At 38.6% G+C, this 275,181-nt stretch overlaps 4 protein-coding genes and 1 long non-coding RNA gene across 8 annotated transcripts; 2 read left to right on the forward strand and 3 right to left on the reverse strand.

Annotated features, from left to right (window-relative positions):
- Positions 1-15,365: 15,365 nt before the first annotated feature.
- LOC133621260 (catenin beta-1-like) lies at positions 15,366-41,306 on the reverse strand. Of its 3 annotated transcripts, none has more exons than XM_061983268.1 (16): positions 41,171-41,306; positions 40,265-40,314; positions 32,288-32,497; positions 31,972-32,222; positions 31,676-31,914; positions 27,315-27,516; positions 25,461-25,605; positions 25,221-25,324; positions 24,996-25,130; positions 24,720-24,923; positions 20,559-20,717; positions 20,373-20,492; positions 20,126-20,276; positions 18,922-19,043; positions 18,790-18,850; positions 15,366-16,326 (listed from the first exon to the last, which is right to left on the reverse strand). In XM_061983268.1, exons 2-16 carry the CDS (start codon positions 40,275-40,277, stop codon positions 16,136-16,138), a joined length of 2,307 nt encoding a protein of 768 aa, XP_061839252.1. In that variant the 5' UTR covers positions 40,278-40,314; positions 41,171-41,306; the 3' UTR covers positions 15,366-16,135. The 3 variants fall into 3 exon arrangements, with proteins under 3 accessions (XP_061839252.1, XP_072771627.1, XP_061839253.1); XM_072915526.1 differs by lacking the exon at positions 41,171-41,306 and adding an exon at positions 40,980-40,999; XM_061983269.2 differs by lacking the exon at positions 41,171-41,306 and adding an exon at positions 40,440-40,580.
- Positions 41,307-43,376: 2,070 nt separating this feature from the next.
- Positions 43,377-82,927, reverse strand: dync1li1 (dynein, cytoplasmic 1, light intermediate chain 1). Its single transcript, XM_061983267.2, has 13 exons — positions 82,598-82,927; positions 82,373-82,446; positions 68,101-68,217; positions 67,791-68,021; positions 65,890-66,038; positions 65,676-65,769; positions 63,851-63,986; positions 63,640-63,751; positions 60,349-60,408; positions 54,471-54,515; positions 54,313-54,400; positions 54,119-54,241; positions 43,377-44,540 (listed from the first exon to the last, which is right to left on the reverse strand). Exons 1-13 carry the CDS (start codon positions 82,699-82,701, stop codon positions 44,422-44,424), a joined length of 1,452 nt encoding a protein of 483 aa, XP_061839251.1. The 5' UTR covers positions 82,702-82,927; the 3' UTR covers positions 43,377-44,421.
- Positions 82,928-86,228: 3,301 nt separating this feature from the next.
- On the forward strand, positions 86,229-198,414 carry LOC133621257 (copine-4). Of its 2 annotated transcripts, none has more exons than XM_061983266.2 (16): positions 86,229-86,560; positions 108,041-108,229; positions 123,552-123,731; positions 144,406-144,477; positions 146,969-147,043; positions 147,425-147,508; positions 147,600-147,689; positions 161,620-161,718; positions 167,288-167,374; positions 172,159-172,218; positions 172,349-172,482; positions 172,616-172,670; positions 172,844-172,895; positions 179,751-179,884; positions 182,984-183,220; positions 197,696-198,414. In XM_061983266.2, the coding sequence occupies exons 2-16, from the start codon at positions 108,059-108,061 to the stop codon at positions 197,825-197,827; spliced, it is 1,662 nt and encodes a 553-aa protein (XP_061839250.1). In that variant the 5' UTR covers positions 86,229-86,560; positions 108,041-108,058; the 3' UTR covers positions 197,828-198,414. The 2 variants fall into 2 exon arrangements, with proteins under 2 accessions (XP_061839250.1, XP_061839249.1); XM_061983265.1 differs by lacking the exon at positions 86,229-86,560 and adding an exon at positions 88,631-88,885.
- LOC133621259 (uncharacterized) lies at positions 179,736-210,504 on the reverse strand. Its single transcript, XR_009817629.1, has 3 exons — positions 210,302-210,504; positions 204,201-204,277; positions 179,736-179,879 (listed from the first exon to the last, which is right to left on the reverse strand). It is a non-coding gene; the product is annotated as an uncharacterized lncRNA (long non-coding RNA).
- Positions 210,505-213,147: 2,643 nt separating this feature from the next.
- Positions 213,148-243,335, forward strand: mrpl3 (mitochondrial ribosomal protein L3). The gene is made up of 10 exons (XM_061983262.2): positions 213,148-213,342; positions 214,560-214,759; positions 214,850-214,941; positions 216,734-216,832; positions 225,708-225,807; positions 225,895-225,955; positions 229,681-229,792; positions 231,076-231,153; positions 231,245-231,322; positions 243,126-243,335. The coding sequence occupies exons 1-10, from the start codon at positions 213,272-213,274 to the stop codon at positions 243,273-243,275; spliced, it is 1,041 nt and encodes a 346-aa protein (XP_061839246.1). The 5' UTR covers positions 213,148-213,271; the 3' UTR covers positions 243,276-243,335.
- Positions 243,336-275,181: the final 31,846 nt, after the last annotated feature.

A 275,181-nucleotide genomic window follows, 5' to 3' on the forward strand; every position in this document is an offset into this window, starting at 1 on the left:
CCCCCTTCAAGACAAAAATGTACTAAAAACAGTAACTTTTGCCTCTTTGAGCTGTAATTTGACCCCTTTAACATGCTTCAAAACTCACCGAACTTAATACACACATCAGGACTGGCAACAATTGCGATCTAATAAAAAAACTAACCCCAAATCTCAAAATTGCGCTCTACAGCAATTTTTGAATAAAACGGAGAAAAAACTGCTCCTCGGAAGAAAAACATGACAAAACTGCCTGTAACTCCCACTGGGAAGGTCGGACAGACATGAAACAAAAACCTCTCCGTAGGTCTCACTTAGACCTACATTTCATAAATTGACAACCCCCAGCAGAAATCTACAGGAAGTTTGCTATTCCCCCTTCAACACAAATTTTTTGTAAAAACCGGTCACCTTCCTTCAAAAACTATCTCCTCTGAGCGCGTTTGTAGTTTCGCCTTCAAACTAACACAGGAGAGAGATTGAACCCTTCCAAATAAAAGTTATCGAAAGAATTTTTCTAACTGCTCCGGTTTTGATTTTATGAGCCTTCAAAGACCCGCTGCGCTGATGCTGCTGCGCTGCTGTTTTTTTAAGATGGCTGCTTAAAAGCAGGAAGCACCAACATGCCCACACAATGCAGACAAGGTAGGTACACTAGACAAAAGTCTTGGGACACTTCAGACTAAAAGTAGACAAAAGTATTGGGACACTTATGACTATCACTGGACAAAAGTATTGGGACATTTAGGACTAGCACCTGCCAAATACGCGGGCCCGACCAATGCTGCTTGCAGCTTTAATTGTACTTGGTATCAGATTAATATCAAAACTTGTAGCATCGCCCACCTGGACTATAAACTATGCCACTGGTGCACAAAAGTCAACTATGTCAACCACTTCACTAACTTTTAGCCACGCCCTTTCCACAAGACAGTTTCCGTGGAAGCGCTAAATGAATAAATGATTATTAGTTATTGTTTACATGCTCGTATACATTATACGCTGCAAATAACATGTTTTGCATTGTGCATATATTTAATGTGCACTCATTTTATTTGATCATACTAATTATGACGTCTCACTTGCATTTAATTTCGTTTAACTTGATTGGAGTTTTCACATTTATTACTGTGCTATATTTAGTCTCAAAACAACTCATTATTATTCATTAAATATAATACTATATCATTATTTAAAAATAATTTGACATTTTATTTTAGATAAGTACGTATTGCCATCTATTGCAAGTATAAAAGGTAAATAAAGATCATATATTGGTGTAAAAACATGAGCATTAATTTCCTCCATGGATGTTTTAAACAAAGTTCCAGTCAAAGTTCTGATTCTGGTCCTGTTGGTTCACTTGAGTCCAGCTGTCAGACAAAGAAGGTTCTGTTGTGAGGTCAGCCGGGCTCAACTTAACACCCAAGCAGCATCAGAATATTCATAGTTTGGGAACAAACGCACTTTTGTTTTTGTTCCAAGTTGAGAAACTTCTCTTCAAGTTGATGCTTTAGTTTATTCCGAGATGGCTTAACTAAGTCAACCGTGTTCCCTTCAACTACAACACTTGTGCAAGTCAGCATATCCGAAAAGGAGTAGGAAGAAGCAGAACTTGGAATAAATGATGATTATTATTTTTATTTCCAGTTTTGAAGAGAAGTCTCTCACACACATTAGAGTGTGTACAATTTGGTGATACTTCTTTTTTGCTCACCTACAGTAGCTAACATTATATTGTCACAACACCCTAACAATAATGATATTGTTTTAGGTGCTGTCAAAAAAAGAAGTTCCCTAATGTGATTAATCACCAAAAAATATTGCATTAAGTTATAATAATTTTGATTGCAGTTGCTCCTTTAACTTAAAGGCGGCGCAGATTGTTATACATATTTGAAAAATATAAATATGATATACATTCATATATAAATAAAAAGGATGACATGTTTACTAAAATATTATTTCACTGTATGTTTTTTTAAATACAAAATACTTGTCTCACAAACACACTTTTTTGAAAAGTATGTCTTTACTTTTTTCCCTAAAGAAATATAACTTATTTTGAATATGTTTATATACGTATATATATATATATATATATATATATATATATATATATATATATATATATATATATATATACATAGAGTTATATATATATATATACACATATATATATATATATATACATATATATATATATAAATATAATTATATATATATATATAGAGAGAGAGTTATATATATATAGTTATATATAACTATTTTATTTATATATATATATATATATATATATATATATATATATATATATATATATATATATAATTTTTTTTTTTTTTTTCTTAAAATAAATATTTCTAAGAAATTAAAACAATATTGGAAAAATCTATAGAACCTTTTTTTTCCAAAAAATATTACAAAAACAGTAAAAAAAAAAAAGATTCACCACATTTCCTCCTTCAATACATATTTTAATAATATATACACATATATATTTTCTATTAAAAAAATACACCCATTTTGTTATATAATGGGTGTAATACATATATATATATATATATATATACATATATATATATATATATATATATATATATATTTATGTATATGTGTGTTTATAGATTTGTTTTATTTTTTAATAATATATACACATATATTTTCTAAAAAAAATACACCCATTTTGTTGTATATATATTATATGTGTGTGTGTATATATATATATATATATATATATATATATATGTATATATATATATATCTTCTAAAAATGTACAAGGATTTTTTAAAATATATATGATTCTACTAAAAAAACTAAAACAAAATGTTTCCTTAAATCAATATATAACTTTTCAAAAGTTTGAAAAAAATCGAAAAAATATAGAACTGTTTTTCCAAAAGCGTATACAAAAATGATCTTAAAAATAAAAAGGATTTACCACGTTTCCCCCTTCAATACATATTTTTGATAATAAATACTCTTTTTTTTTTGTTAAAAGACAACCGTGTTGTTTTATATATATATATATGTCTTCTAAAAATGTACAACAAATTTTTTTTAATATATATGTTTTTACTGAAAAACAAAAAAAAATGTCCTTAAATAAATGTATCACTTTTCAAAAGTTTGAAAAAAAATCAAAAAATCTAGAACTGTTTTTCCAAAAACGTATACAAAAATCAACAGGTTTTTTTTAGATTTACCACGTTTCCCCCTTCAATACATATTTTTAATAATATATACACATATATATTTTCCCAAAAAAAAGCACCCATTTTGTTATATTTATATATATATATATATATATATATATATATATATATATATATATATATATATATATATATATATTTATGTATATATGTGTGTGTTTATATATGTATGTATATATGTACAGTATGTATATATATATATGTGTCTTCTAAAAATGTACAAGTTATTTTTTTTAATATATATGTTTTTACTGAAAAACTAAATATATTTTTTTCCTTAAATATATCATTTTTTAAAAGTTTACAAAAAAATCTAAAAAAATATATAACAGTTTTTCTAAAAAGGTATACAATACTTAAAAACGATGTACCACTTTTTTCCTAAATACATATTTTTAATAATATGATATAACCATTGTGTTGTAAATATATATGTGTGTATACATATAGCTTATAGTTTAAAAGAAATATATTTATATATATGTATATGTGTGTGTGTATATATATATTTATGTATATATATATATATATATATATATGTATATATGTCTTCTAAAAATGGGCAAGTTAATTTTTTTAATATATATGTTTTTACTGAAAAACAAAAAATGTTTTTCCTTAAATAAATATATCACTTTTCAAAAGTTTGAAACAAAATCTAGAACTCTTTTTCCAAAAACGTATACAAAAATTTACTGTTTTTTTTTTTTTTTTTTAAGATTTACCACGTTTCCCCCTTCAATACATATTTTATAATAATGTATACACATATATTTTCAAAAAAATATATATCATTTTTCAAAAGTTTGAAAGAAAATCTAAAAAATATACAACCGTTTTTCTAAAACGGTATACAATACTTAAACTGTTTTTTAAAAACGATGTACCACTTTTTTCCTAAATACATATTTTTAATAATATAATATAACCATTGTGTTCTAAATATATATATGTGCGATATATATAGCTTATAGTTTAAAATAAATATATGTATATATTTTAAAAAATACAACTTTTTAATACGCGATTTAGGGCTGTATAAATAAGCATTGATTGATGATTGATTGAATACATATTATTTTTCTGAAAAACTCCAAAATATATAATAATAATAATAATAATAATAATAATAATACATTTTATTTGGTATAGCGCTTTTCAGAGTACTCAAAGACGCTTTACAGGATAAAAAATTTAAGTATAAAACAGTTCAAAGTAATAATACAAAATACAGGAAATATAATAATATAAAATATAAAATAAATAATATACTGGACATTTACAAGAGAGGACATTACAAGACACAGAACACTAATCACAGGTTAAAAGCTGATCTGTCTTTTTTACTACAAGAAATATACAACTTTTCAAATATACAATTTTTTTCTTTAAAAAAAAAAAGTGTTTCCCCCAAAGAGAACATGCAACATGTTTCTGTGTGGGTCACATAAGAATGGAGAGTAATTGGTCGCTTCCTGTCCAAACAGTTTTTCGCCATGTTAGCTGGCCAGTAAAACTACACCATGTACACACAAAGTACACGCAGTACACGCACACTACACTGCTCCTTCTGTGTGTCCCACCAAGGCAGGAATGTTTACGTGGGTTGACGGCATAGCTGCTCGTGCACTAAACAGAGAGCGGGATTTGTTGGTAGTCTGAAACAACAATGTTATCCACGCGGGGAAGAGAACTTCCAATCCCAGCAGGAATGTTCACGTCCACTAAGACGCCCACCCTGAATAGTTCTGACGGACAATTCCTTTCTTGTTGCTTTACGAGCTCATGACTTACATTTACAGGCCCGGGTCACTTTATTAGGTACACCTGCACAATAAAACTCAGCATGCTGTTCATATTTGAATATAGCCTCGATCAGTGGTCCCCTAACCACCGGTCCGTGAAGCATTTGCTACATGAAATAATTTATAAAGGACTGCATTTTCCCCAACTTAACTTTGGCCTGTCCCACCAGACCAGGGGTGTCAAACTTGTTTTCATTGAGGGCCACACCGCAGTCATGGCTGCCAATAGAGAGCCACTTGTAACAGTAAATAATTAATGAATTTACCTATGAATTTAAATATTATAAACAATTTTTACGTAAAGAGTAAAAACAAATCTGTGAATGATATCTATTAAACAAGACAAGAAGCAAGGAATCATGCAGAGACAGAGTTAAATTTTACTCAATTGAGGAGAGACGTTTTTTGGGCTGTACTCTAGTTACAGATCCAAACTACGCTCTAAAGTCCAGCCCACGTGCTTCCTCTATTTATTTGGGAGGTCCCTGATTACATCACTGAAGCTGCTGCTGAAGGAGGTGGGGTAATCTCAGTAACCCCAGTTAGACACAATATATGACTATTCAAGAAATGCAAATGTGCTGACACTCGTGATATCGCCTCGTCTCTGCTCTGTCTGCGTCACGGTACTCGATGTTCGGCCTTGGCAGTCAGCAGGCCGAGTCTGGACACAACGCTGATACGAGACGACTTGCAATCTTGTTGGATTGCCAGCTTTGCACAGATAGAAAAATACAACTTCAGCACAATTGATAATAACTATAGCAACGGCCCTTAAGCATAAGAGTCGTGTGATAATATATATAGAATTATTCTAACAGATTTAACCACTGTTTTTTACAGAAAAAACCTGGCAGCTTAGTTCCCCAGACTTTTACTGTAAAATATATAGTGTTATTAGGGACCGCAATGTCCCTTTGGGACAGAGGACCCTATTGTAATTGTAAGGTTTTATTGTTATTATTCCGCCGCCTCTTTGAGCTGTAATTTGACCCCCTTAACATGCTTCAAAACTCACCAAATTTGACACACACATCAGGACTGGCGAAAATTGCGATCTAATCAAAAAACCTAGCTCCAAAACTCAAAATTGCGCTCTAGCGCCCCCTAGGAAGAAAACACAGACAAAACTGCCTCTAACTCCCAGACAAAACTGCCTCTAACTCCCAGTAGGAATGTCGTAGAGACATGAAACAAAAACCTCTATGTAGGTTTCACTTAGACCTACATTTCATACACTGACATCTTTTGGCAAAAATCAACAGGAAGTTTGCAATTCCCCCTTCAAAACAAAAGTTTAGTAAAAAGAGTCACTTTTGCCTCTTTGAGCTGTAATTTGACCCCTTTAACATGCTTCAAAACTCACCAAACTGGACACACATCAGGACTGGCAGAAATTGCGCTCTCATAAAAAAACCCAACCCCAAAACTCAAAATTGCGCTCTAGCGCCCCCTAGGAAGAAAACACAGACACAACTGCTCCTAAGAAGAAAACTCAGACAAAACTGCCTGTAACTTCCAGTAAGAATGTCTTAAAGACATGAAACGAAAACCTCTATGTAGGTCTCACTTAGACCTACATTTCATATATTGACAACCCCAGCAAAAATCAACAGGAAGTTTGCAATTCTCCCTTCAAAACAAAAGGTTAGTAAAAACCGGTCACCTTTTTTCAAACATTATCTCCTCTGAGCGCGTTTGTCGTGTCGGCTTCAAACTAGCACAGGAGAGAGATTAAACCCTTCTGATTGAAAGTTGACGGAAGAGTTTTAATTACTGCTCCGGTTTGGATTTTATGTGCCGTCAAAGTCGGTCCCGTCCATCGCTGCTTGCAGCTTTAATTATTTATTTTTTTTACAACATATTACTGTAATTAGAAATACAGTACTGCTGTTTAATTTTATTTTGGTAACTTGGCTGCCAGTTTTTTTTTTTACCATAATAAAATGTGGTATCATAAAATAATCATTTAAAAAAAAAAAAAAAAAAAAAAGACAGCTCAGTTGACAGAATTTTACTGTTTACTGTTACTAACAACTGTTAACAAACAAACATTGGTTGTTGTTGTTTTTTTCAACTTACTATGCTGTTAAAAAAACACCCTAAATTTAACAGTAAAATCTATTGGTCATTTTATAGTGTACAATTTGATGGATAACTTGCTTCAAAACCATAAGTTAAGCGGATATTTAAGTATTTATTTGGATTTTGACCAACAAATAAAATAATATTTGTTGCAATATTGGACACTATTTTTTTCCCCCTGTCAAACTAGAGAGAAAAAAACCGTAATACCTTTAGTAAGAAAATAAGAAAGAAAATATAAGGTATTTTATTGACACATTATTTCTAAGCTTTTGCGGGCCATATAAAAGGACGTGGAGGGCCAGATCTGGCCCGCGGGCCTTGAGTTTGACACCTGTGCACTAGACACACCAATAAGCTTGTTTATAGATGTACAATAAAACTCCTCATAGGAGGTTGCCATTTGTTCTAACTTTGTGACATGATACAATGCACATTAATAAACATATCAAATATAAATGTGACAAGATTGTAGCCAAAGGCTGATTTCCATCATTACAAAGAAACAAGCCCACTAATTCAGCGTTATAGTGACTTGTATTTTACACAAGTGGGAAGCTGGTCCCTGAAAATAATGCCTACATTAAATCGGTCCCTGGTGGGAAAAAGGTTGGGGACCCCTGGCCTACATGACTATTGTTACGGGGTGAGGAGATCATGCTGCATTCCCACCGTCAGCCCAGTCGTGAACGCATCACCTGTCAGACGCCAGTATGCGTGGCTAATTAGCCGTGCTAGCACAAGCTGTGTGTGCAGTCTTGTTTGGGGCTCCTTCTTTACCGTCATGGCGACAAAGTTACGGAATTATTACGCCTACTGGGACAGCAAATTAAGGTAACTCCTATTTTTATTATCCTATTTGTGTTTTGTTTGGAGTACATTGTTACCTCGGTGAGATGTTAGAGCAGTGGTTCTTAATCTTGTTGGAGGTAGCGAACCCCAGCACTTTCACACAACACTTCTTTAGTGACAAATAAAATGCTGTTTTTTCAAATTCAAGACAAAGTTACATGTTTTGGTAACACTTTAGTATGGGGAACATATTCTAAGTAACAAAGACTTAATTTACAGTTATTTGGACACTAGGGGAACATATTCTAAGTAATAAAGACTTCATTTAGAGTTATTTGTTAGGGTCAGGGTTAGAGGGTTAAGGTTATAATAAGGCATTAATAAGTACTGACTAGTTAAGAGCCAATATGTTACTAATTTGCATGTTAATAAGCAACTATTATTACGTTTATGTTTTACTTGGTAAACACTTGAACGCAACATTCTTACTATTGATGTACTTAATAGACATTTGAACGCAACACTCCTGTTTATGTTTTACTTGATAAACACTCGAATACAACATTCTTACTTGTAATGTACTTAGTAGACATTTGAATGCAACACTATTATTTTACTTGGTAAACACTTGAACACACCATCCTTACTATTGATGTACTTAGTAGACATTTGAACGCAACACTCCCACTATTATTTTACTTGGTAAACACTTGAACGCAACATTCTTACTATTGATCTACTTAGTAGACATTTGAATGCAACACTCTCTTTTGTTTTACTTGGTAAACATTTGAACACAACATTATTACTTTTAATGTATTTAGTAGACATTTGAACGTTTATGTTTTACTTGGTAAACACTTGAACACAACATTCTTACTTGTAATGTACTTAGTAGACATTTGAACGCAACACTCCCACTATTATTTTACTTGGTTAACACTTGAACACAACATTCTTACTATTGATGTACTTAATAGACATTTGAACGCAACACTCCTGTTTATGTTTTACTTGATAAACACTTGAACACAACATTCTTACTTGTAATGTACTTAGTAGACATTTGAATGCAACACTATTATTTTACTTGGTAAACACTTGAACACACCATCCTTACTATTGATGTACTTAGTAGACATTTGAACGCAACACTCCCACTATTATTTTACTTGGTAAACACTTGAACGCAACATTCTTACTATTGATGTACTTAATAGACATTTGAACGCAACACTCTCGTTTATGTTTTACTTGGTAAACATTTGAACAGAACATTCTTACTTGTAATGTACTTAGTAGACATTTGAATGCAACACTATTATTTTACTTGGTAAACACTTGAACACACCATCCTTACTATTGATGTACTTAGTAGACATTTGAACGCAACACTCCCACTATTATTTTACTTGGTAAACACTTGAACGCAACATTCTTACTATTGATCTACTTAGTAGACATTTGAATGCAACACTCTCTTTTGTTTTACTTGGTAAACATTTGAACACAACATTATTACTTTTAATGTATTTAGTAGACATTTGAACGTTTATGTTTTACTTGGTAAACACTTGAACACAACATTCTTACTTGTAATGTACTTAGTAGACATTTGAACGCAACACTATTTTACTTGGTAAACACTTGTACACACCATCCTTACTACTGATGTACTTATTAGACATTTGAACGCAACACTCCCACTATTATTTTACTTGGTAAACACTTGAACACAACATTCTTACTATTGATCTACTTAGTAGACATTTGAACGCAACACTCTCGTTTATGTTTTACTTGGTAAACACTTGTACGCACCATCCTTACTATTGATGTACTTATTAGACATTTGAACGCAACACTCCCACTATCATTTTACTTGGTAAACACTTGAACTCAACATTCTTACTATTGATCTACTTAGTAGACATTTGAACGCAACACTCTCGTTTGTTTTACTTGGTAAACATTTGAACACAACATTCTTACTTTTAATGTACTTGGTAGACATTTGAATGCAACACTATTATTTTACTTGGTAAACACTTGATGTACTTAATAGACATTTGAACGCAACACTCCCACTATTATTTTACTTGGTTAACACTTGAACACAACATTCTTACTATTGATGTACTTAGTAGACATTTGAACGCAACAATCTCGTTTATGTTTTACTTGATAAACACTTGAACACAACATTCTTACTTGTAATGTACTTAGTAGACATTTGAATGCAACACTATTATTTTACTTGGTAAACACTTGAACACACCATCCTTACTATTGATGTACTTATTAGACATTTGAACGCAACACTCCTGTTTATGTTTTACTTGGTAAACACTTGAACACAACATTCTTACTATTGATGTACTTAGTAGACATTTAAATGCAACACTCGTTTGTTTTACTTGGTAAACATTTGAACACAACATTCTTACTTGCAATGTACTTAGTAGACATTTGAATGCAACATTATTATTTTACTTGGTAAACACTTGAACACACCATCCTTACTACTGATGTACTTATTAGACATTTGAACGCAACACTCCCACTATTATTTTACTTGGTAAACACTTGAACGCAACATTCTTACTATTGATCTACTTAGTAGACATATGAATGCAACACTATTTTACATGGTAAACACTTGAACACACCATCCTTACTACTGATGTACTTATTAGACATTTGAACGCAACACTCCTGTTTATGTTTTACTTGGTAAACACTTGAACACAACATTCTTACTATTGATGTACTTAATAGACATTTGAACGCAACACTCCCACTATTATTTTACATGGTAAACACTTGAACACACCATCCTTACTATTGATGTACTTAGTAGACATTTGAATGCAACACTATTATTTTACTTGGTTAACACTTGACCACTATTGATGTACTTAATAGACATTTGAATGTAACAATCTTGTTAATGTTTTACTTGGTAAACACTTGAACGCAACATTCTTACTATTGATGTACTTAATAGACATTTGAACGCAACAATCTAGTTAATGTTTTACTTGGTAAACACTTGAACGCAGCATTCTTACTATAGATCTCCTTAGTAGACATTTGAACGCAACACTCGCGTTTATGTTTTACTTGGTAAACATTTGAACGCAACAATCTCGTTAATGTTTTACTTGGTAAACACTTGAACACAGCATTCTTACTATTGATGTACTTAATAGACATTTGAACGCAACACTTGCGTTTATGTTTTACTTGGTAAACATTTGAACACAACATTCTTACTTTTAATGTACTTAGTAGACATTTGAAAGCAACACTATTATTTTACTTGGTAAACACTTGAACACAACATCCTTACTATTGATGTACTTATTAGACATTTGAACGCAACACTATTATTTTACTTGGTAAACACTTGTCATACTTGAATAACATAAAGTTGAAATAAATGATGAAGATAAAGATTGTAAGACATCATTTGGTTTTATTCTGAATCGAGTGAAACAGATTGGTGGTTTTAGCTGATATAAAGACTTTCAGGTGTTTATATATGTTTATGTTGAAGTATTTGGCAGACGCTTTTATCCAAAGCGACATACATAATAATACATATAAAACAATCAGTGTAAACATGATCATTTAAGGGAAGAATGTAATAGAAAATATCAATACAAAGTGTCAAGACAGAATCAACTCTGATACAGTCTATAAGATATATAGATATCTAATGTATTGATACATTGTTTATGTAGCATGTATATATAACCGTATCATATTGTTTCTTCAATTTAAAAATAGCTGACCCTTCTCTGGGATTATATTCCCAGTTTTGATCTGGGACGTCTGGTCACTTATAACATATAAGAATATTCTATTACTGTTAAGCAAACTATGAATAATAAATCATAGCTACACATATGACAAAAAAGCGTGTGAAAATCAGTGATATTCAGTGAGGTAAAATGAATGAAATGCACTGACAGTTCATTGCTCCTGCCAAATGAATTGCACTGATCACCACTCCAAGATGGCGGCCCCGCGTCTCGTCAGCGCCAGTAGGCAGCAGCGCTCCATGCTGCGTACTCTTAGAACATGTCTATGATTATCTGTGTGATGACTAATTGAACCGAAGCAGTATTTGAGCTTTTCCTTTGCGTTTAGCGTGTTTTTAGCAGAACGCTAACATCTTTGTTCAGCAGGAGTCCTACTGTCATTTAAAAAAAGAAAGTCTCATTAAATAGTTGTCCAACTTTTGTTTCAGAAATGAAAATAGAAAAAATGGCCCGAAATTTGTTTTTTGATTTGCATTGAAGAACTGGAAATGGAATGAACGGAAGTTACATGGACCACAGGCTTTCGCTGTTTCTACTACAAGTCTTATGTTGGGGGGGAAATTGCTGATTTTTCAGAAATATTTTCAGTTTTGAATGATAGCGGTTGAAAAGCACAGGTCTGTGGAGCTTCCAGTCATCCTGTTTCCAGTTCTTAAATGCAAATCAAAAAACAAAATTAGGGCCATTTTTTTCTATTTTCATTTCTGAAACTACGACTTTTTTTTTTAATGAGACAATATGACTCCTGCTGAACAAAGATGTTATTGTTATGCTAAAAACATGCTGAATGCAAAGGAAAAGCTCAAATAATGCTTCCAGTTCAATTTGTCATCACACAGATAATCACGCATTTTTTTCATTTTGGATGATTCGATTTTTTTGTTTATCTGGAAAAATAAAAATCCATAAAAGGAAAACAGCACAACATCCAATTTTATGGCAATGCTTTAATGAAAATCAACCCTTTTTTTGTTTGTTTTCAAATCTGCCATGTATAATACTATATATTATATTCTGCATTTCAGAAGTGGACATATAATGAACACATAGATGGTGTCTGCTTAAATATAACAGTCTTATTTTGGGGGAAAAAAATTAGACTGATTTTTCAGAAATATAAAAAAAACAATTCAATAGCTTTGTGATCAAACGTCATTTTAACCCAGAAAACATGACATGTATTAGTTGTTTCTACTATAAGTCTAAAAAATGTTTTTTTTACAAGTATCTTCAGTTTTAATTTTCAATAACTTTATGAATGTACAATTGTCTCACAAACACATGGATTGTGACTGCAATTAACATTTTTAATTGTCAATAGTTTGTGAATATACATGATATTGTCCCAACTAAACACCACCTGTGTCGTGTTTTTTTACAATATATCATGTGTATTTTTAAAGCTATTGACCATTAAAACTGAAAATATTTCTCAAAAATCAGCATGTTTTGTAAAAATAAGACCTGTGTTATATTTAGACTCCATCTTTATGACGTCTTTCTTGAGATATGGTGTATATTCATACATTTTGATGGAATATTTTTTTAAATGGTTATAATTTGGTCAACACTTAGCAGTGCACAGCTGTGGAGGGTCAAATGGCACCAAATTAAATACATATTTTGAATAGTTAATTATCATTAAATAATTACAAAAGTGGTTTTAGATATACATTTCTTAATGTAACATTTAATTTTCATGATTAATTTATTTAGTTTAGTTTATTATTATTATGGATGATGATTATTATTGTTATTATTTCTTCGGTCAATGGTCAACAAAATAAACAAACAGTTGTACATTCATAAATTGAAAATGTTGCAGACCGAAAGGGTTTAGACTGAAGTTGAACACTTATAGTGCCTAACCCTATAAACAATGTCAAATACAAGATGAGCTTGCTTCCAAAAATTCTGACATTTCCTTTTCACAACACATTATAAATACACTTTGTACACAACATAAACACTGTTCAAATATATCCACAGTAAAGGCATGTGAAATATCCTTGTACACGTGTTAGTTCAACCTTTGCACCAATTATATACTATATACAAACAATTATACTTCCATTATTATTTATATCCCACAATTAATTTTTAATAAACATTGATCATAGTATTAACTACTGTGTTGATTCAAGAGTGATATCTTTTTTCAAGACATTGGTCTTAAAGTGTTTTTTAAATGTGTGAATTAATTAATTATTTCACTATTAAATCATGAAATTAGTTTTTAAATGCATTAGATTTCACAATGTAATCCTTAAATAATTGAATGATTAAATTAATTCTTACATATTAAATTAGGGCCTGAGCAGCAGAGCAAGTATTGAAATTGCACTTTATTATTACGCTGCTTTTGAGGCCCTTAAATGCACAAAAACTCCCCAAATGTTGTATGACATTTCAAATGTGTCACCTTGAAAATTAGCCCTTTTCCAGTTATAATTGACACATTTAAGTAATTAAAGATTATTTTTTTCCCATTTGACGCTCCATATATGAAATAATATATTATGTTCATTCCCCCTACTGCATGAATGTTTGCCTAAAGCTGTGGTTAAACATTTGACCTCTTGTTACATATGTCATGATTATATTATACATCATGTCATGTGCTTATTGTATTATGACATGTTCTTCAAGATCATCCATCAGATATCTGCATGTTCTTTATTGATAAAGCAGAAGTAAGGAGCATGTTGTCATCCATACCACCATCAGTGTGAATGTGGAAGTAGTGTCAAAGTGCTTTGAGTACCTTGAAGGTAGAAAAGCGCTATACAAGTATAACACATTTACTTTCTGCAGGGGCTGCAAATGTGATCTTCCTTCACTTGATGCCTACTGGCTGCCGCCAACTGGCTGAAAAAGGTACTACACTATTATACACTATTATTGTTATATATTATTATTATACACTATTCTTTAGGATTGCTAGAAATGTGTATCAAATCTAGGGATGTCTGATAATGGCTTTTTTGCCGATATTCCAATATTGTCCAACTCTTAATTACCGATACCGATATGAACCGATATATATACAGTTGTGGAATTAACACATTATTATGCCTAATTTGGACAACCAGGTATGGTGAAGATAAGGTACTTTTTTAAAAAAAATATTATAAAATAAGATAAATAAATTAAAACATTTTCTTGAATAAAAAAAAAAGTAAAACAATATAAAACCAGTTACATAGAAACTAGTAATGAATAAAAATGAGTCAAATGAAGTGTTAAAGGTTAGTACTATTAGTGGAGCAATCATGTGTGCTTACGGACTGTATCCCTTGCAGACTGTATTGATATATATTGATATATAATGTAGGAACCACAATATTAATAACAGAAAGAAACAACCCTTTTGAGTGAATGAGTGTGAATGGGGGAGGGAGGTTTTTTGGGTTGGTGCACTAATTGTAAGTGTATCTTGTGTTTTTTATGTTGATTTAATAAAAAAAAAAAAAAATACAGATAATAAAAAAACCTATACTGAATTATTTTGGATATTACATTTTAAAGCATTTTATGCTGTTATTGGACATCTGTAATAAAATGTAATGTTTGTTCTTCATTAATAATCATAGCAGGGCGGTAAAATGTTACATTGTAATCTTGAGTAACGAGGAAAGAAAGAAGCAGATGAAATAAATGATTTTATTGTTGAGCCGTGTCACAACCTCATCATACCCAAACGAGCACAGCAGGACTAGAAGGGCTTCCTCAGCTTGGCTACTTGTCATGGCACGAGTGTTGTACACCACTTCTCTATGGGATGCTCCATGACAGTGTAGAAAAAAAGCAAGCTACCAGTGACAGGATATAAAAGACGTGTCTAGATGATCCCTCTTCAGAACGTGCGTGCTAGAAGCAGCACACACAATGTACAATTCTCCTTTTTTCAGATGGTAAAAAAGTACATTTGGAGTCGGAGCACAACTGATTATTAGTGTTGTACACATGGTATAATATCACTATAACTTAACACTACATGTAATATACCTTTTTAACTGGCCGCTGGTTAGCATTGCAGACAAGCTGGGTCAGTACCATGACAGAGGAAATACAAAAAGAAATTGAAGAAAAAAAAATGGAATACAAAAAAGGATACAGGCAACGCTAAAAAACATGTTAGCAACTTAGAAAGATCCAAGTCATGTGCACTCATCCTCTCAGGTAACCTGCACCATCACACTTTTACCACTTGCTAACACACGTTACCATGGCAACCCCGCCTCTTTGCATTGTGGTGTCAGACCCCTCATGCCATTCTACAACTTGACACAGCCAATCACAATGCAGGCTCCATCAGAACACAAGACAACGTTTCAACAGTGTTGTGTTGCTGTCTATATTTATATATCAGGGGGGGGAGGAGTTAAGTGTTCGGAGGATGTGGCTCTCAGCAATCCTACATCCTACATCCTACAGGTCGGTGTCAAACCAGGCCAGCTGGTTGCTGTCCATCAGGTCCTGGCTGTGACCGAGGTCTGGCAGAGGATCGGTGTGGTGGCCCAGGTCGGGCAGGGGGTCTCCGTGGTAGTCTGCAGCCTCCATCATGGGGTCCAGCAGGGTGTCTTGGCCGTAGCCTCCTGGGTACGTGCGGTACGATCCATCTGCACAAACAAACAACTCTTGCTAAGTGTAAGTGACTCTTGGTAAGTGTTGTGACGTGTAAGTAACTGTTGGTAAGTGTTGTGACGTGTAAGTAACTCTTGGTAAGTGTTGTGACGTGTAAGTAACACTTGGTAAGTGTTGTGACGTGTTAGTGACTCTTGCTAAGTGTTGTGACGTGTAAGTGACTGTTGGTAAGTGTTGTGACGTGTAAGTGACTGTTGGTAAGTGTTGTGACGTGTAAGTAGCTCTTGGTAAGTGTTGTGACGTGTAAGTAACTCTTGGTAAGTGTTGTGACGTGTAAGTAGCTCTTGGTAAGTGTTGTGACGTGTAAGTAACTCTTGGTAAGTGTTGTGACGTGTAAGTAACTGTTGCTAAGTGTTGTGACGTGTAAGTGACTCTTGGTAAGTGTTGTGACGTGTAAGTGACTGTTGGTAAGTGTTGTGACGTGTAAGTGACTGTTGGTAAGTGTTGTGACGTGTAAGTGACTGTTGGTAAGTGTTGTGACGTGTAAGTGACTGTTGGTAAGTGTTGTGACGTGTAAGTGACTGTTGGTAAGTGTTGTGACGTGTAAGTAACTCTTGGTAAGTGTTGTGACGTGTAAGTAACTCTTGCTAAGTGTTGTGACGTGTAAGTAACTCTTGCTAAGTGTTGTGACGTGTAAGTAGCTCTTGGTAAGTGTTGCGACGTGTAAGTAACTGTTGTGACGTGTAAGTAACTGTTGCGACGTGTTAGTAACTCTTGGTAAGTGTTGTGACGTGTAAGTGACTCTTGGTAAGTGTTGTGACGTGTAAGTGACTCTTGGTAAGTGTTGCGACGTGTTAGTAAGTAGCAGGATCATGTTTGTAGTTGTCAACTACAAAATGCCTTACAACAACAACAACAACAACAACAACAACAACAACAACAACAACAACAACAACAACTACTACTACTACTACTACTACTACTACTACTACTACTACTACTACTACTACTACTACTACTACTACTACTACTACTACTACTACTACTACTACTACTACTACTACTACTACTACTACTACTACTACTACTACTACTACTACTACTACTACTACTACTACTACTACTACTACTACTACTACTACTACTACTACTACTACTACTACCCAAACCCAGTTTTCACATTTATTTTCACACAATATTGTATTCTGTTTATTTTATCTCTGCTTCATTAGACTATTTTTTTTTTTTTTATTCCTTGCTGTATGTCTACATGCCATTATACTACTCCTGATGTGTTTGTGACACAACTCAACAATAAAATCTTTTCATCTGCTTCATTACTCAAATGTTACATTTTGCAGCCCTGATATGAATATTAATAAACATGACATGTTATACACATTACTAGCTAGCCATCAAGTGAAGGAAGATCACATTTGCAGCCCCTGCAGAAAAGTATGGACAACATGCATAAAACAATAACCACATGATGTACAATGTTTAGGCAAACATTCATACAGTAAGGACAATTAACATAATATATTATTTCATATATGGAGGGTCAAATGGCAAACAATTTACTTAAATTATAACTGGAAAAGGTCCTGAGTTCAATCCCGGCCTCTTTCTGTTTGCGTGGGTTCTCTCCCACCTCCAAAGACATGCACCTGGGGATAGGTTGATTGGCAACACTAAAATTGGCCCTAGTGTGTGAATGTTGTCTGTCTATCTGTGTTGGCCCTCCAATAAAATGGATAGATGAAAACATGTATATCTAAAACCACTTTTGTAATTATTTTATTTGTCATTACAGTGAACAGGTTATAACAACAACAAAATTGGAGCACATCCCCTAAGGTGCATACACAATTATTTAGTAATTATGTGTATATTTATATCTGATTGTAGTTCAAATCCGCAACGTATCTGAGTCATTTTGTCATGTTTACACACTATTTTACATTTCAGACAACCACTTTGAATATACCATTACCAATGTTTTCAGCAAGTAGTAATAGCAGTACTACTACATTTTTTACAAACCTGATATTGCTTTTTTTAGTCTTTTTTTCTTTTCTTTTGGCATATCCCACAATATTGTACTGTGAGGTTTTGTTATCAGTACATCTACTGAATTGTTTCATTATATCCGTTAAACTATATAAAATAGTTTTGTCATTACAGTGAACAGGTTATAACAACAACAAAATTGGAGTAGATCCCCTAAGGTGCATACACAATAATTTAGTAATGTCTATATATATTTGGTAAATCTGATTGTATTTCCATTCTGCAAGGTATTTGAGTCATTTTGTGATGTTTAGACGGTATTTTACATTTCATACAGCCACTTTGAATATACCGTTACCAATGTTTTCAGCAAGTAGTAATAGTAGTAGCAGTTCCGGGGGGGAGAGTATGGTTGAAAGTTCAAGGAATTGACGGAAGGCCACCACCAGGAGTGGACACATTTGCCTCAAGAAAAATAAAGTACTAACCATCCTGCCTGTAAGCCAGAGGGTCTCCCCCAGCCCCCATATCCAGTCCAAGATCTCCAGTCTGTAAACAAACATTTCATTGGTGACCTAGCATGCGTTTACAACAAGCTTCACATTTTATTTGGTGTGTACCTCATTCCAGGCTAGCGGCTCAGTTCTGAATAAAGAGCTGGTGAGCTCCACAGACAGACGCTTCTTGTAGTCCTGGGGCTTGTCTTCAGACATGCGGAACAACACCGCTGCGGCGTAGGTGGCTACAGGACAGGGGTTACGAAACAATTCTACTTTAAAGACTGTTCTCAGGGGGGCTGTCTCTAGCCATTTTAAATATATATTAAGACTTCAAGTGCAACATGTACTGTAAAAAGTACAGATCTACAGACAAAAACAATACCGGTACACTTATTGTATGAAAACACTTTTTATCCCAAACTGTCAGTATTAAGCTGCATGCCATTACTTACATTAAGGAATGTATGGTGGAAATAAACATTACTTATGTTTGAAAAATGATCATCAAGCTTGGCCTGCTATTTACCACAAGGAATAGAATTGTAAATATGAACCTACCTTATTTCAAAGTAGTGAGCAATACTACAAATGTGGATATTGATACAATGCCAAGTAGTTACAGGGCAGTATTGGTGATACCATTAGTTTGTAAACTAACTGCATGTAATCAAGCTAGCATCATACACTATTAATATTTGGATCAATTCCACCCACGCCTAATATTTAAAAGGTAATATGATAAACCATTTAGGTGCTTATATTTACCAACAACTAGAGAGCAGAGTAGAACATTCTGTCTTGTGAAGAGAGATTTAATCAATTGCATCTAAAATAATAACATACTTAAAGAACACCTAAAATGCATATCTGCTCTAAATACTACAAAAGATTATCCATGCTTGATCAGGTCAGCGATGCCATGGCAGTGATCAAACACTAGCTTATTTATCACTTACTATGCTTGGTTGTTTTATTCCATTAAATAGTTTGGGTAACTCTGGTTCTGCTCCCTGACTAACCTTGGAGAGTGAGTGGAGCTTACAAGAAAGTGAAGTGAATGATCTTTATATGTGCTTTTTCTTCAACCCCATTACCTACATCTTTAAGCTACATTTAAACCAGTGTGGGTGGCACTGGGAGAAAGGTGGGTAAAGTGTCTTGCCCAAGGACACAATGGCTGTGACTAGGAAGGCGGTAGCGGGAATCAAACCTGGAATCCGAAAGTTGATGGCACAGCCACTCTACCAACCCATATCAATTTAAATGTAATTAGGTGATGCATCTACTATGGATGAATCATTGTGAGTGTGTTTGATGTACTTACCGACACCCTCGTTGCGAGAGTGAAGCAGCTCCGTGAGCGGTGCGGTGGCTCCCTCGGCTTCGATGGCCTCTGCGGCCTCTTTGTCCTGAGCCAACTCACACAGCACACCAGCCGCCACACGCTGGATGTTCTCCACTGGGGAGTACAGCAACTGCACCAAGCACAATTCACTTGAAGTTAATTACATGTGCAAAAATCCAAGCTGACTTTGGGGCCCTAATGCGTGCAACATTAGGGGACAATTCACCTGGACAAAGAGTGGAATGGTGTTAAGTCCTCTGATGACAATTCTGTTATGGACATCCCGTGCCAGGATGTGCAGAGCTCCTGTGCAGCCTTCAACTATCTCTTCCATGCGCACACCTTCCTGTGAACGCAGACTGCATTGACTTACTTGACTTTAACAATAAATAGCACACGTTTGGTTACACACCACAAACTGCTGCTGGTTGCCTCCCATGCTGGTGCGCCTTTGAGTGTCCTGATGCGCCCTGACAAGCAGCTGGACCAGTCGGGGGATGGCTCCCTGCTCCCGAAGAGCGCTGTGATTGGCTGGGCAAAGGGCCAGGTTTCGAATCAGACCAACAGTAGCCTAGTTGTGGAGAAGAAGAAAAAAAAAGAGTTAAGACTGAATTATGGTTGTGTGATATAAATTTGGCTTTTAATACCATGGCTATAAAGCATGGTGGTGATACATTTGACAGAGACAAGCGTCCTTGCTACCAGTCAACGTCCTCCACAGTGCAAAGCCACTTGTAAGTCCGTAATCTTTGCCTCCATGGCAGCAAATACACTTTCTTACATGACTATCACTGGAAGACAAGGTCTAGCTCGGGGGTCAGCAACCTGCAGCTCTTTAGCGCCGCCCTAGTGGCTCACTGGACCACTTTAAGAGATATGTGAAAATGGAAAAAGATGAAGAAAAAAATATATTTTCTGTAGGGAATGACACATGACACAAACCTTCCTAGTTGTTACAAATCCCACTTTTTATGTTATACATGCTTCCCTGATCACTTTTGTACTACTAATTTCAGCAATCCTTGAACTCATCGTAGTTTGTTTACATGTACAACTTTCTCCGACGCTGCCACAGAAAGACGTGTTTTATGCCACTCCTTTGTCTCATTTTGTCCACCAACATTTTATACTGTGCGTGAATGCACAAAGGTGAGCTTTGTTGATGTTATTGATTTGCTGGAGTGCTTATCAGACATATTTGGTCAGTCCATGACTGCAAGCTAATCAATGCTAAAATGCTGTTTATGCTAGTTGCATACCTGCCAACTTTTGAAATCAGAAAAACCTAGTAGCCAGGGTCCAGGGGCCGCAGGCCCCGGTAGGTCCAGGACCAAGTCCTGGTGGGGGGTTCAGCTTCGCCCCCCCGACGCAAAATGATTATTAGCATTCAGACAGGTTAAAATGTTGCTAAAACCATCACTTTTCTATCAGTCACAGTGACTTTTCAAAACAAAAATATTACAGCAAAAATCATATGGGTTGATTGACATGTTTATTCTGTAAGCTAACTTCAATAGTTTGAAATTATTTTGACAGTTAATGCCAGTTATCCTGTCAACCTTTCACAAGACTTCAATTTGTTCATTGAAAGTATAAACACTTTTTACAGTAAACAAATGGTAAAACAGTACTAAACAATTCCATTAAAAAAAAATTGGTGTCATTATTAACTTTCTGTCCAAGCTTGTATAATCTACTGCCTTGTTCAATTGTAAAAAATATTCTGTGCCTAAAATTCACATTTCTATCACAATTATCATACTGTAAACATGGTAAGCTAACTTCATTAAAATTAATAGTCCTGTCAATAGCATGGAATTACAATTCAAATGTAGTTTTTTTGTAAGCCTTTCAAAAGAATTCAAAATATGAAAAATTAATGAAAATGAATTTAAGCCATCAGACACTTGAAAAGTGGCACATCACATCTCTAATGTAATCATTTGAACTTTTCAACAGAAATAGCACTGCAAAAATATTAAGAACATACTTCTGTATTTTGGTAGTTATGCTGTCAACATTTAACAAGATTTCTTCAACTTGGACTTGAAAGCATAAATAGTATAAACACTTTTAACAGTATAACAGTACTAAACAATTCCAATAGATAACATTGGTGTCATTACCTTTTTGTGGCTAAAATCCAAATTTATTCTATCAGATTGATCATACTGCAAAAATGATATGGTAACTCGCTAGCAACGGCATTAGACTTGTGTTTTTTTGTCCCAACGTGGTCTTTTACATCGCTAATTCCTCCGTGTCCGATTGAAAAATCTTGTCTGCACAAGGTGCAATTCGCGTAGTTTTCACTCTTTTTGGAACGGATAATTATTCCCGGATAGGCTTTTGAATATTCTTCACGGAATGACTGCAGTTTTCTTTTCGGTTTAAGACTCGTTTGCGATTTTTCTCCGGCTGATTTCATGATCGTTCGCTCGTTTGGAAACAATGGCAACTGGTGCCTCGTGCTTGGCAGCGGTGCTATAAATAGCCTCGCGCATGGCATTCGGAATGGCTCGACAGGAAGTTACGGGAAGCAGTGTCGATTATCATTGTTGTTACGCGATTTCGTGAATAAAACTTAAAAAAAAATTTTTTTTTTAATTAATGAAAAACCGTATTTTTTATCACTGCAACCGTAACAGGTTGATGAAAACCGTACTAATTACGGGAAAACCGGAGTAGTTGGCAGGTATGTAGTTGAATGTACATATTGCATCATCATGTTTGTGTGCCATGTTGTTCCAGACCACAGCAAATGTTACCCAGCTTGCAAAGATTGTAATAAATCCATTAGAAGAAGACAGTCTGCCGTTTCCTTTAACTTGACACACACATCTATACCTTTTGGCCATTCTGAGCCAGTCATTTCCAGGAGTTATCTCATCCTGTGAGAAGCCTCCATTTTACTAATGATTTCCAATGTTGCAAAAATGTGTAGAATAAAAATTTAAATACATTATTTCTGCCAACGAAGATTTGTGTCAGCCTTTGATAGTAGGCTAATATAGCTAATACAGACACGTACATCATGTGTTGTCTTCATTATAACACTTATATAAGGCTTTTATTTTTTTTGCGGCACCAGACAGATTTTTTGGTCCAATATGGCTCTTTCAACATTTTGGGTTGCCAACCCCTGGCCTAGCTAAACATGCTACACTACACACTAGGAAAATATGAGATATGTTAACCACAAAAAATGGACATCTTGAATCTAAATAGATGTGGGCAGATCGATACAGATAGCAATTATTCAGTAACAATTTTATCAGTGTATGGCAGGGGTGCTCATTACATCGATCGCGATCTACCGGTCGATCTCGGAGGGTGTGTCAGTCGATCACCAGCCAGGCATTAAAAAAATAGTCCTAAAAATGAGCGATCATAAATCTTCACTATGACGTCACTTTCGTCACTTGATTGACATTCACGGCACCCGAGGGTCTTCTGAGATGACGCTGGCTGCTGCCAGATCATTAAAATTACCGACTGGAAGGCGAGAAACACTTTATTTCAACAGACTCTGGCGCCGTACCTGTCGTCAAAACTCCAAAAACCGACTGCACAGTTGCGCTAACAAAACAAGAGTCTCAGAAAGCTGGCGTGCACAAGCTAGCAAGCTACAGAGTTTGCCGACAATGTATTTATTGTAAAGTGTATACAAAGGAGTACGGAAGCTGGACAAATAAGATGCCAAAAACCAACCACTTTCATGTGGTATTGGACAGAAAGGAGGACTTTTTTTCTCCTCCATTCGAAAATGCGGACGTTATCAGCACCACTGTCTGATTCCAATCAATGCAAGTCATCAGAATCAGGTAATACACCAACTTATATTCTTGTCTTCATGAAAGAAAGGAATCTATATGTGTTAAACATGCCTGTATTATCTTTAAACACCTTTAACTTATTAACAATATTAACTATATGTGTTAAACATGCTTGCATTATCTTTAAACACCTTTAACTTGTTAACAATATTAACTATATGTATTAAACATACTTGTATTATCATTAAACACCTTTAATTTTTTAACAATATTAACTATATGTGTTAAACATGCTTGCATTATCATTAAACACCTTTAACTTGTTAACAAAAACATATATTTCATAAATAAGTAAATATAAATGATATATATGAATGAGGTAGATCCCCATGACTTGATCAATTGAAAAGTAGCTCGCCTGCAGAAAAAGTGTGAGCACCCCTGGTGTATGGTTAATACTACAGTGATTAGATTATTTTTGTTATCAACTTAAAAAATAAGTCCCTGGACAGGATGGCTTTAAAGGGCAAAAACCAGAGGCTTTAAATCAGAGCCAATCATAGGAAATAAATTAGATAATATCGCCATCCTGTCTTTTTGCCTTATAATTGTAATCAATAATTGAATCACATAATTATCATGACAATCAGCAGTACGAGTGTCAGCATTTTAAGCCTTTGTAACCCATTATGATATGCTTCTATTGTTTACATACCAAACATATAGCATGATATAGAGATACAGTATGTTTATATAATCTATGAATAAAAGTAAATGTGAGGGAAACTGCAAAATACCTTGATGAGTGGCCAGTGAGATGGCGGGTGTAGGAGTTTGACCACCACAGGCAGGCCATAGTGAAGGCGCACAGCATTCTGGGCCATCTCTGCATCCTGGTGGCGGGAGGTAAGGTGGCGCAGGGCACAGACGGCTGGCTCTGTGATGTCCTCTCGGTCACCCGCCCTAAGTACTGTTCTCACAAGGGCCTCAATGCCTCCCACCTAACAAAAGACAGCACAATTGTGTGATGGCTAATTTAAAAAGGAAGTACACAAAAGCACAATTCCTCATACCTGGCAGACCATGAGTTTGTTACTGTAGTTGTTGCAGGTCAGATTTGAGAGGATCCCAGCAGCACAGGTCACTACATTGATGTCATCACTTCCCAGCAGTTGGACAAGGGTCCCCAACAGACCCTCCATTCCCTCCTAGAAGGATGTGGAGTGGCTTTGTTTGTGTATTGCCCAACATGGACATTCTATAGAACAGTGCTAAACAAAGACAAAGATGTGTTGTACCTGCTTAGTGGCAGCATCTGAAAGGTTCCTCAGTGTCCAGAGACAGTTCTGGACCAGACGCTGGCTGGGGTCAGTCAGATGGAGTCCCAGGGCCTGCATGCCTCCTACCACAAGCAGGCAAACACACAAGTTGGTATTTTTAGTAGCAAACCAGAAGATACAATATGAGATAGAGTCAACACCATGCAGCGCCTGTATTTAGCTCTTTCTTTCATTTCTCCACCCAGAAGAGGAACTTACCAGCTTCGACTATTGCAGGTTTGTTGCTGGAGCAAACAGACAGGACCTTGAGCACTCTGCTTGTGGTCCATAACAGTTTCTCATAAGTGAAGGTCCTCATGATGTTGACCAGAGCTTGGGGACCACCACTGGCCAAAATAATCAACTGAAAAAACAGACGTACACATTTATTCAAATAGTCACTAATCATTTGGTGTAGGGATGTCCCAATCCGATATTTGGATCAGATCGGCCGCCGATATTTGCCAAAAAATGTGTATCGGCAAGGCATGGGAAAATGCCGATCCAGATCCAGTTAAAAAAAAACTCTGGTCCGTGTTTTCCAACGCACCTATTTAAATAATACATTCCACTTTTCTGCTGCTCCCTAATTTCCGTTCTGCATTTTCCAGCACACCTTCAACACATCCACACGTCTGTGGATTCTCACACAGTTGCTTTTAGCTGCTGGCATTACACGATAGGCTCTTCTCACTCTTTTCTGTGTCTCCCTCTCACAGACAGCAAGCGCACCTTCTTACACACGTCACATACCGTCACGTCATACGTCACATACGTATACGTCCTCCCCGAGCAGAGAGGTAGCAGCATGGCTAACGTTAGCTGTGATGCTAGCGCAGCCGTGTGACCAACGTTCTCTCTAAGGTGCGCGCCTGCGCAATTACGCACTGCTCAAGCGTCCTCTGCGCACGGCAAATCTATGCCACGCACAAAATCAAATAAAAAAATAAGCGCATAACAATTTTCGACACACGGACACGACAGAGAAAACAGTTTTCGTCATCATTGTTCAAATATTGTAACGTCTGTCGAGACGCTTATCTCCATTCGGTGCCACACGCCCACACCATCAAAATGCTGAGGCAAAAATTTCCACATCAACACCGTATGAAAAAATTAGTGATTTTTTTAGTTGTGATTTCCTTCTCTGCATGAAAGTTTAAAAGTAGCATATATTAATGCAGTATGAAGAAGAATGTTTTAATGTAGACATGCAAGCCTTGAAAGAAAATTGTGAAAATCAAGACTACATTTCCTGCAAATGGGTGCATTTCTACCCTATATTTTAACTTTACATTTATTCTCATATCAAACTCTTTTGGCTGTCTTTTTGACACTTACATCCGGCGCCCCCCTCCACACCCTGGATTGTAAATAATGTAAATAATTCAATGTGATTATCTTGTGTGATGACTGTATTATGATGATAGTATATATCTGTATCATGAATCAATTTAAGTGGACCCCGACTTAAACAAGTGTAAAAACTTATTGGGGTGTTACCATTTAGTGGTCAATTGTACGGAATATGTACTTCACTGTGCAACCTACTAATAAAAGTCTCAATCAATCAATCAAAACACATAGAATCATCATACTGCTGTGATTATATGCATCAAGTGTTCATTCAAGGCTGAGGCAAAATATCGAGATATATATCGTGTATCGCAATATGGCCTTAAAATATCGCAATATTAAAAAAAGGCCATATCGCCCAGCCCTAGTTCAATGATGCCATTTCTGTTTGTCATGTATAATTTTGTCTATTTTGTGTTTATCCTTGAATAAACAGGTCAGTTTCTTGTTACCAACCATTGTGTATTATTCAAACTCCCCTAATTCAGCTGGCTAGTTGTTATCAAGAGTACTAAAACCCTTTTCAACATGATTCTGACAACTAAGTAGGCTAAATAACTTTAAACTTTAATACATGCTCAGATAGGCCAGTATCGGTATCGGTCAGTATCGGTATCGGATCGGAAGTGCAAAAACCTGGATCGGGACATCCCTAATTTGGTGGGACTAATTTATGAAGAACTAATTACGAAGAACTCTGGAGGAGTTTTCCCATACCTTGCTTTCCTGGTTGCCATAAGCAAGAATCTGCAGGCAGTCAGTAGTGATAGCAAGGAATTTGACGTTGGTGTTTGCCAACAGAGCCACCATCTTCTGCAGTCCTCCAGCCAGGCGAACTGCCATCTTGGCTCCTTCCTGGTGCAACAGCAGGTTGTGGAGTGTGGTGATGGCGTAGAACAACACACTGTCCACTGGTGAGCTGAAGGACAAAATTACGCCAGACATACCAATTCAATTTGTGTGGTTTTTTTTTACTTGACATTTTTAGCGCAGTAATATTGAGCAACGAAACCCCTACAATAATTATTTCTACCAAAGACTGCAAGGTTAAGTAGAAGTTATTAAAGTAAAATATACATACAGACAGACAAAACACAGATTTCTCAGGCACAGCAAAAAAAGAAGCTTTATGCTGGCCTGCTATCTTCTCACTGCATTTCCATTTAGACGAGTTTCACCCAGTGTTGAAGCTATGTGACCAGAGAACTGTACCAGAGGGTACGCCGCATTTCCTTTTTTTTTATTAATAGCATAGGAGACACACGGATATCGGTATACTTTTAAAACCCACATAAGCAAAATTGTTGGCCGCTCATATCCATGGATGGTCATTATTCATCTATGGCAGGTTGGTTGGCGTCAACTGCCATAGGAAAGATTGGTGGCTGCACTGTAGGGCCGCAATATTGTATAAACTGTATATATTTTAAAAACAAAATCGATTCATAACCAAATTATGTTTTTTATTTATTTCAATTCTGAATCTATTCATAATTTTCGAGAATCTATTACAGAAATAAATAAAAATAAACCTCAGCATTATTTCACTTTTCCACAAAGGGGAGCTTTGCAAACTGATTTTGACATTTTTTTTAACAATCTATATTTGGGTTAAAAACATACAACCATTGAGTTTGAGTCTGAGTTTATTTGGAACATGCAAGCATACAACATGATACATCACAATCTCCAGTTTCTCTTTTCAACATGTTCGAAAAGGAGTAGGAAGAAGCAGAGCTTATTTAATCCTACCCCTTTTCTTTTACATAACAGTTGCTAAAACTTTTGTTCACTTCCTGTTTTCAATTTATTCACAATATACTCCATAAGTAATCACAATAAAATAAGTAAATAAATAATAATTGGTGAAGTAAGTTACATTTCATATGTTGAGATAAGTAAGATTATTTTGTGAGTGAAAGAATGAAAGAATGGATGAGTTAAATAAATTCAGAATGTTGATCATGGTTCTTCTTCTTTGTACCGTATTTTCCGCACCATTAGCCGCACCTAAAAACCACAAATTTACTCAAAAGCTGACAGTGCGGCTTTTAACCCGGTGCGCTTTATATATGGATAAATATTAAGATTCATTTTCATAAAGTTTCGATCTCGCAACTTAGGTAAACAGCCGCCATCTTTTTTCCCGGTAGAACAGGAAGCGCTTCTTCTTCTACGCAAGCAACCGCCAAGGTAAGCACCCGCCCCCATAGAACAGGAAGCGCTTCTTCTTCTACTGTAAGCAACCACCCGCCCCCGGAAGAAGAAGAAAAAACGCGCGGATATCACCGTACGTTTCATTTCCTGTTTACATCTGTAAAGACCACAAAATGGCTCCTACTAAGCGACAAGGATCCGGTTCATGAAAAGACGCAATCTCTCCATCCGCACACGGATTACTACCGTATTTCACAGCAACTGATATTCCTGTGAACCGCACTGTGGAACGGGAGCACGTACGGTGAATATTCGCACCACAGGGAATGAGAAGTCATCCTTCACTGTGGTTCTAGCTTGCCATGCTAACTTCCACCCATGGTGATATTCAAAAGGAAGACCTTGCCAAAAGAGACCTTTCCAGCCGGCGTCATCATAAAAGCTAACTCGAAGGGATGGATGAAGAAAAGATGAGCGAGTGGTTAAGGTAAGTTTAAGTTTACGCGAAGAGGCCGGGTGGCTTTTTTCACGCAGCTCTGTCCATGTTGATATACGTATGTTTGTGATTGCACATTTGCGTACATTTTGGGAGTGAACAGAGTTGTTAGAACGCTGGTTTTTAATATATTATTAAAGTTTGACTGACCTATCTGACTGTTTTTTTGACATTCCTTTAGCGCAGTTAGATGCGGCTTACAACACGGGGCGGCTTATTGGTGGACAAAGTTTTGAAATATGCCGTTCATTGAAGGCGCGGCTTTTAACCCAGGGCGCCTTATGGTGCGGAAAATACGGTACTTTGTAAACACTTTAAGTTTGAAGAGTTTCTTGAAGTGGATCATATTAGTACATTGTTTGATTGCTTTGCTTAATCCATTCCATCATTTAATTCCACATACTGATATACTGAAGGTCTTAAGTGTTGTACGTGCATACAAATGTTTTAAATTACATTTCTCCCTAAGATTATATTTCTCCTCTTTTTTTGAGAAGAATTGTTGTATATTCTTGGGTAGCAGGTTATAGTTTGCTTTGTGTATAATTTTAGCTGTTTGCAAATTCACTATGTCGTAGAATTTCAGAATCTTTGATTCAATAAATAAAGGATTTGTGTGTTCTCTATAAATGATAAATGGGTTGTACTCGTATAGCGCTTTTCTACCTTTAAGGTACTCAAAGCGCTTTGACACTACTTCCACATTTACCCATTCACACACACATTCACACACTGATGGAGGGAGCTGCCATGCAAGGCGCTAACCAGCACCCATCAGGAGCAAGGGTGAAGTGTCTTGCTCAGGACACAACGGACATGACGAGGTTGGTACTAGGTGGGGATTGAACCAGGGACCCTCGGGTCGCGCACGGCCATTCTTCCACTGCGCCACGCCTATATCCAACATTATGTATTATTCTAACTGATCTTTTTTGTAACACTGTTAATGAATGAAGTGTACTTTTGTAATTATTTCCCCATATTTCTGCACAATAACTCAGATATGGTAACACTAGTGAGCAGTAGAGAATATGAAGTGATTTTTTGTCTAGAACATGTTTTGCTTTATTAATTATTGACGTGTTTCTTGCTACTTTATGTTGTATATTTTTTACGTGAGATTTATCATCAATCATTATACCTAGAAATTTGGTTTCATTTACTCTTTCAATTTCTATTCCGTCTATTTGTATTTGTGTTTGACTTTCTCTTCTACTGTTACCAAATAGCATTATTTTAGTTTTACTGAGATTCAACGATGGTCTGTTTTTGTCAAACCATCTTTTTAATTTGTTCATTTCTTCTGTTATTATTTGTAGAATCTTCTGTGTGTTCTCTCCTGAACAAAATGCTGTTGTATCATCCGCAAATAATACTAACTTTAAATCTTTTGTAACTTTACAAATGTCATTTATATAGAGATTGAATAATTTATGTCCTAGTATTGATCCCTGAGGTACACCACAGGATATATTTAGCGTTGTAGACGTGTGTTCGCCTAGCTTCACGTATTGTTTCCTGTTCATTAGATAACTTCTTATCCAGTTTAAGACTAACCCTCTGATGCCATATCGTTCTAGTTTTTTGATTAAAATATTGTGATTAATTGTGTCAAATGCTTTAGTTAGATCCATAAAAACTGCTGCCGCACATTTTTTATTATCTATAGCATTGGTAATTTTTTCTGTAATTTCAATTAAAGCCATCGAAGTTGAAACATTAGCTCTGTATCCATATTGATTTTCTTCGAGTATTCTATTTTTATTTATGAAACTCTCTAATCTGTTATTGAACAGTTTTTCAATGATTTTAGAAAATTGTGGAAGTAAGGAAACAGGTCTATAGTTTGTAAATTGATGTTTGTCGCCAGTCTTGTAAATTGGTGCAACTTTAGCTATTTTCATTTTGTTTGGAAATGTACCTGTTTGAAATGAAATGATAGGTTACTAATATACATTAATGGTCCTGAGATCTCTTCAATAACCTTTTTTATCGTTTCCATATCAATTTCATTGTTTATTGATATTATTATTATTGATACTGTTGCTTATATACATTTTTGCTTTTCCTTTTTGTTTGTATTGTATTTAGTAAGTATTGTATTTGTATGTCTTCTAAATTGCTTTGTAAATGTATATCCTAAGTATTGTGACGCTGGTATGGAGATGGAGTTGCTCTATTTTATTATATTAGATTAACATTCTGTAATTGTGTTGTAAATAAAAATGTAAAATATATTTTTTAGGCCAACAACATAAATCGGCCAACAGCAAAGAGGAGCTTTTGTAACCTGTAACCTGTATTAAAAAGGTTGTTTTTTTTTACCAGATAACATTACGAGAAGTCAATCCAAGAATCTGAATTGAATCTTGACGTGCCCAAAGATTTCTACCTCTCCTGCATTGCACATCCATTAGTAGCTTACCCAAGCATCTTGACCAAGGCAGGGATCCCTCCAGACTTAAAGATGGCAAGGAGCCCCTCCCGGTGGTGGGAAAGGTTGTGCAAGGTTCCAGCAGAGCAGCGAGCGGTTTCCACGTCACCAGTGTTTTGCATGGCGCGGACAACTGCTGAAACCATTTGAGGCGAGCGCATCAGCGCGTGCCGAGAGGCCTCCTTCTTTGACAACTGGTGCACCATGACAGCTGCCTTGTTCACCACCACCTAGAAGAAAGGCCAAGTGAGTAAGAAAAGTTGTTGTACTTTAGCTTGAATGTGTACCTGGTCCTCGTCGTTGAGCAGTTTTGTAAGCTCAGGGATGGCACGGGTGGCCAGCTCAGCATCATCCTGGTAGTTGATGAGATTGACCACGGCATGCTTTAGCATCTGAGAGGGTTCTGCCAGCCGCTGCACCGCCGTGGGGTGCGCCGCGTCAAGCTGGGTTGGAGGAATCTGGATGCCTTCCTCCAAGGTTTCAGGGAACATGGCCGCACGCACCCGCTGGGCGCGGGTCATGGCGTAGCCTTCAACGTCTACAGCAGAAAAACATCATTAGAAGACATCAATGGGCAATGGTTCATCTGACGGTCATAAATACCTGCAGTCTCAGGTGTAAATGGCTGGCTGAACTCCCAGTCGTACAAAGATGGATCATCCTCCTCAACATCAGGGTTTCCCTTGCCACTCAAAGATGGTGCCGTGGTGGTGACTCCAGACTGAATGCCTGAATCCAGGTAGGACTGCTGCTGCCACTGGCTCACTGCAGCCTTGCTGTCTCCCATCGCCATGTCCAACTCCATCAAATCAGCTGTAGACAACAGAAATAACCGATTTGAAGAAAATGACTATTGCTGCCTTGTACATGCATACCTGCCAACTTTTGAAATCAGAAAAACCTAGTAGCCAGGGTCCAGGGGCCGCAGGCCCCGGTAGGTCCAGGACAAAGTCCTGGTGGGGGGTTCCTTCGCCCCCCGACGCAAAATGATTATTAGCATTCAGACAGGTTAAAATGTTGCTAAAACCATCACTTTTCTATCAGTCACAGTGACTTTTCAAAACAAAAATATTACAGCAAAAATCATATGAGTTGATTGACATGTTTATTCTGTAAGCTAACTTCAATAGTTTGAAATTATTTTGACAGTTAATGCCAGTTATCCTGTCAACCTTTCACAAGACTTCAATTTGTTCATTGAAAGTATAAACAGTATAAACACTTTTTACAGTAAACAAATGGTAAAACAGTACTAAACAATTCCATTAAAAAAAAAATTGGTGTCATTATTAACTTTCTGTCCAAGCTTGTATAATCTACTGCCTTGTTCAATTGTAAAAAATATTCTGTGCCAAAAATTCACATTTCTATCACAATGATCATACTGTAAACATGGTAAACTAACTTCATTAAAATTAATAGTCCTGTCAATAGCATGGAATTACAATTCAAATGTAGTTTTTTTGTAAGCCTTTCAAAAGAATTCAAAATATGAAAAATTAATGAAAATGAATTTAAGCCATCAGACACTTGAAAAGTGGCACATCACATCTCTGATGTAATCATTTGAACTTTTTCGATTTTCGAGTCGGGAAACATTTTCCGAAATAACTGTCCCATGTGATCAGCCAGTGCGATTGGAAGTCCATGCTCAATTATTGCCTCCGTAAATAAAACTTCGGCATTTATCACATCCAAAGAATCTGTTTGGGCGATGAAAAACGTTGAAAGTTTTCCACTTGTATCGCTAGCAACGGCATTAGACTTGTGTTTTTTTGTCCCAACGTGGTCTTTTACATCGCTAATTCCTCCGTGTCCGATCGAAAAATCTTGTCTGCACAAGGTGCAATTCGCGTAGTTTTCACCCTTTTTGGAACGGATAATTATTCCCGGATAGGGTTTTGAATATTCTTCACGGAATGACTGCAGTTTTCTTTTCGGTTTAAGACTCGTATGCGATTTTTCTCCGGCTGATTCCATGATCGTTCGCTCGTTTGGAAACAATGGCAACTGGTGCCTCGTGCTTGGCAGCGGTGCTATAAATAGCCTCGCGCATGGCATTCGGAATGGCTCGATAGGAAGTTACGGGAAGCAGTGTCGATTGTCATTGGGCAACTGAGCTACATACGGGTTCTTCGAGCCATAGCAACCTGACTGGCGTTGAAAACAAACCGTCGCCATTACTCTTTAACCTGTCGACCTGCGCTGATTAAACCCGTCATTCTGCCTCCAAAATGCCAAAAAACTGTGTTGTTTTTGGTTGTGCAAACCACAACTGGAAACAGGGAAAACAAAGGTCGTATTTTGTTCTGCCAAAGCGTGCTAAAAGCCCACAGAGACGAGACAAATGGCTCGCAGCTTTACACCGGGAAAACGAGGACGGTTCTCACTGGAGTCCCCCAAAATCCCGGGTCGTGTGTTCGGATCACTTCGTTTCTGGTAAATATAAGGAACAAAAATCCACCTTCTTAACCACAACTTGGCTATACCGTCCATGCTAATGTTGAACCCGTTGAATTTTTACTGAATAACGTTCGACAGCTGAAGTTGTTGTTGTTGCACAACAATAACATACGGTATAAAGGCTATTTCCAGTAATTCAGCAAATAATAAATCATAATACTGAACTGAATTTGAATGAGCTCTCTACAGATATAATAAATATACAGATACTGGTAGCCACCGTGTCATCCTTATTATCATTTATCAACATACCTTGGGTGATTTAACAATTTTTATGTGATTTATTCGTTATATAACAACCGAAGCTAACAACCGACCTGGTGCGCTTGTGAGGTAGACATAAAGATTTCCAAATTCCATGTCCGGCCATTGTGTAGGATAATCAGTCCACGCATCTGCTGGAAGGCGGTAAGGGCAGTCGTTTAATCCAACTACAGAACATTTTAACTCGTATCTTAACCTAGCCTCACTGGAAAGACTATTTACATAATCATACGCCATTTAGAACAGTTTAAAATGCCGTGAAACCTCGTTAAATGCCTTTTCTGTCAATGCTGTGTTCGCTGTGAGCTGGTTTGTTTTCAACCAATTCAATATGGCGACGGTTGCTAGGGGATTGGCAGGCGGAAGTGACGTAGGTCCGCCCTCGCCTATAGGAAGTTACGGGAAGCAGTGTCGATTGTCATTGTTGTTACGCGATTTCGTGAATAAAACTTTAAAAAAAAAAAAAAAAAATGTAATTAATGAAAAACCGTATTTTTTATCACTGCAACCGTAACCCGGAATAGGTTGATGAAAACCGTACTAATTACGGGAAAACCGGAGTAGTTGGCAGGTATGTAATCGTGTATCGCGATATGGCCTTAAAATATCGCGATATTGAGAAAAAAAAAAGGCCATATCGCCCAGCCCTACTATACAGTAGTGATGGGTCCGGCAACACCGATGCATCGGCGCATGCGTCGAGCTCATAGAGCGAAACCCTGTGTTGGTGCGCGTACCGCTTTTAGAAAGTCACGTGACCGATCATGAGCTGTTTTGGTCACGTGACCGATACGCCAACTGTGTCGCACTGACGCCTCCTCTGTGCCCTGTGAGCGGCTCTTTTCTACAGCCGGAGAAATAATAACTAAGAAGAGAAAGCGTCTAAAATTGAATATGTTAGAAAAACTGTTTTTTGTTTTTTTTAATAAAAATGTGTAAAAAAACAAACAAATAATTTCCAGGTCCACAAGCATCCTCATTCACAACACGTTCTCTTAGGTTTCCATGTTATGATACATGTTCATATTATTTATTGACTGTATCTAAAAAAGACAAATAATATATTTTTATTTAAATGAAGTTATGAAATAATCCTAAATGAAATACAATGACTTGGTTTATATTATTGTATATACTAGGTCAGTGGTTCTCAACCTTTTTTCAGCAATGTACCCCCTGTGATTTTTTTTTAATTCAAGTACCCCCTAATCAGAGCAAAGCATTTTTGGTTGAAAAAAAAAAAGATAAAGAAGTAAAATACAGCACTATGTCATCAGTTTCTGATTTATTAAATTGTATAACAGTGCAAAATATTGCTCATTTGTAGTAGTCTTTCTTGAACTATTTGGAAAAAAAGATAAAAATAACTAAAAACTTGTTGAAAAATAAACAAGTGATTCAATTATAAATAAAGATTTCTACACATAGAAGTAATCATCAACTTAAAGTGCCCTCTTTGAGGATTGTAATAGAGATCCATCTGGATTCATCAACTTAATTCTAAACATTTCTTCACAAAAAAAAAAAATCTTTAACATCAATATTTATGGAACATGTCCACAACAAATCTAGCTGTCAACACTGAATGTTGTATTTCTTTTCACAATTCTTTTTGACAGACATTTTAGTGACAAACCTGAGCTTGTGCTTCACTGAGTTTATGAACTTACATTCATATTTTGTTGAAGTATTATTCAATAAATATATTTATAAAGGATTTCGGAATTGTTATTTTTAGAATATTTTTTTAAAATCTCACGTACCCCTTGGCATACCTTCAAGTACCCCCATTTGAGAACCACTGAACTAGGTCATAAAATCAGTGCCAGTTGAGTCGGTCCATAGGTTGCCTGTAGGGATTTTTAATGTCCAGCAGATGTCAGTATTTAGTGACACAGTATCGACACAGTATCAATACAGTTTTGCAATGTGTCGAAACGCTTCATGACGCCTCATCAACCCATCACTACTATACAGTATTAGCCTGAAAGTTGGAAATGTATAGGATAGGAACCGTGAGAAAAGCAATAATAAAGACAAGGCACGCTGGTTCTCAAAAGTTGAATTGTGAGTTAACCAGAGGTGGGTAGTAACGCGCTACATTTACTCCGTTACATCTACTTGAGTAACTTTTGGGATAAATTGTACTTCTAAGAGTAGTTTTAATGCAACTTACTTTTACTTGAGTATATTTATAGAGAAGAAACGCTACTTTTACTCCGCTACTTTTATCTACATTCAGCTCGCTACTCGCTACTAATTTTTATCGATCTGTTAATGCACGCTTTGTTTGTTTTGGTCTGTCAGACAGACCTTCAAAGTGCCTGCGTTACTGGTGACGTTTCACTCCGTTCCACCAATAAAATGCAGTCACTAGTGACGTTTGACTCCGTTCCACCAATCAGATGCAGTCACTGGTGACGTTGGACCAATCAAACAGAGCCAGGCGGTCACATGACCTGACTTAAACAAGTTGAAAAACTTATTGGGGTGTTACCATTTAGTGGTCAATTGTACAGAATATGTACTGTACTGTGCAATCTAATAATACAAGTTTCAATCAATCAATCAAAAGTGTGAAGGAAAAAAGACACTTTTATTTCAAACGTACATCCCGTCACAAGCCTAAAGACTGACTGCACAGTTCCTGTCTTCACAATAAAAGTGCCGCTCCATCGCGCCTGCGCTTTCAAAATAAGAGTCTCCGAAAGCCAGCGCAAACAAGCTAGCAAGCTACGGAATTTGCCGCCAATGTATTTCTTGTAAAGTGTGTGAAAACGAATATGGAAGCTGGACAAATAAGATACCAAAAACCAACCGCTTTCATGTGAGTATTAGACAGAAAGGAGGAACTTTTTTTCTCCTGCATTTGAAAACGTGGACGTTAAGCACTGCTGTCTGATTACAATCAACGCAAGTCATCAGAATCAGGTAATACACCAACTTATATTCTTGTCAACATGAAAGAAAGGAATCTATATGTGTTAAACATGCATGTATATTCATTAAAACACCTTTAACATTTAAACAAAAACGGCAAAATAAATAAATATAAATGATATACTGTATATATCAATGTATGTGTATATATCAATGTATGTGTATATATATATATATATATATACATATATATGATATGTGTGTGTATGTTACTCATCAGTTACTCAGTACTTGAGTAGTTTTTTCACAACATACTTTTTACTTTTACTCAAGTAAATATTTGGGTGACTACTCATTACTTTTACTTGAGTAATAAATCTCTAAAGTAACAGTACTCTTACTTGAGTACAATTTCTGGCTACTCTACCCACCTCTGATTTCTTTTCACATTTCTTTTTGACAGACATTTTAGTGACAAACCTGAGCGTGTGCTTCACTGAGTTTATGAACTTACATTCATATTATGTTGAAGTATTATTCAATAAATATATTTATAAAGGATTTCTGAATTGTTATTTTTAGAATATTTTTTTAAAAATCTCACGTACCCCTTGGCATACCTTCAAGTACCCCCATTTGAGAACCACTGTACTAGGTCATAAAATCAGTGTCAGTTGAGTCGGTCCATAGGTTGCCTGTAGGGATTTTTAATGTCCAGCAGATGTCAGTATTTAGTGACACAGTATCGACACAGTATCAATACAGTTTTGCAATGTGTCGAAACGCTTCATGACGCCTCATCAACCCATCACTACACAGTATTAGCCTGAAAGTTGGAAATGTATAGCAGAGCCGGCCCAAGGCATAAGCGTACTAAGCGCTTGCTTAGGGTCCCGCGGCCACCAGGGGGCCCCCAAAAGCAATTAACAAAAATTTCTTTTTTTTTTGCATGTACGAGTCTGACTGATGATTTCTAAATGATCAAAGATATATTATTGTACAAAAACACAATTTTAGGTCAACAGAGTGCTGCTGCTGATCTAGGCCTAGTGATTCTTCCTGCCTCTCTTTAAATGTAAAACTGCCTCTGCTGCACCTGTGACGTTTGCCGCCCGCCGTGCAATGCCAGTGCGCACTGGGCATCAAAAGCACAGATAGAGGCAAAACAATGTCACAAAAAAGGACATATCCTTCAGGTGCAGAAAAAAGGAAGAAGAAAGTGGAAGAGGAGAAAAAATGCCATGATAAAGGTATGTTTGCATGACTTGGTAATAAAAAGTTTATCAAAGAGATTTGTAGCTGTAATTAGCTTTAGCTAGGTGACGTTAGCTAGCTAGCAATATGTTTTTAGCATCAGGTGCTAGCAATAGGTTTTTAGCATCAGTATGTTTGCACAAATTGTTTGCAGCAGAGCACGGTAATTTATTTGAGTAAAATAAACATTATTTTTTACATCAACTCATAAGTTATGTATAACTTCCCCAGGAGCATTGTTAAAATACTTTGGAGGCACAGAATCAGCCCAGAGCCAGTCCACATCCTCAGGCTCAACTGTGAGTGATGAATCAGGTGAGGAAAAGACTGTTACCATACAGTATACATTTCATTTCTTAGTATAAACATTACACTTGAAGGGAAATTAATATAGTCAAAGTATCTCATTAATATGTGTGCCTATATGTACGGTATGTATTTCATCTTAGGTCCATCTCCATCCTCTACAGTGCTCTCTCACACACCTCCACCCTATGTGCCCACTGTCCCCTCCATGTCTGAAACCACAGCTGATGTATCTAGTAAGTTAACTGCAAAACACCCTTTATAATTGCTCATTGTACTGCAGAACATTCTGAGATTAATAATTATGTCCAACAGTGCAATTTAATGACCTTATAGGTCCTTCTTTTTTAGTCATTGTCTTTCTTTGGTCACTTCCTCAGCAACTTCCACCACAACGTCCCCTTCACACCATGGACCATCATCAGCTCCGCCAGTTGACCCAGCTGAGTGGCCTTCTTTCCTCTCAGATTCAGACAGGACTGAGCAGGTGATCAGAGGACCACGGTCTATTAAGGAGAACTTTTCATTCCCCAAACGGCATGATGGCCGAAGTTTTCATTATCATTATACCTACAGACAGCTAGTCAATGGAGAAAAAGTCAAGCGTAGCTGGCTGACTTATTCAAGAAGTAAAGATGCAGTCTATTGCTTTTGCTGCAAATTATTTTCCAAAAAGTCCTTAAAACTGGCAGCCGGGGGACAGCGGGATTGGGTCAACATAGGTGCACTGCTGAAACAGCATGAAAACAGTGAAGATCATTGTAGCAACATGGTGAAATGGAAGGAATTTGCCTTGCGTCTTTCAAAGGGGAAAACTATTGATGAATTTAACTTCAGTAGACTGCGCTCTCTTTGTACAAAGTAAACATTAAGTATGAACAATTAACTAAAAATGTAAACTAGTAATTAAAGACTAATATGTACAAGACTGATGAGACAAGATGACACTTTTACCGTAAATGCAAAGCTTTATCACTTGGACTGTTCAACCCCAGGCCACTCTTGTAGCTGAATGTTTTCTACATTTTAAGATTAGGAACCATATGTGGCACTCTGGACATCATTCGTTCATTCATTGGTATTATTTATGTTATAAACTGGGCCACCCCCATATCTTTATAAATGACATGTCATTTGTAAAGACATGCCAGGCTGACAATAGGATCATGTAAACAACACTGCCAGAGCCGCAATGAGTTTATAGTAGGTGTGTGAATGATCAACAATCAATATTATTGGCAGAAATAGAGGGCCCCAAAATCAAATTTTGCTTAGGGCCCCATGGAGGCTTGGGCCGGCACTGATGTATAGGATAGGAACCGTGAGAAAAGCAATAATGGTTCTCAAAAGTTGAATTGTGAGTTAACAGTTAACTAAAGAGCGACAAACTTTCGTCTGTTGCCGAAAACTTACACTGGGTAGCCATTGTTCTCGCCTGCCCACGGCCCGCAAAGCAGATATGTCTGTAAGAAGAAGACACAAACAAGTCTCAATTGTGTGATTGCTGATGTTTAATCCCGTCGCAGCGTTCAAGTCTGTCTTGTATAAAGAAAAAAAAATAGCACCACTGCCCTTTGCGCTGGTTTACCTGCGTCAGGTCTGTCCACTTCAAACGCCTCTTATGCTCGCTAACGTAACGGAGAAAAGGAGGGGAATGCCGAGTGTTGGCGAGAGCAAAGCGGAGGGTATTTCCAGGCCTGAAGCAGCACAATTCTCCATTCAGCAGCTAAACACTTCAAAGGCATCTTTCTCACCCCTCCCCCTCCCCCTGCCCAGCTAGCACGGCCAACTTCCCACCTAGCAGCCTGGCTTGCCTACGACAAACTACCTCTTATGATGCCGTCACTCCTCCTCTCATGGCGGCACTAACTAACAAACACCAACAAAAAGTTAGTCAACTACTTAACCGACATATTTAATTGGCATTAACGCGGTTACGGTAACAGGTTGGCTAGTTTGCCTCGACAGCTAATAGGCTAATAGGAGGCTAACTAGCGAACATAAACAAACACTACTCGAAGCTATTCAGACGCGGTGTCAAGAACGGGAAGCCAGCCGTAACGCTAAAACAAACATGGCGTGTTGTTACTAATAAACAAGTCGACGGTTTTAAAAGAGGAATTATTACCAATTCTCTGCTTAGCGCCAGGACGTCTGATTAAAGTAGATCCGGCCAGGCGCCACCATACTAAAACCCTGCCGAAATCAGGAAAAAAAAAAAAACTCACCGGACCTAAAGATGATTTTCTCCCACTAAAGGCCAAAATGACATGGTGTAAATACGTAGTATGTGAGTTACACCACACGCGACATCCTTACCAGAATCCAGTGGCACCTCCGTTGTTCCTGTTACGGGGAAGAAACAAAAATCTCCTTTAGCGTGGGGTAAAAAAAACTAACTAGTCCGAACCACACCCGCTCTTCCTCCGCTCGCACGATCCAGCAAACAAGATGGCGAGAGAGGGAAAATTAAGTATTCCGCCGCGCTGGGGGAAAATAGTGCGTGCGTGTAAAGTTACTGCGTTTGAAAAACATCACATCAACATTATAAATTATCTTACTGATATTTAATAGGTCAATTGTTGCCAAAGAAAGATGCGGTTTTGTCGGTGTTGAGGCGATTGAGAGGGCGGGGTACACTAATTAGAATGGAATGTGATTCATTAAAAAGTCCCATTTGAACAGTAAATAAACATGCTTACTAACATGTCATCAACAGCGATACAAATATATAATTACAATTTATCAACAAAAACTAATTAAATACACAGTATACTAATTAAAAGTCTGCAAATTTAACTCAACTGAAAGTTAGAATAGAATAGAATGAACTTTATTGTCATTATTAGGGATGTCCGATAATGGCTTAATTTTGCCGATATCCGATATTCTCCAACTCTTAATTACCGATACCAATATCAACCGATACCGATATATACAGTCGTGGAATTAACACATTATTATGCCTAATTTGGACAACCAGGTATGGTGAGGATAAGGTCCTTTTTAAAAAATAAAATAAGATAAATAAATTAAAAACATTTTTTTGAATAAAAAAGAAAGTAAAACAACATAAAAACAGTTACATAGAAACTAGTAATTAATGAAAATGAGTAAAATTAACTGTTAAAGGTTAGTATTATTAGTGGACCAGCAGCACGCACAATCATGATATATATTGATATATATTATATATCAATACAGTCTGCAAGGGATACAGTCCGTAAGCACACATGTTGTGGTTCCTACATTATATATCAATATAATATTGATGTATAATGTAGGAACCACAATATTAATAACAGAAAGAAACAACCCTTTTGTGTGAATGAGTGTGAATGGGGGAGGTTTTTGGGGGGGTTGGTGCACTAATTGTAAGTGTATCTTGTGGTTTTTATGTTGATTTAATTAAAAAAAAAAAATAAATAAATAAACCCGATACCGATAATAAAAAAAACCCGATACCGATAATTTCCGATATTACATTTTAAAGCATTTATCGGCCGATAATGTCGGCAGGCCGATATTATCGGACATCTCTAGTCATTATATTTGCATATAACGAGATTAAGGACTCCAATTTAAGATGCGGTAGTGGGAACAAATAAGGGGTAAAAATAAATTACACAACAGGTAATAAAGAAAAAGCTAACAATTGAAATAAACAGACTACTATACAATAAAAATAAGCAATCCTGTACAATATACAAAACACTGTAGAAATACAAAATACTGTACAATATACAAAACAAGACAAAGAGTACCGGAATAATAAATAACAATCAGTGTCGGATGTATTGCACTCAAAGGGTAATATTGCACAGTAGGGTATTAGGGTAGGATATTGTATAGTGGTGAATTATTATTATAAGTTAGAGTTCAAGATGGTGACAGCTCTGGGAAAGAAGCTGTCTCTGAGTCTGTTTGTTCTGGCTCTGATGCACCTGCCCGATGGTAGCAGGTCGAACAGGTGGAAGCCAGGGTGTGTGCTGTCCTTGGTGATGCTTTTTGCTCTGTTGAGGCAGCGGGAGTTGTGTAAACCCTTCAGGGAGGGGAGGGGGGCAGCCGATGATTTTTTGTGCAGACTTTATGACCCTCTGAATCGCCTGTTTGTCTGCTTCAGTGCAACTGGCGTACCACACTGGGCAGGTCGAACAGGTGGAAGCCAGGGTGTGTGCTGTCCTTGGTGATTCTTTTTGCTCTGTTGAGGCAGCGGAAGTTGTGTAAATCCTTCAGGGAGTGGAGGATTTGTGCAGACTTTATGACCCTCTGAATCGCCTGCTTGTCTGCTTCAGTGCAACTGGCGTACCACACTGTTATGCAGTGAGGTACGCCAGCTGCGTAGTTGAGTGATTTATTCAGTTGGTTAGTTTACAATAGGTCTTCTTTAAAGAATATTCTGGATCTGCCAGGGAGAAATACATCATTTAATTTCCCACCCAGTCATGACAACTAGCAACATGTTGACAAATGATTAACGTGTCGGTGTGAGGAGGTTGTGTTAATTAGAGGCCTGACCAATGAATCCGAATAAATACACCTTTTATTTGACTGATTGACAGATCTGATAATACAAACGCCAACACAGAGCTCTGAAATAACAGGACCAATCAGCGAGACCATGGCTGTACATTCTTGACATGACCCCATCATAATTTAACCCCCTCCTCCCTGCCTGCGGTGAGTATGGAATCAGCGGCGGGCGTGTGGTGTACAAGTAAAGCTCACCCCGCCTGATGTAGTAGTGCACCGCCTGTGTATCACGAGGGGACTTTGGCCGGAAGTCAAATGTGTGCACCATGCAGTGATATTTGTCATGTTTACTTTGTGGGAATAGTGTCTTTCAAAGAGTGTAGTGTCAAAAGCATAGTTATTTTTTTGTTTTGCTTTTTGGTTTGTAAATAGGCAGAAATCCTTCCGACATATGTTGCACTCAGGTCCTTCATTTTCAGTTTCACTCACTCACACACACACACACACACCAACATTCACACGCACACACACAAGTATGTTTGTCCCTTCTTAAAAAAAAAATGTTTCAGACATCCATTTTTGTTCTGAATCTCTTCCTCCACTGGCCGTACATCCCTAGTATCTAAGTGCAGTTTCTTCAACTCGTGTCCTTCAGCAGGTTCTAGCATAAAAAAAACAAAAAAAAACATGAACCATCACAATTAATGGATGGATTAAAAACACCTTCACTTCCAGGCTAGCAAATGGGGACATTCCCAAACATCAATCGAGCCTACACCTCCCACATTGGTCCCTCATCCCCATCTTGTATGCAACAGTGACAAATCCTCGGTGTAACAGCCAGGAAAGAAAACGGTGGGTGGGATTGGAAGGGTGAGGGTACTGTTTGGATGAAGGCATGAGGGGAGGAGAAGAACTCTCCTCGTGGAAGATGAAAGATAACAGGGAGAGAAAACTAGGTGTCCATTTTTTCCCCTTTCCCTTGCATATCCGTGAGACAAAGCAGAGAGAGGGAGGGCAAAAGAGGCGGAGGGGGACTGAGGTGGAGGAAGTTAGGAAGGAAGAGCGGGGGGGGGGGGAATGAAGCGTGTTGGTCTTCATGTGTCTTGCCCGTCGGTGGCAGGGGTCTCGTTGGCGTTGGGCAAGTCCAAGTCCGTCTCCCGGTTGGATATGCGGTCCAGCTCTGCTTGTACATCACTCAGGCCCAGCTTGGAGCCTGCAGCCATCGCAGGGAAACACACACAAATGAAGTCAAGTGCAGTAACCTCTTCCTACTTAGGAGCATGCTCAGTCACAAAAAAGGGGAGGAGCACATGTTCAAGTCCTTAAGATGCACATTTACACATGTTTGAAATCAGGGCTGGGTGTGAAATGGAACAATAGTTTGACATCTATGATGAATTAAAGTAGGACTATTTCTCAAGTTTCACATACATTCATTTATTTATTTGTGAAGGCCATCCACATGGCTCAGAAACGCATGACAATACACCTGGTCTGCCAGAGAATAAGAAGACAGAGCAGCAAGGATCAGTGTTGCTAACTTGGTGAGATATCCGATTCCTCAAGATACTTTTTTCTTTCTACAGCGACAAATCTAGTGGACCCTTAAAATGAAAGCACAAATCACTCTTCTCAACGAGCACCTGTTGCTGTGGTCGGCCCTTCCACCTACAAGCATTTACATCAGACCTGGGCAAATTAAGGCTTGGGGGCCACATGCGGCCCGTTAAGCTTTTCAATCTGGCCCGCCGGACATTCCCAAATCATTTTTTTTAGATCTTTAAAATGTAAAGTGTAGCTGCCATTATGATGTGCAGTGATGTTTTCTAATGAGCGTTAAGTCTTCAACTATACTAAGTAGAGATGCGCGGTTTGCGGGCACAACCGCGGAGTCCGCGGATTATCCGCGGATCGGGCGGATGAAATTAAAAAAAAAAAGATTTTAAATAGATTCAGGCGGGTGGCAGTTAAACCAATTGGTAAATATATATACATAGTTAAATGTTGTTACCCACATACGAAAAACGAGCAGGCACCTGCAGCATATGCCACAACAGAAGAAAAAAAAAGAAAAGAGATGGACACTTTTACGGAGCGGAGAAGGGACGCCTCGCCGGGGTCCGGGACCGAGGCCCCTTCCCCCGAGAGGGCCCCACCGGGAGCCGTAGCTGAGGCGATCCGCGAGAAGGGCCCGACGCACGTCCAGGGTCACCACCGCGCCCACCGCACCGACACCCCGCCTCGTCCGCCTTCGCCGCGGCCGGCGTCACGCGCAGCAGGTAAGCAGCTTACCTGCCCGCCACCCCCGTGGCCGGGGGCTCGTAACAGGGGTCACTCCGCGCGCTCCGCCCGCGCAGCTTACCTGCCCGCCACCCCTGTTGCCGGGGGCGCGTAACAGGGGTCACTCCGCGCGCAGTGCGCTCACGAAAGGGGTGGGGCTCACCCTGGTTGATATAGACAGCAGGACGGTGGCCATGGAAATCGGAACCCGCTAAGGAGTGTGTAACAACCCACCTGCCGAATCAACTAGCCCTGAAAATGGATGGCGGTGGAGCGTCGGGCCCATACCCGGCCGTCGCCGGCAGCGAGACGCGCTTGGAGGCTCCCATATGATTGCGCACTGGTGTGCGTCTGGGTCGTGACAGCGTGGCACGCGAATGTCTGTGCTGCATTGGATCAGTCTCCTTTCTTTAACAGGCAAAAGCTTTATAACCTCACTAATGCCTTGCATCGTCTATATTAGATATATAACAACGGGCAGGTGCGGGCGGGTGCGGTTCTGATCAAATGTTAGATCGGGTGGATGGCGGATGGTTGACGACTTTCTGATGCGGTTGCAGATGAAATAATTGCCTATCCGCGCATCTCTAATACTAAGTCTTTCAATGGTTGGATATCTGCACTTTTGCATGATATACTAGTTACTATGGTAATCTAATCTAGTTACTATGGTCATCTAATTAGTTACTATTTGAGTCTAAGTCACAGCAGCTCAGACAAGGCACCAAGCAGTGTGGGTGGGGAGCGTTTCCACTGGGTGCTTCCAGAGCCTGAAATGTGGGTGTCAGGGACAGATACGGAAGGAGATTTTGACAACAAAGTTCTACAGCTTAGTGATGTATCAGATATATCAGATAGTAGGTGATTTTTTTTTTTTTTTACCCATGGCGATCATATTTTACTGTGTTTGTATATGTGGATGGAAAGGGGGTGTGACGTTCAAATGTTGTCAATATTCAGTGTTTTATCGTTCATAGTTATAATATTGTAAATCTCACATTCTTTATTTTCATGTACATTCTCGGTGTCTCATTCAGAAAAAAAAAGTGAAATTCCATTCCGTTTTTAAGGCGGTCTGTCATAACGTTTTTAGCATTCAATCAGACATTATTGTGAGGTTTTGTATTAGTGTTCCTAAAAATAATACCGGCCCCCAGACACATTTTTTTCTCTAAATTTGGCCCCCCGAATCAAAATAATTGCACAGGCCTGATTTACAAAAAACAAACAAACACCAAAAAGAAGCGACAGAAGGAAATTGCTTTATTTATTTTTTTTGCTTTTCATGCACTCACTTTTTGTATATGCATCTGGCCTATTACGCATGTTCAAAGATTACATCATTATAATAACCCCAACCCCCGCAACCTCATATAGATTGTAGTCCTGAGGGAAACATTGACACAGATAAAAGTGCAGTAATCTTTAATAACACACAGTACAGGCCAAACATTTGGACACACCTCATTCAATGCGTTTTTTTAATTTTCATGACTATTTACATTGTAGATTGTCACATCAAAACTATGAATGAACACATGTGGAGTTATGTACTTAACAAAAAAAGGTGAAATAACTGAAAACATGTTTTATATTCTAGTTTCTTCAAAATAGCCACCCTCTGCTCTGATTACTTTTTGAGTTGAATTTGAGTTTATTTGGAACATGCAAGCATACAACATGATACATCACAATTTCCAGTTTCTCTATTCAACATGTTGGAAAAGGAGTAGGAAGAAGCAGAGCTTATTTAATCCTACCCCTTTTCTTTTACATAACAGTTGCTAAAATTTTGTTCACTTCCTGTTCTCAATTTATTCACAATATACTCCATAAGTAATCACAATAAAAATAAATAAATAAATAATAATTGGTGAAGTAAGTTATATTTCATACGATGAGATAAGTAAGATTATTTTGAGAATGAAAGAATGGATGGATGAATAAATTCAGAATGTTTATCTTCTTTGTACTTTGTAAACACTTTAAGTTTGAAGAGTTTCTTGAAGTGGATCATATTAGTGCATTGTTTGATTTCTTTGCTTGATCCATTCCATCATTTAATTCCACATACTGATATACTGAAGGTCTTAAGTGTTGTACGTGCGTACAAATGTTTTAAATTACATTTTTCTCTTTTTTCGCACTCTCGATGAGCTTCAAGAGGTAGTCACCTGAAATGGCTTTCACTTCACAGATGTGCTTTAAGCTCATCGAGAGAATGCTAAGAGTGTGCAAAGCATTAATAAGAGCAAAGGGTGGCTATTTTGAAGAAACTTGAATATAAAACATGTTTTCAGTTATTTCACCTTTTTGTGTTAAGTACATAACTCCACATGTTCATTCATAGTTTTGATGTGACAATCTACAATGTAAATAGTCATGGAAAAAAAGAAAATGCATGGAATAAGGAGAAGGTGTGTCCAAACTTTTGGCTTGTACTGTACATTATAACAATGTAGGCTTGTGTTGGGTCGAATGCGATTCCAACATTTGCATTTTCTACTTTATACGCCATTGCAAGATTGAATCAATAGTGAACGTGTAGTTACATGATCAATTTGGACAGTAATACAATAGGAATGAACAGGTGATGTCATTGACCGCAGCTAAAGCAACAGACAGCAGGATGTGCAAATAGAAACAATGTTTTTGGTCGTTAGGTATTATGCGCGGTTTGCGGGCACAACCGCGGAGTCCGCGGATTATCCGCGGATCGGGCGGATGAAATAAAAAAAAATTAGATTTTATCCGCGGGTCGGGTCGGGCGGTTGAAATTAAAAAAAATTAGATTTTAAACAGATTCAGGCGGGTGGCAGTTAAACCAATTGGGAAATATATATACATAGTTAAATGTTGTTACCCACATACGAAAAACGAGCAGGCACCTGCAGCATATGCCACAACAGAAGAAAAAAAAAAAAAAAGAGATGGACACTTTTACGGAGCGGAGAAGGGACGCCTCGCCGGGGTCCGGGACCGAGGCCCCTTCCCCCGAGAGGGCCCCACCGGGAGCCGTAGCTGAGGCGATCCGCGAGAAGGGCCCGACGCACGGTCAGGGTCACCACCGCACCCACCACACCGACACCCCGCCTCGTTCGCCTTCGCCGCGGCCGGCGTCACGCGCAGCAGCTAAGCAGCTTACCTGCCCGCCACCCCCGTGGCCGGGGGCTCGTAACAGGGGTCACTCCGCGCGCTCCGCCCGCGCAGCTTACCTGCCTGCCACCCCTGTTGCCGGGGGCGCGTAACAGGGGTCACTCCGCGCGCAGTGCGCTCACGAAAGGGGTGGGGCTCACCCTGGTTGATATAGACAGCAGGACGGTGGCCATGGAAGTCGGAACCCGCTAAGGAGTGTGTAACAACCCACCTGCCGAATCAACTAGCCCTGAAAATGGATGGCGCTGGAGCGTCGGGCCCATACCCGGCCGTCGCCGGCAGCGAGACGCGCTTGGAGGTGCGCTCAGCGCGGCTCCCATATGATTGCGCACTGGTGTGCGTCTGGGTCGTGACAGCGTGGCACGCGAATGTCTGTGCTGCATTGGATCAGTCTCCTTTCTTTAACAGGCAAAAGCTTTATAACCTCACTAATGCCTTGCATCGTCTATATTAGATATATAACAACGGGCGGGTGCGGGCGGATGCGGTTCTGATCAAATGTTAGATCGGGTGGATTGCGGATGGTTGACGACTTTCTGATGCGGTTGCGGATGAAATAATTGCCTATCCGCGCATCTCTATTAGGTATAGATATGAGGAATTAAGAGAAACCCATAAATCCAATAACATCATTCAAAAACACTCTTAAAAACACGCTCTAATGAGGCAATATCACTTATACTGTGTTGTGGGTGGGTTAGGGTGACAAAATCAAGCGCTCCTTTTCTCCCCCGATCTTATTGTAATTAAACATGGCGTCGATCGCGTGGGACTTCTTCACTGTTTCAGAGGAAGACTTTTTGCGTGTTATTTACCCCAAATGTTGCGGAAACATTCCGCAAGGAGAGCATTACACTTCAACCCAGTAAACCCCATCAACTTGTTCATATGGCTGCGGCTTTTGAAAAGTGCAAAAAGTTGAAAAGAAATCTTTTATTTCATCACGGAAATGGATGACCTTCCATTTACCATTGATGAAGGTACTAGATTTTGTCTGGACGAATCTAGAGTACACTTTGTCAAATCCACCTTTGAGTCTTTCTTACCGTCAGGTGTGCACACACTAGTTAAATCAAATAAAACAATTGAATATAAATAAGTTATAGGTATTGGTCTTGAGAAGCAGGTTAAAAATAAATATTGTGCATTCTGGACACTCAGTTTATCTTTCAAGCCTGTTCAGAAGTACTACAGTAAATCATATACCGGCACTAACTGTTTGTAGCCAGCCGTAATTGGAACCATGTGCAACATGTATGGCAAATGAAAAGTTAAAACAAGTGCAATGCAGCATGCCTAAAAACAGGGAAGGAGCTTGATGGATTCCTGGTAAGAAACAATAAAGATGTGGGAAAAAGAAAACATATTTTTTTCTTTGTTTCCGAAAGAGGAATCAAAGGTGAGGATTATTTTATGTTAGAGCAGGGGTGCCCATTACGTCGATGGCGAGCTACCAGTCGATGGCGAAGGGTGTGTCAGTCCATCGCCAGCCAGGCATTAAAAAAATAGACCTAAAAATTAGCCATCATCAATCTTCACCACTTTAGTCATTTGATTGACATTCGTGGCACCCGAGGTTCTTGTGAGATGACGCTGGCTGCTGCCAGATCATTATTAAGAAAAAACGACCGACAGGAAGGCGAGAAACACTTTTTATTTCAACAGACTCTCGCGCCGTACCCGCCGTCAAAACTCTGCACAGTTCCTATCGTCACAATAAAAGCGCTGCTTCATCCTGCCTGTGCTAACAAAATAAGGGTCTCAGAAAGCTAGGGTGCACAAGCTAGCAAGCTACAGACTTCACCGCCAATGTATTTCTTCTAAAATGTATGAAAACGAATATGTAAGCTGGACAAATAAGATGGCAAAAACCAAACACTTTCCTGTGGTATTAGACAGAAAGGAGGACTTTTTTTCTCCTCCATTTGAAAACGTGGACGTTATCATCACTACTGTCTGATTACAATCAATGCAAGTCATCAGAATCAGGTAATACACCAACTTATATTCTTGTCTTCATGAAAGAAAGGAATCCATATGTGTTAAACATGCTTCTATTATCATTAAACACCTTTAACTTGTTAACAATATTAACTATATGTGTTAAACATGCTTCTATTATCATTAAACACCTTTAACTTGTTAACAAAAATGTCTTTTTCGTAAATAAATAAATATAAATTATATATATGAATGAGGTAGATCCCACCTACCTAGGGGTGTAACGGTACACAAAAATTTCGGTTCGGTACGTACCTCGGTTTAGAGGTCACGGTTCGGTTCATTTTCGGAAAGAAAACAACAAAATATACATTTTTGGGTTATTTATTTACCAAATTTCCAAAATCTTCCACCAAAAATATTTTTCTTAGTGTAATATTTGATGTGAAGTAATGGGAACCTTGGATAGGTCAATAATTCATAATAACATTGATTTTGATTCAATATTATGTTTTGAGCAATGACAGTTTGAAAGAAAAAAAAACAGCTTTGTTTTATTAGTCAACATTGCAACTTTTTCTAAATGACATTTAACCTATAAGCTTTTTTATTTAACTTTTGTTATGTTTTTGTTTATTTTAATAGTATTTTTAGAATATGCCGTGGGCCCAGAGGTGGGTAGAGTAGCCAGAAATTGTACTCAAGTAAGAGTACTGTTACTTTAGAGATTTATTACTCAAGTAAAAGTAAGGAGTAGTCACCCAAATATTTACTTGAGTAAAAGTAAAAAGTATGTTGTGAAAAAACTACTCAAGTACTGAGTAACTGATGAGTAACATACACACTCATATCATATATATATATATATATATATATTATATATATATATATATATATATATTATATATATAAATCAATTTAGGGACGGCGTGGCGCAGTGGAAGAATGGCCGTGCGCGACCCGAGGGTCCCTGGTTCAATCCCCACCTAGTACCAACCTCGTCATGTCCGTTGTGTCCTGAGCAAGACACTTCACCCTTGCTCCTGATGGGTGCTGGTTAGCGCCTTGCATGGCAGCTCCCTCCATCAGTGTGTGAATGTGTGTGTGAATGGGTAAATGTGGAAGTAGTGTCAAAGCGCTTTGAGTACCTTGAAGGTAGAAAAGCGCTATACAAGTACAACCCATTTATCATTTATCATTTATAAATATATATATATATATATATATATATATATATATATATATATATATATATATATATATACATTGATATATACAGTATATAATTTATATGTATTTATTTTGCTGTTTTTGTTTACATGTTAAAGGTGTTTTAATGAATATACATGCATGTTTAACACATATAGATTCCTTTCTTTCATGAAGACAAGAATATAAGTTGGCGTATTACCTGATTCTGATGACTTGCATTGATTGTAATCAGACAGTAGTGATGATAACGTCCACGTTTTCAAATGGAGAAGAAAGGTTCCTTCTTTCTGTCTAATACCACATGAAAGTGGTGGGTTTTTGGCATCTTATTTGTCCAGCTTCCATATTCGTTTTTATACACTTTACAAGAAATATATTGGCGTCAAACTCCGTAGCTTGCTAGCTTGTTTGCGCTGGCTTTCGGAGACTCTTGTTTTGAAAGCGCAGGCGCGATGGAGCGGCACTTTTATTGTGAAGACAGGAACGTCCTCATGTGTCTTTAGGCTTTTGACGGGATGTACGGTTGAAATAAAAAAGTATCTTTTTTCCTTCACACTTTTGATTGATTGATTGGAACTTGTATTATTAGATTGCACAGTACAGTACATATTCCGTATAATTGACCACTAAATGGTAACACCCCAATAAGTTTTTCAACTTGTTTAAGTCAGGTCATGTGACCACCTGGCTCTGTTTGATTGGTCCAACGTCACCAGTGACTGCATCTGATTGGTGGAACGGAGTGAAACGTCACCAGTAAGGCAGGCACTTTGAAGGTCTGTCTGACAGACCAAAACAAACAAAGCGTGCATTAACAGATCGATAAAAATTAGTAGCGAGTAGCGAGCTGAATGTAGATAAAAGTAGCGGAGTAAAAGTAGCGTTTCTTCTCTATAAATATACTTAAGTAAAAGTAAAAGTATGTTGCATTAAAACTACTCTTAGAAGTACAATTTATCCCAAAAGTTACTCAAGTAGATGTAACGGAGTAAATGTAGCGCGTTACTACCCATCTCTGCGCGGGCCTTTAAAACATTAGCTGTGGGCCGCAAATGGCCTCCGGGGCACACTTTTGACACCCCTGCTATAGATAATAATAAATTAAATGTGATAAATCTATGGATAAAAAGCAGAGCCTGGCGACGCATGCGCGTTTATCCTAACTCTCTCTCTCTCTCTGTCTCTGCCCCTCCCTTACCAATGCTGCTGCGCACAATTTGTTTTGTTTTTAACCCCTTCTTAACCCTGAACGTACATTGAAAATACACGCAACTCTAACTCAAAATGCCGGACATTTGAGGCATTTAAGAAACTCCGCCCTGACAGCTCCGCAAAAAAAGGACATGTCCGGTGAAAAGAGGACGTATGGTCAGTCTATCCTAGCCCGTTACCTGCTAGCATGCCGTGTGTTGTACCTCGGTGTGCATTGTTTACACAATGTGCGTTACGCTACTTAATATGTTCGTTTTTGATTGATTGATTTAGGCTTTTATTAGTAGATTGCACAGTACAGTACATATTCTGTACAATTGACCACTAAATGGTAACACGCAAATACGTTTTTCAACTTGTTTAAGTCGGGGTCCACGTTAATCAATTCATGGTAACTCACGAGTGTGGAAACTCGTTCGGTACACCTCCGAACCGAACCGGAAGCCCCGTACGGAAACGGTTTAATACAAATACACGCACCGTTACACCCCTACATCTACCTGGTCAATTGCAAAGTAGCTCGCCTGCAGAAAAAGTGTGGGCACCCCTGTGTTAGAGCTATTTCTTTTTTTGATAATAAATTCCCATTTTATGAACGTTCTGGCATAAAGCTGCAATATTGCTCATAAAATGGATGCATAGCAGGTTTGATCCTAGTATTCATGCTTGGATGACGATAAGATGGACTCACAACAACAAAAAAGACGAGCGACAATACACGGAGAATGCCTTGCTATAATAAACACACACCTTATCGTGGCCAGCATCCTCTGACTGGTACACATACACACATTGTGGTTGATGAGTGTGGTTGAAAATGAGGGCACAATGTCAGGATTTGTTGTGTGACACATTCAAGATACGAGGAGGACAGAAGTGGAGCAATGTTGCATTAAGGAAGTGGTGGGTGAAAGCAAAAAGACGCAGGTGTGAATGGTAGATGATCATATAAAGCAGAGGACATTAGAGCAGGTGTGTAGACGTCTTCACCTGACTTGCGTACAGTCCCTGGCGTGTTGTTTCCGCCACCCGGCGTCCCAGGTCCTCCTGTGCCTGCTTTCTTTGTCAGTAGGCTGTTGAAGAAGTTGGCCAAGACACCCTCACTGGTCTGACCTGCGGCACACCGACAAAGTCAGACATCACCACAAATACATTCCTCTCTACGGAAGTATGACACGGCGTACCCGACTGCGGCATGGCGTTGGCGACGTTGGCCGCTGCCGAACGATTGCTCGTCCTGGGGGAACCGGTGGGTGCTCTGGTTGTTGTGTCCTTGATTGACATGGGACGGTGTGTCACATTTATGCTGAGTCACAACGTGGAGAAGGAAACAAACACTTACCACAGGTCGGCCTACGGTAACAGCAGGCTGTTTGGAGAGCAGCGACTGCAAAAAAAGGGGACAAATAAACACTTATTTGAAGAACTGTACAACATTAACATTCAACTTAAAGGGGACCGATGATGATTTGAAATTATTTATTTAAAACAATTCCTTGTGGTCCAGATAAGATGTATTAGATATGTTTTGGTGTCAATTTGGGGTAGATTTTGCTCCAGTCACTTTTATAACCCGTTTGAGTCTGTCTGCAAGATGTTCAATTCTGGATATGTTCCCAGATTGCCAACAAAACCTCTCCAAAAGTATAATTTATCTTTTGAAAGTGTAGACTAGGAGTACCCACACTTTTTCTGCAGGCGAGCTACTTTTCAATTGACCAAGTGGAGGATATCTACCTCATTCATATATATCATTTGTATTTATTTATTTATTTATTTATGAAAGAGACATTTTTGTTAACAAGTTAAAGGTGTTTAATGATAATACAAGCATGTTTAACACATATAGATTCCTTTCTTTCATGAAAACAACAATATAAGTTGGTGTATTACCGGATTCTGATGACTTGCATTGATTGTAATCAGACAGTAGTGATGATAACATCCACATTTTCAAATGGAGGAGAAAAAAAGTCCTAATTTCTGTCCAATACCACATGAAAGTGGTTGGTTTTTGGTATCTTATTTGTCCAGCTTCTGTACTCCTTTTTATACACTTTACAAGAAATACATTGGCGGCGAACTCCGTAGCTTGCTACCTTGTAAACGCTAGCTTTCTGAGACTCTTATTTTTTAGTGCAGGCAGGATGAAGCAGCGCTTTTATTGTGAAGGCAGGAACTGTGCAGTCGGTCTTTAGAGTTTTGACGGCAGGTACGATGCGAGAGTCTGTTGAAATAAAAAGTGTTTCTCGCCTTCCGGTCGGTCATTTTTTATTAATAATGATCTGGCAGCAGCCGGCGTCATCTCACAAGACCCTCGGGTGCCGTGGATGTCAATCAAGTGACGAAAGTGACGTCTTGGTGAAGATTGATGATCGCTCATTTTTAGGTCCAATTTTTTTTTTTTTTAATGCCTGGCTGGCGATGGACTGACACACCCTCCACCATCGACCGCTAGCTCGCCATCGACGTAATGTTCACCCCTGGTGTACTGTTTAAATATACAGTATATCTTAAAGTCGTCCCCGCTATTGTTTTCGCCAGCCACAGTAGATTATTCACCCGGTCACAACAATAGGTACACATGCACACTTGCCGATTGATTCAGACTCGGAATTTGTAAAAAAAAAAAGCAGTTTTTTGCATGGAGCACATATGTTTTGTACGCATGCCATTATATGAAAATAATACTTTATTTGACCTTTTTTGGTGTTTTTCTCATAGCACAGAGGGAAAGGAGACCCTCCCCTCTGGCTGAGAGCTTGACTTAATTTTTTTAAATTTTGCCTATCGTTCACAATCATTATGAAAGACATGACGGATGGATTTTTTTCTTTGATGCATTTTAAATATTAAATAAACGTAAATAACACTTAATTTTTTAAAATTTTGCCTATCGTTCACAATCATTATGAAAGACATGACGGATGGATTTTTTTCTTTGATGCATTTTAAATATTAAATAAACGTAAATAAAAGTCTGCTAACAGCGGAGCCAATGGGAGCTCCACTATTTCGCCCATAAAATTGATAACTAACCATTCAAAAAGCTCCAAAAATACTCCATTTATATTTTGTGATTTGAATATTGACCAAGTATTAGTGATATTAATATTATAAGCGCTAACACAGACAAACTATTTGTAGCAGCGCCGTGATCACTCCCGTGTGTCCCTATGTTTACATCATCGAGTGGTCTGCTGCTTCCTCGCTCCTTGTAAGTTTATTCTATATCATAAATCATGCATCTTTACCTGGACAGAAGAAGTGTGAGTAGGTATTTACTTTGACATCCATTTAGGACGCGAAACTAGCAAGGACGACACAAAAAGACGCTTGGTCCCTTCCACCCTTCCACCCCGTTTCTTCATGAGGATTACAAGACATTCTTCACCTAAATGAGAATATATGAAAACCCTACCAGTCGGCATCCTAATGACAGCAGACATAGTACAGTGAGTGATATTTTATTATGTTTGTTGGCTCTAGGGCTGGGCGATATATCGATATACGTGATATATCGCGGGGTTGTCTCTGCGATATAGAAAATGACTATATCATGATATCGAGTATACGTTCTCACGCAGTTGCTTTTAGCTGCGGGCATTAAACTACAGGCTCTCCTCACTCTTTCCTGTCTCTCCTTCTCACAGACAGCAAGCGCACCTTCTTACACACGTCATACGTCACATACGTACACGCCCTCCCCGAGCAGAGAGGTAGCAGCATGGCTAACGTTAGCTGTGATGCTAGCAGTAATACGAGAGAAAGAAGGTGCGAATCTGGTAACAAATGAAGGAATAATTAATTCCCAAGAAAAACAGCAGGGGGTCCATCGTCTGGCGGTGGTTTGTCTTCAAGTGGGAATATGACGAATAGACAACCGTAATTTGTCAAGTGTGGGGCAAAAGCGTTGCTATAAAAAGTAGCATTACCGCTGTAACAAACAGTTCAGGGTGTCCCAAGTTACCGGAGTGTGTTAGGTAAGGAGGAGGAGTTTTGTCGCCGTAGGGCTGTGACGTAGGGTGTGTGTGGTTGTGGAAGGAGGTGTGTGATGTTGACATTAAAGAAGCGGTGGCTACCGAACCTGCTCTAATGTCTCCCGTTTGTTATTTTATTAGATAAGTACAATGTATAGGCGAACCCAGCTAATATGTAGCATCATTTGAAAAGTCACCCGCTAGACAATGAAGAGGGCTTACTCCGCACGTCAACATCGTTCTGTGCCACACGTCCACACCATCAAAATGCCGAGGCAAACATTTCCACATCAACACCGTATGAAAAAAATAGTGATTTTTTTAGTTGTGATTTCCTTCTCTGCATGAAAGTTTAAAAGTAGCATATATTAATGCAGTATGAAGAAGAATGTTTTAATGTAGACACATAGAATCATCATACTGCTGTGATTATATGCATCTAGTGTTCATTCAAGGCTAAGGCAAAATATCCAGATATATATCGTGTATCGCGATATGGCCTTAAAATATCGCGATATTAAAAAAAGGCAATATCGCCCAGCCATAGTTGGCTCTCATAAAGTCTGTAGTGAGTAATATTCAGTGATGAAGAAAAAAGTAAATGTTGTGATGCGTTTTTGAAATTAAAGGCTTAGTGGCCACATGCGTGGACAGCACCCTTTAGCTCATATTTCCAAAATGTTGTACACTACTGAATTGGGGTCTTATGGCCGCTTATGTGGACACTTATACTGCCATCTGGTGGTGTCAGAAGAGTATGACATACAATGGAATTTGGAAAAAAAGAAAAAAGCTGATAACATCATTCCATGAAGATATGCAAGGAACTATCCAGTGTGACGGCTCCGCATCAGCCCCATTCCCAATTGAGAATGGAGTGAAGCAAGGATGCGTGCTTGCTCCTACGCTCTTCGGAATCTTCTATTGTCAGAAGCATTCAAATCATCTGACGACGGTGTTTACCTGCACACAAGGAGCGACGGGAAACTGTTCAACCTCGCACGTCTCCGGGCAAAGACTAGAGTGCGTAAAGTCCTCATCAGAGAGATGCTCTTCGCAGATGATGCTGCTCTGGCCTCACCATCAGAGGAAGCACTACAGAGGCTGATCAACAGCTTTTCTGATGCATGCAAAGACTTCGGCTTAACTGTAAGCCTCAAGAAGACCAACATTATGGGACAGGATATGTGCAACATTCCAAGGATCTCCATTGGAAACCACACCCTGCAAGTTGTTGAGAACTTCACCTATCTTGGCTCAACCATATCCAGCAATCTCTCTCTCGATGCCGAGCTCAACATCCGCATCGGCAAAGCATCTACAACGATGGCTAGACTCTCCAAGCGTGCTTGGGAGAACACACTGCTAACCATCAACACAAAAATGAAGATCTATCAAGCCTGTGTTCTCAGCACTCTACTTTATGGCAGCGAGTCATGGACCTCGTATGCACGCCAAGAGCGCCGTTTGAACTCCTTCCATCTTCGGTGCCTAAGGCGGATTCTGGGAATCAAATGGCAGGATCGCATCCCGAATAAGGATATCCTCGAGAAAACCGGAATGAAGACAATCTTCGCTCTCCTTACACAACGACGTCTGAGATGGCTTGGCCATGTAAGTCGAATGGATGACACTCGCATTCCAAAAGACATCCTGTACGGAGAACTGGCCTCTGGAACAAGGGCTGTGGGAAGACCTGTCCTTCGTTTTAAAGATGTGTGTAAGCGTGATATGAAGGCCAGTGACATCAACCCATTAAACTGGGAAGCTTCTTCAGCTGAACGTGGGAAATGGAGGAAGTTAGTGAAGGAGGGCGTACATCAGAGTGACTTAAGAAGAGTAAGACAGTGGGAGGAGAAGCATGAACGTAGAAAGCGAACAGTCACACCCCCACTGAATCAACCAACAATACAATATGTATTGATCCCGGACGAGCCCCCAATTTGTTGCGTTTTGGACCAGTTGTTCCTCCCAGGGAATTCAAGTCACAATTCGCTCCCAAGTTCTTTCCGACACTTAAAGCTGAGTTGAAAAACCACCAGAGACAGAATAGGTATTTTGTTGTATATATTCTCAAAGCTTTGACAATATACATTTTAGATTGAGACCAGTCTAACCCTAGAACCTTCTATCCCGCACACCCAAAATGGTCTCCCTTCCCAACGCCAAAAACCTCTCTTCCCTTCCACCTCCCTAGCCATAACAAAAGCACAACGTCTCCCTAGCCATAATACATTCCAAAGAACTCAAGGTTAACACACAGAGTTTGCTTGCTGACAGAGCATCAAGAGAAGAAGTGGAAAAGACGAGCTGTTTTCAAATATGACAAAGAAACGGACGAAGTACAACTTAAATTCGGATATATGTAAATATCTGCCTCCGACAGTATGCAGGAACTGCAACAAAGCATGCCTGTCAAGAATTGGCTTATATAGTCACAACAGGCGTTGCACATGAATTGACATTTGAGCGCAAAACTCTATTGTCTCTCGAGACAAACAGATGCCAGACACAATGGAATTTGAAAGTGTAAAAATAAGAATTAGCATGTCACTACACATGAAGTACATGTTTGTGTACTTATGGACTAAAAGTACATCATATAAAAAGATGATTCTTAGTTTTTATTTTAATTAGGGTCCAACAAGCCCAAATAGCAAAGAGAAATAAAAAAAAAGCATGTAAACAAACAGCCTGGTTAATTAAAGCACAGCATATGCTTAAAATGATCAAATTACGTAAAAATTAAATGTTATTATAAATGTGCCTGTTATTACCTTACATACAGTATATACTTACATCATGTGTATAAAACCTCAATAGAGGTGTTTGTATGTTTTTTTAAGGACTTTGTAGGCGGAATTGCGCGGCTACCATAGGCTCCATTGTAAGCAGACTTTTGGTCACATTTATTTAATTTTTATAATGCAAAAAAAAAAAATCATCCATCGTCATGTTTTTCAAAATGATCGTGAACTATAGGCAAAATTGCAAAAAAAAAGTGCAATTCCCCTTTAATGTCTAAATAAGTTCTTCCAACTCGCAGTCACATCACAAGGCAGCCAGAATGCAAAAACCCGCAAACGAAGCATCCAAAAACGGCGCACATGCCAAAATGCCTCATGATTTGAAACGTTGGCATAATTTAACACAAGTATCCAACATTGTAATGTTTATAAGCCAGAAAAGACAACATTCATCATTGGTCCCCTTTAATGATTAATTGAAACATTTGCTTACCTGCAATTTGACCAGAAACACTTGGTCATCTTCAGCTTGAATTTCCTTTTCATGTACAATCTAGTGGAAATAAAGAAAACAGTTTACAGAAGAAAAGTAGCTTATATTGAATAAAATCAGCTTTTAGGACTAGTTATTTCTGTGATATGCAATACAAAAGTTGAAAAAAATATGTCCATCAATGATACATTATAACATCTTAAAATTGTCATTAATTGTCTCTCGGCTTTTTGTGATGCTTTAAATTGCGAGCATAATCTGAGTTACGAGTAGTTACTGTTCACAGCTCCATGTAATCCTGCCCTCTAACCACCGGAACTGAGACAGTTAGTGCATAAGAGAAAACGTGAATGACCGAATTAAAGAAACAAACAGTTACCGGTAAAAACATGTTCTAATCCAGGGGTCAGCAACATCAAAAAAGTTTTAAAAGCCATATTGGACCAAAAAAATAAATAAATATTGTCTGGAGGCGCAAAAATGTAGAGCCTTTGTAAGTCTTATAATGAAGGCATCACATTATGTAAGTTTGTATGTTAGCATATACTATCAAAATGACTGTGTGTCGCAAATCTTCCTTGACAGAAATGTTAAAGTTATATTTATTCTGCACTTTTTTACAACATTGGAAAACATTAGTAAACGGTGGCTTCTCAGATGGTGAGATACCTCCTGGGAATTACTGCTTAGAATGGTATTGATGTGTTTGTCAAAGTTCTAGGAAACAGGTTGTTTTCTTCTAATGGATTTATTACAATCTTTGCAAGCTGAGTAATGTTTGCTGTGGTCTGGAACAACATGGCACACAAACAACTATTAGAAATGCAGCCAATATTACATACAGATAATGTGTCATGAGACATACAAATATGCATTAAATACACAGAGGACCTAAGTAAAGGAAATGTAATGAGCTCAAATATACCTACAAATGAGGCATAATGATGCAAAATGTACTTACAGCTGGCCAAAATAGCATGTTAGCATTGATGAGCTTGCAGTCAAATATGCCTGATTAGCCCTCCACGTAAGTCAATAACATCAACAAAGCTCACCTTTGTGTATTCATGCACAGCATAAAACGTTGTGGGACAAAATTAGACAGAGAAGGAGTGGCAAAAACACCTCTTTTGGTGGCAGCATCGAAGAAAACCCACCAAAATTAGTAGGACAAAACGGTGCTCGCAAAATACTCTCCATCAGTGAAGCATGTTTAATATAAACAGTGGCATTTCTAACCATTAGGGAGGTTTGTGTCATGTTTGTCCTCCTACCGAAACTATATTAACCAAAAAAACAATTTTCCCAACCTTATTTCTTTTTAATGCATCTTTGAAAAAGCTCCAGGGAGCCACTGGGGCAGTGCTAAAGACAGCTCTAGAGCTGCGGGTTGCCACCACCCCCGTCCTAGCCGTTAGCCGACCGGACGGGTCAGCCAGACAGCTCCAGCGGCATTCAGCCAAACACATCCAAAGGACAGACATTTATGCATGAAAATATTGTGAAGCTGCTGACGTAATTGAGGTGTTTCAGTTCATCCTGTGTAGTCCCGACTCCACCAATTGGACAATCGAGTATTACCTTTGGTACACAGCCACAGCTTGCGGTCAACTCTGACCTCCGGTCCGTCACTCAAAGACGTCCTCCGTGTGCAACATAACAAGCAATAATAGTTCCTATTGTTACACGACAGACACCTACAAGAGTCTGCTCCACAAAGTAAATGCTACAAAAATATATTATGTTATTTAATAAACCTACTGCAGTTGTTTATAGCACATGCTATTGTGTTGTTTTTTCAAACAATATTCCCTATCTACCGGTAAATGTTTTTCCTTTGAAAAATCATGTAGCATTTTGAGTTAATTAATTAATTTCAATTGGCGTGGTTGATTTGAGATACTGTAAAAGCGTTTTTTCAGTTACACGTTTGGTAGTGGAAACAATTGAGCTTGTAAATTGAGGTACTACTGATTTTTTTAAGTGCCTTTGGCACATTGTAGAAATAAAATATATTAAAAAACCAGCAAAACGAAAAATAAAGCAAAAAAGAATAATGTTCATAACTAATAGGGCTGTGAATCTTTGGGTGTCCCACAATTCAATTCAATATCGATTCTCGGGGTCACGATTCGATTCAAAATAGATTTTTTTTTCCAATTCAACACGATTCTTGATTCGAAAACGATTTTTTCCCGATTCAAAAGGATTCTCTATTCATTCAATACATAGGATTTCAGCAGGATCTACCCCAGTCTGCTGACATGCAAGCAGAGTAAAAAGCTTTTATAATTGTAAAGGACAATGTTTTATCGACTAATTGCAATAATGTACATTTGTTTTAACTATTAAATGAACCAAAAATATGACTTATTTTATCTTGGTGAAAATATTGGACACAGTGTGTTGTCAAGCTAATGAGATGCGATGCAAGTGTAAGCCACTGTGACACTATTGTTCTTTTTTTTTAAATTTTTATAAATGTCTTATGATAATGTCAATGAGGGATTTTTAATCACTGCTATGTTGAAATTGTTTCTAATATTGATACTGTTGTTGATAATATTCATTTTTCTTTCACTACTTTTGGTTTGTTCTGTGTGGTGTTTGTGTCTCCTCTCAGTTGGCCCAAATAGTCATTATGACAATAATGTGTTGACACAAAAGAAATGGCAATCACTTTTACCTACAAAGGACACACAGCTAAGTAGTTAGCTTCCTATTAGCAAATTTAATTTTACATTAATTGCAGTTCTGAGTGTTGCTGGGTCGGGTTTGGTTTTGGAATTGGATTGCATTGTTATGGTATTGCTGTGTATTGTTTTGTTGGATTGATTAATTAAACAAAACAAAAAAAATTGTAAAATAAATAAATAAAAAAATCGATTTTTTAAAAATGAGAATCGATTCTGAATCGCACAACGTGAGAATCGTGATTCGAATTCGAATCGATTTTTTCCCACACCCGTAATAACTAACAATAACTAATACAAAGATGTCTTTAAATATATGTGTAGCATATTTTTAGCCTTTGTGAAAAAAAATACATCCACGTACGTCATAGCCAATTATGCAAATTAGGTGATGATGATTTGCAAAGGGAGGCATTTGCAAGTCATGCATAGGCCTTCACCAGAAAAATAGTTAGATATTTGAAAAATAGTTCCAATTCAAAGCACTAATGTACTGAAAAATAGCCCTTTCAAACCATTAAATTGCGATATGGAAATGACAAGCCTTTGTTATGCATCTATTAGCAAGCTTTCATAAAGCACTCAGTGAGGTCACTACCTTTCTGACTGGTGGTTTGACAATTACGTCCTCAAAGCCGTCATCCGCCTTTATTGTTTGGAAGTTCTCATGAAGTATTGCAATCTTCTTTTCATTGTCCCAACCTGAGGGACTAATGGAGAACAAAAAATAACATTTAAAAATGCATTTTTGACTCACCGAGCAGGCATAAGCTGAAGCTTATGAAGCTTACATAACAGTACACACTTACATGAAGACTGCATCTTTTTCCACTACTTGTGCAGGGCAGTGGAATGGAAAGCCGTAAAGTCTGTGGACAAGATATTTATATAGCACATCCAGGTTCTTCATCTCCTTCACTGATGTGTAAATAAGAGACGCTCCGTCTGATAAATCTGTCAAGGTTTTTTTTTCCCTCCACAATCATTATGGATTGTAAGCACTTAAAAAGGTGATTCTCAAGACAGTTTTTCAGTATTTAAACCTGGGCGGTGCACATCTTTTTGCAATATAAGTGAGTCTTGTTGACACCAGATAACATTATTTCCTGTTAATTGCATACTTTCTGCCGCAACATGGTTCCATCTAAATTTCCTAAAGTTTACTAAGCACTCATATCGTGGTGTTAAAGCGAGCTTAGTGGTTAGCATTAGAGGTGTCCGATAATGGCTTTTTTGCCGATATCCGATATTGTCCAACTCTTAATTACCGATATCAACTGATACTGATATATACACTTGTGGAATTAACACATTATTATGCCTAATTTTGTTGTGATGCCCCGCTGGATGCATTAAACAAGGTTTTACAAAATAAATCAACTCAAGTTATGGAAAAAAATGCCAACATGGCACTGCCATATTTATTATTGAAGTCACAAAGTGCATTATTTTTTTTAACATGCCTCAAAACAGCAGCTTAGAATTTGGGACATGCTCTCCCTGAGAGAGCATGAGGAGGTTGAGGTGGGCGGGGTTGGGGAGTGGGGGGGTTTAGAGGGTAGCGGGGGGTGTATATTGTAGCGTCCCGGAAGAGTTAGTGCTGCAAGGGTTTCTGGGTATTTGTTCTGTTGTGTTTATGTTGTGTTACGGTGCGGATGTTCCCCCGAAATGTGTTTGTCATTCTTGTTTGGTGTGGGTTCACAGTGTGGCGCATATTTGTAACAGTGTTAAAGTTGTTTATACGGCCACCCTCAGTGTGACCTGTATGGCTGTTGACCAAGTATGCCTTGCATTCACTTGTGTGTGTGAAAAGCCGTAGATATTAAGTGATTGGGCCGGCACGCAAAGGCAGTGCCTTTAAGGTTTATTGGCGCTCTGTACTTCTCCCTACGTCCGTGTACCACTCCGTACAGTGGCGTTTTAAAAAGTCATACATTTTACTTTTTGAAACATCCATCCATCTTCTTCCGCTTATCCGAGGTCGGGTCGCGGGGGCAGCAGCCTAAGCAGGGAAGCCCAGACTTCCCTCTCCCCAGCCACTTCGTCCAGCTCTTCCTGTGGGACCCCGAGGCGTTCCCAGGCCAGCCGGGAGACATAGTCTTCCCAACGTGTCCTGGGTCTTCCCCGCGGCCTCCTACCGGTCGGACGTGCCCTAAACACCTCCCGAGGGAGGCGTTCGGGTGGCATCCTGACCAGATGCCCGAACCACCTCATCTGGCTCCTCTCCATGTGGAGGAGCAGCGGCTTTACTTTGAGCTCCCCCCGGATGGCAGAGCTTCTCACCCTATTTTTGAAACAGGTACCGAAAATTTTCGATATTACATTTTAAAGCATTTATCGGCCGATAATATCGGCAGTCCGATATTATCGGCAGCCCGATATTATCGGACATCTCTAGTATGGAGACACATTAGCTGCTAGCCGATTGTCAGCCAGGGGACTAAAAAGAAAGTTTCAGCCATCGGGGAACGCCGTTTGCGATCGGCATTAAAAGCCATAAATCGGCAATGGCGATCACATATTTTTCACAAAAATCGTATGATACTGATCGGTGTGGCCTGTCGATCGTCACTCTTTTGTGAAAAGCATTAAGTAGAAAAGAGAAAATCGCAATGCAGACTTTGAGAAGGATACATTGCAAACAAAACTGTCTGATGTAGGACTGGATAAAGTCCAGGTGTTCGTCTCTGTAGTCGTGCTCCTTCTCCAACGTGCTGATGGCATCACACTGTCAGGTGGAGGACATTGTGGGACAAATAAGCAGTGGACAAATACGCTCGGACAATTCAATCCAAGGTTGTACACATCATTATTCAATCTTAAAAGCGACATTAGTGGGTGGGTGTACCTTGGTGCACACCACCACCATTGGTATACCCAGGTTGTGCGTGAGTGTGTTGTCTCCCAACGGCAGCAGTACACTCTCCTCATCCTCGCCTCTCCTCTGTGGGGTCCCGTCCTCGCCACACTCTGTGTACTCCTGGAACTGCTTTACAACTACATGCAAAACATACATATATACAGGTAAAAGCCAGTAAATTAGAATATTTTGAAAAACTTGATTTATTTCAGTAATTGCATTCAAAAGGTGTAACTTGTACATTATATTTAGTCATTGCACACAGACTGATGCATTCAAATGTTTATTTCATTTAATTTTGATGATTTGAAGTGGCAACAAATGAAAATCCAAAATTCCGTGTGTCACAAAATTAGAATATTACTTAAGGCTAATACAAAAAAGGGATTTTTAGAAATGTTGGCCAACTGAAAAGTATGAAAATGAAAAATATGAGCATGTACAATACTCAATACTTGGTTGGAGCTCCTTTTGCCTCAATTACTGCGTTAATGCGGCGTGGCATGGAGTCGATGAGTTTCTGGCACTGCTCAGGTGTTATGAGAGCCCAGGTTGCTCTGATAGTGGCCTTCAACTCTTCTGCGTTTTTGGGTCTGGCATTCTGCATCTTCCTTTTCACAATACCCCACAGATTTTCTATGGGGCCAAGGTCAGGGGAGTTGGCGGGCCAATTTAGAACAGAAATACCATGGTCCGTAAACCAGGCACGGGTAGATTTTGCGCCAAGTCCTGTTGGAACTTGAAATCTCCATCTCCATAGAGCAGGTCAGCAGCAGGAAGCATGAAGTGCTCTAAAACTTGCTGGTAGACGGCTGCGTTGACCCTGGATCTCAGGAAACAGAGTGGACCGACACCAGCAGATGACATGGCACCCCAAACCATCACTGATGGTGGAAACTTTACACTAGACTTCAGGCAACATGGATCCTGTGCCTCTCCTGTCTTCCTCCAGACTCTGGGACCTCGATTTCCAAAGGAAATGCAAAATTTGCTTTCGTCAGAAAACATGACTTTGGACCACTCAGCAGCAGTCCAGCTCTTTTTTTCCTTAGCCCAGGTGAGACGCTTTGCGCGCTGTTTCTTGGTCAACAGTGGCTTGACACGAGGTATGCGGCAGTTGAAACCCATGTCTTTCAAGCGTCTCTTGGTGGTGGATCTTGAAGCACTGACTCCAGCAGCTGTCCACTCCTTCTGAATCTCCCCCACATTTTTGAATGGGTTTTTTTTCACAATCTTGACCAGGGCGCGGTGATCCCTATCGCTTGTACACTTTTTCTGACCACAGTTTTTCCTTCCCTTTGCCTCTCCATTAATGTGTTTGGACACAGAGCTCTGAGAACAGCCAGCCTCTTCAGCAATAACCTTTTGTGTCTTTCCCTCCTTGTGCAATGTGTCGATGGTTGCCTTTCGGACAGCTGTCAAATCTGAAGTCTTCCCCATGTTTGTGTAGGCTTCAGAACTGGACTGAGAGACCATTTAAAGCCCTTTGCAGGTGTTTTGAGTTAATCAGCTGATTAGTTTGTGGCACCAGGTGTCTTCAAAATTTAACCCTTACACAATATTCTAATTTTGTGACACACGGAATTTTGGATTTTCATTTGTTGCCACTTCAAATCATCAAAATTAAATGAAATAAACATTTGAATGCATCAGTCTGTGTGCAATGAATAAATATAATGTACAAGTTACACCTTTTGAATGCAATTACTGAAATAAATCAAGTTTTTCTAAATATTCTAATTTACTGGCTTTTACCTGTATATATCAACTAGCTGACCTTATACCAGAGCATCTATAGGGGTCATATAGTTTCTTGTAAAGGCTTTTTTTTCCCCAAAAAATTAAGCCGTCTATCCATTTTCCCTTCGACGGCAGGCAGCACGACTCACGTCTGAGCTCCAGCTCCCGCAGCATTTCCGGGGGGACCCGCAGTTTGTCGACGTGTTCCCTAGCGACGGCGGCCCACTTCTGGAGCGAGTCCAAGGCGTTCCACGGCCGAGACATGTCAAGCGTTATCAGCAGCAACGTGTTGCTGATTGCATCCACCGGCACAGCCACCCCCTGTAGACCTTTGTGGTAAAGGTCTCCGTCTAACACCCAGGCGTTACACCTCGTGTGGTCTGAACACAAAAACACTCATTTCAAAAACAAGCAGACATAAAATGAAATTGCTAAAGAAAATGAATTACTGTTTGATACCATCGATGTCGTCGTCATGGACACTGATGTAGAGATATTCTAGACCTCGCCCTTTCATGTACTCTTCAACTCCTTGTAGCTTGGCAACCAAGGTGGTCTTCCCCGAGCCAACCTCCCCTAAACGCAAAAATGTGAAATGATTAAAGAACATTATAGGGGGTTGAAAAAAAGTCAGAGTACATAAAATATCATTATCGCTACACACACAGAATTTTGCGTACATAAAAGCAGGGTTACTTAAACTTTTTGATCTTGGGGCCCAACTTTTCCACTACAAGGGGTCCCGGGTCCCACTCAAATATGAACACTGAATTAGTCATCTTACTCTTGATTTTAATCATATTTAATGATCATATCCAACCTTCTTACAGTTCAGTACTTCGTCAAAATGGTATGAAACCATGTGTTAATCACAAAGATGTGTTATATATTTAACACATAAACCTTAGGCTTAGGTTAGGCTAATTAGAAAAAAAAGTACTAACCAAAAATACTGCATAAGGGCAGAGGTGGGTAGTAACGCGCTACATTTACTCCGTTACATCTACTTGAGTAACTTTTGGGATAAATTGTACTTCTAAGAGTAGTTTTAATGCAACATACTTTTACTTTTACTTAAGTATATTTATAGAGAAGGAACGCTACTTTTACTCCGCTACTTTTATCTACATTCAGCTCGCTACTCGCTACTAATTTTTATCCATCTGTTAATGCACGCTTTGTTTGTTTTGGTCTGTCAGACAGACCTTCATAGTGCCTGCCTTACTGGTGACGTTTCACTCCGTTCCACCAATCAGATGCAGTCACTGGTGACGTTGGACCAATCAAACAGAGCCAGGTGGTCACATGACCTGACTTAAACAAGTTGAAAAACTTATTGGGGTGTTACCATTTAGTGGTCAATTGTACGGAATATATACTGTACTGTGCAATCTACTAATACAAGTTTCAATCAATCAATCAAAAGTGTGAAGGAAAAAAGATACTTTTTTATTTTAACCGTACATCCCGTCAAAAGCCTAAAGACTGACCGCACATGAGGACGTTCCTGTCTTCACAATAAAAGTGCCGCTCCATCGCGCCTGTGCTTTCAAAACAAGAGTCTCCGAAAGCCAGCGCAAACAAGCTAACAAGCTACGGAGTGTGACGCCAATATATTTCTTGTAAAGTGTATAAAAACGAATATGGAAGCTGGACAAACAAGATGCCAAAAACCAACCACTTTCATGTGGTATTAGACAGAAAGGAGGAACTTTTCTTCTCCTCCATTTGAAAACGTGGACGTTATCATCACTACTGTCTGATTACAATCAATGCAAGTCATCAGAATCAGGTAATACACCAACTTATATTCTTGTCTTCATGAAAGAAAGGAATCTATATGTGTTAAACATGCATGTATATTCATTAAAACACCTTTAACATGTAAACAAAAACAGCTAAATAAATACATATAAATTATATACTGTATATATCAATGATGTATGTATGTATATATATATATATATATATATATATATATATATATATATATGAGTGTGTATGTTACTCATCAGTTACTCAGTACTTGAGTAGTTTTTTCACAACATACTTTTTACTTTTACTCAAGTAAATATTTGGGTGACTACTCCTTACTTTTACTTGAGTAATAAATCTCTAAAGTAACAGTACTCTTACTTGAGTACAATTTCTGGCTACTCTACCCACCTCTGCATAAAGGACACCTATTTAACTGACGAACACATTTACATTAGAGATGTCCGATAATATCGGGCTGCCGATAAATGCTTTAAAATGTAATATCGGAAATTATCGGTATCCGTTTCAAAAAGTAAAATGTATGACTTTTTAAAACGCCGCTGTACGGAGTGGTACACGGACGTAGGGAGAAGTACAGAGCGCCGATAAACCTTAAAAGGCACTGCCTCTGCGAGCCGTCCCAATCACTTAATATCTACAGCTTTTCACACACACAAGTGAATGCAAAGCATACTTGGTCAACAGCCATACAGGTCACACTGAGGGTGGCCGTATAAACAAGTTTAACACTGTTACAAATATGCGCCACACTGTGAACCCACACCAAACAAGAATGACAAACACATTTCGGGAGAACATCCGCACCATAACACAACATAAACAAATACCCAGAACCCTTTGCAGCACTAACTCTTCCGGGACACAACAATATACACCCCCCGCTACTCCGCTACCTCACCCCCCCCACCACCTCAACCCCGCCCACCTCAACCTCCTCATGCTCTCTCAGGGAGAGCATGTCCCAAATTCCAAGCTGCTGTTTTGAGGCATGTTAAAAAAAATGATGCACTTTGTGACTTCAATAATAAGGCAGTGCCATTTTTTCCCATAAGTTGAGTTGGATTTATTTTGTAAAACCTTGTTACATTGTTTAATGCATCCAGCGGGGCATCACAACAAAATTAGGTATAATAATGTGTTAATTCCACGACTGTATATATCGGTATCGGTTGATATCGGAATCGGTAATTAAGAGTTGGACAATATCGGAATATCGGATATTGGCAAAAAAAGCCATTATCGGACATCTCTAATTTACATACAATTATGTTGTGTTAAATAAACTAAATTAATAATGAATATTTGTCTTAACTAAACTGTCAATAAAAATAAAAATACAGTTCCAACACTTTCGACATAATTTCTGTGCTTAAAAACTTCTCCATGATTCCAGCTGCAGACGTTTGTTTGAGATTGTCATTACTGCCACAAGTGGTGGAAAAGTGCATTATGTTGCGTGGCGAAGTTGGGAGAGTGGCCGTGCCAGCAATCTGAGGGTTCTGGGTCAATCCCCACCTTCTACCATCCAAGTCACGTCCGTTGTGTCCTTGAGCAAGACACTTCACCCTTGCTCCTGATGGGTCCTGGTTAGCGCCTTGCATGGCAGCTCCCTCCATCAGTGTGTGAATGTGTGTGTGTGAATGGGTGAATGTGGAAATAGTGTCAAAGCGCTTTGAGTTCCTTAAAAAGGTAGAAAAGCGCTATACAAGTACAACTCATTTACCATTTACCATTACAACTGACTACAGAAAGATATTTTTTGCTAAACCGGTACTTTTGAAACAGTGCTAGAATGATGCTCGAACTGATATTAACAAAAAAAAAGGAGGAAAACATACAATTTGTGTTTTAAAAACATGCCATTATACTGCTTGTGTTGTCTTGTTGCCGTTCAAAATTCCGGGGTGTGTAAACGCACCACGCAAGAATTGTTGTGTCCTGCGCTACAGTGAAATGTGTGTGCTGTGTTAAAACTAAGAACTGTGCAATTAAGTTTAAAAAAAAAAAAAAGAGTGCCTCTGTCGGGAAGCTAGATTACCGTATATTACCAAATAAACGCCCTTGTGCAAATAACCGCCCATGTCCTAATAGCCGCCCGGGGTCTGACCCCATTTTGTGAAATAAACGCCTCTTCCTAATAAACGCCTATGTCCAAATAGCCGCCCATGGGCTGTTATTTGCATAATTTAGATTAAAATCATATTGACTTCATTAAACCCAATTTATAAGATAAAAGGAAAAGCAAAGGTGCAATAATTCTGGTCATTACGGTAACAGCAGACGTTACGTGGGGATTCTGGGTAATCAACATATTGCAATGAGTCACCGCATATAGCGTAACACACACTCAACGACAACAACAAACCCACGAGGAAAAGTGTCAGCATGGCAAGCAATAGTAGCAGTGAGTTGAATGAACAGGATACCGCTACACCACAACTGATGGACGGGAATACTTTAAGGGGGAAGAAGAACAGAAAGTTTGACTTAAAGTTCAAGCTAGTGGTTGTGAAGTATGCGGAGCAGAATTCTGGTTTGGCAGCGGCCAGGCAATTTAACATTGACCCAAAACATGTACGAGAATGGAAACAAAAAAAGGGAGAACTACTATCTCAGTCGGCAATCGATGGAAAACGGGCTTGCTTATCTGGTGGAGGCAGGAAGAAAGTGAGCGACGAGCTTGATGCTAATTTGTGTCAGTGGATACATCACGTTCGTGGACTGAACCACCGTGTGTCCCGCAAAATGATCCGCATTAAGGCAAAGGAGTTGTATGCCACCGCGAGCGACACGAGAGACACCGGGGTGGTGTTTGGTGCAACGAGTGTACTTGGTACCATCATTTTATTTTTCCTGTATGCTGCTTTATTTAAAACTTGGAGTACTGTAGCCTTTATTTGATTTAAGTGACAGTATTATTGTTCTGTTTTGATGGTGGGTTTTATACTTGAGTACTTGGTACCATCCTTTTATTTTTCCCGGTAGGCTGCTTTATTTAAAAAGTGTATTTATTTTTAGTATTTGTATTCTATTTGACAATTGTTGCACTACTGTCATGTTGAGGCATTGTTGATCTCTTGTCTTTTGATAGTCTTGTTTTTTTGTTTGTATGTTTACATTAGCTTTTACATTTAAAGTTTTTAGTACGAAAAAAAATACTGGACAGTAACCATTGTAACCAAATAATGGCCCGGTGCAGGCTGGTGCAAAAATAAATAAAAGCCTTGTGCAAATAACCGCCCATGTCCTAATAGCCGCCCGGGGTCTGACCCCATTTTGTGAAATAAACGCCCGGGCTACTATTTGGTAATATACGGTACTTACAAGACATTGGTTGCACATTTAGGGCTGCACAAATCAAATTTTAATCATGATTTGTGTTGCCAGAATTAAACTTGGGTGATCGTTTGCAATATTAATATTTAAAAAGCAGTGTCTCCCTGGAGTCCAACTAGAAGAACTAACGGGTAGTCGTCATCCTAAATAGAGTCTGGAGACACTTTCCGTCGACTTTTTGTGAAGTGAAGTACATTTATATAGCGCTTTTTCTCAAGTGACTCAAAGCGCTTTACATAGTGAAACCCAATATCTAAGTTACATTTAAAGCAGTGTGGGTGGCACTGGGAGCAGGTGGGTAAAGTGTCTTGCCCAAGGACACAACGGCAGTGACTAGGATGGCGGAAGCGGGGATCGAACCTGCAACCCTCAAGTTGCTGGCACGGCCGCTCTACCAACCGAGCTATACCGTTCCAAACTGCTTTACTGTAAGGTCGGCCGCCGCCTCCTTCCTGAAGCTTCTTTTTGGAACTACCGCAGGTTTATTTATTGAATCAAAGATACTGAAATTCCACGCCGTAGTGAATTTGCAAACAGCTAAAATGATACACAAAGCAAACTATAACCTGCTACCCAAGAATATACAACAATTCTTCTCAAAAAAAGAGGAGAAATATAATCTTAGAGAGAAATGTAATTTAAAACATTTGTATGCACGTACAACACTTAAGACCTTCACTATATCAGTATGTGGAATTAAATGATGGAATGGATTAAGCAAAGCAATCAAACAATGTACTAATATGATCCACTTCAAGAAACTCTTCAAACTTAAAGTGTTTACAAACTACAAAGAAGAAGAACCATGATAAACATTTTTAATTTATTTAATTCATCCATTCCTTCACTCTCAAAATAATCTTACTTATCTCATCATATGAATAATAATTCACCAATTATTATTATTTTATTTTTATTTTTATTGTGATTACTTATGGAGTATATTGGGAATAAATTGAGAACAGGAAGTGAACAAAAGTTTTAGCAACTGTTATGTCAAAGAAAAGGGGTAGGATTAACTAAGCTCTGCTTCTTCCTACTCCTTTTCGAACATGTTGAAAAGAGAAACTGTAGATTGTGATGTATCATGTTGTATGCTTGCATGTTCCAAATAAACTCAAACTCAACTCAACTCAATTCATTACAAAACAATAATACAAAAGAAAACACATTTGTATGTAAATGTATTCAGTTATAAACATTCATTCACTTTCTTCTTTCCTTCATGGATCTAAACTTTACCACTGACAGTATTTCTTTCTATATTCTTATTGTAATATTTTCAGAATGTGTGTGTTCTATTTTTGGCCAAAGTAAGACAAAGAAAACAATCAGAAGTTGTCTTTATTTTGTAGTTTTAATGCCATGATTTTAATAGTCCGGCCCTCATGTGCACAGGTTTTCCTCCATGCGGCCCCTGAGCTCAAATGAATTTGACACCCCTGTGGTAGGCATCAGCGCTGCAGCTACCGATTATTTTAGAAGTCAAATAATCTATTGATTAATCGAATAACCGAATAATATAGCCTCTGTGTGTATTTCAGGGCAAATAATTGCAATAAACAATATTTCTGCTTGCCATAAATGCACATTATCAACATTGAAATTGCAATTTTAACATGTACGCATTATAAAATCCATTTTTGACCGCTTGTCATAAAAAAAACTCCCTATTGTTTTCCCACACTGCACCCACACACCACCTCGCTCATGTGCGCTCATTTATCCACTGCAGAAACTATGTCTGTGTCTTTAAAGTTCCAGGATTTGATCAGTTTTTATCAGTTACACTCAAACGCTTAATCAAAACCGGAATATAAATCAAACTTTTTACAATTAATGTATCTATTAAGTTAAAAAGCTCCTCGGTGGCAAGGCCCCGGGGGTGGATGAGATCCGCCCGGAGTTCCTTAAGGCTCTGGATGCTGTGGGGCTGTCTTGGTTGACAAGACTCTGCAACATCGCGTGGACATCGGGGGCGGTACCTCTGGATTGGCAGACCGGGGTGGTGGTTCCTCTCTTTAAGAAGGGGAACCGGAGGGTGTGTTCCAACTATCGTGGGATCACACTCCTCAGCCTTCCCGGTAAGGTCTATTCAGGTGTACTGGAGAGGAGGCTACGCCGGATAGTCGAACCTCGGATTCAGGAGGAACAGTGTGGTTTTCGTCCTGGTCGTGGAACTGTGGACCAGCTCTATACTCTCGGCAGGGTCCTTGAGGGTGCATGGGAGTTTGCCCAACCAGTCTACATGTGCTTTGTGGACTTGGAGAAGGCATTTGACCGTGTACCCCGGGAAGTCCTGTGGGGAGTGCTCAGAGAGTATGGGGTAACGGACTGTCTTATTGTGGCGGTTCGCTCCCTGTATGATCAGTGTCAGAGCTTGGTCCGCATTGCCGGCAGTAAGTCGGACACGTTTCCAGTGAGGGTTGGACTCCGCCAAGGCTGCCCTTTGTCACCCATTCTGTTCATAACCTTTATGGACAGAATTTCTAGGCGCAGTCAAGGCGTTGAGGGGATCTGGTTTGGTGGCTGCAGGATTAGGTCACAGCTATTTGCAGATGATGTGGTCCTGATGGCTTCCTCCGGCCAAGATCTTCAGCTCTCACTGGATCGGTTCGCAGCCGAGTGTGAAGCGACTGGGATGGGAATCAGCACCTCCAAGTGCGAGTCCATGGTTCTCGCCCGGAAAAGGGTGGAGTGCCATCTCCGGGTTGGGGAGGAGATCTTGCCCCAAGTGGAGGAGTTCAAGTACCTCGGAGTCTTGTTCACGAGTGGGGGAAGAGTGGATCGTGAGATCGACAGGCGGATCGGTGCGGCGTCTTCAGTAATGCGGACGTTGTATCGATCCGTTGTGGTGAAGAAGGAGCTGAGCCGGAAGGCAAAGCTCTCGATTTACCGGTCGATCTACGTTCACATCCTCACCTATGGTCATGAGCTTTGGGTCATGACCGAAAGGACAAGATCACGGGTACAAGCGGCCGAAATGAGTTTGGGGCTCTCCCTTAGAGATAGGGTGAGAAGCTCTGTCATTCGGGGGGAGCTCAAAGTAAAGCCGCTGCTCCTCCACATGGAGAGGAGCCAGATGAGGTGGTTCGGGCATCTGGTCAGGATGCCACCCGAACGCCTCCCTAGGAAGGTGTTTCGGGCACGTCCGACCGGTAGGAGGCCACGGGGAAGACCCAGGACACGCTGGGAAGACTATCTCTCCCGGCTGGCCTGGGAACGCCTCGGGGTCCCACAGGAAGAGCTGGACGAAGTGGCTGGGGAGAGGGAAGTCTGGGCTTCCCTGCTTAAGCTGCTGCCCCCGCGACCCGACCTCGGATAAGCGGAAGAAGATGGATGGCTGGATGGATGTATCTATTAATCATAGCAGCCCTATTTGAAAGGGTTACTACTTGCATTAATGATTACATTAGTGCTTAATTTGGACTCACAATGCGGGCAGTAAATAATTTGTGAGACAATATATCTAAGCCCCGCGTTTATTTGTCTCTCTCTTCCAACAGGGAAGAAAATGTCTCACTGTGTGCATCACTCTCAGCACCTGAAGGCCTTTATTTAACAGTAGAATAGACCGCCAGCTTTACGCACACAGGAAGCACAGACAGAGACCCTCGTAACAAAAATTAGGCGGAAAATATTACGATGAGAAATCCTTACGTTGTGGGACTATTTCAGCTTCAAATCGGATGGACATTGTCATCCCATCAACACGGACGAACGAGCAAGAATGCCGCGATCATGAGATGGCAAACAAAACAAAAAAAAGTCTGACCTATTTTTTCCAAATGGGAAAAAAATGCACTTGAAGATGTTTAATATTAACTTACAAACAATTAGTCCATTTAATTCTTTGTTTTGGCCTGTACTGTACCTGAAAAGAAACGTGTCTTCCCTCACTTGGTATTTTTGCAGCTTCTTGCATTTATGTATATGAAATATAAACATCGCAAATCTTGCCCCATGTGGAAGAGTACTTTGGAGTCTTCGTGCATGTAGCGTGCTTAGTCTGGAGGCTAAATACACACGGTGTTTTATGTAACTGTTGTTTAGTGTTGATATTCTTTGCTTAGTTTGATAAATGTTGGAGCAGTTTGCTTCATCAGGAGGGTGAAGTCGCTCAACTTAAAGTGTTGGATTTAACTGTGTTGGATCATTGGCTGCTGGTGAGGGCATAGAAAAAGGGGCATTTTTCTACCAGTAGACAGCGTTTAAGATTGAGTGTTTCACTGCTAAATTAATAATATATTTATATTGAATATGGATTTTAAATATGTATCTAAATAGGTGGTTAATTGGTTAGGTATTTATGTATTTGCATATTGGGTTTTCTGTTGCATTTATCTATCGTGTTTCTGGGTTTAAATGTATTTTATATGTATCTTGGTGCATTTATGTTGAGACAATTTATTTAAAATCTGTTTTAACTTAAAGGGAAAAGATGTGTCCATTTTCTTGCACTTGTTTAATGGTTAAGAGTTTGATAGCCTAATTAATAATTGTAAATTATGGGATTGATAATTGATTGATTTTTTACAGCATGTTAATCTTGTGGTGTTTTGTCCTTAAAAGTTTTTTAACCTTCTAAAGAAGCTAAAGGCTACTAAAGAAGCTAAAGGCTACTAAAGACAGCTAAAGAAACTAAAGTCTATTAACACTGCTAAAGACTGCTAAAAAGACTAAAGAAGAAAAAAGAAGCTGTTTCTTGGTTGGAAAAACTGATGCAAACTAAAGGAAAATAAAAGGAAAAAGTAACTACGGTCTGGTCTTTTGAGTGAAATCCAGAAGCCACATTCAGCATTGGTACATCCCTTCAAGTGTGGGATAAGCACAGCGAAAAAAGCAAAACACTTGACAGTTGTTGTATGCACACTGTGTCGAGCGGAAATGGCCTATCATAGCAGCACAACGGCTATGAAGGAACATTTGAAAAGAAAACACCCGACAGCGTTCTTCCCATCACCATCAACTAGTCAATCGTCCGTGTGAGTATACGTTGTCATCATTACACAAAAACATGAATGTGTTATTTGTATCTGCGTTGTAAATTCATAAACTAAAACACTGTTTCGCTCTGAGAGGCGCGTTTGGCGTGCCTGTTCAATGTTTACAAAGACGCGCTCCTCTTTAACGCTAACGTTAATTAGTTGTGCAAATACCTTTTACAACATTAACAGTTACATATACTATGTACAAACCAACAATTAACTTTCACTTTAATCATACTATCATTGTTGTGTTATTAAGAAAAATAAGCAATACTTTTACTTTTGTTGAAATGTTTACACTGTTACAGAATATTTCGTTTTGCACTTTTTTGTATTGGATGTTTATCTTTATTTTTGCACATTTTAAAGCAAAATAAGCAATACTTTTACTTTTTAAATGCTTATACTATTGCAGAATATTAAGATTTGCACTGGATGTTTACTTTTATATTTGCACATTAAAAAGCAAATAAGCTACTTTTAATTTTGTTAAATGTTAAAAGTTTTAAATGTTTACATTGTTACAGAATATTTTGTCATGTTGTTGTCAATGTTGACTGAGTGGCCATACTTTTTTTTTTTGTAAATAAAAGCCATGCCTTTTGAAAAAACTGGCCTACATTTATTTTTTCCTCTTCATTTTAAATAAAAAAAATAATCGGTAAAAGGAAAAATAATCTATAGATTAATCAAAAGAAAAAAAATCCATAGATTAACAGATTAATCGAAAAAATAATCTATAGATTAATCGATAGAAAAATAATCGTTAGCTGCAGCCTTATTGAACAGACAACCGTAATGAAATATCTTGTGTGACATCATGCACAAAACTGCACTTTATTTGTTTTAAACTATTGTAGTGGCGTTTTATACAAAAAGTGGTTTAATTTAATGTTGTTTTGATATATCATCTTAGCGACATCATGCACAAAAGTGCACTTTATTTGTTTTAAACTATTGTAGTGGTGTTCTGTACAAAAAGTGCACTTTTATTTAGTGTTGTTTTGATATATCATCTTAGTGACATCATGCACAAAAATGCACTTTGTTTTAACTATTGTAGTGGCGTTCTGTACAAAAAGTGCACTTGAAATTTAGTGTTGCTTTGATATGTCATCTTAGTGACATCATGCACAAAAGTGCACTCATAGCTTGTTTTAAAATGTTTCTGACAATCTTGCACTTTCTGTTTGGAAATGACATGAATGTTTGTGCCACTGCTTAATAAATGTTTAATAAATACACTTTTAGTTGTGATTTCCCTCTCTGCATGAAAGTTTAAAAGTAGCATATATTAATGCAGTATGAAGAAGAATGTTTTAATGTAGACACATAGAATCATCATACTGCTGTGATTATATGCATCAAGTGTTCATTCAAGGCTAAGGCAAAATATGGAGATATATATCGTGTATCGTAACATGGCCTAAAAATATCAAGATATTAATAAAAGGCTATATCGCCGAGCCCTAGTCCGACCGGTAAGAGGCCACGGGGAAGACCCAGGACTAGGGTTGCAAAATTCCGGGAATATTCAAAGTTGGAAACTTTCCATGGGAATTAACAGGAATTAACGGGAAATTATTTGGAATAAACATTGAATGCAACACGCTAGATCTTGCAACGTGACTATTAGCTAAAACAACCTGATTTAATGCAAATTCATTACAAAATAACAAACACGGAGCTCCAGTTTACACGAGGACCACTTTATTTACCTTCTTTCAAAAACCTCCGCAACGTGTCATCACTTCCGCTCTTAGCGCCTTCAAAATAAGAGCTCAAGGCATATACTGTATAACAACGCATAACAGGAACTTAACATCACAAAGCCCATGAAAATAGGTTACAAACGTTATTTCATAAGAAGCCAAAAAGTGCAAAAACAATAATGTTCATGTTGGAGGAGTTGTGAATTAGATACACCTGCAGTCTGCAGGTGTACCTAATGTTGTGGCCCTGCAGTCATTCACAACTCCTCCAACACGAACATTATTGTTTTTGCACTTTTTGGCTTCTTATGAAATAACTTTTTTAAATAGATTCAATCTTGCACGTGGAAAGTTTAAGTGTGGGCTTTAGTTGATATAACAATTCTACGGCGGGGGTGCAGGAGGCGAGATTACTGGAGTCTCAGCCAGTGCGTCTTTTGCAGCCGTTTTATGATCGCTCAGCACAAGAAATACGTTACACACATACAGTTGTTGACAAAATACACTGCACATTATATACCTCAGCCAACTAAACTATGGAAATGTATAATATAATTCATATAGCAATACAGTCTCACTGCACAGCAGACCAGCAGTTAGCCGAGTCCGGAATCCATGTTGAGGCACTGAGTGACGTGCCTCAACTGGCTGATGTTCACCGCACCATCTCTTCTCAGTATTTGAACGGCAAATGTGAAAATTCAGTGATTTTGAATAAAAAATAATCTAAAACTGGTGAAGTTAAATGGAAAATAACTTTATAGTATAATCACTGGACACATATAACAATTTAATTAATTTTTTTTCTTTCCATGATGCATACCTGCCAACTTTTGAAATCAGAAAAACCTAGTAGCCAGGGTCCAGGGGCCGCAGGCCCCGGTAGGTCCAGGACAAAGTCCTGGTGGGGGGTTCAGGCTTCGCCCCCCGACGCAAAATGATTATTAGCATTCAGACAGGTTAAAATGTTGCTAAAACCATCACTTTTCTATCAGTCACAGTGACTTTTCAAAACAAAAATATTACAGCAAAAATCATATGGGTTGATTGACATGTTTATTCTGTAAGCTAACTTAAATAGATTGAAATTATTTTGACAGTTAATGCCAGTTATCCTGTCAACCTTTCACAAGACTTCAATTTGTTAATTGAAAGTATAAACAGTATAAACACTTTTTACAGTAAACAAATGGTAAAACAGTACTAAACAATTCCATTAAAAAAAAAATTGGTGTCATTATTAACTTTCTGTCCAAGCTTGTATAATCTACTGCCTTGTTCAATTGTAAAAAATATTCTGTGCCTAAAATTCACATTTCTATCACAATTATCATACTGTAAACATGGTAAGCTAACTTCATTAAAATTAATAGTCCTGTCAATAGCATGGAATTACAATTCAAATGTAGTTTTTTTGTAAGCCTTTCAAAAGAATTCAAAATATGAAAAATGAATGAAAATTAATTGAAGCCATCAGACACTTGAAAAGTGGCACATCACATCTCTAATGTAATCATTTGAACTTTTCAACAGAAATAGCACTGCAAAAATATTAAGGACATACTTCTGTATTTTGGTAGTTATGCTGTCAACATTTAACAAGATTTCTTCAACTTGGACTTGAAAGCATAAATAGTATAAACACTTTTAACAGTATAACAGTACTAAACAATTCCAATAGATAACATTGGTGTCATTACCTTTTTGTGGCTAAAATCCGAAAAACGTTGAAAGTTTTCCACTTGTATCGCTAGCAACGGCATTAGACTTGTGTTTTTTTGTCCCAACGTGGTCTTTTACATCGCTAATTCCTCCGTGTCCGATCAAAAAATCTTGTCTGCACAAGGTGCAATTCGCGTAGTTTTCACCCTTTTTGGAACGGATAATTATTCCCGGATAGGCTTTTGAATATTCTTCACGGAATGACTGCAGTTTTCTTCTCAGTTTAAGACTCGTTTGCGATTTTTCTCCGGCTGATTCCATGATCGTTCGCTCGTTTGGAAACAATGGCCTCGTGCTTGGCAGCGGTGCTATAAATAGCCTTGCGCATTTAAAAAAATATTTTTTTTTTAATTAATGAAAAACCGTATTTTTTATCACTGCAACCGTAACCCGGAATAGGTTGATGAAAACCGTACTAATTACGGGAAAACCGGAGTAGTTGGCAGGTATGCATGATGGCAGGTGAGGCCCCGCCTCACCTGCCTCTAGTGACTGCACGTCACTGCCAGGACATATTGGAAAGACTATGTCTCCCGGCTGGCCAGGGAAGGCCTCGGGATCCCCCGGGAGGAGCTGGACAAAGTGGCTGGGGAGAGTGAAGTCTGGGCTTCCCTGCTTAGGCTGCTTCCCCCGCGACACGACCTCGGATAAGCGGAGGAAAATGGATGGATGGATGGCAAATCGAATCGCGATTACGTTTTTTCCCCCCTCTAAATCGTTTTGCCCGACCACCCCAGCTTCCCTGCCTGCCGTTGGCACTGGACGTGACATGTTATTGTTGTGCTGTCGGGGATGGATCAATGGTGCTGTAGCCACACAAGGCTCCGTGCAGTTGTGATGAAAACCCAAGCGGACATACCACGAGGGCTTGTCAACACACTGGCTGATTAGCAGGAATGGGTCGCAGGCAAAGGATGAACCCAGCCCGAGTACACCATCATTTGTGCAGACTCCTCTCCTCAGCATCATGCCTCTCCTGCAGCCACCAGCATGCTACCATGACTTGCATGCTGCCATGACTAGCACGCTGTATGCTGCCATGACTAGCACGCTGTATGCTACCATGACTAGCACGCTGTATGCTACCATGACTTGACAACAACACTGCACCTGTGCTGCTAATCAACACAACTAAGCATTATAGCTAGCTATTAGGTTACACGTATATATAAATATATATATATATATACCCACCCATAACCAGGACATTTTTCCCGGACGGAAGCTTCGATCTTGAATGTGTCGACACCTCGCTCAAGATAGTCGACCTGCGGAGAGAAGAAGCTTATTGTTGATTCAATGATGATTAGCGAAGGTGCTGATGCTAAGCTAAGCGGCTAGCTGTCAAAAGCAACCACCTCCTCCTAACAATTCAGCCCCCCCACCCTCAACCTCGACGCTAAGAGACCTCACACCCACCACAAGTTCTGGCCGTCATCCTCCTCCGGGTTGCAGCTCTCCAGTGCGCCCTTCGATCCAGTTAAGGTGGAGGATAATAATGCACTCCTCCCAGCGGTCGCCATCTTCACAGGGTTGTCAACGGAGCCAAGTGCCCGGATGTAAGAGGCTCCAAACTGGGCGTGGTCGTCCTCGCACAAAGATGCGTCCTCCCGTCACACACGTCCTCGCACAAAGATGCGTCCTCCCGTCACACACGTCCTCGCACAAAGATGCGTCCTCCCGTCACAATTCCCTACAAGCTGGGATAAAAGCGGATATTTCTGCAACAGAGCTGCCAGAAATCGTGCATTTGTTTGTGTTCCATGTGAGCAGATAGGCTTAAAATGACCCAAAATCGTTTGTTGGTGGCCAGCCCATAGAACACATCATAAGCTTCTACCAAAAAAAGCCTTTATGATGCAGTTTGTGATGATTTAAGTCCATCCATTTTCTACCGCTTGTTCCTTTTGAGGGGTCGAAATGAACAAAGTCATGTTTACAGGGGCCAGTGGTCGGGGTGGAGCGGGGCGTGGTTAAGAGGGGAGGAGTATATTGACAGCTAGAATTCACCAAGTCAAGTATTTCATACATATATATATATATATATATATATATATATATATATATATATATATATATATATATATATATATCAGAGGTGGGACCAAGTCATTGTTTTGCAAGTCACAAGTAAGTCTCAAGTCTTTGCCCTCAAGTCCGAGTCAAGTCCCGAGTCAAGACAGGCAAGCCCCGAGTCAAGTCCAAAGTCAAGACTGGAAAGTCTCAAGTCAAGTCCTAAGTCCTGCATTTTGAGTTTCGAGTCCTTTCAAGTCCTTTTAACCACAGACTAATATATTAACACAGATTGTGTATGCTTTTCAAACGCTGTATTTATTTATTAAAACAAGTGCATTTTAAATTGCAGGAAAGAAAATTGTGCTGACATTGCACTTTATAATAGCACTATTAACCAGTCATTTGAAACATTAACTCATTCCTTTACAGAACAAACACATTGAAAAATAAAGTGCAAATGTACTTATTTGTACAAAAGTGTTAACATTGAAAAAACATGACATATACGTGAACATAACAAAAAAGTTGTACTTTTTATATGTCAGGGCCCTATGCTGCATTGCATTTGCAAAAGACCAAATTAGCCAAGAGTCTGTCAGTCATTTGTGCACGATGGGGGCGTAGTATGATGCCACCATGGCTGAAAACTCGCTCCACTGGAGCACTGGAGGCAGGCACTGCCAAGACTCTCATGGCCACTCGGAACAGTGAAGGAAGAGTCTTCATGTTCAATGCCCAGAACAAAAGGGGGGAGAGAGTTGTTTTGGGTTGGTGCACTACTTGTAAGTGTATCTTGTGTTTTTTATGTTGATTTAATAAAAAAAATAAAAAAAATAAAAAAAATTATTGTGCGGCCCGATACCAATCGATCCACGGACCAGTACCGGGCCGCGGCCCGGTGGTTGGGGACCACTGAGGTAAACAACCAACAGTATGTCAGAAAGCTAGCTAAAACGGTACACATATTCATAATATAGTATACATTTTAACTGACCTTTATTTGACTATTTTTGTCTTTTTTTAGGTGGCTAAAATACGCGGTGCTGCTGACCGCCGTCTAACGTTACGTGTGATATATTGACTAACGTAACCCTGCTTAAAAAAAATCACTGAACAAAAAGTATGAATAAGGTAGTGAACTGCAACAGATTCCCGTGTTTGCAATAACGTTATAACGTTAGCAGTGAGTTTACAGCCTCACTGATTTAACTACACAGCAAATAAAAGTCACGTTACTTAGCCAATAAACGTTATCTTACATTCAAAACTTACCGTTCTTTGTGCAACTTCAAATGCCGGACGAAGTTGGAAGTTGTTGCCTCTCCATCAGTCATTTTCGAACCGCATGTGTTGCATACTGCAAACCGTTTTGTGTTGACCACCTCGTAATTTTTATACCCAAACAAAATTATTTTAGGTATAATTTTTTGTTCACTGGCGTGTGGTTTGGACATGTCTTCTTCGTTGGTTGTCCTGCAATTTGATTGGATGAATGCTGTGTGATGAAAACAAAGTAGATGTAATTTGATTGGCTGTTGTACTGAGAGCACACCAGCTGACACACGCAACGCTGATAGACAAGTACACGATGAAAAATACGGAGCGCTCCCGAATAACTTTTTCATCTTTGGGTTTTGGGGAAAGTAGCAAGTCATGTCAAGTCATGTCAATTCAAAAGGCTCAAGTCCAAGTGAAGTCACAAGTCATTGATGTTAAAGTCTAAGTCGAGTTGCAAGTCTTTTTACATTTTGTCAAGTCCAGTCTAAAGTCATCAAATTCATGACTCGAGTCTGACTCGAGTCCAAGTCATGTGACTCGAGTCCACACCTCTGATATATATATATATATATATATATATATATATATATATATATATATATACATCCTGAAAATATGCAAACAAAACTGTGTTTAGATAATTGATACTTCAAACTTGCATAAATAAATCTTAAGGAATATAACATAACTTGGCTTCTGAGAGTTTCAAAATGTAATAAATAAAATGCTAAAGTTATTGATAAACAAGCAATTATTTTAATAATTAAATATGGTCATTTTAAATGAATTATTATGATAATTTAAAATCAATTATTTCAAATATGTTTGTTTTAATGTATAATTCTATGGCTGGATGTAATAAGGAGTCACGAAAAAATACAAATAAAAATACAATTAATTTTGATGTTTTTAGCAAAATATAGTAAAAATGTATTTAGTTTATTTTTTATTTTTTTTATTAATAAATATATTTATTTTTAGGTAAGATAAACATAATAATACAATTTATCTCTAGGCTGGATGATTTAGTTCTTGTCACCCTGTTGTCCTCCCGTCATGAAAAAAGGCTGTCCTCACTCAGGTCCGCATGGAGCTGGAGGGGGCGTGGCTTCCAGCTCCGGTTGAAAATCGGGAGATTTTCGGGAGAATATTTGTCCCGGGAGGTTTTCGGGAGAGGCGCTGAATTTCGGGAGTCTCCCGGAAAATTTGGGAGGGTTGGCAAGTATGCGGTACAGGCCAAAAGTTTGGACACACCTTCTCCTCATTCAATTTTGTGTTTATTTTTTCTTCAACTTTATTTCAATAACAATATGATACAAAAAATTCTATTAAAAAAAACCCTACAAATATGTTTTTTGTCATTTTTTTCTAAATATGTACATACAAATTAAGTAAATACAACACAAAACTAATAAAAACATCATATCACAAGTTTTTAAAATTTGTCTCTGATGGTAGTTGTGTATTTAGCTATCTTTAAAAAAAAATAAAAACGTTATAATATGCAACATTTACATACAATGAAGAAATAATAATAATCAAAACAAGTACAGAAACAGTACAAAACAGCACCAGGGGGTTGTAGTAAACTCAATAAAGTAACTAAAATTGAATGCAATATATATATATATGTAACAAAATGTAAAAATGTAAAAAGCCTTTATGATGCAGTTTGTGATGATTTAAGTGAGGGGTCGAAATGAACAAAGTCATGTTTACAGGGGCCAGTTTCAGACCAAAGTTACTTTAACAAATATATACGGTACAGGCCAAAAGTTTGGACACACCTTCTCCTCATTCAATTGTATTTTATTTTTTTGTTTATTTTTTCTTCAACTTTATTTCAATAACAATATGAACAAAAAAAAATTCTAAAAAAAAAAAAAAATACAAATAAGCATACTTGCCAACCCTCCCGATTTTCCCGGTAGACTCCAGGAATTCAGCGCCTCTCCCGAAAACCTCCCGGGACAAATTTTCTCCCGATTTCCAGCCAGAGCTGGAGGCCACGCCCCCTCCAGCTCCATGCGGACGAGGAAGATACAGCCATGGCGACGCCGACGACGAGTAAGATGAAGAAATACGCTTGTAAGTTCCAAAACGAATGGAAACAAGAATTTCAGTTTATCCAGGGCAGTTGGAATGGGGAAGGAGTATGCTGCCTGTAAATTTTGTAGAACAGACTTCTCCATTGACTTCTCTAAGTTACATTTCCACCAGTGTGGGTGGCACTGGGAGCAGGTGAGTAAAGTGTTTTGCCCAAGGACATATATATATATATATATATATATATATATATATATATATATATATATATATATATATATATATATATATATATATATATATACCTCTACCCACTACGCCATGAGCAACCGTGCCAAAAACCTGAGGGTTGCAGGTTCGCTCCCCGCCTCTTACTATATATATATATATATATATATATATATATATATATATATATATATATATATATATATATATATATATATATATATATTAGAGATGCGCGGTTTGCGGGCACAACCGCGGAGTCCGCGGATTATCCGCGAATCGGGCGGATGAAATTTTAAAAAATTAGATTTTATCAGCGGGTCGGGCGATTGAAATTTAAAAAAATTAGATTTTAAATAGATTCAGGCGGGTGGCAGTTAAACCAATTCGGAAATATGATGTAGCGGCTAGCTACGGGGTGTTAGCCAATGGCTTTGGCTGGGGGGGCGGGACTTCCGGGCAAGTTAGGGAAGTGACGTTGTTGACAGGAAGTGTTAGTTCGAGTTTTGCTGGGAAAGAGGGGAGACGCACATTGGAGCTGTTGTGTGGTTACATTGCATCTTATTACAATAAATACGAGACAAACGAATAAGTCTATGAGCCTACGTTCCTGGGAACATTACAATATATACATAGTTAAATGTTGTTACCCACATACGAAAAACGAGCAGGCACCTGCAGCATATGCCACAACAGAAGAAAAAAAAGAAAAGAGATGGACACTTTTACGGAGCGGAGAAGGGACGCCTCACCGGGGTCCGGGACCGAGGCCCCTTCCCCCGAGAGGGCCCCACCGGGAGCCGTAGCTGAGGCGATCCGCGAGAAGGGCCCGACGCACGTCCAAGGTCACCACCGCGCCCACCGCACCGACACCCCGCCTCGTCCGCCTTCGCCGCGGCCGGCGTCACGTGCAGCAGGTAAGCAGCTTACCTGCCCGCCACCCCCGTGGCCGGGGGCGCGTAACAGGGGTCACTCCGCGCGCAGTGCGCTCACGAAAGGGGTGGGGCTCACCCTGGTTGATATAGACAGCAGCTAGGACGGTGGCCATGGAAGTTGGAACCCGCTAAGGAGTGTGTAACAACCCACCTGCCGAATCAAATAGCCCTGAAAATGGATGGCGCTGGAGTGTCGGGCCCATATACCCGGCCGTCGCCGGCAGCGAGACGCGCTTGGAGGTGCGCTCAGCGCGGCTCCCATATGATTGCGCACTGGTGTGCGTCTGGGTCGTGACAGCGTGGCACGCGAATGTCTGTGCTGCGTTGGATCAGTCTCCTTTCTTTAACAGGCAAAAGCTTTATAACCTCACTAATGCCTTGCATCGTCTATATTAGATATATAACAACGGGCGGGTGCGGGCGGATGGCGGGCGGATGCAGTTCTGATCAAATGTTAGATCGGGTGGATTGCGGATGGTTGACGACTTTCTGATGCGGTTGCGGATGAAATAATTGCCTATCCGCGCATCTCAAATATATATATATATATATCCCCTGAGCTAAAATGAGTTTGACACCCCTGGTTTAGCGCAAATAGTCCAACCTTCCAACTTTAAAAGTTGCATCATTTGAATGCGCATCGCATTTGAAATGTTATTAAATCTCATCTCGATGTCGCAGAAGGGTCTTTTGACGGTCTCAGGTGTGCGGTCATCGCTTATTATAAAACCACTGAAGTGTATCCGAGCCAATCAAAGTGGAGAAGCGTAAAAGCCACGTGTTTGATGCGCCCAGCGGCCACTAGAGGGCGCCGAAGGACCGCGCTCGCTTGGCCCAAGCGGCTCCCCGGGATGCGGCGCGCGGCCGCCCCAGCGGAGTCAGCGGATTACAAACTCCAGTTAAGTGGCGCCGCCGTCCCTGCGTCCTTCTTCCACGTCTCTCATCCCGGGTGAACCCGCAGAAAAGGAGCGCGTCCTCGCCCGGGTCGGCGGGGGGTAGGGTGGGGGGGAAAGTGTCCACGCAGCGGCGCTGATCTCTCGGATGTCAGCACTCCGAGTCCGCGCCATCCCGCTCCGGCTCTGCGGTGTTTAGGAGGTGGAAGATGAGTCCCGAGGCGGCGAGCTAGGTGGCCGCGATTGTCGCGTCAACAGCGGGGGAAGTTCTTCGGCTCGCTCGGATCTTTTCTCAAAGTCTCATTTTGGGGGTGAGTTGATGTGTTGTTTATTTTGAACAATGTGCATGAAAAAGTGTTAAGAAGGAAGGCTTCTTATTGCGGTTTAACACAGCAAAATAGTACTTTAATGGCTACTTTTGGAAGGCAGTTCTGCAGAAGTCTTGATTTTAAGGAGCCCATTGATGGCCACCATTGCATAACAGGCCACCTCTGTGCTGAAAGGCGATGCCTCTGCGTCTTGTCTGATAATCAATAAGAGCAGGAACACACACTTGAGTCTTCTTCCTGCGGCTGCATCATTAATGTCACATCCGTCACGGTGACACCCGCACGGGCGAAAAGGTGAGCGCGCACGCAAGTCAAGGGGTCACGGCGATACGGAACGCGGATTGATTGTCACAGGGTGTGCAGAGTAAAGAGCTGACAGGATTTTATAGGACGTCTTATATTTTTTTGGCGGGGGATGTCTTTGATTTACTATGCAATTTCAGAGACTTTGTGCGGCATTATATATATGGCACAGGTGTCAGACTCAAGGCCCCCGGGGGCCAAATCTGGCCTGCCACATTATTTTATGTGGCCTGGGAATAATATGCGTTAATAAAATGCTTACCCTATTTTTGATCTTTTTTCATAAGGGTTATAAGGCGTATTAAAGGAGTCACATTATGATTATTTTTTTCTAAATGTAAAATACTTCCTTGTGGTCTACATAACATGTAATGGTGGTTTTTTTTTTTTGGTCAAAATGTTGCATAGATCAGTGTTTTCCAACCACTGTGCCGCGACACGCCGTGAGATACAGTCTGGTGTGTAGTGGGAGATTATGTAATTTCACCTATTTGGGTAAAAAAATATTTTTTGCAAAGCAGTAATTATAGTCTGCAAATGATGTGTTGTTGTTGAGTGTCGGTGCTGTCTGGAGCTCGGCAGAGTAACCGTGTAATACTCTTCCATATCAGTAGGTGGCAGCAGGTAGCTAATTGCTTTGTCGATGTCGGAAACAGCGGGAGGCAGTGTGCAGGTAAAAAGGTGTCTAATGCTTAAACCAAAAATAAACAAAAGGTGAGTGCACCTAAGAAAAGGCATTTTAGCCTAGGGAAGGCTATGTAGAACAAACCTAAAACTGAACTGGCTACAAAAGTAAACAACAGAATGCTGGACGACAGCAAAGACTTACTGTGGAGCAAATGTACATCCGAACATGACATGACAATCAACAATGTCCCCACAAAGAAGGATAAAAACAACTGAAATATTCTTGATTGCTAAAACAAAGTAAATGCGGGGAATATCGCTCAAAGGAAGACATGAAATTGCTACAGGAAAACACCAAAAAAGAGAAAAAGCCACCAAAATAGGAGCGCAAGACAAGAACTAAAACACTACATGCAGGAAAACACCAACAAACTCCAAATAAGTCAGGGTGTGATGTGACAGGTGGTGACAGTACACCTACTTTGAGACAAGAGCTACAGTGATGCATGCTTGGTTATGGTTTAAAGTCATATCCAACAATTGCGACAACAACTTTTTATTGTCTACTGAGATTCGTTTTTTAATGATTTCTGCTGGTGGTGTGCTTCCGGATTTTTTCAACGCAAAACATGTGCCTTGGCTCAAAAAAGGTTGAAAAAGACCATCTTCAAACCGCTTTCTGACAGTCGCTTCCGGATGCGCCGTTTTGTGGGCGGTCTTATTTACATGGCTCACCTTCGACGGCGTCTTCTCCCCGTCATCTTTGTTGTAGCGGTGTAGCGTGCAAGGACGGGAGTGGAAGAAGTGTCAAAAGATGGAGCTAACTGTTTTAATGACATTCACACTTTACTTCAATCAATAACGGAGCAGCATCTCCTCATCTGGAAACAACCACACCGGAAATGTGTCCCGTGAAAAACCTTCCGACCGGAACTCTGTAATAACTAAAGTTCCTTGGGTGAATAATGTAAACTCACTACACCGGTATGTTTTAGTGCTTTCATGGCGAGTATACTGAGTAAGAACTTTACACTACTTTATATTAGAAATGGCAACAGCGGAGGATGAATGTCCCATAACAAGAAGATAGAGAAAAAGAAGAAGCTTATCGACTACGGGGTCGACACGGACTATAAAGGCGGATGCGCGCACATTTTCAGGACTTATGCAGATCCCAAATACAGATCAGCAGGTACCAGAAGGTAAGAAAAGTTTCTTTTGCATATTTTGAAACAAAACGCCAGATAATATGTCTTACCTTATACACACACACCATAATAATACTCCTATGTTGAAGCACAGTACAATCTAACAAGCGGTGCAGCTTCATAGCTTACCAAAGTCCTACTAAAACCTTTTGATAGATTTTTGAGCGCCGTGTGTAATGTTCTATATTTTCAATGGAACATTTAAATGTTGGTGTTGTTTACTTGAGACCCATCATAGTGCAGGCTACACTTATCTCTTATGTGTGACTGCCATCTACTGGTCACAATTATCATTACACCATGTACCAAATAAAATAGCTTCGAGGTGGGTGAGCTCAACCAAACGTATTCCTTACATTAGGCGCACTGTCGAGTTTTGAGGGGGAAAAAAGGATTTTAAGTGCGCCTTATAGTCTGGAAAATACGGTAATCTTTTCTTACTAAATACACAATACAAAATACTGGGTTATTTTGATAACCCGATTTATGAGTTGCTAGTGTTGCGTTTAGTTTGATGAGTTGGCGACTTGTGTACCCCGCCTACCGCCCGAATGCAGCTGAGATAGGCTGTTAGGATTGTTTTTCAATGAGTAACACATGTTTGGGTAAAAGGCTATTTTTTTAAAATTAAAAAGTAATTTTTCTCTTGAATGGCATTTTACTATAGATTAATCTCATTAACATTATTTACAATCACCCAACAGTGAGTTAGCATAACTCAACTTTTGGGTAAAATAATTCAACCCAATAGTTTGGTTGGGAATTACCCAACATTGAGTTAGCATAACTAAATTTTTGGGTTAATTAATTCAACCCAATAGTTTGGTTGTGAATTACCCAACATTAAATTAGCATAACTACATTTTTGGGTCAATTAATTCAACCCAATAGTTTGGTTGGGAATTACCCAACATTAAGTTATTATAACTCAACTTGTAGGTGAAATAATTCAACGCATTGCAAAAAATTAACCCAAAATGTTGAGTTAAAATACCTCAAATAAGGGGTTAGTTTTTTTCTGAACCAGCAGTTGGGTTAAAACATACTTGCCAACCCTCCCGAATTTTCCGGGAGACTCCCGAAATTCAGTGCATCTCCCGAAAACCTCCCGGGACAAATATTCTCCCGAAAATCTCCCGATTTTCAGCCGGAGCTGGAGGCCACGCCCCCTCCAGCTCCATGCAGACCTGAGTGAGGACAGCCTTTTTTCATGATGGGAGGACAACAGGGTGACAAGAACTAAATCATCCAGACTAGAGATAAATTGTATTATTATGTTTATCTTACCTAAATATAAATATATTTATTAATTTAAAAAAAAAAAAAATTTTTTACTATATTTTGCTAAAAACATAAAAATTTATTGTATTTTTATTTGTATTTTTTCTGACTCCTTATTACATCCAGCCATATAATTATACATTAAAATAAACATATTTGAAATAATTAATTTTAAATTACCATAATAATTCATTTAAAATGACCATATTTAATTATTAAAATAATTGCTTGTTTATCAACAACTTAAGCATTTTATTCATTACATTTTGAAGCTCTCAGAAGCCAAGTTATGTTATATTCCTTAATATTTATTTATGCAAGTTTGAAGTATCAATTATCTAAGCACAGTTTTGTTTGCATATTTTCAGGATGTAGATATATATATATATATATATATATATATATATATATATATATTCCTCCCTTCTTAACCACGCCCCGCCCCACCCCCGACCACGCCCCCACCACCTCCCGAAATCGGAGGTCTCAAGGTTGGCAAGTATGGGTTAAAATTGGGTCATTTTTTAACCCAATATTTTTAGTGTGTATATTTATTTCACTTCTGACATTAAACATCATGTACTGCACTCAATTGCATACCTTTTAAAATTCAATATGATCAAAATCTAAATATTTTATTATCATATATTCCAAAAATATTTGTAGTTAAAATACTGTACTTAAATATCTGCTTGACTTATGAGTTCAAAACAAATGATCAATCAAATTGTAGACTGTAAAATTGACTTTTTTTTTTACCGTACAATCAACTTTGGTACTGTTTATTTCCATATACAGTGAGACACTAAAATACTAAAAAATAAACAAAAAAAAACATTAAAACAACCAAATTGTACGGTTAAAAAAAAAAAAAGGCAGCTCTGTTGCATGAATTTAACCGCTAAAAAAAGTGGCATTGTTTTTCCATTTATTACATTTTTTTATATGCAGTAAAAAACAACAACACTGCTTTTACTGTAAAATTCTGGTGACTGAGCTGCCAGTTTTTAAAGTAAAATTTAAATCATTTTTTTGCAGCTTATGTAATAAAAAAGATATTGTTAATGTATTTTGTATAGACATGTATATTCATATATTAGTCATTGTTAAATGCGGCCCCCTGAGGGCAACCGTAACTGCGACGTGGCCCTCAATGAAAACCAGTTTGACACCCCCGCCGTATATTTTATGGCATGGCACCGTATATTCCACATGGGGAAGATAACAAAAACATGTCTGCTCGTCCTTCTCTCCAGCTTGCACTTGATTGATTCATAGAAAAGAATACAGGGGGTGCATCAAAACGATCACCATTAAGCCTTTATTTACCATACAGGCGGTGTTATCGCTAACATTTCCCCATTCATGACTGCAGTGGAATATAAGACGACTGCTGTGTGATCAAAGTCAAACTGACACCACAAAAGGAAGCCGTTCTGTGTCCATGTGTGTGTTTTTGTTCAAATCATTTGTGTATTCAATATTCAATTACAGTAATACTATTTGGTTCTGTGGCGCAGCTCTTAACTCAAAACATGTGTATGTCCCATTAAAATTAATTAAAACCCATTTAATTGATGCTTGGGCCCCAAAACAGTACAGTTTTACCATTTAAAAAAGATAAGAATATTGTACAGCAGACCTGGGCAAATTAAGGTTGTTAAGCTTTTCAATCTGGCCCGCCGGACATTCCCAAATCATTTTTTTAGAACTTTAAGATGGAAAGTGTATGACGTGCAGTGATGTGTTCTAATGAGCGTAAGTCTTGAACTATACAAAGTATTTCAATGGTTGGAATCTGTGCTTATGGCTGATATACCAGTTACAAACCCCGTTTCCATATGAGTTGGGAAATTGTGTTAGATGTAAATATAAACAGAATACAATGATTGGCAAATCCTTTTCAACCCATATTCAATTGAATGCACTACAAAGACAACATATTTGATGTTCAAACTCATACACTTTATTTATTTTTTTGCAAATAATAACTAACTTAGAATTTCATGGCTGCAACACGTGCCAAAGTAGTTGGGAAAGGGCATGTTCACCACTGTGTTACATCACCTTTCCTTTTAACAACACTCAGTAAACGATTGGGAACTGAGGAAATTAATTGTTCAAGCTTTGAAAGTGGAATTCTTTCCCATTCTTGTTTTATGTAGAGCTTCAGTCGTTCAACAGTCCGCTGTCGTATTTTACGCTTCATAATGCGCCACACATTTTCGATGGGGGACAGGTCTGGACTGCAGGCGGGCCAGGAAAGTACCCGCACTCTTTTGTTATGAAGCCACGCTGTTGTAACACGTGCTGAATGTGGCTTGGCATTGTCTTGCTGAAATAAGCAGGGGCGTCCATGAAAAAGACGGCGCTTAGATGGCAGCATATGTTGTTCCAAAACCTGTATGTACCTTTCAGCATTAATGGTGCCTTCACAGATGTGTAAGTTACCCATGCCTTGGGCACTAATGCACCCCCATACCATCACACATGCTGGCTTTTACACTTTGCGTCGATAACAGTCTGGATGGTTCGCTTCCCCTTTGGTCCGGATGACACGATGTCGAATATTTCCAAAAACAATTTGAAATGTGGACTCGTCAGATCACAGAACACTTTTCCACTTTGCATGAGTCCATCTTAGATGATCTCGGGCCCAGAGAAGCCGGCGGCGTTTCTGGATGTTGTTGATAAATGGCTTTCGCTTTGCATAGTAGAGCTTTAACTTGCACTCACAGATGTAGCGACCAACTGTATTTAGTGACAGTGGTTTTCTGAAGTGCTCCTGAGCCCATGTGGTGATATCCTTTAGAGATTGATGTCGGTTTTTGATACAGTGCCGTCTGAGGGATGGAAGGTCACGGTCATTCAATGTTGGTTTCCGGCCATGCCGCTTACGTGGAGTGATTTCTCCACATTCTCTGAACCTTTTGATGATATTATGGAGCGTAGATGTTGAAATCCCTCAATTTCTTGCAATTGCACTTTGAGAAACGTTGTTCTTAAACTGTTTGACTATTTGCTCACGCAGTTGTGGACAAAGGGGTGTACCTCGCCCCATCCTTTCTTGTGAAAGACTGAGCATTTTTTGGGAAGCTGTTTTTATACCCAATCATGGCACCCACCTGTTCCCAATTAGCCTGCTCACCTGTGGGATGTTCCAAATAAGTGTTTGATGAGCATTCCTCAACTTTATCAGTATTTATTGCCACCTTTCACAACTTCTTTGTCACGTGTTGCTGGCATCAAATTATAAAGTTAATGATTATTTGCAACAAAAAAAAATGTTTATGAGTTTGAACATCAAATATGTTGTCTTTGTAGCATATTCAACTGAATATGGCTTGAAAAGGATTTGCAAATCATTGTATTCCGTTTATATTTACATCTAACACAATTTCCCAACTCATATGGAAACGGGGTTTGTACTATGGCAATCTAATTAGTTACTATGGTAATCTACGTCACAGCAGCTCAGACGAGGCACCAAGCAGTGTGGGCGGGGAGCGTTTCCAGGAGGTTCTCACAACAAAGTTCTAAAGCTTAGTGATATATCAGATTGTAGGTGGGTTTATTTTGTACCCTTCCCGTTCATATTTCACTGTTTGTTGCATTTTTGTTGCGTTTCACTTGATTGTAAAATATGTCGATCGAAAGGGGGCGTGGCATTCATATTTTGTCAATATTCAGTGTTTTATCGTTCATAGAAAAATGTCAAATTCCATTACGTTTTTTAAGGCGGTCTGTCATAACGTTTTTAGCATTCAATCAGACATTATTGTGAGGTTTTGTCCCTAAAAATAGATATACCGGCCCCCAGACACATTTTTGTCTCTAAATGTGGCCCCCGAGTCAAAATAATTGCCCAGGCCTGATGTACAGCGTTTATCTTGGATAGTGTCTGCTTTCAGCTGCTTCTAAGTCAACCACACCATCAGCAGCTTTCCCATATTTTCATTGTCGTTAAGATATTATTTTAACACTCTTGGTGTAAATTTTTCTGCAACATCAAGGTATATATTGACGCTTACATAGGTCTGGTGATAATGTTCCCCTTTAAAAATATTGGTTTGACCTTTCAAGCAAATTTCCTGCAAAAAATGTTGGCCTAACTCCAAATTGGACCCCTTTTGGGTCGTTTAGTGGTTTCCTCTGTACTTATATATACCAATTGACAGGGAAACTGGGCCGTTTCCTCCACCTCAAGGAGTCTTGCAAAAGCTGATGACAACGTGCTTTTACGGCAGAATGCTAACTTCTGTCGCGATCATTGTCATCTGCTCTCAACTGGAACAAATAAGCACCGGCACACACACACACACCCACACACAGACCGACACACTCAAGTCAGCACCAGGCAAAATACACGTACGGTAACACAACATGTCACCTTGGCCCGCATATGACACTCCTGTCCTGTGGTTTTGGTCTATGTCTGCATGTTACTGTACACACTGCCCATTCAACCCACTTGGCTAAAAATAATCAACCAACACACACATTGAACATGAATTATGGAGGACAGAGAGAGCCAGATCCAGGTCAGAGTCAGACCCAGTTCCAGGAGCTAACATCCCCAAGGAGGACACTACTAGACCACTGCATTAATATTCACTTTGTACCATCAAGCACATCAGCAGACCTGCGGTTGTCCTTTGGGGTGAGACTAACTGGACTGAAGGCCAGCAATAACGTATGTTAGAGATTCAGACAATGGATCCACACATTTGATATGGAGCAGGAAGATCCTTGCTGTTAGCATTGGACCAATTAACATTTATGAGTGGAAACAGAAGGATAATTGATGCTGCTGCAAAGACTTAAAAAACATATTACACTCATGCAAAGTCAATAACATGTTTGATATGGAGCATTAAAATCATTGTTCTTAGCATTGGACAAATGAATATTTATGAGTGGAAACAAAAGGATTATCCATGCTGCTGCAATGCCTTCAAAACATGTCACACTCATGTAAAGGCAATACAATATTTGATATGGAGCATTAAAATCATTGTTGCTAGCATTGGACAAATTAATACTTATGAGTGTAAACAAAATGATTATTGATGCTGACGCAAAGCCTTAAACATACCATACTCATGTAAAGGCAATAAAATATTTGATATGTTGCATGAAAATCATTGTTCTTAGCATTGGACAAATTATTATTTATGAGCGGAAACAAAATGATTATCCATGCTGCTGCAATGCCTTATAAAGCATATCACACTCATGTAAAGTCAATAAAATGTTTGAGATGGAGCATTAAAATCATTGTTGTTAGCAGAGGTGGGACCAAGTCATTGTTTTGCAAGTCACAAGTAAGTCTCAAGTCTTTGCCCTCAAGTCCGAGTCAAGTCCCGAGTCAAGACAGGCAAGCCCCGAGTCAAGTCCAAAGTCAAGACTGGAAAGTCTCAAGTCAAGTCCTAAGTCCTGCATTTTGAATTTCGAGTCCTTTCAAGTCCTTTTAACCACAGACTAATATATTAACACAGATTGTGTATGCTTTTCAAACGCTGTATTTATTTATTAAAACAAGTGCATTTTAAATTGCAGGAAAGAAAATTGTGCTGACATTGCACTTTATAATAGCACTATTAACCAGTCATTTTAAACATTAACTCATTCCTTTACAGAACAAACACATTGAAAAATAAAGTGCAAATGTACTTATTTGTACAAAAGTGTTAACATTGAAAAAACATGACGTATACGTGAACATAACAAAAAAGTTGTACTTTTTATATGTCAGGGCCCTATGCTGCATTGCATCTGCAAAAGACCAAATTAGCCAAGAGTCTGTCAGTCATTTGTGCACGATGGGGGCGTAGTATGATGCCACCATGGCTGAAAACTCGCTCCACTGGAGCACTGGAGGCAGGCACTGCCAAGACTCTCATGGCCACTCGGAACAGTGAAGGAAGAGTCTTCATGTTCAATGCCCAGAACAAAAGGGGGAGAGAGTTGTTTTGGGTTGGTGCACTACTTGTAAGTGTATCTTGTGTTTTTTATGTTGATTTAATTAAAAAAAGAAAAAATATATATATATATATTTCTTGTGCGGCCCGATACCAATCGATCCACGGACCAGTACCGGGCCGCGGTCCGGTGGTTGGGGACCACTGAGGTAAACAACCAACAGTATGTCAGAAAGCTAGCTAAAACGGTACACATATTCATAATATAGTATACATTTTAACTGACCTTTATTTTACTATTTTTGTCTTTTTTTAGGTGGCTAAAATACGCGGTGCTGCTGACCGCCGTCTAACGTTACGTGTGATATATTGACTAACGTAACCCTGCTTAAAAAAAATCACTGAACAAAAAGTATGAATAAGGTAGTGAACTGCAACAGATTCCCGTGTTTGCAATAACGTTATAACGTTAGCAGTGAGTTTACAGCCTCACTGATTTAACTACACAGCAAATAAAAGTCACGTTACTTAGCCAATAAACGTTATCTTACATTCAAAACTTACCCTTCTTTGTGCAACTTCAAATGCCGGACGAAGTTGGAAGTTGTTGCCTCTCCATCAGTAATTTTCGAACCGCATGTGTTGCATACTGCAAACCGTTTTGTGTTGACCACCTCGTAATTTTTATACCCAAACAAAATTATTTTAGGTATCATTTTTTGTTCACTGGCGTGTGGTTTGGACATGTCTTCTTCCTGCAATTTGATTGGATGAATGCTGTGTGATGAAAACAAAGTAGATGTAATTTGATTGGCTGTTGTACTGAGAGCACACCAGCTGACACACGCAACGCTGATAGACAAGTACACAATGAAAAATACGGAGCGCTCCCGAATAACTTTTTCATCTTTGGGTTTTGGGGAAAGTAGCAAGTCATGTCAAGTCATGTCAATTCAAAAGGCTCAAGTCCAAGTGAAGTCACAAGTCATTGATGTTAAAGTCTAAGTCGAGTTGCAAGTCTTTTTACATTTTGTCAAGTCCAGTCTAAAGTCATCAAATTCATGACTCGAGTCTGACTCGAGTCCAAGTCATGTGACTCGAGTCCACACCTCTGGTTGTTAGCATTGGAGAAATGAACATTTATTAGTGGAAACAAAATGATTATCTATGCTGCTGCAAAGCCTTAAAAAAATAACACACTAAAGTCAATAAAACATTTCCTATGCAACAGTAAAATCATTGTTGTTAGCATTGGAAAAATGTACATTTATGAGTGGAAACAAAAATGATTATCGATGCTGCTGCAATGCCTTCAAAAACACATCACACTCATGTAAAGTCAATAAAATGTTTGATATGGAGCAGTAAAATCATTGTTGTTTGCATTGGAAAGATACACATTTATGAGTGGAAACAGAAGGATTATTGATACTGCTGCAGTGCCTTAAAAAACATATTACACTCATGTAAAGTCAATAACATGTTTGATATGGAGCATTAAAATCATTGTTCTTAGCATTGGACAAATGAATATTTATGAGTGGAAACAAAAGGATTATCCATGCTGCTGCAATGCCTTCAAAACATGTCACACTCATGTAAAGGCAATACAATATTTGATATGGAGCATTAAAATCATTGTTGTTAGCATTGGACAAATTAATACTTATGAGTGGAAACAAAATGATTATTGATTCTGACGCAAAGCCTTAAACATACCATACTCATGTAAAGGCAATAAAATATCTGATATGGCGAATGAAAATCATTGTTCTTAGCATTGGACAAATTAGTATTTATGAGCGGAAACAAAATGATTATCCATGCTGCTGCAATGCCTTCAAAAACACATCACACTCATGTAAAGTCAATAAAATGTTTGATATGGAGCAGTAAAATCATTGTTGTTAGCATTGGAAAGATACACATTTATGAGTGGAAACAGAAGGATTATTGATGCTGCTGCAGTGCCTGAAAAAATATCACAGTCCTGTAAAGTCAATAAAGTGTTTGATATGGAGCATTAAAAGCATTGTTTTTAGCATTGGACAAATGAACATTTACGAGTGGTAACAAAAAGATAATTGATGCTGCTGCACAGACTTAAAGAACATATCAAAGTCAATAAAATGTCCGATATGGAGCATTAAAAGCATTGTTATCAGCATTGGACAAATGCACATTTACGAGTGGAAACAAAAGCATAATTGATGCTGCTGCGAAGACTTAAAAAGCATATCACACTCATGTAAAGTCAATAAAAGGTTTGATATGGAGAATTAAAATCATTGTTCTTAGCAATGGACAAATTCATATTTATGAGTGGAAACAAAAGGATTATCGATGCTGCTGCAAGGCCTTAGAAAAACATCACACTCTTGTCAAGTCAATAAAATAGATACTATAAGACATTTTAATTGTACACCAATGGGTAGTCTGGTCCATCTGCAAGATAAGGCGTAGGTGTGCGGCAATCTGTTTTTTTTAAAAGGCATTTCATCGGGCGTCTAATTAACACATCACCATTTTAACACATCACGTTCTCGTGCGGATTAAAAATAATGACATGTAATGCGTTGATTAGGTGCTGGCAGGCACATGTTGTCAAGCTGTCGTGCAGCTTCAAGTACGCTATATATCTACGCAGAATGAAGCTCGGCCACCATGGGGGTTTGCAGCAATTTAGGATGATTAGACCTCTGTGTTAAGGAGCGTTGTGAGGTGTGTGACCAACAGGAACTATAAAGCTGTAACCCCACTGCAAGGTTACGTCTATTAAACAATACACTCTTCTTTCTCCTTGTAACTCAATCCCTCTATCTATAAGGACTTCAGCGAGCCATTGTTTTTGTCATCTATTGAATAGCTTCTTCGATTAATCAAGTCGTTGGATAAAACACACTTTAAAGATCTTAATCCGGTATTTTAGGTCAAATAGTTGAAATATATATTTTTTTCTGCCTGCTGTTCGTAACATTCATTCTTTTTTTTAATAGATGCACATTATCAGCATTGTAATTGCACCTTTAACATGTGAGCTTTAATAAACATATAAATAAATAAAAACTGATTTTATAATTTTTCACTCATTAAATAATTTAATTGAATCGACATAATATAGATCAAAGCTTTTTTCTAATTGAATTAATCGATTTTAACCAACCAACAGACCGTACACCCGACCAAACAAGGACCGACTGATTGACCGACCAACCGACCGAGACACAGATAGCCAGACGGATGAATAGACGGACTGACCGACAGACCAACGTTCTGTCTTTCTGTCAGTCGGTCCATTCAACCATCTATCTATCTGTGTGTCTGTTCGTCTATCCATCCATCTGTCCATCTGTGTATCCGTCTATCTGTTTATATGCTGACCGACCGACCAACGGACCGACCAACGGACCGACCAACGGACCGACCAACGGACCGACCAACGGACCGACTGATTAAACCATTGACCCAAAGACATGCAAATAGTTTGTCTATGTGTCTATCTGACAAACAGACAGGTAGACGGCTTGATGGACGGATGAAAGGACAGACTGACCGACAAACCAACTTTCTGTCTTTCTGTCGGTCCATTCAACCGTCCATCTATCTGTGTGTCTGTTCGTCTATTCATCCATCTGTGTATCCGTCTATCTGTTTATATGCGGACCGACCAGCCTATTGGTCAGACCACCGGACTGACTGATTAGACCATTGACCCAAAGACAGACAAATAGTTTGTTTATGTGTCTATCTGACAAACAGACAGGTAGACGGCTTGATGGACGGATGAAAGGACAGACTGACCGACAGACCAACTTTCTGTCGGTCCATTCAACCGTCTATCTATCTGTGTGTCTGTTCGTCTATTCATCCATCTGTGTATCCGTCTATCTGTTTATATGCGGACCGACCGGCCAATAGACCGACCACCGGACTGACTGATTAAACCATTGACCCAAAGACAGACAGATATGTGTCTATCTGACAAACAGACAGGTAGACGGTTTGATGGACGAATGAGAGGACAGACTGACCGACAGACCAACTTTCTGTCTTTCTGTCGGTCCATTCAACCGTCTATCTATCTGTGTGTCTGTTCGTCTATTCATCAATCTGTGTATCCGTCTATCAGTTTATGTGCTGACCGACCGATGTGCCGACTGACAGACGGACCGACCAGCAGACCAACGGACCGACCAACGGACCGACCAACGGACCGACCAACGGACCGACTGATTAAACCATTGACCCAAAGACAGACAAATAGTTTGTCTATGTGTCTATCTGACGAACAGACAGGTAGACGGCTTGATGGACAGATGAAAGGACAGACTGACCGACAGACCAACTTTCTGTCTTTCTGTCGGTCCATTCAACCGTCCATCTATCTGTGTGTCTGTTCGTCTATTCATCCATCTGTGTATCCGTCTATCTGTTTATATGCTGACCGACCGGCCAATAGACCGACCACCGGACCGACCACCGGACCGACCACCGGACTGACTGATTAAACCATTGACCCAAAGACAGACAGATATGTGTCTATCTGACAAACAGACAGGTAGACGGCTTGATGGACGAATGAAAGGACAGACTGATCGACAGGCCAACTTTCTGTCTTTCTGTCGGTCCATTCAACCGTCTATCTATCTGTGTGTCTGTTCGTCTATCCATCCATCTGTCCATCTGTGTATCCGTCTATCTGTTTATATGCTGACCGACCGACCAACGGACCGACCACCGGACCGACTGATTAAACCATTGACCCAAAGACAGACAAATAGTTTGTCTATGTGTCTATCTGACAAACAGACAGGTAGACGGCTTGATGGACGGATGAAAGGACAGACTGACCGACAGACCAACTTTCTGTCTTTCTGTCGGTCCATTCAACCGTCTATCTATCTGTGTGTCTGTTCGTCTATTCATCCATCTGTGTATCCGTCTATCAGTTTATATGCTGACCGACCGATGTGCCGACTTGACAGACGGACCGACCGGCAGACCGACTGATTAAACCATTGACCCAAAGACAGACAGATAGTTTGTCTATCTGTCTGTCTGACAAACAGACAGTTTGTCTATCTGTCTGTCTGACAAACAGACAGGTAGACGGCTTGATGGACGGTTGAATGGACCGACACCAACTTTTTGTCTTTCTGTCGGTCCTTTCATCCGTCCATCAAGCCGTCTACCTGTCTGTTTGTCGGATAGACACATAGACAAACTATCTGTCTGTCAAACAGAAATGTAGACGGCTTGATGGATAGATGAAAGGACAGACTGACCGACAGACCAACTTTCTGTCTTTCTGTCGGTCCATTCAACCGTCTATCTATCTGTGTGTCTGTTCGTCTATTCATCCATCTGTGTATCCGTCTATCTGTTTATATGCTAACCGACCGGCCAATAGACCGACCACCGGACCGACCACCGGACTGACTGATTAAACCATTGACCCAAAGACAGACAGATATGTGTCTATCTGACAAACAGACAGGTAGACGGCTTGATGGACGAATGAGAGGACAGACTGACCGACAGACCAACTTTCTGTCTTTCTGTCGGTCCATTCAACCGTCTATCTATCTGTGTGTCTGTTCGTCTATTCATCAATCTGTGTATCCGTCTATCAGTTTATATGCTGACCGACCGATGTGCCGACTGACAGACGGACCGACCAGCAGACCAACGGACCGACCAACGGACCGACCAACGGACCGACCAACGGACCGACTGATTAAACCATTGACCCAAAGACAGACAAATAGTTTGTCTATGTGTCTATCTGACGAACAGACAGGTAGACGGCTTGATGGACAGATGAAAGGACAGACTGACCGACAGACCAACTTTCTGTCTTTCTGTCGGTCCATTCAACCGTCCATCTATCTGTGTGTCTGTTCGTCTATTCATCCATCTGTGTATCCGTCTATCTGTTTATATGCTGACCGACCGGCCAATAGACCGACCACCGGACCGACCACCGGACCGACCACCGGACTGACTGATTAAACCATTGACCCAAAGACAGACAGATATGTGTCTATCTGACAAACAGACAGGTAGACGGCTTGATGGACGAATGAAAGGACAGACTGATCGACAGGCCAACTTTCTGTCTTTCTGTCGGTCCATTCAACCGTCTATCTATCTGTGTGTCTGTTCGTCTATCCATCCATCTGTCCATCTGTGTATCCGTCTATCTGTTTATATGCTGACCGACCGACCAACGGACCGACCACCGGACCGACTGATTAAACCATTGACCCAAAGACAGACAAATAGTTTGTCTATGTGTCTATCTGACAAACAGACAGGTAGACGGCTTGATGGACGGATGAAAGGACAGACTGACCGACAGACCAACTTTCTGTCTTTCTGTCGGTCCATTCAACCGTCTATCTATCTGTGTGTCTGTTCGTCTATTCATCCATCTGTGTATCCGTCTATCAGTTTATATGCTGACCGACCGATGTGCCGACTTGACAGACGGACCGACCGGCAGACCGACTGATTAAACCATTGACCCAAAGACAGACAGATAGTTTGTCTATCTGTCTGTCTGACAAACAGACAGTTTGTCTATCTGTCTGTCTGACAAACAGACAGGTAGACGGCTTGATGGACGGTTGAATGGACCGACACCAACTTTTTGTCTTTCTGTCGGTCCTTTCATCCGTCCATCAAGCCGTCTACCTGTCTGTTTGTCGGATAGACACATAGACAAACTATCTGTCTGTCAAACAGAAATGTAGACGGCTTGATGGATAGATGAAAGGACAGACTGACCGACAGACCAACTTTCTGTCTTTCTGTCGGTCCATTCAACCGTCTATCTATCTGTGTGTCTGTTCGTCTATTCATCCATCTGTGTATCCGTCTATCTGTTTATATGCTAACCGACCGGCCAATAGACCGACCACCGGACCGACCACCGGACTGACTGATTAAACATTGACCCAAAGACAGACAGATATGTGTCTATCTGACAAACAGACAGGTAGACGGCTTGATGGACGAATGAGAGGACAGACTGACCGACAGACCAACTTTCTGTCTTTCTGTCGGTCTATTCAACCGTCTATCTATCTGTGTGTCTGTTTGTCTATTCATCCATCTGTGTATCCGTCTATCAGTTTATATGCTGACCGACCAATGTGCCGACTGACAGATGGACCGACCAGCAGACCAACGGACCGACCAACGGACCGACCAACGGACCGACTGATTAAACCATTGACCCAAAGACAGACAAATAGTGTGTCTATGTGTCTATCTGACAAACAGACAGGTAGACGGCTTGATGGACGGATGAAAGGACAGACTGACCGACAGACCAACTTTCTGTCTTTCTGTCGGTCCATTCAACCGTCTATCTATCTGTGTGTCTGTTTGTCTATCCATCCATCTGTCCATCTGTGTATCCGTCTATCTGTTTATATGCTGACCGACCGACCAACGGACCGACCACCGGACCGACTGATTAAACCATTGACCCAAAGACAGACAAATAGTTTGTCTATGTGTCTATCTGACAAACAGACAGGTAGACGGCTTGATGGACGGATGAAAGGACAGACTGACCGACAGACCAACTTTCTGTCTTTCTGTCGGTCCATTCAACCGTCTATCTATCTGTGTGTCTGTTCGTCTATTCATCCATCTGTGTAGCCGTCTATCTGTTTATATGCTGACCGACCGGCCAATAGACCGACCACCGGACCGACCACCGGACTGACTGATTAAACCATTGACCCAAAGACAGACAGATATGTGTCTATCTGCCAAACAGACAGGTAGACGGCTTGATGGACGAATGAAAGGACAGACTGACCGACAGACCAACTTTCTGTCTTTCTGTCGGTCCATTCAACCGTCTATCTATCTGTGTGTCTGTTCGTCTATCCATCCATCTGTCCATCTGTGTATCCGTCTATCTGTTTATATGCTGACCGACCGACCAACGGACCGACCACCGGACCGACTGATTAAACCATTGACCCAAAGACAGACAAATAGTTTGTCTATGTGTCTATCTGACAAACAGACAGGTAGACGGCTTGATGGACGGATGGAAGGACAGACTGACCGACAGACCAACTTTCTGTCTTTCTGTCGGTCCATTCAACCGTCTATCTATCTGTGTGTCTGTTCGTCTATTCATCCATCTGTGTATCCGTCTATCTGTTTATATGCTGACCGACCAATGTGCCGACTGACAGACGGACCGACCAGCAGACCAACGGACCGACCAACGGACCGACCACCGGACCAACCACCAGACTGACTGATTAAACCATTGACCCAAAGACAGACAAATAGTTTGTCTATGTGTCTATCTGACAAACAGACAGGTAGACGGCTTGATGGACGGATGAAAGGACAGACTGACCGACAGACCAACTTTCTGTCTTTCTGTCGGTCCATTCAACCGTCTATCTATCTGTGTGTCTGTTCGTCTATTCATCCATCTGTGTATCCGTCTATCTGTTTATATGCTGACCGACCGACCAACGGACCGACCAACGGACCGACCAACGGACCGACTAACGGACTGACTGATTAAACCATTGACCCAAAGACAGACAAATAGTTTGTCTATGTGTCTATCTGACAAACAGACAGGTAAACGGCTTGATGGACGGATGAAAGGACAGACTGACCGACAGACCAACTTTCTGTCTTTCTGTCGGTCCATTCAACCGTCTATCTATCTGTGTGTCTGTTCGTCTATTCATCCATCTGTGTATCCGTCTATCTGTTTATATGCTGACCGACCGGCCAATAGACCGACCACCGGACCGACCACCGGACTGACTGATTAAACCATTGACCCAAAGACCGACAGATATGTGTCTATCTGACAAACAGACAGGTAGACGGCTTGATGGACGAATGAGAGGACAGACTGACCGACAGACCAACTTTCTGTCTTTCTGTCGGTCCATTCAACCGTCTATCTATCTGTGTGTCTGTTCATCTATTCATCCATCTGTGTATCCGTCTATCAGTTTATATGCTGACCGACCGATGTGCCGACTGACAGACGGACCAACCAGCAGACCGACTGATTAAACCATTGACCAAAAGACAGGCAGATAGTTTGTCTATCTGTCTGTCTGACAAACAGACAGTTTGTCTATCTGTCTGTCTGACAAACAGATAGGTAGACGGCTTGATGGACGGTTGAATGGACCGACAGACCAACTTTCTGTCTTTCTGTCGGTCCTTTCATCCGTCCATCAAGCCGTCTACCTGTCTGTTTGTCGGATAGACACATAGACAAACTATCTGTCTGTCAAACAGAAAGGTAGACGGCTTGATGGATAGATGAAAGGACAGACTGACCGACAGACCAACTTTCTGTCTTTCTGTCGGTCCATTCAACCGTCATCCATCTGTCCATCTGTGTATCCGTCTATCTGTTTATATGCTGACCGACCAATCTAACCGACCGACAGACGGACCGACCAATTAAACCATTGACCCCAAAACAGACAGATAGTTAGTCTATCTGTCTATCTGACAAACAGACAGGTCGACGGCTTGATGGACGGATGAAAGGACAGACTGACCGACAGACCAAATGTCTGTCGTTCTGTTTCTTGGTTTCATTCATTCATCCGTCCATCCATCTGTCAGTTCATCCATCTATATATCCGTCCATCTATCTGTCTGTCTATCTATCTCTCTGTCCATCCATCCATCTGTCTATCTGTCTCTTTATCTGGTAAAATTACACTCCCACGTATGTCATTCTCTCTCTCTCTCTCTCTCTCTCTCTCTCCTTTTTCCAGTGTGATTGAGTATTCAGCATGAGTAATATCTACGAGTCTGCAGAGGCCACGCTGGGCTTCATCAGCTCTCCGTGCCTGACCAAAGTGGAGCTGAGAGTGGCCTGTCGGGGAATCTCAGACCGAGACGCCCTCTCCAAACCCGACCCTTGCGTGGTTCTGAAGATGCAGTCGCACGGCCAGTGGTTTGAGGTATGTTGTAATGGTGGAAATTAGCGAGTGTGCATTGATACCGTACTGAATACTGCAGATCAAAATACACTCGATTAGGCCCCTTTTTATATATAACAGTTGGACAAATGACAGATTATCAATATTCATGTAGAGGTCAGATTCAGATGTTTTCTACTATCCCGTTTTAAAATTCGCAAAATTCATGTTGGTCAAAAGAACCAGCCTTTCTAGTATCACACCAATGATGTCTATAGGATCACATACAGTAAGTACTTTATTACAGTTTTTCGCAATTGCTTTGGTTCAAGTAGAAATTACATTCTCAAAACTTTAGAAAAATTGGCAAAACAGTCTTAAAGTGCAGCACCCAAACTCTACCAAAAACATTATGGTCGGAAACTTCGGCCGCTCTAGTGGGTAGAGCGGCCGTGCCAGAAACCTGAGGGTTGCAGGTTCTTACTATCCAAAATCACTGCCGTTGTGTCCTAGGGCAGGACACTTCACCCTTGCCCCCGGTGCCGCTCACACTGGGGAATGAATGATGAATGAATGAGTTGTAAAAATGAATGATAGGTTCTCGCTTCTCTGTGAAGCGCTTTGAGTGTCTAGAAAAGCGCTATATAAATCTAATCCATTAGTCGATACTACTAGGATTACAATAATATTTTTTATCGTCACAAAATTGTATTCATATTATATTCATAAACTCAGTAAATACGTCCCTGGACACATGAGAACTTAAATTATGACCAATGTATGATCCTGTAACTACTTGGTATCGCATCGATACCTAAATGTGTGGTATCATCCAAAACTAATGTAAAGTATCAAAGAAGAGAAGAATAAGTGATTATTACATTTTAACAGAAGTGTAGATAGAACATGTTGAAACAGAAAATAAGCAGATATTAACAGTAAATGAACAAGTAGATTAATAATCATTTTTTACAGCTTGTCCTTCATAATTTTGACAAAATAATAGGTGTATAAATGACACAATATGTTACTGCATAGACTAATTAGGAGTCTTTGTTTGTTTACTTACTACTAAAAGACAAGTTGTCTTGTATGTTCACTATTTTATTTAAGGACTAAATTACAATAATAAACATATGTTTCATGTACGCTCAGATTTTTTAGTTAAATTAAGCCAATAATGCCATTTTTTGTGGTTCCCTTTATTTAGAAAAGTACTGAAAAGTACCGAAATAATTTTAAAATATTGGTATCGTTACAACACTAAATGCAAGTCATCAGAATCAGGTACACTGTAAAAAAAAGAAATCTGTAAAAAAACGGTCATCTACTGGCAGCTACGGCTGCCAAACGAAAACCATAACATTAAAGTAAAACATTGTAAACCAAATTATGATCAAAAACATTATAATTACAGAAATTTTCATGAAACGTTTTACGGAAAAATATCGTAATTTTACATGAATTTGAAAGTAATTTAAGAAAACAGAAAATGCTATGTACAATTAATTTGGTATTTTTCTGTAAAAAAAAAAGAAAATAAATATACATAGTTTGTCATTACTGGCATATTACTTAAAATAACAGGCCGATTGTTTATTTACAGATAATGTCTTCAATTCTACAGTTTTTTAAACTATTTAAAAAAAAAAAGAAAAATTACAGTAGAAATTTAGAGTAAATTAACCAAAAAAATAGGATTTTTTTTTTACAGTGTAATACACCAACTTATATTATTGTCTTCATGAAAGAAAGGAATGTTAAACATGCATGAGGACTTTGAATATGACCAATGTTGTCAGGACTTGATCTTGGGAGTTTGCTTTTCCGGGATGCAACGGAAAGTTGGCACGGGCGAGACGGGAATGGAGGTACATGATTTATTTATATTTATCAAAAAAAGAATAAATGAAAGCGCGCACAGTGGCGGAGAATAAACTATGAAAAAAACAAAAAGACTATAAACATGGAACCAAAACTTACTGTGACAAGGGACATGAAGCAGGATCATAGAGGAATGGACAGAGCATAAATGTGGTGCGGTATGGGGTGCGAGGTCGTCAGAAAAACAAACTGAAAAACACTGAACTTAAATACTACAGACATGGTTAACGAAAACAGGTGCGTGACTCAAGACGTGAAACAGGTGCGTGACGTGACAGGTGAAAACTAATGGTTGCTATGGTGACCAGACAAGGGAGTGAAATGACAGAAACTAAACAAAACATGACTTAAAACAAAACATGATAATACAGACATGACAAATGTATGATCCTGTAACTACTTGGTATCGGATCGATACCTAAACTTGTGGTATCATCCAAAACTAATGTAAAGTATCAAAGAAGAGAAGAATAAGTGATTATTACATTTTAACAGAAGTGTAGATAGAACATGTTGAAACAGAAAATAAGCAGATATTAACAGTAAATGAACAAGTGGATTAATAACTAATTTTTACAGTTTGTCCCTCATAATGTTGACAAAATAATAGAATGATAAAAGACACAATATGTTACTGCATACGACTAATTAGGAGTCTTTGTTTGTTTACTTACTACTAAAAGACAAGTTGTCTTGTATGTTCACTATTTTATTTAAGGACTAAATTGCAATAATAAACATATGTTTCATGTACCCTAAGATTTTTTGTTAAAATAAAGACAATAATGAAATTTTTTGTGGTCCCCTTTATTTAGAAAAGTATCGAAAAGTATCGAAATACATTTTGGCACCAGTACCGTACTAACACATAATGTACACACATAAAAGTATCGATTATTGGTAATGCTGAGCATCGATTTCCAGGTAGTACCCATCCCTCGTTTTTATGCTCATTTGCAAAGGTGTACTGAGACATTCAAACATTTGCAAAGTGTTGAAATGAATGAGAAATCAAATTGTGTTGTGAACCATTGCCAAGTGCTTTAGAGCTTTTGTCCTTGTTAGTTGGAGAATGTCATTCCTCTTTCATCAAAGGAGAAAAAGTGACACCTGCAGCATACATGGTCACCTTAACTTTTTAAGAGCGGGAGGGAAGGGAGAAAAAACAACCTTGTCTTCTGTGGAAAGACAGACAAACACGCGCACACACACACACGCGCACACACACACACACACACACACACACACACACACACACACACACACACACACACACACACACAAACAGTGCAAAAGAGCTTAATACAGTAAAATATGTGATTCAACAGGGATTCTCAAACTGCGGGACGTGCACCACTAGTGGTAGGCGGGCTCCATCTCGTGGTACGCCAAAGAATCACGTGATTAAAGTACAGTGTTTTATTTTCCTATATTCAAACACAGTGTCACTGTTCCAACTGTGTATAATGTTACAGTAGCCAAAATCATCATCATCGGCGGTCACTCAAACGAGTATGACGATCCTCCTGGTAGGGGTGTATCCCTTTATGGTGGATGCCTGTGCGCGATTTTGTTTAACGTGGGGAGACTGGTGCACAGACAGTCACCACACGATCCTTGACAGAATCGGGTCAGGGTCCAGTGGCATGGAGTCCAAGACGACTGTCAAAATACAAAATATACAGTACAGGCTAGTGTTGTCCCGATACCAATATTTTGGTACCGGTACGAAAATGTATTTTGATACTTTTCGGTACTTTTCGATACATTTCTAAATAAAGGGGACCACTAGAGATGCGCAGATAGGCAATTATTTCATCCGCAACCGCATCAGAAAGTCGTCAACCATCCGGCATCCACCCGATGTAACATTTGATCAGAACCGCATCCGCCCGCACCCGCCCGTTGTTATATATCTAATATAGACGATGCAAGGCATTAGTGAGGTTATAAAGCTTTTGCCTGTTAAAGAAAGGAGACTGATCCAATGCAGTGCAGACATTCGCGTGCCACGCTGTCATATGGGAGCCGCACTGAGCGCACCTCAAAGCGCGTCTTGCTGCTGGCGACGGCCGCGTATGAGCCCGACGCTCCAGCGCCATCCATTTTCAGGGCTAGTTGATTCGGCAGGTGGGTTGTTACACACTCCTTAGCGGGTTCCAACTTCCATGGCCACCGTCCTGCTGTCTATATCAACCAGGGTGAGCCCCACCCCTTTCGTGAGCGCACTGCGCGCGGAGTGACCCCTGTTACGAGCCCCCGGCCACGGGGGTGGCGGGCAGGTAAGCTGCTTACCTGCTGCGCGTGACGCCGGCCGCGGCGAAGGCGGACGAGGCGGGGTGTCGGTGCGGTGGGCGCGGTGGTGACCCTGGACGTGCGTCGGGCCCTTCTCGCGGATCGCCTCAGCTACGGCTCCCGGTGGGGCCCTCTCGGGGGAAGGGGCCTCGGTCCCGGACCCCGGCGAGGCGTCCCTTCTCCGCTCCGTAAAAGTGTCCATCTCTTTTCTTTTTTCTTCTTCTGTTGTGGCATATGCTGCAGGTGCCTGCTCGTTTTTCGTATGTGGGTAACAACATTTAACTATGTATATATATTTCCCAATTGGTTTAACTGCCACCCGCCTGAATCTATTTAAAATCTAATTCTTTTTTATTTCAACCACCCGACCCGACCCGCGGATAAAATCTAATTTTTTTAAATTTCATCCGCCCGATCCGCGGATAATCCGCGGTTGTGCCCGCAAACCGCGCATCTCTAGGGACCACAAAACATGGCATTATTGTCTTTATTTTAACAAAAAATCTTAGGGTACATGAAATATATGTTTATTATTGCAATTTAGTGTTATGATCCGCTGCCCGGATCATATTTTTGTTTACGTTTTCGAGGCACTTGTGTTTTTTGTTAGTTTTGGACTCCTTGGGTGCCTGTTTGTACACCTGAGTTTGTTGCCATGGCTGCTTATTGTTTTCACCTGCCGCGTGTGTTCCCGACGCGCACCCGTTGGTCATCACTGACATTATTATTTAAGCCTGCCTTCCCTGTCATTCTGTCTTGCTTCCTAGTTTGTTTTAATACAACAGATGACGACTTTTGTTTCCTGCTCTGAACCTGCTAGCTTCCACGCTACACTCCTTTTTACCTTCTAGCTCCCACGCTAGCTCCTTTAGTTTTTGCTTTCTGTGCTATGAGCACGTTTTTGTTTGTTCCAGTATACCGTATTTTCCGCACCATAAGGCGCCCTGGGTTATAAGCCGCGCCTTCAATGAACGGCATATTTCAAAACTTTGTCCACCTATAAGCCGCCCCGTGTTATAAGCCGCATCTAACTGCGCTAAAGGAATGTCAAAAAAACAGTCAGATAGGTCAGTCAAACTTTAATAATATATTAAAAACCAGCGTGATGTGGGCGCGCATGGAGTCGTATATCAACATGGACGGAGCTGCGTGAAAAAAGCCACCCGGCCTCTTCGCGTAAACTTCCCTTAACCACTCGCTCATCTTTTCTTCATCCATCCATCCCTTCGAGTTAGCTTTTATGATGACGCCGGCTGGAAAGGTCTCTTTTGGCAAGGTCTTCCTTTTGAATATCACCATGGGTGGAAGTTTCTGGCCATTAGCACGGCAAGCTAGAACCACAGTGAAGGACGACTTCTCATTCCCTGTGGTGCGAATATTCACCGTACGTGCTCCCGTTGTATCCACAGTGCGGTTCACAGGAATATCAAAAGTCAGTGGAACCTCGTCCATGTTGATAATGTTCTCTGGCCGGATCTTTTTTTCAGCTATCTTGTTTTTACAATATGCACGGAAAGTAGCCAGCTTTTCTTGAAAGTCTTTAGGCAGTTGCTGTGAAATAGTAGTCCGTGTGCGGATGGAGAGATTGCGTCTTTTCATGAACCGGAAACCTGTCGCTTAGTAGGAGCCATTTTGTGGTCTTTACAGATGTAAACACACAAAGGAAATGAAACGTAATATCCGCGCGCTTCTTCTTCTTCTACGCGGGCGGGTGGTTGCTTACAGTAGAAGAAGAAGCGCTTCCTCTTCTATGGGGGCGGGTGCTTACCTTGGCGGTTGCTTGGCGTAGAAGAAGAAGCGCTTCCTCTTCTACGGGGAAAAAAGATGGCGGCTGTTTACCGTAGTTGCGAGACCTAAACTTTATGAAAATGAATCTTAATATTAATCCATATATAAAGCGCACCGGGTTATAAGCCGCACTGTCAGCTTTTGAGTAAATTTGTGGTTTTTAGGTGCGGCTAATAGTGCGGAAAATACGTAATTTATTTCTTAAATAAATAATTTCTTACCTGCACGCTGTGTCCGAAGCCCGATCTGCATTCCTGGGAGAACGGAACCCCGCATCACCATGCGTCCAGGTCGTCACAGTAGGAAAAAAACACAAGTGCCTCGAAAACGTAAACAAAAATATGATCCGGGCAGCGGATCATAACATTTAGTCCTTAAATAAAATAGTGAACATACTAGACAACTTGTCTTTTAGTAGTAAGTAAACAAACAAAGACTCCTAATTAGTCTATGCAGTAACATATTGTGTCATTTATACACCTATTATTTTGTACACATTATTAAGGACAAGCTGTAAAAATGGATTATTAATTGTTCATTTACTGTTAATATCTGCTTATTTTCTGTTTCAACATGTTCTATCTACACTTCTGTTAAAATGTAATAATCACTTATTCTTCTCTTCTTTGATACTTTACATTAGTTTTGGATGATACCACAAGTTTAGGTATCGATCCGATACCAAGTAGTTCCAGGATCATACATTGGTCATATTCAAAGTCCTCATGTGTCCAGGGATGTATTTCCTGAGTTTATAAACATAATATTAATTTTTTAAAAAGGAAAAAAAAATTTTGATTGATGTAATCATAGTAGTATCGACTAGATACGCTTCTTTTGTATTTAGTATCATTACAGTGGATGTCAGGTGTAGATCCACCCATGGCGTTTGTTTACATTCCTCCTACGGTGTGTAGTGAAACATGTTTAGCTATTCCTCGTCCTGCAGTGATAATAATACTTGTAAGAAACTTACTTTATGTGTCGCCATGGAGACGAGGATTAGTGATTTAGAAGTAGCTAAAACACCCAGACTGAATGAACACATGTGGAGTTATGTACTTAACAACAAAAAGGTGAAATAACTGAAAACATGTTTTCTATTCTAGTTTCTTCAAAATAGCCACCCTTTTCTCTGATTACTGCTTTGCACACTTTTGGCATTCTCTCAATGAGCTTCAAGCACACCTGTGAAGTGAAAACCATTTGAAGCTCATGGAGAGAATGCCTAGAGTGTGCAAAGCAGTAATCAGAGCAAAGGGTGGCTATTTTGAAGAAACTAGAATATGTTTTCAGTTGTTTCACCTTTTATTTTGTTAAGTACATAACTCCACATGTGTTCATTCATAGTTTTGATGTGACAATCTACAACAGGCCTGGGCAATTATTTTACTCGGGGGGCCAGATTTAGATAAAAAAGTGTGTCTGGGGGCCAGTATATCTATTTTTAGGAACACTAATACAAAACCTCACAATAATAATTGAAAGCTAAAAACATTATGACAGACCGCCTTAAAAAACGGAATGGAATTTGAATTTTTTTTACTGAATGAGACACCCAAAATGTGCATGGAAATAAAAAAATGTGGGATTTACAATATTAACTATGAATGATAAAACACTGAATATTGACAACATATTTTACAATCAACCGAAACGCAACCAAAATGTAACAAACATAGTGAAAAAACCCCCACCTACAATCTGAGATACCTCATAGTGACCATAGTAACTAATTAGATGACCATAGTAACTAGTATATCATGCAGATTCCAAGCATTGAAAGACTTAGTATAGTTGAAGATTTACGGTCATTAGAAAACATCACTGCACATCATAATGGCAGCTACACTTTTCATCTTAAACATCTAAAAGAATTAAAGCTGCAAGCAGCGATGGACGGGACCGACTTTGACGGCACATAAAATCCAAACCGGAGCAGTAATTAAAACTCTTTCGTCAACTTTTAATCAGAAGGGTTCAATCTCTCTCCTGTGCTAGTTTGAAGCCGACACGACAAACGCGCTCAGAGGAGATCATGTTTGAAAAAAGGTAACAGGTTTTTACAAAACTTTTGTTTTGAAGGGGGAATTGGAAACTTCCTGTTGATTTTTGCTGGGGGTTGTCAATGTATGAAATGTAGGTCTAAGTAAGACCTACATAGAGGTTTTTGTTTCATGTCTGTAAGACATTCCTACTGGAAGTTACAGGCAGTTGTGTGTGAGTTTTCTTCCTAGGAGCAGTTGTGTCTGTGTTTTCTTCCTAGGGGGCGCTAGAGCACAATTTTGAGTTTTGGGGTTGTTGTTTTTTTATTAGATCGCAATTTTTGCCCATCCTGATGTGTGTGTCCAATTTGGTGAGTTTTGAGGAATGTTAAGGGGGTCAAATTACAGCTCAGAGAGGCAAAAGTGACTGTTTTTAGTAAACTTTTGTTCTGAAGGGGGAATTGCCAACTTCCTGTTGATTTTGGCTGAAGGATGTCAATGTATGAAATCTAGGTCTAAGTCAGACCTACATAGAGGTGTTTCATGTCTCTACGACATTCCTACTGGAAGTTACAAGCAGTTTTGTCTGTGTTTTTTCCTAGGGGGCGCAAGAGCGCAATTTTGAGTTTTGGGGTTGGTTTTTTTTTTTATTAGATGGCAATTTTCACCAGTCCTGATGTGTGTGTCAAATATGGTGAGTTTTGAAGCATGTTAAGCGGGTCAAATTACAGCTCAAAGAGGCGGCCGGTATAATAATAATAAAACCTTACAATTTCAATAGGGTCCTCTGTCCCAAAGGGACATTGCGGTCCCTAATTATTTGGGAATGTCCGGCGGGCCAGATTGAAAAGCTCAACGGGCCGCATGTGGCCCCCCCAGGCCTTAATTTGCCCAGGTCTGATCTACAATAGTCTACTATCTACAATGTAAATAGTCATGAAAATAAAGAAAAACACATTGAATGAAGAGAAGGTGTGTCCAAACTTTTGGCCTGTACTGTACATGTTCAATAAAACCTCTGCCTTAATTTTAATAAATACTAAGGCCTACCGCGCTACTGTATTTAGGGCCCGCATGGCCCATTGCAAAAGGACTCCCGAAGGGACCTATTGTTTTTCTAAGGTTTTATTATTCTTTATTCTTCCGCCGCCACATTAAACTGTAATTTGACCCACTTAACATGCTTCAAAACTCACCATATTTGACCCACACATCAGGACCTGCGAAAATTGCCTTTTTTTGAAAAAAACGAACCACAAAACTCAAAATTGTGCTCTAGCGCCCCCTAGGGAAAAAAAAAACTAGACTGCCTGTAACTCCCACTAGGAAGGTCGGAGAGACATGAAACAAAAACCTCTATGTAGGCCTGACTTAGACCTACATTTCATAATTGTACATTCTCGGGCTAAAATCAACAGGAAGTTGGCAATTCCCCCTTCAAGACAAAAAAGTACTAAAAACAGTAACTTTTGCCTCTTTGAGCTGTAATTTGACCCCCTTAACACGCTTCAAAACTCACCAAACTGAACGCACACATCAGGACTGGCAAAAATTGCGATCTAATAAAAAAACTTAACCCCAAATCTCAAAATTGCGCTCTAGCGCAATTTTTTAATAAAACGCAGAAAAAACTGCTCCTCGCAAGAAAAAAATGACAAAACTGCCTGTAACTCCCATTGGGAAGGTCGGAGAGACATGAAACAAAAACCTCTATGTAGGCCTGACTTAGACCTACATTTCATAATTGTACATTCTCGGGCTAAAATCAACAGGAAGTTGGCAATTCCCCCTTCAAGACAAAAAACTACTAAAAACAGTAACTTTTGCCTCTTTGAGCTGTAATTTGAACCCCTTAACACGCTTCAAAACTCACCAAACTGAACGCACACATCAGGACTGGCAAAAATTGCGATCTAATAAAAAAACCTAACCCCAAATTTAAAAATTGCGCTCTAGAGCAATTTTTGAATAAAACGCAGAAAAAACTGCTCCTCGGAAGAAAAAAATGACAAAACTGCCTGTAACTCCCACTGGGAAAGTCAGAGAGACATGATACAAAAACCTCTATGTAGGTCTCACTTAGACCTACATTTCATAAATTGACAACCCCCAGCAAAAATCAACAGGAAGTTTTCTATTCCCCCTTCAAAACAACATTTTTGTAAAAACCGGTCACCTTTCTTCAAACATTATCTCCTCTGAGCGCGTTTGTCATTTCGGCTTCAAACTAACACAGGAGAGAGATTGAACCCTTTTGATTAAAAGTTATCGAAAGAGTTTTAATACCGGCTCCGGTTTTGATTTGATGACCCTTCAAAGAGCCGCTGCGCTGATGTTGCTGTTTTTTCAAGAAGGCTGCTTAAAAGCAGGAAGCACCAGCGTGCCCACACTATGCAGACAAGGTAGGTACACTACACAAAAGTATTGGGACAATTCGGACTAAAAGTAGACAAAAGTATTGGGACACTTAGGACTAGCACCTGCCAAATACGCGGGCCCGACCAATGCTGCTTGCAGCTTTAATTCAATGTTGGTCTTTATGGTGGTACTTGGAGAGCCAAGTGTTAGACTGTAGGAGAGGAAAATGTGATGTCACACACACACTTCTGCACATTAGTGCATGGAGTCTGCTTGGATGCCCTTCATTATTTGTGTCCATCAATCTGATTTATGTTTGCCGTTCCATCTATTCGCCATTATGTAGTCACAGGGTGGTGGTTGATATCACCATTATGTAGTCACAGGGTGGTGGTTGATATCACCATTATGTAATCACAGGGTGGTGGTTGATATCACCATTATGTAATCACAGGGTGGTGGTTGATATCACCATTATGTAGTCACAGGGTGGTAGTTGATATCACCATTATGTAGTCACAGGGTGGTAGTTGATATCACCATTATGTAGTCACAGGGTGGTAGTTGATAAGGTGCTATGTAATTGTGTTTGTAAGGACAGAGGAGTCTGCTGATTCACAATCAATGCACACCGGCAGTGAGCTGCTGGATATTTAATGGAATCCTCATGTCTTTCTACACTTCTGTGGGCCACAAAGGCGCAGTAAAAAAAAAAGCGCACCGCAATAAAAATTGAACAGCATTTCTCGCAGAATTGTAACTTATTGTCGCTGTTTTTGTCCCTCCTGCATTTTAACAGCAGGGCAACATATCAGTGTGAAAAAATAAAAAAGAAGAAACTCCTGAAGTTTGCTAATTGTGTGAACGCCCCCAAGGCACATGTGGAAAAAACTCATTTTATGTGGCCCCTGGAATTAGAAATAGAATAGAATAGAATAGAATAGAATAGAATAAAAAGTACTTACCATGCGTCTATTTGTTTCTAAATGTAGTCAACTTTTTATTTTGACAGCAAAAAATACATGTGCTGTATGCAATTTCATATTTTTTATTAGAGATGTCCGATAATGGCTTTTTTGCCGATATCCCATATTGTCCAACTCTTAATTACCGATTCCGATATCAACCGATACCGATATATACAGTGGTGGAATTAACACATTATTATGCCTAATTTTGTTGTGATGCCCCGCTGGATGCATTAAACAATGTAACAAGGTTTTCCAAAATAAATCAACTCAAGTTATGGAAAAAAATGCCAACATGGCACTGCCATATTTATTATTGAAGTCACAAAGTGCATTATTTTTTTTTAACATGCCTCAAAACAGCAGCTTGGAATTTGGGACATGCTCTCCCTGAGAGAGCATGAGGAAGTTGAGGTGGGCAAGGTTGGGGGGGGCGGGGGTAGCGGGGGGTGTATATTGTAGCGTCCCGGAAGAGTTAGTGCTGCAAGGGGTTCTGGGTATTTGTTCTGTTGTGTTTATGTTGTGTTACGGTGCGGATGTTCTCCCGAAATGTGTTTGTCATTCTTGTTTGGTGTGGGTTCACAGTGTGGCGCATATTTGCAACAGTGTTAAACTTGTTTATACGGCCACCCTCAGTGTGACCTGTATGCCTGTTGACCAAGAATGCCTTGCATTCACTTATGTGTGTGAAAAGTTGTAGATATTATGTGATTGGGCCGGCACGCCCCCAATATTGTTGTCTGGGTGGAAATTGGGAGAAATTCGGGAGAATGGTTGCACCGGGAGTTTTTTGGGAGGGGCACTGAAATTCGGGAGTCTCCCGGGAAAATCGGAGGGTTGGCAAGTATGACTGGGAGACGCAACTGCTCTGTACTTCTCTAAAAGTCCGTGTACCACTTCGTACAGCGGCGTTGTAAAAAGTCATGAATTTTACTTTTTGAAACCGATACCGATAAGTTCCGATTTTAAATTTTAAAGCATTTATCGGACATCTCTATATTTTATATCATCGCACATTACAAATATACAAATAAGTGCTTAAATATCTGCTTCACTCATGATTCTGAAGCAACTTATCCATCAAATTGTACAATGTAAAAATTATTTTTTGTTAAAAAAAAACTGGTAGCTCAATTGCCAGAATTTTGCCGTAAAAATCACGAAACAAAAAAATGTGTGATATTGTTTTTTCATTTACAGTAATACACCGTAAAAACAACGGCCGTAGATTTTACAGTGAAAAAGAGCGGTACTGTCTTCCTATTGACATTTACAGTATACATTGTGAAAAAACATTTTATGGTCAAATTTCGGCAGCTAAACTTTACTCTAAAATCTTTTTCTTACAGTGTACGTACAAATATACAACGATAAATAATTGTGTATTGAAGCAATTTAAAATGTATTTACTGTTACAAGTGGCCCTCTGAGGGCAGCCATAACTGCCATGTGGCCCCTAATGAAAACCAGTTTGACACCCTTTCCCCAAGGCATTGACACATTTGTTAATCTACACCCTTTTTCATCTATTTGTCATTATTCTTTTGTTCCGTTTTTCATCTTCCAATCACTTCCACATTTTTCATCCAAATGATGACAAAATGAGCAGTTTTCCCAGAATTTCACGTTTTTCCAGAACATTTTTCCCTTTGAAAATGAATGATGTTACACATTCTAAGTTACTGTGTTGTTTAATTTCTCTGAGTCAAGTAATATTATTATTTATGATGAATGATTACATCAAACTAATAAGTCACCCAGGTTAGGTGACTTGTCAATTTAGGGTGTTGTCATTTAGCCAAGGATGTCACTATCATCAACCATCATTCTTAGGTATGGTTTCAACTAGGGATGTCCGATAATATCGGACTGCCGATATTATCGGCCGATAAATGCTTTAAAATGTAATATCGGAAATTATCGGTATCGGTTTCAAAAAGTAAAATGTATGACTTTTTAAAACGCCGTAGGGAGAAGTACAGAGCGCCAATAAACCTTAAAGGCACTGCCTTTGCGTGCCGGCCCAATCACATAATATCTACGGCTTTTCACACACACACAAGTGAATGCAAGGCATACTTGGTCAACAGCCATACAGGTCACACTGAGGGTGGCCGTATAAACAAGTTTAACACTGTTACAAATATGCGCCACACTGTGAACCCACACCAAACAAGAATGACAAACACATTCCGGGAGAACATCCGCATGTATCATTTGAGGTTAAAAATTTTTTTTAATTTAAAATTTTTTTTTTCAATGTAAAATATGATTTTCAAGGTTAAAAATTATTTTCAAGGTAAAAAATGATTTTCTAGGTAAAAAAAAATTTCAAGGTAAAAAAAAATTTCAAGGTAAATTTTTTTTTCAAGGTTAAAAATGATTTTCAAGGTAAAAAATTATTTTCTAGGTAAAAAAATATTTAAAGGTAAAAAAAAATTTCAAGGTAAATTTTTTTTTCAAGGTTAAAAATGATTTTCAAGGTAAAAAAATTATTTTCAAGGGAAAAAAAATTTTTCAAGGTAAAATTTTTTTTCAATGTAAAAAATGATTTTCAAGGTAAAAAATGATTTTCAAGGTAAAAAATGATTTTCAAGGTAAAAAATAATTTTCAAGGTAAAAAAAATTTTAAGGTACATTTTTTTTTTCAATGTTAAAAATGATTTTCAAGGTAAAAAATGATTTTCAAGTGTCATGACTAGGACTTTGACGTGGTTTGTTCTCCCGTGGTGCAAATGAGCATTTGGACCAGACATGGCGTGAAGGTGAAGACATTATTTATTTTACACTAACAAAAGAACAAAAGGCGCGCTCAAGGCGGATGTACAACTTGACTAATGAAAACAAAAGACTTGCACGGGGGCAAAAAACTATGAACAATAAAAAACACTAACTGTGGCAATAATAAACAAACTTACTTGGCATGGACATGAAGTGCGCAGACGTGGACAGAGTGTGACAGGGGGCATAAATGCGAGGATGTCGTCAGGACGAACAACAGAAAATGAAAAGCTTAAATAACACAGACATGATTAACGAAAACAGGTGCGTGACTCAAAACGTGAAACAGGTGCGTGACGTGACAGGTGAAAACTAATGGGTTGCTATGGTGACAAACAAGAGTGCCCAATGAGTCCAAACGTGGAACAGGTGAAACTAATGGGTAATCATGCAAACAAGACAAGGGAGTGAAAAGCCGGAAACTAAACAAAACATGACTTAAAACAAAACTTGATTACACAGACATGACATCAAGGTAAAAAAAAAATGTTCAAGGTTAAAAATGATTTTCAAGGTAAAAAGTGATTTTCAAGGTAAACATTTTTTTTCAAGGTAAAAATTTTTTTTCAAGGTTAAAAATGATTTTCAAGGTAAAAGATGAATTTCAAGGTAAAAAATTTTTTTCAAGGTAAATTTTTTTTTTCAAGGTTAAAAATGATTTTCAAGGTATAAAATGATTTTCAAGGTAAAAAAAATGTTTCAAGGTAAAAAAAAATTTATGGGTAAAAAATATTGTCCCAAATTCCAAGCTGCTGTTTTGAGGCATGTTAAAAAAAAATAATGCACTCTGTGACTTCAATAATAAATATGGCAGTGCCATGTTGGCATTTTTTTCCATAACTTGAGTTGATTTATTTTGGAAAACCTTGTTACATTGTTTAATGCATCCAGCGGGGCATCACAACAAAATTAGGCATAATAATGTGTTAATTCCACCACTGTATATATCGGTATCAGTTGATATCGGAATCGGTAATTAAGAGTTGGACAATATCGGAATATCGGCAAAAAAGCCATTATCGGACATCTCCAGTGCCGATGAATATAGTGTTCATCAGTTCCACACAACAGAAATATGATAGTGGGAATAAGAATAAGCATTACTTTGCCCAAATGACATCAAGTGTGGAAGTGTCAGTCGATATTGTGTTTGCTGCCTCCAAACTATCCCACAGTATTAATGTACCGTACCACCTTTACAACAAGACGCAATAAAAAAATATGTATCTAACAAAACAAACTGCTAATAAAAATATTTGTAAATGTCAAGTCCATTGTGTAACTTGTGTGTGTGTGTGTTTGAAGGTGGACCGTACAGAGGTGATCCGGAGCAGTAGCAGCACGGTCTTCTCCAAAATCTTCCTGGTGGATTATTACTTTGAAGAGGTGCAAAGGCTTCGTTTTGAACTGCACGACATCAGCTCGGGCAACAATGGCCTGCGCGATGCGGATTTCCTCGGCGCCATGGAGTGCACCTTGGGACAGGTCAGAGCCAAACTTGAAATACTACATTGCTCGTGTTAGTCTGTGACTTGTGCTCGTGTACAATTTGGGCCCATAGCGTCCCGATGACTGAAAGTTCACTAGCAACTTCTCTATGTACAGTTTGCTCCTTAGCTCTTTGCCACTGGAGTTAAAGTCATTAAACTTTTCTCCACAAAACTGAAAAAGTGGCTTAAGGAAAATCAAATGTGTGAACACTAGAACTGGGTGTAGTATACACTGTTGCGTCGGACCAGTTCTTCCTCCCAGGGAATTTAAGTTACTGATCAACCCCAAGTTCTTTCGATGACATACAGTATATGCTGAGTAAGAAGGACCATCAAGACAGAGTTGGAATATTTTCAAGTTTGTACCAAAGCTTTAGGAGATCAGCTTAACCAATACATTCATATCAACTGCTCTAGTTCAGTGGTTCTTAACCTAAGTTCGATCGAACCCTAGGGGTTCGGTGACTCGGCCTCAGGGGTTCGGCAGAGCGACTCATAGTGTAAATAAAAACTTCTTCCTGTCGGCATATTATGGATACCACCAAAGAATGTTCCCTCTAATTTTCCATCTGATTTGCAGGTGTGTAATTTGTTGTGAGTTCATGCACCTGTTCTTTGAACAAGGTGATGTTCATGCACGGTTCATTTTGTGCACCAGTATAAAAAACATATAACTTTGTCTTGAATTTGAAAAAAAAAAACATTTTATTTTTCACTAAAGAAGGGTTCGGTGGATGCACATATGAAACTGGTGGGGTTCGCTACCTCCAACAAGGTTAAGAACCACTGCTCGAGTTGATCTGGCATTCCAAGGGAAAAACCAACTTCTTTTCACACAAAGAAAACCCCCATCTCCGTGGGGGTTGTCTTCACATTCCAACGTAAGACATTAAACAGACAATCTGAAGACAAAGAGAGACTGGTAGAATAAACAAAGGAAAAGTACTAGATACTCTAAACATGGCTATGTAAAAAGAAAGAACTCTTAAACATATCTGCATCCTTCCACAACACAAATAGGGCCAATTATTTTTAACGCATTTTTATTTTGTACTTGTCTTAATCTTTTTGTATGTGTTTTTCACTTTTCTCAAATTTTCCTTTTAAAGCCTAACCAGGGACGAGGGTTGCAAATTAGCCTGTGGCTAGAAGTCTTATGTATTTTGACATTGGTTACTTATGGGTAGCAATCCATCCATCCATCTTCTTCTGCTTATCCGAGGTCGGGTCGCGGGGGCAGCAGCCTAAGCAGGGAAGCCCAGACTTCCCTCTCCCCAGCCACTTCGTCCAGCTCCTCCCGGGGGATCCCGAGGCGTTCCCAGGCCAGCCGGGAGACAAAGTCTTCCCAACCTGTCCTGGGTCTTCCCCGTGGCCTCCTACCGGTCGGACGTGCCCTAAACACCTTCCTAGGGAGGCATTCGGGTGGCATCCTGACCAGATGCCCGAACCACCTCTCGATGTGGAGGAGCAGTGGCTTTAGTTTGAGCTACTCCCGGATGACAGAGCTTCTCACCCTATCTCTAAGGGAGAGCCGGAGGAAACTCATTTGGGCCGCTTGTATCCGTGATCTTGTCCTTTCGGTCATAACCCAAAGCTCATGACCATAGGTGAGGATGGGAACGTAGCTTGACCGGTAAATTGAGAGCTTTGCCTTCCGGCTCAGCTCCTTCTTCACCACAACAGATCGATACAGCGTCCGCATTACTGAAGACGCCACACCGATCCGCTTGTCGATCTCACGATCCACTCTTCCCTCACTCGTGAACAAGACTCCGAGGTACTTGAACTCCTCCACTTGGGGCAAGATCTCTTCCCCAACCCGGAGATGGCACTCCACCCTTTTTCCGGGCAATGTCCCCGTCAAATAAATACATAAATAAATAAATGAGCAATTTTAAAAGGCGGTTTTAACCCCTCCAAGTTGAGTAATGGAAACTGCAACCGAGATGAACGTGGCAGCTGGTGTGTCCCAGCACAATTCTAACAGTATGAACACTTTGTTGGGCGCAACATAACACATTAAACTTCCTGGGAAAAGCTGCTTCCGAGTTAAACGGCATACCATAAATCGCTTATGCATTACTGCCATCTAATGTCTTGGAAGTGCAACTGCACTGCAAATGAGACTCAAATGGTGTAAGCAAACAAGATGTAACAACCGGACAGCATAGGCTCATTTTAAAATGTTACATTTAAAAATAAAATATATTATCAAATCAAATCCAACTTTATTTATTATTATATAGCACTTTTCACACACCAGCTAGTGGCAAAAACAAAGTGCTGTAGAAAAAAAAAAAAAAAAAAAAGAGAACGGAAAACACACACATTTTTGTATTTATTACCTTCTTGAGACTTCCGAAAAATGCCTACCTCTTTAGGACCAGCCTTTCTAGATATATAAAGATGTGTATTTACAACATTAATAATATATACATACTATGCAAATATAAAAAGGGTAAGCTTTTAGTTATTTTTTGTTTGTAATTGGTTTTTAATCTTCCTTATTTATTTCAAGTTATTACAGTATGTCTCTATATACATATTTATTTTTTATTTTTTAAATTAATTTTGACCAAAGGGGGTGCATTTAAATTTCTTACACACACTTGTTATTACATATGTTGGCCAGAGGGGGAGCACTTCAAATGTTTACACACACTTGTTACTATATATGTTGGCCAGAGGGGGAGCACTTCAAATGTTTACACACACTTGTTATTACATATGTTGGCCAGAGGGGGAGCACTTCAAATGTTTACACACACTTGTTATTTCATATGTTGACCAGAGGGGGAGCACTTTTAAAAGCGACACACAGTCAATTTGAAAAATCCCTCCTTTTTGGGACCACCCTCATTTTGCAAATGAGATATTCTCTATAAGATGCAATGGTTTTCTGTATTGGGACCATGATTTATGTCATCACTTGTTCACACCTCCTCATATGGAAGCTACTTTTCCTTGTTGATGTCCCAGGAAGGGTAGAAATACAAGACACACACACACACACACACACACACACACACACACACACACACACACACACACACACACACACACACACACACACACACACACAGCACTATGACAATAACTAAACAAAAACAAAACATGGCACATCACTGAGGACTTGTGGAAACACGACACCTTTAAGGCATTCACACTGGAGAATAATTAAAATTAATGCCATCTGAAAAAAACAATATTCTGAAACATATGGTCAAATATATGAAAAAATAAAATAAAAATATAAATGATACATTATTAAGTTAATAAAAAAAACGCAAAATTGGTTATAATATTAATAGTTAAAATAGAAAACAACACAATAAATAATAAAAAAACCCATAAGAGTTTAACATGATCAGTAAAAACTCTGATTGAAAAGATGTGTCTTTGGCCTAAACAATTAACATTTATTAACACATACAAAAGTACTGAAAACTGGTACCGCTGAGTGCTGGTATTGATTCGCAGAAGAAATGGTACCGTGTGTGTACGGTACTCATCCCTACCAGTACATTCAACTTCATAGCAAAGACTACTTCTTGGCTACAGAAACACCTGTAATTGTTACACGACTACAATTGAAATGATAAATTAAAAACATTTTTAAAACAATGAACTAGTGTTGTCCCGGTACCAGTACCAAAATGTATTTCGATACTTTTGATACTTTTCGATACTTTTCTAAATAAAAAGGACCACAAAAAATGGCATTAATTGGCTTTATTTTAACAAAAAAAATCGTAGGGTACATGAAACATATGTTTATTATTGCAATTTAGTCCTTAAATAAAATAGTGAACATACTAGACAACTTGTCTTTTAGTAGTAAGTAAACAAACAAAGACTCCTAATTAGTCTATGCAGTAACATATTGTGTCTTTTATTATTCTTTTATTTTGTCAACATTATGAGGGACAAACTGTAAAAATTGATTATTAATATACTTGTTCATTTACTGTTAAAATCTGCTTATTTTCTCTTTTAACATGTTCTATCGACACTTCTGTTAAAATGTAATAATCACTTATTCTTCTCTTCTTTAATACTTTACATTAGTTTTGGATGATACCACAAATGTAGGTATGGATCCGATACCAAGTAGTTACAGGATCATACATTGGTCATATTCAAAGTCCTCATGTGTCCAGGGACGTACTTCCTGACTTTATAAACATAATTTTTAAAAACAAAAGAAAAAAGATTTTGTGACAATAACAAATATAGATGTAATCTTAGTAGCATCGCCTCGATACGCTCTTGTACTTGGTATCATTACAGTGGATAGCAGGTGTAGATCCACCCATGGCGTTTGTTTACATTGTGACGCCGGTGAGCTATTGTATCCTCCTACGGTGTGTAGTGAAGCATGTTTAGCTATTCCTCCTCCTGCAGGGATGATACTTATTTGTCGCCATGGAGACAAAGATTAGTGATTTAGAAGTAGCTAAAACACTGCCGACTTCGCATAGATGTTAGCTGCTAGCTAGCTAGCCATGTCTTAAAGCACCTCTTCCTGAGGGTGTTTCAGTTTTATAACTTCACCTTTATCTTTACTTTTTAAGCAAAAATGCGTCCGTTCTCCCTTTTCTGTCTACACACTGTGTCTGCTTGTAAGTACTCCGTGTGTTTGCGCTGCCGAACATGCTCCTCTGCTCGTAAAACCAGCAATGTCACGACATCTCGTCATGCCCGTTAAAAAGAAATAATAATAAATTGTGAACCGGTACTTTTCAAACAGAGAATAGTACCGTTTTTGATTCATTAGTACCGCGATATTATACTAGTACCGGTATACCGTACAACCCTACAATGAACGTTGATTAACATATTTGAACACACACAAAAGTGTATGGTTGAGTACTAGTTCTGATTCCCAGGTACCGAGAATTGGCATGGTATTGTCATGTCTGTGTAATCATGTTTTGTTTTAAGTCATGTTTTTGTTTAGTTATAGGAATCTTTAGTTTCTGGCTTTTCACTCCCTTGTCTTGTTTCCATGATTACCCATTAGTTTCACCTGTTCCACGTTTGGACTCATTGTGCACTCTTGTTTGTCACCATAGCAACCATTAGTTTTCACCTGTCACATCACGCACCTGTTTCACGTTTTGAGTCACGCACCTGTTTTCGTTAATCATGTCCATAATATTTAAGTTCATTCATTTTCTGTTGTTCGTCCTGGAGTCATAGCCTTTCTCACCCTGCTATCCTCGCGTTTTCAAGCCCTGTTCACGGTCCCATGCCACATTAAGTGTTTTGTTATTTCGTGTTCAGTTTCTGCCTTTGTGCAAGTTTTGTTTTCATTCGCCAAGTTTTTTACCTCCGCCAAAGTGCGCGCTTTTCGTTTATTCTTTGTTTGATAAATAAATCATGTACCCACCTTCAAGCCATGTCCGATCCAAATTCTCTTGCATTTTGGGAAAACAAAAACTCCACAGTCCGAGTCGTGACAGGTATCGATTCAAATGTGAAAGGTCCCCACCCCTATAGATAACTAAACATGGAATTCAGCTCATTGAGTTTTTAACCATGAATGTGTGCACTGCAAAAAGTCAGTGTTCAAAAACAAGAAAAGAAAAAAAAAATTAGGAGTATTTTACTTGAACAAAGCAAAATTATCTGCCAATAGAACAAGAAAATTTGGCTTGTCAAGACAAGTAAAATTAGCTAACCTCAATGAACCCAAAGATACCTTAAAATAAGTATATTCTCACTAATAACAAGTGCACTTTTCTTGATAGAAAAAAATGAGTCTTTTTTTCTCAATATGTTAAAAAATATTTTTAAATTAAGTAAATGCAAGTGCCATTATCTTGACATAATGATATGCGCTCGGCATTAAATTTCTTGAAACCAGCAAACTTATATTAAAAACTAGTTTATTTTTTCTCAATATATTGAGAATATTTCTCAATATGTTGAGAAATATTCTTCAATGAAGTAAATGCAAGTGCCATTATCTTGACATAATAATATGCGCTCGGCATTACATTTCTTGAAACCAGCAAACTTATACTAAAAACTAGTTTATTTTTCTTAATGGAAAGGAAGCAGTTAAGAATATGTTTCTTAACTGCGAGAGATCATTTAGGAACAAAACACTTAAAACAAGTAAAACACTCTAACATAAAATCTGCTTAGTGAGAAGAATGATCTTATCAGACAAAAAATAAGCAAATATCACCCTTATTTGAGATATTTCATCTTACTTAGATTTGACTTTTTGCAGTGTGGTATTATTGACACTGCTGTGTATGGAATCCCAATGGTATGTTTTTTTGCCTGAAGTCAGCTACTGTCACCCACTCCATGTACATTATGGGATGTCGTCCTTGAGCGCCTGGAGTCGTGAAAAGAACGCACTTTTTTTGAAATTCAAAACACTTGCGAGCAGAGTGGGCGCCGTTACCTGCTTTTTCCCCTCTCTCTTGCAGGCTTGTCCCTGCCTCTCCACGCTGCAATCAATATTGAAATATGTGCCTTATTTATGACTTCAGCTCGTTAAACAAGAGCAATTAAAGAGGGTGAAAAAAATGGATGCCGGGCTCATTAAGAAGAGCGACGACCTGGGCTGACATGAAAGCTAAGCAGTTAAAATTTCGTTTCTTCGCCTCAAACCAAGCCGGGAGATTTACAACATCACGAGGGGGAACTTGGATTAGCCACACAAAAGAAGACGACTTTAAAGGTGTTAGCCGGAGGTTTACTGAAATTGGATGACGCGGAGTCAACAACATATTCAATACAAGTCTTACCCGGAGCTTTCTTCCATTATAGTCGCATCAGCGCTTCAAATTGGTGTGGTGTCCGGCACCAGAGTCATGTCAGGATAATTGTATCTAAGTTATCACAAAACTTTGTGTTACATTGAGATCAGCTTGCCCTGCGAGAGGACAACAGCTGTCTTTGATCCTACCAAGCAGAAGGCTTGTAAAACTCCACTGTGTAGGATGGGGAGCGACATGAAGGCGTCGGTTTCTTTGATGTATTGTAATCCACAGAGAGATATTGTCTTGACCCGAGATCTACAAAGCAGAGAGGAAGCAGGACCCGCCCAAGCTCCAGGCACACTGTAAAAAAGAAATCCTATTTTTATGGTTAATTTACTCTAAATTTCGACTGTAATTTTACTATTTTTTTTTAAATAGTTTATAAAACTGTAGAATTGAAGACATTATCTGTAAATAAACAATCCGCCTGTTATTTTAAGTAATATGCCAGTAATGACAAACTTTTTTTTACAGAAAAATACCAAATTAATTATACATAGCATTTTCTTTTTTCTTAAATTACTTTCAAATTCATGTGAAATTACAGTAATTATCTTTCATTAAATATGTAGCTTGTTATATAAAAGTCTATGTCCATACTAACAATCTAACACAGCGGTGTCAAACTCAAATACAGTGGGCCAAAATTTTAAACTGAACAAATTAACCTTTAACGTACTCTACGAGCTATCGTCACGTCCGCTTTTCATCCATTCTAACATCGTTCCGACCCAGTCACAAGATATGTGCGGCTTCTACACGCACACATGAGCGAATGCAACGCATACTTCATCAACAGCCACACAGGTTACACTGAGGTTGCCAGTATAAAAAACTTTAACACTGTTAGAAATATGCGCCACACTGTGAATCCACACCAAACAAGAATGACAAACACATTTCGGGAGAACATCCGCACCGTAACACAACATAAACACAACAGAACAAATACCCAGAATCCTTTGCAGCTATAACTCTTCCGGGATGCTACAAAATACACCCCCGCTACCACCAAACCTCCCCCCACACACACACCTTGTAGCGTCCCAGAAGAGTTTGCGCTGCAAAGGGTTCTGGTTCTGTGTGGATTCACAATGTGGCGTATATTTCTAACAGTGTTAAAGTTTTTTATTCGGTTACCCTCAGTGTAACCTGTATCACTGTTGATGAAGTATGCGTTGCATTCTAATATATATATATATATGTATATGTATATGTGTGTGCGCGCGTGCGTGCAGAAGCTGCACATGTAGCTGCCAGTAGATGACCGTTCTTTTACAGAATTTTTTTTTACAGTGCACCTTTTCTTTGAACTGTTTTGTGACAAAGGCAGTGGCTGTTTACAACCCCCTTCCTATAGAAACAGCTGTTGCCATGTAATCAGGGAAAGTCCAAATAAAAGAGGAGGCTTACAATCTTTCGTCAGAGCGTGGGACGACACTGTACAAGGGTACAGTGTCTACGCCTTTCTCCTCATTGAGCCAAATGTTATTCTGTCTCTGTTTAATTCCTTGCTTCTTGTCTTGTTTAATAGATGTCATCAGTGTTTGAACCTGACAGTCATGTCAGCTTATTTGTAAGCAAGTTGTTTATTGTACATCACTTTTGGAGTGGTCCGCCTTGTATGGAGGCAGGAAATGGGACTAAATAAATAAATACATCTTAAATAATGTGTCATTAATTAAAAAGTCAAAGTTAAAGTACCAATGATTGTCACACACACTAGGTGTGGCAAAATTATTCTCTGCATTTGACCCATCACCCTTGATCACATCCTGGGAGGTGAGGGGAGCAGTGAGCAGCAGCGGTGGCCTCGCCCGGGAATAATTTTTGGTGATCTAACCCCCAATTCCAACCCTTGATGCTGAGTGCCAAGCAGGGAGGTAATGGCTCCCATTTTTATAGTCTTTGGTACGACTCGACCGGGGTTTGAACTCACAACCTACCCATCTCAGGGCAGACACTCTAACCACTAATTAATTATAATTGTGAAGTGAAGTGAATTAGATTTTTTATAGCGTTTTTCTCTAGTGACTCAAAGAGCTTTACATAGTGAAACCCAATATCTAAATTACATTTAAGCCAGTGTAGGTGGAACTGGGGGAAAGGTGGGTAAAGTGTCTTGCCCAAGGACACAACGGCAGTGACTAGGATGGAGGAAGCGGGAATCGAACCTGGAACCCTCAAGTTGCTGGCACAGCCACTTTACCAACCGAGCTATGCCGCCCTGAATTACAATCGTGTGTCAAAAATGTAAATCTAAACCAAGACAATTTATCATTTAAACATTGATTGCATTATTTCATGATTTATGTAATGATTTAATTAATCAATGAAACATCCAAGATTTATTTATCTATTTAATTTTGTCCCATTTTGGCCTAGGCTTGTCCTGACACCAAATTGTATTTTGATACTTTTCTAAATAAAGGGGACCACAAAAGATGGCATTGTTGGCTTTATTTTAACAAAAAATCTTAGGGTACATGAAACATATGTTTATTATTGTCATTTAGTCCTTAAATAAAATAGTGAACATACTAGACAACTTGTCTTTTAGTAGTAAGTAAACAAACAAAGACTCCTAATTAGTCTATGCAGTAACATATTGTGTCATGTATACACCTATTATTTTGTACACATTATAAAGGACAAACTGTAAAAAAATATTATCAATCTACTTGTTAATTTACTGTTGATACCTGCTTATTTTCTGTTTTAACATGTTCTATCTACACTTCTGTTAAAATGTAATAATCACTTATTCTTCTGTTGTTTGGATACTATACATTAGTTTTGGATGATACCACAAATTTAGGTATCGATCCGATACCAAGTAGTTACAGGATCATACATTGGTCATATTCTAAGTCCTCATGTGTCCAGGGACGTATTTCCAGAGTTTATAAACATAATATGAATTTTTTTTAAAGGAAAAAAGACTTTGTGACGATAAAAAATATCGATGTAATCATAGTACCGTATTTTCCGCACCATAAGCCGCCCTGGGTTATAAGCCGCGCCTTCAATGAACGGCATATTTCAAAACTTTGTCCACCTATAAGCCACCCCGTGTTATAAGCCGCATCTAACTGCGCTAAAGGAATGTCAAAAAAACAGTCACATAGGTCAGTCAAACTTTAATAATATATTAAAAACCAGCGTGATGTGGGCGCGCATGGAGTCGTATATCAACATGGACGGAGCTGCGTGAAAAAAGCCACCCGGCCTCTTCGCGTAAACTTACCTTAACCACTCGCTCATCTTTTCTTCATCCATCCATCCCTTCGAGTTAGCTTTTATGATGACGCCAGCTGGAAGGGTCTCTTTTGGCAAGGTCTTCCTTTTGAAAATCACCATGGGTGGAAGTTTCTGGCCATTAGCATGGCAAGCTAGAACCACAGTGAAGGATGACTTCCATTCCCTGTGGTGCGAATATTCACCGTACGTGCTCCCGTTGTATCCACAGTGCGGTTCACAGGAATATCAAAAGTCAGTGGAACCTCGTCCATGTTGATAATGTTCTCTGGCCGGATCTTTTTTTCAGCTATCTTGTTTTTACAATATGCACGGAAAGTAGCCAGCTTTTCTTGAAAGTCTTTAGGCAGTTGCTGTGAAATAGTAGTCCGTGTGCGGATGGAGAGATTGCGTCTTTTCATGAACCGGAAACCTGTCGGTCGCTTAGTAGGAGCCATTTTGTGGTCTTTACAGATGTAAACACACAAAGGAAATGAAACGTAATATCCGCGCGCTTCTTCTTCTTCTTCTTCTACGCGGGCGGGTGGTTGCTTACAGTAGAAGAAGAAGCGCTTCCTGTTCTATGGGGGCGGGTGCTTACCTTGGCGGTTGCTTGCGTAGAAGAAGAAGCACTTCCTCTTCTACGGGGAAAAAAGATGGCGGCTGTTTACCGTAGTTGCGAGACCGAAACTTTATGAAAATGAATCTTAATATTAATCCATATATAAAGCGCACCGGGTTATAAGCCGCACTGTCAGCTTTTGAGTAAATTTGTGGTTTTTAGGTGCGGCTAATAGTGCGGAAAATACGGTAGTATCGACTAGATACGCTTTTGTATTTAGTATAATTACAGTGGATGTCAGGTGTCGATCCACCCATGGCGTTTGTTTACATTCCTCCTACGGTGTGTAGTGAAGTATGCTTAGCTATTCCTCGTCCTCCAGTGATAATCTTACTTGTAAGAAACGTACTTTATTTGTCGCCACGGTGACGAAGATTAGTGATTTGGAATTAGCTAAAACACTGCCGACTGCTATTGGATTTTAGCTGCTAGCTAGCTAGTCATGTCTTAAAGCACCGCTTCCTGAGGGTGTTTCAGTGTTAAAACTTCACCTTTATCCTCAGTTTTTAAGCCAAAATGTGTCCGTTCTCCCTTTTCTGTCTACACACTGTGTCTGCTTGTAAGTACTCCGTGTGTGCGCGCTGCCGAACATGCTCCTCTGCTCGTCAAACCAGCAATGCCATGACGTTAAAAAAAAATAATATGGGGAACCGGTACTTTTCAAACAGAATATAGTACCGTTTTTGATTCATTAGTACCCTACTTTGGCACTTCCCTTCGCAATGATTGGATCAGATGTGTGTTGGGCCCGCCCACTAATTTTGACGAGTGAGTTTGACAAGTAAAATAAATTCATCTAGCACTGACAAGGGCCAAATGGGACAAAACGAAATAATACATCTTTAAATCATGAGTAAAACGTGAAATCAATGGATAAATCATTTAATCATAAAAAAATGAAACCAATTTTAACTAAATTATTAAAAATAATTGTATATTATGTAAATGAATGACAATTTTAACACATTTATGTATTTACTTCCAGAGTATAATTAATTAAGGACACATTTAAATAAATATTTAAATATGTATTTTTTTTAATTAATTTTGTCCCATTTGGCACTTTATCTACAATAGTATATTCTTTATGCAAAAAAAGACATTCATGAAAGTTCTTTATTTCTTCCTAAACCTGGAGGCTACAACCAGCGGAATAATGACAATTATATTTGACATGCTGCCGGCAGTCACTTAGCCACACACCTTATTAAGATTAATATTTCAATGCTTGTAAAAAAAAAAAAAAATCAATACATTATATCCCGAGTTAGGAATCCGCTCCAACTTTCCGAGCAAAAAGTCTGTCCTGTATATCAGATAATTAGGCTTCCAAGCTAAGTAGCTGTCAATCAGTTAAGTCTCCTGGGGGCGACTGAGCTAAGCTAATGTGTGGGGTGCTCTCTTTAAGCCTCCTTGTTGCCAAATGGAGAGCACGGTGCAAACAAGAAGCGACATCAGAAAGTAACTCTTTTTAAAAAGTATACCTTCTCGTGCGTTTTGTCTGATAAGAGCATGGTGGTATGGTTACAGTTACTGTCCATTAGGGTTGTACGGTATACCGGTACTAGTATAGTATCGAGGTACTAATGAATCAAAAATGGTACTATACTCTGTGTGAAAAGTACCGGTCCACAATCTATTTTATTTATTTTTTTAACGGGCATGATGGTCATGACATTGCAGGTTTTACAAGCAGAGGAGCATGTTCGGCAGCGCACACACACAGAGTACTTACAAGCAGACACAGTGTGTAGACAGAAAAGGGAGAATGGACGCATTTTGGCATAAAAACTGACGATAAAGGTGAAGTTATAACACTGAAACACCCTCAGGAAGAGGTGCTTTAAGACTAATGTCCATCCGCAATCGGCAGTGTTTTAGCTACTTCTAAATCACTAATCCTGGCCTCAATGGCGACGAATAAAGTAAGTTTCTTACAAGTATCATTATCACAGCAGGAGGAGGAATAGCTAAACATGCTTCACTACACACCGTAGGAGGATACAATAGCTCACAATGTAAACAAATGCCACAAGTGGATCTACACCTGACATCCACTGTAATGATACCAAGTACAAGAGCGTATCTAGTCGATACTACTATGATTACGTCAATATTTTTTATCGTCACAAAATCTTTTTTCTTTTGTCTTTAAAATTCATATGTTGATAAACTCAGTAAATACGTCCCTGGACACATGAGGACTTTGAATATGACCAATGTATGATCCTGTAACTACTTGGTATCGGATCAATACCTAAGTTTGTGGTATCATCCGAAACTAATGTAAAGTATCAAAGAAGAGATCAATAAGTGATTATTACATTTTAACAGAAGTGTAGATAGAACATGTTGAAACAGAAACTAACCAGATATTAATAGTAAATGAATAGTAAGTGGATTAATAATCATTTTTTACAGCTTGTCCTTAATAATGTTGACAAAATAATAGGTTGATAAATGACACAATATGTTAATGCATACTGGATGCTTTTAAAAAAGGCTTAAAAACCCTTCTCTTAAAAAAAAGCCTTTTTTTTCTAGATAGTTCTAGTTATAGTTTATATTTTTTTTTATATTTATGACCTTTTTTTTTATATATAATACACTGTAGCACTTTGAGGTTGTTTGCTCAATGTAAAGTGCTTTTTACAAATAAAATCTATTATTATTATTATTATCTTTAATGCATACGTCAGCAGACTAATTAGGAGCCTTTGTTTGTTTACTTACTACTAATGTTGAAACAGAAAATAAACAGATATTAACAGCAAATTAACAAGTAGATTAATAATCAATTTGTACAGCTTGTCCTTAATAATGTGTACAAAATAATAGGTGTATAAATGACACAATATGTTACTGCATAGACTAATTAGGAGTCTTTGTTTGTTTACTTACTACTAAAAGACAAGTTGTCTAGTATGTTCACTATTTTATTTAAGGACTAAATTGCAATTATAAACATATGTTTCATGTACTCTAAGATTTTTTATTAAAATAAAGCCAATAATGCCATTTTTTGTGGTCCCCTTTATTTAGAAAAGTATCGAAATACATTTTGGTACCGGAACCAAAATATTGGTAAAGAGACAACTCTAGTGCGGTGTAAACATTTAGTTTGATATGTTGTGTGTTCCTCCACATCGAGGTAGCGGGGGTGTATAGTGTAGCGTCCCGGAAGAGTTAGTGCTGCAAAGGGTTCTGGGTATTTGTTCTGTTGTGTTTATGTTGTGTTACTGTGCGGATGTTCTGCCAAAATGTGTTTGTCATTCTTGTTTGGTGTGGATTCACAGTGTGGCGTATATTTCTAACAATGTTAAAGTTGCTTATACGGCCACTCTCAGTGTAAACTGTATCGCTGTTGATGAAGTATGCGTTGCATTAATGTGTGTGTGTGTACAGAAGCCGCTCGTATCTTGTGACTGGGCGGGCACGTTGTTAGAAGGGATGAAAAGCGGACGTGACGTTAAAAGCAGTGCCTGTAAGGCATGCCCCCAAGACTGTGGAATACGAGAAATAATGACTGACCAACATTTTCGTCCAATAATGAGGGTTGCCTCAGCCCCGACATTAATGAACTAGCATCCAAGAAAAGATGGCAGGTGTCTGGCTTGGGCACATCAGATTAGATCAGTGTGTTGCAAACTGAGCAGTTTAAAGTCCTGAATGGTTGGTTTATTCATTATTTTTTTTATTTTAAAATTGATTAGCCTGTGGAAAAAGTTAATGTTGACACTTCAACATTAACACTTCACCCCTTGCTCCTGATGGCTGCTGGTTAGCGCCTTGCATGGCAGCTCCCGCCATCAGTGTGTGAATGTGTGTGTGAATGTGTGAATGTGGAAATAGTGTCAAAGCGCTTTGAGTACCTTGAAGGTAGAAAAGCGCTATACAAGTATAACCCATTTATCATTTATTTATCATTATATTTACCTCAGAAGGCTGCAAATAGAAAAGAGGCATTCAATTTTTATTTAAATTGTATTTGATATGCCATTGATATTTTTTAATTATTATTATTATTATTTGAAACTCGATTTTGCCTTGCTTGTTCAATATTTAATGCAAAACTTGTTTGGGTCCCTATTAAAAGGTTAATTTGTTCAACCTTGGCCCGCGGCTTTGTTCAGTTTTAAATTTTGGCCCTCTCTGTATTTGAGTTTGACAGCCCTGGGTTAGAGTGTCCGCCCTGAGATGGGTAGGTTGTGAGTTCAAACCCCGGCCGAGTCATACCAAAGACTATAAAAATGGGAGCCATTACCTCCCTGCTTGGCCCTCAGCATCAAGGGGTTGGAATTGGAATCACCAAAAATTATTCCTGGGCGTGGCCACCGCTGCTTCTCACTGCTCCCCTCACCTCCCAGTGGGTGAACAAGGAGATGGGTCAAATGCAGAGGACAAATTCCACGACACCTAGTGTGTGTAACAATACTACTTTAACTTTAAACTTTAACTTGATGCCGCAGCGCATCCAAGGTGATCCAAAAGGTCTTTTAAATATCATGAAATGATTGCACTAGGGCAGGGGTGCTCACACTTTTTCTGCAGGCGAGCTACTTTTCAATTGATCAAGTCGTGGGGATCTACCTCATTCATATATGTCATTTATATTTACTTATTTATGAAATATATGTTTTTGTTAACAAGTTAAAGGTGTTTAATGATAATGCAAGCATGTTTAACACATATAGTTAATATTGTTAACAAGTTAAAGGTGTTTAAAGATAATGCAAGCATGTTTAACACATATAGTTAATATTGTTAACAACTTAAAGGTGGTTAAAGATAAAACAAGCATGTTTAACACATATAGTTAATATTGTTAACAACTTAAAGGTGGTTAAAGATAATACAAGCATGTTTAACACATATAGTTAATATTGTTAACAACTTAAAGGTGGTTAAAGATAATACAAGCATGTTTAACACATATAGTTAATATTGTTAACAACTTAAAGGTGGTTAAAGATAATACAAGCATGTTTAACACATATAGTTAATATTGTTAACAAGTTAAAGGTGTTTAAAGATAAAACAAGCATGTTTAACACATATAGTTAATATTGTTAACAACTTAAAGGTGGTTAAAGATAAAACAAGCATGTTTAACACATATAGTTAATATTGTTAACAACTTAAAGGTGGTTAAAGATAATACAAGCATGTTTAACACATATAGTTAATATTGTTAACAACTTAAAGGTGGTTAAAGATAATACAAGCATGTTTAACACATATAGTTAATATTGTTAACAAGTTAAAGGTGTTTAAAGATAATACAAGCATGTTTAACACATATAGTTAATATTGTTAACAAGTTAAAGGTGGTTAAAAATAATACAAGCATGTTTAACACAAATAGTTAATATTGTTAACAAGTTAAAGGTGTTTAAAGATAATACAAGCATGTTTAACACATATAGTTAATATTGTTAATAAGTTAAAGGTGTTTAAAGATAATACAAGCATGTTTAACACATATAGTTAATATTGTTAACAAGTTAAAGGTGTTTAAAGATAATACAAGCATGTTTAACACATATAGATTCCTTTCTTTCATGAAGACAAGAATATAAGTTGGTGTATTACCTGATTCTGATGACTTGCATTGATTGGAATCAGACAGTGGTGATGATAACGTCCGCATTTTCGAATGGAGGAGAAAAAAAGTCCTCCTTTCTGTCCAATACCACATGAAAGTGGTTGGTTTTTGGCATCTTATTTGTCCAGCTTCCGTACTCCTTTGTATACACTTTACAAGAAATACATTGTCGGCAAACTGCGTAGCTTGCTAGCTTGTGCACGCCAGCTTTCTGAGACTCTTATTTTGGTAGCGCAGGCAGGATGAAGCAGAGCTTTTATTGTGCAACTGTGCAGTCGGTCTTTGGAGTTTTGACGACAGGTACGGCGCCAGAGTCTGTTGAAATAAAGTGTTTCTCGCCTTCCAGTCGGTAATTTTAATGAGCTGGCAGCAGCCAACGTCATCTCAGAAGACCCTCTGGTGCCGTGAATGTCAATCAAGTGACGAAAGTGACGTCATAGTGAAGATATATGATCGCTCATTTTTAGGACTATTTTTTTAATGCCTGGCTGGTGATCGACTGACACACCCTCCGAGATCGACCGGTAGATCGCGATCGACGTAATGAGCACCCCTGCACTAGGGTTATCGTGGTACTAATCAATTGAAATACTATACCACCTTTGAAAAGTACTGGTACCGCTCTTTCATCTGAGTGCCGCTTTGCGTCGGTGACTACGGAGCCGTGGCGCCTGATGTTGAGTGTGTCAAAACGCACACACAAAGTTAAAGTGCATACAAGTAAAAATGGCAAAAAAAATACAAATCTACTGGTTAATAAAGAGGGTGGTGAAGTACAACATGGAGGTATTTGGGCTTCAAAACTAACAATAAAGGTGACGCTTTAAAACAGGGAGGCACCGCGTTGCAAGTACTGTTTTACACCTTTCCTGCTTGTCGGCTCCCAGACCGTGGTCGAGGAGAGCAGGAGAGACCTTGCACTTCACAATGGGTCCGTAAAGCTCCGCTCTTTGGTCGGAATGACGAGGCTGTCGAGTAGTCACAACCAGACATCCACCATGCTATTAACACTCCTGCACATGCTCGCGCTACCTCTCCTAACTTGCCCACTCACTCACTCACTCACCCCCCATACTGCCATTCTTAAAGGAGCACACACACACACACACACATATGCTACTCTCACAACAGCTGCTTTAAAACACGCCTCGCCAAACATGGCAATTAGTATTACCACCTTTGCTTCAAACTTAGGTAAACATTTAAATAATGAACATTCAGATCTGCACAAGGAGTTATAAAGAGTGACAGATAATAATGTAGTTGTTAGACCTGTCCTGCTGTTCGGTCCGGTGCAGACTGTAGTCGAGGATCACAGGGAAGACGTTCCCTTCACGGTCGATGCCATTTCAATGCCTTTTAATTTATATTTTAACCTTGTAAAATTGTTCTTTGACTGTGAGTGTTTAATGTAGTGTAAGATTTTCTGTTAAAATAAAGCCAATATTGAAATTCTTCACATTTGGAAAAGTATCAATATACATTTTGGCAGGGTAGGGTACTAAATTATTGGTATGTGGACAACCCTAGATTGCACTCATCAAAGATGTCTTGTTGGAAGTGGTGCCTGACATACATTTACTGATCTTACATTAGAAGACATGGTAGGATTGTGGACATTGTGGCTCCATGTGTTGTCATGCATGTAATCAGGAGTTACCCAAAAGGCGTCCTTAATATTCACCAAATGTTAACTAGTGTCCTTTTCTCAAAAAAATGTTGGTTATTGTTTTCTTTTTTCTTCTTACTTGTCTTTTCCAGAAGATACATATTTTTACATGTGAAGTGACTGTCCTCCTGTAGTCACTAACAACATTATTAGGGATGTCCGATAATATCGGACTGCCGATATTATCGGCCTATAAATGCTTTAAAATGTAATATCGGAAATTATCGGTATTTGTTTCAAAATTATCGGTATCGATTTCAAAAAGTAAAATGTATGACTTTTTAAAACACCGCTGTGTACACGGACGTAGGGAGAAGTACAGAGCGCCAATAAACCTTAAAGGCACTGCCTTTGCGTGCCGGCCCAATCACATAATATCTACGGCTTTTCAGACACACAAGTGAATGCAAAGCATACTTGGTCAACAGCCATACAGGTCACACTGAGGGTGGCCGTATAAACAAGTTTAACACTGTTACAAATATGCGCCACACTGTGAATCCACACCAAACAAGAATGACAAACACATTTCAGGAGAACATCCGCACCGTAACACAACATAAACACAACAGAACAAATACCCAGAAACCCTTGCAGCACTAACTCATCCGGGACGCTACAATATACAGGATGTCTCTGTACATCATACTTGCCAACCCTCCCGGATTTTCCGGGAGACTCCCGAAATTCAGCGCCTCTCCCGAAAACCTCCCGGGACAAATTTTCTCCCGAAAATCTCCCGAAATTCAGGCGGAGCTGGAGGCCACGCCCCCTCCAGCTCCATGCGGACCTGAGTGACGTGTTGACAGCCTGTTCACACGTCCGCTTTCTCACAATATAAACAGCTAATGATGGAGGGCGAGTTCTTGGTTTCTTATGTGGGTTTATTGTTAGGCAGTTTCATTAACGTCCTCCCAGCGCGGTAACAACACACAACAACAGCAGTCAAGTTTTCGTCTACCGTAAAGCAGTTTGTCTGCCGTAAACAGCAATGTTGTGACACTTTTAAACAGGACAATACTGCCATCTACTGTACATGCATATGTGACCCACCCATAATGTGTCACATTTTTGTGTTGATTTATTTATTTTATTTTGTGGTTTGAATTAGTTTTTGGAGCTGTCATTACACATTTATCAGTATTCACATTGGTCAGTAGGGGGCAGTAGGGCGTTTCTTCCCAGTTGAATGCTATCACCTGCAGACCGGAAGTGTCTTGTCATTCTGATGAGCGCGACCAGTCTGTGAACAATTGAAACGCTTTTTCCTCCTGTATAATAGGTTAGTTTTGGTGAATCAACTCACTGAATAATATCCATGTGATCTTTATAAGTTTAAGTACACATTCTGATGGTGGAGCCTAACTCTAAAGTGTTCGTGAGTTGTAGTTTGTATTTGTGAATGAATTCAGTGCACAGCTGCAGTAATCAATACAAAAAGGCGACGTGAGTGCGCAATGTTTATATAGGAACTTCTGATCCTAATTCAGACTCCCAAATTAGAGCTCCCGTTTTCTTATTGATTTTATAATGTATATTTGTATATTGTGTGTGTTCTGAAATAGTGACAGAGAATAGAACAAGGATGGACAATTCAACCCTTACCTCAACAATGAGTAGATGAGTGTTATGTGTGTGTATATGTGTAAATAAATGATCACTGAAATTCAAGTATTTCTTTTATTTATTTATATATATATATATATATATATATATATATATATATATATATATATATATATATATATGTATATGTAATAAAATAAATATATATAGCTAGAATTCACTGAAAGTCAAGTATTTCTTATATATATATGTATATATATTAACCACGCCCCCGCCCCACCCCCGACCACGCCCCCACCTCCCGAAATCGGAGGTCTCAAGGTTGGCAAGTATGCTGTACATTGCTGCAGTCATCTTTCCCTCTATTTCAGGCCTAGGCAATTATTTTGCCTCGGGGGGCCAAATTTAGAGAAAAAAAATGTGTCTGGGGGCCGGTATATATATTTTAGGAAAACTAATACAAAACCTCACCATAACGTCTGATTGAAAGACAGAAATGGAATTTAACATTTTTTTTACTGAATGAGACACCCAGAATCTACATGAAAATAAAGAATGTGGGATTTACAATATTAACTATGAAGGATAAAACACTGAATATTGACAACATATGAACATCACACCCCCTCTCCATTCACATATTTTACAATCAAGTGAAACGCAACAAAAATGCTACAAACATAGTGAAATATGAACGTGAAGAGTAAAAAAAAACCCACCTACAATCTGATATATCTGATATCAGATCTGTGCTGTTAATAGCCATCTTGACTAACTGGTTAATAAAAGTGCCACAGTACATTTGTCTTTCACTTCAATTTCAGTGAATATCGCTCAAAAATTAATGTCTTTATATGTATACTTTCACAGGAAAATATATCAAGACATATATTGAATATCGAGTTTAAGTAAAAATATATCGAGATATACTTTTTCGTCCATATGGCCCAGCCCTAGTAACTAATATATCATGCAAAAGTGCAGATTCCAAGCATTGAAAGACTTAGTATAGTTGAAGACTTACGCTCATTACAAAACATCACTGCACATCATAATGGCAGCTACACTTTACATCTTAAACATCTAAAAAAAATTTTTGGTAATGTCCGCAAGCCATATTGAAAAGTTTGACTTAATTTGCCCAGGTCTGCCCTACATAATCCTGTTTTTTTTTGTGGTTTTTTTCAGATTGTCTCACAGAGGAAACTGTCCAAAGCTCTTCTCAAACAAGGAAACACTGCGGGGAAGTCTTCCATAATGGTATGACCCTGTGATCGCAATCAATTTTGCTGACACACACACACGGACACACACACACGCACGCACGCACAAACACACACACACACACACACACACACACACACACACACACACACACACACACACACACACACACACATTCTTGCATTTGTTACCTTCTTGAGACCTACGAAAAATGCCTACCTCTCTAGGACCACCCTTTCTTGATATATAAAGATTTGTATTTACAACATTAATAATATATACATACTATGCAAATATAAAAAAGGTAAACTTTTAGTACATTTTTTTTTGTTTGTAATTGTTTTTTTAACTTCATTATTTACTTCAAGTTATTACATTATGTCTATATATATTTGTTTTATTTTTTAAATTAATTTTAGCCAAAAGGGTTGCATTTCAATTTCTTACACACACTTGTTATTACATATGTTGGCCAGAGAGGGAGCACTTAAAATTTTTACACATAACTTGTTATTTCATATGTTGACCAGAGGGGAACACTTTTAAAAGCGACACACAGTCAATTTGAAAAATCCCTCCTTTTTGGGACCCCCCTCATTTTGATAGATTTCACCAGCAGGGGTGCAAATGAGATCTCTATTTTTTGTAATGTGCTTAAGGCCGATGACAAACGAGTCATGGACCACAGGTGGCCCCTGTGCCGCACTTTAGGTAACCCAGCTGGAGAAGCTAACTGTCGGTAGGTCGTGAGTTCAAAACCCCGGCCGAGTCATACCAAAGACTATAAAAATGGGACCCATTACCTCCCTGCTTGGCACTCAGCATCAAGGGTTGGAATTGGGGCTTAAATCACCAAATGATTCCCGGGTGCGGCCACCGCTGCTGCTCATTGCTCCCCTCACCTACCAGGGGGAACAAGGGGATGGGTCAAATGCAGAGGTTCATTTCACCACACATAGTGTGTGTGTGACCATCATTGGTACTTTTTTTTTTTTAATGGCCACTATAGTCTTAGTACCGTAGTGTATTTGATCATCCTATGGTCACATATGGGACGCGGGTTGTCTTACGTCAGCACCGGAAGTCGTAGAATCAGCCGTTCACCTGGCTGGTTTTTTCGGGGATGGAATAGGAAAGTCCTTCTTTAGCTGCCGTCTTGTTTTATCATATATTGCTGCCTTTGCGCCAGTCAATGTTTACTTTTGTATGCACATTAAATCAACACAAAAATCCTGACTTTGGAGCAATGTTCACGGACTCTAGTATTTGGCTCTCTATTAGATGCAATGGTTTTCCGTATTTGGACCATGATTTATGTCATCACTTGTTCATATGGAAGGTACTTTTCCTTGTTGATGTCTCAAGAAGGGCAGAACTAGAAGAACACACACACCTGATAATGCAACATGGTTACACTGCAAAAACTGAAATCTAAGTAAGATGAAATATGTCAAATAAGGGTGATATTTGCTTATTTTCTGTCTGATAAGATAATTCTTCTCACTAAGCAGATTTTATGTTAGAGTGTTTTACTTGTTTTAAGTGTTCTAAATGATCTCAGTAAGATATTACAGCTTGTTGCTGAGATTTGATGAGCTATATTGAGTAAAACATGCTTGAAACTAGAATATCAAGTGTTGCAAAGCTGTGTCATCAACACTCACAAGTATAAAACTACTTTTTAAAGTAATCATTTCTTATTTCAAGCACGAAATAAAAAATCATGACTTTGACACAATTGTGTCTCATAATTAAAACAGATGACAGCCAAATGGACTTTGCTGTTTTATTTTCAATGAAACAATAGAAAATACGCACAGTTGGCACAGTACAGTAAACTGACAGTTAATATTTAAACATTTAACATTTCTAACAATTTTGAAGAGAAATAGTTGATGCACATTCAGATAAATTCTTCAAAATTACAATTAAAAACATTTTGGGCTGTAAATATGCGCATTAATTGACTGAAAGAGCACGCACTTGGCGCGATGATGTCATGTTATCCATGGAAAAATGCATTTTTAGACAATATGATTTGCCTGAGCGGCTAGGAGACCCCGGGAGTAACAAGCGGTTGCCTTGTTGCCTTTCCATTAAGAACAATAAATTAGTTTTTAGTATAAGTTTGCTGGTTTCAAGAAATGTATATCATTATGTCAAGATAATGGCACTAACATTTACTTAATTTAAGAATATTTTTCAACATAATGAGAAAAAAGGTCTCTTTTTTTTCTACCAAGAAAAGTGCACTTGTTATTAGTGAGAATATACTTATTTTAAGCTATTTTTGGGTTCATTGAAGTTAGCTAATTTTACTTGTTTTGGAAAGTCTTGACAAGCCAAATGTTATTGTTCTATTGGCAGATAATTCTGCTTAGTTCAAATAAAATACCCCTCATTTTTGTATTTTTTCTTCTTCTTTTTGAACACTGACTTTTTGCAGTGTAGTGAGAGTCGTGCTTCATTTTAATCTAACTTTCTCTCATTTCGTTCTACTTCCTCGCCGTCTCTCCCTTCCCTAAAGGTGACAGCGGAGGAGCTGTCTGGTAATGACGACTACGTGGAACTCTCTTTCAGCGCTCGTAAACTGGACGACAAGGTTGGTACGCTCACTTGTTTCGTGTCAGGTGTGCCTGTGAGGTGTGTGGTTGTCCTGCACAAATCATGGAAATGAAAGGTGGCATGAAAGGAGGCCCACTGAGATATGGGTACCCCAAATGACACTCGCTATCTCTCCCGCAAAGATAAGCATGTTAATTTTGCCACGTGCACAGCCATGAATGACTAATCCAAACAGGTTGCGCCTTAGGGGAGCTGTGGATGTAAGCAAGGGAGAGGTGGACCATTTAGGGAGGGGACACATGCGGGGGGGAAAAACAAAGGGCGAAATAATGATTCCTTGTAGACTGGGGGAATGATTTATGGCAGTGAAAAGAAGAAGACGAATCCCCTCACATGTGGTTCATTTACCCTTTTGAAGGATTTCTTCAGCAAGTCCGATCCGTTCCTGGAGATTTTCAGAATAAATGACGACGGGAGCGAGTCTCTTGTTCACCGAACGGAGGTAATTGCCTGCTCAAATGATAGCAGATGGAGTTAATGGCTGTGGTGAGCATTAAGAGTCTTGTTTGTGTGTTCTTATTGGCTTTGTTCAGACGGTCATGAACAACTTGAGCCCCGTATGGAAGTCGTTCAAAGTTTCCTTCAACACGCTCTGCAGCGGCGACCATGAACGGGAGCTAAAGGTGAGTCTGCAACCCTTGCTATTTATAGCAGGTTGTCATTTTGGGTATTCTGAGGAGACACTTTTTTTCTGGTTTGCTTCGTTTGATCAAATGTCATACATATTTGACTTTGATTTTTATTTTTATTAGGAAACGCGAGCAAATAACCCCAATTCTTGAGAGTTTGCACTGGCTCCCTGTTCATTTTAGAATTGATTTTAAAACCTTGCTGTTTGTTTTTAAAGCTTTACATGGACTGGCACCTCGGTATATCTCGGACCTCAGCCAAATTTCTCTCTTTGAGGTCCGAGAGCCAGCTCCAGCTCGTGGTGCCCAAGACCAGACTTAAATCCAGGGGAGACAGAGCCTTCTCTGTGGTCAGCTCTAAGCTCTGGAACACTCTGCTACTCCATGTTCAAACTGCTCCCACAGTGGACTGTTTTAAGTCTCGTCTTAAGACCCACTTTTATTCTTTGGCTTTTAACACTACGTGAGTTGTGTGGTGTGGTTCTAACTATCGTGGGATCACACTCCTCAGCCTTCCCGGTAAGGTCTATTCAGGTGTACTGGAGAGGAGGCTACGCCGGATAGTCGAACCTCGGATTCAGGAGGAACAGTGTGGTTTTCGTCCTGGTCGTGGAACTGTGGACCAGCTCTATACTCTCGGCAGGGTCCTTGAGGGTGCATGGGAGTTTGCCCAACCAGTCTACATGTGCTTTGTGGACTTGGAGAAGGCATTCGACCGTGTCCCTCGGGAAGTCCTGTGGGGAGTGCTCAGAGAGTATGGGGTATCGGACTGTCTGATTGTGGCAGTCCGCTCCCTGTATGATCAGTGCCAGAGCTTGGTCCGCATTGCCGGTAGTAAGTCGGACACGTTTCCAGTGAGGGTTGGACTCCGCCAAGGCTGCCCTTTGTCACCAATTCTGTTCATAACTTTTATGGACAGAATTTCTAGGCGCAGTCAAGGCGTTGAGGGGATCTGGTTTGGTGGCTGCAGGATTAGGTCTCTGCTATTTGCAGATGATGTGGTCCTGATGGCTTCATCTGGCCAGGATCTTCAGCTCTCACTGGATCGGTTCGCAGCCGAGTGTGAAGCGACTGGGATGAGAATCAGCACCTCCAAGTCCGAGTCCATGGTTCTCTCCCGGAAAAGGGTGGAGTGCCATCTCCGGGTTGGGGAGGAGATCTTGCCCCAAGTGGAGGAGTTCAAGTACCTCGGAGTCTTGTTCACGAGTGAGGGAAGAGTGGAAGGTGAGATCGACAGGCGAATCGGCGCGCAGTTTCAGTAATGCGGACGCTGTATCGATCCGTTGTGGTGAAGAAGGAGCTGAGCCAGAAGGCAAAGCTCTCGATTTACCGGTCGATCTACGTTCCCATCCTCACCTATGGTCATGAGCTTTGGGTTATGACCGAAAGGACAAGATCACGGGTACAAGCGGCCCAAATGAGTTTCCTCCGCCGGGTGGCGGGGCTCTCCCTTAGAGATAGGGTGAGAAGCTCTGCCATCCGGGAGGAGCTCAAAGTAAAGCCGCTGCTCCTCCACATGGAGAGGAGCCAGATGAGGTGGTTCGGGCATCTGGTCAGGATGCCACCCGAACGCCTCCCTAGGGAGGTGTTTAGGGCACGTCCGACCGGTAGGAGGCCACGGGGAAGACCCAGGACACGTTGGGAAGACTATGTCTCCCAGCTGGCCTGGAAACGCCTCGGGATCCCCCGGGAGGAGCTGGACCAAGTGGCTGGGGAGAGGGAAGTCTGGGCTTCCCTGCTTAGGCTGATGCCCCCGCGACCCGACCTCAGATAAGCGGAAGAAGATGGATGGATGGAGTTGTGTGGTCCTCTGTGATTTCTATTTACTGTTTTGATTGGTTTACCCTTTAAAATTGTTTTTAATCATATTTATTTTTATATTGGTTTTATATTTATTTATTTTTTGTTTTTAATCAGTCATTGGTGGAGCTTAGGATAATATTTTAATATTGTTTTTAATATTGTTGTGCAGCACTTTGGAAACATTTTTGTTGTTTAAATGTGCTATATAAATAAAGTGGATTGGATTAAGGATCCCCATTAGCTGGTTGCCACAACAACCCACTAGTCTTCCTGGGGTCCACAAACTCAATACAATTACAAGTAAAAGCATATAATTATAACTACATAATACAGAAAGAAATAAAAGCATCAACAATCAAACAATTTACAGTCACAGAATAATAATTACCATGTACACAATACAAAACCAAACAAAAAATCATCAACAAGCAAACTAATTTACAGACTCAGATAAAAAACCTGTTTACTTTCAATGCCGGTGAGAATTTGAGGCAGGTTATTCCAGAGCGACACAGATCTATAAATAAAAGATTCCCGCAAAGCATTCTTCCTGGGACGAGGGAGTACAAAATGCCCCTCACTAGACTCCCTGGTATTATGATTATTGTATAGTGCTACTGCAAACTATTTGGGCCATGAGAAAAGCAGGAGTTTTACTACCGGTTACTGATTTGAACAATATTAGAGTATTAGCGGACAACCTGCTCTGCACTGTTAGCCAGGAAAGAGAAGCATGCATTTGGTTCACTTTGGTTCTTAGAGAACAACCCAGAACCAGCCTTGCTGCCCTATTCTGGACAATCTGAGGCAATATAGACACAATGATTGGGCAGACTACATCATTGGGGAACAGTATCAAACCACTTTAACTTTTGTTTCATCTGACATCACATGGACAAAGATAAGACCTTCTGGAGGAAAGTTCTGTGGTCAGATGAAACAAAAATGGAGCTGTTTGGCCACAATACCCAGCAATATGTTTGGAGGAGAAAAGGTGAGGCCTTTAATCCCAGGAACACCTTACCTACCGTCAAGCATGGTGGTGGTAGTATTATGCTCTGGGCCTGTTTTGCTGCCAATGGAACTGCTGCTTTACAGAGAGTAAATGGGACAATGAAAAAGGAGGATTACTTCCAAATTCTTCAGGACGCAGTTGGGTGTTCCAACAGGACAATGACCCCCAAACACACGTCAGAAGTGGTAAAGGAATGGCTAAATCAGGCTAGAATTAAGGTTTTTGTCATGTCTGTGTAATCATGTTTTGTTTTAGTCATGTTTTGTTTAGTTATTGGACTCTTTAGTTTCTGGCTTTTCACTCCCTTGTCTTGTTTCCATGATTACCCATTAGTTTCACCTGTTCCACGTTTGGACTCATTGTGCACTCTTGTTTGTCACCATAGCAACCCATTAGTTTTCACCTGTCACGTCACGCACCTGTTTCACGTTTTGAGTCACGCACCTGTTTTCGTTAATCATGTCTGTAGTATTTAAGTTCATTGCTTTCAGTTTGTCTTTCTGGTGACATCCCACAATTATGCTCTACACACCCTTGCTGCTCTTTTTTCATGCCGGTTCCATGCCAAGTAACTTTTTGTTTATTAAGCCACAGTTAGTGTTTTTTTTGTTGTTCATAGTTTCTGCCTTTGTGCAAGTATTTGTTTTCATAGCCAAGTCGTTTCTCCGCCACCGTGCGCGCTTTTCGTTTGTACTTTTTTTTTGATACATTAAATAAATCATGTACTCACATTCCCGTCTCGCCCGAGCCAACTTTCCGTTGCATTCCGGAAAAGCAAACACCCAGGACCAAGTCATGACAGTTTTAGAATGGCCTTCTCAAAGTCCTGACTTAAACGTGTGGACAATGCTGAAGAAACAAGTCCATGTCAGAAAACCAACACATTTAGCTGAACTGCACCAATTTTGTCAAGAGGAGTGGTCAAAAATTCAAGCAGAAGCTTGTGGATGGCTACCAAAAGCACCTTATTGCAGTGAAACCTGCCAAGGGACATGTAAGCAAATATTAACATTGCTGTATGTATACTTTTGACCCAGCACATTTGCTCACATTTTCAGTAGACCCATAATAAATTCATAAAAGAAGCAAACTTCATGAATGTTTTTTTGTGACCAACAAGTATGTGCTCCAATCACTCTATCACAAAAAAATATGAGTTGTAGACATTATTGGAAACTCAAGACAGACATTATGTACTGTATATATTAATTAATGTTGTTTGGTATACCGGTACTAATAAAGTACCGCGATGCTAATTGATTGCCACATTCCAATGTGTATGTGGACAGAGAATTAGTATATATGTAGTTTTTGTGACACTTGTTGTTGAATAGTGGAAATAGTACACATATTGCAGATACAGGACTGTGCAAAAGTCTTACATCATAGCTAGTTTTATAATTATATATTTTCTAAAGTAATTATTTTGACAGTAAAAAGTTAACAGGAGGACCAACACAATTAGCACACACATACACAAAAGATTAAAAACAAAACAAAACACAGGTATTCTAACAGTTAGCATGCATGAAAGAACAACATATTTTACTGTATACCTGCAAAATTTGCTAAAAAGTTAGAATGCTAACGTTAGCATGCTAACTGTTAGCATGCGTCAACAAAATATTTAACTCTGAGGTCAATACCAGGAAAAAAAAATTGTATGCTACATTAACATAATTATATTGAGATGCATTTCGATCCTGGAACGGTTTGAAATAAAACAAAAAATAGGAGCTAACAATTAGCATGTGTCATGTGCCAAATTATATGACTCTGAGGTGTGTACCTAAAAAAATAGCTAAAAAGCCAACATGCTAACAGTAAGCCTGCGTCAAGTACCAAAACATATGACACTGAATTGTATACCCCTGAAATTAGCTAAAAAAAGCTAAGATGCTAACAGCAAGCATACGTCAAAATCCCAAATATGTCTTTGAGGGGTATACCTTCAAACATATCTGAAAAATGCTAACATGCTTGCAGTAAGCATAGTACCATAACATATGACTCTGATGTGTATACCTTTAAAAATAGCTAACAAAAATAATTAATAAAAAAAAGCTAGCATGCTAACAGGAAGCATGCGTCAAGTAACAAAATATATGACTCTGAAGGGTAATTTACCAAAAAAGCTAGCAGGCTTACATGCTAATGTTAGCATGTTATTAGGTAACATGTGCCAAGTACCAAAATATATGACTCTGAGGTTGATACCGTAAAACATAGCTTTAAAAAAAGCTGCAGGCTTTTGTTAGCATGCTAACGTGCTAACATTAGCATGCTATAAATTGACTTTGAAACCATTTGAATCGGTTGGGAAATGTTGATGTTTGAAAATTCTGGAATTCCTGAAAATCTGGGAATATTTGGAAAATATAAACAAAAATGGTCGCACGTGTGTCACGAAGGAGTTTTTTTTAAAGTGGAATGATTTGTCGAAGAAGAAAGTGGAAAAAAAATAGGCCGGAATAGTAAGTAGAATACCATATTTTATGCAATACAATTTATCTATCAATTTAGCTATTGGTCAAAGAACATGTTTTACTGTATACCTGTGAAATTAGCTAAAAAGTTGTAATGCTAACGTTAACATGCTAACTGTTAGCATGCATTGACAAAATATTTAACTCTGATGTGAATACCAGGAAAAAAAATGTATGCTAACGTTTAGCATAATAATATTGAGATGCATTTCGATCCTGGAACGGTTTGAAATAAAACCAAAAATAGGAGCTAACTATTAGCATGTGTCATGTACCAAATTATATGACTCTCAGGTGTGTACCTACAAAAATAGCTAAAAAGCCAACATGCTAACATAAGCCGGCGTCAAGTACCAAAATGTATGTTCCGGGGTGTATACCTGTAAAAATAATGATAAACGCTAGCATGTTTACGTTAGCATAACATTATTGAGATGCATTTCAAACCTGGAACGGTTTTAAATAAAAACGAAAAATAGGACCTAACTATTAGCATGTGTCATGTACCAAATTATACGACTGAGTTGTTTACCTACAAAATAGCTAAAAAGCCAACATGCTAACATAAGCCGGCGTCAAGTATCAAAATGTATGTTCCGGGGTGTATACCTGTAAAAATAACGATAAACGCTAGCATGTTTACGTTAGCATAACATTATTGAAATGCATTTCAATCCTGGAACGGTTTTAAATAAAAACGAAAAATAGGACCTAACTATTAGCATGTGTCATGTACCAAATTATACGACTCTGAGTTGTTTACCTACAAAATAGCTAAAAAGCCAACATGCTAACAGTAAGCCTGCGTCAAGTACCAAAATATATGTTCCGGGGTGTATACCTGTAAATATAATGACATAAGCTAGCATGTTAACGTTAGCATAATATTATTGAGATGCATTTCAATCCTGGAACGGTTTGAAATAAAACAAAAAATAGGAGCTAACAATTAGCATGTGTCATGTACCAAATTATATAACTCTTAGGTGAGTACCTACAAAAATAGCTAAAAAGCCAACATACTAACAGTAAGCCGACGTCAAGTACCAAAATATATGTTCCGGGGTGTATACCTGTAAAAATAACAATAAAAGCTAGCATGTTAATGTTAGCATCCTTACATGCTAACAGTTAGTAGCATCCGGTGGCAAAAATGTCATATGTGTGCACAACATCCTATTTATGTCAATCTGAGTTGACTCCAGGTCATGTGGAGAGTTTGCTGGTGTTATTTAAAGAGAAGTGTGAAGTGTGAAGTGTGAAGGCGCTCCAGTCGCTAAACTTTCACCTTTGCTTGCCAGGTGAGATTTGTGTAAATGAGTGTGAGAGCGGAGCCTCTGCACATGGACTCATTCTTCTCATGAATAAACATGAGCCAGGTCATTAAATATTCAGAGGCGTCTTAACTCTGCATGGATCCTGACAGCAGGAGGAAAGGCTACAGTGTTTCCTGGACGACCCGTTTCAACAATCAGCTGTATAGGGCGCTGATTTCCATCTGGCAACCCTCTCCCCGGCCACTTAACTGACCAATAGATACATCAAATATGCTATTCTACTTACTATTTTTCCTCGACACATCGTTCCACTTTAAAGAGCTCATTCAGTATTTTTTATATTTTCCAAAAATTCCCAGATTTTCAGGAATTCCAGAATTTTCAAACATCCATTTTTCCCACATTTACCAACTGATTCAAATAGCTTTAAAGTCAAATTTTCAGCATGCTAATGTTAGCAAGTTAGCATGCTAACAAAAGCTTGCGGATTTTTTTTTTAAAGCTATGTTTTACGGTATCAACCTCAGAGTCATATATTTTGGTACTTGGCACATGTTACCTATTAACATGCTAACGTTAGCAGGTAAGCCTGCTAGCTTTTTTGGTAAATTACCCATCCATCCATCCATCCATCTTCTTCCGCTTATCCGAAGTCGGGTCGCGGGGGCAGCAGCCTAAGCAGGGAAGCCCAGACTTCCCTCTCCCCAGCCACTTCGTCCAGCTCCTCCCGGGGGATCCCGAGGCGTTCCCAGGCCAGCCGGGAGAGATAGTCTTCCCAGCGTGTCCTGGGTCTTCCCCGTGGCCTCCTACCGGTCGGACGTGCCCGAAACACCTTCCTAGGGAGGCGTTCGGGTGGCATCCTGACCAGATGCCCGAACCACCTCATCTGGCTCCTCTCCATGTGGAGGAGCAGCGGCTTTACTTTGAGTCCCCCCCGAATGACAGAGCTTCTCACCCTATCTCTAAGGGAGAGCCCCGCCACCCAGCCGCTTGTACCCGTGATCTTGTCCTTTCGGTCATAACCCAAAGCTCATGACCATAGGTGAGGATGGGAACGTAGATCGACCGGTAAATTGAGAGCTTTGCCTTCCGGCTCAGCTCCTTCTTCACCACAACGGATCGATACAGCGTCCGCATTACTGAAGACGCCGCACCGATCCGCCTATCGATCTCACGATCCACTCTTCCCTCACTTGTGAACAAGACTCCCAGGTACTTGAACTCCTCCACTTGGGGCAGGGTCTCCTCCCCAACCCGAAGATGGCATTCCACCCTTTTCCGGGCGAGAACCATGGACTCGGACTTGGAGGAGCTGATTCTCATCCCAGTTGCTTCACACTCGGCTGCGAACCGATCCAGCGAGAGCTGAAGATCCTGGCCAGATGAAGCCATCAGGACCACATCATCTGCAAAAAGCAGAGACCTAATCCTGCAGCCACCAAACCAGATCCCCTCAACGCCTTGACTGCACCTAGAAATTCTGTCCATAAAAGTTATGAACAGAATCGGTGACAAAGGGCAGCCTTGGCGGAGTCCAACCCTCACTGGAAACGTGTCCGACTTACTGCCGGCAATGCGGACCAAGCTCTGACACTGATCATACAGGGAGCGGACCGCCAAAATCAGACAGTCCGATACCCCATACTCTCTGAGCACTCCCCACAGGACTTCCCGAGGGACACGGTCGAATGCCTTCTCCAAGTCCACAAAGCACATGTAGACTGGTTGGGCAAACTCCCTTCCCCCCTCAAGGACCCTGCCGAGAGTATAGAGCTGGTCCACAGTTCCACGACCAGGACGAAAACCACACTGTTCCTCCTGAATCCGAGGTTCGACTAGCCGGCGTAGCCTCCTCTCCAGTACACCTGAATAGACCTTACCGGGAAGGCTGAGGAGTGTGATCCCACGATAGAACACACCCTCCGGTTCCCCTTCTTAAAGAGAGGAACCACCACCCCGGTCTGCCAATCCAGAGGTACCGCCCCCGATGTCCACGCGATGCTGCAGAGTCTTGTCAACCAAGACAGCCCCACAGCATCCAGAGCCTTAAGGAACTCCGGGCGGATCTCATCCATCCACTACCTCAGCAACCTCAGCCCCAGAAATAGAAGAGCCCACCACAGATTCCCCAGGCACTGCTTCCTCATAGGAAGACGTGTCGGTGGGATTGAGGAGGTCTTCGAAGTATTCCCTCCACCGATCCACAACATCCGCAGTCGAGGTCAGCAAAACACCATCCTCACCATACACGGTGTTGATAGTGCACTGCTTCCCCTTCCTGAGGCGGCAGATGGTGGTCCAGAATCGCTTCGAAGCTGTCCGGAAGTCATTTTCCATGGCTTCCCCGAACTCCTCCCTTACCCTTCAGAGTCATATATTTTGTTACTTGACGCACGCTTCCTGTTAGTATGTTGGCTTTTTCTATATATTAATTATTTTTGTTAGCTATTTTTAAGCGTGTACACATCAGAGTCATTTGTTATGGTAGTTGATGCATGCTTACAGTAAGCATGCTAGCATTTTTCAGATATTTTTGAAGGTATACCCCTCAGAGACAGACATATTTTGGATCTTGACGTATGCTTGCTGTTAGCATCTTAGCTTTCTGTAGGTATTTTCAGGGGTATACAATTCAGTGTCATAATTTTTGGTACTTGACGCAGGCACCGAAAACTCATATATTTTGGTACTTGAAGCATGCTCACTGTTAGCATGCTAATGTTAGCATGTGATGATGCTAACATTAGCATGTAAAGAACATTATATTGCTAGCTTCTTTTTTTGCAGGTATACACCGCACAGTTAGCATGTTAGCTTTTTTGGCTATTTGTTAAGGTATACACCTCAAAGAAAGGTATTTTCAAGGTACCGTATTTTTCGGACTATAAGTCGCAGTTTTTTTTTCATAGTTTGGCCGGGCTCCAGTGCGACTTATATATGTTTTTTTCTTTCTTTATTGTGCATTTTCGGCAAGTGCGACTTATACTTATACATTTTGGTACTTAACGTATAATTACTGTTAGCATGTAAGCTGTTCTAGCTATTTTTGAAGGTATCATTTCTCCCAAATTGCTTCTAGTTTCTGATCATTTTGCATATTCATGTTCTGCACCTCCCATACTTGCCAACCTTGAGACCTCCGATTTCGGGAGGTGGGGGGTGGGGGGGGGGGCGTGGCTAAGAGGGGAGGAGTATATTTACAGCTAGAATTCACCAAGTCAAGTATTTGATATATATATATATATATATATATATATATATATATATATATATATATATATATATATATATAAGAAATACTTGACTTTCAGTGAATTCTGCTATATATATTTTTTTATTTTATTATATATATATATATATATATATATATATATATATATATATATATATATATATATATATATATATATATATATATATATACATATATATATATATATATATATATATATATATATATATGTCTTAATAAGGTTATCCAAAAAATAGTGCTCGATACCGTAGTAGAGCGCAATATATGTATGTGTGGGAAAAAAAATCACAAGACTACTTCATCTCTACAGGCCTGTTTCATGAGGGGTTCCCTCAATCATCAGGAGAGAAATCTCCTGATGATTGAGGGAACCCCTCATGAAACAGGCCTGTAGAGATGAAGTAGTCTTGTGATTTTTTTTCCCACACATACATATATATATATATATATATATATATATATATATATATATATATATATATATATATAATATACATATATATATATATATATATATATATATATATATATATATATATATAATATACATATATATATATATATATATATATATATATATATATATATATATATATATATATATATATATAAAAGAAATACTTGAATTTCAGTGTTCATTTATTTACACATATACACACACATAACACTCATCTACTCATTGTTGAGTTAAATTCAAGTATTTTATTTATATATATATATATATATATATATATATATATATATATATATATATATATATATATATATATATATATATATATTAATAAAAGAAATACTTGAATTTCAGTGTTCATTTATTTACACATATACACACACATAACACTCATCTACTCATTGTTGAGTTAAGGGTTGAATTGTCCATCCTTGTTCTATTCTCTGTCACTATTTTTCTAACCATGCTGAACACCCTTTCGCAGGTACCCAGAAAGGTTTCGAGTACCACCAAAAAAACTGAATCTCTGAAGACAGTATACAAATCTGTGTTAAAGGTGTACAAATACTGTTTGTATAATAAGCATGTTTTTTTTTTACAAATGAGGGTTAAGAGTTCAGTACTAAAAAAAAATAAATAAAGAATGTGGCTTAAGTACAGTTTTTTAATTGAGCTACTGCATTTTTTGGTTGGGTTGTTTATTTATTTTGAGTAATTTCTACATTTCTAAAAGGGGAGGAATGTAATAGAGTGATTTATGTTTGTCTGTTTCCATCTCCTGGTGAATGTTGGCTATAGCGTACTGGGGTTACTTTTTGGTTGGCCAACGATTTACGTGGTGTTGCGTACCTGACATCACTCAGGTCCGCATGGAGCTGGAGGGGGCGTGGCTTCCAGCTCCGCCTGAATTTCGGGAGATTTTCGGGAGAAAATTTGTCCCGGGAGGTTTTCGGGAGAGGCGCTGAATTTCGGGAGTCTCCCGGAAAATCCGTGAGGGTTGGCAAGTATGTCACCTCCATCCAACAGTAAGGCTTTAGTGAACGAAACAATAAGTTGTCTTTTTTTGTTCATAGAGCTCTTACGTGGCTCTCAGCAGCTTCAAGTGGAAATGAGGCAACACAATGAACACACACACACACACACACACAAATTACTGTCAAGTGCACAAATACATTCCCCCAAATAATGACACAAGGGGTATAGGCACTCGCCAGTGGAAAGTGGGAGATGGGGAAATAAGAGGATTAGCGCTGGTTGATGTTTCTAATCAAGCGTAGTTGGTAGTGATTGCTAGTTGTTGAGGTTGACCTCAGCCACGTGGGTCACAGCTCTTCACCTAAATGACACTTGTGTGTGTGTGTGTGTGTGTGTGTGTGTGTGTGTGTGTGTGTGTGTGTGTGTGTGTGTGTGTGTGTGTGTGTGTGTGTGTGTGTGTGTGTGTGTGTGTGTGTGTGTGTGTGTGTGTAAGTGTGTGTGTGTGTGTGTGTGTGTGTGTGTTCGCCTGCATTGACCACAGCCTATTGATTTTGACAAGGCTCACTCAGACAGACTTAGTGTCGCTGCCTCTCGCCACTTTCAAATGAAAGAATTTACCGTATTTTCCCGGACCGTAGGGCGCACCGGGTCTAGTCAGGTCTTTTTTCATACAAAAGGGTTTTTTCTTTCTTTCTAAATGTAAAACCGTGGCTCACTAGAGTCCCGTGAAAAAAACGTCCGACCGGAACTCTCTAATAACTAAAGTTCCTTGGGTGAATAATGTAAGCTCACTACACCGGTATGTTTTAGTGTTTTCATGGCGAGTTTACTGACAGATATAAGTAAGAACTTTACACTACTTTATATTAGAAATGGCAACATCGGAGGATGAATGTATATTTTCAATGGAACATATAAAATGTTGGCGTTGTTTACTTGAGTCATATTGCAGTCTACACGTATCTCTTATGTGTGACTGCCATCATATTGCAGTCTACACGTATCTCTTATGTGTGACTGCCATGTGCTGGTCACACTTATCACTACACCATGTACCAAATAAAATCGCTTTGAGGTCGGTAAGCACAACCAAAATGATTTCGTACATTAGGCGCACCGGGTTATATTGTTGCCATTTTTTGGTACTTTTCGATACTTTTCTAAATAAAGGGAACCACAAATAATGTCATTATTGGCTTTATTTTAACAAAAAATCTTAGGGTACATTAAACATATGTTTATTATTGCAAGTTTGTCCTTAAACAAGATAGTGAACATACTAGACAACTTGTCTTTTAGTAGTACGTAAACAAACAAAGGCTCCTAATTAGTCTGCTGACGTATGCAGTAACATAATCTGTCATTTATCTACTTATTATTTGGTCTACATTATTAAGGACAAGCGGTAGAAAATTAATTATTAATCCACTTGTTCATTTACTGTTAATATCTGCTTACTTTCTGTTTTAACATGTTCTATCTACACTTCTGTTCAAATGTAATAATCACTTATTCTTCTCTTGTTCGATACTTTACATTCGTTTTGGATGATACCACAAATTTAGGTATCGATCCGTAGTTACAGGATCACACATTGGTCATATTCAAAGTCCTCATGTGTCCAGGGACGTATTTCCTGAGTTTATAAACATAATATGAATTTTTTAAAAAGGAAAAAAGATTTTGTGACGATAAAAAATATCGATGTAATCGTCGTATCGACTAGATACGCGCCTGTACTTGGTATCATTACAGCGGATGTCAGGTGTAGATCCACCAATGGCGTTTGTTTACATTGTGACGCCGGTGAGCTATTGTATCCTTCTACGGTGTGTAGTGAAGCATGTTTAGCTATTCCTCGTCCTGCAGTGATAATGATACTTGTAAGAAACGTACTTTATTCGTCACCATGGAGACGAGGATTAGTGATTTAGAAGTAGCTAAAACACTGTAGACTGCGGCTGGACTTTAGCCATGTTTTAAAGCACCGCTTCCTGAGGGTGTTTCAGTGTTATAACTTCACCTTTATCTTTACTTTTTAAGCCAAAATGCGTCCGTTCTCCCCTTTCTGTCTACACACTGTGTCTGCTTGTAAGTACTCTGTGTGTGTGCGCTGCCGAACATGCTCCTCTGCTCGTAAAACCAGCAATGTCACGACGTGACGACGACTGGGGGTGGGGACTGGTACTTTTTAGAGGCGGTATAGTACCGGATATGATTCATTAGTATCGCGGTGCTATACCAATACCGGTATACTGTACTACCCTGTAAGGCGCACTGTCGAGTTTTGAGAAAATGAAAGGACTTTAAGTGCGCCTTATAGTCTGAAAGATACGGTACTGAATTTTTTTGGTGTTGCGCATGCTGCGACCTGCTGACCGTCTTATTGTCCCGGGGATTGCAGCCATTCATCTTGTTCCTGGGAGCCACACACACACACACACACACACACACACACACACACACACACATCACCAAGTTGTCTCTTAGGCCACATCCCTCTCAGCATCCTAGGATTAATATTTCACCGCTCCATTGCCCCCCCACTAACACCTCGTTATCAATCATTCAACATGGCATTTTCTTGTGTGTGTGTGTGTGTGTGTGTGCGCGCGCGTGTGATCAGGTGCGCTCTAACCGAAGGCTTTGTGTCTTTTTCAGTGTACAGTTTGGGACTGGGACTCGAACGGAAAGCATGATTTTATCGGGGAGTTTCAGACCACGTTTAAGGAGATGAGGACGGAGCAAGAGGGCAAGCAGGTGAGAAAATCAACGTAAAACAGCCTCGCACAAACAAAACAAAGCATTTGCACACTTTCAATAAAAAAAAAAGTGAAATATGTGACAATATACCGCATGCATTATGAGTACAATTAACTCTTGTGGCAGGGGGTCCTAACCTTTTTGACTAGGGGGACTAACTTTTCCACTACAGAGAGACCCAGGATCCACTCAAATATTAACACCGAATTAATAATCTTATTCTTGATGCAGCTGAGATAGGCTCCAGCAACCCCCCGCGACCCTGAAAGGGACAAGCGGTAGAAAATGGATGGATGGTTGGATGATTTAAATCATGTTGAATAATTATATCTAACCTACTTACAGTTTAACAGGATGAAACTTGTCAAATGATATGAATGTATGCGTTATCCACACAGATTATTATTGATTTAACACATAAACCTTAGGCCACAGGTATCAAACGCAAGGCCCGGGGGCCAGATCAGGCACCTGGAAATTATATGTGTCAATAAAGTATTTTATATTTTGGATTTTTTTCATTTTGACAGAAAAATAAATATACTGCTTGAAATTGCATACCTTTTCAACTTTAATAGTATTCAATATTGCAACAAATATTACAGTATATTATCATACTTTCCAAACATGTTTTTGTCTAAATAAATATAAATAAAAATACTTAACTTTATGGAAAACTACCCATCAAATGAATAAAAATGACAATACATGCTACGGTGTTCTTTACATCATATTACTGTAAATTGATTAAAAAAAAATTGCCATTAAAATTCTGCTGACTGAGCTGCCAGTTTTTGACTATAAAATCTACGGTTGTTGTTTTTAACGGTGTGTTACTGTAAATGGAAAGACGGTACATTTGTTTTTACGGTAGAAAAACTGCCAGATAAAATGCCAGAATAAAAAAAGAACTTGTACTTTTTTTCCATGAACAATATAATGTTGTAAAAACTAGAGATGCCCGATAATATCGGACTGCCGATAAATGCTTTAAAATGTAATATCGGAAATGATCGGTATCGGTTTCAAAAAGTAAAATTTATGACTTTTTAAAACGCCGCTGTGTACACGGACGTAGGGAGAAGTACAGAGCACCAATAAACCTTAAAGGCACTGCCTTTGCATGCCGGCCCAATCACATAATATCTACGGCTTTTCACACACACAAGTGAATGCAAGGCATTATTGGTCAACACCCATACAGGTCACACTGAGGGTGGCCGTATAAACAACTTTAACACTGTTACAAATATGCGCCACACTGTGAACCCACACCAAACAAGAATGACAAACACATTTCGGGAGAACATCCGCACCGTAACACAACATAAACACAACAGAACAAATACCCAGAACCCCTTGCAGCACTAACTCTTCCGGGGCGCTACAATATACACCCCCCGCTACCTCCTACCCCCAAAACCACGCCCCCCCCAAACCCCGCCCACCTCAACCTCCTCATGCTCTCTCAGGGAGAGCATGTCCCAAATTCCAAGCTGCTGTTTTGAGGCATGTTAAAAAAGTATCAACCTGGATCGTACCACAGCAACTAACAAAATGTACCCATTTATTTATTTTTTTAAATGGGTGCTAATACGAGAGTAAACACTTAGAAATGACTGCAATATTTCTGTCAGCTAAGTGTGCACCGTAAAAGCTACCAGAAAGCTGTGCAGGTTAAAATAAGACAATAGAAAAAATCTAAACTAGGTATGGGTCCTTTTGAAAAATGTCCAAATTTAGTCATCTTTTGCAGACCGCTGTTTCATTACAGCCACCAAAACTCATATAGTATATCATTAATCACCAAGATGGGATTTCCTCCCAATTCAAATGATGTTGATGAGGTCTGAAATGTAATCAAAACCGAGCGCAGCATGAATCATCAGTGAGATACCATATACAAGTTTGATGACTTCAAAACCATTTAAAAAAGCACCACAGTGTCACATGCCATTGCTGTTTTCCTATTGACGCTTCCTATTCCGGGTGTTGTTGTTGTTCTAAAAATATCTGACATTCTTACTTTTGTAACATTGTCTGGCTCTGATGATTAGATGTGTTCCCTAAAAAAAAAGACGTCAGCAGATGTCGCCCCATAACCTGTTTGTCCGAGCATGAAAGATGTCCCCCTCCAGATGTACGAGTTACTCACAATGCCACGGGCACTCATGCGACCGCATAGCATCACAAATACAGGCTGTTGAACTTTGCTCTGACGGCAATCTGTGTGAAATGTGTTCTTTTATAGTGTGAAGGGCACAGACGTGTAAAAAAGGAGAAAAAGTTTAATAATGATAAATAAATAAAGATGTTTGGACATTTGTTGTCTCCTCGGGGGGGAATAGTTGAGAACCAATGAGTTAAAGCAATTTTTCCTTAAGAAAAAATGTAAAACCAATTAATCCATACCATGAATATTGTAGGTAATGAGGGTATACTATAATGATTTGAAGGAAATATAATTTGGAGAAAGTGCTAGTCAACAACTACCTCGACACATAGAGAAAAATAAATAAATACATGAATAAATACCATATTTTTCGGACTATAAGTCGCATTTAAAATCCTTTAATTTTCTAAAACCGGTGCGCCTCATGTACGAAATAGGGATGTCCCGATCCAGGTTTTTGCACTTCCGATCCGATACCGATATTGTTTTTGCATTTCCGATCCGATACCGATACTGACCGATACCGATACTGACCGATACTGGCCTATCCGAGCATGTATTAAGTTTTAAAGTTATTTAGCCTACTTAGTTGTCAGAATCATGTTGAAAAGGGTTTTAGTACTCTTGATAACAACTAGCCAGCTGAATTAGGGGAGTTTGAATAATACACAATGGTTGGTAACAAGAAACTGACCTGTTTATTCAAGGATAAACACAAAATAGACAAAATTATACATGACAAACAGAAATGGCATCATTGAACTAGGGCTGGGCAAAATGGCCTTTTTTTAATATTGCGATATTTTAAGGCCATATTGCGATACACAATATATATCTCAATATTTTGCCTTAGCCTTGAATGAACACTTGATGCATATAATCACAGCAGTATGATGATTCTATGTGTTTTGATTGATTGATTGAGACTTTTATTAGTAGGTTGCACAGTGAAGTACATATTCCGTACAATTGACCACTAAATGGTAACACCCCAATAAGTTTTTCAACTTGTTTAAGTCGGGGTCCACTTAAATTGATTCATGATACAGATATATACTATCAGATATATACTATCATCATAATACAGTCATCACACAAGATAATCACATTGAATTATTTACATTATTTATAATCCAGGGTGTGGAGGGGGGCGCCTGATGTAAGTGTCAAAAAGACAGCCAAAAGAGTTTGATATGAGAATAAATCTAAAGTTAAAATATAGGGTAGAAATGCACCCATTTGCAGGAAATGTAGTCTTGATTTTCAACATTTTCTTTCAAGGCTTGCATGTCTACATTAAAACATTCTTCTTCATACTGCATTAATATATGCTACTTTTAAACTTTCATGCAGAGAAGGAAATCACAACTAAAAAAAATCACTATTTTTTTCATACGGTTTTGATGTGGAAATGTTTGCCTCGGCATTTTGATGGTGTGGGCGTGTGGCACCGAATGGAGATAAGCGTCTCGACAGACGTCACAATATTTGAACAATGATGACGAAAACTGTTGTCTCTGTCGTGTCCGTGTGTCGAAAATTGTTATGCGCTTATTTTTTTATTTGATTTTGTGCGTGGCATAATTGCTATGCGCAGAGGACGCTTAAACAGTGCGCAATTGCACAGGCGAGCACCTTAGAGGGAGCGTTGGTCGCACGGCTGCGCTAGCATCACAGCTAACGTTAGCCATGCTGCTACCTCTCTGCTCGGGGAGGACGTATACGTATGTGACGTATGACGTGACAGTATGTGACGTATGACGTGACAGTATGTGACGTATGACGTGACAGTATGTGACGTATGACGTGACAGTATGTGACGTATGACGTGACAGTATGTGACGTGTGTAAGAAGGTGCACTTGCTGTCTGTGAGAGGGAGACACAGGAAAGAGTGAGAAGAGCCTGTCGTGTAATGCCAGCAGCTAAAAGCAACTGCGTGAGAATTGTGGATGTGTTGAAGGTGTGCTGGAAAATGCGGAACGAAAATTAGGGAGCAGCAGAAAAGTGGAATGTATTATTTAAATATGTGCGTTGGAAAACACGGACCGGAGTTTTTTTTTAAACTGGATCTGGATCGGCATTTTCCCATGCCTTGCCGATACGCAATTTTTGGCAAATATCGACAGCCGATCCGATCCAAATATCGGATCGGGACATCCCGAGTACGGAATAATTTTGGCTGTGCTTACCAACCTAAAAGCTATTTTATTTGGTACATGGTGAAATGTTTGCATGTCCTCCCCGTGACTGCGTGGGTTCCCTCCGGGTACTCCGGCTTCCTCCCACTTCCAAAGACATGCACCTGGGGATAAGTTGATTGGCAACACTAAATTGGCCCTAGTGTGTGAATGTGAGTGTGAATGTTGTCTGTCTATCTGTGTTGGCCCTGCGATGAGGTGGCGACTTGTCCAGGGTGTACCCCGCCTTCCGCCCGATTGTAGCTGAGATAGGCTCCAAAGGGAATAAGCGGTAGAAAATGGACATGGTGAAATGATAAGTGTGACCAGTGGATGGCAGTCACACATAAGAGGTACATGTAGACTGCAATACGATGGCAGTCACACATAAGAGATATGTGTAGACTGCAAAACAACCCCACACCATAATTCCTCCTCCACCAAATTTCACACTCGGCACAATGCAGTCCGAAATGTGGCGTTCTCCTGGCAACCTCTAACCCCAGACTCGTCCATCAGAAATTTCAGGACTGGATTTGTTGCACAGGTGGCATCCTGTGACAGTTCCACGCTGGAAATCACTGAGAGCGGCCCATTCTTTCACAAATGTTTGTAGAAACAGTCTCCATGCCTAAGTGCTTGATTTTATACACCTGTGGCTGGGCCAAGTGATTTATTTATTTATTTACATTTATTGATTAAGACACCTGATTCTGATCATTTGGATGGGTGGCCAAATACTTTTGGCAATATAGTGTATTTAAAAATAAAAATAAAAATAAAAATCAGCTTTTTAGCAGTATTTCAATTCGGGATGCATGAAAAAATTCCTTCTCCTAGGGGGAGAGCATGACTATTTTCCCATAATAAATAATATAAATAATATGAATCCGTACTGGGTATGCTGTAGGTAATGAGGGTATTGTTAAGTAGAATAAACACTTTTTTGGAGCAAGAGCTAGTCAACTAATATTCATTGAATATCAGGTTAAAAAAATGTATAAATGTGTTTATAACCCGCATACTAATGAGTATTCATGTCTGAAATATGCTTTACTGTATAAATGAAGAATTCAGTATTTACTAATGCTTGTAACACACAGAGTTACCCACTAATTTGCTTTGTTACCTGTAACACAGAGATGATGCATGTCACACAGCAACTTGAGCATCATACCATGAGTATCTTATAATATTCATATTTATTCATGCAGATTCAGTGGGAGTGTATCAACCCCAAATACCAGATGAAAAAGAAGAATTACAGAAACTCTGGCGTCGTCATTCTCAACCACTGTAAGGTAAAATATATTCTTTATACTAACAGGATTTTGATTCTTCTGTTGTCATACGATATTGTAGTGACGAGAGTAATGCAATACGGTTCAGAGCTGTAATTCCACAGTGCGGATATAGGGGGCAGTGATGTTGCCTGTTAGTTCGAGCCAGACCACAACAGAAGAAGAGTTGCCAAGGTGTACAGTGCTGTTAATAGAAGCAAGTCAAATGCTTATTTAAATATATTAAAATAATAATGATAACATAATAATAGTACTGATAATAAGATATTGTATTCTTTTTTTCAATGGCAAACAATCTAAAAAAAAAATGGATGTATTTTGTTACTCGGTAGAATTCATTTATTTGGAGCTTATCGATAACGAGGGAGTTGACAATACTGCAACAGATGTCAACGAACCCAAAGGTGTCATTTTTCATAAAAATGACACCTTTGGGTTTCACATTTTCACATTTTATGCTGACAAAAAACAGGACCGACTAAAGCAGGTTGCACTGTAGGCCTGACTACCCACTAAAACGGCTGGGTTATTTTTTGTGCCAAAATTCTGGGTTGAGCCTGTTGGGTCATACTTATGGGTTATTTCTAAGGAGTTGGGTAGTTTTTGTGACCTGATCAGCTCTGGGTCTTCGCCCATCCCCAAAATTCAAGTAACAACCCAGCAAGGAAGTACAATTTACCCTGCAGATGGGTTACATTACTATCAATGGCGTTGCGCAGGGCGTCGTTAAGTCGTTAGTGAGGTTATCGATAGAGCCCACATTATTTGGGAATGATGCCATTACCGAGGGCAGTAGGCAAGCGAGAGTTGTAGTTGTGGCAGTATTAATGTTACAATTACAGTCTGGAGTGCCACGCACAGAGGGTCTCACGGGGTATTCATATGGATATTAGAATCGCCCATAATAACTATATTATCTGCATGCGTCACGAGATCAGCAACAAACCCTGAGAATTCGCTGATAAAGTCCGAATAGGGCCCAGGGGGGCAATAGTTAACAGCTAGGTAGAGCACAGTAAGCATCTAAAAAAATTATATTTATTTTTAGGTTAGGGCTAAAGTTAAGGTTTTCTTCGGAGATTGGTGTGACCTCTCCACCCCTTTTAAGATAACGAGCTACATGCGAACTCGTACAGTTAGAAGGAGATGCCTCTTTAGGCAAAAAAATAAATAAATCTTGTTTTAGCCAAGTCTCTCTGAGACCAGTGACGTTAAGATTGTTGTCTTAAATGAATTCTTTAACTAATAGCACTTTGGGAGACTATGATCTGATGTTTAAAAAGCCTGTAATATAGATAGTGGGCTGTTTCAAGACATTTTTGTTAATGGTATCACAATTCACATTTTATGCTGACAAAAGTGGTCGACCATGCATGTCGGTGCTAACTTAAGCAGGCACTTTTTGATAGTAAGGAAAACCCGATGGATCGGGAATTGTCGACAAAGACGGGACCGACTTAAGCAGGTTGCACTGTAGGCCTATCTACGCACTAAAAACCGCAGGGGTTATTTTTTTCTACCAAAATGCTGCGTTGAGCCTGTCGGGTCACACTTATGGGTTATTTCTAAGGAGTTGGGTAGTTTTTGTGACCCGACTCGTAACTCGTCTTCGCCCATCCCCAAAATTCAAGTAACAACCCAGCAAGTAAGTACAACTTACCCTGCAGCTGGGTTACATTGTGGAGTGTTTCTCTCCTGGCTTCTCTCTATCCTCTGAGACGGAGTCAAGCGGTCAGCCTCGTGCTTTGGGAGGATAAAGTAAAAGAAAAGGTTTGCATGCAGGGTTTTTCCTGGCTCAAATTGAAAATAACAAAAAGACATCATACATGACCAACAAAAAGACATCATACATGACCAACACATTTACAGGCTTGTCAACACATTTACAGGCTTGTCAGGCCTGCTGTTTAGGGCGGCTATAGCTGCAGGGATAAGGCAAGTTCAAGACTTACGGTCATTTAAAAACAGCACTGCACATCATAATGGCGGCGAGCGTTTTTTATGTTAAAGATCTAAAAAAAATTATGTAGAACATTCGGCGGGCCAGATTGAACATCTTATATAAAGGTTTACTATAAATAAGGACAGATACAGAAACATAAATATCTCAAACAGTTATCCAATGTATGCATAATAAGGTTTGTAGCCAAAACTAATTTACAGCACTTGTCCCCAACAAAAACAATAACAACACAGATCTAACATCATTAAAAATAGGAAAATAAAAAGAATAAGGCAAAGAGGAGTCGATAATAATGACAATAGTAATAATACAGACAAAGTGCAAACTAGATAAAAGCCAATAATAATAATAATAATAATAATAACAGACAAAGTGCAGACTAGATAAAAACCAATTACGGTAGTAAAAATTAGTAAAAACTAAACATGGGAACACGATTGTTGCTCAACTAGCCACAATTTTGTTTGTTTTTAAAAGTGACAAGTGCAGGTATACTTTTCAAAGTGTCAGGTAGAGAGTTCCATAGTTGTGTTCCTTTTATTGAAAAAGCAGTCTGGGCAAAAGATGTTCTACGGAATGGAACGCAACAGTTGCCTTTTGACGTTGCTCGGGTGGTAGATCTGGTACCACTTTGCAGTCTTGTAATTGCCTTGCACAGCAATTGGGGAGCAGAGTTATTTAAGCATTTAAAAACCAGTTTGACTGTGTGTAACAAAATAAAATTGGTAAAACTTAAAGTATTGTGTTTGGTTAAAATTTGGCAATGATGATATTGTATACTCTTCTTGTCTAAGACTTTCAAGGCGCGGTTAACAGGCCGGCTGTGGCCCGCAGGCCGCATTTTGCCCAGGTCTGGTTTAAAGCAAGGGCATTAAGTCATTAAGTCCCTTAAACCCTCTATCACTCTAAATGAATTGTAATTAAGGGTGTAATGTACAAACCCCGTTTCCATATGAGTTGGGAAATTGTGTTAGATGTAAATATAAACGGAATACAATGATTTGCAAATCATTTTCAAGCCATATTCAGTTGAATATGCTACAAAGACAACATATTTGATGTTCAAACTCATAAACTTTATTTTTTTTTGCAAATAATAATTAACTTAGAATTTCATGGCTGCAACACGTGCCAAAGTAGTTGGGAAAGGGCATGTTCACCACTGTGTTACATGGCCTTTCCTTTTAACAACACTCAGTAAACGTTTGGGAACTGAGAAGACACATTTTTGAAGCTTCTCAGGTGGAATTCTTTCCCATTCTTGCTTGATGTACAGCTTAAGTTGTTCAACAGTCCGGGGGTCTCCATTGTGCTATTTTAGGCTTCATAATGCGCCACACATTTTCAATGGGATGGGAGACAGGTCTGGACTTCAGGCAGGCCAGTCTAGTACCCACACTCTTTTACTATGAAGCCACACTGTTGTAACACGTGGCTTGGCATTGTCTTGCTGAAATAAGCAGGGGCGTCCATGGTAATGTTGCTTGGATGGCAACATATGTTGCTCCCAAACCTGTATGTACCTTTCAGCATTAATGGTGCCTTCACAGATGTGTAAGTTACCCATGTCTTGGGCACTAATACACCCCCATACCATCACACATGCTGGATTTTACACTTTGCGCCTATAACAATCCGGAAGTTTCTTTTCCTCTTTGGTCCGGAGGACACGACGTCCACAGTTTCCAAAAACAATTTGAAATGTGGACTCGTCAGACCACAGAACACTTTTCCACTTTGTATCAGTCCATCTTAGATGAGCTCAGGCCCAGCGAAGCCGACGCCGTTTGTGGGTGTTGTTGATAAACAGTTTTCGCCTTGCATAGGAGAGTTTTAACTTGCACTTACAGATGTAGCGACCAACTGTAGTTACTGACAGTGGGTTTCTGAAGTGTTCCTGAGCCCACGTGGTGATATCCTTTACACACTGATGTCGCTTGTTGATGCAGTACAGCCTGAGGGATGGAAGGTCACGGGCTTAGCTGCTTACGTGCAGTGATTTCTCCAGATTCTCTGAACCCTTTGATGATATTACGGACCGTAGATGGTGAAATCCCTAAATTCCTTGCAATAGCTGGTTGAGAAAGGTTTTTCTTAAACTGTTCAACAATTTGCTCACGCATTTGTTGACAAAGTGGTGACCCTCGCCCCATCCTTGTTTGTGAATGACTGAGCATTTCATGGAAGCTGCTTTTATACCCAATCATGGCACCCACCTGTTCCCAATTAGCCTGTTCACCTGTGGGATGTTCCAAATAAGTGTTTGATGAGCATTCCTCAACTTTATCAGTCTTTATTGCCACCTTTCCCAACTTCTTTGTCACATGTTGCTGGCATCAAATTCTAAAGTTAATGATTATTTTAATGTTTATCAGTTTGACCATCAAATATGTTGTCTTTGTAGCATATTCAACTGAATATGGCTTGAAAATGATTTGCAAATCATTGTATTCCGTTTATATTTACATCTAACACAATTTCCCAACTCATATGGAAACGGGGTTTGTAAATACATTAGATATATGTGATTATGGTTGAGATAAGGCAAGTCGGTGACTCTCGACCTGACCTGTCATGACTCGTACTTGGGATCAAAGACTTGAAACTCACTTAAAACGTGCAATACACGGACTTTCTCCCACGCCAGGTAACAGCTTTTTAGTCATTTCGGCTGAGAGGTGCTTGTCCCATACCGAGGTCATAAATGCATTACTGGGCCTCGGGAGGTTAATTGAGTGTTTTGTTTGGCGCGGCTCTGTCCGCCGACTTCGTTACACTTCCTCCCTGGCGACTAATATTTTGAACATATTTCCCACGGCAGATCATCAAAATGTATTCCTTCTTGGATTATATCATGGGAGGCTGTCAAATCCAGTTCACAGTAAGTTCCGTCAAGTTTAATCACGGGTGCAATTATGAGCCTGGGCCCACTCATGCTGTCCAAGTGTATATATATATATATTATATAGTGTGTGTGTGTGTGTGTGTGTGTGTGTGTGTGTGCGTGTTAGGTGGCAATAGACTTCACAGCCTCCAACGGGGATCCTCGAAACAGCTGCTCCCTCCATTACATCCACCCCTACCAGCCCAACGAGTATCTGAAGGCTCTCGTGGCCGTGGGGGAGATCTGCCAAGACTACGACAGGTGCGGGCGTGCGTGCCATCCATCATCGTTCACCTCGTAGTGACACACTCACGCACACGCACACTCATTAATTCCTCATTCTTTCATCTAATTTTCTCTTTCTTTTTTTTCTCCCTTCAATAACTCTCACCAGTGATAAAATGTTCCCCGCTTTCGGTTTTGGAGCATTAATACCGCCTGACTTCAAGGTAAGGGTAAGAACGGGTGTGTGTGTGTGTGTGTGTGTGTGTGTGTGTGTGTGTGTGTTTCAAGATGAAAGGCGGCGGGGTCGCTGTAAATTGTATGAGACGTGGAGTACAGTAGCGCTGACTTTCCTGTGGCTCGGCGGTAATAGGCACTGTGTTCTCTTCCTCGCGTGAAGGTGTCACATGATTTCGCTGTGAACTTTGATGAAGACAATCCTGAGTGTGCAGGTGAGACACACACACACACACACACACACACACACACACACACGCACACACTTGTATTTCTGACCTTCTTGAGACCTCCGAAACATGCCTACCTCTTTAGGACCAGCCTTTCTAGATATATAAAGATGTGTATTTACAACATTAATAATATACACATACTATGCAAATATAAAAAAAGGTAAGCTTTTAGTTATTTTTTACAATGTTTTATTTGTTGTTTGTAATTGTTTTTTAATCGCCATTATTTACTTCAAGTTATTACAGTATGTCTCTATTAGGGATGTCCCGATCCGATATTTGGATCGGATCGGCTGCCGATATTTGCCAAAAATTGCGTATCGGCAAGGCATGGGAAAATGCCGATCCAGATCCAGTTTAAAAAAAAACTCCGGTCCGTGTTTTCCAACGCACCAATATAAATAATACATTCCACTTTTCTGCTGCTCCGTAATTTCCGTTCCGCATTTTCCAGCACACCTTCAACACATCCACAGGTCTGTGGATTCTCACGCAGTTGCTTTTAGCTGCTGGCATTACACGACAGGCTCTTCTCACTCTTTCTTGTGTCTCCCTCTCACAGACAGCGAGCGCACCTTCTTACACACGTCACATACTGTCACGTCATACGTCACATACTGTCACGTCATACGTCACATACGTATACGTCCTCTCCCAGCAGAGAGCAAGGTAGCGGCATGGCTAACGTTAGCTGTGCGCGCCTGCTCAAGCGTCCTCTGCGCACGGCAAATCTATGCCACGCACAAAATCAAATAAAAAAATAAGCGCATAACAATTTTCGACACACGGACACGACAGAGACAACCGTTTTCGTCATCATTGTTCAAATATTGTGACGTCTGTCGAGACGCTTATCTCCGTTCGGTGCCACACGTCCACACCATCAAAATGGCAAACATTTCCACATCAACACCGTATGAAAAAATTTGTGATTTTTTTAGTTGTGATTTCCTTCTCTGCATGAAAGTTTAAAAGTAGCATATATTAATGCAGTATGAAGAAGAATGTTTTAATGTAGACATGCAAGCCTTGAAAGAACATTTTGAAAATCAAGACTACATTTCCTGCAAATGGGTGCATTTCTACCCTATATTTTAACTTTAGATTTATTCTCATATCAAACTCTTTTGGCTGTCTTTTTGACACTTACATCCGGCGCCCCCCTCCACACCCTGGATTATAAATAATGTAAATAATTCAATGTGATTATCTTGTGTGATGACTGTATTATGATGATAGTATATATCTGATAGTATATATCTGTATCATGAATCAATTTAAGTGGACCCCGACTTAAACAAGTTGAAAAACTTATTGGGGTGTTACCATTTAGTGGTCAATTGTACGGAATATGTACTTCACTGTGCAACCTACTAATAAAAGTCTCAATCAATCAATCAAAACACATAGAATCATCATACTGCTGTGATTATATGCATCAAGTGTTCATTCAAGGCTAAGGCAAAATATCGAGATATATATTGTGTATCGCAATATGGCCTTAAAATATCGCAATATTAAAAAAAGGCCATTTTGCCCAGCCCTAGTTCAATGATGCCATTTCTGTTTGTCATGTATAATTTTGTCTATTTTGTGTTTATCCTTGAATAAACAGGTCAGTTTCTTGTTACCAACCATTGTGTATTATTCAAACTCCCCTAATTCAGCTGGCTAGTTGTTATCAAGAGTACTAAAACCCTTTTCAACATGATTCTGACAACTAAGTAGGCTAAATAACTTTAAACTTTAATACATGCTCGGATAGGCCAGTATCGGTATCGGTTAGTATCGGTATCGGATCGGAAATGCAAAAACAATATCGGTATCGGATCGGAAGTGCAAAAACCTGGATCGGGACAACCCTAGTCTCTATATACATATTTATTTCCATCCATCCATCCATTTTCTACCGCTTATTCCCTTTGGGGTCGCGGGGGGGGCGCTGGAGCCTATTTATTTGTTTAAATTAATTTTGGCCAAAGAGGGCGCATTTCAATTTCTTACACATTTGTTATTACATATTTTGACCAGAGGGGGAGCACTTCAAATTTTTTTACACACTTGTTATTTCATATGTTGACCAGAGAGGGAGCACTTTTAAAAGCGACAGACCGTCAATTTGATAAATCCCTCCTTTTTGGGTCCACCCTAATTTTGATAAATTTCACCACCAGGGGTGCAAATGAGATCTCTATTATTTTTTTTCTGTAATGTGCTTAAGGCTGATGGCAAACAAGTCACGGACCACAGATGGCCCCTGTGCCACACTTTGGGCAACCCAGCTGTAGAAGCTAACTGTTAACGTCCACTATAGACTTAGTAGCGTAGTGTATTTGTTCATCCTATGGTCACATATGGGACGCGGGTTGTCTTACATCAGCACCGGAAGTCGTAAAATCAGCCGTTCACCTGGCAGGTTTTTTCGGGGATGAATAGGAAAGCCCTTCTTTAGCTGCCGTCTTGTTTTATCATATATTGCTGCCTTTGAACCTGTCAATGTTTACTTTTGTATGCACATTAAATCAACACAAAAATCCTGACTTTGGAGCAATGTTCACGGACTCTAGTATTTGGCTCTCTATTAGATGCAATGGTTTTCCGTATTGGGACCATGATTTCCTAACTTGTTCACCGGTCCTCATATGGAAGGTACTTTTCTTTGTTGATGTCTCAAGAAGGGAAGAAATATACGAACACACAGACACACACACACACACACACTTTCTTGTATTTGTTACCTTCTTGAGACCTCCGAAAAATGCTATCTCTAGTGTTATAATAAAGGTCGTAATTTTAATCAACGCAAGTCAAAATTATACAAGAAAAACTGAACATTTGTGCAATATTGTGATAAAAGTTGGAATTTTACCCAATAATAGTCGCAATTTTACAAGAAAAGCTTAGCATTTTGGCAATTTTATGAAAAGAGTCGTAATTTTACTCAACAAAAGTCACAATTTTATAAGAAAACTTTAAAACATTGGGAATATTATAATAATAATAATAATCTGAATTTTGCTTGGCAAAAAAAAATTCAGTATTTTACAAAAACAACAAAAAAATTGGCAATATTGTGATAAAGGTCAGAATTTTATATGACAAATGTCACTATATTGCATTAAAAAGTAATAATTTTACATAAAAAAGTAATAATATTACGAGAAAATAATGCAATATTACAGAAACAAAAATATTATGAGAAATGGTTCCCAATTTTATAAGAAAAAATTTGACACATTGTGAGAAAAAGACTGCTTTTAGTTAATAATTATTTTTTTGGTTTGTAATTGGTTTTTAATCTTCATTATTTACTTCAAGTTATTACAGTATGTCTCTATATACATATATATATATTTTTTTATTATTATTAATTTTGGCCAAAGAGGGCGCATTTCAATTTCTTACACACACTTGTTATTTCATATGTTAACCAGAGGGGAAGCACTTTTAAAAGTGACACACAGTCGATTTGAAAAATCCCTCCTTTTTGGGACCACCCTCATTTTGATAGATTTCACCACCAGGGGTGCAGATGAGACATTCTCTATTAGATGCAATGTTATTGGGACCATGATTTAAGTCATCACTTGTTCACACCTCCTCATATGGAAGCTACTTTTCCTTCTTGATGTGTCAAGAAGGGTAGAAATACAAGAACACACACACACACACACTTTCTTGTATTTGTTACCTTCTTGAGACCTCCGAAAAATGCTATCTCTAGTGATATAATAAAGGTCGTAATTTTACTCAACGCAAGTCAAAATTATACAAGAAAAACTGAACATTTGTGCAATATTGTGATAAAAGTTGAAATTTTACGCAATAATAGTCGCAATTTTACAAGAAAAGCTTAGCATTTTGGCAATTTTATGAAAAGAGTCGTAATTTTGCTCAACAAAAGTCACAATTTTATAAGAAAACTTTAAAATATTGGGAATATTATAATAATAATAATCTGAATTTTGCTTGGCAAAAATAAATTCAGTATTTTACAAAAATAACAAAAAAATTGGCAATATTGTGATAAAGGTCATAATTTTGTATGACAAATGTCACTTTATTGCATTAAAAAGTAATAATTTTACATAAAAAAGTAATAATATTATGAGAAAATAATGCAATATTACAGAAACAAAAATATTATGAGAAATGGTTCCCAATTTTATAAGAAAAAAATTGACACATTGTGAGAAAAACACTGCTTTTAGTTAATAATAATTTTTTTGGTTTGTAATTGGTTTTTAATCTTCATTATTTACTTCAAGTTATTACAGTATGTCTCTATATACTTTTTTTTTTTAATTATTATTCATTTTGACCAAAGGGGGCGCATTTCAATTTCTTACACACACTTGTTATTTCATATGTTAACCAGAGGGGAAGCAGTTTTAAAAGTGACACACAGTCAATTTGAAAAATCCCTCCTTTTTGGGACCACCCTCATTTTGATAGATTTCACCACCAGGGGTGCAAATGAGACATTCCCTATTAGATGCAATGTTATTGGGACCATGATTTATGTCATCACTTGTTCACACCTCCTCATATGGAAGCTACTTTTCCTTCTTGATGTGTCAAGAAGGGTAGAAATACAAGAACACACACACAAACATTCTTGTATTCGTTACCTTCTTGAGACCGCCGAAAAATGCCTACCTCTAGTATTATAATAAAAGCTGTAATTTTACTCAGCGCAAGTCAAAATTTTACAAGAAAAACTGAACATTTGTGCAATATTGTGATAAAAGTTGGAATTTAACTCAATAACAGTCGCAATTTTACAAGAAAAGCTTAAAATGTTGGCAATTTTATGAAAAGAGTCGCCATTTTACTCGACAAAAGTCACAATTTTATAACAAAACTTAAAAAGGTCAGAATTTTATATGACAAATGTCACCATTTTGCATTAAAAAGTAATAATTTTACATTAAATAAGTAATAACTTTACGAGAAAATAATGCAATATTACAGAAACAGAAATAATTAAAGCTGCAAGTGCTAGTCCTAAATGTCCCAATACTTTTGTCAAGTTTTAGTCCCAAGTATCCCAATACTTTTGTCCAGTTTTCGGCCTAAATGTCCCAATGCTTTTGTCCAGTGGTAGTCATAAGTGTCCCAATACTTTTGTCTACTTTTAGTCCGAAGTGTCCCAATACTTTTGTGTAGTGTACATACCTTGTCTGCATTGTGTGGGCACGCTGGTGCTTCCTGCTTTTAAGCAGCCATCTTGAGAAAACAGCAGCGCAGCAGCATCAGCGCAGCAGCATCAGCGCAGCGGTTCTTTGAAGGCTCATAAAATCAAAACCGGAGCAGTTAGAAATATTATTTCGATAACTTTTATTTGGAAGGGTTCAATCTCTCCCCTGTGTTAGTTTGAAGCCGAAACGACAAACGCGCTCAGAGGAGATAATGTTTGAAGAGAAGTGACCGGTTTATACAAAAATTTTGTTTTGAAGGGGAAATTGCAAATTTCCTGTTGATTTTTGCTGAGGGTTGTCAATCTATGAAATGTAGGTCTACGTGAGACCTACGAAGAGGTTTTTGTTTCGTGTCTCTCCGACTTTCCCAGTGGGAGTTACAGGCAGTTTTGTCATTTTTTTCTTCCGAGGAGCAGTTTTTTCTCCGTTTTATTCAAAAATTGCTCTAGAGCGCAATCTTTAAATTTGGGTTTAGGTTTTTTTATTAGATCACAATTTTTGCCAGTCCTGATGTGTGCGTTCAGTTTGGTGAGTTTTGAAGCATGTTAAGGGGGTCAAATTACAGCTCAAAGAGGCAAAAGTGACCGTTTTTAGTACTTTTTTGTCTTGAAGGGGGAATTGCCAACTTCCTGTTGATTTTAGCCCGAGAATGTACTATTATGAAAGCTAGGTCTGAGCCAGACCTACATAGAGGTTTTTGTTTCATGTCTCTCCGACCTTCCTAGTGGGAGTTACAGGCAGTCTAGTTTTTTTTTTTTCCTAGGGGGCACTTGAGCGCACTTTTGAGTTTTGGGGTTCGTTTTTTTTTTAAAAAGGCAATTTTCGCAGGTCCTGATGTGTGGGTCAAATATGGTGAGTTTTGAAGCATGTTAAGTGGGTCAAATTACAGTTTAAAGTGGCGGCGGAAGAATAAAGAATAATAAAACCTTACAAATACAATAGGTCCTTATGCAATGGGCCATGCGGGCCCTAATTAAAGTGTATTTTAACACTTTTATGTTAAAATACTGAACAGATGTTTAACTTATCCCAATACACTTCTGTTCAGTATTTTAACTTTAACTTTAACTTTTATGTTAAAATACTGAACAGATGTTTACCTTATCCCAATAAACTTCTGTTCAGTATTTTAACATAAAGGTGTTTGATTGTGAGGCATTAAAAGCCACAAACGCTGGCTGAGCAACAACAATATGAACATTACACAATGGTTAAGCACTGTCAACTAAGGCCGGTAAACTTGTCAAATTGTTGCGTGAAGCATAACAATTTGCCAATAAACTGCACTTCTCTCCAAAGACTCTTAAGTTGAGGTACCACTGTATTTCTCTCTACTTGGCAGATTCGCCACAATGCTGCACAAATATTTCAGGCTACAAGACAGAGAGAAAAATAACACTAATCTGTATGTGTGAAATGGGCTTCTGTACTCTGCCCAGCACGTCGCTGCTATCTTACTGTGAACTTATAGACGTGTCGTTTTAGGTTTGTGTGTATTAGAGCATGAAAAAAGAAAGAAGCCCAGTAACCTTCTAGTGTGGCGTAATCACACAATGGAGCAGGATTGGCTTAACAAATCCGTCCCCAAGTGCAAGACCTTTCTTGGCATGTTGATAACAGTGTGATGTATTTGCAGGGATCCAAGGCGTAGTCGAGGCCTACCAGAATTGCCTTCCCAAGATTCAGCTGTACGGACCCACCAACATCGCCCCCATCATCCAGAAAGTGGCGTCGTCCGCCTCCGAGGAGATGCACACCAAAGAGGCTATGGTGAGAGAGCACAAACAAACACAAATAAGACATTCTGTTCCTTTTTTGTGGATTTGCACTGATGCAGAAGCGGCGGCAGACGAGCGTCAATAAGTGGGACATTAGAGTAGAAGCGCAATAGGGAATCGAGAGAAAGGATTGATTTAGAATTGAAAAAAACAAGACGACTCTCTGTCTTTGTGAATCTCTGGTGGATATAGAAAGTGTTGTTTTTTTTTCAAATGAGCCTGACGAATTGCTTTCATAGGGAAATACATTTGGTATGTAAAAAGGCCTCAATGCCAAGGTCAACCGATGAAAAAAAGCCAATTGACAATGATGATGTCACGTTGGGGTCGCATCTTTATGCGGGGTCGTTCCTCCCAGATGCAGAACGGACAACTCCGGACGAATGCGTGAAGGTAGGAGATGATTTATTTCTCATAAATCATACACCGGAGATACAAGCAGACAAAAACAAGAATAAACAGAAAAGCGGGCCGATAGCATGGGAAGCTATGCGCAGGAACAAGAATCAAGACTCACAGGAAGAACCAACGTAACTTGTTGCGTGGAGCAAACAAAGAAGCCAGGACGAGTGTGGCGAGAGAGGTGAATCAATAGCTCTCTGATTAGTGCTCGGCAGCAGGTGAACGTGCCGAACACTAATCGGAGGCAGGTGAAACCAATTAGTACCCATGGTAACCAAAACAAACCCAGAAGTGCACAAAACAGGAACGAAGGGAGTCCAAAACTAACAGAACATAACTAAACAAAACATGATCCGGCCACGGATCATGACAGATGAAAAATGTATACCATATTTTTCGGACTATAAGGCGCACTTAAAATCCTTTCATTTTCTCAATGTCATGCTCTGTGGTCATGTTTTGTTTTGTTATTTTGTGGTTGTTTAAGATTCTTTTAGTTCCTGTTTACGCTCCCTTGTTTGGTCACCATGTCAACTTATTAGTTTCACCTGCCTCATGTGTTAGACTCACGCACCTGTTTTTAATCATGAAGAGACTATTTAAGCCTGTCATTTTGAGTTAGTCGTCCTGGCGACATTGACATTATCATACTCTGTTCTTGCTATGTGCTACTCTGTTTTTTTGCTCTGCCCATGCCATAGTACTCTTGACATTATTCATCTCTTGCTCTGCCCATGTTGGATCTCTTGTTTTTGCTCTGTCAATGCCATAGTTCTTGTTACAATAAGTGTTTTTTGTTTCATGTCCATAGTTCTGCCTTAGTGTTAGTTTTGTTCCCTGCGTTAAGTTGTGCCTCAGCTGTGAGTGCTTTTTGTTTGTACCCCCTTTTGTAGTTTATGAGTAGAAATTAAATCATGTATTTACCTGTAAGCTATGTCCAGTCAAGTTCGTTTGGGTCTGGGGAAAGCAATCCTCGCAGTAATTTGCGAAATAGTCCACTCCTTGACACTCAAAACTCGACAGTGCGCCTTATAACCCGATGCGCCTAATGTACGGAATCATTTTGGTTGTGCTTACCGACCTCGAAGCTTTTTTATTTGGTACATTATGAAATGGTAATTGTGACCAGTGGATGGCAGTCACACATAAGAGATACGTGTAGACTGCAATATGACTCAAGTAAACAACACCAACATTTTATATGTTCCATTGAAAATATAAAACATTACACACGGCGCTCAAAAATCTATCAAAATGTTTTAGTAGGACTTTGGTAAGCTATGAAGCCGCACCGCTTGATGGATTGTACTGTGCTTCAACATAGGAGTATTATTATGGTGTGTGTATAAGGTAAGACATATTATCTAGCGTTTTGTTTCGCAATATTATGCAAAAGCAACTTTTCTTCCCTTCTGGTACCTGCTGATGTGTATTTGGGATCTGTATAAGTCCTGAAAATTTCCGCGAGTCCGCCTTTGTAGTCCGTGGTCGATGCGCTTCTTGTTTTTCTCCATCTTCTTGTTATGAGACAATGTAATGTTTGTATTTATTTTATTACATATTTATTAGATATTCTATTTTTGATTAAAGGGGCCCAATTTTGCTAATTTTAGGAGCTTTTACGATAATTTTGGATCCCAAAGTTTATCTAATTTTTTTAATAAGATATTACATAGAGTGCCATCTCCGGGTTGGGGAGGAGATCTTGCCCCAAGTACCTCGGAGTCTTGTTCACGAGTGAGGGAAGAGTGGATGGTGAGATCGACAGGTGCGGCGTCTTCAGTAATGCGGACGCTGTATCGATCTGTTGTGGTGAAGAAGGAGCTGAGCCGGAAGGCAAAGCTCTCAATTTACCGGTCGATCTACGTTCCCATCCTCACCTATGGTCATGAGCTTTGGGTTATGACCGAAAGGACAAGATCACGAGTACGAGCGGCCGAAATTAGTTTCCTCCGTCGGGTGGCGGAGCTCTCTCTTAGAGATAGGGTGAGAAGCTCCGCCATACAGGTCACACTGAGAGTGGCCGTATAAACCACTTTAACACTGTTACAAATATGCGCCACACTGTGAACCCACACCAAACAAGAATGACAAACACATTTCGGGAGAACATCCGCACCGTAACACAACATAAACACAACAGAACAAATACCCAGAACCCCATGCAGCACTAACTCTTCCGGGACACTACAATATACACCCCCCGCTACCACCAAATCCCTGTTAATTCCACGACTGTATATATCGGTATCAGTTGCTTGAGCCTATTTAAGCTGCATTCGGGCGGAAGGCATACCAATGTTATTATTTATCCAACCATCCATTTTGTATGGTGTTTATCCTCATTAATCCCAGCTGATTTGGGGCGAGAGGCAGGGTACACCCTCGACTGGACGCCAGCCAAAAGCAGGGATTATTTTAAATTGAGTAATTTATTCTAAACAATATTTTTTACTATTTATTATTATTACCATTTTAAATTGTGTAATTATTGTAAATAATATTTTTACATATTATTTTTTAAATCCTATTCACTTGATTGCATCACTAGCTTTACTCTGTGATTGGCTGGGAGTAATCACATGGTTCAAATGCTTTAAAGTGACGTTAAGGGCCTCCGTTTTTGACAGTTTGTTATGGTTAAAATGTCATATCCTCAAGCAACATATTCCTCCCTGTGCCTCCATAGGAATATTTCATCCTGCTCATCCTGACGGACGGCGTCATCACCGACATGGCCGACACGCGGGAGGCCATTGTGCACGCCTCCCACCTACCCATGTCCGTCATCATTGTCGGCGTGGGCAACGCAGACTTCACCGACATGCAGATCCTGGACGGGGATGATGGCATCCTGCGTTCCCCCAAGGGCGAGCCGGTACTCCGCGACATCGTCCAGTTCGTCCCCTTCAAGGATTTCAAGCATGTAGGTGGCACGCAAAATAGATGTGTACTAACTACTTCTATTGCATGGGTAGAAGTAGTAAGTGCACATGTGTTCCTGTCTACTTACTACCTTCACTGGTTGGTAGTGATGTGCGGCTCAATACAGAAATATCGATACAGCCAATACAAGATCTTTATGCTCTAACATTCATCTTATTAGTTTTACTGGGTATAGGTACACATGCGTTCCTGTGTACTTGCTACCTCTACTGGGTAGTAGTAATGTGCGGATTGATACTGAAACATCGACACCACAGAAACCAGATCTTTATGCTCTAATACTCTAAAATACTGTAAAACTCAATCCCATTGGGTTGAGTTTTTCCTTGCCCTGATGTGGATCTGAGCTGAGGATGTCGTTGTGGCTTGTGCAGCCCTTTAAAATATTTGTGATTAAGGGCTATATATATGTAAACTTTGATTGATTGATTGATTGATTGACTTATTGATTTATTGATTAATAATATCGATCCTCAAATGAAATATCGATACGTTTGATAATTTAGTTCAACGGTGTCCAAACATTTTCCACTAATGATCGCATACTGCAAAGTCAAAGTATGCGTGGAGCTGTCGGCTATCAATATTTTTTTATTTAAAAAACAAAATACTGTCAAGACTTGGTCCGGGGTGTGTGCTTTTCCAGGATGCAACGGAAAGTTGGCACGGGCGAGACGGGAATTAAGGTACATGATTTATTTATTAACTATAAATACAAAAAAAAGGATCAAACAAAAGGCGCGCACAGTGGCGGAGAATAAACTATGAACAATTAAACAAAACTTGCAAACTATGGCTTGAATAAAGAAAACTTACTTGGCATGGACAAAAAAGGAGCAGCGTGAACATGGACATGAAAAAATGGACAGAGCATAAATGTGGTGTGAGGTCGTCAGGACGAACAACAGAAAATGAATGAACTTAAATACTATGGACATGATTAGTGAAAGCAGGTGCGTGACTCAAAACGTGAAACAGGTGCGTGACGTGACAGGTGAAAACTAATGGTTGCTATGGTGACAAACAAGAGTGCACAATGAGTCCAAACGTGGAACAGGTGAAACTAATGGGGTAATCATGGAAACAAGAGTGAAAAGACAGAAACTAAAGAGTCCTATAACTAAACAAAAACATGACTTAACACAAAACATGATTACACAGACATGACAAATACTAAAAACAATATTTAAATTGTCTGTTATGTATTATAGGTGACTAAGTATATTATTATTCATTATTAGTTAGAAAATGTCAGCTTTTTCTCAATACGTCATGATTTTTTTGCTCTTTTTTCTCACATTTTTACTATTGTTTTTTGCCCATGTAAGAATAGAATACAAATAATAATAATAATACGATTGTTTAACTGCAAAACCTAGAGTGTCAAAAACTCTGCCTGAACAAAAATTATAATGTTTAGTTACACATTTAACAGTGTTTATTGTGGTTGTTGTGATTTTTCTAATGAATTTATACGCTAGTATTATTTTATTTTTTAATTAACCAATTAATTGTATTTTATTTATTTATTTATTTTTTTAAAGATGCTTAAACATATATTATATATATTTAAATACAAAACTTTGTGTTGCAGGTGACTAAGTATAATATAATCAATTATTAGTTTAAACATTTCATCTTATTCTTATTACATTCCGATGTTTTTTTTCTTTCATTTTTATTTTTGTTTTTTTGATAAATATGTTATTATTTTAAAATACACAACGTTTAAAAAAACGATAGATATATTGGCAAAATGTATCCGTTTTGGATCGGTATCGCCGATACCAGCCTGAATTTTTGAACAAAAAAAACATCAGTGGTATCGCACATCACTACTGGGTAGGACAGGTACCCCGTTCATTAACTTGAGCACAGGCGCCACCTGGCTACCGGGTGGTGTGGCGTTCTAACATGAATACTAGAGTGTAGACAAAAATGATGAAAATATCCCCCTGACACCTTAGCGCGACCGAACAGGGGCTCCCAAACACACTATTTGAAAAACACTGCCCTAAGCTATCTGAACAAAACATAGTTGCTTTGTTTTACAGGTGCCAAAGCATACTGTATCTAATAATATACAAAACCCCAAACCAGTGAAATTGGCATGTTGTGTAATTCGTAAATAAAAACAGAATACAATGATTTGCAAATCCTTTTCAACTTATAGTCAATTGAATAGACTGCAAAGACAATATTTTTAATGTTCAAACTAAGAAACTGAATTTTTTTTGCATAGAATTTAATGGCAGCAACACAGTGCAAAAAAGTTATCACAGGGGCATTTTTACCACTGTGTTACATGGCCTTTCCTTTTAACACTACTCAGTAAACGTTTGGGAACTGAGGAGACACATTTTTGAAGCTTTCCAGGTGAAATTATTTCCCATTCTTGCTTAAGTTGTTCAACAGAACACTTTCACACTTTGCACCAGTCCATCTTAGATGAGCTCGGGCCCAGCGAAGCTGGCGGCGTTTCTGGGTGTTGTTGATAAATGGCTTTCGCTTTGCATAGTAGAGTTTTAACTTTGCACTTACAGATGTTGCGATTAACTGTAGTTACTGACAGTAGTTTTCTGAATTGTTCCTGAGCCCATGTGGTGATATCCTTTACACGCTGATGTCGGTTTTTGATGCAGTACCGCCTGAGGGATCCAAGGTCACGGGCATTCAATGTTACGTGCAGGGATTTCTCCAGATTCTCTGAACCTTTTGATTATATTACAGACCTTAGACCAGAGGTGCTCACACTTTTTCTGCAGGCAAGCTACTTTTCAATTGATCAAGTCGTGGGGATCTACCTCATTCATATATATCATTTATATTTACTTATTTATGAAATATATGTTTTTGTTAACAAGTTAAAGATGTTTAATGATAATGCAAGCATGTTTACACATATAGTTAATATTGTTAAAAAATTAAAGGTGTTTAATGATAATACAAGTATGTTTAATACATATAGTTAATATTGTTAACAAGTTAAAGGTGTTTAAAGATAATGCAAGCATGTTTAACACATATAGTTAACATTGTTAACAAGTTAAAGGTGTTTAATGATAATACAAGCATGTTTAACACATAGTTAATATTGTTAAAAAATTAAAGGTGTTTAAAGATAACACAAGCATGTTTAACACATATAGTTAATATTGTTAACAACTTAAAGGTGTTTAAAGATAACACAAGCATATTTAACACATATAGTTAATATTGTTAACAAGTTAAAGGTGTTTAAAGATAATACAAGCATGTTTAACACATATAGATTCCTTTCTTTCATGAAGACAAGAATATAAGTTGGTGTATTACCTGATTCTGATGACTCGCATTGATAGGAATCAGACAGTGATGATAATGTCCGCATTTTCGAATGGAGGAGAAAAAAAGTCCTCCTTTCTATCCAATAACACATGAAAGTGGTTGGTTTTTGGCATCTTATTTGTCCAACTTCCGTACTCCTTTGTATACACTTTACAAGAAATACATTGTCGGCAAACTCTGTCGCTTTCTAGCTTGTGCACGCCAGCTTTCTGAGACTCTTATTTTGCAGTCGGTCTTTGGAGTTTAGACGACAGGTACGGCGCCAGAGTCTGTTGAAATAAAGTGTTTCTCGCCTTCCAGTCGGTCATTTTAATGAGCTGGCAGCAGCCAGCGTCATCTCAGAAGACCCTCGGGTGCCGTGAATGTCAATCAAGTGACGTCATAGTGAAGATTTATGATCGCTCATTTTTAGGACTATTTTTTTAATGCCTGGCTGGTGATCGACTGACACACCCTCCGAGATCGACCGGTAGCTCGCGATCGACGTAATGAGCACCCCTGCCTTAGACGGTGAAATCCCTAAATTCCTTGCAATACCTTGTTGAGAAACGTTGTTCTTAAACTGTTGGACAATTTGCTCACGCATTTGTTGACAAAGTGGTGACCCTCGCCCCATCCTTGTTTGTGAATGACTGAGTATTTCATGGAAGCTGCTTTTATACCCAATCATGGCACCCACCTGTTCCCAATTAGCCTGTTCACCTGTGGGATGTTCCAAATAAGTGTTTGATGAGCATTCCTCAACATTCTCAGTCTTTTTTGCCACTTGTTCCAGCTTTTTTTGTAACATGTTGCAGGCATCCAATTCCAATTGAGCTAAAATTGGCAAAGAATAACAAAGTTTTCCAGTTCGAACGTTAAGTATCTTGTCTTTGCAGTCTATTCAATTGAATATAAGTTGAAAAGGATTTGCAAATCATTGTATTCTGTTTTTATTTACCATTTACACAACGTGACAACTTCACTGCTTTTGGGGTTTGTATATATATCACTAATAATGAGTTAATATCAGTCTTAAACTATGCTGATGGCCAATAAAAAAACGAGCCACAGGGAGAATGAGAATGGCCCTCGGTACCTTCTCTGGCAGATTAAAGTGGGATTCTGATTGTAACTTTCTTTTCTCTCTGAGCAAGCTGAACTATGACGGCCAAATGCGGTGTGTGGGCGTAATAAGCACATCCGTGATCCGTCTGTGCGTGTTGGTGTGTGCAGTGGCATTGATTTAGTCAGGCTTTGACAGGGCCTGTTTGGCTGCATTTGTTACGCTAAGTTTGCTCTGTGGCAGGTTGAAAAATCAAGCAATTACGCTCTAACCAAACAGAAAATGTGTGTGTGTGTGTTTGTGGATGGCTGGGCGAGGTGGAGGCTTCAATAAATGTGGGCGTGAGCAGGAAGATATGAACATATTGATAGAAAGACACGCAGAAAGATGAAGTAAACAGGAGGAACACGGAGGAAGGGCATGGTTGGTTGGAGCGTGGACGGAGTGGGTCAACAGGAGAGCAGAGCTAATGACAAAAGGGAGCAAGGGAGTGTGTGACAGAGGTGGAGAGGTGATTTTCTGCTCTGTCGTCCCTTTTCAAAGGGGATTAAGACGACCGAAAGAGTGTGTGACAGGCAGAGTTTGGTTGTATCAGGTAGGAGGGCACACCAGCCAGCCTGGAAATCAGAGGAGTGAGAGGGGGCACAGGCTTTGGTCTCAAGATGGAGAACAAAAGAGTGACTTTGAGTGTGCAAGGTAATATGAAAATATGGAGTATAAAACCGCACACTGCAAATTATTTACCACTTGCCAAGACTTTAAGATACATTTCTATAAATTTAACTACCGTATATTACCAAATAAACGCCCTTGTGCAAATAACCGCCTATGTCCTGTCATGACTTGGACTGTGGAGTTTTTGTTTTCCCAAGATGCAAGAGAATTTGGATCGGACATGGCTTGAAGGTGGGTACATGATTTATTTAACACTATAACTACAAAGAAAGGATCAAACAAAAAGCGCGCACAGGGGCGGAGGTACAAAACTAGACTATAAAACACAAAACTTGCACATTGGCAGAAACTATGAACAATTAAACAAAACACTAACTGTGGCTTAATAAACAAACTTACTGTGGCATGGGATCGTGAACAGGGCTTGAAACGCGAGGATAGCAGGGTGAGAAAGGCTATGACTCCAGGACGAACAACAGAAAATGAAAAGCTTAAATAACACAGACATGATTAACAACAGGTGCGTGACTCAAAACAGGTGCGTGACATGACAGGTGAAACTAATGGGTAACTATGGTGACAAGACAAGGGAGTGAAAAGACAGAAACTAAACAAAACATGACTTAAAACAAAACATGATTACACAGACATGACATGTCCTAATAGCCGCCCGGGGTCTGACCCCATTTTGTGAATTAACCGCCTCTTCCTAATAACCGCCCATGTCCAAATAGCTGCCCGTGGGCTGTTGTTTGCATAATTTAGATTAAAATCATATTGATTTCATTAAGCCCAATTTATAAGCTAAAAGGAAAAGCAAAGGTGCAGTAATTCTGGTAATTACGGTAACTGCAGACGTTACGTGGGGATTCTGGGTAATCAACATATTGCAATGAGTCACCGCATATAGCGTAACACACACTCAACGACAACAACAAACCCACGAGGAAAAGTGTCAGCATGGCAAGCAATAGTAGCAGTGAGTTGAATGAACAGGATACCGGTACACCACAACTGATGGACGGGAATACTTTAAGGGGGAAGAAGAACAGAAAGTTTGACTTAAAGTTCAAGCTAGCGGTTGTGAAGTATGCGGAGCAGAATTCTGGTTTGGCAGCGGCCAGGCAGTTTAACATTGACCCAAAACATGTACGAGAATGGAAACAAAAAAAGGGAGAACTACTATCTCAGTCAGCAATCGATGGAAAACGGGCTTGCTTATCTGGTGGAGGCAGGAAAAAAGTGAGCGACGAGCTTGATGCTAATTTGTGTCAGTGGATACATCACGTATGCTGCTTTCTTTAAAACTTGGAGTACTGTAGCCTTTATTTTATTTAAGTGACAGTATAATTGTTCTGTTTTGATGGTGGGTTTTATACTTGAGTACTTGGTACCATCATTTTATTTTTCCCGGTAGGCTGCTCTTTTTAAAAAGTTTATTTATTTTTAGTATTGGTATTCTATTTGACAATTGTTGCACTACTGCCATGTTGAGGCCTTGTTGATCTCTTGTCTTTTGATAGCCTACCTCATGTTGATCTCTTGTTTTTTTTGTTTGTATGTTTACAATAGCTTTTACATTTAAAGTTTTTTGTACGAAAAAAAAATACTGGACAGTAACCATTGTAACCAAATAATGGCCTGGTGCAGGCTGGTGCAAAAATAAATAAAAGCCTTGTGCAAATAACCGCCCATGTCCTAATAGCCGCCCGGGGTCTGACCCCATTTTCTGAAATAAACGCCCGGGCTACTATTTGGTAATATACGGTATTTTATTTTTAGTGATTGATTGATTGATTGATTGATTGATTGATTGAGAAGTTTATTGACATGTTAAAGAATTGAATCCATGTAATGCTTTAAAAAGGCAAATGGATGGCACAAAAAGCCAAAAGGCTTGTTTCCATTGTTGGACCATTAAATATTCATCACATTTGATACATTAAATAATAAAATATATGTAACCTGTAACATGTATATGCAAAATTACATTTAAAAAAATGATAAATTATGTACATATTAGAGATGCGCGGTTTGCGGACACAACCGCGGAGTCCGCGGATAAACCGCGGGTCGGGCGGGTAAAAATAGATTTTAAATAGATGCGGGCGGTTGGCGGTTGAACCAATTTGGAAATATATATACATAGTTAAATGTTGTTACCCACATACAAAAAACAAGCAGCACTCTTTGAAACAGTCAATTATTCATCAGGCACCGCGTCCCAGCAATAAGTGGCGCAAGTGAGCGCTCCTTCAGCGCAGCAGGGCGCATTTTAGAGGCCAGGCGCTCTCGCATGAATCCTGGCACTGTAGATGCCATTTTATTCCTGCATAGTGCTAACAAAAAAAAAAGTAAGTAGACATACGGTTGGATATGTTAAAGGAATTAGTCTACGTTACCTATAGGCTATACCAAATAAGCCCATGTCTAACCTATATTGAGTTCGGTCAGCTAAATAATTGTGATGGTTACGTGTTGTTTGGTCGCACTACAATGCAAAGGAATTAAGGCAATTGCATTGTTTATTGTGTTTTTTTCTATTGGAGATATACTACTATGTGTGAATAATTATTTGGCCTCGCTTTCAAGTGAAGCACATCTCCGATTGGCGACAATGTAAGGATATTTAGCCTGCTTTGTTTGTCGCGACCGTCTATTTTCATTATAATTCAAGTTTGATGATAAAGTGCAGTCTGATGGGTTTGATTTCCCCCCTTCAGATATTTGCCTCGGCCAATAAGTTGCAGGTCATTTATTATTATTATTTATTTTATTTATTTTTGTTTAAATAGGGATGACATACATATGTTATTGTATAATTTAAGTTTGTGCGCGTGATTGACAGCCTAAGGCTTATGAGGCACATTTTTTTTATTTTTTTTTATTTCAATTTAAAAACGTATGAGCCTATGCCTATGCCTAGAACATAGGCTATGTGTTTATTTTTATTTTCCTGCCTGTCGTTGACAATGGAGATTGTCTGATATTTTGTCATGGCTGCAGATCAATCAATAAAGGTTCATCTTTGTCGCAAAATTGTTCACTGCTTCACTGTGCACCCCCCGCCCTCGTCCCTATTTGAGCATTATAACGTTAACAAGTTAATATTCATTGAAATAAATTCAGAAAAAAATGTTTACCTAACGAAAATATAGGCCTAGTCTTTCTAAAACATTTGTTTAACTTATTAAAAGCCTCGTTCTGCTTTCTGCAACTGCGCACACAAAGTGTGAGGAACGCACTCCTGATCTGAGGGCATTGGCAACAATAGTCAACACTTTCTTAATGGAAATGACAATAATATTATAATAAAGATAAATAATATTATCACGCATTAATATCTCTTAGCCACTAATGCGTGGCCAAGACATATTAATGCGTGGCACGCATTGAATGTCTCTGCTCAATTGGATCAGTCTCCTTTCTTTAACAGGCAAAAGCTTTATAACCTCACTAATGCCTTGCATCGTCTATATTAGATATATAACAACGGGCGGGTGGCGGGCGGGTGTGGTTTTGATAAAATGTTGGATGGCGGATGGTTGACGACTTTTGTGATGCGGGTGCAGATGAAATAATTGCCTATCCGTGCATCTCTAGCACATATACACAGTCAGGTGATTTGAAAAACAATTAATACAAAAAATGTGGGCGGGAGGGGAGAGAGAATCCCAATGGGATTTTTTGGTATGGGCCTTATAATGGAACGTTTCCAAGATTTGGGCACACCTGTGACAAGAAGGGAATCAAACAGCTTTGAAAAGACTCCTTTTAGCTGAGGAGCACAGTCTTTAGGTATACTGGTTTTCAGGCCGTCTGGGCCAGTGGCTTTGTTTGGCTTCAGTTTAAAGAGACTTTTAGCCACAGAATCCTCCGTGATGGCTGTGGGTGGATTTTTACAGATCTCATCACATTCTGGTTTATCGTACACTTTATCAAATCTACAAAAGAACCGATTACCCGAAAAATTTATTTTGATAACGTATAGCGATAGATTCTGTTGCATAGTTTGATATTTTGCTCGTATCAGCTTGACTCCCTGTGTTCTCAGATAGTTATTAACACTCTGTTTGCTGCCCAGTAGCCATATTGGTGTGGTGGCCCACCACTCAGTTTCAAAAGTCACGTGACGGAATACAAACCCTGTTTCCATATGAGTTGGGAAATTGTGTTAGATGTAAATATAAACGCAATACAATGATTTGCAAATCCTTTTCAACCCATATTCAGTTGAATATGCTACAAAGACAACATATTTGATGTTCAAACTCATAAACATTTTTTTTTTGTTGCAAATAATCATTAACTTTAGAATTAGATGCCAGCAACACGTGACAAAGAAGTTGGGAAAGGTGGCAATAAATACTGATAAAGTTGAGGAATGCTCATCAAACACTTATTTGGAACATCCCACAGGTGAACAGGCTAATTGGGAACAGGTGGGTGCCATGATTGGGTATAAAAGTAGATTTCATGAAATGCTCAGTCATTCACAAACAAGGATGGGGCGAGGGTCACCACTTTGTCAACAAATGCGTGAGCAAATTGTTGAACAGTTTAAGAAAAACCTTTCTCAACCAGCTATTGCAAGGAATTTAGGGATTTCACCATCTACGGTCCGTAATATCATCAAAGGGTTCAGAGAATCTGGAGAAATCACTGCACGTAAGCAGCTAAGCCCGTGACCTTCGATCCCTCAGGCTGTACTGCATCAACAAGTGACATCAGTGTGTAAAGGATATCACCACATGGGCTCAGGAACACTTCAGAAACCCACTGTCAGTAACTACAGTTGGTCGCTACATCTGTAAGTACAAGTTAAAACTCTACTATGCGAGGCGAAAACCGTTTATCAACAACACACAGAAACGCCGTCGGCTTCGCTGGGCCTGAGCTCATCTAAGATGGACTGATGCAAAGTGGAAAAGTGTTCTGTGGTCTGACGAGTCCACATTTCAAGTTGTTTTTGGAAACTGTGGACGTTGTGTCCTCCGGACCAAAGAGGAAAAGAACCATCCGGATTGTTATAGGCGCAAAGTGTAAAAGTCAGCATGTGTGATGGTATGGGGGTGTATTAGTGGCCAAGACATGGGTAACTTACACATCTGTGAAGGCGCCATTAATGCTGAAAGGTACATACAGCTTTTGGAGCAACATATGTTGCCATCCAAGCAACGTTATCATGGACGCCCCTGCTTATTTCAGCAAGACAATGCCAAGCCACGTGTTACATCAACGTGGCTTCATAGTAAAAGAGTGCGGGTACTAGACTGGCCTGCCTGTAGTCCAGACCTGTCTCCCATTGAAAATGTGTGGCGCATTATGAAGCCTAAAATAGCACAACGGAGACCCCCGGACTGTTGAACAACTTAAGCTGTACATCAAGCAAGAATGGGAAAGAATTCCACCTGAGAAGCTTCAAAAATGTGTCTCCTCAGTTCCCAGTCGTTTACTGAGTGTTGTTAAAAGGAAAGGCCATGTAACACAGTGGTGAACATGCCCTTTCCCAACTACTTTGTCACGTGTTGCAGCCATGAAATTCTAAGTTAATGATTATTTGCACAAAAAAAATAAAGTTTATGAGTTTGAACATCAAATATGTTGTCTTTGTAGTGCATTCAACTGAATATGGCTTGAAAAGGATTTGCAAATCATTGTATTCCGTTTATATTTACATCTAACACAATTTCCCAACTCATGTGGAAACGGGGTTTGTACAACCTATTAGCCCCCAATCATGGACTTCAACTGAAGTGTTTTGAGCCTGACGCTGAGGCTGAGGAGGCGGAGGCCTATCCTTACCGGGTCCCGGTCAAGGTCCCCATTTCCTCAAGCCTCTTGGGGGAAACATCAGTAGAAGAGGAATGAAAAAAATAATACTAGTGGCTGACCTTCTTTTCTCTCGTTTTATAAGACTCGGTCTTTCTCCCCTGATTTTTGGGATAACATTTAACTTGAGTCTTCAAATTTTTTTCCATCCAAACTCCAACCAAAACCCTTCTTCGTCAAAGTCAGATACGTCATCACACCATCCGATTTCGTGAGCCAGGTATATTTTCGGCGCAGAATTTTTGGTGCATCACTAGTCAATAGTGCGCAAATAATAGGCTATACATAATACAAAACCAGTGAAGTTGGCACGTTGTGTAATTTGTGAATAAAAACAGAATACAATGATTTGCAAATCCTTTTCAACTTATATTCAATTGAATAGACTGCAAGGACAAGATATTTAATGTTCGAACTGAGAAACTTTTTTTTTTTGCAAATAATCATTAACTTAGAATTTAATGGCAGCAACACATTGCAAAAAAGTTGTCACAGGGTCATTTTTACCACTGTGTTACATGGCCTTTCCTTTTAACAACACTCAGTAAACGTTTGGGAACTGAGGAGACACATTTTTGAAGCTTTTCAGGTGGAATTCTTTCCCATTCTTGCTTGATGTACAGCTTAAGTTGTTCAGGAGAGACCGGGAGACCGGGCTTTCTGCTCCGCCGCTCCCAGTCTGAGGAACGCTCTCCCTGACCACCTGAGGGCACCACAGACTGTGGATACTTTTAAAAAAGGCTTAAAAACCCTTCTTTTTAAAAAAGCCTTTTTTTTAGATATATGCATGCTAGTTCTAGTTTTTATTTTTTTTATTATCTTTTTATTTTATTTTTTAAATACACTGTAGCACTTTGAGGTTGTTTGCTCAATGTAAAGTGCTTTTTACAAATAAAATCTATTATAATTATTATGTCTGAGGTCTCTGTTGTGGTATTTTAGGCTTCATAATGCGCCACACATTTTCAAAGGGAGACAGGTCTGGACTACAGGCAGGCCAGTCTAGTACCCGCACTCTTTTACTATGAAGCCACACTGTTGTAACACGTGGCTTGGCATTGTCTTGCTGAAATAAGCAGGGGCGTCCATGAAAAACACGTTGCTTGGATGGCAACATATGTTGCTCCAAAACCTGTATGAACCTTTCAGCATCAATGGTGCCTTCACAGATGTGTAAGTTACCCATGTCTTGGCCACTAATACACCCCCATACCATCACACATGCTGGCTTTTACACTTTGCGCCTATAACAATCCGGATGGTTCTTTTCCTATTTGTTCCGGAGGAAACGACGTCCACAGTTTCCAAAAACAATTTGAAATGTGGACTCGTCAGACCACAGAGCACTTTTACACTTTTCATCAGTCCCAGCGAAGCCGGCGGCGTTTCTGGGTGTTGTTGATAAATGGCTTTCGCTTTGCATAGTAGAGTTTTAACTTGAACTTACAGATGTAGCGACCAACGGTAGTTACTGACAGTGGTTTTCTGAAGTGTTCCTGAGCCCAGTGGTGATATCCTTTACACAATGACGTCGCTTTTTTTATGCAGTACCGCCTGAGGGATCGAGGGTCCGCAATATCGTCGCTTACGTGCAGTGATTTCTCCAGATTCTCTGAACCTTTTGATGATATTACGGACCGTAGATGGTGAAATCCCTAAATTCCTTGCAATAGCTGGTTGAGAAATGTTGTTCTTAAACTGTTGGACAATTTGCTCGCGCATTTGTTGACAAAGTGGTGACCCTCGCCCCATCCTTGTTTGTGAATGACTGAGCATTTCATGGAAGCTGCTTTTATACCCAACCATGGCACCCACCTGTTCCCAATTAGCCTGCACACCTGTGGGATGTTCGAAATAAGTGGTTGATGAGCATTCCTCAACTTTCTCAGTCTTTTTTGCCACTTGTGCCATCTTTTTTGAAACAATCAATCAATCTTTATATAAACAACATTTGTAAGGTTACGAAGGACTTAAAGTTGGTTTTATTTGCAGACGACACAACTGCTTTCTGTTCAGGAGAGAGCACACAGAAGATAATACAAATAATAACAGAAGAAATGAACAAATTAAAAAGATGGTTTGACAAAAAACAGACTGTCTTTGAATCTCAGTAAAACTAAAATAATGCTATTTGGTAATAGTAGAAAAGAGCATCATACACAAATACAAATAGACGAAGTAGACATAGAAAGGGTAAAAGAAACTAGATTTTTGGGAGTATTAATAGATGATCAAATGAACTGGAAATCTCATATACAAAACATACAACATAAGGTGGCAAAAAACATTTCAATAATGAATAAAGCAAAATATGTCCTGGGTCAAAAATCACTGCATATTCTCTACTGCTCGCTAGTGTTACCATATCTGAGTTATTGTGCAGAAATATGGGGAAATAACTACAAATGTGCGCTACATTCGCTAACCGTGTTACAAAAAAGATCAGTTAGAATAATACATAATGTTGGATATAGAGAACATTTATTTATTAAGTCAGAAATATTAAAGTTCGGTGATTTGGTAAAATTGCAAACAGCTAAAATGATGTACAAAGCAAACTATAACCTGCTACCAAAGAATGTACAACAATTCTTCTCAACTAAAGAGGAGAAATATAACCTTAGAGGAAAAAATAATTTAAAACATTTATATGCACGTACAACACTTAGAACTTTTAGCATATCAGTATGTGGAATTAAATTATGGAATGGATTAAGTAAAGAAGTTAAAAATTGTACTGATATGATCCAGTTTAAGAGGTTGTTCAAAATAATAGTGCTTACAGAGTACAAAGAAGAAGAATTATGAGAAATACTTTCAACCTTATTGAAAATAAGGTTGAAAGTATCTCAGTATGTTAATAATGACTGAATTAATTAATTAATTACATATTACAAAACTGTTGTATACTAATTCATAGATGTTATTTTATTATATAAAAGGTCAGTAAATGATTCTATATATTTGTAAACGCTTGAAGTTGGAAAGGGGTAGGATTAAATAAGCTTTGCTTCTTCCTACTCCTTTTCGGGCATGATGTAAAATGAAATGATATGAAATTGTGTGATGTATTATGATGTAAGTGTGTTCATGTTCCAAATAAACTAAAGGAAAAAAACAAAAAAAAAAACATGTTGCAGGCATCAAATTCCAAATGAGCTAATATTTGCAAAGAATAACAACCTTTTCCAGTTTGAACGTCAAGTATCTTGTCTTTGCAGTCTATTTAATTGCAAATGATTTGCAAATCATTGTATTCTGTTTTTATTTACCATGTACACAACGTACCAGCTTCACTGGCTTTGCGTTTTGTACAAAATGTATAAATGTTTTCTGTATGAACGCCCTTGTCTTAAAGTGTGCCGTATCGTGAAGTGGACTCAGAGGATAAAATGTTGGACGTTTTTGTCTTCCCTGTATAAGCTTGTCTGATCACGTCAGTCTCATTGTGCTCGGCCTATGACAGCATCAAACCGAACGGTGCATTCCAGCCTACTCCAGTCACGCATGGCCAGCGATGCGTAAGTCCTTAACATATTCACTTTCCCTCTCTGTGTCTTGTCTCCGCATTGGCAGGCGTCCCCAGCTGCCCTGGCAAAGAGTGTTCTGGCGGAAGTCCCGAACCAGGTGGTGGATTACTACAACGCTAAAGGCATCAAACCCAAGTGTATGTCGGACTATGAGTCAACACAGACCTTCAGCCCCTGACCGCGGACTGACTCCACATGTTTACACACAAATGCACAAACGCGGCGTTCGTGTACATACAATACAAAAACATTAGTCTAGCTTGTTACGGTGAACCGATCTAGAGCCCGTTATGATTACTGCATGTTTGGCCATGATGGCGTTAGCCGGGAAATGATTAATTGTATATCTTACAGATGTTTCTAGAAATGAGTCTGCAGAACCAGCATGCGGCCATCCCAAAGAAATGACACTATAACTTATTTATACAACTAGCAAGTGCATAGATGACACAGTATGACAAACTCAGAATTAGCGCTGCATTTTGTATTCATGCCAATATTAGTCCCCTTGCTAGTGTTTTGCATAAATGCATGCATAATTCCGCTAGTTTTGAAATAAAGTATTTCTGCCATTTCAATGACACACTGGGCTGTCTTGTTTTATTTTCTACGGAATAATTGACATTTTTCGGGGTAAATAACTGAATGATTCTAACCATTTCTTCTTAATCTTCTTATTGTAAAGAGTTTTGCAGGGATAGCTGAGTACAGTAGGTGTAATAGGCTGTTTTCTCCCTGTACGATTGCATGTTCATTACAATAAAGACACTTTGTTTTTCTCACTTTGTGTGGTTGTGTGTGTTAAAAGTGTCAAATTGATCCAATTGTGAGAAATGAAGCAGATGAAGACACAAAAGAGAGGCTGGGAAAGTGCAGATATTTCGTTGAGGGCCGTATCGCAGTTGTAGCTGCTCTCAGAGGGCCACATTTTACAGTAAATAATTTATGAATATAAATGTATAAGGATTCAGCTCCTGATATTATAATACAATTACCTACGCATTTGATTATTATATAGTTTTCACAGACACAACAAAACACTGGCAGCTCAGTCGCCACACTTTTACAGAATCATCTATTGTAACTTTTACAGTATTTTACTGTAAATGGAAAAGCAGTACTATAGTTTTTTTTGTTGTTGTTTTTTTTTTACAGTAAAACTCTTAGTTTTTTTACTGTTTAATGAGAAACTTAATTTTTTTTTGCACATAATCATTAACTTAGAATGGCAGCAACACATTGCAAAAAAGTTGTCACAGGGGCATTTTTACCACTGTGTTACATGGCCTTTCCTTTTAACAACACTCAGTAAACTTTTGGGAACTGAGGAGACACATTTTTGAAGCTTTTCAGGTGGAATTTTGTCCCATTCTTGCTTAAGTTGTTCAACAGTCCGGGGTCTCCGTTGTGGTATTTTAGGCTTCATATTGCAGCACACATTTTCAATGGGAGACAGGTCTGGACTACAGGCAAGCCAGTCTAGTTTACTATGAAGCCACGCTGTTGTAACACGTGGCTTGGCATTGTCTTGCTGAAATAAGAAGGGGCGTCCATGATAACGTTGCTTGGATGGCAACATATGTTGCTCCAAAACCTGTATGTACCTTTCAGCATTAATGGTGCCGTCACAGATTTGTAATATACCCATGTCTAGGGCACTAATACACTCCCACACCATCACAGACACTGGCTTTTGAATTTTGCGCCTAGAACAATCCGGATGGTTCTTTTCCTCTTTGTTCCGGACGACACAACGTCCACAGTTTCCAAAAACAATTTGAAATGTGGACTCGTCAGACCACAGAACCCTTTTCCACTTTGCATCAGTCCATCTTAGATGAGCTCGTGCCCAGCGAAGCCGGCGGCGTTTCTGGGTGTTGTTGATAAATGGCTTTGGCTTTGCATAGTGTAGTTTTAACTTGTACTTACAGTTGTAGCGACCAACTGTGGTTACCGACAGTGGTTTTCTGAAGTGTTCCCGAGCCCATGTGGTGATATCCTTTACACACTGATGTCGCTTTTTGATGCCTTGACCTTAAAAAATTTAAATTCGAGGCCTGTTAAGTGAAAGAAACATTAAAATAAATAAAAAATCCTCGGCCATGCTCATGAGGCCCCCCTAGTGGTTGTGGCCCCTGAAAAAAACGTGATAATACCACGGGCTGGTGGTCTGATACAAAATGGAAAAGTGATCTGTGGTCTGACGAGTCCATCCATTCATCCATCCAATTTTTACCGCTTGTCCCGTTCGGGGTCGCGGGGGGTGCTGGAGCCTATCGCAGCTGCATTCGGGCGGAAGGCGGGTTACACACTGGACATGTCGCCATCTCATCGCAGGGCCAACACAGATAAACAACATTCGAGTCCACATTTTCCAAATTGTTTTTGGAAACTGTGGACGTTGTGTCCTCCGGAACAAAGAGGAAAAGAACCATCCGGACTGTTCTAGGTGCAAAGTTCAAAAGCCAGCATGTGTGATGGTATGGGGGTGTATTAGTGCCCAAGACATGGGTAACTTACACATCTGTGAAGGCACCATTAATGCTTAAATGTACATACAGGTTTTGGAGCAACATATGTTGCCATCCAAGCAACGTTATCATGGACGCCCCTGCTTATTTCAGCAAGACAAGGCCAAGCCATGTGTTACAACAGCGTGGCTTCATAGTAGAGATGCACGGTTTGCGGGCACAACCGCGGAGTCCGCGGATTATCCGCGGATCGGGCGGATGAAATTTTTAAAAATTAGATTTTATCCGCGGGTCGGGCGGTTGAAATAAAAAAAAATTAGATTTTAAATAGATTCAGGCGGGTGGCAGTTAAACCAATTGGTAAATATATATACATAGTTAAATGTTGTTACCCACATACGAAAAACGAGCAGGCACCTGCAGCATATGCCACAACAGAAGAAAAGAAAAAAAAGAGATGGACACTTTTACGGAGCGGAGAAGGGACGCCTCGCCGGGGTCCGGGACCGAGGCCCCTCCCCCCGAGAGGGCCCCACCGGGAGCCGTAGCTGAGGCGATCCGCGAGAAGGGCCCGACGCACGTCCAGGGTCACCACCGCGCCCACCGCACCGACACCCCGCCTCGTCCGCCTTCGCCGCGGCCGGCGTCACGCGCAGCAGGTAAGCAGCTTACCTGCCCGCCACCCCCGTGGCCGGGGGCTCGCAACAGGGGTCACTCCGCACGCTCCGCCCGCGCAGCTTACCTGCTCGCCACCCCTGTTGCCGGGGGCGCGTAACAGGGGTCACTCCGCGCGCAGTGCGCTCACGAAAGGGGTGGGGCTCACCCTGGTTGATATAGACAGCAGGACGGTGGCCATGGAAGTCGGAACCCGCTAAGGAGTGTGTAACAACCCACCTGCCGAATCAACTAGCCCTGAAAATGGATGGCGCTGGAGCGTCAGGCCCATACCCGGCCGTCGCCGGCAGCGAGATGCGCTTGGAGGTGCGCTCAGCGTGGCTCCCATATGATTGCGCACTGGTGTGCGTCTGGGTCGTGACAGTGTGGCACGCGAATGTCTGTACTGCATTGGATCAGTCTCCTTTCTTTAACAGGCAAAAGCTTTATAACCTCACTAATGCCTTGCATCGTCTATATTAGATATATAACAACGGGCGGGTGCGGGCGGGTGCGGTTCTGATCAAATGTTACATCGGGTGGATGGCGGATGGTTGACGACTTTCTGATGCGGTTGCGGATGAAATAATTGCCTATCCGCGCATCTCTACTTCATAGTAAAAGAGTGCGGGTACTAGACTGGCCTGCCTGTAGTCCAGACCTGTCTCCCATTGAAAATGTGTGGCGCATTATGAAGCCTAAAATACCACAACGGAGAATTCCACCTGAAAAGCTTCAAAAAAGTGTCTCCTCAGTTCCCAAAGTGTTGTTGTGAGTGTTGTTAAAAGGAAAGGCCATGTAATAAGGTGGTAAAAATGCCCCAGTGACAACTTTTTTACAATGTGTTGCTACCATTAAATTGTAAGTGAATGATTATTTGCAAAAAAAAAATTACGTTTCTCATTTCGAACATTAAATATTCAATTGAATATAAGTTAAAAAGGATTTGCCAATCATTGTATTCTGTTTTTATTTATCATTTACACAACATGCCAACTTCACTGCTTTTGGGTTTTGTACTTATATTGAGTACATATGGACAGGTGTGAAGTGACGTTTTAAAAAGGACCAACACGAAACAGGATGAAAAAAAGTTTGTTATGATTTCTTTGTCCCAGCCAGCCTCCTTCGGCGCCATGTCATATGCTGACAATTTGCATAATATGCAAAGCAACGCTCCGCCGAGGACAGAAGTTATAACTCTTTGTCTCTCGCAGACAGCCCCGTGGTGATTTGGCACACGGCTTCAGACAGATGAACAGACTTTGTGTGGACACACACACAGACTTCCATTATATCCACAATGTACATCCCTCTATACTAAAGACAAAAACATTAGAATATTTATTTCAATTGAATATTTATAAGCAACAGAAACACAAGTTGTCATGTCTTGTACCAAAATCCATATTAAAACCACAAAACGAGGGCCAGTCAACCAAATTCTGCAGGCCGCATTTTCAGAAATGGAAAGGCTTTCACAATTCATCTTGTTTTGCATACAATGTCATTGCAAGGTTGTGATACAATTTTAACTTCACCAAATACATAGTCATGAATAAAGTAATAAAGACAAATGGTATGGATTCTATATATTGGACAAGAGCGTTCTGTTGTTTTAGGGACCTACTACAAAAACACTACTCAAAGATCATCTACATCAGTGTTTTTCAACATTTTTTGAGCCAAGGCACATTTTTTGTGTTGAAAAAATCCAGAGGCATACTACCAGCAGAAATCATTAAAAACAAAACTCAGTTGACAGTAAAAAGTCATTGTCGCAATTGTTGGATAAACCATAACCAAGCATGCATCAATATAGCTCTTGTCTCAAAGTAGGTGTACTGTCACCACCTGTCACATCACGCCGTGACTTATTTTGAGTTTTTTGCTGTTTTCCCGTGTGTAGCGTTTTAGTTCTTGTCTTGCACTCCTATTTTGGTGGCTTTTTCTCTTTTTTTGGTATTTTCCTGTAGCAGTTCCATGTCGTCCTTTGAGCGATATTTACTTTGTTTTAGCACTCAAGAATATTTCAGTTGTTTTTATCCTTCTTTGTGGGTACATTGTTGATGGTCATGTCATGTTCGGATGTACATTGTGGACGCCGTCTTTGCTCCACAGTAAGTCTTTGCTGTCGTCCAGCATTCTGTTTTTGTTTACTTTGTAGCCAGTTCAGTTTTAGTTTCGTTCTGCATAGCCTTCCCTAAGCTTCAATGCCTTTTCTGAGGGGCACTCACCTTTTGTTTATTTTTGTTTTAAGCATTAGACACCCTTTTACCTGCACGCTGCCTCCCGCTGTTTCCAACATCTACAAAGCAATTATCTACCGGCTGCCACCTACTGATATGGAAGGGTATTACACGGTTACTCTGCCGAGCTCTAGACAGTACCGACACTCAACAACAACACATCATTTGCAGACTATAATTACCAGTTTGCAAAAAATATTTTTAACCTAAATAGGTGAAATTAGATCTCCCAGAAAAACACTGATCTATATGACAGGAGTACTCTGCTGTTTTCTTTGGATTGTACAATGTAAAAGTAGCAATAGATTTCATGGTCAAATTGTGAAATTTACTGTGGTTTTTACAGCATTTTTCTATAAATGAAAAAACAAGTACTTTTTTTTACTGTAATTAATTTACTGTGGTGTCATTTTGGCATTTACAGTAATACACCAAAAAATCTACAGTTCTTGATTTGCGGTTAAAAAAATAAAATAATAATAATAATAATGAATTTAAAAAAAACTGGCAGCTCAGGTGCCAAAATTTTACTGTAAAATTTAAGTTTTTTTAAATTTACAGTAAAAAAACAAATGTGAATTTTACAGTAAAATTCTGGCAACTGAGCTGCCAGATTGTTTTTTTTAACCATAAAAACAGCAGTACTGTTTTTTCATTTACAGTAATATACACTACATTTTCAGGTGAAATTATTGCAATTTACCATGTTTTTTTTTACATTTTAATTAAAAAAAAATCTACTAATAAAATGCATAAAATGATTGTGTAATAGTAGTATTCACTGTTAGAAGTGGCCCTCTGGAGGCCAAAGAAAACTGCGATGTGGCCCTCAGTGAAAACCACTTTGACACCTCTGATTGAGACTAATTGCAAGTATTTGTTGTGGAATTTTCCTGAGAAGAAAAAGGTCTTAATCTGTCTTTACGTTGTCTTTATGGTGGGAAGCGAAGCAAAGAAGGTCACATTTAGGTCAATCAATACATGCTGAGACTGATTCAAAAGCAGACCAAACGTTTTTTAGTCTGTGTCTGTGTGTGTGTGTGTGTGTGTGTGTGTGTGTGTGTGTGTGTGTGTGTGTGTGTGTGTGTGTGTGTGTGTGTGTGTGTGTGTGTGTGTGTGTGTGTGTACGTGCTAAATATGCACGACTGCATCAGAGAAGACAAATACCGTACACGACCTTGCGATGTTCACGTTTGAATCCATCAGATCCAACTTGAAGAGCGCCGCAGAGAGCTGCAGCAGCTGCAAGCGAGCCTGCAGGGACACAAAAACAACTGACTATACGGTTTGGTCTCAGCGGGGCTGTTTTTGCGGTCCAAAGCGCATCGAGCGTGATGTGCGGAGGAGAGTCACGCATGCTGTTTATAATTGACTATCACATGAAGTCTATAAAACAGTGGAGCTTGTATGCAGTATTAAATGTTGATTATGAATAATAGTCAGGGTTCGTACATCTTTTCCATGGCCAAATTCAAGCACTTTTTAAGGACTTTCAAGATCAATTTTCCAGTTTTCCCAGTACCCTTCAAAAGGCAAAAACCAGCATCTGGTGACCTCAAACAACAAGGCTATGGGCCTTGTTGTTTGAGGTCACCAGATGCTGTCTGTCGGAAAAATACGGAAGATCTGCTAAAACTAGAGATGTCCGATAATATCGGACTGCCGATATTATCGGCCGATAAATGCTTTAAAATGTGATATCGGAAATTATCGGTATCGGTTTCAAAAAGTAAAATGTATGACTTTTTAATACGCCGCTGTACGGAGTGGTGCATATTAAGTGGGCATATATTAATGCAGTATGAAGAAGAATGTTTTAATGTAGACACATAGAATCATCATACTGCTGTGATTATATGCATCAAGTGTTCATTCAAGGCTAAGGCAAAATATCGAGATAAACATCGTGTATCGTGATATGGCTTAAAAATATCGAGATATTAATAAAAGGCCATATCACCCAGCCCTATTTGAATGTTAAAATTGTTTAAATGCTGAAATGTTTTAATGTTACAATTGTTTAAATGTTACAATTGTTTAAATGTAGAAATGGTTTGAATGTTGAAATTGTTGAAATGTTAAAATTGTTTGAATACGTTGGCTTACGTCATGTTATATGAATTTGGCGTATTCGGCTGTGAAATTGTCCAAAAAGATGTTTTGATGGTGGAACGGTTGAAATGCGTTGAAAATGTGGGAGGAGTAGTCGCCAGAAATGGCCAATGGTTGCAGAAAGTACAAAGTAATTTAATACACTTTTAAGAAGAACCAAATGTTGAAACTGTGAGTCAGGATAGTGTGTGTAAATGCTAAATGCCTGTGTCAGTCTCCCAGGTAATAAACATGTTAAAGCAACAATTTGTAACAAAAGTTCTGCTAAACTGTGACATTGCATACTGGATTTGCCATTGGCTATCCAAAAAGTCTCTGACAGTAAAAAAGGCTGACTAACAAAAGCCTTGGACTTTGAAATTTCACAAGTTATTTGAATATTCAAACTAATCGGTTTGAGAAACAGCGATTGCCTTGGCAGAAAACACCACCTGATTAAGTGTAAAACTAGAAAGAGCTGAATCCTTAATGAAATATCTGTAATAAGTGGCCCGGGCAGTCCATGCGAACTGTGCTCCCGGCAACATTCTCAATGGCCTTAATTAATTTTGGAAAGTAAAAACGTCACAATCAAAGAATATATATATATATATATATTTATTATATATTATTATTATTATTATATATATATATATATATATATATATATATATATATATATATATGCAAACTGCGCCTCCCGGCAACACTTGCGATGGCCTGCCCCGCCAATTGCGTCGTACCTTAATAACTGTTCAGCCAACCCTTTTAAGTTCCAGTTCTGTAGTTTAACATGGCAGCCAAAGTTGTACTCCACTGCAATCTGGGTAAAGTCTTTTTCATTGCGCTTCATTCTTTTCATTTCATAGCCAGTACAATTATCTAGGAAAAAGTTTCTAGAAAACTCTGTATAGAACTTCATAGTGCAGAATTTAAACAAAGTACTACTCACTAAGATTTTGCTTATCTCCAAAATATATATAATGCATTTGTTTTTGGGCTTTCACCAAACCCTGCAATATGTGTAGTATATTGAAATTTTGCATCTGTGATGTCACATACTTCCTTAATAAATGGCCATTGCATCATACCTTATAATTGTTCAGCAACCATTCTAAGTTACGGTTTGGTAATTAACATGAGCATTGATTGCATCAAACCTTATAGCTGTTCAGCATACCATCCTAAGATACAGTTTGGTAATCAACACCAGCGGCGATTGCATTATACCTTATAGCTGTTGCGCAAGAAACCAAGTTATATGACTCTGAGTCATACGTTGGCCTATGTCATGTTATATGAATTTGGCGTATTCGGCTGCAAAATTGTCCAAAGAGTCAAAGCAGCACTTGTCTGATATTGCTATAGTGCTATCCCCAAATTGTCTCCAATCGTTTTACATTGGTAAGGCCAATGGTTGCAGAAAGTACAAAGTAATTTAATACACTTTTAAGAAGAACCAAATGTTGAAACCGTGAGTCAGGATGGTGTGTGGAAAAGCTAAATGCCTGTTTCAGTCTCCCAGGTAATAAACATGTAAAAGCAACAGTTTGAAATAACATACTGCTAAAAGGTGACATTGCATATCGGATTTGCCATTGACTGGTGATTTTCATTAGCTACCAAAAAAGTCTCTGACAATAAAGAAGACTGACAATGTTCTATTAAAAACAAAATCCTTGGACTTTGAAATTTCATGCGTTGTTTGATCATTCAAACTAATTGGTTTGAGAAATCAGTGAATGCCTTGGCAGAAAACACCACCTGATTAAATGTAAAACTACAAAGAGCTGAATCCTTAATGAATTATCTGTAATAAGTGGAAAAGCGGCCGCCGGGCAGTCCATGCAACTGTGCCTTCCGGCAACATTAGCGATGGACTGCCCGGTCGCAGGGCAGTCCATGCAACTGTGCCTTCCGGCAACATTAGTGATGGCAAAATATTTGTGTAAATAACTCATTTCACAACATATACATCTGCGGCTTATAGTCCGGTGCAGCTAATATATGGAAAAACAAAATAATATATCTGCTGAAAACAACGTTTCGTTGTACTTGTGCAATGACAATAAAGACCTATCTGATCTGAACATCCTAAAATGTAGTGGGCGTGGCTTATACTGTATACTGTTTAGAGATGCGCGGTTTGCGGACACAACCGCGGAGTCCGCGGATAATCCGCGGGTCGGGTGGGTGACATGACGAAAAAAATAGATTTTAAATAGATCGGGCGGGTGGCGGTTGAACCAATTCGGAAATATATATACATAGTTAAATGTTGTTACCCACATACGAAAAACGAGCAGCACTCTTTGAAACAGGCAATTATTCATCAGGCACTGCAGCACACCACAACAGAAAGAAAAGAAAAAAAAAGATGGCAACGCCGGCAGCAAACGTGGTACACGACAAACTAAAAAAGGGAATACTAAAGACCAGGGGAAAAAAGACCAGATATTTGCCTCGGCCAATAAGTTGCAGGTAATTTATTATTATTATTTATTTAATTTATTTTTGTTTAAATAGGGATGACATACATATGTTATTGTATAATTTAAGTTAAAAATGTATGAGCCTATGCCTACAACATAGGCTATGTGTTTATCTTTATTTTCCTGCCTGTCGTTGACAATGGAGATTGTCTGATATTTTGTCATGGCTGCAGATCAATCAATAAAGGTTCATCTTTGTCGCAAAATTGTTCACTGTTTCACTGTGCACCCCGCCCTCGTCCCTATTTGAGCATTATAACGTTAACAAGTTAATATTCATTGAAATAAATTCAGAACATTTTTTTTACCTAACAAAAATATAGGCCTAGTCTTTCTAAAACATTTTTTTAACTTCTTAAAAGCATCGTTCTGCTTGCTGCAACTGCGCACACAAAGTGTGAGGAACGCACTCCTGATCTGAGGGCATTGGCAACAATAGTCAACACTTTCTTAATGGAAATGACAAAAATACTATAATAATGATAAATAATATTATCACGCATTAATATCTCTTAGCCACTAATGCGTGGCCAAGAGATATTAATGCGTGGCACGCGTTGAATGTCTCTGCTGCATTGGATCAGTCTCCTTTCTTTAACAGGCAAAAGCTTTCTAACATCACTAATGCCTTGCATCGTCTATATTAGATATATAACAACGGGCGGGTCGCGGGTGGCGGGCGGGTGTGGATTTGATAAAATGTTAGTTCGTGTGGATGGCGGGTGGATGACGACTTTTGTGATGCGGTTGCGGATGAAATAATTGCCTATCCACGCATCTCTAATACTGGTGTGCTCTGTAGTCCAGAAAATACAGTAGTACTTAGTGTGAAAAGTTTGAGAACCACTGGTGTTTAGAGGCCATTCTGGTATACAATGAGGTTCTGTATTTTTTTTGGTACTGCTATGTTACTGCTTTCACTGAGAAGATCAAATGTTTGCCTGATGCTACCAAAATTCTAAATTAAAGGAGTAAGAATAAAATAGTATTGACTCACCAACGTGCCAAAATGGTCAAAGCCCCCTTCAGTTTCAGCCACTCTAACGTATCTCTGGGTTTGACCACATTTTACAGGAACCAACATTGCATTATGAAAGAAAAGCAGAAAGCACATTTGAGTCACACATTAAGAGTGTTACTAAAACGGCCTTCTTTCATCTCCGTAATATCGCTAAAATCCGTTCCATTTTGTCCACTAGCGACGCTGAGATCATTATTCATGCGTTCGTTACGTCTCGTCTCGATTACTGTAACGTATTATTTTCGGGTCTCCCTATGTCTAGCATTAAAAGATTACAGTTGGTACAAAATGCGGCTGCTAGACTTTTGACAAGAACAAGAAAGTTTGATCATATTACGCCTATACTGTATATACCTTTATACATATATATATATATATACCTATACTGGCTCACCTGCACTGGCTTCCTGTGCACTTAAGATGTGACTTTAAGGTTTTACTACTTACGTATAAAATACTACACGGTCTAGCTCCATCCTATCTTGCCGATTGTATTGTGCCATATGTCCCGGCAAGAAACCAGCGTTCAAAGAACTCTGGCTTATTAGTGATTCCCAGAGCCCAAAAAAAGTCTGCGGGCTATAGTACTATGGAATGCCCTCCCGGTAACAGTTAGAGATGCTACCTCAGTAGAAGCATTTAAGTCCCATCTTAAAACTCATTTGTATACTCTAGCCTTTGAATAGCCCCCTTTTTTAGACCAGTTGATCTGCCGTTTCTTTTCTTTTCTCCTCTGTTCCCCCCTATCCCTTGTGGAGGGGGAGACACACAGGTCCGGTGGCCATGGATGGGGTGCTGGCTGTCCGGGGTCGGGACCCGGGGTGGACCGCTCGCCTGTGTATCGGTTGGGAACATCTCTGCGCTGCTGACCCGTCTCCGCTCGGGATGGTTTCCTGCTGACCCCACCATGGACTGGACTCCTACTGTTATGTTGGATCCACTATGGACTGTACTCTCACAATATTATGTTAGACCCACTCGACATCCATTGCATTCGGTCTCCCCTAGAGGGGGGGGTTACCCACATATGCGGTCCTCTCCAAGGTTTCTCATAGTCATTCACATCGACGTCCCACTGGGGTGAGTTTTTCCTTGCCCTTATGTGGGCTCTGTACCGAGGATGTCGTTGTGGCTTGTGCAGCCCTTTGAGACACTTGTGATTTAGGGCTATATAAATAAACATTGATTGATTGATTGATTGATTTGTTTGCTTATTAACAGTGAAAAACGGTAAATGTATTTAGATCAGAAGATACTCCTCACAAGTTCCAATTATAATGAGCAGTCGTTGAATTGCACATATTTATTTACAATATTGTCTTTACAGCCCCCACACCACTCACACACAGGCCGCATCACCACACAATGTCCTCTTAATGTCCTCGATAAATAATTATCGTAGCAACAAACTACAAATAAATGCTTTCTTTTAATCAATTGACTTAATACATGGTTGCAAGGTGAGCTAATGTGCTGCTAATATATAATATATATAGGTAATGGGAGCAAGCTAATGCTAACAATTAGCTAGCATTAGCTGCTAACTTCTTGGCTATAATAAGACAAGTTAATTACTAGTAAACATACTATGCTCATTCCAACATAACACACAGTCGGTATAGCTAGGGTATATTTCATTTAGAAGCAGCAACAAGACAAGAAACAGGTACTTACATGCAGTGCCTTCTTTGTCTGCCTTGAGTGATGCTTCCACTTCACTCTCCCGCTTTTTGGAGGGCAACACGTCACTAGTTCCCTTGCAAATGTTCACTCTTCATCAGTGTGATTTTTAAAAAATCTACACCTGTGAATTAGCATGAACTCATTAGACAAAATAAGACTGCCATTGTTCAAATAAATCAAAAGAGTGTAATTTTTCGAACACTCAACACCATACTTGCCAACATTGAGACCTCCGATTTCGGGAGGTGGGGAGGTGGGGGGCGTGGTCGGGGGTGGGGGTGGGAGGCGTGGTTGGGGGCGTGGTTAAGAGGGGAGCAGTATATTTACAGCTAGAATTCACCAAGTCAAGTATTTAATATATATATATATATATATATATATATATATATATATATATATATATATATATATATATATATATATATATATATATATATATATATATATATATATATATAAGAAATACTTGACTTTCAGTGAATTTTAGCTATAATACTGTATATATATATATCTATATATATCTATATATATTTTCAGCCGGACCTGGAGGCCACGCCCCCTCCAGCTCCATGCGGACCTGACTGAGGACAGCCTTTTTTTTTATGACAGGAGGACAACAGGGTGACAAGAACTAAATCATCCAGACTAGAGAAACATTGTATTATTATGTTTATCTTACCTAAAAATAAATATATTTATTAATTACAAAAAATAACTAAATACATTTTTACTAGATTTTGCTAAAAACATCAAAATTAATTGTGTTTTTATTTTTATTTTTTTCTGACTCCTTATTACATCCAGCCATAGAATTATACATTAAAATAAACATATATGAAATAATTAATTTTAAATGATCATAATAATTCATTTTAAATGACCATATTGAATTATTAAAATAATTGCTTGTTCATCAACAACTTTAGCATTTTGTTCATTACATTTTGAAGCTCTCAGAAGCCAAGTTATATTATATCCTTAAGATTTATTTATGCAAGTTTGAAGTATCAATGATCTAAACACAGTTTTGCTTGCATATTTTCAGGATATATATATATATATATATATATATATATATATATATATATATATATATATATACAGGTAAAAGCCAGTAAATTAGAATATTTTGAAAAACTTGATTTATTTCAGTAATTGCATTCAAAAGGTGTAACTTGTACATTATATTTATTCATTGCACACAGACTGATGCATTCAAATGTTTATTTCATTTAATTTTGATGATTTGAAGTGGCAACAAATGAAAATCCAAAATTCCGTGTGTCACAAAATTAGAATATTACTTAAGGCTAATACAAAAAAGGGATTTTTAGAAATGTTGGCCAACTGAAAAGTATGAAAATGAAAAATATGAGCATGTACAATACTCAATACTTGGTTGGAGCTCCTTTTGCCTCAATTACTGCGTTAATGCGGCGTGGCATGGAGTCGATGAGTTTCTGGCACTGCTCAGGTGTTATGAGAGCCCAGGTTGCTCTGATAGTGGCCTTCAACTCTTCTGCGTTTTTGGGTCTGGCATTCTGCATCTTCCTTTTCACAATACCCCACAGATTTTCTATGGGGCTAAGGTCAGGGGAGTTGGCGGGCCAATTTAGAACAGAAATACCATGGTCCGTAAACCAGGCACGGGTAGATTTTGCGCTGTGTGCAGGCGCCAAGTCCTGTTGGAACTTGAAATCTCCATCTCCATAGAGCAGGTCAGCAGCAGGAAGCATGAAGTGCTCTAAAACTTGCTGGTAGACGGCTGCGTTGACCCTGGATCTCAGGAAACAGAGTGGACCGACACCAGCAGATGACATGGCACCCCAAACCATCACCCAACCATGCAAATTTTGCATTTCCTTTGGAAATCTAGGTCCCAGAGTCTGGAGGAAGACAGGAGAGGCACAGGATCCACGTTGCCTGAAGTCTAGTGTAAAGTTTCCACCATCAGTGATGGTTTGGGGTGCCATGTCATCTGCTGGTGTCATCGACTCCATGCCACGCCGCATTAACGCAGTAATTGAGGCAAAAGGAGCTCCAACCAAGTATTGAGTATTGTACATGCTCATATTTTTCATTTTCATACTTTTCAGTTGGCCAACATTTCTAAAAATCCCTTTTTTGTATTAGCCTTAAGTAATATTCTAATTTTGTGACACACGGAATTTTGGATTTTCATTTGTTGCCACTTCAAATCATCAAAATTAAATGAAATAAACATTTGAATGCATCAGTCTGTGTGCAATGAATAAATATAATGTACAAGTTACACCTTTTGAATGCAATTACTGAAATAAATCAAGTTTTTCAAAATATTCTAATTTACTGGCTTTTACCTGTATATATATATATATATATATATATATATATATATATATATATATATATATATATATGTCAATATACACCTCCCCTCTTAACCACGCCCCCGCCCGCAACCACGCCCCAGTCCCACCCCGACCCCTATATATATATATATATATATATATATATATATATATATATATATATATATTTGACTTGGTGAATTCTAGCTGTCAATATACACCTCCCCTCTTGACCACGCCCCCGCCCACAACCACGCCCCAGTCCCACCCCCGACCACGCCCCCCACCCCCACCCCCCACCTCCCGAAATCGGAGGTCTCAAGGTTGGCAAGTATGAAGTAAATGACATATTACATAATGATGATAGTTGAATAAATTGCCATAGTAATCCTTATTCAAACAATACCTACCTTCCAAGATATTTATCGGGTTGTGGAAAATGTAATAACACAAAATGTAGGTTAGGCGGAACTATTGTGAGGAAGCACAGTTGCGGGGACGTTTATGTGTCAAGCACCGGAAATAAGGCTGGGTGACATTTAGAATAGGACAGGGGCATGTGAATGCATGTGTCGTTAAATCTACAATCCTTGCATTTGTGCGCATTTTAAACAGCAAACAATAGCTAGAAATGGCTGCGTGGACTTGTGGATTTCTTCAGAGAGGAACTCGTCTGATTTATCTCCGGGCAGCAGCGCAAAGGTGGCTAATGTGATGCTAACTGTGCGACACTGTGCTTTTACATGCTTCCGTTTGACTCGTAAACCCTTAAATGTTCCAAAACTATTTCGTGTTGAAGCATTAAAAAGTTAGATATCTTACCCAACCCTAATGTTAAGTATTAATGCGTCAGTAATAATAGTCACATTATAGCAATTAGGGCTGGGCGATATGAAATGGTTTTCACTCCACAGGTGTGCTTGAAGCTCATGGAGAGAATGCCAAGCGTGTGCAAAGCAGTCATCAGAGCAAATGGTGGCTATTTTGAAGAAACTAGAATGTAAAACATGTTTTCAGTTATTTCACCTTTTTTTTGTTAAGTACATAACTCAACATGTGTTCATTCATAGTTTTGATGTGACAATCTACGCATGAAATGAGAAGGTGTGTCCAAACTTTTGGCCTGTACTGTGTATAAATGCAAGCTTCTGTATTTTATAAATATTGTATCGATATTTATTCTAAACATATACCAGAGCAGAGTTCTCGTTTTGAAATGGCAATTTACGGAAATTAAATAAACACATTTTTTTTGGGGTCATTTATTTTCGTTTCTGCTGATTGATATTTTAATTGTTGTTATAAACAAGGAATGTAAAATGAAAATCATGTTGTTTTATAGACCTAAGTATTGCTTCCCGGCACAAAAAAAAAGGACTGCTTTGTTTTTCAATTTTATTTCTGGTATTTCATAATGACAAACTAATCAGTTTTTGAAAAGATAAGTCCATGACCAAAACATTCACTGAACAAAAAAGCAGAACATATTTTTTATTTGACACCTTCTTGTACCAATTTGTTCACTAACCGGTGTTACATTTTGTGTTTTTGGTCAAAGTATTAATTTGTGTTATAGTATAATTAACAGTTTGTAGACCACTTTCACATTAATATAGATAAATAAATACATTTTAAACAGAAAATAAGTACAGACTGTGCAATTAAATGTCAAGTAAATATTAGCTCTTGCAGTCATATGATTTTATTTGTATTAACCCTATTTAGGTCTAAACCCTTATACTTAAATGTGATATTTCAACTGTTAGTGTTATTAGGTTTTGCAAGGTGATTTAATAATAGTGATTGTCACTGTTAGACCCCCTTTGTCTGTACGCCTGCCATATATCTACCATTGATTTGTCCAAGCATATAAGTGCCATGTTCTGCAGTTAATCGCAAATGTAATATGCAACCGACAGATGTCCATCGCATCCCAGCCCCATCCAATCGGCAGGCTGTGTTCGGTCCATGAAGACGACAACATGGTTTGAAGAACACCTCACGGAAGAGAACCAACAGTTCATGAGGAGGGAAATAGCGGAGGAATACAGGCAACAGACCGCTAACAAGCTTAACCCGCTAAAAGATGAGCCCTGGCCGCGACATAATTGGACTGAGGGTTTGTGTCCTGATGACTAATCGCTCGCTGATTGAGCTTTTTTAATTTTTTTCATCAACTTGGTTCTTATATTTTTTACATTCTCTGTAGGAAGTCGAAGAGTTGGGTTGGTAGCTGTGAAGTTGGGCATGGCTCCTCTCTGGACAAAAACAGGAGAACGACTTGTCGTCACTATGTTACAGGTATTTATCAGTACTTTTTCACATCAATAGATGTTGAGACATAAATCATCTGTTACAAGTTACATAACATACAAGTCTGAGCAAATTTCTATCCAGTATTTTCCGGACTATAAGGTGCACTTAAAAGCCGTTTTTTCTCCTCAAAACTCGACAGTGCGCCTTATAACCCTAATGTACGGAATAATTCTGGTTTTGCTTACAGACCTCGAAGCTATTTTATTTGGTACATGGTGTATTGATAAGTGTGAGCAGTAGATGGCAGTCATACATAAGAGATATGTGTAGACTGCAATATGAGTCACGTAAACAACACCAACATTTTATATGTTCCTTTGAAAATCATCATCATCGGCGGTCACTCGAACGAGTATGACAATCCTCCTGGTAGGGGTGTATCCCTTTATGAAGGATGCCTGTGCGTGACTTTGTTTAACGTGGGGAGACTGGTGCACAGACAGTCACCACACGATCCTTGACAGAATCGGGTCAGGGTCCAGTGGCATGGAGTCCAAGACAACTGGGGACCCTTTTCTGCTGCAGCCTTCTTCCGCCGTCGCAGCCATTGTGGTAGTTTTTAAATCTACCGTCTTCCGCCTGCTCCGCCGTTGAGGTCTTCACCGTATCCCTGGCTAGGGGGCAGTCATATACTAGGCCTTTGCCAAGGGCCACCTGGGATAACAGTAGTAAAGGGGTTAACCTCTTAGTGCCCCAAGACCCCATAGAGGAGCCTCCACTGCCGGATGCACTTAAACGTCATGCCCAATATAGAACATTACACATGGTGCTCAAAAATCTATCAAAATGTTTTAGTACGACTTTGGTAAGCTATGAAGCCGCACCGCTTGATATGCTTCAACATAGGAGTATTATTATGGTGTGTGTATAAGGTAAGACATTATCTGGCGTTTTGTTTCACAATATTATGCAAAATCAACTTTTCTTACCTTCTGGTACCTGCTGATCTGTATTTGGGATCTGCATAAGTCCTGAAAATTTGCGCAAATCCGCCTTTGTAGTCCGTGCTGACACCGTAGTCGATAAGCTTCTTCTTTTTCTCTATCTTCTTGATATGGGACATTCATCCTCCGCTGTTGCCATTTCTAATATAAAGTAGTGTAAAGTTCTTACTTATATCTGTCAGTAAACTCGCCATGAAAGCGCTAAAACAAACCGGTGTAGTGAGTTTACATTATTCACCCAAGGAACTTTAGTTATTAGAGAGTTCCGGTCGGACGGATTTTTAAAGTGTTGTTGTTTCCGGATGAGGAAATGCTGCTCCGTTATTGATTGAAGTAAAGTCTGAATGTCAATAAAACACTTAGCTCCATCTTTTGACACTTCTTCCACTCCCGTCCTTGCACACTACACCGCTACAACAAAGATGACGGGAAGAAGACGCTGTCGAAGGTGAGCCACGTAAATAAGACCGCCCACAAAACGGCGCATCCTGAAGCGACTGTCAGAAAGCGACTTGAAGATGATCTGTAAAACATCATCTATGCAACTTTTTGAGCAAAGAACCACCATTACATGTTATGTAGACCACAAGGAAGTCTTTTACATTTAGAAAAAAAATTAAAATAGTATGACTCCTTTAATCCGGTGCGCCTTATATATAAAAAAGATTAAAAAAAGACCATTCATCGGCAGTTCGCCTTATAATCCGGTGCGCCCTAGGGTCCGGAAAATATGATCCTGATTTAGTGCAGTTATTCTCTTAAATACATGGCTGTGTTTAAATCTAAGATCTGGAACATCATCATACATCTTTGGTTTTTGTTGTTGTTTTCAGGTTCAGGACTGTCATGTAATAAATTGCCTGTCTAAAGAAGAACATGATGGGCGCTCTGCTGCACTAATTGTTGGCGGAAAAAATGTATCACCATTCCACGTAAGAAGCTTTTGATTTTATGTCCTATGTATGCGCATTTTTGGGGTCGTCTTTCTTTAAAATGTAAGCATCATTTATGGTTTAAGTCATTTTCATTAAGGGCCACATGGCAGTTATGGCTGCCATCAGAGGGCCGCTTGTAACAGTGAATAATGTATGAATTTGCCTCTGGATTTCATTATTAATTATATAAATTGTTTTAAGTGATTGATTTGACATTAAAAACTTTACATTTACTAAATTTTACTGTAAAATATAGTGTTTTGTTTTTTTTAAATTTTACAACATTTTACGGTAAATAGAAAAACAGTACTACTGTTTTTTTGGGGAGGGGTTTTACGGAAAAAGCTGGCAGCTTGTTGCCAGAATTTTTGTGTTAAATTGATATTGGTTTTTACAACATTATATTGTTAATGGAAAAACAGTACAAGTTCTTTTTTTTACTCTAACAACTTAGCTGCCAGTTTAATTTAGCTGCCAGTTTTTATACCGTAAAAACAAATGTACCGTCTTTCCATTTACAGTAATACACCGTTAAAAACAACAACCGTAGATTTTACAGTCAAAAACTGGCAGCTCAGTCAACATAAGTTTAACGCAAAAAACAGGCTTTTTAAACATCAAATCATTGTTTCCCAAAACGTTATTAGTTAATGAGGTCTTTAGAGACAACAATCTTAACATCATTGGTCTCAGCGAAACCTGGCTCAAACCAGATTATTTTTTTCCCGCTTAACGAGGCATCTGTTCCTAACTATACGAATGCACATATTGCCCGTCCCCTTAAAAGGGGTGGAGGGGCCGCACTAATATACAATGAAAACTTTAACCTTACTCCTAACCTAAGTAATAAATATAAATCATTTGAGGTGCTTACTATGAGGTCTGTCACACCGCTATCTCTCTACCTGGCTGTTATCTACCGCCCCCCCTGGGCCCTATTCAGACTTTATAAGTGAATTTTCCGAATTTGTCGCTGATCTAGTGGCGCACGCAGATAATATAATTATAATGAGTGATTTTATTATCAGGCAGCACGGTGGGACGGGGGTTAGTGCATGTGCCTCACAATACGAAGGTCCTGAGTAGTCCAGAGTTCAATCCCGGGCTCGGGATCTTTCTGTGTGGAGTTTGCATGTTCTCCCCTTGACTGCGTGGGTTCCCTCAGGGTACTCCGGCTTCCTCCCACCTCCAAAGACATGCACCTGGGGATAGGTTGATTGGCAACACTAAATTGGCCCCAAGTGTGTGAATGTGAGTGTGAATGTTGTCTGTCTATCTGTGTTGGCCCTGTGATGAAGTGGCGACTTGTCCAGGGTGTACACTGCCTTCCGCCCGAATGCAGCTGAGATAGGCTCCAGCACCCCCCGCGACCCCAAAAGGGACAAGCGGTAGAAAATGGATGGATGGATGGATGCTGTAAAGAACAACGTAAATTGTATTGTCATTTTTATTAATTTGATAGGTAGTTTGCTGTAAAGTTAAGTATTTTTATTAATTTTTATTTAGACAAAAACATGGGACAAGCAGCAGAAAATGGATGGATGTTTGGAAAGTATGATTATATACTGTAAAATTTCTTGCAATATTGGATACTATTAAAGTTTAAAATGTATGCGATTTCAAGCAGTACATACATTTTTTTCTGTCAAAATGAACAAAATCCATTACATTTAGTGAGGAAATATGAAGTACTTTATTGACACATATCATTTCCAGGTGTTTGCGGGCCAGATAAAATGATGTTGCGGGTCTTGCAGGTCCCCGGGCCTTGAGTTTGAAACCTGTGGTTCAAGTGATGCTTGATTAAAAAAAGTTGTTTTATTCCTAGACAATGTTTTAGAGGTCCTATAGGGGCGGCGTGGGGCAGTGGAAGAATGGCTGTGCGCGACCCGAGGGTCCCTGGTTCAATCCCCACCTAGTACCGACCTCGTCATGTCCGTTGTGTCCTGAGCAAGACACTTCACCCTTGCTCCTGATGGGTGCTGGTTAGCGCCTTGCATGGCAGCTCCCTCCATCAGTGTGTGAATGTGTGTGTGAATGGGTAAATGTGGAAGTAGTGTCAAAGCGCTTTGAGTACCTTGAAGGTAGAAAAGCGCTATACAAGTACAACCCATTTATCATTTATTTATTTTTGTTGTAGAAAATTGTGTTGATATTTCTTTAACTGCTTATCATAGCCCACCTAAAATAGATTTATAGTATAGTAATGTTACAGGTAAGTAATGGTGTTAGCATTGACACTGGATTAAAATACAATCGAAAACAATAATTTGTATTTGCATTTGACAAAACCATGCAACACTATGAGTTCAGTGGCTACATAAACCATATATGAAGATTGTACATTATAGGGGCGCACAAAAACATTTATTTATCTTCGAATCCCGATTTTTATTTATTCCGATTCTAAATCGATTAAAAAAAATAATTATAACAAATCTTGTGTATAAAAAAAAAAAAAAAACGTTTCCAAAAGTTTGGACACACCTTACTCATTCAATGCGTTTTCTTTATTTTCATGACTATTTACATTGTAGATTGTCACATCAAAACTATGAATGAACACATGTGGAGTTATGTACTTAACACAAAAAAGGTGAAATAACTGAAAACATGTTTTATATTGTAGTTTCTTCAAAATAGCCACCCTTTGCTCTGATTACTGCTTTGCACACTCCCGGCATTCTCTCCATGAGCTTCAAGAGGCAGTCACCTGAAATGTTTTTCACTTCACAGGTGTCATAGTTTTGATGCCTTCAGTGACAATCTACAATGTAAATAGTCATGAAAATAAAGAAAACGCATTGAATGAGAAGGTGTGTCCAAAATGTTGGCCTGTACTGTATCTATTCATATATTATATTACTTTAATTTATTTTCACTTTAAAAAACACACATTTTTAAGGTGTGGCGATTTTTATTTAATTGTGTAGTGTTTGCGACTTCCTTGTTCACTTATGGAATCTGGTCAACTTCCTTTGTTTTTACTTTATCAAGTGACATTGAGGCCACATTGAGGCCTGTGTGCGTTTATACTGGAGTCTGATAAAGGTCATATTTTACTTGCAGTTTAAACAGTCAGCTGAAAAAAATCAGATTTCGTAAAAATCTGAATTGGGCCACTTAGGCCTCCAGTGTAAACGTCATCTTAAAGTCGATCATTTTAGTACATTGTGTGATTTATTTGCTTAATCCAATCCATAGTTTAGCTGGTAGTGAAAAAGCATCCATAAATTAGCCGCACCTTTGTACAAAACCCAAAAGCAGTGAAGTTGGCACGTTGTGTAATTTGTAAATTAAAACAGAATACAATGATTTGCAAATCCTTTTCAACTTATATTCAATTGAATAGACTGCAAAGACAAGATATTTAATGTTCACACTGAGAAACGTAATTTTTTTTGCAAATAATCATTAACTTAGAATTTAATGGCAGCAACGCATTGCAAAAAAGTTGTCACAGGGGAATTGTTACCACTGTGTTACATGGCCTTTCCTTTTATAGATGCAATACCGCCTGAGGGATCGTTCATCGTAATATCATCGCTTACGTGCAGTGATTTCTCCAGATTCTCTGAACCTTTTGACATACTTGCCAACCTTGAGACCTCCGATTTCGGGAGGTGGGGGTGGGACTGGGGCGTGGTTGTGGGCGGGGGCGTGGTTAAGAGGGGAGGTGTATATTGACAGCTAGAATTCACCAAGTCAAGTATTTCATATATATATATATATATATATATGGGGGCGTGGTCGGGGGTGGGACTGGGGCGTGGTTGTGGGCGGGGGCGTGGTTAAGAGGGGAGGTGTATATTGACATACATATATATATATATATATACAGGTAAAAGCCAGTAAATTAGAATATTTTGAAAAACTTGATTTATTTCAGTAATTGCATTCAAAAGGTGTAACTTGTACATTATATTTATTCATTGCACACAGACTGATGCATTCAAATGTTTATTTCATTTAATTTTGATGATTTGAAGTGGCAACAAATGAAAATCCAAAATTCCGTGTGTCACAAAATTAGAATATTACTTAAGGCTAATACAAAAAAGGGATTTTTAGAAATGTTGGCCAACTGAAAAGTATGAAAATGAAAAATATGAGCATGTACAATACTCAATACTTGGTTGGAGCTCCTTTTGCCTCAATTACTGCGTTAATGCGGCATGGCATGGAGTCGATGAGTTTCTGGTACTGCTCAGGTGTTATGAGAGCCCAGGTTGCTGTGATAGTGGCCTTCAACTCTTCTGCGTTTTTGGGTCTGGCATTCTGCATCTTCCTTTTCACAATACCCCACAGATTTTCTATGGGGCTAAGGTCAGGGGAGTTGGCGGGCCAATTTAGAACAGAAATACCATGGTCCGTAAACCAGGCACGGGTAGATTTTGCGCTGTGTGCAGGCGCCAAGTCCTGTTGGAACTTGAAATCTCCATCTCCATAGAGCAGGTCAGCAGCAGGAAGCATGAAGTGCTCTAAAACTTGCTGGTAGGCGGCTGCGTTGACCCTGGATCTCAGGAAACAGAGTGGGCCGACACCAGCAGATGACATGGCACCCCAAACCATCACTGATGGTGAAACTTTACACTAGACTTCAGGCAACGTGGATCCTGTGCCTCTCCTGTCTTCCTCCAGACTCTGGGACCTCGATTTCCAAAGGAAATGCAAACCAAACCAACCCAAACCATCAGTATGCCTTTTGATGATATTACGGACGGTAGATGGTGAAATCCCTAAATTCCTTGCCATAGCTCGTTGAGAAATGTTGTTCTTATACTGTTCTCACGCATTTGTTGACAAAGTGGTGACCCTTGCCCCATCCTTGTTTGTGAATGACTGAGCATTTCATGGAAGCTGCTTTTATACCCAATCATGGCACCCACCTGTTCCCAATTAGCCTGTTCACCTGTGGGATGTTCCAAATAAGTGTTTGATGAGCATTCCTCAACTTTCTCAGTCTTTTTTTGCCACTTTTTTTGAAACATGTTGCAGGCATCAAATTCCAAATGAGCTAATATTTGCAAAAAATAACAGAGTTTACCAGTTTGTACGTTAAATATCTTGTCTTTGCAGTCTATTCAATTGAATATGAGTTGAAAAGGATTTGCAAATCATTGTATTCTGTTTTTATTTACCATTTACACAACGTGACAACTTCCCTGGTTTTGGGTTTTGTATAAGCCGCAGAGTCCAAAGCTTGGTAAAAATGTAGCGGCACCTGTTTTTTACAGTATGATGTCGCTCATAACTTCAATTTTTTTAAACAGCCCATCATATTGAACGCCAGTTTACTCCACAATGTGGTCTACACGTCATGAGCGTCTTCTCGGCTCCTGATCTAGAGGTTTAATAATAACGGTGCTCAGCCAACACATATCTTCTCCAGTGCATTTCATGACCATGGAAAAAAAACAAAAATCATATCAGTGCCTTATGGAAATATAACTGGATTTTGGCAGCGAGCTCCTATCGGGACTTCCCCTGCCTTTTTATGAGCGTGGGATTGCATTCAGGAAATTGTACTCACCCTAGTCGTTTGTGTTTCATCCTAGCTGTCTAAAAATAAATGAAGCTCTATAGATTTCGCTGCTTTGTCCCACCAACAATGACAGATGTTGGCGCTTTTAATAAACTTGAAGGTGACTCGGACTACTTTGCAGCAGCGCCGAGTTGACGCCTATTTATTGACCTCTCCGCTTACCGTTGTTAGGATGCTTATGTAAAGAACGAAGGTGTGGAAGACACTCTCCTCCCGTCCTTTGTAATAAAGCCAGGTGTCCGTTGTGTCTTTATTGGACGGCTTCTTCTTGGAATTCCTTCCACGCTTCAGTCAGTGGCGGAGTTTGTCTTAGTGAGACACAGTTGGCAGGCTGACTCTCAGTCAACAGACGGGTAGAGAGCCTTTTGGAGTGACTGGAGGGGCTGAGTCGAGCGCGAGCAAAATGGCAGTCACGTTGCCAAGTGTGTATGTGTGTGTGTGTTCTTGTATTTCTACCCTTCTTGAGACATCAAGAAGGAAAAGTACCTTCCATATGAGGAGGTGTGAACAAGTGATGACATAAATCATGGTCCCAATAACATTGCATCTAATAGAGAATGTCTCATTTGCACCCCTGCTGGTGACATCTATCAAAATGAGGGTGGTCCCAAAAAGGAGGGATTTTTCAAATTGACTGTGTGTCGCTTTTAAAAGTGCTCCCCCTCTGGTCAACATATGTAATAACAAGTGTGTGTAAGAAATTAAAATGTGCCCCCTCTTGGCCAAAATTAATAGAAAAAATAAAGTAAATATGTATATAGAGACATACTGTAACATACTTGCCAACCTTGAGACCTCCGATTTCGGGAGATGGTGGGGGTGGGGGGAGGTGTGGTCCCGGGGGGGGCGTGGTTAAGAGGGGAGGAGTATATTTACAGCTAGAATTCACTTGACTTTCAGTGAATTCTAGCTATATATATATATATATATATATTTATATATATATATATATTTATTTTATTATATATACCGTATTTTCCGCACCATAAGGCGCCCTGGGTTATAAGCCGCGCCTTCAATGAACGGCATATTTCAAAACTTTGTCTACCTATAAGCCGCCCCGTGTTGTAAGCCGCATCTAACTGCGCTAAAGGAATGTCAAAAAAACAGTCAAATAGGTCAGTCAAACTTTAATAATATATTAAAACCAGCGTGATGTGGGCGCGCACGGAGTCGTATATCAACATGGACGGAGCTGCTGAAAAAAGCCACCCGGCCTCTTCGCGTAAACTTAAACTTACCTTAACCACTCGCTCATCTTTTCTTCATCCATCCATTCGAGTTAGCTTTTATGATGACGCCGGCTGGAAAGGTCTCTTTTGGCAAGGTCTTCCTTTTGAATATCACCATGGGTGGAAGTTTCTGGCCATTAGCATGGCAAGCTAGAACCACAGTGAAGGATGACTTCTCATTCCCTGTGGTGCGAATATTCACCGTACGTGCTCCCGTTGTATCCACAGTGCGGTTCACAGGAATATCAGTTGCTGTGAAATAGTAATCCGTGTGCGGATGGAGAGATTGCGTCTTTTCATGAACCGGATCCCTGTCGTTTAGTAGGAGCCATTTTGTGGTCTTTACAGATGTAAACACACAAAGGAAATAAAGTACGGTAATATCCGCGCGCTTTTTCTTCTTCTACGCGGGCGGGTGGTTGCTTACAGTAGAAGAAGAAGCGCTTCCTGTTCTATGGGGGCGGGTGCTTACCTTGGCGGTTGCTTGCGTAGAAGAAGAAGCGCTTCAAGTTCTACCGGGAAAAAAGATGGCGGCTGTTTACCGTAGTTACAAGACCGAAACTTTATGAAAATGAATCTTAATATTTATCCATATATAAAGCGCACCGGGTTATAAGGCGCACTGTCAGTTTTTGAGAAAATTTGTGGTTTTTAGGTGCGCCTTATAGTGCGGAAAATACGGTATATATGTAAATAAGAGAAATACTTGAATTTCAGTGTTCATTTATTTACACATATTCACACACATAACACTCATCTACTCATTGTTGAGTTAAGGGTTGAATTGTCCATCCTTGTTCTATTCTCTGTCACTATTTTTCTAACCATGCTGAACACCCTCTCTGATGATGCATTCTGCTTCGTCTCCTTGTTGCGTGCGCAGTTGTGCACGGCACTCTCTAAAAGCCCGAGATGTTATTGTCACATATGCACGTACAGTAGATGGCAGTATTGTGCTGTTTAAGAGTGTCACAACATTGCTGTTTACGGCAGACCAACTGCTTTACGGACGTGAAAACAGGCTGTCGACACGTCACTCAGGTCCGCATGAATTTCGGGAGAAAATTTGTCCCGGGAGGTTTTCGGGAGAGGCGCTGAATTTCGGGAGTCTCCCGGAAAATCCGGGAGGGTTGGCAAGTATGTACTGTAATAACGAAGTAAATAATGAAGATTGAAAACCAATTACAAACAAAAAATTCAGAAAAAAAAAATTAACTAAAAGCAGTCGTTTTCTCACAATGTGTCAACTTCTTTCTTATACAATTGGGAACAATTTCTCATATTCTTTTGGTTTCTGTAATATTGCAATATTTTCTCGTAAAATTATTACTTTTTTTTGTGAAATTTTTACTTTTTAATGCAAAATATTGACATAAATGTGTTTGTTGTTCTTGTAAAATAGTGAATTTTTTTGAGTAAAATTATGACTTTTGTCATAATTTTGCTGTGTAAAATTTTGATTGCTTTCATAAAGTCGCCAAAATTTTAAAGTTTTCTTATAAAATTGTGACTTGTCGAGTAAAATTATGACTCTTTTCATAAAATTGCCAACATTTTAAGCTTTTCTTGTAAAAATTTGCGACTGTTATTGAGTAAATATCCAACTTTTATCATAATATTGCACAAATGTTCCGTTTTTCCTGTAAAATCTTTACTTGCCTTGAGTAAAATGACAACTTTTATTATAATACTGTTTTTCTTGTGAAATTGTGACCTTTTTCTTGTGAAGTTCCAACTCATTTTTCACAACAAGCGTTTTTATATGTGCATAGTATGTATATATTATTAATGTTGTAAATACAAATCTTTATATATCTAGAAAGGATGGTCCTAAAGAGGTAGGCATTTTTTGGAGGTCTCAAGAAGGTAGTAAATACAAGAATGTGTGTGTGTGTGTGTGTGTGTGTGTGTGTGATGTGTATGTGTATGTGTGTGTGCGCGCGCGCTTGGCACCCGCGCAGTCCTAACAGGCCCGCTGTCAGGTTTTAAAATGCCAGCGTTTGACTGCAACTCACTTTTGGTTCTTCTTCATTACGTCCTCCCACGTCTTTTACATTCTCCTTCCTGTGTGTGTTTCCGTCTGTATGACTGACAGAGATCAGAAACGGCAATGGAGAAGTTCAGAAATGCAGGAGTTCCTCCAAAACAGAAAGTCAGCACCTTTCCAGTCTCGGACAACGCCATCATTAAACCAGGTATATATACACACGCACACATTTAATAACCTCCACCCACAAAAAAATAAACCACACTGCTTATTTTGGGTGGGTGTTTTTGGCCAGGCACTCCGCTATATGCTGCACATTTTCGTCCAGGCCAGTATGTGGACGTGACTGCCAAATCGTAAGTTCTGTTTATTCCCTTATTGACTTTCTTTCTTTCATCTTGGCTCCTTTTCTCCCATAAAAATGCCGCTGCCTTAAATACTGCTGAGCTGTCGGAAAATATCCCAGACTTATCCAGATTTAGTGCATTATTCTACCAGTAAATACGGATAACTATAGTTTCATTTATAGCAGGGGCCTCAAACTCACGGCTCCGGGGCTATTTGCAGCATGCATGCCCATATTCTGTGGCCCTCTACCAGAGGTGTGGACTCGAGTCACATGACTTGGACTCGAGTCAGACTCGAGTCATGAATTTGATGACTTTAGACTCGACTTGACAAAATGTAAAAAGACTTGCAACTCGACTTAGACTTTAACATCAATGACTTGTGACTTCACTTGGACTTGAGCCTTTTGAATTGACATGACTTGACATGACTTGCTACTTTCCCCAAAACCCAAAGATGAAAAAGTTATTCGGGAGCGCTCCGTATTTTTCATTGTGTACTTGTCTATCAGCGTTGCGTGTGTCAGCTGGTGTGCTCTCAGTACAACAGCCAATCAAATTACATCTACTTTGTTTTCATCACACAGCATTCATCCAATCAAATTGCAGGACAACCAACGAAGAAGACATGTCCAAACCACACGCCAGTGAACAAAAAATGATGCTTAAAATAATTTTGTTTGGGTATAAAAATTACGAGGTGGTCAACACAAAACGGTTTGCAGTATGCAACACATGCGGTTCCAAAATTACTGATGGCGAGGCAACAACTTCCAACTTTGTCCGGCATTTGAAGTTGCACAAAGAAGGGTAAGTTTTGAATGTAAGATAACGTTTATTGGCTAAGTAACGTGACTTTTATTTGCTGTGTAGTTAAATCAGTGAGGCTGTAAACTCACTGCTAACGTTATAACGTTATTGCAAACACGGGAATCTGTTGCAGTTCACTACCTTATTCATACTTTTTGTTCAGTGATTTTTTTTAAGCAGGGTTACGTTAGTCAATATATCACACGTAACGTTAGACGGCGGTCAGCAGCACCGCGTATTTTAGCCACCTAAAAAAAGACAAAAATAGTAAAATAAAGGTCAGTTAAAATGTATACTATATTATGAATATGTGTACCGTTTTAGCTAGCTTTCTGACATACTGTTGGTTGTTTACCTCAGTGGTCCCCAACCACCGGGCCGCGGCCCGGTACTGGTCCGTGGATCGATTGGTATCGGGCCGCACAAGAAATAATTTTTTTTTCTTTTCTTTTTTTAATTAAATCAACATAAAAAACACAAGATACACTTACAAGTAGTGCACCAACCCAAAACAACTCTCTCCCCCCTTTTGTTCTGGGCATTGAACATGAAGACTCTTCCTTCACTGTTCCGAGTGGCCATGAGAGTCTTGGCAGTGCCTGCCTCCAGTGCTCCAGTGGAGCGAGTTTTCAGCCATGGTGGCATCATACTACGCCCCCATCGTGCACAAATGACTGACAGACTCTTGGCTAATTTGGTCTTTTGCAAATGCAATGCAGCATAGGGCCCTGACATATAAAAAGTACAACTTTTTTGTTATGTTCACGTATATGTCATGTTTTTTCAATGTTAACACTTTTGTACAAATAAGTACATTTGCACTTTATTTTTCAATGTGTTTGTTCTGTAAAGGAATGAGTTAATGTTTAAAATGACTGGTTAATAGTGCTATTATAAAGTGCAATGTCAGCACAATTTTCTTTCCTGCAATTTAAAATGCACTTGTTTTAATAAATAAATACAGCGTTTGAAAAGCATACACAATCTGTGTTAATATATTAGTCTGTGGTTAAAAGGACTTGAAAGGACTCGAAACTCAAAATGCAGGACTTAGGACTTGACTTGAGACTTTCCAGTCTTGACTTTGGACTTGACTCGGGGCTTGCCTGTCTTGACTCGGGACTTGACTCGGACTTGAGGGCAAAGACTTGAGACTTACTTGTGACTTGTAAAACAATTACTTGGTCCCACCTCTGCCCTCTACTAAACTGAGCACAATAGCAAACACACACTGGGCAACACAAGGCGCAACTTCCTGTAAGTAAGTGGAAGTGTCAAAATAAGGGCTGTCAAAAATAAGTAATGTAATTAATCACAAAAAAATGATTGCATTAATCATGTATCGGTGCAGATTAATCACACAATGCTCCTTCACCTTGACCGCGGATGGTTACCTGAAAGGCGGTCATTGATCAGGTTAACACAGGTATGTCAAATTTGTTTTCACTGAGGGCCACTTCGCAGTTCTGGCTGCCCTCAGAGGGCCGCTTGTAACAGTGAGTAATAAATGAACATAAATCAGACCTGGGTAAATAAAGATATTTAATATGGAAACTGTAGCTGCCATTATGATGTGCAGTGATGTTTTCAAATTAGTCTTGAACTATATTTCAATGGTTGGAATCTGCGATTTTGCATTATATGCTAGTTGCTATGGTAATCTAATTAGTTACTATGGTAATGTAAATCACAGCAGCTCAGACGAGGCACCAAGCAGTGTGGGTGTTTGTTGCATTTTTGTTGCGTTTTGCTTGATTATAAAATATTGGGGTGTGACGTTCATATGTTGTCAATATTCCGTTTTTTATCGTTCATAGTTAGTATTGTAAATCCCACATTCTTTAGTTTCATGTCAATTCTGGGTGTCTCATTCAGTTATAAAATTTAAAATTCCATTCCGTTTTTTCAGGTGGTCTGTCATAACATTTTTAGCATTCAATCAGACATTATTGTGAGGTTTAGTGTTGGTGTTCCTAAAAATAAGACCCAAGCACACATACTGTACGGCAGATGTATATATATGTTAATACTAGTTAATAAAAACAGATTTGTTTTAATTGTAATTATACATTTTTGAGCCTTTTTAAAGGAAATCATATCATCATAGCAAATTACACTATCAAGTTTGCCCATGTTTTATTACATGTAGACTTTTAGTAAATCAGGGCCCAAGTGTATTACAATGTGTTCATGAACGATGGAGAACACAACTATGAGGGGCCGTTAGGGACATTATTCAGAATGACCTCTTACATACACTACTGAAATGCTCTCACATAAACAACTGAAATGTTTTTCTCTCAGACACACTACTGAAACACTCTTATACATACTACTGAAATGCTCTTACTTAAACAACTGAAATGTTTTTCTCTCACACACACTACTGAAACACTCTTATACACACTACTGAAACACTCTTATACACACTACTGAAATGCTCTCACATAAACTGAATTTTTTCTCTCTCAAACACACTGCTGAAACAGTCGTATACACACTACTGAAACACTCTTATACACACTACTGAAATGCTCTTATACACACTACTGAAATGCTCTCACATAAACAACTAAACATTTTTTCTCTCACACACCCTACTGAAACACTCTCATAATACTACTGAATTGCGTGAGAGAAAAACGTTTCAGTTGTTTATGTGAGAGCATTTCAGTAGTGTATGTAAGAGGTAATTCTGAATAATGCCCCTCATACACAACGCTACATCCATTCATGTATTTGTGGCGGGCTGCCATGAATACAGTAAACTTCGAAATGAATAAAGAGTGAGGTTCCACGTGGAGCTCAACCATTTCAACCCATCCAATAATACACAGTGCAGCAATCAATTTGTCTGTTGCACTTACACACTTTTCAGTCTGTGATGTAATTGTGTATGTTTGCATCTTTGTGTGTGTGTGTAGTATTGGCAAAGGCTTTCAGGGCGTAATGAAGCGCTGGGGATTCAAAGGTCAGCCAGCCAGTCATGGACAAACCAAAACACATCGCAGACCAGGAGCTTCTGGACCTGGAGGCGTAAGGAACACACTTACACACAGAATCATCGCAAAGCTACCGTATTTTCCAGACCATAGGGTGCACTGCCGATGAATGGTGTATTTTTGATCTTTTTTCATATACAAGGCGCACCGGATTATAGGGCGCATTAAAGGAGTCATATTATTATTATTTTTTTCTAATGTAAAAGACTTCCTTGTGGTCTACATAACATGTAATGGTGGTTCTTTGGTCAAAATGTTGCATAGATGATGTTTTATAGATCATCTTCAAGTCGCTTTCTGACAGTCACTTCAGGATGCGCCGTTTTGTGGGTGGTCTTATTTACGTGGCTCACCTTCGACAGCGTCTTCTCCCCGTCATCTTTGTTGTAGCGGTGTAGCGTGCAAGGACGGGAGTGGATGAAGTGTCAAAAGATGGAGCTAACTGTTTTAATGACATTCACACTTTACTTCAATCAATAACGGAGCAGCATCGCCTCATCCGGAAACCAGCACACCGGAAATGTGTCCCGTGAAAAACCGTCCGACCGGAACTCTCTAATAAATTACATTATTCCTTGGGTGAATAATGTAAACTCACTACACCGGTATGTTTTAGCGCTTTCATGGCGAGTTTACTGACAGATATAAGTGAGAACTTTACACTACTTTATATTAGAAATGGCAACAGTGGAGGATGAATGTCCCATAACAAGAAGATAGAGAAAAAGAAGAAGCTTATCGACTACAAAGGCGGATGCGAGCACATTTTCAGGACTTATGCAGATCCCAAATACAGATCAGCAGGTACCAGAAGGTAAGAACAGTTTATTTTGCATAATATTGCGAAACAAAACGCCAGATAATGTCTTACCTTATACACACACCATAATAATACTCCTATGTTGAAGCACATCAAGCGGTGTGGCTTCATAGCTTACCAAAGTCGAACTAAAATATTTTGATAGATTTTTGAGCGCCGTGTGTAATGTTCTATATTTTCAATGGAACATATAAAATGTTGGTGTTGTATATATTGCCATCATAGTGCAGCCTACACTTATCTCTCATGTTTGACTGCCATCTACTGGTCAGATTTATCATTACACCATGTACCCAAAAAAAATAGCTTCGAGGTGGGTAAGCTCAACCAAACTTATTCTTTACATCAGACGCACCGGGTTGTAAGGCGCACTGTCGAGTTTTGAGGGGGGGAAAAAAGGATTTTAAATGCGCCTTATAGTCCGGAAAATGTGGTACTCTAAAATGATAGACTGCTACGATTTGTTAACATATGCATTGTGTGCCACCCGTGTTCAGGATCCAGGCAAAGTTTTCAAAGGGAAGAAGATGCCGGGCCAAATGGGGAACACCTTCGTCACAGCGTACGCACTGAAGGTATACGCCCGCACATGAGTAGATACAAAAATAAAACCTTGTGTATCCATCATTTGAGTGTCATAATTCTCCCATCTCCGCCTCCTTCCAGGTGTGGCGCGTCAATACCAAGCACAATGTGCTGTATGTTAACGGCTCCGTCCCCGGCCACAGGAACTGCTTACTGAAGGTAAAAACATCACACACACACACACACACACACACACACACACGTCTGGTTAAAGTGATGTTTGAAGGCAGAGGTCAACCCCTGCAATGCTGCTTGCGGTACCAAGACAGGTGACCTTGCACCTGGAACGCAAAGGCTCACCTGCAAGCTCGTGTGCTACATCAGCAGAGTATGTTTATCTCTATATAAGTGTGTGTGTGTGTGTGTGTGTGTGTGTGCGCAGGGACGCACATTAATGATCTTGCTAATATCCACACCATCCATCTCCTTCCTGGCCATGCTGTGCCTTCCCGGGCGTGTGCGTGCCACGGCCTATGATTTGTTTTGCAGGCAAGCAATAATGAATACAAATGTGCGTCGCTTTTCACCTCGCACAGCCCTCTAAAGCAAGCACACACACACACCTGGACTCACTTCAGATTATGTTATCACAAAGGGTATGCTCGTAGGTTAATAACATTTGCTATTGATTCTTTTATTATCCCGCCAGGCCCTCTTGTCTCATGCATGTTGTCTTCAGATTAAAATGACATCTGCTACTAATATCGCATACGAACATACAGTATTTCTACATTTACAGTGCATTGGCATTAGCTCCACCAACACAATGTTCAATTTAAAAGTGCACTCCGGACCAGTGCTGAATAGGTTGTATTAGGGTTGTACGGTATACCGGTACTGGTATAGTATTGCGGTACTAATGAATCAAAAACGGTATGGCGTGGCGAAGTTGATAGAGTGGCCGTGCCAGCAATCGGAGGGTTGCTGGTTACTGGGGTTCAATCCCCACCTTCTACCATCCTAGTCACGTCCGTTGTGTCCTTGGGCAAGACACTTCACCCCTTGCTCCTGATGGCTGCTGGTTAGCGCCTTGCATGGCAGCTCCCGCCATCAGTGTGTGAATGTGTGTGTGAATGTGTGAATGTGGAAATAGTGTCAAAGCGCTTTGAGTACCTTGAAGGTAGAAAAGCGCTATACAAGTATAACCCATTTATCATTTATTTATCATTTACTGTATTCCAGTGTTTTTCAACCTTTTTTTGAGCCAAGGCACATTTTTATGGCGTCACATTAGTGCCAAAAATCCGAGCGCATAATTTCATGATAAATTATATTTCACAATTTTGCCAGTAAAAATACTTAACATATGACAATAAATGCAGTGTTTCATTCAACATTAAGTTGTAGATATCATCCATTTATTGGGGAAAAACATGTCAAATGTATCAAAACGCGAAATAACCATATGGGCAAAAATGTCTTTTTCTTCAAATACTAAAAATGTACGCTATTTTCAATAAAAGTTGAAAAATTGGCACCTTCTGTGACACATTGTCCTGTTTTTTTATGTTTAATTTTATTTCTACAATGTGCCAGTAAAAATACTTAACATAAAACAATACATAGTTTTTCATTCAACTTTATGTTGTAGTATCATCCATTTGTTATTCAAAACATGAAATAACCATACAGGCAAAAACATTTTTTTCTTCAAATACTAAAAATGTATGCTTTTTTTTCAATAAAAGTAGAAAAATTGCCACCTTCTGTGACACATTGTCCTGATTTTTATGTTTAATTTTATTTCTACAATGTGCTAATAAAAATACTTAACATAAAACAATATGTGTAGTGTTTTCTTCCACATTATGTTGTAGTATCATCCATTTATTACTCAAAACATGAAATAACCATACGGGCAAAACATTTTTTTCTTCAAATACTATAAAAATGTATGCTTTTTTTCAATAAAAGTAGAAAAATTGCCACCTTGTGTGACACATTGTCCTGTTTTTTATGTTTAATTTTATTTTCACAATGTGCCAGTAAAATACTTAACATAAAACAATAAATGCAGTGTTTTCTTCCACATTATGTTGTAGTATCATCCATTTACATATAAGGAACGGCGTGGCGCAGTGGAAGAATGGCCGTGCGCGACCCGAGGGTCCCTGGTTCAATCCCCACCTAGTACCAACCTCGTCATGTCCGTTGTGTCCTGAGCAAGACACTTCACCCTTGCTCCTGATGGGTGCTGGTTAGCGCCTTGCATGGCAGCTCCCTCCATCAGTGTGTGAATGTGTGTGTGAATGGGTAAATGTGGAAGTAGTGTCAAAGCGCTTTGAGTACCTTGAAGGTAGAAAAGCGCTATACAAGTACAACCCATTTATCATTTATTTATCATTTACTATATTCCAGTGTTTTTCAACCTTTTTTTGAGCCAAGGCACATTTTTATGGCGTCACATTAGTGCCAAAAATCCGAGCGCATAAAAACTGTTATCGCACGCTGATTCTCCACTTCGAGCGCGCGCATGACACCCTTTTGCGCGTGCGTGGTGCCTTTTTGCGCGCGGGCGCGACACCTTTCTGCGCGCTCTCTGTGTACTTCTGGCATCTCTCCTCGCGCTGTCATGTTTCTTTTTGTCACTTTGGGGGCGGGTATGCTTAGACGGCCCCTTCTTTCTGATTGGTCAGGCGAAAAATGCTGAAAAATGCTCAGAGCCAATCAGAAGTATAGCAGGGCGGGTCATCGTCAATATGTATCAAGATTTACGGAGGAAGAAGTGGATAAAAAAATGTCGCGCGCTGATGAAGGTTATTTCATAGCACATAAACACAATACAGGGTAATACAAAATGTGAGCCAAATAAATAATAAGACAACAAACACCATAATCACATCTTTCAGCCAGAACTGGTCCACCAGCAATAACATTATTTTATATTTTCACTTCTTCTTGAACATTTGTTTTCTAATTTATGGAATTTCTTTTGATTCAGCCATAAAATTAATGAAATAATCTTTGAATTTTGTTTTTAAAATGTTGAAAATAGCTTTTAATAATGTATTCTGAAACAGTTTAAAATAATCAGAGAACTGACTAACACTGACCCTACACAACTATGTTGCACAATTAAGTCTTTTTTTTTTTTTTAAAGCGAAAGAGGTAATTTCAACAGGTACAGCATCCTATGTCATATCTACATGTAATAAGATTTGTAACAAGGCAAACCGTTTGTAAAATGGTCGAAAATCGAGCAAGTTATGGTAATTTAATTAGTACATGTACCATTGACATCAATGTAATGATTGAGGTAAGATGGCTACAACGTTGCTACGCTGGAGAATGATTGGTCTTACGAAAAATGCTCAGAGCCAATCAGAAAGAAGGGGCCGTCTAAGCATACCCGCCCCCAAAGTGCCAAAAAGAAACATGACAGCGCGAGGAGAGATGCCAGGAGTACACAGAGAGCGCGCAGAAAGGCGTCGCGCGCGCGCAGAAAGGCACCACGCGCGCGCAGAAAGGCACCACGCGCGCGCAGAAAGGCACCACGCGCGCGCAAAAGGGAACCACGCGCGCACAGAAAGGCACCGCGCGCGCGCAAAAAGGCACCACGCGCGCGTAAAAAGGCACCACGCGCGCGTAAAAGGGTGTCGCGCACGAAGTGGAGAATCAGCGCGTGATAACAGTTTTTATGCGCTCGGATTTTTGGCACTAATGTGACGTCATACGTTTTTTTCATTGAAAAAAATGCGGAGGCACACCATCAGCAGAAATCATTAAAAAACGAAACTCAGTTGACAGTAAAAAGTCGTTGTCGCAATTGTCGGATACGACTTTAAACCATAACCAAGCATGCATCACTATAGCTCTTGTCTCAAAGTAGGTGTACTGTCACCAGCTGTCACATCACACCATGACTTATTTTGAGTTTTTTGCTGTTTTCCTGTGTGTAGTGTTTTACTTCTTGTCTTGCGCTCCTATTTTGGTGGCTTTTCCTGTTTTGTTGGTGTTTTCCTGTAGAAGTTTCATGTCTTCCTTCAACGCTATTTCGCGCATTTGTGTCAGGTTCAAACACTGATGACATCTAATAATCAGACAAGAAGCAAGGAATCATGCAGAGACAGAGTTCAATTTAGCTCGAGGAGACACGTGTTTTGGGCTGTATTCAAGTTACACATCCAAACTACGTTCTCAGTGGCCTAGTGGTTAGAGTGTCCGCCCTGAGATCGGTAGGTTGTGAGTTCAAACCCCGGCCGAGTCATACCAAAGACTATAAAAATGGGACCCATTGCCTCCCTGCTTGGCACTCAGCATCAAGGGTTGGAATTGGGGGTTAAATCACCAAAAATGATTCCCGGGCGCGGCACCGCTGCTGCCCACTGCTCCCCTCACCTCCCAGGGGGTGAACAAGGGGATGGGTCAAATGCAGAGGACAAATTTCACCACACCTAGTGTGTGTGTGACAATCATTGGTACTTTAACTTTAAAAGTCAAGCCTGCGCGCCTCCTCTATTTATTTGGAAGGGCCCTATTACATCACTGAAGCAGTCGCCGACAACTCCAGTTAGACACAATATATGATTATAGAATAAATACAAATTAGTTGACGGAGGTCATATCGCCTTGTCTCTGCTCTGTCTGCGTCACGGCGGTGTTCGGACTTGGCAGCCAGCAGGCCAAGTCTGGACACAACACTGATAAAGTCGACTGGCAATCTTTTGGACTGCCAGCTTTGCACAGATACAAAAATACCATTTCAGCACAATTGACAATAATTTATAGCAATGGCCCTTAAGCATAAAGTTAGTGTGATAATATATACATAATTATTCTAACAATCTGCTTTGTTTTAGCAGTCAAGACTATTTAAGTTGTTGCTATCCTTCTTTGTGAGGACATTGTTGATTGTCATGTCATGTTCGGATGTACTTTGTGGACGCCTTCTCTGCTCCACATGCTGTAAGTCTTTGCTGTCGTCCAGCATTCTGTTTTTGTTGACTTTGTAGCCGGTTCAGTTTTAGTTTCATTCTGCAAAGCCTTTCCTAAGCTTCAATGTCTTTTCTTAGCGGCACTCGCCTTCTGTTTATTTCTGGTTTAAGCATTAGACACCTTTTGGCCTGCACGCTGCCTCCCGCTGTCTGCATATTGTGATCACGAAAAAGCAATTAGCTACCTGCTGCCACCCACTGATATGGAAGAGTATTACACGGTTACTCTGCCGATCTCTAGACAGCACAGACACTCAACAACGGCACATTATTTGCGGATTATAATTACTGGTATGCAAAAAATATTTTTAACCCAAATAAGTGAAATGACTTAATCTCCCACGGCACACCAGTTTGCACAGTGGTTGAAAAACACTGCTATATTCTGTTTGAAAAGTACCGGTTCCCAGGCATGATGTCACGTCGTGACATTGCTGGTTTTACGAGCAGAGGAGCATGTTCGGCAGCGCACACACACAGAGTACTTACAAGCAGACACAGTGTGTAGACAGAAAAGGGAGAACGGATGCATTTTGGTCTAAAAACTGACGATAAAGGTGAAGTTATAACACTGAAACGCCGTCCGGAAGAGGTGCTTTAAGACATGGCTCGCTAGTTAGCAGCTAATTTCCATCGGCAGTGTTTTAGCTACTTCTAAATCACTAATCTTCACCTCCATGGCGACAAATAAAGTATGTTTCTTACAAGTACCATTATCACTGCGAGGAATAGCTAAACATGCTTCACTACACACCGTAGGAGGATACAATAGCTCACTGGCGTCACCGCTAACAAAAGCTAGCGCGCCTGAATGTAAACATTGGTTGGTATGTGCTTTTAGCGGTAAGATCTAGGCCTCTTGAGTATTTGGATAGTTCACACACTGTTTGCCGCACAGTAGCCATGTTGGTTTGGTTGATCACCACTTTGTCCGTCAGAAAAAGTCACATGACTGAACACCACCTATTTAATCCAGTTCAACATCTGTTTCTGACCCTTCTAAAGATATGATTGGATAGGATATAATCAGGCTTTTCCTCGTGATCGTTTGTCTAGAACAGGGGTCGGCAACCCGCGGCTCCGTCTTTGATCACTCCGATGCGGCTCAGCTGCATACTTGCTGACCCTCCCGATTTTTCCGGGAGACTTCCAAATTTCAGTGCCTCTCCCGAAAATCTCCCGGGGCAACAATATTGAGGGCGTGCCGTGATGGCAGTGCCTTTAGCGTCCGATTTTAGGCTATCTGCGTGCCGACCTAGTCACATGATGTATGCGGGCTTTGCCCTACACCAGGGGTCGGCAACCCGCGGCTCTTTAGCGCCGCCCTAGTGGCTCTCTGGAGCTTTTTCAAAAAATGTATGAAAAATAGAAAAAGATGAGGGGGAAAAAAATCTCTTTTTGTTTTAATATGGTTTCTGTAGGAGGACAAACATGACACAAACCTCCCTAATTGTTATAAAGCACACTGTTTATATTAAACATGCTTCACTGATTCCAGTATTTGGCGAGCGCCGTTTTGTCCTACTAATTTTGGCGGTCCTTGAACTCACCGTAGTTTGTTTACATGTATAACTTTCTCCGACTTTCTAGGACGTGTTTTATGCCACTTCTTTTTCTGTCTCATTTTGTCCACCAAACTTTTAACGTTGTGCATGAGTTTTGTTGGTTATTGACTTGTGTGGAGTGCTAATCAGACATATTTGGTCACTGTATGACTGCAAGCTAATCGATGCTAGCAGGCTATTTAGGCTAGCTATATGTACATATTGCATCATTATGCCTCATTTGTAGCTATATTTGAGGTCATTTAGTTTCCTTTAAGTCCTCTTAATTCCATGACACACTATCTGTATGTAGTATGTCTTTAAATTTTTTGCGGCTCCAGACAGATTTATTTTTGTGTTTTTGGTCCAATATGGCTCTTTCAACATTTTGGGTTGCCGACCCCTGCCCTACACAAATGAGTGACTGCAAGGCATACTTAGTCAACAGTCATACAGTTCACACTGAGAGTGGTCGTATAAAACAACTTTAACACTGTTACTAATATGTGCCACACTGTGAACCCACACCAAACAAGAATGACAAACACATTTCGGGAGAACATCCGCCCAGTAACACAACATAAACACAACAGAACAAATACCCAGAATCCCATGCATCCCTAACTCTTCCGGGCTACATTAAACACCCCCGCTACCACCAAACCCACCCCCCCATCCCCGCCCACCTCAACCGACGCACGGAGGAGGGGAGGGGGGGTTGATAAAAGTTAAAGTTAAAGTACCAATGATTGTCACACACACACTAGGTGTGGCGAGATTATTCTCTGCATTTGACCCATCACCCTTGATCACCCCCTGGGAGGTGAGGGGAGCAGTGGGCAGCAGCGGTGGCCGCGCCCGGGAATCATTTTGGTGACCCCCAATTCCAACCCTTGATGCTGAGTGCCAAGCAGGGAGGTAATGGGTCCCATTTTTTTTATAGTCTTTGGTATGACTCGGCCGGGGTTTGAACTCACAACCTACCGATCTCAGGGCGGACACTCTAACCACTAGGCCACTGAGTAGGTGATGTGTGGGGGGCAGGGTTTGGTGGTAGCGGGGGTGTTTAATGTAGCCCGGAAGAGTTAGGGATGCATGGGATTCTGGGTATTTGTTCTGTTGTGTTACGGTGCGGATGTTCTCCCGAAATGTGTTTGTCATTCTTTTTTGGTGTGGGTTCACAGTGTGGCGCATATTAGTAACAGTGTTAAAGTTGTTTCATACGGCCACCGTCAGTGTAACCTGTATGGCTGTTGACCAAGTATGCCTTGCCGTCACTTACGTGTGTCTGCTGAAGCCTCATACAACATGTAACTGTGCTCGCACACTGTCAATACAGGCTGTAGAGGGTGCTAATGGCAGTGCCATCACGGCATGCCCTTATTATTGTTGTTTGGGTGAAAATCAGCAGACATCCGATAGAATAGTTGCCCTGAATTTTGGGAGTGTCCCGGAAAAATCGGTAGTGTTGGCAAGTATGACGCTGTCAAGCGTCATTCATATAAAACTCGCACTAACATTGCGGGCCGCAAAATAACGTCTTGCGGGCCGTGTGTCTGGTTTATACATAGCACATAGCAAAAAAACAAAACTTTGTATGCAGTGTTATTTCATTTTAAATTTCAAAAGAGTTTTGTGGCTCCCATTGTTTTCTTGGCTCTTTGAGTGGTAAAGGTTACCGACCCCTGGTATAGAACAATACTGAGTCATCATGAATTAAAAAGTCAATCGTGGCATCAAACATGTGTTGGCAAAAATGTAGCCTTGATAGTTTAAAAGTGCTTTTAGTAAGCCCCGCTGGGAACATGTCATTTTTTATGCGCAGCTTCAATGCTAATGAGCTGTCCACTCTGTCTCCAAGAATTGCTATTGTGCACTTTATCCACTTGATGCTGCAATGCTGCACTTACAGATGCCATGTAGCACATACAGCAAAGTATTCAAGACAAACATTAGCACAACCAGCTATAGCTATGTAAGCTACAGTGCTAACATTACAGTCACATTTCAACAGCAACGGCAACAAGCAGCATGATCACACTGTAGCTGACTGGCAGGGCTCCATGCCGTGTTTTTAAGATGTGTAGCGAAGCTGTCCTCCAAGTGGTGGGCGTATACCCGGGACAGGTGGGGAGTCCAAGTCATTACTGCAGAACCTTAATATACAAACATAATTGTCTTTTGTACAGGGTTTGTGTATAGAAAAGTTTGTATATTGAAGAAAATTTCCCCATGAAAAATGTAAACATGATTTAATGGGTTCTAGCCCTGAGAAAATGTCGTATTTTAGTAAATGTTTGTCCACAACATAAAACACTATATAGTACTGTATATGAAACAAACAACAAAGGATCAACTTTCTGTATTTGAATAATGCCAAAGCTGAACTGTACTGTCGGCGTTCACCCCGCAGCACCTGCAGTGGGCGAACTTGTCCAAAAGGTGGCGCCGTAGCACAACCAATGACACACCATTTCAGTGTTTACGCTTCTGTTTAATTAAAACTATTTATTGAACAAAGAAAAATCCATGAATTCGCCTCACCATTTTATAAGCCGCACAGTCCGGAATTTACGGTACTTATGTACAGTACAGGCCAAAAGTTTGGACACACCTTCTCCTCATTCAATGCGTTTTCTTTATTTTCATGACTACCGTATTTTCCGCACCATAAGGCGCCCTGGGTTATAAGCCGCGCCTTCAATGAACGGCATATTTCAAAACTTTGTCCACCTATAAGCCGCCCCGTGTTGTAAGCCGCATCTAACTGCGCTAAAGGAATGTCAAAAAAACAGTCAGATAGGTCAGTCAAACTTTAATAATATATTAAAAACCAGCGTGATGTGGGCGCGCATGGAGTCGTATATCAACATGGACGGAGCTGCGTGAAAAAAGCCACCCGGCCTCTTCGCGTAAACTTACCTTAACCACTCGCTCATCTTTTCTTCATCCATCCATCCCTTCGAGTTAGCTTTTATGATGACGCCGGCTGGAAAGGTCTCTTTTGGCAAGGTCTTCCTTTTGAATATCACCATGGGTGGAAGTTTCTGGCCATTAGCATGGCAAGCTAGAACCACAGTGAAGGATGACTTCTCATTCCCTGTGGTGCGAATATTCACCGTACGTGTTCCCGTTGTATCCACAGTGCGGTTCACAGGAATATCAAAAGTCAGTGGCACCTCGTCCATGTTGATAATGTTCTCTGGCCGGATCTTTTTTTCAGCTATCTTGTTTTTACAATATGCACGGAAAGTAGCCAGCTTTTCTTGAAAGTCTTTAGGCAGTTGCTGTGAAATAGTAGTCCGTGTGCGGATGGAGAGATTGCGTCTTTTCATGAACCGGAAACCTGTCGCCATTTTGTGGTCTTTACAGATGTAAACACACAAAGGAAATGAAACGTAATATCCGCGCGCTTCTTCTTCTTCTATGCGGGCGGGTGGTTGCTTACAGTAGAAGAAGAAGCGCTTCCTGTTCTATGGGGGCGGGTGCTTACCTTGGCGGTTGCTTGCGTAGAAGAAGAAGCACTTCCTCTTCTACGGGGAAAAAAGATGGCGGCTGTTTACCGTAGTTGCGAGACCGAAACTTTATGAAAATGAATCTTAATATTAATCCATATATAAAGCGCACCGGGTTATAAGCCGCACTGTCAGCTTTTGAGTAAATTTGTGGTTTTTAGGTGCGGCTAATAGTGCGGAAAATACGGTATTTACATTGTAGATTGTCACATCAAAACTATGAATGAACACATGTGGAGTTATGTACTTAACAAAAAAAGGTGAAATAACTGAAAACATATTCTAGTTTCTTCACAATAGCCACCCTTTGCTCTGATTACTGCTTTGCACACTCTTGGCATTCTCTCCATGAGCTTCAAGAGGTAGTCACCTAAAATGGTTTTCACTTCACAGGTGTGCTTGAAGCTCATCCAGAGAATGCCAAGAGTGTGCAAAGCAGTAATCAGAGCAAAGGGTGGCAATTTTGAAGAAACTAGAATATAAAACATGTTTTCAGTTATTTCACTTTTTTTGTTAAGTACATAACTCCACATGTGTTCATTCATAGTTTTGATGTGACAATCTACAATGTAAATAGTCATGAAAATAATGAAAACGCATTGAATGAGAAGGTGTGTCCAAACCTTAGGCCTGTAATATACATGTGATTTGTTTTACTTTGAATACATTTTCTAAATAAAATTTAAAAAAACTTTTCACATTGTCATCATGGGGTATATTGTCTGTAGAATTTTAAGGACAAAAAATGATTTATTTCATTTCGGAACAAGGCTGTAACATAACAAAATGTTGCATAGATGATGTTTTACACATCATCTTCAAGTCACTTTCTGACAGTCGCTTCAGGATGCGCCGTTTTGTGGGCGGTCATATTTACGTGGCTCACCTTCGACAGCGTCTTCTCCCCGTCATCTTTGTTGTAGCGGTGTAGCGTGCAAGGACGGGGGTGGAAGAAGTGTCAAAAGATGGAGCTAACTGTTTTAATGACATTCACACCTTACTTCAATCAATAACGGAGCAGCATCTCCTCATCCGTGGCTCACTAGTGGAAAACCGTCCGACCGGAACTCTCTAATAACTAACGTTCCTTGGGTGAATAATGTAAACTCACTACACCGGTATGTTTTAGCGCTTTCATGGCGAGTTTACTGACAGATATAAGTAAGAACTTTACACTACTTTATATTAGAAATGGCAACAGCGGAGGATGAATGTCCCATAACAAGAAGATAGAGAAAAAGAAGAAGCTTATCGACTACAAAGGCGGATGCGAGCACATTTTCAGGACTTATGCAGATCCCAAATACAGATCAGCAGGTACCAGAAGATGAGAAAAGTTGCTTTTGCATAATATTGCAAAACAAAACGCCAGATAATGTGTCTTACCTTATACACACACCATAATAATACTCCTATGTTGAAGCACAGTACAATCCATCAAGCGGTGCGGCTTCATAGCTTACCAAAGTCCTACTAAAACATTTTGAGCTCCGTGTGTAATGTTCTATATTTTCAATGGAACACATACAATTTTGGTGGTGTTTACTTGAGTCATATTGCAGTCTACACGTATCTCTTATGTGTGACTGCCATCTACTGGTCACACATGTACCAAATAAACTAGCTTTGAGGTCGGTAAGCACAACCAAAAGTATTCCGTACATTAGGCGCACCGGGTTATAAGGCGCACTGTCGAGTTTTGAGGAAATTAAAAGATTTTAAGTGCGCCTTGTAGTCCGAAAAATACGCTATGGGTATGGTATGGTTTATACTTCTTCCCATTACCCTTTTGAGATATGTTTAATTTAATTTAATTAATTTAATTTTCTTTTCTTTTTTTTGTGAAATAATAATACTACCATAGAGCACAAGACTGTTCTCTGGAGATATGTACAGTATGTATATTATGTACTTGGTGTGTGATATGGAACTGACATACTCTATAAACAACAACAATAATGTGTTCCAGGTGAAGGATACTTCACTACCAACCAAGCAGTCCACCGTCCACAACCCCCCATTCCCCACTTTCTTCACCGAGGAAGAAGTCGACCTTGATGAAGACCTCTACGACGACGGCATGTTCGTTCACACAGAACCATCCTTATCTCTCACCTGATCACACACTTCTTCTTGATCTTGTTGTTGGGAACCCGCTATAAAGCATAACTCATTTAAACCTCTTGACTTGTGTGTGTGTGTGTGTGTGTGTGTGTGTGTGTGTGTGTGTGTGTGTGTGTGTGTGTGTGTGTGTGAGAGAGAGAGAAAGAAATGGGGAACTACCGCCACAGTTTTGAGTCTCTTTCCCCTGTAACCATGGCAACTGTAAGTGATGTAACTTCTAGGATCCCCGCACAGAGCGAGAGAGACAATGTAATAATATCAAGGCAGGTGGATTATTGGAGGGTAACGACAGGTGACAGCCATGGAAGCAAACACAAATGTGAGCAGATGAAGGTGTGGAGAGGAAGGGTGGAAGCTGACAAAGGTTTGACATTTGCGGCATAAGAGGACATTAATGTTGCAGGAGGAGGCGGGGCCTAAGTGTGTTTATGTTCAGCAGTACATTATTGAGATGAGAAAACATCCTGCTGGGACCCTCGATCCTTCCTCTCCTGCACTGGGAAACTGGAACTCCAAATTGCATCCTCTCAGGGTTCCTTTTTTTAATTTTCTTGTAATCAGACCATATTTTCAGTATATTAGATGGAATTTTTAGGTAAAATAAGGAAAAAATTCTAAACTATAATTTATTTATTTTCAAAAATGTTTGTAATCAGACCATATCTTCAGTATATTAGATGGAATTTTTAGGTAAAATAAGGAAAAAGTTCTAAATTATTATTTATTTATTTTCAAATTTTTTTGTAATCAGACCACATTTTCAGTATATTAGATGGACGTTTTAGGTAAAAATAGGGAAAAAATTAAATATTGTTATTTTTATGTTTTTCAAATGTTCTTGTAATATGACCATATTTTCGGTATATTAGATGGAATTTTTAGGTAAAATGTCTACATTTTCTTATAATCAGACCATATTTTCGGTATATTAGTAGGAATTTTTCGGTAAAATGTCTACATTTTCTTGTAATCAGACCATATTTTTGGTATATTAGATGGAACTTTTAGGTAAAATGTCTAAATTTTCTTATAATCGGACCATATTTTCGGTATATTAGGAATTTTTCGGTAAAATGTCTAAATTTTCTTGTAATTAGACCATATTTTCGGTATATTAGATGGAATTTTTAGGTAAAATGTCTAAATTTTCTTGTAATCAGACCATATTTTCGGTATATTAGATGGAATTTTTAGGTAAAATGTCTACATTTTCTTATAATCAGACCATATTTTCGGTATATTAGTAGGAATTTTTCGGTAAAATGTCTACATTTTCTTGTAATCAGACCATATTTTTGGTATATTAGATGGAACTTTTAGGTAAAATGTCTAAATTTTCTTATAATCGGACCATATTTTCGGTATATTAGGAATTATTCGGTAAAATGTCTAAATTTTCTTGTAATCGGACCATATTTTCGGTATATTAGTAGGAATTTTTCGGTAAAATGTCTACATTACATTACATCTTGTAATCAGACCATATTTTTGGTATATTAGATGGAATTTTTTAGGTAAAATTAGGTAAAACTTCCATTTAATTTTTTTTTTTTTTTTTTCAAAAGTTCTTGTAATCTGACCATATTTTCAGTATATTAGATGGAATTTTTAGGTAAAAATTCTAAATGTTCTTGTAATCAGACCATATTTTCGGTATATTAGATGGAATGTTTAGCTAAAAATTAAATTTTTATTTATGTATTTATTTTTTTCTAATTTTCTTATAATCAGACCATATTTTTGGTATATTAGATGGAATTTTTTAAGTAAAATTAGGTAAAAATCCCATTAAATTGTTTTTTGTTGTTTTAAAATTAGGTAAACATTTTAAATGTTCTTGTAATCAGACCATATTTTTGGTATATTAAATGGAATTTTTAGGTAAAATTAGGTAAAAATTCAAAATGTTCTTGTAATCAGACCAAATGTTCAGTATATTAAAAGATGGAATTTTTAGGTAAAATAAGGAAAACATTCTAAAAATTATGTTGTTTTTTTTTCTTCAAATTTTCTTGTAATCAGACCACATTTTCAGTATATTAGATGGAAGTTTTAGGGAAAAAATTCAATAGTCTTATTTTTATTTTGTTTTTCAAATTTTCTTGTAATCAGACCATATTTTCAGTATATTAGATGGAATTTTTAGGTAAAATGTCAAAATGTTCTTGTAATCAGACCATATTTTTGGTATATTAGATGGAATTTTTAAGTAAAATTAGGTAAAAATTCCATTGAATTGTTTTTTGTTGTTTTAAATTTTCTTGTAATCAGACCATATTTTCAGTATATAAGATGGAATTTTTAAGTAAAATTAGGTAAAAATTCTAAATGTTCTTGTAATCAGATCATATTTTTGGTATATTAAATGGAATTTTTTAGGTAAAATTAGGTAAAAATTCAAAATGTTCTTGTAATCAGACCAGATGTTCAGTATATTAAAAGATGGAATTTTTAGGTAAAATAAGGAAAACATTCTAAAAATTATGTTTTTTTTTCTTCAAATTTTCTTGTAATCAGACCACATTTCCAGTATATTAGATGGAAGTTTTAGGGAAAAAATTCAATATTCTTATTTTTATTTGTTTTTCAAATTTTCTTGTAATCAGACCATATTTTCGGTATATTAGATGGAATTTTTAGGTAAAATGTCAAAATGTTCTTGTAATCAGACCATATTTTTGGTATATTAGATGGAATTTTTAAGTAAAATTAGGTAAAAATTCCATTGAATTGTTTTTTGTTGTTTTAAATTTTCTTGTAATCAGACCATATTTTCAGTATATAAGATGGAATTTTTAAGTAAAATTAGGTAAAAATTCTAAATGTTCTTGTAATCAGATCATATTTTTGGTATATTAAATGGAATTTTTTAGGTAAAATTAGGTAAAAATTCAAAATGTTCTTGTAATCAGACCAGATGTTCAGTATATTAAAAGATGGAATTTTTAGGTAAAATAAGGAAAACATTCTAAAAATTATGTTTTTTTTTCTTCAAATTTTCTTGTAATCAGACCACATTTCCAGTATATTAGATGGAAGTTTTAGGGAAAAAATTCAATATTCTTATTTTTATTTGTTTTTCAAATTTTCTTGTAATCAGACCATATTTTCGGTATATTAGATGGAATTTTTAGGTAAAATGTCAAAATGCTCTTGTAATCAGACCATATTTTCGGTATATTAGTAGGAATTTTTTGGTAAAATGTCTAAAATTTTTTGTAATCAGACCATATTTTCGGTATATTAGATGGAATGTTTAGGTAAAAATTTAATTTTTATTTATGTATTTATTTTTTTCAAATTTTCTTATAATCAGACCATATTTTTGGTATATTAGATGGAATTTTTAATTAAAATTAGATAAAAATTCCATTTAATTTTTTTCTTCTTCAAATGTTCTTGTAATCAGACCATATTTTCAGTATATTAGATGGAATTTTTAGGTAAAATTAGGTAAAAATTCAAAATGTTCTTGTAATCAGACCATATTTTCAGTATATTAGATGGAATTTTTAAGTAAAATTAGGTAAAAATTCAAAATGTTCTTGTAATCAGACCATATTTTCGGTATATTAGATGGAATGTTCATGTAAAATTAGGTAGAAATTCCATTTTTATTTATTAATGATTTTTTTTTGTAATCAGACCATATTTAGGTATATTAGATGGAATTTTTAGATAAAATTAGGTAAAAATTCTGAATGTTTTTATCAGACGATATTTTTGGTATATTAGATGGAATTTTTAAGTAAAAATTATATTTTTATTTTTTTAAATTTTCATGTAATCAGACCGTATTTTCAGTATATTAGATGGAATGTTTAGGTAAAATTAGGTAAAAATTTATTTTTTTATTTATTTTTTCCAAATTTTCTTGTAATCAGACCATATTTTCGTTATATTAGATGGAATGTTTAGGTAAAATTAGGTAAAAATTCCATTTTTATTTATTAATGAATTTTTTTGTAATAGACCATATTTTCTGTATTTTAGATGGAATTTTTAGGTAAAATTAGGTACAATTTTTAAATTTTCTTGTAATCAGACTATTTTTTCGATATATTAGATGGAATTTTTAGATAAAATTAGGTAAAAATTAAAAATAAAAAAATTCAAATTTTCTTGTACAGACCATATTTTCGGTATATTAGATGGAATTGTCAGGTAAAATTAGGTAATTTTATTTTATTTTATTTTTTCTTGTAATCAGACCATATTTTCGGTATATTAGATGGACTCTATGTAAAATTAGGTAAAAATTCCTTTTATGTATTTATTTATTTATTTTTCAAATTTTCTTGTAACCAGACCATATTTTCTGTATATTAGATAGAATTTTTGGGTAAAATTAGGTTAAAATTCAAAATTGTTTTGTTATCGGACCATATTTTTGGTATATTAGATGGAATTTTTAGGTAAATTTAGGTTCAAATTAAATTTTTTTAGTTATTTTTTCCAAAGTTTCTTGTAATTAGACCACATTTGCAGTATATTAGATGGAATTTTTAGGATAAAATATGTTTAAAAAATCCAGAATTGTTTTTTTTCTAATTTCCTTGTAATCAGACCATATTTTCGGTATACTAGATGGAATTTTTCAGGTAAAATTAGGTAGAAATTCCAACTAATTTACCGAAAATATGGTCTGATTAACAAGAACATATATGAATAAGAAGACATAAATAACCTTTTTGAGCAAGCGTTCTATCTTATTTGTGCAAGATTGCCCCCCCAAACAAGTGAAGAACTTGGGCGTCCTGCCATCCAGATAGAAGGTGGTGCTGCACATATTGTAGTCAGGCACTTTGAAATGGAAATATCGTTGCGAGTCCTGTGGTGTGGAGCTTGCACATCTGCAGGCTCTAGTGGGGGTGGGCGGAAAGGGCGGTGGGGGTTCACTGCAGGTGCCTGTTAGAGCATCAGAGTGAAGGAAAAGTGGATAAACTGCCTGAGGTCTGTTTAAAAAAAAAAAAAAAAAAAAAATGAACGCAGTAACCATATCACATAGTCAGGGGAGTCAAAGTGTAAGTGGGGATGTTGTACCGTTGACCTCTGGCCAGGGATTTTGTAAAAATGTTTCATCATTTAAGTATGTAAGTTACAAAAATATATGTTCGATGCTAAGGTTGCTTCTTTGGAACAAGGTGATAGAAAAAAGGGGAAAATATAAATATATGAGGCAGCGCAGGAGAGAATTATGAGTAAGTTTCACTTTGGCGTCTCATTGCACATAACTGTGGGGCGTTCAAGAACCATCGATAAAAGTCAGAAACAAGATTTCTTTAGGTTTTTAAAGACGGGGAGATGTAACCCCCAGGCTAATAATGATATACTTGTAATATTAATTATGTATTATGATGATAATTCTATGTGTATCAACTCATTTAAATGAAAATAGTCAGATTTATAATCATATTCAAGTGAATATTTATTTTATTTAAGTGAATCATGTCAGGTTCAAACACTGATGACATCTATTAAACGAGACAAGAAGCAAACAGAGACAGAATTCAGTTTGGCTCAATTTGAGGAGAGACGCCTGGACACTGTACCCTTGCACAGTGTCTCAGCATGCTCTGGCGAAAGATTGTACGCCACCTCTTTTTATTTGGACTTTCCCTGATTACATGGCAACAGCTGTTTCTAAGGGAAGTGGGTCGTAAACAGCGTTGCCTTTGGTTACAGAACAGTTCAAAAGAAAAGGTCGTAAAACAGTTCAAAGAAGCGGTGCCTGGAGGGGAGTCTGGTCCTGCTTCCTCTTCGCTTTTGTAGTTCTTGGGTCAAGACAATATCTCTCTGTTGATTACAAAACATGAAAGAAACAACACCTTCATGTTGCTTCCCACCCTACACAGTGGAGTTTTACAAGCCTTCTTCTTGGTAGGTTCAAAGACATGTTTTTGGTCTTCTCGCCGGGAACTCATTTCAACACAAAGTTTTGTGATAACTTAGATACAATTATTCTAACAAATCATATGATTATTTAAATTGATGTGCTATTATTATTCCACTGTGTATTCAATTGTATTGGTACTTTTTTTTTTTTTTTTTTGTAAAAAAGTGCCAAACAAAATATACTTTTTTTATCAAACAAAACAAATGATTAACGCGGGTTTCTTAATCCCATCTTTAAAAAGTCAAAACCCTAATTAAGGATTTTACGGGTGTTTTAAAAAGTCGGTCTTGTATTTGCAAAAATCACAGAATGTTAGTCTGACAAAAGAACACGATTTAGAACAGACATTTTCAAAACAATTAACAAGACATGCAAATGCAATAGTTACAGTAGGAAGGGGATTCATTGTAGTTTACCTGACACATGAAACGTGACGAACCGGTGGGGGGTCTTTTAATCAGACCATATTTTTGGTATATTAGATGGAATGTTTAGGTAAAATTAGGTACAAATTCAATTTTTATTTATTAATAAAAAAAATTGTAATCAGACCATATTTTAGGTATATTAAATGGAATTTTTAGATAAAATTAGGTAAAAAGTCTAAATTTTCTTGTTATCAGACGATATTTTCGGTATATTAGATGGAATTTTTAGGTAAAATTAGGTAAACATTTTATTTTTTATTTTTTTTTTTTCCAAATGTTCATGTAATCAGACCGTATTTTCAGTATATTAGATGTAACTTTTAGGTAAAAATTCAAATTTTTCTTGTAATCAGACCATATTTTCGGTATGTTAGATGGAATTTTTAGGTAAAATTATGAAAATATTCAATTACATTTTTTTCTACATTTTTTTAAATTTTCTTGTAATCACACCATATTTTCAGTATATTAGATGGAATTTTTTAGGTAAAATTAGGTAAACATTTTTTTTTCTTTAATTTTTTTTTTCAAATGTTCATGTAATCAGACTGTATTTTCAGTATATTAGATGTAACTTTTAGGTAAAAATTCAAATTTTTCTTGTAATCAGACCATATTTTTGGTATGTTAGATGGAATTTTTAGGTAAAATTATGAAAATATTCAATTACATTTTTTTCTACATTTTTTTAAAATTTTCTTGTAATCACACCATATTTTCGGTATTTTAGATGCAATTTTTAGTATTTTTAGTACATTTTTCAGTAGACTGCATTGCAAAATGAATCCCTCCCTCTTCCTCTCAGGCAAGATCCACCCAGGGATTGAATAAAATACTAAAAAATATATATGTTAATGATAATAATAATAATTATATAATAATATATAATATAATAATGACAATAATAGTTGTTTATTGTTTTTAATTCCAACATTTTATTTTTTATTTTATTTTCAATTTATTTTTGAAAATGATGAATCGGTTAGGAATCGGCATAAATAAAAATTGCGAGTTGGATGTGGATCTTTTTTTTTTTTTTTTTTTTTTAGACACCCCTGTTAATCTGATTTTTTAAAATGCCCAGTTTCGTTTATAGTGCTGGAAAATCTCGATTCCAGTGAGAGTAAAGCGCCGTCTCACCACTTCCAGTAAAAGTGCCTCCTCCTTATAAACGCTTTGTGACTCGTTAAGTGCTGCTTGTTTCTTGACTAAATGCTAACATTTTAAAGGGAAATGAGTTGGACCGTGGAGGCGAGTCCAGTGTGACATGATGGATCTGCGCCTCAGCTTCTGCTGGCTCAACGCTCAATCTGATTTCCATCGGTAATGAGCACACACACGCCCACACACACACACACACACACACACACACAACGTGTTTTCACGGTCTACACAAATAATGTCTTAGCAAGCAAAGATACTCTGCATAAGAACCATCAGCACTTGTGTTGCTACTTGTTGTTGGACTGACACACACATGTTTGTATTTGTTACCTTCTGGAGACCTGAGAAAAATGCTTACCTCTTTAGGACCACCCTTTCTAGATATATAAAGATGTGTATTTACAACATTAATAATATATACATACTATGCAAATATAAAAAAGGTTGTTGTGAAAAATGAGTTGGAATTTCACAAGAAAAAGGTCACAATTTCACAAGAAAAACTTAGAAGAATTTTGGCAGTATTATAATAAAAGTCGTAAATTTACTCAACGCAAGTCAACATTTTAAAAGAAAAACTGAACATTTGTGCAATATTATGATACAAGTTGGGATTTTATGTAAATATAAAAAAGGTAAGCTTCTAGATATTTTTTTTAATGTTTTTTTAATGTTCATTATTTGTTTCAAGTTATTACAGTATGTCTCTATATAAATATATATATTTTTTAAATTAATTTTGACCAAAGGGGCCGCATTTCAATTTCTGACACACATGAAATGTGACAAAAGTCATAATTTTACTCAAAAAAATGTCACTATTTTACAAGAACATCAATAAAATTGGAAATATTGTGATAAAAGTCCGAATTCTATATGACAAATGTTGCCATTTTGCATAAAAAAAAGTAATGATTTTACAAACAAAAATAATAATTTTGCGAGAAAATATTGCAATATTACAGAAACAGAAAGAATATGAGAAATTGTTCCCAATTTTATAAAAAAAAAAAAAAAAAAGAAGAATTCCGTAATACCATTTATTGACTAAAAATGTTACTACTTCAACAGTTCTCGACCAATTTGAAAAATTCCAACACCAACCATTGAATCGGCCATTTTTCAAACTTCCACCATTTCCAAATTTTTCAACTGATTCAAACCATTCCACCTTCAATTTATTCCACTCATCCTGGACATTCAAACTATCAGTTTTCCGAGTAAAAAAAAAAATCCAGGAATTCCCAGATTCCCCAGTATTCCAGTATTCAGAACATTCAAATGTTTTAGGATTTTCAAAAAAAGTCCAGCTTTTCTTGAAATTCCCAAATTTCCATTGAAAAAATTAGGACATTTTTGAAATTTCCACATTTTTCAACCGTTTCAAACCATCCCACCTTCAACATATTCCACTCATCCTGGACATTCAAACTATCATTTTTCAAAATTAAAGACATCCAGGAATTCCCAGATTTCCCGTTTTTTTTCCAACACTTTTTTTTCATAGTTTTTTCTGTTGACTACTCCTTCCACATTTTTCCACCCACCTCAACCGTTGCACCGTCAAATCCTTCCTCTTAATCAGGACAAAAAACGATGTTGTTTTTTTGAACTGGAAAAATTCTCGGTTTTCTCAAAATTCCAGGAATTCCGTAATACCATTTATTGACTAAAAATGTTATTACTTCAACAGTTCTCGACCAATTTGAAAAATTCCAACACCAACCATTGAATTGGCCATTTTTCAAACTTCCACCATTTCCAAATTTTTCAACTGAGTCAAACCATTCCACCTTCAATTTATTCCACTCATCCTGGACATTCAAACTATCATTTTTCCAAGTAAAAAAAAAAAAATCCAGGAATTCCCAGATTCCCCAGTATTCCAGTATCCAGTATTCCAGTATTCAGAACATTCAAATGTTTTAGCATTTTTTTTAAATTCCCGCTTTTCTTGAAATTCCCAAATTTCCATTGAAAAGAATAGGACATTTTTGAAACTTCCACCATTTCCACATTTGTCAACCAATTCAAACCATTCCCCCTTCAACATATTCCACTCATCCTGGACATTCAAACTATCATTTTTCAAAGTTAAAGACATCCAGGAATTCCCAGATTTCCCGTTTTTTCAAACCCTTTTTTTTTCTCCATCCTTTTTTCTGTTGACTACTCCTTCCACATTTTTCCACCCACTTCAACCGTTCCAGAAGAAGTCGACGCATTGTGAGAAAAAGACTGCTTTTAGTTCATTTATTTTGGGGGGGAATTTTTTGTTTGTAATTGTTTTTTAATCGTCATTATTTACTTCAAGTTATTACAGTATGTCTCTATATACATATTTCATTTATTTGTTTAAATTAATTGTGGCCAAAGGGGGCGCATTTCAACTCCTTACACACACTTGTTATTTCATATGTTGACCACAGGCTGTGAACTATACTTGTTTACACACACTTGTTATTTCATATGTTGGCCAGAGGGGGAGCACTTCACATTTTTACACACACTTGTTATTTCACATGTTGGCCAGAGGGGGAGCACTTCACATTTTTACACACACTTGTTATTTCATATGTTGACCAGAGGGGGAGCACTTTTAAAAGCGACACACAGTCAATTAGAAAAATCCCTCCTTTTTGGGACCACCCTCATTTTGATAGATGTCACCAGCAGGGGTGCAAATGAGACATTCTCTATTAGATGCAATGTTATTGATTTATGTCATCACTTGTTCACACCTCCTCATATGGAAGATACTTTTCCTTGTTGATGTCTCAAGAAGGGTAGAAAGACAAGAACACACACACACAACGCAAGTCAAAATTTTACAAGAAAAACTGAACATTTGTGCAATATTATGATACAAGTTGGAATTTTATGTAAATATAAAAAAGGTAAGCTTCTAGTTGTTTTTTTAAAATGTTTTTTAATGTTCATTATTTGTTTCAAGTTATTACAGTATGTCTCTATATAAATATTTTTTTTTTTAAATTAATTTTGGCCAAAAGGGCCGCATTTCAATTTCTGACACACATGAAATATGACAAAAGTCATAATTTTACTCCAAAAAATGTCACTATTTTACAAGAACATCAATAAAATTGGAAATATTGTGATAAAAGTCCCAATTCTATATGACAAATGTTGCCATTTTGCATAAAAAAAAGTAATGATTTTACAAACAAAAATAATAATTTTGCGAGAAAATATTGCAATATTACAGAAACAGAAAGAATATGAGAAACTGTTCCCAATTTTATAAAAAAAAAAAGAAAAAAAAAGAAGAATTCCGTAATACCATTTATTGACTAAAAATGTTACTACTTCAACAGTTCTCGACCAATTTGAAAAATTCCAACACCAACCATTGAATTGGCCATTTTTCAAACTTCCACCATTTCCAAATTTTTCAACCGAGTCAAACCATTCCACCTTCAATTTATTCCACTCATCCTGGACATTCAAACTATCAGTTTTCCAAGTAAAAAAAAAAATCCAGGAATTCCCAGATCCCCCAGTATTCCAGTATTCAGAACATTCAAATGTTTTAGCATTTTCAAAAAAAGTCCAGCTTTTCTTGAAATTCCCAAATTTCCATTGAAAAAATTAGGACATTTTTGAAATTTCCACATTTTTCAACCGTTTCAAACCATCCCACCTTCAACATATTCCACTTATCCTGGACATTCAAACTATCATTTTTCAAAATTAAAGACATCCAGGAATTCCCAGATTTCCCGTTTTTTTTCAACACTTTTTTTTCATCGTTTTTTCTGTTGACTACTCCTTCCACATTTTTCCACCCACCTCAACCGTTCCACCGTCAAATCCTTCCTCTTAATCAGGACAAAAAACGATGTTGTTTTTTTGAACTGGAAAAATTCTTGGTTTTCTCAAAATTCCAGGAATTCCGTAATACCATTTATTGACTAAAAATGTTATTACTTCAACAGTTCTCGACCAATTTGAAAAATTCCAACATCAACCATTGAATTGGCCATTTTTCAAACTTCTACCATTTCCAAATTTTTCAACTGAGTCAAACCATTCCACCTTCAATTTATTCCACTCTTCCTGGACATTCAAACTATCATTTTTCCAAGTAAAAAAAAAAAATCCAGGAATTCTCAGATTCCCCAGTATTCCAGTATCCAGTATTCCAGTATTCAGAACATTCAAATGTTTTAGCATTTTTTTTAAATTCCCGCTTTTCTTGAAATTCCCAAATTTCCATTGAAAAGAATAGGACATTTTTGAAACTTCCACCATTTCCACATTTGTCAACCAATTCAAACCATTCCCCCTTCAACATATTCCACTCATCCTGGACATTCAAACTATCATTTTTCAAAGTTAAAGACATCCAGGAATTCCCAGATTTCCCGTTTTTTCAAACCCTTTTTTTTTCTCCATCCTTTTTTCTGTTGACTACTCCTTCCACATTTTTCCACCCACTTCAACCGTTCCAGAAGAAGTCGACGCATTGTGAGAAAAAGACTGCTTTTAGTTCATTTATTTTTGAGTGAAATTTTTTGTTTGTAATTGTTTTTTAATCGTCATTATTTACTTCAAGTTATTACAGTATGTCTCTATATACATATTTCATTTATTTGTTTAAATCAATTGTGGCCAAAGGGGGCGCATTTCAATTCCTTGCACACACTTGTTATTACATATGTTGGCCAGAGGGGGAGCACTTAACATTTTTACACACACTTGTTATTTCATATGTTGACCAGAGGCTGTGAACTACACTTGTTTACACACACTTGTTATTTCACATGTTGGCCAGAGGGGGAGCACTTCACATTTTTGCACACACTTGTTATTTCATATGTTGGCCAGAGGGGGAGCACTTCAAATTTTTACACACTTGTTATTACATATGTTGACGAGAGGGGGAGCACTTTTAAAAGTGACACACAGTCAATTAGAAAAATCCCTCATTTTGATAGATGTCACCAGCAGGGGTGCAAATGAGACATTCTCTATTAGATGCAATGTTATTGATTTATGTCATCACTTGTTCACACCTCCTCATATGGAAGATACTTTTCCTTGTTGATGTCTCAAGAAGGGTAGAAAGACAAGAACACACACACACACACACTGGCAGTGATGTGTGTGTGTACAATATGAATTATTGAGTGTGTTATTTGAGGGACAGCTGGCTGTGGAGCATGTTAACTTAAGCCGCGAGAGAAGATTCAAATTAGTGAGTTGTTCATGCAATTTCACAGCGACTCGTATCAGTCAGCCATCCAGCGTGTTCGCACCAGCTCTCCTCAGGGCTGCAATTAATGAAGGGAGGGCCACCTTTCTTTCGCTCTATTGGGAGCGGGAATGACATTTTTAATAATACAGCTGCTCGTGGCTCGATGATTCCGACAGGATTCTCTCAAGAGTCTGCGTCAAGATTCCCTTTGTCATTGTTTTTTGTTTTTTAATCTGAAATATGTGCAGCAGGGGTGCTCATTACGTCGATGGTGGAGTCCATCGCCAGCCAGGCATTAAATAAATAGACCTAAAGATTAGTGATCAGTAATCACGAAGACGTCACTTTGGTCACTTGATTGACATTCACGCCACTGAGGGTCTTGTGAGATGACGCAGGCTGCTGCCAGATCATTATTAAGAAAAAACGACCGACAGGAAGGCGAGAAACACTTTTTTATTTCAGCGCCGTACCCGCCGTCAAAACTCCGCACAGTTCCTGTCTTCACAATAAAAGCCCCGCTTCATCCAGCCAGGCATTCAAAAAATAGACCTAAAAATTAGCCATCAATCTTCACCAAGACGTCACTTTCTTCATTTAATTGACATTCACGCCACTGAGGGTCTTGTGAGATGACGCAGGCTGCTGCCAGATCATTATTAAGAAAAAACGACCGACAGGAAGGCGAGAAACACTTGTTATTTCAACAGACTCTCGCGCCGTCAAAACTCTAAAGACCGACCGCACAGTTCCTGTCTTCACAATAAAAGCCCTGCTTCATCCTGCCTGCGCTAAAACAAAATAAGAGCCTCCAAAAGCTGTCAGGTTCAAACACCGATGACATCTATTAAACAAGACAAGAAGCAAAGAATCAAACAGAGACAGAATTACATTTTGAGGAGAGACGCGGCAACTGTACTCTCTGTACAGTATCTAAGCACGCTCTGACGAAAAAGGTTTACGTCTCCTCCTTTATTTGGACACTCCCTGTGTACACAACAACATCTGCTTCCAAAGGAATGGGGGGGTATGTAAACAGCTCTTGTTTTTGCTCACATTGAAAACAAAAGAAGAAGATGCCTCGGGCTTGGGTTGGTCCTGGATTCAGCTTGGGCAGGTCTTCGATGACAATAGATAACCCCCTCCTGTCTCCTCCCATCGTACACAATGGAATTTTCCAAGCCTTTGCTTGGTGCAACAAAGACAGCCTCTTGTCTGTTCATTGGGAACTCAGAAAGGAAAGTTTTTTTGATAATCTAAATACAATTTTTAGCGTGCACAAGCTCGCAAGCTGCGGAGTTTGCCGCCAATGTATTTCTTGTAAAGTGTATAAAAACACATTTCAAATGTGAACTCGTCAGACCGCAGAAAACTTTTCTACTTTAGATCTTAGATGAGCTCGGGGCCCAGCGAAGCCGTCGGCGTTTCTGGGTGTTGTTGATAAATGGCATAGTGGAGTTTTAACATGCACTTGCAGATGTAGCGACAAACAGTAGTTACTGACAGTGGTTTTCTGAAGTGTTCCTGAGCCCATGTGGTGATATCCTTTACACACTGATGTCGTTTTTTGGTGTGTTTTTTTTGACAAAAACGAGTATGGAAGCTGGACAAAAAAAGATGGCAAAAAGCAACCACTTTCATGTGGTATTGGACAGAAAGGAGGACTTTTTTTTCTCCTCCATTTGAAAATGTGGACATTATCACTACTGTCTGATTCCAATCAATGCAAGTCATCACAATCATAATGTTGGAATAATTGTTTGTAAGTTATCACAAAAGAAACGTATTACATTATGTTCCTGATAAGAAGATGAATGCTGTCTTTCGAGGCCTAACAAGAGGAAGAAGGCTGGTGAAACGCCACTGTGATTTCAACACGGACAGATGGCAGGATCTGCTCAACTTCCAGAGGAACTCTCTTTGAAGTGTTAAACGAACTCTCTCTGAAGTATTTCACAAACTCTCTTCCAACTATTTGGTAACCGAAGTCAACGCTATTTACGACCCGCTGCCCTCTTGAAGTTGCCGTGGTCAGGAGACGGGAGGGGTTTATCCATTGTCCTCCAACACCTGCCCCAGCTGGGTCCAGGAAGAGCCTAAGCCCGAGACATCCTCTTCTTGGACTTCAATGAGACCGAAAACAATGACTGTTTTACATACTTCCTATTTCTAATGAGACATGTGTTGGTGCGTGAACATTGAACATCTGAATTAAAAGAGGAGACGAAAACCTTCTTGGTCAGAGCGTGGTGCAGGACTGTACAGAGAGTGCAGTGGCCATGTCTCTCCTCAATATTGAGTCCAAATTGAATTCTGTCTCTGTTTGATTCCTTGCCTTTTGTCTTGTTTAATAGATGTCCTCAGTGTTTGAACGTGACACATAACATGCTTGTATTATCATTAAACACCTTTAACTTGTTGACGTCTCTTTCATAAATAAGTAAATGTGAATGATGTATATGAATGAGGTAGATCCCCTCCACTTGGTCCATTGAAAAGTAGCTGGCCTGCAGAAAAAGTGTGGCCACCCCTGATGTTATATCGTCAAAAATAAATGGTGGAGCCCTAGAGGCCCGTTCAATGCTGCTCGATTCATTAAAGAAGGGAGGAAAAAAAAGGGTAGAAAAGGCGAGAAGAGCCCTGTGGCACATGCATGAATACCACCACCGCACGCCTTCTGGCTCCACTACCGGTGGTCTTGCTGTGCGCTGCCCCTCCCGTGTGTGCACACCTGCGTCCCTCGGGTGCGGGAGTGTTATCCCCCACCCACCTCTGCAAATTTGGGCTGCTTCCTTTCCAGCATAACTCGGTGAGAGCCTGCAGGTACTCTGCGAGTGTGTGTGTGTGTGTGTGTTCTTGTATTTCTACCCTTCTTGAGACATGAAGAAGGAAAAGCATCTTCCATATGAGGAGGTGTGAACAAGTGATGACATAAATCAATAACATTGCATCTAATAGAGAATGTCTCATTTGCACCCCTGCTGGTGACATCTATCAAAATGAGGGTGGTCCCAAAAAGGAGGGATTTTTCTAATTGACTGTGTGTCGCTTTTAAAAGTGCTCCCCCTCTGGTCAACATATGTAATAACAAGTGTGGGGAAAAATTTGAAGTGCGCCCCCATTGGTCAACATATGTAATAACAAGTGCGTCGGTTTTAAAAGTGCTCCCCCTCTGGTCAACATATGAAATAACAAGTGTACGTTAAATGTGAAGTGCTCCCCCTCTGGTCAACATATGAAATAACAAGTGTGCGTAAAAAATGTGAAGTGCTCCCCCTCTGGTCAACATATGTAATAACAAGTGTGTGTAAGAAATGGAAATGCGCCCCCTTTGGCCAAAATTAATTAAAAAAAATAAATAAATAAATATGTATATAGAGACATACTGTAATAACTTGAAGTAAATAATAAGGATTAAAAAACAATTACAAAGAAAAAAATTCTAAAAAAATTATTAACTAAAGGCTTACCTTTTGTATATTTGCATAGTATGCATAAATTATTAATGTTGTAAAAAAAAAAAAATCAAAAATCTAGGAATTCCCAGAGTTCCCGGGACATTTTTCCCATTCAAATTGAATTAGCCATTTTTCAAACTTCTACCATTTCCTAATTTTTCAACCCATTCAAACCATATTCCACTCATCCTGGACATTCAAACTACCATTTTTCCAAGTTAAAAAAAATCCAGGAATTGCCAGAATTCCCGTTTTTTTTTAAACCCTTTTTTCATCCTTTTTTTATGTCGACTACTCCTTCCACATTTTTCCACCCACTTCAACCGTTCCACCGTCAAATCCTTCCTCTTAATCAGGACAAAAAAACAATATTGTTTTTTTGAACTGGAAAAATTCCCGGTTTTCTCAAAATTCCAGGAATTCCGTAATACCATTTATTGACTAAAAATGTTACTACTTCAACAGTTCTCGACCAATTTGAAAAATTCCAACACCAACCATTGAATTGGCCATTTTTCAAACTTCCACCATTTCCAATTTTTTCAATTGATTCAAACCATTCCACCTTCAATTTATTCCACTCATCCTGGACATTCAAACTATCATTTTTCCAAGTAAAAAAAAAAAAATCCAGGAATTCCCAGATTCCCCAGTATTCCAGTATCCAGTATTCCAGTATTCAGAACATTCAAATGTTTTAGGATTTTCAAAAAAATTCCCGCTTTTCTTGAAATTCCCAAATTTCCATTGAAAAGAATAGGACATTTTTGAAACTTCCACCATTTCCACATTTGTCAACCGATTCAAACCATTCCCCCTTCAACATATTCCACTCATCCTGGACATTCAAACTACCATTTTTCCAAGTTAAAAAAAATCCAGGAATTCCCAGAATTCCCGTTTTTTTCGAACCCTTCTTTCATCTTTTTTTCTGTCGACTACTCCTTCCACATTTTTCAACTCACTTCAACCGTTCCACCGTCAAATCACTCCTCTTAATCAGGACAAAAAAACAATATTGTTTTTTTGAACTGGAAAAATTCCCGGTTTTCTCAAAATTCCAGGAATTCCGTAATACCATTTATTGACTAAAAATGTTACTACTTCAACAGTTCTCGACCAATTTGAAAAATTCCAACACCAACCATTGAATTGGCCATTTTTCAAACTGCCACCATTTCCAAATTTTTCAACCGAGTCAAACCATTCCACCTTCAATTTATTCCACTCATCCTGGACATTCAAACTATCATTTTTCCAAGTAAAAAAAAAATCCAGGAATTCCCAGATTCCCCAGTATTCCAGTATCCAGTATTCCAGTATTCAGAACATTCAAATGTTTTAGGATTTTCAAAAAAATTCCCGCTTTTCTTGAAATTCCCAAATTTCCATTGAAAAGAATAGGACATTTTTGAAACTTCCACCATTTCCACATTTGTCAACCAATTCAAACCATTCCCCCTTCAACATATTCCACTCATCCTGGACATTCAAACTATCATTTTTCAAAGTTAAAGACATCCAGGAATTCCCAGATTTCCCATTTTTTCAAACCCTTTTTTTTCCCATCCTTTTTTCTGTCGACTACTCCTTCCACATTTTTCCACCCACTTCAACCGTTCCACCGTCAAATCCTTCCTCTTAATCAGGACAAAAAAACGATGTTTTTTTTAACTGGAAAAATTCCGGGTTTTCTCAAAATTCCAGGAATTCCGTAATACCATTTATTGACTAAAAATGTTACTACTTCAACAGTTCTCGACCAATTTGAAAAATTCCAACACCAACCATTGAATTGGCCATTTTTCAAACTGCCACCATTTCCAAATTTTTCAACTGATTCAAACCATTCCACCTTCAATTTATTCCACTCATCCTGGACATTCAAACTATAATTTTTCCAAGTAAAAAAAAAAATCCAGGAATTCCCAGATTCCCCAGTAGTCCAGTATCCAGTATTCCAGTATTCAGAACATTCAAATGTTTTAGCATTTTCAAAAAAATTCCCGCTTTTCTTGAAATTCCCAAATTTCCATTGAAAGAATTAGGACATTTTTGAAATGTCCACATTTTTCAACCGTTTCAAACCATTCCCCCTTCAACATATTCCACTCATCCTGGACATTCAAACTATCATTTTTCAAAGTTAAAGACATCCAGGAATTCCCAGATTTCCCGTTTTTTTCAAACCCTTTTTTTTCTATCCTTTTTTCTGTTGACTACTCCTTCCACATTTTTCCACCCATTTCAACCGTTCCACCGTCAAATCCTTCCTCTTAATCAGGACAAAAAAAACGATGTTGTTTTTTTGAACTGGAAAAATTCCCGGTTTTCTCAAAATTCCAGGAATTCCGTAATACCATTTATTGACTAAAAATGTTACTACTTCAACAGTTCTCGACCAATTTGAAAAATTCCAACACCAACCATTGAATTGGCCATTTTTCCAACTTCCACCATTTCCAAATTTTTCAACTGATTCAAACCATTCCACCTTCAATTGATTCCACTCATCCTGGACATTCAAACTATCATTTTTCCAAGTAAAAAAAAAAATCCAGGAATTCCCAGATTCCCCAGTATTCCAGTATCCAGTATTCCAGTATTCAGAACATTCAAATGTTTTAGGATTTTCAAAAAAATTCCCGCTTTTCTTGAAATTCCCAAATTTCCATTGAAAAGAATAGGACATTTTTTAAACTTCCACCATTTCCACATTTGTCAACCAATTCAAACCATTCCCCCTTCAACATATTCCACTCATCCTGGACATTCAAACTATCATTTTTTAAAGTTAAAGACATCCAGGAATTCCCAGATTTCCCGTTTTTTCAACCCCTTTTTTTTCTATCCTTTTTTCTAATGACTACTCCTTCCACATTTTTCCACCCACTTCAACCGTTCCACCGTCAAATCCTTCCTCTTAATCAGGACAAAAAAACGATGTTTTTTTTAACTGGAAAAATTCCCGGTTTTCTCAAAATTCCAGGAATTCCGTCATACCATTTATTGACTAAAAATGTTACTACTTCAACAGTTGTCGACCAATTTGAAAAATTCCAACACCAACCATTGAATTGGCCATTTTTCAAACTTCCACCATTTCCAAATTTTTCAACTGATTCAAACCATTCCACCTTCAATTTATTCCACTCATCCTGGACATTCAAACTATCATTTTTCCAAGTAAAAAAAAAAATCCAGGAATTCCCAGATCCCCCAGTATTCCAGTATTCAGAATATTCAAATGTTTTAGCATTTTCAAAAAAATTCCCGCTTTTCTTGAAATTCCCAAATTTCCATTGAAAAAATTAGGACATTTTTGAAATTTCCACATTTTTCAACCGTTTCCAACCATTCCCCCTTCAACATTTTCCACTCATCTTGGACATTCAAACTGTCATTTTTCAAAGTTAAAGACATCCAGGAATTCCCAGATTTCCCGTTTTTTCAAACCCTTTTTTTCTATCCTTTTTTCTAATGACTACTCCTTCCACATTTTTCCACCCACTTCAACCGTTCCACCGTCAAATCCTTCCTCTTAATCAGGACAAAAAAAACGATGTTTTTTTTTAACTGGAAAAATTCCCGGTTTTCTCAAAATTCCAGGAATTCCGTAATACTATTTATTGACTAAAAATGTTACTACTTCAACAGTTGTCGACCAATTTGAAAAATTCCAACACCAACCATTGAATTGGCCATTTTTCAAACTTCCACCATTTCCAAATTTTTCAACTGATTCAAACCATTCCACCTTCAATTTTTTCCACTCATCCTGGACATTCAAACTATAATTTTTCCAAGTAAAAAAAAAAAATCCAGGAATTCCCAGATTCCCCAGTATTCCAGTATCCAGTATTCCAGTATTCAGAACATTCAAATGTTTTAGGATTTTCAAAAAAATTCCCGCTTTTCTTGAAATTCCCAAATTTCCATTGAAAAGAATAGGACATTTTTGAAACTTCCACCATTTCCACATTTGTCAACCAATTCAAACCATTCCCTCTTCAACATATTCCACTCATCCTGGACATTCAAACTATCATTTTTTAAAGTTAAAGACATCCAGGAATTCCCAGATTTCCCGTTTTTTCAAACCCTTTTTTTTCTATCCTTTTTTCTGTCGACTACTCCTTCCACATTTTTCCACCCACTTCAACCGTTCCACCGTCAAATCCTTCCTCTTAATCAGGACAAAAACACGATGTTGTTTTTTTTAACTGGAAAAATTCCCGGTTTTCTCAAAATTCCAGGAATTCCGTAATACCATTTATTGACTAAAAATGTTATTACTTCAACAGTTCTCGACCAATTTGAAAAATTCCAACACCAACCATTGAATTGGCCATTTTTCAAACTGCCACCATTTCCAATTTTTTCAATTGATTCAAACCATTCCACCTTCAATTTATTCCACTCATCATGAACATTCAAACTATAATTTTTCCAAGTAAAAAAAAAAAAAAATCCAGGAATTCCCAGATTCCCCAGTATTCCAGTACCCAGTATTCCAGTATTCAGAACATTCAAATGTTTTAGGATTTTCAAAAAAATTCCCGCTTTTCTTGAAATTCACAAATTTCCATTGAAAAGAATAGGACATTTTTGAAACTTCCACCATTTCCACATTTGTCAACCAATTCAAACCATTCCCCCTTCAACATATTCCACTCATCCTGGACATTCAAACTATCATTTTTCAAAGTTAAAGACATCCAAGAATTCCCAGATTTCCCGTTTTTTCAAACCCTTTTTTTTCCCATTCTTTTTTCTGTTGACTACTCCTTCCACATTTTTCCACCCACTTCAACCGTTCCACCGTCAAATCCTTCCTCTTAATCAGGACAAAAAAAACGATGTTGTTTTTTTGAACTGGAAAAATTCCCGGTTTTCTCAAAATTCCAGGAATTCCGTAATACCATTTATTGACTAAAAATGTTAGTACTTCAACAGTTCTCGACCAATTTGAAAACTTCCAACACCAACCATTGAATTGGCCATTTTTCAAACTTCCCCCATTTCCAATTTTTTCAATTGATTCAAACCATTCCACCTTCAATTTATTCCACTCATCCTGAACATTCAAACTATAATTTTTCCAAGTAAAAAAAATAAAAAATCCAGGAATTCCCAGAATCCCCAGTATTCCAGTATCCAGTATTCAGAACATTCAAATGTTTTAGGATTTTCAAAAAAAATCCCGCTTTTCTTGAAATTCCCAAATTTCCATTGAAAAGAATAGGACATTTTTGAAACTTCCACCATTTCCACATTTTTCAACCGTTTCAAACCATTCCCCCTTCAACATATTCCACTCATCCTGGACATTCAAACTATATTTTTTCAAAGTTAAAGACATCCAGGAATTCCCAGATTTCCCGTTTTTTCAAACCCTTTTTTTTTCCCATCCTTTTTTCTGTTGACTACTCCTTCCACATTTTTCCACCCACTTCAACCATTCCACCGTCAAATATTTCCTCTTAATCAGGACAAAAAAACGATGTTGTTTTTTTGAACTGGAAAAATTCCCAGTTTTCTCAAAATTCCAGGAATTCCGTAATACCATTGATTGACTAAAAATGTTACTACTTCCACAGTTCTTGAACAATTTGAAAAATTCCAACACCAACCATTGAATTGGCCATTTTTCAAACTTCCACCATTTCCAAATTTTTCAACTAATTCAAACCATTCCACCTTCAATTTATTCCACTCATCCTAGACATTCAAACTGTCATTTTTCAAAGTTAAAGACATCCAGGAATTCCCAGATTTCCCATTTTTTCAAACCCTTTTTTTTTCTCCATCCTTTTTTCTGTTGACTACTCCTTCCACATTTTTCCACCCACTTCAACCGTTCCACCGTCAAATCCTTCCTCTTAATCAGGACAAAAAAACCATGTTGTTTTTTTGAACTGGAAAAATTCCCGGTTTTCTCAAAATTCCAGGAATTCCGTAATACCATTTATTGACTAAAAATGTTATTACTTCAACAGTTGTCGACCAATTTGAAAAATTCCAACACCGACCATTGAATTGGCCATTTTTCAAACTTCCACCATTTCCAAATATTTCAACCGAGTCAAACCATTCCACCTTCAATTTATTCCACTCATCCTGGACATTCAAACTATAATTTTTCCAAGTAAAAAAAAAAAATCCAGGAATTCCCAGATTCCCCAGTATTCCAGTATCCAGTATTCCAGTATTCAGAACATTCAAATGTTTTAGGATTTTCAAAAAAATTCCCGCTTTTCTTGAAATTCCCAAATTTCCATTGAAAAGAATAGGACATTTTTGAAACTTCCACCATTTCCACATTTGTCAACCAATTCAAACCATTCCCCCTTCAACATATCTTCAACATATTCCACTCATCCTTGACATTCAAACTATCATTTTTCAAAGTTAAAGACATCCAGGAATTCCCAGATTTCCCGTTTTTTTTCAACCCTTTTTTTCATCGTTTTTTCTGTTGACTACTCCTTCCACATTTTTCCACCCACTTCAACCGTTCCACCGTCAAATCCTTCCTCTTAATCAGGACAAAAAACAATGTTGTTTTTTGTCCTGGAAAAATAGGGAGGTCCTAAAGAGGTAGGCATTTTTGGGAGGTGCCAAGAAGGTAATAAATACACGAATGTGTGTGTGTGTGTGTGTGTGTGTGTGTGTGTGTGTGTGTGTGTGTGTGTGTGTGTGTGTGTGTTTGTGTGTGTGTGTGTGGCCTTACGGAAGCACTCTCTCCCACTTTCTGTCTATGTACCGTTGGCTCCCCCACAATTAGAGGAAGGATCTATGAAGTATCGCCATGGCAACACAACACTTCCTCACCTGATCTCCTTTATCAGAAGTCTAATTGAGGCGTTTCTTCAAGCAAAGTCACATACACTTGCCCACAGTTTTGCTAGTAAGTGATCATCCGTTAAGCTGACTATGTAACCTTTCAGTCCCCGGTAGGGAGGGGCTTTCAATGAGCCGCCTTGTGATTAGGACGGAAATGTCAGGAGGATTTTTATTTTTTTTTCCCCGAGCCGGAAATCTTCACCGCAAGAATGTAACCGCGGGGTATAAAGTAGATCAATACTGAAAGCCAGCGAGGAGACAAAGAAGCAGCAGAAGAGGAGAGGAGACATCCTGGCAGTCAACTGGTGTGACCTTTGACACTCAACCAGCGCCTTAACCAGTTTTATGCTCAAATTTGGGCATAAAGGCTCGCTTAGATGGGTTTGGTGTGGAAGAATCCACGATTTCAAACACCTTTGCGGCGTACCACGCATATTTAAACTGTGATTTAAATAGATACTATGTCTCCTTCCCAGAGTATTCAACATGGTATGGTGTCCCAATACTTTTGACTGTTTTGTGTAAAAAAAAATAAAAAAATTATTTTTAAATTAAAACATTGTATTTTGTACATTTAAAAATGAAATCAAATGTGTAAACAAATAGGCAAAGTGTAAGTAAGTACATTTACAGTCATTTCAAAAAAGTAAAGTAAAAATTTGCCAGCCAAATAAAAAAAAAGTGCATTTTTGCAACTTGCTGATGTCTGTCATTAAAATAAAACATTTTACTTGATACATCTTTAAAATAAATAAAATGTGTAAATAAATAAGTAAAATATGAGTAAGTAAATGTATAGAAATTTACAGCAAAGTCAATATATATATATATATATATATATATATATATATATATATATATATATATATATATAAACAGTACATATAACTCAAGCAAGAGTAAAACATTTGTTAGCCAATTAATTAATGCTGAACTTCATTCTTCAATCATATATTTAAATTACTCTTACTTGTATATACATTACTTTTGTATGTATATATATATATATATATAAATATATATATATATATATACACACACACATCTCTCTCTCTCTCTCTCTTTCTCTCTCTCTCTCTCTCTCTCTCTCTCTCTCTCTCTCTCTCTCTCTCTCTCTCTCTCTCTCTCTCTCTCTCTCTCTCTCTATATATATATATAAGATATATATATAGGAGTGAGAGTAATTAAAATATATGATTGAAGAATGAATTCCAGCATACTGCAAAGTCAATATGTATATGACTCGGGTAACAGTAAAAAGTAGTTCATCCAAATAATTAATGCTTGAGTTCATTCTTAAATCAAAACATTAAATTATAATTATACATATTCTATATAAATATGAAGAGAAATAATTAAAGTGTAAATAAGTAAATTTACAGTTATTTACAGTAGAGTGTATATATATATATATATATATATATATATATATATATATATATATATATATATATATATATATATATATATATATTTATTTACAGTAGAGTGTATATATATATATATATATATATATATATATATATATATATATATATATATATATATATATATACACACACACTGTATGACTCTTTTAAAAATAAAATAATTATTGCTGGAGTTCTTTCTTCAATCAAAACATTAAAAATGTACCTATTTTAATCAAAATAAACATGTAAATTAATAAGTAAAGTGTAGGCAAATGATGACTTATAGTAATTTACAGTAAAGTCAATATACATATGACTTATGTAAAAGTTAAGAGTAGTCATCCCGATAATTAATGCTAGAGTTCATTCTTTAAATAAAATATACATATTTGAATCTAAATAAATGTGTAAAAAATAAATAAAGGGTAAGTAAATACTAATTTACAATGATTTACAATAAAGTCTATATGTACATGTATGTATATGTTTAAAATACGATTTGTACAATAATTAAATAATAGTACACCTCTGAACTATATTTAAATTCATAAAACCTACAGCACTTATTGAAATAATTATAAATGATTTGGTCTGGTCAATAAACAATATAAATTGAAAAACGATATTGTACAAAGAAAATAAAACACCCAAAGATAATATACAAAACAGTTGAATCCCCTCAAAATAAATTTAAATATACACAATTGTCTTATTTTTCACATTATATTACACTAATAAGAATATTAGTCAGGATACTCAATTTTAACATATTAGCTTATACAACTTTTTAAAAATAATAATGATTAACATCATCATTATTATTATTATTATTATAATTAGACAGGAGCAACGTTATAAAACTTTCATAGATGCCATGCAGGCAAGCAACATTTCTAGACACCCCTTCAAAAAAGGGGAATTTATTAGTGTATATCAAAGTTTTATTGAATAAAGTTAAGAAAATAAGATATTTCTAACATATCCGTACATATGTGAGTTATGTTCAACAATCAATAATTCATAATTTGGCACAAATTACGCTTATTCAACAGGAACATTTTGACTGGCTGTTTCCTGAATGTAATGGCAAATAATGATTGACAGGTCACTGAAGGCTTACAGCCAATAGGAACAAGACCCCGCCTCCAAATTTCCCAAATTGGCCAATAGAAATTAATTCAAAGAAGATGACATCGCTTACAGCCAATAGAAACAAGACCCCGCCTCCAAATTTACCAAATTGGCCAATAGAAATTAATTCAAAGAAGATGACATAGTTTACAGCCAATAGAAACAAGACCCCGCCTCCAAATTTACCAAATTGGGCAATAGAAATTAATTTAGAAGATGACATCACAGGAAATTACGCCTAATGAGTCAGGAAGTCATACCTTTATTGTGAAAGTGTCATTGTTTCCGGTAAAAATCCTCTCATTAGCCCAAATATTGGACAAACATGAAAAGCAGCTCTTCATTCACGCGAAAGAAAGCTTTGGAAAGAAAGGTAAGACGAGATTCATCATTTTAAATGTTCCTTTTTATAATGTTTCGCCTTCATGTCTTTTGAAATGTTTAGTCATTCAGAGTGGTTAACGTTAGCTTCAAGCTAGCTTCAACATGCTCAAAGTAAACAAACAATTTAACAAAAAATGTAACAAGAACACCACTAACTAGCTTATGTTAGTGGTTTAAAAGGGCATATATATTTTCTCAATGTCTATGTTTTTCCACAAATACTAATTATAGTCATGTTGTTACGATCATAGACATCTTATAAGGGTACGCAGCATGGAGCGCTACTGCCTACTGGCGCAGACGAGACGCGGGGCCGCCATCTTGGAGTGGTGATCCGCTCCACTCAGTGCAATTCATTTAGCAGGAGCAATTAACTTTTAGCGCATTTAATTAATCTTACCTCACTGAATACCACTGATTTTCACGCGGTTTTGTGTCCTATGATAAAGGACACATGTTTTGACATGTTTTATTATTCATAGTTTGCTTAACAGTAATAGAATATTCTTATATGCTATAAGTGACCAGACGTCCGAGATCAAAACTGGGAATATAATCCCAGAGAAGGGTCAGCTATTTTTAAATTGAAGAAACAATATGATTAGGTTATATATACATGCGTATATCCTACATAATCAATGTATGAATACATTAGATATCTATATATCTATAGACTTTATATCTGTTGCTGCAGCAGCAGAGAGTTTTATCTGTCTACACTTTGTATTGATATTTTCTATTACATTCTTCCCTTAATTGATAATGTTTACCGTGATTGTTTTATATGTATTTTTTATGTATGTCGCTTTGGATAAAAGCGTCTGCCAAATACTTCAACATAAACATATATAAACACCTGAAAGTCTTTATATCAGCTAAAACCACCAATCTGTTTCACTGGATTCAGAATAAAACCAAATTCTGTCTTACAATCTTTATCTTCATCATTTATTTCAACTTTATGTTATTCAAGTACGACATTTTTAAATTTTAATTTAATTTAATTTAATACTATATATATATATATATATGTATATATATATATATATATATATATATATATATATATATATATATATATATATATATATAGCATTACTAGTTGTTTTACCCTATCCCTATTAAGTCCATAGAATCATTAAAAAAAATAAAATAAAATAAAAATAATATATATATATATATATATATATATATATATATATATATATTTTTTTTTTTAACTAAATAAAAATAAATAAATAAATAAAAGTATATATATAAATAAAAAAAATAAAAAATAAATAAAAAAAATAAAAAATAAAATATATATATATATATATATATATATATATATATATATATATATATATATATATATATATATATATATATATATATATATACATATATATTTTTAATTTTTTTTAAATTTTTTTTTTTTAATGATTTTATGGACTTAATAGGGATAGGGTAAAACAACTAGTAATGCTATATTTACCCCATTACATTTACCTAAGTAACTTTAGTTTGAATGAAAAAAATCATTTTTACTTTTGTGTATTTTTTGTGAAGTAAAAACTTCTACTCTACTTTTATTTACTCCTACGTTTACTCAAGTAACTTTTTGGATATAATGTACTTGTCAGAGTAGTTTTAATGCAACATACCTTTTACTTGAGTATTTCTGTGAAGAAGAAGAAACACTACTTTTACCCCATTACTTTTACTCAAGTAACTTTTGGGATCCATTTTACTAATCACAGTAGTTTTAATGCAACATAATCTTTACTCTTAAGTATTTCTATGAAGAAGAAATGGACAATTTACTTCATTACATTTACTTAAAGTAACTTTTTGGATAAATTGTACTTGTCATTGTTATCTTAATGCAACATACTACTTATATTTGGGTACTTTTGTAAAGACGATACAGTACTTTTACTCCATTACATTTACTTAAAGTAACTTTTTGGATAAATTGTACTTGTCAGAGTTATGTTAATGCAATATACTACTTATACTTGGGTACTTTTGTGAAGACGATACTGTACTTTTACTCCATTACATTTACTTAAGTAACTTTTTGGATAAATTGCACTTGTTAGAGTAGCTTTAATGTAATATACTTTTTACTTTTAATTGATTAATTTCGTGAAGAGCACTCCATTACATTTACGTAAGTAACTTTTTGGATACATTGTACTTGTCTGAGTAGTTTTAATGCACCATACCTTTTACTTTTGAGTACTTTTGTGAAGACGATACGCTACTCTTATTCTTTTACATTTACAAAAGTAACTGTTTGGATAAATTGTAGTTTTCGGAGTAGTTTTAATGCACCATACCTTTTTACTTTTGACTACTTTTGTGAAGACGAAAGAACATAATTTCATGGCTGTCTTGAGTTTCCAATTATTTCTACAACTCTTATTTGTTTGTGATAGAGTGATTGGAGCACATACTTGTTGGTCACAAAAAAACATTCATGAAGTTTGCTTCTTTTATGAATTTATTATGGGTCTACTGAAAATGTGCTGTGTCAAAAGTATACATACAGCAATGTTAATATTTGCTTACATGTCCCTTGGCAAGTTTACCTGCAATAAGGCGCTTTTGGTAGCCATCCACAAGCTTCTGCTTGAATTTTTGACCACTCCTTTTGACAAAATCGGTGCAGTTCAGCTAAATGTGTTGGTTTTCTGACGTGAACTTGTTTCTTCAGCATTGTCCACATGTTTAAGTCAGGACTTTGGGAAGGCCATTCTAAAACCTTCATTCTAGCCTGATTTAGCCATTCCTTTACCACTTTTGACCTGTGTTTGGGGTAGGGGTGTAATGGTAAACAACATTTTGGTTCTGTACGTACCTCGGTTTAGAGGTCACGGTTCGGTTCATTTTCGGTACAGTAAGAAAACAACAAAATATACATTTTTGGGTTATTTATTTACCAAATTTGCAAAATCTTCCACCAAAAGTATTGTTCTTAGTGTAATATTTGATGTGAAGTAATGGGAACCTTGGATAGGTCAATAATTCATAATAACATTGATTTTGATTCAATATTATGTTTTGAGCAATGACAGTTTGAAAGAAAAAAAACAGTTTTGTTTTATTAGTCAACATTGCAACTTTTTCTAAATTACATTTAACCTTTAAGCTTTTTTATTTCACTTTTGTTATGTTTTTGTTTATTTTAATAGTATTTTTAGAATGTGCCGTGGGCCTTTAAAACATTATCTGTGGGCCGCAAATGGCCTCCGGGGCACACTTTTGACACCCCTGCTACAGATAATAAAAAATTAAATGTGATAAATCTATGGATAAAAAGCAGAGCCTGGCGACGCATGCGCGTTTATCATAACTCTCTCTCTCTCTCTCTGTCTCTGCCCCTCCCTCACCAATTTGTTTTGTTTTTAACCCCTTCTTAACCCTGAACGTACATTGAAAATACACGCAACCCTAACTCAAAATGCCGGACATTTGAGGCATTTAAGAAACTCCGCCCTGACAGCCCTGCAAAAGAGGACATGTCCGGTGAAAAAAGGACGTATGGTCAGTCTATCGTAGCCCGTTAGCTGCTAACATGCCGTGTGTTGTGCCTCGGTGTGCATTGTTTACACAACCTGCGTTACGCTACTTAATATGTGTGGAAACTCGTTCGGTACACCTCCGAACCGAACCGAACTGAAACCCCCGTACCGAAACGGTTCAATACAAATACACGTACCGTTACACCCCTAGTTTGGGGTCATTGTCCTGTTGGAACACCCAACTGCGCCCAAGACCCAACCTCCGGCCTGATTATTTTAGCTTGTCCTGAAGAATATGGAGGTAATCCTCCTTTTTCATTGTCCCATTTACTCTCTGTAAAGCACCAGTTCCATTGGCAGCAAAACAGGCCCAGAGCATAATACTACCACCACCATGCTTGACGGTGGGCATGGTGTTCCTGGGATTAAAGGCCTCACCTTTTCTCCTCCAAACATATTGCTGGGTATTGTGGCCAAACAGCTCCATTTTTGTTTCATCTGACCACAGAACTTTCCTCCAGAAGGTCTTATCTTTGTCCACGTGATGTCAGATGAAACACTGTTTGGCCACAATACCCAGCAATATGTTTGGAGTACAATTTTTGCCTCCTCTCCCCACCTTTTGAGCAAGAGCGTTATCGCTAAAGAGGTTGAATCGTCTGTTATTGACATTTCTGACATGCCCCGCTCATAATTGTAGTTGATGTTGTTGAACGACGTCTCAACAAAAACAAGGCGATGCGATGCGACAGCGTGTTATTTGGCAGAGATTTGTGTGACGCGACCCTTTAAGTCCGGGTGTCTGGACGACATGAAACATTTTCTTTTTTGTACGCACACAAAAAGTGGTGACATTTTCCCGTCTCAATAGACAGACATTGGCGGCGGCTCACAGGGAGACGTGCACACAAAGGCAACAATACAACGGAAAGACGGGGGCGATTTTGAAAGGAGGCTTTTCTGTACATTGTTCTGGAAAAAAAAAAAAAACTCCAAAAAAGTGAATAATGACATTGAGAATAAGTGTATTATTGTGTAGGGACAACATGTATGTCTTGTTTCTACTGATGAATAGTCTGAGGTTTTTAGTCAAATCAAAACATTGTTGGCTACTGTTACTTTAAATCAGTGGTTCTCAAACTTTTTCCACAACACTTAGCTCTCCAAGTACCACCATAATCACCAACATTAAAATACAGTAGCGTAGTAGTAGTAGGCCAAGTATTCATCAAAACGAGGCAGAGGTTGTATTTATTAAGTAAAGTACAGGCCAAAAGTTCGGACACACCTTCTCATTCAATGCTTTTTCTTTATTTTCATGACTATTTACATTGTAGATTGTCACATCAAATCTATGAATCGATACCTAAAAGTGTGGTATCATCCAAAACTAATGTAAAGTATCAAAGAAGAGAAGAATAAGTGATTATTACATTTTAACAGAAGTGTAGATAGAACATGTTAAAAGAGAAAATAAGCAGATATTAACAGAAAATGAACAAGTGGATTAATAATCCATTTTTACAGCTTGTCCTTAACAATGTGTACAAAATAATAGGTGTATAAATGACACAATATGTTACTGCATAGACTAATTAGGGGTCTTTGTTTGTTTACTTACTACTAAAAGACAAGTTGTCGAGTATGTTCACTATTTTATTTAAAGGGGAACATTATCACCAGACCTATGTAAGCGTCAATATATACCTTGATGTTGCAGAAAAAAGACCATATATTTTTTTAACCGATTTCCGAACTCTAAATGGGTGAATTTTGGCGAATTAAACGCCTTTCTATTATTCGCTCTCGGAGCGATGACGTCACATCGGGAAGCAATCCGCCAATTTCTCAAACACCGAGTCAAATCAGCTCTGTTATTTTCCGTTTCTTCGACTGTTTTCCGTACCTTGGAGACATCATGCCTCGTCGGTGTGTTGTCGGAGGGTGTAACAACACCAACAGGGACGGATTCAAGTTGCACCAGTGGCCCAAAGATGCCAAAGTGGCAAGAAATTGGACGTTTGTTCCGCACACTTTACCCACGAAAGCTATGCTACGACAGAGATGGCAAGAATGTGTGGATATCCTGCGACACTCAAAGCAGATGCATTTCCAACCATAAAGTCAAAGAAATCTGCCGCCAGACCCCCATTGAATCTGCCGGAGTGTGTGAGCAATTCAGGGACAAAGGACCTCGCTAGCACGGCAAGCAATGGCGGCAGTTTGTTCCCGCAGACGAGCGAGCTAAACCCCCTGGATGTCTTGGCTCACACCGTCAAGAGGAGAATATCGACCCTAGCTTCCCTGGCCTGCTGACATGAGGGTATGTCTACAGAATATATTAATTGATGAAAATTGGGCTGTCTGCACTCTCAAAGTGCATGTTGTTGCCAAATGTATTTCATATGCTGTAAACCTAGTTCATAGTTGTTAGTTTCCTTTAATGCCAAACAAA

The sequence above is a fragment of the Nerophis lumbriciformis genome, linkage group LG21 (genome assembly GCF_033978685.3).
Source record: "Nerophis lumbriciformis linkage group LG21, RoL_Nlum_v2.1, whole genome shotgun sequence".
NCBI classification, from domain to species: Eukaryota; Metazoa; Chordata; class Actinopteri; order Syngnathiformes; family Syngnathidae; genus Nerophis; species Nerophis lumbriciformis.

What these genes read in the sequence shown, in the direction of transcription:
- LOC133621260 (XM_061983268.1), bottom strand. An exon ending in CAGATGCTGCCACTAAGCAG is followed by an intron (nt 25,131 to 25,220) that starts GTACAACACATC and finishes ACATCCTTCTAG; the next exon opens with GAGGGAATGGAGGGTCTGTT. An exon ending in AGCCGCTAGCCTGGAATGAG is followed by an intron (nt 18,851 to 18,921) that starts GTACACACCAAA and finishes GTTTGTTTACAG; the next exon opens with ACTGGAGATCTTGGACTGGA.
- dync1li1 (XM_061983267.2), bottom strand. Translation starts at nt 82,701, where the DNA reads ATGGCGACCGCTGGGAGGAGTGCATTATTATCCTCCACCTTAACTGGA. An exon ending in CCATGACGACGACATCGATG is followed by an intron (nt 68,022 to 68,100) that starts GTATCAAACAGT and finishes TTTTGTGTTCAG; the next exon opens with ACCACACGAGGTGTAACGCC. An exon ending in TGTTTCTGGTCAAATTGCAG is followed by an intron (nt 54,516 to 60,348) that starts GTAAGCAAATGT and finishes CTTTTTTTGCAG; the next exon opens with TCGCTGCTCTCCAAACAGCC.
- LOC133621257 (XM_061983266.2), top strand. Translation starts at nt 108,059, where the DNA reads ATGAGTAATATCTACGAGTCTGCAGAGGCCACGCTGGGCTTCATCAGC. An exon ending in ACCATGAACGGGAGCTAAAG is followed by an intron (nt 147,690 to 161,619) that starts GTGAGTCTGCAA and finishes TGTCTTTTTCAG; the next exon opens with TGTACAGTTTGGGACTGGGA. An exon ending in TGCACACCAAAGAGGCTATG is followed by an intron (nt 179,885 to 182,983) that starts GTGAGAGAGCAC and finishes GTGCCTCCATAG; the next exon opens with GAATATTTCATCCTGCTCAT.
- mrpl3 (XM_061983262.2), top strand. Translation starts at nt 213,272, where the DNA reads ATGGCTGCGTGGACTTGTGGATTTCTTCAGAGAGGAACTCGTCTGATT. An exon ending in CTCCGGGCAGCAGCGCAAAG is followed by an intron (nt 213,343 to 214,559) that starts GTGGCTAATGTG and finishes TGCAACCGACAG; the next exon opens with ATGTCCATCGCATCCCAGCC. An exon ending in ACAGGAACTGCTTACTGAAG is followed by an intron (nt 231,323 to 243,125) that starts GTAAAAACATCA and finishes AATGTGTTCCAG; the next exon opens with GTGAAGGATACTTCACTACC.